General features: G+C 42.5%; 2 protein-coding genes across 3 annotated transcripts; one reads left to right on the forward strand and one right to left on the reverse strand.

The window, feature by feature from the left end:
* The first annotated feature begins 8,674 nt into the window (after positions 1-8,674).
* Positions 8,675-35,985, forward strand: TM4SF4 (transmembrane 4 L six family member 4). Its single transcript, XM_003416161.3, has 5 exons — positions 8,675-9,221; positions 10,037-10,126; positions 21,682-21,818; positions 31,965-32,154; positions 35,968-35,985. Exons 1-5 carry the CDS (start codon positions 9,048-9,050, stop codon positions 35,983-35,985), a joined length of 609 nt encoding a protein of 202 aa, XP_003416209.1. The 5' UTR covers positions 8,675-9,047.
* A 16,876-nt stretch (positions 35,986-52,861) lies between these two features.
* Positions 52,862-203,405, reverse strand: WWTR1 (WW domain containing transcription regulator 1). 2 transcript variants are annotated; one of them, XM_064275583.1, is made up of 7 exons: positions 203,335-203,405; positions 202,305-202,738; positions 110,160-110,296; positions 76,221-76,423; positions 62,858-62,991; positions 61,269-61,381; positions 52,862-56,349 (listed from the first exon to the last, which is right to left on the reverse strand). In XM_064275583.1, the coding sequence occupies exons 2-7, from the start codon at positions 202,733-202,735 to the stop codon at positions 56,165-56,167; spliced, it is 1,203 nt and encodes a 400-aa protein (XP_064131653.1). In that variant the 5' UTR covers positions 202,736-202,738; positions 203,335-203,405; the 3' UTR covers positions 52,862-56,164. The 2 variants fall into 2 exon arrangements, with proteins under 2 accessions (XP_064131653.1, XP_003416208.1); XM_003416160.3 differs by having other exon boundaries at positions 203,163-203,404.
* Between the last annotated feature and the right edge of the window lie 70,001 nt (positions 203,406-273,406).

Here is a 273,406-nt window from a genome sequence, read left to right on the forward strand (position 1 = left end):
AGACCAGGGCGCCCACTAGCTGAATAAAGACAAATGATCTCACTTGATGCCACAGGGGGCAGTAGGAATCACCTAGTTGGACCCAACGCAAATTCCTGATCCACAAAATCGTCAGGTATAATAAAATGGTTGTCGTTTCCAATTCTGTTTTGAGGTAGTTTGTGATGCATCAGTGGGTGACCAGAAAAACCACTCACTAGTTGTTTTGGTTTCTTCCTCTCTAAAATAGAGGCAACAGTAACTCCTTGCCCTCAAGTTGACTCCCACTCATAGTGACATTATAGAACAGAGTAGCACTACCCCATATGGTTTCCAAGGAGCGGTTGGTAAATTCAAACTGCTGACCTTTTGGTAAGCAGCCGAGCTCTTAACCAGTATGCCACTGTACCTGCCTTATAGGATAACTCTGAGGATTAAGTGAGTTGATAACATAAAGCTCTTGGACCAGTGCCTGGCATCTAGTAAATTTTATATAAATGTTGGTTCTTACTATCCTGGGATGACGACTCTGGTTAGATGAAGAGATAGAAACATTGGGAGTGGGATCTGTGTTCTCTTATTCTGCAGGTCATTTGGTCCTTTTGTAATCTAGTATCTCCCAGGATATTTTCCCTCCTGGAATGCTCATCCAGGCATGGAGGAGCCAGGCTTGGAGCATCAGAGATAATTGTTCCACTTCAGTAATAGCTACTGCCTGCACTCAAGCCAGATACTTCCCATTCTTCGGGTCAATGGAAGCCATACTGGCTTCCAGCACTGCTCCCAGCCCACCCCTGGGTGCATCCAGCTCCTTACATCTCCCCAAGACACGCCTCATCCCATCTTCAACCTTTCCTCTTGTTAACTTCCCCCGTCCGAAATAGCTACTGACCTTCTCCCCACCAACACAGATTCCATCACCAGCTCTTGAGAAATGAGCTAGCTCCACATTTCCTAAAGGGTGAGCTGCAGAATCCTAGTCCTTCGAGATGCAGAAAACAGACGTGTCCTGTGGACACTGAAATTTGGGAAACACTAGACATTATATTCCCCAACCCTCCTTAAATAATTACAAGCAAATGCCAAGTTAAAAGCTCTAAAAAGTTATGCCATTCAGAAGTCTATTTAACTTTGTTTTATCCAGATTTTTCCAAACATATTTTGGCCATGAAACACTTTTTTACTTTTTGGAAAATAGGGCTTCAGGAAGGAAGCAACCACTGAACTGAGTCCTGGAGGAGTGTAAGAGCAAAGCAAATTGAGGGGGCAGAGGAGAAAGCAGGAAGATGGGAGGCTTGGACTGGTGAACAGGCAAATCAAAAAGGGCTGAGTTTAAGATCTGAGGGAAAGGGAAGGCCCCAAGCACTTTAAACAGGATCAAGCAAGATTGGCTTTGCATTTGATGAAGATTGCCAACCCTCATCGACTCAAGGGCACTGGGTTGGGTACTGGCCAACCCTCTGAGTAGTGTTATGCTTTAGACATTTATTTTTTGGTTAGGGACGCATAGTAAGCAAAACAGGTTACACTATTACTCAAAGTCTGTATACACAAAAGTTTCTTAAAATAGTTCTTATACTTTTTGCATGCGATGCCCACTGATATTTGCTTTTATTTTTTTTCTTTCATCCTCTTGGGAATCGCTTTTAAGAAATTGTTTCCAATAATTAGGCAAGCAAAGATGGGAACCTGAACTTCATAACATCCACGTATGAACGGGCGGAGGTCCCCATCTCCTTCCTGATGAACTAGATGCATAAAAAATAATAATAATAATTCACTGTAAGTCTAGCGGAAGAACCTAATCGTACGTCCGCCACCAAGTAGCAGTTAACTCATCTAACCCCTGTGCATGAGTCTCTTTGTCTCTTATTTCAAGTAAGAGGTTCTAATCCCCTTGAGGGCAGAAAGCGAGTCTTAGATGGATTTTGTTGACCAGGACGGTACGTGGCACGGTGTTCGACATATGGTGAGTGCTTCAACCACGCTTACTGATTGCATGGCACTGCACTGGTGACTCGGTGATTCTTCACCCGCTGCAAGGTTTCTAAGCTGGCTGAGAAGCAGTAATAAGCTTTGCGTAAGTAGTCTGTGTGCCCCCAGTTCCACGGAAAACAGTCTCATGAATCAGGTACCTGCATCTCTGGGAGGACCCTCTGAACCTCCTGCTGCTTGATCCCTTGCGGTCAGTGTTTGCATTCTTTTCCCTTTCTTTCCCCAGGGATCCCTCTTGTCTTTCTTGTCCCTTTCAAAGCTGCCATCTGCCCTTGCTTCTGAGGTCTTCTTCCAACAAGGCTGGCTGTAAAGCGTGGCTCAGTCTCCTTAGCCACCTCCTCCATGCAGACTCCGGAAATGAAGGCTTCCGCCATTTTGGTTTAAGGGCTTCACTGCCTAACGCTCACAGGAGCTGAGAGCAGGAAACAGACCATCAAGTCTGGGGTGTCACAATTCTGTCTAGTGCCTAGGGCAGTCTGTTGGTGACCATCCTTCTGAGAGTGAATTCTATCTAGCCTGGGGTGGCACAAAGATGATTCCCAGAATCTCACCAAATTCTCGCCAGTGCCTGGGGCAGTCTGTTGGTGAGGAGCCTCCCAGGGTGAATTTCACCAAACCTCCCTTACCCCCAGCATGGCCCTTCTCCAGAATAGGTGCTTCACTTCCTGCTTGAAGATCTGATCAAACAATTAATAAATGAGTTAGTCACCACGCAAGGGTTTGATATCTCAGCTGGTCAGGGCATTCCAGAAGGGTGACTATTTTACAGTGTTTCCCCTTCTCCACACAGGAAATAAATTACCTCAGGCCTCCCCCTTCCAGTACTCAGTAAATGCTTTGAAGAAAAACATAGTACGACCTGCAATATCCTTTACTTCAATCTATTTGCTCACACAGGATAGCTAGGCAGCTTCAGTTGCTAGCCCAAAACTCTAGGACATCAGATCTGTGTTGACTAGTGTGGATCAAAGGGCCATGACACTAACTTTTACAGACAAAAGGCACAGTCCATGGAGAAAGAAAAAAAACACCCAGGCCCCAAAGGGCAGAAAAGGCTGCCTAGCTCGAAGGTGGCATCCATGTTTGATTAAGCCATCCTTTACATTCCCAGAACCCTTGTCTTCCTTGGTGGTATTATTCCTAAGACTCCCTGTTGAAAGCAGGTAGGAGGCAATCAACAAATACATGAAAAGATGCTTGCAATCAGTAGTCATTAGAGGAATACAAATCAAAACCACCATGAGATACCATCACCCCCACAAGAATGGCATTAATCAAAAATTCAGAAAACAATAAATGCTGCCGAGGTTGTGGGGAGATTGGAACTCTCATATGCTATTGGTGGGAATGTAAGATGGTATAAGCACTATGGAAATGATATGGAACTTCCTTAAAATATCATACAATTCAACAATCCTACTCCTAGGAACATATCCTAGAAAAATAAGAGCTGTCACATGAATGGACTTATGCACACCCACGTTCATTGCAGCGTTATTCACTGTAGCAAAAAGATAGAAACAACCTAAGTGTCCATCAACAGATGAATGGATAAACAAATTATGGTACTTACACACAAAGGAACACTACACAATGGTAAAGAACACTGACGAACCTGCGAAACATCTCACAACATGGATGAACCTGGAGGGCACTATGCTGAGTGAAATAAGTCCGTCACAAAAAGACAAATATTATATGAGACCACTATTCAAAAAACTCAAGAAAAGGTTTACACACAGAAAGAAATAATCTTTGATGGTTACAAAAGGGGGAGAGGTGGGTAGGGGAAATCACTAACTAGATAGCAGACAAATGTTAACTGTGTTGAAGGGAAAGGCAATACACAATATACAGAAAGCCAGCACCACCTGATCAACGCAAAGGAAGACACTGAGAGGAACACCAGAAAAAAAAAAAAGGCAACCACAGTAAATAATAAAGCATATACAACCTTACAACAACAGTAAAAACAAACAATAATTTACAAGCAGATCCAAGGTAGATATGTATACTGAGTAGGGAAAGAAGGGTGTATAGGAATATACCCACATACACCACATGTTCGTATGTGCAGCATGTCCTACAAAGCGGACACAGTCATAGAAGCTTCCTAGACACAACCAAACACCTAGAGGGACCGAGTTACTGGGACTGAGGGCTGGGGACTATGGTCGCAGGGGACATCTAGGCCAATCGGCATACCATAGTTCATTAAAAAAAAAAGTGTTCCATCCCACTCCTAGGAATATACCCTAGAGATACAAGAGCCTTCATACAAACAGATATATGCACACCCATGTTTATTGCAGCTCTGTTTACAATAGCAAAAAGTTGGAAGCAACCAAGGTGTCCATCAACGGATGAATGGGTAAATAAATTGTGGTATATTCACACAATGGAATACTACGCATCGATAAAGAACAGTGACGAATCTCTGAAACATTTCATAACATGGAGGAACCTGGAAGGCATTATGCTGAGCGAAATTAGTCAGAGGCAAAAGGACAAATATTGTATAAGACCACTATTATAAGATCTTGAGAAATAGTAAACCTGAGAAGAACACATACTTTTGTGGTTACGAGGGGGGGAGGGAGGGAGGGTGGGAGAGGGTTTTTTATTGATTAATCAGTAGATAAGAACTGCTTTAGGTGAAGGGAAAGACAACACTCAATACATGGAAGGTCAGCTCAACTGGACTGGACCAAAAGCAAAGAAGTTTCCGGGATAAAATGAATGCTTCAAAGGTCAGCGGAGCAAGCGCGGGGGTCTGGGGAACATGGTTTGCGGGGACTTCTAAGTCAATTGGCAAAATAATTCTATTATGAAATCATTCTGCATCCCACTTTGAAATGTGGCGTCTGGGGTCTTAAATGCTAACAAGCAGCCATCTAAGATGCAGCAATTGGTCTCAACCCACCTGGAGCAAAGGAAAATGAAGAACACCAAGCCCACATGACAACTAAGAGCCCAAGAGACAGAAAGGGCCACAGGAACCAGAGACCTACATCATCCTGAGACCAGAAGAACTAGTTGGTGCCCGGCCACAATCGATGTCTGCCCTGACAGGGAGCTCAGCAGAGGACCCCTGAGGGAGCAGGAGATCAGTGGGATGCAGACCCCAAATTCTCATAAGAAGACCAAACTTAATGGTCTGACTGAGACTGGAGGAATCCCGGCGGCCATGCTCCCCAGACCTTCTGTTGACACAGGACAGGAACCATCCCCGAAGACAACTCATCAGAAATGAAAGGGACTGGTCAGCGGGTGGGAGAGAGATGCTGATGAAGAGTGAGCTAATTTTATCAGGTGGACACTTGAGATTGTGTTGGCAACTCTTGCCTGGAGGGGGGATGGGAGGATAGAGAGAGAGGGAAGCCGGCGGAATTGTCAAGAAAGGAGAGACTGAAAGGGCTGACTCAAGACGGGGAGAGTAAGTGGGAGTAGGGAGTGAGATGTATGTAAACTTATATGTGACAGACTGATTGGATTTGTAAACGTTCACTTGAAGCTTAATAAAAGTTATTATAAAAAAAAAAAAAAAAGTGTTCCACATCCTACTTTGGTGAGTAGCATCTGGGGTCTTAAAAGCTTGTGAGTAGCCATCTAAGATATATCTATTAGTCTCATCCTGTCTGGAGCAAAGGAGAATGAAGAAAACCAAAGACTCAAGGAAGCAATTAGTCCAAAGGACTGATGGACCACATGGATCATGGCCTCCACCAGCCAGATCCCAGAACTAGATGGTGCCTGGCTACCACCACTAACCTCTCTGACAGTAAACACAATAGAGGGTCCCAGACAGAGCAGCAGAAAAGTGTAGAACAAAATTCAAATTCACAAAAATGACCAGGTTTACTGCTCTGGCAGAGACTGGAGGAATCCCCGAGACTACGGCTCCCAGGCCCCCTTCTAACTCAGAACCGAAACCACTGCCTAAGTTCACATTTCAGCCAAATATTAGGCAGGCCTATTAAACAAATGGAAACCCTGGTGGTATAGTGGTTAAGAGCTACATCTGCTAACCAAAAGTTGGCAGTTCAAATCCACCAGGTGCCCCTTAGAAACCCCATGGGGCAGTTCTACTCTGCTCTATAGGGTCGCTATGAGTCGGAATCGACTTGACAGCAACGGGTTTGAGTTTTATTTTGTTTTGTTTTATAAAACAGACAGTACCCACGAGGAATGTGCTCTTTAGATAATCAAGTATGCAAGACCAAATAGGCAACACCTGCACCAAAGCAAAGACGAAAGGTAGGCAGGGGCAGAAAAACCAGAGGAATGGAAACGGGGAGCCCAGGGCGGAAAGGGAAAGGAGGAGAATGCTGACGTATTGTGGGGATTGCAACCAATGTCACAAAACAATTTGTGTATAAATTTTTGAACAAGAAACTAATTTGCTCTGTAAATTTTCACCTAAAGCACAAAAAAAAAGTTAAAAAAAAAAAAGGCCAGTGGATTATAAAGTGCATTTGCATCTGCTAGGGTGTTGGAAAACAACTGCCAGCAAAATGAGAACGGTCCTTATCTGCTGGTGGTGGGAATACCATTGGTTTTCTCTTCTTCCATCTGCTTGTCTGTGTATCCGATTTTTCTACCAGAGAAAAAACAAAGAGAGCAATTATACTATCTTGTAATAAGAAAACAAATCATATTTTTTTGTTATTCAGAAGGATTTTCTACTTCACACATAGACTTTTCCTTTCTAAAAGGAAAGAAATCTATTAAGGAGACCATAACCAAAACCAAAGCTTTGAGCCGATTCCAACTCATAGTGACCCTATAGGACAGGGTAGAGCTGCCCCATAGGGTTTCTAAGAAGTGTCTGGTGGATCCCAACTACCAACCTTTGGGTTAGCAGCCAGTCTTAACCATTACACCACCAAGGTTTCTTAAGGAGGCCATAGGGTGGATAGTTAAGAACACAGGTTACATTGACGCAGAGTCTTGATATAAACATCTTACCTCTTTCCCTAATTCTGCTGGAATGCCCTTCCAGAATGTTCTTAACCCTCTGAGCTGGAGAGTTTTCTCTTCCTTACGGAGGGGCGAGGAGCATTTAAAGTGCTTATTTGTTCCGGCATATTTTTTTTATGTATGTGCTCAATAAAACATCAATGTTTTTCTTCTCACTGCAACCCTGAGATGTCTGAAATTATCTTTAGAAATGCATCCAAGACACGTTTCCTAGAATCTTTAGAAGGAACCTCAGAGTCCATCCAATCTGACTTCTCTGAAATCCTTTCCCCAGCTTCCCTGGCCAAGGATCCCTGAGCCGTGGCAGAATCCAGCCTCCTGGTCCCCTGGGAGCAGGTGCGAGTCCATAACAGGGCAAGTCTCACCATGATAATGGAGCTACTTGCTTTTGACTCAACTAAAATTGGAGTCCCTATAAAATTCTGCCTATTGGTCTAGATTCTAACCTCTAGAATTAAAATGAACTAGCAGGCTTCCTGTTCCACAGAGTCCTCCAGCTATCATGTAACACCAGCTCCAAGGAGGGCCATTGCCTGACTTAGGCCTGTAGGCATGACAGTGACACTCAAAGCAAACAGTAACTGAATCACGCTCCCTAGCAGTTGGCAAAATGTCCAGTAGAGGTCTGATTTAATGCCTCCCTTGATCTCCAGCTGTTCTTCCAACTTTGTCCTCTCTGCCTCCTGTCTACCCATCAGTACATTTCCTCTCCTTCCTGTCTACCCAGTGCCAGTCTTTCTTTGTCGTTACCCTTTGTGAAGGTAGAGCTTTTACTCCTATATGGATGTCATAGCTGAACCAGTAGATTGGGAAAACTGTGCTAATTCCACCACGTCGTGTAGGAAAGCAGGTGATTAACTTAAAGAACTTGTATTAACGTTGTTGCTGCTAGTTGCTGTAGCGTCGGTCCTGACTTACAGAGACCCCACACACAACAGAAGGAAATGCTGCCTGGTCCTGTGCCAGCCCCATGATTGGTTGTGGATCAGCCTGTTGTAAATCCATAGGGTTTTCCCTGATTTTTTGGAAGTAGATTGCCAGGCCTTTCTTCCTAGTTAATCTTAGTCTGGAAGCCCTGCTGAAAACTGCTGAGCATGACAACAGCACACAAACCTCCACTGGAAAATGGTTGGTGACCGTGCCTGAGTTGCATTAGTTGGAATTGAACCTGGGTCTCCAGCATAAAAGGTGAGAATCCTACTACTGAGCTACCACTGCCCCCATGAAAATAATACAAGGGGGGAAACATAATAATCAGGCAAAAAATTAACAGTTATTCTGATTTTATCCTTAAAAGAATCCCTATAAGCCTGAGCATAGGTCCCTGGGCAGCACACATGGTTTGTGCTAGACCACTAGCGTAAAGGTCAGCAGTTTGAACCCACACAGCAGCACCCCAGAAGAAAGACTGGCAACCCATTTAATCGACTCCATGGCAATGTTTTGTTGTTGTTGTTGTCTTTAGGCCTGAGCATGGCGATACCCAAACAGACCACCAAACTGTTATTTTCATGTTGAGAAAAATAGAAGCTCTTTCAGATGACCTTTGCATGCCAGGCTTCAGTGGGAAAGACAAAGACACACACGAAGATCATTAGGTACTTGGAAGGCATGGTTTCAGCCAGGATGTAACTCAATTACCCGAGTGTTTAATAAAGAGCTTGGGGGAGATATTTCTTCATTTGGGAGGCAGCACTGTCAGAGGAAGAGGGGAGAGGTTCTGAAAGCTGCGTGTTCCAGGCCCGTCTTGATTGCAACAACGTGAGTGTCTTGTCTGTAGCTGGTGGATTATTAACTGAGGTTATTGGTCTCCATGGCAAAACGATTACGTACTCGGAACATAACCTCATTTATGGGGGTGCAAAAAAATAGGACGCCAGGGCAAGGAGAATGTATAAATAAATGCCCAGTGAGGGCCTGAGAGGAGAAGCCACAGCAGCCCCGAGGATACAGCCATAGGCTGAGTTGGTTCTCAGCCTCCGAATAGGAGTTTGCATTGGAGACAATTACCAGGACTCTGAAGGAAAGCTGTGAAGGTTCCGTGAAGGAGGCAGTGAGGGGTCTTTTCCCTGGATTTATATTGTTTGGCCAGCATGTGTACTGGGAGTTGTGCCAAGTGCCTGGGGGGCTCCCTCATTCCCCTGGTCCTGTTTGGCTTCCTGGCGAACATTCTGCTGTTTTTCCCTGGAGGGAAAGTGATAGACAACACCGAAAACCTTTCCCAGGAGGTCTGGTATTTTGGAGGAATACTGGGTAGCGGGGTCTTGGTGAGTAAACCAAAAAAAAAAAAAAACTTTACACTGTCCAGTTGATTCTGTCCCATAGTGACCCCATGTAAGGGAGCCTTAAAATCTCTGATGGAGAATATTCCTCCTCCCCTTTAGAATCAGGTACTTGTGGAAGAACAGGAGGGTGCGTACTTGCTAATCAAAGCCCTAGAGATGCATGATGACAAGTCAATGCCTCAACTTTTACCCCTCTCTGTTCGGGTCTGAGCAGGACTCATCGACCAAACTGACTTAAGAAGGAATCGCCATTCTTGGGCTGTCATTTCTCATGAGTCAGTTACGTCCCATCAACCAAAATGAAGGCCATGTAACGTCTTTATTCTAAAAAGGTAGTGTCAAGAAAAACAAAAAACCCCAAACTACTCTTTCTAGCAAATTGACTGACTTAAAACCCCAAAGAGAAGCAGGTGCCAGTGGAGTTCTCTTCTATTTGTGCGTTAATAATAATGCCTTTACCCCTTGCTTCCAGTAAAGGCTGGGAATGTCCAGTTGAGAGAGAAAGAAAGGCTCATTCTTCAGGACAACTGGGCAATTAAAAACAAATTTCTTATCCTTTCCTAATTCACCATCTAAATGGAAACTCACAGTGTTAGATCCTGAAATTCTGCCTTGTGGAAGCTGGAGTTACTCAGGCCAAATGGAACCTAAGTACTCAATAACACTCTACCCCACCAGCCATTTTCTGTGAGGTCTTGCCCCAAGCCCCCCATCATGGACGTGGCTCCTCACACAGCCAGGCAGGCACAGTGCCCTTCATATCCCAAACCCATTCTGAGATGTTTTCTTGCTGGCAGATGATCTTCCCTGCACTGGTGTTCTTGGGCCTGAAGAACAACGACTGCTGTGGGTGCTGTGGCAATGAGAGCTGCGGGAAACGATTTGCTGTGAGTTACTCTGGGGGACAGCCACCAGAATGATGCTGGGGTGTGCTGTCTCCTTGTGCTTGGCAGCATGGGGCTGGGGATGAGTTGCTAGCTTTAGGCAAGTTGCTAGCTCTAGGAGCAAGTGGTACAGGGATAAAGATGGAATTCATCCTGCTGGGGCAAAGTAACAGTAATAATTTCAAATACCATAGCCCTCATACTTTAGGGTACGGGTACTGTTCCAAGTTCTACAATAACAGGCAGGGGTGCTACAGCTGGACAACAGGAGTGGTGCCATATAAAGAATGCAGGTTTGGAGGGGAAAAGAAGGGGGATGTAGCTCTCCTTTTGCCACTCAGAGACCGTGAGATCTTGGGCAAGTCATTTGCCTTCTCTGGCCTTGTGTTGCCTCATCTGTAAAGTGAGGGGTTGGGAGAGGATGAAAGAGGGTAACCTCCTGTCTTAGTCATCTAGTATTGCCATAATGGAAACACAAGTGGTGAGTTTAATAGGGAGAAATTTATTTTCTCACAGTCTAGTAAGTTGCAAGTCCAAATTCAGGGCATCTGCTCCAGGGAAAGGCTCGCTGTCTCTGTCAGTTCTGGAGGAAAGTCCTTGTCCTCAATCTTCCCCTGGTCGAGGAGCTTCTCAGGCACAGGGACCCTGTGTCCAGAGGATGCGCTCTGCTCCTGGTGCTGCTTTCTTGGTGGTATGAGATCCCCAACTCTCTGTTTGTTTCTCTTTCCTTTTATCTCTTAAGAGATAAAAGGTGGTGCAGAGCACACCCCAGGGGAGGTGACCTGAGTAATGGTGGTGTTACAATCCCACCCTAATCCTTTTAACATAAAATTACAGTCACAAAATGGATGACAACCACACAATACTGGGAATCGTGGCCTAACCAAGTTGATATACACATTTTGCAAAGGAGACATAATTCAGCCCAGGACACCGCCCTTCCCCTAAACTCCTTATCCGTGCCACAGCCAGCTTCATCGTCTGTGAGGCCCACCCCCCAACTTTTATCCAAATTCTGCCTCAAGACTTCTTTTTTTTTTTTTAATTAATATTTTATTGTATTTTTGGCGAAGTTTAGGTTCCCATTCAACAATTTCTGCACAAGTTGTTCAATGATATGGGTGACATTCTTCACAATGTGAACATTCTCAGTATTTCCATTCTGGTTATTCCTTTTTTGCTGCAAGACTTCTGATTCTTCCTTGTTTCATGCGGCCATCCATCTTTTAGCAGCTGAGCTAGAGAAACGAGGTATCAACAATCCAGGGTTGTAGTGGACAGAGTGCTGGATTTGAACACAGGAGATGTGAGGTTGGGTCATGTTTCTGCAACTGGGCAAGTTCCTGAACTGCTCTCTGCCCTCCTTTGCATATCTGTAAAATAAGGAAGGTGGACTAGACCGGAATTCTCCAAGTATGAGACAAACTCTGGTAGTACATAGCAGGCAATATCTTTGGTTTATCTTTCAACAGCATAGGAAGTGATTACCTTTTCAAGTCTTCAGTCCTTTTCTATGAAGAAATAAACTTATTTTGCTAAAACAAATTTTATTTTATTAAAGGAAGACTTATTTTAATAATTCTAACCCTTCGTAATCTCCCTTTTTAACAAAAGAACAAGTCTCAGGCTCCAGGAACGCAACCAATGTTATTTAACTAAAATTCAATAACATTGTTTGTGTTGGCCAGTGATTCTAGTTTGTCATTCATAGTAGCAATGTAAACGTATTTTAATAAAATAGAGTTGATTTAAAGAAAAATATTAAGCAACAGCTCAGGTACATTGATGTGGCAAAAACGAAGAAGGCAGAACTGGAATTTCTAAGCTGGCTGATGGGCGAAATGGTGCTTGCTTCAATCTCCTGGGGCTCAGTTGTCCATCTAAGGGACTCATGACCCCCCAGTAATCACCTGCGCCTGCTCACCCTAACTTCCTAAAGGGGAAGGTGTCGCTATCCCTTCAAGTCAGAACCATTTCTAGCATTTCTTTTCAATCATTATTTCTCATTCATTCAATCAAAAAAATACTCCCTGAGCACCTATGAAGGAAGGGCCAAGGCTGGTGCACTGTGCATATAATGTCAGTTTTCTATGAAATCTTCTTAACCCCCTCGTGGGTCCCAAATAAGCATTGATCATTGTTATGATAACATTTAAAATCATCATTTACTAAGAGATGTAAAAATTCAACCATGATATAATTATATATTATACATAATACTCAATATTTTTATATAATCAATTATAAAGGAAAGGATGAAATACATAACTCGTTTTCCTAGAACTCTAATTCCGTTATTCCTTGCAAACTTTAGGGGGATAAGTTGGAGATGAGAGTTTTTAAAAATCAGCAATTAAGAAAACTGAATGAAAAGAAGGAAGAGTCATAGCTTAGAAATCTAATGTTTCATTCCCTGGTTCTGAATAGAAGGCAGAAGGCTGGCCAGTATAAAACAAGGAGTCTGTTTGTTATTCTTAGGTTGCTAGATAACCACAGTGAAAAGTGAAGTAACATTCAAAGTACTACAAAAGCTTGTCTTTTTTTTTCTTTTAATTAGATCAAAGTGAAACCCAAGAAACCAAACCAAACCCGTTGCCATCGGGTCGATTCCAACTCATAGTGACTCTATAGGACTGAGCAGAGCTGTCCCATAAGATTTCCAAGGAGCAGCTAGCTGAACTTTTGGTTAGCAGACATAGCTCTTAGCCACTGCACCATGTTTTTACAAGCACACTTGAGTCGTTAGACTCTGAAGTATTTGATCTGTCCAATTGACTTACCTACCTGGGTTTTCTCAATCTCTCCCACCCCATGCCCCTACCCCCGTGAGATCTGCCAGTGGCTGACTGTCCAGAAGGGCATCTCCATCAAAGGACCAGCTGGGCAAGACTGTAAACCAAGGCACCCCTGGACCAGGGGCCGTACACTGGATGGGCGGCACAAGGATTTTATTTTTTTTAAGTCAGCTGTCGAGTTGTAAAAATTGGGAGATTTCACAAAAAGCATCTAGATATCTTCTTGTTTAAAAAAAATTAAACTGGCACCCCTGGGCCTGCATGTTGGCAACAACGCCTGCCCAGGGCATGGCGGAGGGCCTGGAGCTGCTGCCCCTCTTTATTTAGGACCATGCTTCCTTAATGTCCTAAGGCCGTGGATCACCAAACATTGTTTAAGTAGGGTATTTACAAACATTTTATCAGACAAAAAGATAAAAGCTGTAACCTAATTTGATTGGAACGGAACTGTAATGCCGAACATTTCAATTATTTTTCCAAATCCTCACAGCCTTCCTATGAGGTGTTTAAGAACATTTGGCTTTCTGTGGAGTGTTGTTGAAAAAACTATGTTTGGTAGGAAGGCCTGTGAGGCAGGATTCCATACTTTAACTTCTTCCTTTAAAATAATCTGTTCTTTCTGGTTTAGCACTTGGCAGCTAACTCAAAGGTTGGAGGTGGGAACCCACCAGTCACCCATCAGGAGAAAGATGCGGCACTCTGCTTCCGTAAAAATTACAGCCTTGGAAACCCTATGGGGCAGTTCTACTCTGTCTGTTAGGTTTGTTATAAGTCAGAATTGACTCAACGGCAAAGGGTTTGGTTTGGGTTTATTCTTTCAAAAGAAATAACTTTCTTAAATCCCCCTCAAACTGGCGGTCATTCAAGGAATGCAGAAGTAGCTGGCCAGGAAGTCAGTGCTTTTAGCCTCGGGGGATTTGTGAGACTGAGTAGCTAGGAATGCTCCCCCAGGAGGCTGCTGAACTAAATCTTGCTGCCATCTGCACAGCCTTGTTCTCTATCGTTTGTGTCCTGACCCCTCTCTCTCCTTTCTCCTTTGCTATGTCATTCTGGAATATTCTCCAGAAACCAACTTTACCATTCTCTTCCCTTTCTTTGGGTAGTAAAATCAGGACATTTTCCTGATAGTATACTTAATAGGGAAACCTGGTGGCTCAGTGGTTAAGAGCTACAGCTGCTAACCAAAAAGTTAGTAATTGGAATCCACCAGCCATTCCTTGGAAACTCTATGGGGCAGTTCTACTCTGTCCTATAGGGTCATTATGAGTCGGAAATGACTCAGTGGCAATGGGTTTGCTTTCTGTACTTGAAAAGATACATTATATTAGAATAATCGATACTCGAAGCAGGACGTGGGGGCTGTGGAGATAAAACAAGACAAAGAGCTGGAAAAAACCTTGAGCTCACCTAACCCACAGTTGTACGGTGACACTGAGGAAATGGAAACAGGCTCTCTTCTGAGATAGAGCAAGACCTGAAGCCCGGCCTCAGGGGTCCACGCTCTTTGAAATAAATCGTGCTGACTGAGGGCCCGGAGGAGTGAGCCCATGGGCAAGAGCTATGAGAAAAGCGTGACTTTCAAGGTGGGCTTCAAAAACCATGACCCAGGTTACTCTGTCTTCCTCCTATACTGGAAATTCTTGGTGGCCCAACGGGACAACTAATTAATTTTATCAACTCATTCATGCCAAATATGTACTTTAATAAGAGCCTTTGACCTTAACACCGAGGAGTGCCTTTAATAATGGGACTGAAGGTAGGCTGATACAGTAGATATTTGGGTGCAGTCAGGCATTTCAGCATCCTTAAAGCATAGCAGGTAGATAGAGGCCCACCCCACCCAAAGGCAGGCCCAGATGGCTGACAGGCCAGTTTTGAAGGAAGGTCACAGAGTGGTCCGCACTTCTTCTTGTGCCTGGATCACCAGCGCCCCCTAGGGACACCTCCTGGTGAGCACTTCTGGGTACAGGCTCTCACAGAGGCTCTAAAGGCTAAAAGCACTGACCTTCTGGCCAGCTACCTCAGCATTCCTTTAATGACAGCCAGTTGGAGGGGAATTTAAAAAAAGGTGTTTCTTTGGAAAGAATAGCTTGTCTTAAAGGAGGAAATTAATGGAACCCTATTTTTTCACTAAACCTTTTCTGTGCCTCAAAACCCTCTGCTGTAAATAGGTCATGGTAGTTGCTATCTTTCATAAGGACGTTGAAAGGATGAGGGAAGATGCTGCAAGGATTAGCATGCAGGGTAGGAGGGAAAACTGCCAGCAAAGCGCCTGGAGTATTGAGGTGCATAGGTCCTCAATAAGTGCTTATTGGATGAATGAAGTAAATGAACACACAGGAGGGATTTCAGGGGATTTCCATACTTTATCTCAATCTCATAATTACCCTCTGGGTTAGGCCTCAAGACCCTCATTTTATAAATGTGGAAATTAAGGCCCATGCCTGCCATGACCCCCACATCCAAGGCAGAAAATACAGGATTAATGTTTTAAGGGAAAAAGGCTTCAGGAAATCTCCATAAACACTACAAAGGAGGAACTTTTCTGCCCACCAGACCTGTTTCCCCAGTACATTATAGCTGCCCAAGTCCCTAAGTACCACGTCCCCAAACCACCCACTTCTCCTTCCTTCCCAACCCCTAGCGCCTCCTTCATCTGGTTGGACCAACATAAATATATACTGACCAAGGACACACCAGGGCAAGATGGCAGAGCTGGGATCCGATCACACGGTGTCTGATTCCAGAGCCAATGGAGAAAACTAAAACCAAACCAAACCCGCAGGAGTTCCAATCAATTCCGACTCATAGTGACCCTGCAGGACAGAGTAGAACTGCCCCATAGGTTTTCCAAGGAGTGTCTGGTGGATTGGAACTGCTGACCTTTTGGTTAGCAGCCAAGCTCTTAACCACTGCACCACCAGGGTTCCAGAGGTCAAAGCTGATAAATGGTGAATTAGAGAGTTCTGACTGTAGGGCATTTTTATCTTCCATATATGTAAGCATATATTTCTTAGAAATGTGAATGGAAGTGGTGTGCTAAGCAAGCAGAGAGTTACTTGTTTACTTTTATTTTTCTCCCCAGAATAATGCTCTCTGTATTTGTGGAAAATAAGAGTATATGATGAAATGATACTAAAAATAATAAAATGTAATAGAATATAATTATAACATTCATCAAGTGCTTGTTATATCGTGAGAAATTATCCAAAACGTGGAAACAGGCCAAAGAGATTACTGGGTTTCCTATCAGTGAAGTACTGGGCATTATCTAGCTGACCACCCACCTGGAGATTATCTGATTTTCTAGAGTGGGTACCTTTATTTACTACTTACTTTATTAACTAGGTTAGGAAACCCTGGTGGCGCTGTTGTTAAGGGCTACGGGCTGCTAACCACAATGTCAGCTGTTAGAATCCACCAGGCACTTCTTGGAAACCCTGTGGGGCAGTTCTACTCTGTCCTTTAGGGTTGCTATGAGTCAGAATCAACTTAACTGCAATGGGTTTTTGACTAGGTTTTCTTGCATATTTTGATCTCTGTGAGACAGGTACTTTATTATGGAATCTTATTTTACAAAGGAAACCCTGGTGGCGTAGTGGTTAACAGCTCTCTGCTAGCCAAAAGGTTGGCAGTTCAAATCCAGCAGGCACTCCTTGGAAATTCTGTGGGGCTGTTCTACTCTGTCCTATAGGGTTGCAGTGAGTCGGAATAGACTCTACGGCAGTGGGTTTGGTTTGGGGTTTTGGTATTTGACAAAAGAAGAAGTGGAGACTTAGAAAGATTAACCTCTCAAAGTCATAAGGGAGGAGCCAGGACTCAGACCTAGATCTGTCTACCTGTAACTCCTGCCCTTGACTACACAGTGGTGGCCCTTTTACTGTTTATTCAATCAGAGCAGGTAAATCACACGCACTGTACAAAAAGTAAGAAAGGAAGCCTCCCATTCCTGACACGCCCCCTTCCCAGAGCACCCTAACCAAAGGAAACCCACTGCCACTAAGTAGGTTCCGACTCATAGTGACCCTATAGGACAGAGTAGAACTTCCCCATAGGGTTTCCAAGGCTGTAACCTTTGAGGAAGCAGACTGCCACGTATTTCTCAGGTGGAGTGGCTGGTGGGTTTGAACCACCGATCTTCCAGTTAGCATCTGAGCGCTTAACTGTCACGCCACCAGGGCTCCTCCCAGTGCACCACTGTTACCAATTTTTATGTCTCCTTCCAGAGATATTCTAGGCCTTTTGCCTGTTTATATAGCATCAATTTCCCGGTGTCTACTCTATACTGTGGCTCCAGGAATTGATGGAGTATCAAAAGGATGCAGCGCTGGAGGTGCTCACTCGTCTGTGCCAAGAAATATGGAAGACAGCTTCCTGGCCAACTCACTGGAAGAAATACATATTTATGCCTATTCCCAAGAAAGGTGATCCAACCGAATGTGGAAATTATGGAACAATATCATTGATATCACACACAAGCAAAATTTTCCTGAAGATCATTCAAAAATGGCTGCAGCAGCATGTCAACAGGGAACTGCCAGAAATTCAGGCCGGTTTCAGAAGAGGACGTGGAACCAGGGATATCATTGCTGATGTCAGATGGATCCTGGCTGAAAGCAGAGAATACCAGAAGGATGTTTACCTGTGTTTTATTGACTATGCAAAGGCATTTGACTGTGTGGATCATAACAAATTATGGTAACATTGCAAAGAATGGGAATTCCAGAACACTTAATTGTGCTCATGAGGAACCTTTACATAGATCAAGGGGCGGTTGTTCGGACAGAACAAGGGGATACTGATTGGTTTAAAGTCAAGAAAGGTGTGTGTCAAGGTTGTATCCTTTTACCATACCTATTCAATCTGTATGCGGAGCAAATAATCCGAGAAGCTGGACTATATGAAGAAAAATGGGGCATCAGGATTGGAGGAAGACTCATTCACAACCTGTGTTATGCAAATGACACAACCTTGCTTGCTCCAAGTGAAAAGGACTTGAGGCACTTACTAATGAAGATCAAAGACCACAGCCTTCAGTATGGATTGCACCTTAACATAAAGAAAACAAAAATCATCACAACGGGACCTATGAGCAACATCAAGATAAACGGAGAAAAGATTGAAGTTGTCAAGGATTTCATTTTACTTGGATTCACAATCAGCAGCCATGGAAGCGGCAATCAAGAAATCAAAAGATGCATTGCATTGGGCAAATCTGCTGCAAAGGGCTTGTTTAAATTGTTGAAAAGCAAAGATGTCATCTTGAAGACTAAAGTGTGCCTGACCGAAGCCATGGTATTTTCAACCGCATCATATGCATGTGAAAGCTGGACAACGAATAAGGAAGACTGAAGAAGTATTGACGCCTTTGAATTGTGGTGTTGGTGAAGAATATCGGATATACCGTGGACTGCCAAAAGAACGAACAAATCTGTCTTGGAAGAAGTACAACCAGAATGCTCCTTAAAAGCAAGGATGGTAAAACTGTGTCTTACATACTTTGGACATGTTGTCAGGAGGGATCAGTCCCTGGAGAAGGACATAATGCTTGGCAAAGCAGATGGTCAGTGGAAAAAGGAAGACCCTCAACAAGGTGGATTGACACAGTGGCTGCAACAATGGGCTCACACATAGGAATGATTGTGAGGATGGTGCGGGACCAGGCAGTGTTTCGTTCTGTTGTGCATAGGGTTGCTATGAGGGCCTAGGCTTTCTATATGTCAGAGGGGGTTCGCCTGGGAGGGCTGTAGGATCCAGTGCAGTGAATTACTTAATATGGCCCTTCTAGCCATAGTCTTTGTAACTCCCACCTAATAAGTGTGTGGGACTATGCAAATGAGGGGCTTGTGGCTCCCTGAGGAGATCGGATAGCATGCTAATAATGCAATTAAGGTGCGCAGCACTCTTGTATGGGTGGGACCATGCAAATAAGGTGCATCAAATCCTATCAAGGGGAATAGTCAGTTTTGCCATCCTGCTAGGCTTAAAAGGAGCCATCACGAGTCGGGAAGAGAGGATCCCACCGCCACCAAGAAAGAAGAGCCAGGAGCGGAGAGCATCTTTTGGACTCAGGATCCCTGTGCTAAGAACTTCCTAGGTCCAGGAGACAGAGGAAGAACTGTAACACCAGAGATGTTGAGAGACAACGAGAATCAGCATCAGAGAAATGGTGGCAGCAGAGGTAGAAGAACCAGGAGAACAGCAGAAGACAGTGTAGTGCGCTTCCCGGTCCATGATGCCAGAAAACTGAGTGCCTTCAGGCAGGATGCTTGTTGGTGGAGTGGAGTGCCTCCGAACACTTGTTGGAGCTAGGCTTGCTGACCCATGGACAGAAAGAGCTGAGTGCCTTCAGGCCAGGGCTTACTGGTGGAGTGGGGTGCCTCCAGGCATTTGCCGGTAGAGCTAAAAGAGCTGGGTAACACTTGCCTGAGCAGGGCAGAGGCCAGGCCAAGGGGCCAAGAGGCTGAGGGGCCGGGGAGAGGTGTACCTGCAGGCATGGCTGAGAAAAGTCTGTCCAGATCAAAAAACTGTATCCTGGCTGTTCCTGAACCTGAATTGTAACCTGTTACTTCCCTAACAAACCCTATAATTGTGCATATTGTCTATGAGTTCTGTGTGGCCATTGCAATCAGTTATTAAACCCAGCAGAGAAGTGGAGAGTGCCATGGGAGGGATAGTTGGTGTCAGAGCTGGTAAAAAGGTTGGAGGAAGGAGGCATGCCTGAACTCTGCCTTACAGGAATCAGCCTTGAGCTGTTGATCTTGATTTTCCTGCCCCCTTATGAAGGTAGAAGAGGTCAGATGCCCTCGCCATAACCTTTTTACAGCTGGTGTCAGAAGCAGGATTTGTTGCGATGGCTGCAGAGTCATGGAAGCATGGGACTTTGTAAGAGAAGAATGAAAGGGCATGGGAAGTGAAACTTTTGATTCTTAGATGGTTACTTTGGTTGTTGTTACCTGTAATGGCTGAAAGGCAAGTAAGAGATGTTCTCCTGCAGCTGAGGGGAGAAAAGCCACATCTGGAGTGGCCTGGGGCAACAGCTAGGTCGATTAAACAAGATGATTGAGAAGGGCCCAGGGTTTATTGGTTCCACCCAGCCAAACGCCCAATGCCATATGCACTTGAATGGGAAGATAGTCAAGGGGTGGAGAAGATAAGATGAAATTGGAATGTTTTAAAAAGGGTTATGTGTTTATTTGAATGTACGCTGGATATTGAATGTTTCTCCTACCTAGTGTGGTAAAACAGACCTGAATGTATGATGGAAATGAATACTGGGCATCATAGATTACAGAGAGTGGGTAACTTCACCTTCATCCAATACTTGATTGGATATGCTAAAAGGGGAACTAGGATATGCCTGAAGAAACACTGACTTTTTGTTTCAAGCTAGTAGCTCTGTGTATAGAGTATTGGGAACTTAGATGGAAAACCCGAACCCCACCCAGGAAATATGCATTTGGAAAGACGTGCAAACCTTCCCAGAACTGATGGGAGATGAGGAAATTTGCATTTGAGGAAAGCACCTGCAGGAAAAAAAAAAAATGACTGTTTTGCTTTTTGAATTTTGAGCAAGTGGTTTGCCCTTGGGTGCATCGAAGCAGGAAAAGTCAGTGCCCATCAGAAGAACCCCCTTCCAAGGGCTGGGAGTTAAAAGGAGCCAGCAGGTAGACAGCCTAGTATGCTTGCTTGAGGTAATTACCTGGGGCCACAAGATGAACGGAAGTGAAAGAAGTGCAGAAAAGAAGAGGTGGGCTGAGTTTGGACATGTTCCATTGGCACCCATTGACCTAGCCCATGGGGTCTAGGGATGAGACAGAGAGAGAGAGAGAAGGGGCTGGCTAGTTTGAAGTGCCTCCTTGGAAACTCTGTGGAGCAGTTCTACTCTGTCCTGTTGGGTCACTATGAGTCAGAATTGACTCAACAGCAGTGGGTTTGGCTTTTTTTTTTTCCTTCTGTCTTTCATATTCTATAATCCTATTTTATTTTATAATAAAAATAAAAAAAGAAAGATGTTAGTCCAATCTATTGTTCATTGATTAATCTCTGTTATTAAAAAAAAAAAAATTAGGAGAACTGAGATTCTGGGGATTGCCTAACCTGAAGAATAGAAAATTTCCAGAATGTAGAAGGGGTTAGAGACATGTTATGGCCCTCTTCAGATATTTTAAAGACTGCTGCCACATGAAAGTTGTTAGGTTCCATCGAGTCGGTTCCGATTCATAGTGACTCTATGTACATGTGGAAGAGAGGTGGACTTAGTCTTTGTGGCTTCAAGGAATGTACTAGGGCCAATGAGGAGAAGTGCTAGTCTTCTACTCTTTCTCGTTAGTATGCTCTACCCACCACATAAGGCCCCTCAATGAGTTAGCCCTCAGTGGGATGATAGGACCGGGAAACTCTAAGATAATTGCCAGTTCTAAGATTCTTTGTTCTATAATGGGTTGACCTTACATATTATCCCTGTGAAGGAGATTTTATCCTTCACAAGGTCAAAAAACATGGCTCAGATATCAAACCACAGCCACAGAACTTCAGTCACCAATGAGTAGGTGAAAAAGATACAGGGATGGAAGTGAAGAGAGGGGCGTGAGACACGAAAATTCATTCTAGGAGACCCCATAGGCCCTGTCTGCTCTGAAGACTGGTTCTATTTCATAGCTTCCCAGTAATCACCATGTTCACTAACAGGGTTGTTAGGTTTGCTAAACATGAGCTCTGAACCATCTTAAGAACCTGGCCCTCTCTCTTGTTCTCTTTCAGATGTTCACCTCCACAATATTTGCTGCAATTGGAGTCTTGGGTGCAGGATACTCATTTGTCATCTCAGCCGTGTCGATTACTAAGGGTCCTAAATGTTTCATGGACAATGGTACCTGGGGCTACCCTTTCCACAACGGGTAAGACTACACTCTACAATGCCCATGTATCACCACAAGGGGGCGCAGGCAGGCAAAAGGCCCTAGAAAACACGTAGTGCACAATGTCATGTCATCTCCATTGTACAAGTCTCAAGCATATTGCTTCTTTGAGGCAGAGCTGGAGTTGGTGTGGAGTGGAGTTTCACAAGATCTCACTTCTAATTGCTCTTTTGGCAGATGTCACCACTCACATCCCCAGACATTAATTAGTAGCAACACGACCCACTGCAGTTGAGTTGATTCCGGCTCATAGGGATCCTATAGGACAGAGTAGAACTGTCCCATAAGGCTTCCAAGGTGTGGCTGGTGGACTCAAACTGCTGACCTTTTGGTTAGCAGCCAAGCTCTTAACCACTACGCCACCAGGTCTCCAGTAGCAACACAAGGCAACTAACAACATTAGCAAACAGTGGCAACTTCTGTTACAAATCTTGTAATAGAAAACGAGAACAGTTACTCATTAACTGGGCTCCAAGGCTTTCACTAACGCCTCGGACTGCCGATAATTAAACGATCTTTTAAGGTGCAAATTTACAGAAAATGACATTGAGAGAATTGTGGTTCTTCACGAGAGTTACTGCTAGTAGGACTCATTATAATAGCACTTAATATTTTTATGGTACTTTGTAGTTTATGGAGCCCTGGTGGTGTAGTGGTTAAGAGCTCGGCTGCTAACCAAAATGTCAGCAGTTCGAATCCACCAGCTGCTGCTTGGAAACCCTATGGGGAAGTTCTGCTCTTTCCTATACGGTCGCTGTGAGTCGGAATCGACTTGGTGGCAGCAGATTTGGTTTGGTTTTGTAGTTTATAAAAAACTTCTTTTCCTAACAAATTTACAGTTTCATCTCCACAGCAACACCAAGAGGTAGTTACTCTCTGCCAAACCAAAAAACCCAACCTGTCACGCAGCTGGTTGGGGGCAGCGGCAGGCTTCAAACTCATGTCTTCTGACTTTGAGTCTTAGGCCTTTCGCGTTATACATTTTTCTGTCCACTAGTCCTGTGATGTCCAATACAGTAGCCAGTAGCTATGTGTAGCTATTTGAACTTAATTAAAATGAAATAAAACTAAAAATTCAGTTCCTCCACTGCACTGGCCACATTTTGAGTACTCAAACGTCACATGTGAATAGTAGTTACTGTATTGACTAGCACAGATAGAGAACGTTTCCATCGTTGCTATTGTGGGAGTCAGCTCTGACTCATGGTGAGCCCGTGTGTGCAGAGTAGAACTGCTTCATAGGGTTTTCAAGGCCGTGACCTTTCAGAAGCAGATCGCCAGGCCTGTCTTCTGAGGCACCTCTGGGTGTGTTCAAACCACCAACCTTTTGGCTAGTAGTCGAGTGCTTAACTGTTTGCAGCATCCAGGTACTCCTCTGTCATTGCAGACATTTCTCTTGGACAATGCCACACTAGACTCTAACCTCCAGGAGGGCTCAGATCCTTACTTTCTGGTTCTGTGTTGCAGCCCCTCTGCCTAGCATGGTGATTGACACATCCTAGGGAGTCAGGAAACCCTGGTGGTGTAGTGGTTAAGAGTTCAGCTGCTAACCAAAAGGTCGGCAGTTTGAATCCACCAAGCTGCACATTGGAAATCCTATGGGGCAGTTCTACTCTGTCCTATAGGGTCACTATGAGTTGGAACTGACTCGACTGCAGTGGGTTTGGGTTTTTTGCTTGTTTAGGGAGTCCTGAAATATGGTTATTGGTTCCTCCAGGGCATGGAGAGTAGATCCATACCTAAAAAATCTATGGAACACCAATTTATTAACTTTAACCCTGTTTATTAGTTTACAGTGAGAGTCTAAAGAACTTAAGGGCAGACTCAGGCTGAGGAGGCGGAGAGCACCAGTTCTGTTTGTACACAAAGTCTTGGTGTGTTCACAGATATTCAACATAAAAAATCATGCCTACCTATTCCCGTAGTTAAATAGGAGCACACACACACAAAAAAGAAAGAAAACAACCAAACCCGTTCCTGCTGAGTCAACAAAGTGACCCTCTAAGACAGACTAGAACTGCCCCATAGGGTTTCCAAAGAGCGGCTGGTGAATTCAAACAGCCGACCTTTTGGTTAGCAGCCGAGCTCTTAACCACTGCACCACCAGGTCTCCTCAGGGTCTCTAGTATCCTTATAATAAATGCAGGGATCTCCAAATGTGCTTATTTAACTGTGGAAAGCCCCCTTATCTTGCAGAGGACCACTGGGGCTACACTGACCCAGGCGTGGCTTGCTTCAGCATAGGGTTCAGATCACAGAAGGCTGAGCTGTCTCTTGAGGTTCTTCCCCTGCTAGCTCACTCTATTCCACCTTGAGACGTGTCTATAGAGCTACAGTTTATATCTTCTTTCAAGAACATTTTCCCTGTTGTTTCCAACAACAGCATCAAAGCAGCATTAAACATTTTTTTCTACTTATTCTTCTTTGTGAGTGATATCACCCTTGAAAAATTTACAATCAATTAGAATAAATCTATGTCCAAAACAAGAGAGGGAAAAAGGAAACACAAGGAACACCAAGTAACACACTCCAAAGCAGTCCTATGGTCTCATGTATTCTGACATTAGAGCCTAACATCCTCCCCTTATACGCTCGCACCCTGCTTGGGATGCACTGGGACAATGCCCAAGGTCGGGAGAGTCCCAGTTGGCCTGTGGGCCATGACAGGAAGTGCCAAACTTGCGAGAAATATAGGAAACCGGTGTTCCAAGAACTCTGTGCTTGTTATTCTGGCAGAGAAAGTTTCCTTTCACATCACAGCCATTTATTGAGCATCGCTCTGGGCTTGATGCACTCACATGTGTTATTTTATTTAATCTTCACAACTAACCCATCTGTCTAGTTATATAGTGCTGCTATAATAGAACTACCACAAGTGAATGGCTTTAACAAACACAAATTTATTCTGTCATGGTCTAGGAGGCTAGAAGTCTGAATTAAGGACACCAGCTCCAGGGGAAGGCTTTCTCTCTGTTGGCTGTGGAGGAAGGTCTTTTTCATCAATCTTCCCCTGGTCTAGGAGCTTCTCGGCATAGGGACCACAGGCCAAAGGACACGCTCCGCACCTGACTCTTCTTGGTGGTATGAGGTCCTCATCTCTCTGTTGGTTTCTGTCTCCTTTTATCTCTTGTGAGATAAAAGATGATGTGGGCCACACCCCAGGGAAACTCCCCTTACATCCGATCAGGGCTGTGACCTTAGCAAGGGTGCTGCATCCCACCCTAATCCTCTTTAACATAACCTAATCTTGCCCCATTAACCGTGGGCAGAGATTAGGATTTAGAACATGTAGGAAAATTACATCAAATCATAAATGGAGGACAGTCACGCAATACTGGGACTCATGGCCTTGGCAAAGATGACATGTACTTTTGGGGGACACAATTCAGTCTATGACACCATCCATTAACATGGACCAGGTTATGGAGGTTTAATATAAAAACAGAATAGAGTAAACCCTGAAGGCAAGCAGGACCAGTTCAGAATTCTCCTTCCACCCTCCATTCTCTGTAGAGCTTTGATCATTACGTAAAAGGAGGATGGCTGGAATACCTAGACATCTGCACTGTAGCTTCAAACTATAATGGGCTCAGAAACTACTGTGCAGGGCTGTATAAACAAAGCCACATATATGACACTTGCCAGGTTATTTGTAGGATATTCAAGAGTGATTTTGACTATTTACATTGCATTTTCCTCATGTCCTGACTTTAGAAGGGAATCTCACCTAAGATACAAGCCTGCTCTTTGCACAGTGGGAAGCATATCATGGTTGCTGCAGGAAGGGCAATCGGGTGGGTGAATTTGGGTGAGGTATGCCTCCCTGCGTCCTCTGAGCCACCTGGCATACTTTCATCACATTCCATTGTTTCCCAGCATCCTGTTTCCTATCTTCTGAGACAAGAATCCACATTCCATCTTGATCTTATCCCCCACTGCCAGCTCCCACCCTTCCCTCTGACTGCAGAAGCTCATCTTGTGTTTCTTGTAAAAATCATTGAACTTCCTGCTAGTGTGGCTGTTTTCAGTTGACAAGGTGTTTTCATTCACCCACAGTGTTTCATTTTATCTGCGCAAAAAGGTAAGATAGCTGACAGCCAGAAGGGCAAGGGATTTCCACAAAGGATTACAGTTTCTTAATGACTGAGGCACAAATCCAAGTTTTCTGACCCAAATCACAGTGCTTTTTCTAGAAAACGATATATATTTATTTCATCCTATCCCCCTTTTGCCTAGATTCCCATCTAGCCAAGTTTGTGGGCCTCTGTGGGCCTGTGTCCCCTCCTCTTTTTTCTATAATGTGGACTTTTCTTATCCATCAGACCCCAGAATGTGAGCCTTGCAGCCATTGTTATAGCTGCAAGCCTAGCACACATACATGGTTGCTTAGTGAAGAGAGCTAGCCACTTGTATAAGCCCAAACAAGAGGATTCAAGACATCTGTCACACTTCCCTCATCACCTAACGGTGGTGACGGCAGCAGCTGCTGCTGCTTCTTTTCCTCTTCCTCCTCATCTTGCTTTTATACCTTCTCCTTCTCTTCCTCTTTCTTCTTTTTAATGATTAAGTGCTAGGTGCTTTTATACATATTTCCACTTAATCTTCCCAACAAGTCTGAGAAGAATTCTTATCCCTAGAGGAGAAAAATGAAGTTCAAAAGATTAACTTGCACAGGGTCCCACAGTTAGTAATTAGTAACAGAATTTAGAACAAATACTCTCGCTGGACCCTCCTTTGTGCTAGGGCCTGGGCCAGATATGGAGACAAAGAACAGACACGGTTCCCATTGAATGAGTGCATGGTTCAGGTGACAACGTGGAACAGCTTTTTCAATGCAGAAAGTGATGAAATAGAGAAAGAGGGCAAGGGGGACTTCCCCAAGAAGGTGAGATGGGCTGACTTAGAAGGGTGGACCGAGCTTGCCTTCCGGGGAGGGAGGGGAAGCAATATCAGACAGAGTATATAGAAGGTCCTGATGGAGCCTCAAAAAGGCCCACCATGCCCAGAGAATGTCAGAAGGCTAACACTGTGTGACCTGTGAGGGGGAAGGGAGCAGAAGGGGACACCACACAATGGGGTGAGGCTGAGAGGCAGGCCAGACTATGGGACACGAGGGACAGCAAGGACTTCACTTAGCAGGACATGACATGACATCTGTAGGATGATTATGATGGCAGCAATGTGGAGGGTGGACAGAAGGGCTCAGACACTGAAGAGAGAGAAAAGCTAGGAGGTTGAAGTAATAATTCATATGAGACAATGAGCAGATTCAAGGCAGTGGAATTGGGGCCAGAAAGGAGACAAATTCAGTGACTGTCTGAGATGGACTCATCAGGATCAGGTGTGAGGACAAATGGAGGAGGTCATCAAAGTGGACTCTGAGATTTCCAGCTTGGGGCAGCAAGCCATAGAACTTAGCTCTGTTTTCCTCAGAAATGTTTGTGGGTGATAATGTTGAAAGAGCAATGACAGTTAATTTTTTTTTTTTTTTTAAATGACAAGAGCCATGCTAAAGTAGTATCCTTGTAGGAAAAAGTAACCCGTGACATCTCGAGATATGCCCTCCTGGTTTCCTTTGAAGTAGATAGAGGCTCCTTCCCCTTCTAAAGTCTTCCTTTCTGAGACAATCAGCCAGTTCTCTCTTTTGACTTCTACCTTGACCCTGAGCTACTGAGAGGGAAGCAGCTTGCTCAGGCTGTCAGGACAGCTGTAGAGCGGAAAGCTAGAGGACGAGTCAGGGATAAATTCAGCAGGGTGGGAGTGACAGCCAAGCACCACAGGTCAGGCTGCAGCCTTCTCTGTTCCGGGGGCAAGAGTTCAGTGTTGAGAAGAACGTTCTCAGGTCAGTGGTTTGGACATCAAGACACAGAACTGAACGCAAAATGTTCCTCCCAAATTTTCAGTTGAGGAAACCTGCATTTGCATTTCCGAAATGACTTAGAGGCAAATGAGCCCCATGAGCTGCGCTGAACATATTCCCCAGAGCTGGAAGCCGTACTGATAGGGTGAGATTGGATTACGCGGGTGCTCCCAGCTTTCTCAAAGCAGGAAACACCACAAATGTGGGGACCCAGCTTTGTGCTTGGGCCGATATACGGAGGTGTGATATTGGACGATGCATTCCTCCCTCAGGCTCTTCATCTGTGAAATGGAGGTAACAGCACCAAGTACCTCATAAACGCAGGCAAGAGCTAAATAACATGGTATATGTAAAGCACTTAGTGCCATTCCCATCACATACTACTTAAGAAACATTAGCCTTATTAGTCTTTATTATGAATAGAATTCATTACTATGAATGAGAACTTTCTAGAATGTTGTTTTTTGTAATGATTTTGTGCTTTAATTTCAGTCTTTCAACCAGTCACAAGAAAGTTCAAAGAGAATAATGTCTTTATCGTGGTATAGGTATAAAATGATCAACGTACTATTTTACATGTATTGCCAAAATAAAATTTCAGAAACAAATCGTATGTCAAAAATACTAAGAGAATATAACTATTCAAATAGAGGCCGTTTGTGTAAAGGTTAAGAGCAATGACTTTGGAGTCAGACAGACCTGAGATCGAATCCAGGCTCTGCCATTTATTAGCCTCTCCCTCTTAATCTGGGGCTCTGGTGGTGCAGCGGTTAAGTGCTTGGCTGCTAACCAAAATGTCAGCAGTTCGAATCCACCAGCCACTCCTTGGAAACCCTAGGGAGCAGCTCTACTCTGTCCTAAAGGGTCACTATGGGTAGGAATCGACTCAACGGCAATGGGTTTGGTTTTTAATTTGACTTCTTAATCTGTAAATGTGTTGTTCCATGAGTATTTACTGAAGGCTGTCCTACACCAGGCATTGTTCAAGTAAAGTAGCACCTCCTTATAGGATTAGGAAAGATGGTTCTTGTAAAGCACCTAGCCCAGTGCCCAGCACATTCCAGGACCCAGTAAATGATGCTGTTGTTGGTTGGTTGCTGTTACATCAACTCCAACTCATCGCGACCCCACGTGGCATAGTAGAACTGCCCCATAGGGCTTCTTAGGCTGTAATTTCTATGGAAGCAGATAACTGGGGCTTTCTTCCACAGAGTTGCTGGTGGGTTTGAACTGCTGACCTTTCAGTTAGCAGCTGAACACTTACCCATTGTGCCACCAGGCCTCCTCAGCTGCTGCTATTTGTTGAACACCCCCACGCTGGCACTGAGGCAACAATGGATGGGACATGGTCTCTGCCCTTGTGAGTTCACAGTTCTGAAGACAGTCAGGTGGACAGACGATGACAGCACAGGGTCGTAAGTGCTCTTCACGAGAGGCAAACACATGATGCTGAAGTGGGCAAATCCAGCCTGAGGACAGGAGGAGCATCCAGGAGGTCTTCCCAGAGGAGGCAGCGCCTGAATTACCCAGGCAAAGTGGGTCAGGCAAAGCACTTGGGCTTCCCTTGTGCCTCTCTTCAGCTACCTCTGTGGCTGGTGAGAAGTCGGTCTTGTGAAATCTATGGTTTTCTGTTCCAGTGTTGATGTGACAGGGTTGCCGTGAGTCATAACTAACTCTACAGCAACGGTTTTTGTTTTTAGGGTTTTTTTTGGTTGATCTCATTACTGCAGCTCAGGCAGAAATGCCTTTTGCAGTAATTGGAGGCTTTCAAAAGCCAGTTAAATGGGTTTAAACGGCCACAGCTCTCCTTGCCTCAGAAAACGTGGTAATACGATTAGCTAGCAGGTCCGTGAAAACTCAGGGCTCCCTCTCCCCTCAGGACTGGCATGTCCCACACAGCAATTAACTGCATGTACAAGGCAGCCCTCCTCTGCCGGGATCTCTGAGACACTTAGGATTGATGCCTTCCCCTGGGAGTTTCGGGGGAGAGAAGAAGGGCCTGGCAATGGCTCTCTGTGGTGCTTTGCGAGGGTGGGGCAGGAACAGGAGTGACCCTGAGAGGCACCTGCGCTCAAGCCTTGCTGAGTTCCCTGTGAGCGTTTCCTCACTCTCACCACCAGGTGGTGGTGTTGTCCACCACTAGGCAAATTCTCCAGACGAGGGAAGGAACTCAGACAATTACTTCGTCTGAAGACCCTTTCTTTATAAAGTGTGCCTAGAAAATACTGTATCTTTGTAGCCTCTTATAATCACCAAATTTATACATTGTAAAGATCGAAAGGACTCCGTGGAAAAATGCAGAATAGAAAGATGGGGTGCTTAATGTTAAAAAAAAAAAAAAGCATTGAATAGTTTTATGCAATAATGGAGTCTAGGTGATGCAACAGTTCACATGCTCGACTGTTAACCGAAAAGTTGGAGGTTTCAGGTGCACCCAGAGGCACCTCGGAAGAAAGACCTGGCTACTTGCTCCTGAAAAATTAGTCCTGGAAAACCCTATGGAACATAGTTCTCTGACGTGCGTGGGGGTCACTAGGCGTCGTGGTCGATTTGGCAGCAACAGGTTTTGTGAAATAAACGTAAGGTGTGTTATCTCGGTGAATTCTTACAACGTTAGTGAGGTGGTGCTCACTTAGTCCATTTTATAGATGAGGACACTTATATTAAGAAAAGTTCAGTAGTCTGTGCAAAGAACCCACAGCTGGTGAGAGGAGCGCTTGGATTCACCTGAATTTAAAAAAAAACAGGCTCTTTCCATTAGATCAGGAATGCCGGTGGTGTAATGGTTAAGTGCTACCGCCGCTAACCAAAAGCTCAACAGTTCTCAAAATTCTATGGGGCAGTTCTACCCTGTCCTATAGAGTCACTGTGAGTCGGAATCGACTCGATGGCAACGGGTTTGTTTTGTTCCATAAGATCACACGGTTCAGGTTAAGTAAAATATAGTCGCCCTCTGTATTTGCCAGTTCTGCAAAACCAAACCCGTTGCCACAGAGTTGATTCCGACTCATAGCGACCCTATAGGACAGAAGAGAACTGCCCCATAGGGTTTCCAAGGAACGACTGGTGGATTTGAACTGCCGACCTTTTGGTTAGCAGATATAGCTCTTAACCACTATGCCACCAGGGTTTCTGAGAATGATAAGGCGAGTGCTAATTCAGTAGCCAGGTGAGTGTTTCCCATTGAGGCCCTGAAAGGGTGGAAGTGTAATGGAAGAGAGAGAGACGAATTTGTAGGCCTAAGAATGTGAGAAGGAATTTTGTTAATCCACAGGATTTCACCCACTTGGCTCTCGTTTTTGTCTCAAAGACAACATAACTCACATTTCTCCTCCAAGGCACAATGCCCTTTATATCACAGTAGACAGATGGTTTGCTTAATACAAAGTTGGTGTAAAATAGGTATGAAGGCAGCAGATATCTTCCTTTTAAAGAGAATTAATAAAATATGTTTGCAGGTGGAATCCCTACATGTGAACAAAAGTACAGTTGAGTCAAATTCACTCTTTGGCTAAAATGAAGTCTTAACTACATGACATGATTGTACTTGACAGACTTCAGGTGGCTGCTAGGCTTGACAAGTAATCTGTCTAGAGTTGAAACGGCCCTTCGTGACAACAGCTAGGATACAGGCAGCGAACATTTGTGGGATTCTGATGCTGGCCACACCATAGGTTGTAAACCTACCCAGCTCTCATTCTGCTCACTAAAATTGTTCCGCCACTTACCAACTGTGTGTCCTGGGGCAAGTCACTTAACCTCTCTGTGCCTCAATTTCCTTCTTTGTGAAATGTAAGAAAAGAGCCATGAGGTTTCCATGAGGAATAAACGAGCTACTGCGTGTCAAGTGTTTAAAACAGGGTCGGACACGTAGAATGTACTAATAAACATGCTAGGTCTTACTTTTTTTTTTTTTTGTCTCACGGGGAGTCCCTGGGTGGCACAAATGGTTAACATGCTCAGCTCCTAACCAAAAGGTTGGAGGTTCGAGTCTACCCAGAGGCCTCAAGAAGAAAGGTCTGGTGATCTATTTCTGAAAAATCACCCATTGAAAAAAGAACCTATGGGGGAGCACGGTTCTGCTCTGATACACACGGCACCTCCAGGAGTCAGGACTGACTCAAGGGCAACTGGTTACTGGTTATTTTCTCATGGACCTTATGTTTTGGATGGAAAGTATTGCACAAGAAAAATTGTCATGGTGACTCTTTAGAATATTGCTTATTTTTGACAAATGTCCCCTTTTGCCCCCGTGTCACCGGCAGAGATTACCTCAGTGACGTGTCTTTATGGAGCAAGTGCCTAGAGCCTGTCAACGTGGTTGCCTGGAATCTGACCCTCTTCTGCATCCTGCTGGTCGTGGGGGGAATCCAGGTGATCCTCTGTGCCATCCAGGTGGTCAACGGCCTCCTGGGGACGCTCTGTGGAGACTGCCAGTGTTGCGGCTGCTGTGGGGTAAGTTGAGATCCTCGTTGTTCCTTCTCGGTATGTAGGTGGCCAGGTCAGGCCGTCAGCACCGAGGGACCTGAGAGTGTGGCTACCTGTAGCCACCAGACACGGGCTGGAAATCCAAACCAGCCCACTCCATCAACACGGAAACAGCAATATTACGTTGCTGAAACCTGCAAATTCTGTTCTTTGTGCCATGTTATCACACCCATGCTGAAGTTGACCAAAATTATCAGCCTCACACCCAGGTGGCTATGGTCCTGGAAAACAAAGGACTCCACAGACGTACATACAGAAGTTTACAATGATGCTTGTGTGAAGGACCGCAGAGGGTGATCACTTGCCATGTGGGCATATTGTTAGCAATAAAACAGCAAGGTCTGGCCTGAAAGATTCCTAAATCGGTCTAGACAGTGGGTTAAAGTTACCAAGTAACATAAGGAACATACTTGAGGATATTTCCTTTTCCCTGGAGAATTTCCTGAAGTGAACAGAACATATCAAGGCAAAACCAACATTTTGATGAAATTTCTGAGATGTAGAAGCGAGAATTGGTTCTCCTGTGAGAAAAAAATAAAAAAGAATCACTCAGGATGTACTTTCCAAATAAGACTGTAAAATATCAACAACAATATTTAAAAAAATTAAAATAAACCCGTGGGCAATAAGACAGTCTGATTATTTCCACTAATGACCAAATCAGGTCAGGCAATGATTCACGCACACACACCAAGTTCTTAAAACGCGCAGATTGATGTATTTAAAAAAACCAAACTTGAGAGCACCCTAACTGAGAAGTTGTGTAAATAGATGTAAATGAAGGTCTACCCACTTAATACATTGTGCCAAAATTTTAAATGATGCAAACCATTTTATTGAAATTTCTAAAAAGCCTTGTGTTTGTATAGTTCAAAGATTAAATGTGTGTATGTGTATAAAAAGAGTTTCTTATTTTTACTTCCTCCACCTTAAAGGGATTTTTTTTTTTTTAAGCCTGTAATAGTATTGAGAAGGCTTATGAGATAGTATTATTTGAAAAGAGTGGGATAAAAAATTGTATACGTGGTATGTTGTGGTGGTGGTTAGTTGCTGTTTAGTCGTTTACAATTACATGAATAAGAAAAAAAAACACACAATAGGAAAAAAAAGATCTAAAGGAAATCAACCCAAAATGTTGAATGGTAGTTATTTCTGGATAAAAAAGGACTTTTATATTTTTTCTTTCTTCTAACCTACATTATTTAAAAATTAATAATCATATATTACTATTAAAATATAAAACATATCAATAAAAAGCCCCAAAAGGATCAACTGTAAAATGCATTTCTCACAAATAAATTTCACTGACTATCGAGTTTTCATTCTATAAGTTTTCAATTTTATATTGCATTGTATTCTTTTTTTTTTTTTTAGTATGTAAACACAATTGGGGGAAAGAAAGCTCATCTACCAAAATTATTTTTACAGTAAACCAAAAACCAAACCCACTGCTGTCGAGTCAATTCCGACTCATAGCAACCCTACAGGACAGAGGAGAACTGCCCCATAGAGTTTCCAAGGAGCCGCTGATAGATTCCAACTGCTGACCTTTCGGTTAGCCGCCGAGCTGTTAACCGTTGTACTACCAGGGCCCCTGTTTTTATACCAGCAGTTATGAATATTGAGCATTTAAATCTTGTCATTCACTCAAAATGAATTCGTGTTTGCAAAATAAGCTACGTTCTTTCAAACGCTGATATTTCCTTTTTTTGTTTCATAGGAGGGAGAGTTATACCTTTTAGCTAGGTGGTGAGTTATGTTGGCAGGGTTGATTGAAAACGTGACTGCTCTTTGAATAGACGACAGTAGTTTCCTGGATCTGAGGATTATCTGTCCAGTTAAAAACATACCTGTGGGGGACAGGACTTTGACTCTTTTCAAAGACTTTCATTTATTTCAACACCACGTTTTCGGGATCTTAGCTACTGAATCACTTGATAGTCAAAAGACAGGAGATGAATTCCGTTGTTGTCAGCGAGGGGCCCTGGAGAATCCCAGAGGGTAAACATATACCTGCAGAATTTTCCTTCCTTCCTTCCTTCCTTCCTTCCTTCCTTCCTTCCTTCCTCCCTCCCTCCCTCCCTCCCTCCCTCCCTCCCTCCCTTCCTGCCTACCTTCCTGCCTTCCTTCTTTTCTCTCTCTCCTCCTCTCTCCCTCCTGCCACTCTTTTCTTCTTTCCTGGTTTTCTTCCCCAACTTTTTACTTTTTGGAATAACAGTACAATGAACACCTGTAAATTGTAACCTAAATCCACATAATGTTAATATTTTGCTCACCACCCCTCTCTCTGAGCTACTAGAAGGTAGTTTCCAGGCATCGTGAAACTTTACTCCTAACTACTTCGGTGCGTGTGGGAGCTGCATTTTAAAAAATCGGTCTGCTGAGGGTTCCTTTCTTGCCTCTCATACAGCTGGCAGGATTCCTTCCCTGGTAGGACGCTGTGGAAAGACTCAGGCTCTCAGCCTAGTTCCACGACGATGTAACCAGCTGAATGACCTGAGCAAGCTGCCTATCTTCTCAGAGTCTCAGTTACCCCAGCTGCCTCTTGCCTCACTCCCGGAGAGTGTGCGAATTGGCATCCATTCATTCAGGAACCAAGCATTTATTGAGTGCTTTCTTGACCCTGGCATAGTCTTTAAAGGGGGTAATAGATGGGAGCGTGCTTTAAAATTCAAGCTATGAGACTCGGTTTGAATGCCAGCTATGCGGTCTTGGGCAAGTCAGTTGCCCTCAGCTATTTCCTTGTCTGTAAAATGGGGTTATGAATATCTGGCTCCTGAAGTTGCTGACTGAGTGCTTAAGACAAAGGGATAAATATGCCTCCGTCTCAACAATCAGAAGGCTCAGTAAATGGTAGTGTGTATTATGTACTGAGAGCACACAGGTCAGCAAGGCGGCAGAGCTTTGAGGAAAGGAGCTCAATCTCTGAGATCAACCTTCCTGAGTTCAAACCTTGGCCCCTCTACGTGCTCGTTATAATTGTAGATGCATCACTTAATATCTTCATGCTTCTTATCAAAATTATTTTTACTAATAAAGAAAATAAAATGAAGTTTCAGCTCCTGTCTTGGTTATCTAATGCCGCTATAACAGAAATATCACAAGTGGATGGCTTTGACAAAGAGAAATGTGTTCTCTCATAGTCTGTGAGGCTAGAAGTCCATATTCAGGGTGCTAGCTCCAGGGGAAGGCTCTCTCGCTCTCCCTGTTGGCTCTGGAGGAAGGTCCTTGTCATCAATCTTCCCCTCGTCTAGGAGATTCTCTGTGCAGGAACCCTGGGTCCAAAGGACACGCTACTCTTCTGGCTCTTGTTTCTTGATGGTATGAGGTCCCCATGTCTCTCTGCTTGCTTCTCTTTTATATCTCAAAAGAGATTGACTTACATTACAACCTAATCTTGTAGACTGAGTCCTGCCTCATTAACATAACTGCCTCTAATCCCACTTCATTAACATCATAGAGATAGGATTTACAACACATGGGAGAATCACATCAGATAACAAAATGGTAGACTATCACACATACTAGGAACCGTGGCCTAGCCAATTTAAAACACATTTTGGGGAGACCCAATTCAATCCGTAACAACTCCTTTAATATAAACACAGGGAAGTGACAGATGATTAAACCTCTGAAAAATAAAGTCAGAAGAGCAGAGAAAACATTCAATAAGGGGCAGGGGGAATGAGGAGGAAAACTCGATGACGGGGAGGGGACGAAAGAGGGAAGAAAAAAAAAAAAGGAAGGACATGATAACTAATTTTTTTCTTCACCTTCTAGGGAGATGGACCAGTCTAAACCTCTGATGAGCGGCTTTAACTGAACGACACGTGGGAAAACAGTGTTCGTAATCTTCTCTTCTGGGGCTACCTTCTTCCCAAAGGACAAAGCTGAGGGAGGGCAGGGTTATTCCTTGTCCTTCTCAACTGGCTTTGCTCACGTTGGAATTTTATATTATTTTCGAATAAAAGATAGCTTGACCGCTTAGATTTATACATCTTTCAAATCAGCTTCTCCTCAGGGCTTAAGAGCAGGTTCAAGTACATTCTTCATAATCTCTCTTTAAAATCGTGAAATGTATAAAGTCACACATATGGCAGTGCTGCTTCTTTGTACATAGAGATGTTTATATCCTTTGGAAGTTTCCCATAATTCAAAGGGGAAAGCACATGAGAAGTGGGAACCTAAGACTGATTTTTCCTTTCAAGATTTTTGGGGAAGAAAGAATTATTTATGTATCATAATTAATTTTTTATTTCATGCCTTCATTGCTAGTTTGTTTGAGTTACTTGCAGCTAGTCTTTTGAGCCTGCCTTCCTCTGCCAGGGTTTCTTTCTTCCTGTATGTTAAATTAAAATCAGAATTCCAAGATCATGTAATAAAGATTGTGTGTGTTCTGTGAGGGAGGGGCAAAATGATGAAATGAATAACACCTTCTTTCCATTTTGTCTACAAATGCTCCCTTTGCTCGAATGAAAAAAAAGAAGGATTTTAAAAAGGTTGATTTGGGCAGTAATTTTGTCACCCTGTCTATTGCCTGGTATTACAATAATACCCAAAAAAACCTCAAAAAAACAAAACCCATTGCCATTGAGTCAATTCCAACTCATAGCTGACCGTATAGGACAGCGTAGAACTGCCCCATAGGGTTTCCAAGGAGCGGTTCGTGGATTCCAACTGCTGACCTTTTAGTTAGCCACCGTAGCTCTTAGCCACTTGCCATCAGGACTCCATTATTAATTCTATGTATTATATTAAACATTAACTTTGATTTTATGAGTCACACTAGTGTGGAGTCAAATCCATCTTATGGATTTGGGATCAAATCCCAGCTCTACCACTAAACCAAAGAACAAAAACCCATTGCCATGGGGTCGATTCCTGCTCACAGTGACTCTAGGGCTACAGCTTGGTAATCCTGGAGAAGTTACATTCTAAGTCTGTTTCCTCATCCATAAAAGGACTGTTGAAAGACAATCAATCATCCAAGAAACACTGAAGTCAGTCAAGGTGGAACAAGCAGGCCTGTGGGATTGGCAACATGATGTAGGCGTAAAAAAGAGGATCACAGTACTACAAGTCAGAGTCTCACTTCTCTATCAGTCAGGCTGATAGGTTGCACTTTTAGGCACATTGAAAGCTTGGTTTCTCAGTCATCATTAATAAAGCAATCCCCAAGCACCTAGTGTGTACTGGCTACAGGGAGGAGGGTACAGTGGGAGCAGGAAGGGGAGGGGCTAGGTTTTGAAGAGGCAAAGAGTTATACGCTATGATTTTGCCCTCACGGCATTATGAACTGTATGAGATCAGAGGTCTCATCTGGCACCTGGAACTTCACAGGCAAAATGGGAAAAGGCAGGCAGATAGGCACTTGCAATCTAGGTGACCAAAAAAACCCCAAACCCATAGCCATCGATTCCATTGTGACCCATAGCAACCGTATAGGACAGAGGAGACCTGCCCCATGGGGTTTCCAAGGATTGGCTGGTGGATGTAAACTGCCAGCCTTTTGGTGAGCAGCCATAGCTCGCTGTAGCTCTTAACCACTGCATCACCAGGGCTCCACAATCTAGGTGTGAGGTGAGGGAGACTATAACTAAACACACACGCACATGCACACACACACACAGAGTTTCAATTTAGTTGAGACCAGTAGTTCCCAAACTTGGCTGATCATCAGAATCACCCAAGAAAACTTTTTGAAGTTTCAAATCCCTGAGTTGCAGCCTGTTGTTAGTCGATGTTGAGCCAATGCCGGCTCACGGCGGCTCCATGCGCGTGCAGAGCAGAACTGCTCCACAGGGTGTTCTAGGCTGTGACCTTTCCGAAGAAGATTGCCAGGTCTGTCTTTGGCGATACCTCTTGGTGAGTTCAAACTGTCAACATTTTGGTTAGTAGTTGAGCGCTTAAGCACTTGTGCCACCCAGGGACTCCGAGCCCCAGTTCAGACCTACTGAATCTGAAAATCTGGGCACAGGTCTTGAAGTCTGTTTTTTTTGTCTGTGACTTTAGTTTTTAAGGCTCAACGGGTAATGCTGAAAGCCAGCTACTTTGAGCTCCATTGACTTAGACCATGGACTGGCAGGCACCAAGAAAGAAGATGAATCAGGTCCCATTGTAGCCTGGAATATTAATATTAATACAAGGTAGTTGTCTTAGTCATCTAGTGCTGCTATAACAGAAATACAAAAGTGGATGGCTTTAACAAAGAGAAGTTCATTCCCTCACAGTCTAGTAGGCTATAAGCCTGAACTCAGAGTGCCAGCTCCAGGCGAAGGCTTTCTCTCTCTGTTGGCTCTGGAGAAAGGTCCTTGTCATCAATCTTCCCCTGGTCTAGGAGCTTCTCAGTGCAGGGACCCAGGTCCAAAAGACGTGCTCTGCTACTGGCACCACTTTCTTGGTGGCACTACTTTCTTGGTGGTACGAGTTCCTTCCATCTCTCTGCTCACTTCTCTGTTTTATATCTCAAAAGAGAATGACTCAAGATAAAAACCAACCCTCTAGATTGAGTCCTGCTTCATTAAGATAATGTCCTCTGACCCTGCCTCTTTAATATCATAGAGGTAGGATTTACAACACATTGGAAAATCACATCAGAGGACAAAATGGTGGACAGCCCCACAATACTGGGAATCATGGCTTAATCAAGTTAAAACACATTTTGGGGGACACAATTTAATCCATAACAGTAGTCAATGCTGAGTGCTGATGGGTGACACAGGAGTTCAGAGAGGTCAGGCCTGTTCACCTACTTGAGTTCTTTGATGAGGAAATATAAATATAGGTAAGAAGCCTCAAGTGCTTATTTAGGGGTTTATTTCCATTCAAAATTTTAAAAACTGAAGAAATTGTACTCTATCAATATGGTCTTATAATTTTACAAATGAAGAACTGAAACAAGTCTTCGACAACTTTTCACACACAAAGGGTCGTTTCTCAAATCCAGCGACCATAAAATTAGTGGAAACAGATTACCATGGGTAAGAGTAAAGGTGAATGAGCCCGTCTTTGGGGATATTCTTCCCCCTCCCCAATAAGGTTGGTCTTAACACCATCCAGAAACTTCTCCTAAGGTTGTTGCTAATTTTGTATTGCTTATTGGGTGGCATATTTCCCTACACTGTTGGACTACAACTTCTTTGAAGCAAGGAGAGTGTCTGATCAAGTCTATACCACCAAGGCCTAACATGGGACCTAGCACACAGTAGGCAATTAATAAATGTGTTGTGTGAATGGAGATGCCCAGGGCACCTGCTTTTCTTTGTCCTGTGCTGTCTGACTGAGTGAGGTAGTGTCGCTGGCCCAGAAATAAGCTGTAGGAAGGCTTCGAAAATGAGTAGCCAATAAAGGAAGGAGGTGAGCGTCTGTGTTACCGCGTGGACATGGGGCTGGGGTAGTGTCAGTACACAGCTCTTTGAGTACTGAACTGTGTTTTCTGTAACTGCATTTGGTTTCTGAGTCTGAGTACCACCGCGCCAGGCTTTAACTTGGGGCATTGTTGGGATTTTCCATCCTGCCACAGCATTCCACTGGGACCATGAGAAAGGACAAAAGGGCTGCTTGAATGGTGGAAGGGAAAAGGGGAAATACTAGGAAGAAAAAATAAAAGCTAAATTATTATCTCAAAATGTTATCTAGCTATATACACATAGTACACTAATGGACCCGAGCTATTAATGACTAAGGAAAAGATCTAGAATGTGTGGGTTTTACCCAAACACGCCATTGCCGTTGAGTGGATTCCGACCCATAGCGACCCTATTGGAGAGTAGAACTGTTCCACTGGGTTTCCGAGGATTGGCTGGTGGATTTGAACTGTCAGCCATTCGGTTAGCAGCCATAGCTCTTAACCACTATGCCGCCAATGCTAATAATGCCTTAAATGCACGAGAAAGCTGGGCAATAAATAAGGAAGACGGAAATAGAATTGATGCCTTTGAATTACGGTGGTGTCAAAGAATACTGAATACACCATGGACTGCCAAAAGAAGGACCAAATCTGTCTTAGAAGAAGTACACCCAGAATGCTCCTGAGAAGCAAGGATGGCATGACTTTGTCTCACATACTTTGGACATGTTATCAGGAAGGACCAGTCCCTGGAGAATGATATCATGCTTGGTAAAGTAGAGGGTCATTGAGAAAGAGGAAGACCCTCAACAAGATGGGTTGACACAGTGGCTGAAACAATGGGCTCAAGCATAACAACAATCACGAGGATGGCGTGGGACCAGGCAGTGTTTTGTTCTGTTGTGCAGAGGGTCACTATGAGTCAGAACCTACTCCACGGCAACACCACTAACCCAAACATACCAGCCAGATGTACTGCAGGCACAGAGACTAACAAGGTGCTGAACAATGTCAAAAGTAAGATATAAATGACACCCAGCTTCTCCTCCCGCAGCCACACCTTGGTGGATGACTCCCCCAGGGCCTGAGGATAGATCTAATAGTTTAAGGAGGAAATCTCCACATGGGGGCGACAAAGCAGAGGGTCAGACAGAATGTCCTAAAACAGACATCACAATCCTTCAGTCTAGAAAGACCCAGGTGGCAGCAGGATATGACCTGCTTGCATTGGCCTCATGAGGAGAACACACGGAGTGCACCTAAAATTAGTCGACAAACCATGGATCAACTGTCTTGGCACACAACCCTTGAAAGCAGGTGAGAAAATTCTAGGATAGACCTTAATCTATGGGTGCTAATCCTTGGAGTACATTCATCCAAAAGATGAAATAGAATAAAAACAAAATAAGAAAGAACGAGAGAGAGAGAGAGAGAAAAGAATATGTCTGGAGTTTAGAACAATTCATGGGAGAGACTGTTTAGATTGTTCCCAAAAACCGTTATCATCGAGTCGATTCTGATTCATAGAGAACCTGTAGGACAGAGTAGAACTGCCGCATAGGGTTTCCAAGGAGTGGCTGGTGGATTTGAACATTCGACCTTTTGGTTAGCAGTCTGAGTCCTTAATCACTGTGCCACCAGGGTCCCAAGATTGGCCCCAGGAAGGAAAAAAAACAAAAAAACCTTATCTTTCTACAAAGCTATTTTGTCCTGTGTTAGAAACACTACTAAACTAACCTTGATTTTAACCTAACTTATCAATCAGTGTTCAGAGATTGATCATATGTGTGTGTGTGTGTGTGTGTGTGTGTGTGTGTGTGTGTGTGTGTATTCGCTACAGGGATTGGATCCCAAGCAATTGTGGGAACTAGTTAAGCACTTTCTGTTAAGACTGTTGTCTTCTGTCTGCTGCTGAAGCCTGACTTCCATAGGTAGACAGTCTGGAAGGGAAGAGGGATGTAAAAGTCTGGGAGAGCAAGAAGGAGCTGTAATCCACGCACAGGACCTGGAGCCTGTGAGTACAGACCGAAACCCATGTCGGTTCTTGTTGCCTCTGACTTTGATGGTACAGAGTCCTGACGAGGTCTTCTGTCATGGAGCTAAACATATGTTACCTGGCTCAGGAGTCATAGAAGGTGAAGGAGAATCTAGGCAAATAAGCAGTTACAGACCCAGCTGCTGTGTTACATCAGTGAGGTGTGTCAGCAGATCAGCAACAACACGGTTGAGCTACAAAATGGCTGCTGCTTTCCTACCATTGCAATCGAGTCAATTCTGACTCTTAGCGACCCTAAAGGAGAGTGGAACTGTCCCATAGGGTTTCCAAGGAGCAGCTGGTGGATTCCAATTGCCAACATTTTGGTTAGCAGCCGAGCTCTTAACCACTGCACCACAGGGCTTGACTGCTTTCCTACCACCTTCCAAATCTCTCAATAATCTGTTTTGCGATGCACTCTCACAGGAAACATATAGGGATGGGAATTCTGGGAAACGTAGTTGGCCTAACCAAATTGACCATACAAAGCCACCACACCCGATTTGGAGGATGGAATGTTGTGTGTGTGTGCCGTTTTTTAGTCTAGATCAAGGATTCTCACCCTTAGCACTATAGGTATTTTGGGCCTGATAATTCTTTGTTGTGGGGTGGCGGGGGGCCCTGTCCTGTTCATGGTAGGATGTTTAGCAGCATCTTTGGCTTCTACCCACTAGATGCTGGTAGTAGCCCCTTCTCCCCAATTGTGACAACCAAGTGTCTTCAGACACTGACAAATGTCCCCCGGGGGGCAACTCACCATGGTTGAGAACCACTGACCTGGATCTGGTCTAGATCTTGAGGTAGGAATCACGAGTTTCCCATCCTGAAAACCAACACAGTGTTTTGTACATAGAACCCAAAAACAAAAAATCAAACCCGTTGTCATCGAGTCAATTCTGACTCATAGTGACCCTATAGGACAGAGTAGAACTGCCCTAAGGGTTTCCAAGGAGCAGATGGTGGATTTGAACTCCCAACCTTTTGGTTAGCAGCCAGCCACTACGCCACCAGAGCTCCTGTACATAAAAAGTGCTCAGTACTTATTGGTTAATTGCACACATATGTGCATAAATATTCATTTACCATCAAAATGACATGCATACATTTAAAAGAAAGTAAATGTGGTGTACCCAACATTGTCGTGCCCTCAGAGCACTGCTTTTCTTGGTCTAAATGCTGTCTTGGATCATCTTGACTCAGGTGGTTTTAATGAATATGCTCATGACTCCTATATCTTTACCTCCTTCCCAGAACTCTAGAGGGCTTGCTGGAACACAGATTGACAGTTCCTACCTCAAAGTTTCTGATTCAGTAGGTTTGGAAGTGGAGAAGTCCCAGTAAGTTCTCAGAGGATCCTGGTGCCGCTGATGCAGAGAACTTCACAAGTTTTCACACCCTCTGAGATGGCCTCTATTGTCAGATAAGTACGACAGCACACGCATTTTTAATTTTTAACCTGGGTAGGGAGTTCATAGATTTCAGTAGCTTCTCCAAAGAATTCATGACACCAGAATGGTTAAAAGCCAGACTAAAGTCTAATTATGCATTTAAAGCTTTTTATAGGCAGGAATTTATGGTAGATGATTTTATAACTGGGTCAGTCTTGGAGTATACCCAGGGCTGTCTGCGTATTCTTATTCACACACCTGGTCTTTGCAGGTCCCTGAAGTCAACATACTTGCCGGTCCACACTATGAGATTTCCTATCCAGAAGTTGTACCCAAGGCATCAGGTTGAGAGATGACCTGTCCCAGCACCAAATGTGAACTTTGTGGGAAGGTAGAGAAAGAGAGGGGGAGAGAAGTAGAAAGAATGGAAGAGAGAGAGAGAATGAGAATGTAGCTAATGAAAGAGAAATAAAACCTCCGCAGATAATCATGCTGCCTCTTAATGCCCACTGACGTTGGGCCATAAACTTGGGAAAAGGAGTGTTGTGCCATCACAGTCACCCTCAGGGTCAGTTAAGTAACTTTAATAGGGCACCAATTATCCTCGTTCCCTCGTCCAAGATGTGGCGTGGGAAGTTCATATATAAACTCTTGTTAGCTGCTGCCGAGTTGGCCCTGACTCATAGCAACCCGGCGTACACCGGAACAAAACAATGCCCAGGCTCATACCATCTCCATGACTGGTTGTGGATGGTACAGTGTTCCATTATGATCCACAGGGTTTTCATGGGCCGATTTTCAAAAGCAGATCACCAGGCCTTTCTTCCTAGTCTGTCTTAGTCTGGAAGCCCCACTGAAACCCGTTCAGCAACATTGCCACAAGTAAGCCTCTATTGACAGAAAGGTGATTGGCTGCGCATGAGACACATTGGCTCAGAACTCTAATTCGTATGTTTTTTTTCTAATCTTTTTTAAAATACCTATTTTTTGTGAATGTTTTATAATGTATGTAATATATTACCCATTGCTGTCAAGTCAATTATGACCCAAGGCGACCCTATAGAACAGAGTACAACCGCCCCATAGGGTTTCCAAGGCTGTGATCTTTACGGAAGCAGACTGCCACGTCTTTCTCCCACAGAGTGGCTGGTGGGTTCAAACCACCAGCCTTTTGGTTAGCAGCTGAGTGCTTAACCACTGCACCATCAAGGCTCCTTTTCATAATACAATAAAACAGTCATGTATGTACATAATTGATAAAATAAAAAAAAAAAATAAGCAAACGTACACTGGGGCTCCATGAACAAAACTTTTGGAAACTACTCATCAGGTGTGGTCCTCAGACATGAGAGTGGGCCTGAAGTTCCTGGAAGCTTGTTAGAGAATTGCAGATTCCTATCCACAGCCCCGTTCCAATTCAGGAAGTCTGAAAAATTCACATTTTAAACTAACATCCTAGGATATTCTGAGGCATTACATAACATTACTATGAACTCTGCTCTGAGAATATTTTCCTTTTTCAAAACAATCTTCAGTTAAAAATAATTTTATTCATCCTCACTCACAAGACATAGATTTCTCCACTGAGGATACATGTTGTTGCAGTTTTTAGGTGCCGTAGAGTTGTTTCCAACTCATAGCAACCCTATGTACAACAGAACAAAACACTGCCTGGTCTTGTGCCATCCTCACAATCGTTGCTATGTTTGAGGCCATTGTTGCAGCCACTGTGTCAATCTATCTCATTAAGGGTCTTCCTCTTTTTCGCTGACCCTCTACTTTACCAAGCATGATGTCCTTCTCTAGGGACTGATCCTTCCCAATAACATGTCCAAAGTAAGTGAGACGAAGTATCGCCATTCTTATTTCTAAGGAACATTCCAGCTGTACTTCTTCCAAGATAGATTTGTTCATTCTTCTAGCAGTCCATGGCATATTCACTATCCTTTGCCAACACCATGATTCAAATGTGTCCTGAGGATATATAGACAAACGCAAAGAAAGAAACAAAAAGATCAGTATTCTACAATGGTTCTGTTTCCCCCTTCCGTGAAGTCCGACACTCCTCCCATCTCAACCTGTAGCTCCCCATAGGGGGGGCCTGGGGACAGGGCTGGTTACAACAAAGCCATCTGCTGCCCTCTAATGGCGACTGGCCTCAGCAGGTCACTCAGTGGCTATTTCTTAGGTGGAAAGCATGGCCATCTTTCTAAAGAATCCAATTTTTCTCTGACATCTTCCCAACAAGGAACATTTTCTAAAAGCCTCATTAATGCAAGACACAAAAGTGTGAGCTAACAAGTCAAACAAAGATGGCGCCGTCCAAAGGAAGGGCTTCAGTGTGGAAGACCATATTCTCACAGATTTGCTCATTCATTTCCCAAAACTTTTAAAAAAAATATCTTTGAACAGTGTACTAGGTGTTGTTCAAGGTTCTGGGTACAGAACAAACAAAAAGCCCTGCTCTCAAGGAGCTGATAGGCTAATGAGGATGACCATGGAGAGGTAAATTGCCTCTTGTTGTCAGAGGTTAGTAAGTGCTGGGGAGAAATACGTGACTTGGGAGGAAGAAAGAAATGCTCACAAAAAAGAAGGGAATGAGTATTTATTGACCAGATACTGGATATTTTACCTTAAGTTGCTTCTCTTAATCCATCACCACCGTCTCATTGTATTTGCCCCTCTCGATTTTATTATGCCAGTTTTACATGTTAAAAAACTGAAATTCCAAGACTTTAAGAAACTTGGCCAAGGTTACAGTGTTAATTAATAGCTACATGGCAGTGAACTTCATAACTGGTGGTGGGAGCAAAGCTCAGGGCAACTGTGTAGAGGAGACTGCCCACACTTGCCCTTCCTTACTGCTTACACCCCCACCTTCTACAGGACTCCAAGGGTGCATGGACTGTGCCAGGCCTCCCTTTCTCCATTAATGTTTCATTGTCGTTCTCATTCCCTGAAAACTTTTTTTACCCTATCCAAATCCCATAAATGGATTCTCTCTCTAGGGTGTAAGTTGTTAAAACCCAAACCAACCCGTCATCTAGTCGATTCCAACTCATAGTGACCCAATAGGACAGAAATGAACTGCCCCATAGGGTTTGCAAGGTGTTAGTGACTGTTAATCTCTGCTAATCTTATACATTAATTCCTCCATTTGTAACCCAGTTACGTTTGTGATCAGCTGCTAAGGTAAAGGTTAGCGGTTCGAACCCATCCAACAGCACCACAGAAAAAAAGCCCTGGTGATCTGCTTCCCTAAAGATAGCCAAGAAAACCCCATGGAGCAGTTCTCTTTTATAACACCTGGGGTCACCATAAGTCAGAATCAACTTGATGGCAGTGGGTTTGTTTTGTTGTTTTGTTTCTTGTAGCTGAATTAATCAGGTCATTTTTACCTAGGTAAGGTATTTGAATGGGATTTTTCTGCAAACAGTTCCCTAATGTTAATGGTGTAGAGCTAGGTAGCCTGCTTGGGTATGATGGACATACCTTGTAATTTGGCTTGCTGAAATCATGTCATTTACAGGGGTTAGAGGTGCTGTTAAAATATCGGCTTGTTATCCTCTAATCTGTTATAGCTATCAGGCTCTCAAAGTCCTGTAAGAAAAAAAAGTATGTACTCTTTGCTGGTTGATTGATATTGTTGACCATGAGGATATCGGGGAATGTCAAAGAAGATCCTAAGGGTTCTTTATTCTTTGCAGGGGGCAGGGGGATAACATGGCAGTAATTCTGAGGCATCCCCAGGAGAAAACAAAGCTGGTTTAGGACTGGGTTCCTCATATCCACCTAACTCTCTCCAACTACGGGAAACATAGAAGTAGAATCTGCCCCCCAGCTCTCCCTCGGCGCTCAGCCGGCTGCCTGGAAGTTTTGGTGAGAAGCTGTTTGAGGAGAAAAGGTTAATTTCTAGGATTAAATATTATAACTAATCCTTTTTTATGAAGCCCTTTTATGTCATGTTGTTGTTGTTAGGTGCCATCGAGTCAGTTCTGACTCACAGCGACCGTATGTACAACAGAACAAAACACTGTCCGGTCCTGCGCCATCCTCACAATCCTTACTATGTTTGAGTACATTGTTGCAGGCGCTGTGTGAATCCATCTTGTTGGTGGCCCTTCCTTTTTTTTGCTGACTCTCTACCTTACAAGCATAATGTCCTTCTCCAGGGACTGGTCCCTTCTGAAAACATGTCCAAAGTAAGTGAGATGAAGTCTCTCCATCCTCGCTTCCAAGGAGCACTCTGGCTGTACTTCTTCCAAGACAGACTTGTTCGTTCTTCTGGCAGCCCATTGTATATTCAGTATTCTTCACCAACACCATACATTGTATAAACACCATTAATGGAAACCAATGAGCAGGGCTGGCTTCATGGTCATGTGTCCCACACAGTTGCTCAGGGCCCCACTTACAGGGACCCCACACTTGGTTTAATGCTCTACAGCTACCATCTTGAAATCCTTAATCAATTTTGAGTGAGTGGCCCCACATCCTCATTTTATACTGAGTCCTGCAAATTATGTAGCTGGTCCTGCCAATGAGTATATGATACATGCTTCCCAATTGTCCTCTGTTTGCTGGGACTTTTTTCTCAGTCTCAACACTGAAAGTCTCATGTCTCAGGAAACTCCTCAGTCCCAGGCAAATTGGGACAGTTGGCCACCCTACTTCTGGTCCTCTAACTGCAAACATACGAAGCATGTGTCACTTTGTTCAATGGGATATATGGCCTAATGACTTATAAGCAGAAAAACCCATTTAGAGCATAAAAATGCTATCTGTGACTCCTACACTGTAATAAATTAAATACAACTTACACATATTTTCTAGCTACAGTTCAAGTCTTTTATCAACTCACACTTTTAAGATACCAGGACCTATTTCAAAGGACAATCTGCAGGAAAGGTTTGCAGAGTCTAAGGTCAACGTAAGGTCAATGTAAGGTCTTCAGTGAGGCTATGAAAAACCCAATTCCGACTCACAGCGACCCTATAGGACAAAGTAGAACTGCCCCACAGGGTTTCCAAGGCTGTAATCTTTATGGAAGTAGGTGGTTGCATCTTTCTCCCATGGAGTGGCTAGTGAGTTCGAACTGCCGACTTTTTGGTTAGCAGCTAAGCGCTTTAACCACTGCACTGCCAGGGCTCCTTGTAAGGCTATGAGTCAATTGGAATTCAATGTAAAATGTCATTAAGTGTGAGCGTCTCACTACAAACAGCATCTAAAGCTTTTATCAGCTTCCCAAAGCCTTCAGAGGCCCTGAGAAAGTGAAATGTGTTGGTTAATTGATTTGGCAAATCTTGAAATTTGGGAACAGTCCCGAGAAAGTTCTAGGTGTCCTACATTATGGAGTTCAGCCTTGAGGATCTGAATTAGAAGACTTTCTGGGGGCATTCCTAGAATAAACTTGTTCTCTTTTAGAACCAGAATGCATGCACGGATCTCACTCCAGTGACCAGAAACTCAGCCAAAAAACCTTCCAAATATAACAGAAGGTGCCCGATGCTGATTCTGCATTCATTTTAGTATGTTATATATATTTACCCATTCTGGGTAGCAAGGCAGATGTCATAGCATCTCCACGTTTGAACCTAACACCTACAATACTTTCTCTTCCAATAAAAATCAAGTATATTTCCAAGAGCTTCAATGTTCATACAATATAAAATCATAATTTTGAGAAATAATCACCCTAAGGAAAGGCCTAAAAAATAGTGGTTATGATTTTTTAATTAGAAATGTCAATAAATGAATTTTCAATAGATTATCCTTTTTTTTTTTTTAAGTAACCCAGGTATCCCATAAATGTACACATCTTAGCTCTGGACTGGTTTGGCTACAATATTACTCACCCCATTGATGGCTGATGAATTGGCTTCATCAACTAACTTGGCTAGGAAGTTCCTTCTCCCCTATTTTGAAGCCCCAGTGTTTTGTGTGTCCCTTCTGAAATTACTTGCTTCCTTTTTTTTTGGAGAATACAGTACACACACACAAAAAAAACTAGTCCTTCAACCAATATTTCCTGGGCATTGCCCCGTAGTTTGAAGACACAGTGGTCAAAAAAACAGGCGAAGTGGCTGGTCTCATGGAGATTACAAAATGGCTGTAGCTGTATCAGTTTACGCTGCCACCAGCAAGGCCTAAGTATCCCAGTTTTCCCACATCGTGGCCGACACTTGGTGTTATCAGTCTTTTGAATTTTGCCAGTTTGATAGAAATGAAATGGTATATCATTATTACCTAAATTCCCATTTTCCTGATTAGTAATGAGGTTGACGAATTTATTTACCACATTTTTAATTTATTTATCACCCTTTCCATGAATTTTCTATTTGTAAAAAAAAAAAAAAAAATTTTTTTTTTTTTTATCCTTGGCCCACATTTCTATTTTTGTTTGTTTGTTTTATTACTGGTTTGTAGTTTACTGTTTATTTTGTATACTAGCTTAGGTCTGGTTCCCAGAAGCAGCCCCTGTGACAAGGACTCCTGTACAAATAGTATATTAAAGGAGGATTATTTATTTAAGAAAAGCTTTATTAAGGAAGGGGATATTTACAAGGGAGGCTGGTAAGAGTGAGAGACGCAGGGGAGTGAAAAAGCAAGGGTGTGCTCTCAGGGAAAATCTCACAGAAGGGGGTCTCTGTCTGAGCCCTCAGGGGCCCTGGAGTGTGAATTACACAGCCACTGGTCACTGGTTAAAGGGCAAGTGGGGAGAATGTAGAGCCCTAAGCATTTCTGGCTCTGTGTGTATTGGCAAAGTGACTCTAGTAGCCTTTTCAAGGAGAGCCACAGTATTAGCTGTTGGAAGCACAAAAATAGTAAAAAGCAACCTAAGGTAAAAAGGAAATTTAAGGAATCGAAGAAAACAGACATTATTCATTATGAAAAGATAATTCAATTTCACTATTAATTCCAGAAATTCAAACCACAACAGTAAGCTTGTCTTCACCTATCATATTTGCAAAGGCTTAAGATTTAGGTAATGCCCAGCTCTTGAGTCCCTAGGTGCTACTAACAGTTCTCACGCTTGCCAGGAAATGAAAGGTCCATCCAGGGACACCTTGGAAGGAAGGTCTGGTGATCTGTTTCTGAACCCTCGGCCACTAAAGATCCTTTGGAATACAGTTCTACTCTGGCACATGTGGGGTTGCCGTAAGTCGGAATCAACTCAATGGCAACTAGTTTTGGGTTTTTTTAATACCCAGCTCAAGGTTGGCAGTGGTGAAATGGGCCTTCGCATACATTGTTGCTGGAAGTATAAATTAGCACGATCCTTTCTGGGAAGAATATTCAGCAGATCTACCAAAATTGAAAGTCACATGCCCTTTTGATACAGTGTTTTCTTTCTTAGGAATTTTCCTGTAACCAGACTCACACAAGTACAGGTTGTTTGTCGCAGCATTAAGGGCAAAAACTGAAAACAACCAAATGGCTACCAACAAAGGACATCCATATAGAAGAATACTATTCACTGCTACAAATAATGATATATCAACTATAGGGACCGACACAGAGAGACATCCATGAACCCACTGCCGTCGAGTCCATTCCGACTCATAGCCACCCTATAGGACAGAGTAGAACTGCCCCATAGAGTTTCCAAGGAGCACCTGGTGGATTACAATGGATGTATTTGTTGTTTACTGGGTAACCTCATGCAGGTTACTTAACCTTTCTTCATCCATAAAGTGAGGATAATATTACTGAAATAATAGGGCCCCTGTACATATTAAATTAGGTACCTATCAAGTTTAGTATGGTGTCTGCCATACAGCAAATGCTCAATTACTAACAGTAATATAATTGTGATTGCTAAAAAAAAAAAAAAAGATGAAAGGTCCAAACCACGTATAATTTTTTGTTGTTGTTGTTTAAAAAACAAATATCCAACTTATACTATAAAGAAAATAATCTAACTTATATGTATTTCTTAAAAAGTCTGAGATATGGGGGATGGAGAGCTCTCACTTTTTACTTTATGCATATCTGTTGGTATTTTTTTTTAACACTGAGCACATATTGCCTTAAAAAGTGATTTAAAAAAGTGTTATAGGTTTAGTTGTGTCCCCTCAAAATGTGTGTCAACTTGCCTAGGCTGTGATTCCCAGTATTGTGTGGTTGTCCACCATTTTGTCATCTGATATGATTTTCCTATGTGTTATAAATTCTACTTCTATGATGTTAATGAGGCAGGCTTAGTGGCAGTTATGTTAATGAGACAGGACTCAATCTAGAAGTTTAGGTTGAATTTTGAGTCAATCTCTTTTGAGATATAAAAGAGAGAAGTGAGTACAGAGGAGAGGCACCTCATACCCCCAAGCAAGAAGAGCCAAGAGCAGAGCACGTCCTTTGGACCTGGGGTCCCTGCACTGAGAAGCTCTTAGACCAGAGGAAGATTGATGACAAGGGCCTTCCCCCAGAGCCAACAGAGAGAGAAAGACTTTCCCTGGAGCTGGCATCCTGGATTCGGACTTCTAGTCTCTTTGTTAAAGCCATCCACTTGTGGTATTTTTGCTGTAGTAGCTCTAGATAACGAAGGCAGGAAGTACATTTTCTAAATAGATAAATGAAAATTAGACTTTGAAATGTCAGTAAGTTACTTCTACCAGCACTTCTTTCTGTCGCTTATCTGAATGCTTCTGCTAAGAGTGCTCTCATCGAATGTTTTTGTCGAGTGCACAAAGACATCATGACAGTGAGAGCCAAGGAGCTCCACGGGCGAGAAAACATACCCTCACGATACCAGAACGAACGGCTAGCTGCTGTTTTGGTTTCCGTTTTGACAACAAAAAAGGCCACACCCTATTGTTAATAACAAAACAGACTGAGAAACCTATAGTTCTGATGTCGCAGTCAATATGAAGGATTTGCTTTAACACAGAGGTGCTCTACAAGGGTGTTAGGACAGCATAATATTTGAAAAATATGTTGTTGTTACATACCATTGAGTTGGCTCCACCTCATAGTGAGCCTGTGTACAGCAGAACAAAACGCCACACGGTCCCTCACAATCGTGGCCATGTTTGAGCCCATTGTTGCAGCCACTGTGTCCATCCATCTCATTGAGGGTCTTCCTCTTTTTCGCTGACCCTCTACTTTACCAAGCATGATGCCCTTCTCCAGGGACTGGTCCCTCCTGATAACATGTCCAAAGTATGTGAGACAAAGTCTCATCACCCTCGCTTCTGCGGTGCATTCTGGCTGTACTTCTTCCAAGACAGGCTTGTTCGTTCTTCTGTCATTCCATGGCATGTTCAACATTCTTCATCAACACTGTAAGTCAAAGGCATCGATTCTTCTTTGGTCTTCTTTATTCATTGTTCAACTTTTGCATTCATAAGAGGCAACTGAGAATACCATGGCTTGGTTCAGATATACCTCAGTCCTCAAGGTGACATCTTTGCTTGTTAACACTTGAAAGAGGTCTTTTGCAGCAGACCTGACCAATGCAAATGGGGTATTTGTTGACTGCTGCTTCCATGGGTATTGATTGTGTATCCAGGTAAAATGAAATCCTTAACACTTTCAATATTGTCTCCATTTATCATGATGTTACTTATTTGCCCAGTTGTGATAATTTTTGTTTTCTTTGTGTTAAAGTGTGATCCATACTGATGGCTACAGTCTTTGATCTTCATCAGTAAGTGCTTCAAGTCCTCTTCACTTTTAAAATACATGTATCTCTAAAAATCTCTCTGGGCTACTTCGAATAAACAAGAAACCAGAATTCTGTGGCTATTTACAATGCTGAAGACTAGGCATTTGAGCCAAAAAAATGTTTGCCTACAGAATTTTATTTCCTTCATTGTCTGCCAGGAAGGTTACATAAGCTTCTCTTTAGTGCCACCCAAAACTCTCAACAAAAGGAACACACACAAATAATGGAAAGACAAAGACTCCAAGTGGAAATTCAATTGCATTTATTTTTCTTATACAGAATCAGAAGTAAAAACCAGTACCAAACTCCAGGTGAAATAGTTTGATCTGATTGATTTAGCGGCATACTTTCTGTATGCATAGCATTCTAAATTAAAAATAAACACACATATGTCATATTACAAAATGTAAATTTTTAAAAAAAAGTTAAAGTACTAGCACATAAATGATGTAGTGTATTAGGGAAAAGGTCTCTGTCAATCACCCATTTTCCCAATTAAATTAATCTATGGTTTCCTTTTTTTTTTTTTCATAAAAGTTGCACTTTCAGGAGTTACTTTCTAATTACATCATGAACACAAGTTGTAATTAGCAATACTCTTCTCATTCCAGATCACTTTCTTCCACTGAGAACTCTTCCACCAAGATGTGGTCAACAGCACCCCCAGCACACTAAATTTTTTACTGTTTTACATGCTTCCTCTATATGGTATAATCAGTGAAAGAAATGGTATTCTCATCCTAAATACTATAGTGAAACACTGTCTAACAACTCTTTAGATTTAGTAGAGTTACAAATGGGTTTTGACAATGTATTTACTTCAAGACACTATATTTTGTATGGGGGAAAAGAAACCTTCAAAGAAAGGTCTCTGAAATTATTTTTCAACTTCACTTTCTAATACACCTTTTCCATGGCAAAATTATTGGGTGAAGTGGTGAAGTTTGTTGATTCATTTAGGATTAAAAAGACTAGATATCTTGGCAGTTGTTTTATAATAAGAAATGTAGTATAAATAGCACCTTATCATGAATTCCTCAGGGAATTTTACATTTACGTCAATGAAAAATGGCCATTAAAAAGTTGTCCTTGCTTTAGGGTTTCTAGCTTTAGTGTTCTTCTATAACGGCCATATCTTATGGTCTCAAAATGCAAACAAAAAATTACATCTGGCTTTATCTATTAGTAAACATATAGTCAGATTCTATGTTGTTTTTTTTGGAAAAATATTTATGATGTTCATTAATAAATGTTCCAACTAATTTCACTAAAAAAAAAAAAAAAAACAACTAGTATCTTCTAATGCCACAAGCCTCTTAGAGAATGACTTCTAAAAATCGGTAATGCAAAAACTATCACTGTTTTAATTATTAAAAAAAAAAAGAGGGGTATGTGTTTCTTATATTTAATAACCTGAAAATGAGTCTATAAAAATATTTTTTAAAAAATACAGTAACACTGCTCAGTTTTGTTAGGTCCCTTGTTTTTTTTTTTTTGCTTAGAAAGAATGTACAATTCTCTTTGCAATTATAGCTAACAAACAAGAAAAAGAAATAGCTCTCCCTTCAATTTAGTAGCAACAGAGACATCTGCCCTGTGTCTTAGAGTGCTTAGAGAGAGGGAAAGGAATTAGGGGAACAGAAACCATGGCTCCTTTAGGAAAAAGAAATCACCGGATTGAGCTGGAAGCCACAGCAGGTTTGTGCTCCACCTGCTACATGGTCAGCAATAACGTGGGCAGGGCAACGCCTGCCCGGCCTTCCTGCTCCCCATAAAGTGCACCAAAGCCGCCTTTTCTGCTACAACAGTCTTTGGGTATAAAGGTTGTAGCAGGAAATCGTTGCTTTGTTCTTTTTGGGCACCTCTCACCCCTCCTGCTTGTCTTGCATTTGGGGAACTATTACTTATCTAATTCCATTTCACAACTAGCATCCTTTCTACTCTAGTCCTTAACTTCCCTACTTCGTCTCCAACCTTTTCACTTGCCTTCTTCCCAACAAGGTACAATGTATTCTGCATGTCTATATTCTGGCAGAGCCAAAAGGATCCGATTTAAGATCCTCCACAAATAAGCCCCATTGGGAACTGAAAGGTTCCTCCCAGAGACCTGAATTATGAATGTCTTCCCAAAAAACAATGCATTTTTTAAAGAGATTAAATTCATAGATTATAAATAGTGTCAGCTGGAGATATTGAGCAGTTGAGGACTTCATGGCATGGCAGGCAGACTGCAGGCCGGGTGAGCCTGATGCTGTCTCTCAGTCCTTAAAAGCTAATAAAATAATGTTCCTGGTTACATAAGAGGTATTGAGTACATATTGCAGGCCTTCTTATACCAACTGTAGCAAACAAGGTAAGATAATATACTAAGGGTTCCATTAGTGCTGAATTCAGAAACACAGGTCTCCAGCTCACACCCTCAGAGAGCGTTTCTTACACGCCGGTCAGGGATCCGCTTCGTCTTCTAAACAGTTTCAGAGATAAGATCATTTCAAACACCTGAAATCTCAAAAAGCAAAACTGACAAGGCCTCAGAATTTAAGAAGCAACGGCTTATTGTGTGTCCCATCAGGCCCAAAGCTCTGTGGTCCTGATGGTGTCAGGAGAGTTTCAAAAGGCAAAACACAGAGCTGCCCCTGATTTATCTGAAACACTGGGCTGCCTTTTGTCTTCGACTACAAAATTCTAGTGCTTTATAATCTCCACATCCAATTCTAAATTGCAATTTTAAAGAAAAAAAAAAAATCGAACTTGCAATTTTAAAAAGTTTTGCTCATTAAATGCTTCAGATTAGTACCAAACCGGTGTCTTTTTTACAAGCTTTGCAGTGTGAGAACTGTGACTAACAATGCTGCTATGCCCCCACTGGAAGGACTAGCTGTCTAGATGCTACACAGGACAGACTGCGACAGGGCCGTGTGTGCCTTTGTAGATACAGAGTAATTAAGAGCCATCAGGGGCAGCCTGGGTTCAAAACTACACTGTATTTCCTACAGCAGAATTGTACTATCCATACAATAATTTTTAAAGCTCAAGTTAAGTATTTTTTAAAGCATTTGATACTACTGCCATCTACACAGTTTCTGAAACTGCAAATCGGGTCTAATTTTGTGCACATTTCCTGGACCAAGCCGCCTGTCAGAAGATACTGCCTGTAGTCAGCATTTTATGGTTTCTAATCAATCGATCTATCAATTTCAACTACCACTCATACAGCTTAGTCATGGGGCAGCAGAAAGACAGAGAGAGAAAAAGAGAGAGAGAAAAAAGAGGAGATTCAACTCTGCAGAAATAGTTCTGCATAATCCATCCCAGGAATGCAGGCTTGCAGAAAATGAAAACAGAATATTTATTTATGAGTTTAACTTAAGTTACTGTCAATCAAATCCAGGCAATGATTAAACTGGCCGCATGGAAAGGGGAGAGCAAGGGTCATGGAGGCAGAAAGTGCTGCACCTGTAGGTTTGCTCTGACCCATCCCTTTTCCCAAGAGGCCCAAGAAATGTCAGGTCACGGCCGCATCCAAGTTACAATGGAACCGATTACAGCCAGGTTAGAAAGGGCTCGCTTTTGTTCAGAGCAGATTCTACATCATTGAAGAGGGGGATCAGATCTTCAGATTCCAAAGTTCCTAGGTCAACGTTTGTTCCCGGAAGACAGTCAAGAAAATCAGGGAAGCGGGTCGGCTGGGTATTGATATTCATGGGTGTCTGTCCCGCATTTTCTCCTATAAGAGAAGGAAAGGAAGGAATTTTAATTTTTTAGCTCTCGAAAAAGAGTTAAAATGTTAATCTCACTCATTTTTATTTCCACTGTGCCTACATTTAAATAGAAGATTACATTTGCCACAGGTCTAAAAAAAAAATTCCCTGGTGGCGTAGTGGTTAAGAGCTTCCCTGATAAACAAAAGGTCAGCAGTTCGAATCCACCAGCCGCTCTGTGGAAACCCTGTGGGGCGGTTCTACTCTGTCCTATAGGGTCGCTATGAGTTGGAATCAACTCGACAGCAATGGGTTTGGTTTGGTTTGGTTTGGTTTGGTTTGGTGGTGGATTTCAGCTACCACATCACTGAAGCTGAGTTGGTGGCCCACACTCTTAAGTGATACAGGGATGGCGGGTGAACCTTTCATAAGTGCTTCTCTGTAGACATGGCCCAGAATAGAACTCCAGAGAGATAAGAAAGGAGCATGCCGAAGGCCTGTGGATCTGACCTGGGATTGGAACCTTCCACTGACAGAGGCATGAAGAGCTGTTTCGTGAAAGGAGTAGAGAGGCCTTACCTGTAATAAAGACCTCATTACAGAGTTATACTCTAAAGATTTGACTATAAGCTTATATTCACCCATGTCATCCTTCTTTATGTTCAATGATAATAGCTCAGGAGTTTCTTTTAAGCATGTTATTAAAAACTGTCTTCATTGATGGCTGTAGGCATCATTTTCAAAGTATTTTATAAAGCAGGTTCTGCAGATCTTCCCTGTCCCCTCTGCACACAGCCACACCCAACAACTACCCTTCTCAGAGGGTCGCAAGGCACATGAGCACACTAAGGTTCTAAGATGTCTTGCAGTAAAGAAATCTGTTTTGTTTTATTTAAGCCCACATTTGCTAAATCACTATTTAATCACTCAATTCTATTTTGAATACATTTACCAAGATCCTAATGAGGTAGAGTTTTGCAGAACATACTTTAGAAAACGCTGCACTAGAGGAAGGTTTTTTTTTTTTTTTAGAGGAAGGTTAAGTGTATGGGACAGACATGAAACATACATGTTCTTTATATGTAGTAGTGTAGGAGAAAATAAACTAACTTTGGTGCCAGTAGACTGAGCTTTTTATCTGTGTGACCTTAGACACACTTGTCTGACCCTCAGCTTCCTCATCTGTAAAATAGGATATTGGTGTTTCTTCACGAGTTTGAGGAGAGTGCCATATAGTGTCTGACACACACTCACCGCTCTAGGCATCATTCATGCATACAAACATATACATTAAAAATGCAATCAGTGTGTTGATTGAATGTTCTGAGGGAAAAACAAAGCCCAGGAGCTCAATCATTGTTAACTACACAATATAGGAACAATAGGTTAATTCAAACAGCCACAAACAATCTTTCCAGAGGGAGAAAATCTATCTCAAAGATTGAGGAGCATTGATAATGAAGGCCAACGTCCACCATACCATCATTTTAACAAAACTTGTTAAATTGGCTTTTGCATTTTATAAGCATGGTAGACTTCCTGAAAAGGGTGCACAGAAATTTCAATATTCTGAGAAAAACTCCAAGGAGAAAAAATGTATCTTTCCAAGTGATGAGGGAAGCAATCAAACGTGCCTTTTGGTGATAGCAAAGCTTAATGGCTTTTCTATAAGTCAAATTATTAATGACTCTTGGATAATACATTAAAGGGTTTGCACTGCAAAAGGCAATGCTAAACAGTAATTTGAAAAAATAAGCCAAGTTCAACAATATAACATCAATTTAGTGCTACCAACCTGACCTAAATATAGTGCTACAGATATTGACAAATAATATCAAAATAGAAAAGAAAGGCCAAAATGATTTTTTTCTACTCACTAGAGTATACCAGCTGGACATGAAGCTTTAAAAAATCATCTGTCCTAAAAGATTACCTGATCTAAATGTGCCAAATGTCTTTTTTTCTTCATCTCCACCTCTATTGATTCTCCATTTTAATTTTCCAGTAACTCAATAGTACATCTGTTATCCAAACAACATCTCTTGTTTTAAAGAATTCCTCTTAACCTTTCTCCTCAGACATTGAAAGCATGAAGAGACTGCTTCTTCATTAAGGTTAACAATCTCAATATCTCTCCTCTCTCAACGTCTCTCTTGGGAGCAATTTAGCAATCTCAGTAATCTTTTTGGTCTTTGAAGTTTTATCCACATTCCTTAAAGAGCAGAAGAGACCAAAACCAGGCAACTCTGAAAAGGGTGTGATTGGTGTAGAATATTCCAGAAGAACGGATGGCTTCTCAGCCTTTAGTCATGGTATTCCTTTACTCTCTCCTTGCACCAAGTCCAGCTGTTGTTTCCAGGCGTGCTTTGCAAAAGGAGTGCTTGGCTAGCTGTTTCGCATTCCGCATGTGTTCAGTGTGTGGTCAGCAGGTCTAATAGTTCTTTTCTAGCCACATGTGTCCTGCCCATCCCCCAGCTTTTCCTCATCTTGTTACTATACAATTATATTCTACCCTTTGAGGGGGTTTATGCCCATTTCCTATAGGGACTTTACAAAGGTGACCCTAAACTCAATGAGCTGACACTCACCCAACCAGGTTAACTTGGAGCCTTCGCATTTATCCGGATTATTCTGTATATTACTTCAGTCTTCTTAGAAGGGGGGGAAGAGAACTCTGTGTAGAACTCTGTGATCTCAAGCTTCCTCACGACTCTATGAAGCAGCATAATACTCCCACTTTACAGGTGAGAAATCCAAGGCTAGGGAGGTTATGTACCCGAAGTCACTGCCAACAAGCGGAGGAGCAAGGCTGCAAGCTCGAGGCTGTCTGCAAATACCATGTTCTTTTCAGAACACCACTTAATTTCACATTATGACTTCAAAACACTTCCTATGTACCCGACTGAGATCATTTGAAAAAGAAGTAGAATAGAACCCATCTTTTTTTTCGCCCCGCATAGTGTTTCCATCTCCTGAGCTTTTTCTTTCTTTTCTTTTCCTTCTTACTAGCTTCCCAGTGTTTAAAGGATGAAAGGAAATAAGTGTCAATCATAGGAAGGAGCCACTTTATGATGTTGCTCCCAAAAGGCCAAAATAAATCTCCAAAAAAATTCAGAGAGGGAAGAAGAAAAAGGGAAGAAGGCAGGGAGAAAACCAAAGTAATAAACTGAAGAATAGCAAAACAAACATTTCAGCATTCCTGCGTGACCCACTGAAGGGCAGGCTGTGCAATACTCTAAACGCATGGATGACCACCTACAATAAGACCTTGGAGCAGCTGCTCCCCACGTCACCATGCTTACGTGACACCTGGCTCGCCATTTGACTTTCGGTCTCACCAACAATACGGATTCAGAGCAAGAAGAGGAGTCACTCAGGAGCAGAGGGTCACAAAAACACAGGTGGTGTAGACAAGGGCAGCTGTTTATTTCAGTCACAGAAGACGACGGTGGAGGAGAAACTTGCACAAGTAAATCCAAATAATGGATACCTCCAAAAAACCAAACCCGTTGAAGTTGAGTCGATTCCAACTCATAGTGACCCTAAAGGACAGAGCAGAACTGCCCCAGAGGGTTTCCAAGGAGCGGCTGGTAGATCCAAACTGCTGACCTTTTGGTTAGCAGCCATAGCTCTAAACCACTGCGCCACCAGAGCTCCCATGGATACCTTAGCTGCCATTTCTTTTTGACTTTAGAATATCTTCTGGGAGTTTATGACTTACATAATGAAGGCCGTTGTTTTTGTTGTTAGCTGCCATCAAGTTGGCTGCCGATTCATGATGACTCCATGCACAACAGAGCAAAACACTCCCGGTCCTGTGACATCTCCATAATTAGTTGTAGATCAGACTGTTGTGATCCATAGGGTTTTCACTGGCTGATTTTCAGAAGTAAATCATCAGCTCTTTTTTCCTAATCTGTGTTAGTCTGGAAGTTCTGCCGAAACCTGTTCAGCATCATACCAACATGCAAGCCTCCACTGACAGAAGGGTGGTGACCGTTCATGAGGTGAACTGGCCAGGAATTAGACCCAGGTCTCCCACCTGGAAGGTGAGAATTCTATCACTGAACCACCACGGCCCCATTAAGTCGAGATCAGGCTAATAATACTAATTCAGTTTTTTCAGTTGGAGGTCTCGCTCCTTGAAAAGTGGGGGACAAGGACAGGTAACCCAAAGAACCTGCTGGGGGCTAGCTTGAAGGATGTACAGTTTGTGGACTAGGTAAAAGTCACCCTGAATCCCTTCTTTCTGATTGCTGAGAGAGGACATTGTGGCCGTGTTGAACTTGGAGATTCCAATTTAGAAACTTCCAAGTTGCCTAAGTTCCCAAGTGTCCACTGTCGATTTCTTCCTAATTTGCAGTGAATGAAATGGGAAAATTGTATGCTAACAGAACTATAAACCATTAGAGTTCCTCAAGAGACAAAGTGGCCTATACATTACAACTAAAAACCGGAAGAGCACAAATAGCCCACAGTGGAAGGAGGGTGATGCAGACAGTGGTATCTTAATGCAATCGTAACGAGGGGGCTGTAGGAAATAGAAAAAAAAAAAAATAAACCTGTTGCCGTCGAGTCGATTCTGACTCATGACAACCCTATACGACAGAGTAGAACTGCACCATAGAGTTTCCAAGGAGCACTTCGTGGGTTTGAACTGCTGACCTTTTGGTTAGCAGATGTAGCTCTTAACCATTGTGCCACCAGGGTTTCCATAGGAAGTAAGGAGGAGCAAAAAAAAAGAAAGAAATTTCAAATCCTGTGTCTATATTTGAAATTGTATTTGTATAGACTATGGGGAAGTGGCTAGAGTTTATTAACAGTGCCTGGGGGGTCAGGTGGCTTTTTCGTTGACATTTAGCGGCTGGATCTTAGAATTGAGATGACTGGAGAGATGACTTAACATCACACCCATGCCACAAGCACTTACAGCCTCTGCTCCTACCTGTGTCCATCTCGTCTACGTTGCTGAGGAAGTCTTCCGGAGTTGTGGGGACACTGTAGCACCCCAGCCCCAGGCCACTGTCGGTGCTCTGCTCCCTCGAATGATACGGTCCTCTGAAGAGCAAGAGATGGAGCGACTTCATTGTGAGCCCACCAAATGAATTCCAAAATTAAAATACAGTCCAGAAAACCCCAAACTAGTGGGGTCCTTTCTGCCCAACCTTCCAGGTAACGAAGGGAAAGCAGACTCTGTATCTCCTTTCCACTTGGAAACACAGATACCAATGTCAGTAAAAACTGTAGGTTATAAGCAAATAAAACTAGTCACTCACAGTCAACTGATGTTGATTTCCTTTTCATCTTAAAATAGCAATTTGAATGCTGTTCTATACACAGAGTATGATGCCATGTATATAAATTTTTTTTAAATTAGAAAGCTGTATTGAATATTGCTTATGGATACACACACAAGCAGGCTGTAAAAGTATGAAATATGTGTGATGAACACATGGATTTCAGGGTGGTGGCCACCACTGAGGAAGGAAGAAGGGAAAGAAATGGGAACTCAGGGGTGGTAGGGATGGGGTTAAAACACTATTTGTAACACTGTATTGACCTTTTTTAAAAACATTAGATGGAAATAAAACAAATCTGGGTGATGGGTACATGGGTAACTCTTACACTATTCTTTATAATTTTTCATACATTTGAAATACTTTAAAAATCCGTAATTTTAAGAGTCTGCTCTTTTTTTTTTGGTTACCGTTTGATTTCACCTCTCTGTTTTACTCATTTCTCTCTATTTTTTTCTGTAATAGATCACATAATTGTATTTGTTTGCTTGCCAGAAGCTTCCACAGGAGTAGAAAAGACATAGGAAATAGGGTTTAAAAAGCTACAATTAAGGTTGACTACTCCTACTGATGAATATATTTCTGGCTAACTTTCTTCTTCCTTCTCTGTTCATACGTTTTCATTTTTAAAAAAATCATCTCTTTTTTAAATTAAATTTTTTATTTTGAAATAATTTGAGACTCACACTGAAGTTGCAAAAAGAGTATAGAGTTCCTGGGTAGTCTTCACCCAGCCTCCCCCGATGACAACATCTTACATAAACAGAGTACTATTAGCAAAACCAGGAAATCGACACTGTATAATACTATTAGCTAAATTACAGGCCTTATTCGGATTTTACCCTAAACATTATCTTTTAAAAGTTTTGTTCTGTACTTGCCGTATGACATGCTCCCCGCCCCCCGCTAGCTACAAAAAACCACAAGATTCTTTCAAATAATCACTACACAACACCATCCTGTTTGAATTATAAGTTCATCTCATCCCCCTATACAAAGTCCCGACTAGATGTTTACTCCCTGTCATATCACCAGGTTTTGAAGTGAGGATTTTAAGAAATGTAGTTGACTTCCTCTACTTTTCTATTTTTTTCTGCCACGTCCCCTCACTTCCTCCCTCTACCCTCATCCCACTCCCCAAGCTCCCCACATTTTCCCAACATACACGAAGACCCATGACACTCCAGACCACATAAAAAAGAAAGCAAAAATAAATGGCCCCCAAAAGTTAACTTACCCATTGAGAAAAGGATCTGAGCTGTTATTAGTGATAGATCTCATGTCTGGGGTCATGGCAGGTGGGTTGACAGCAGCCTGAACCGTGGCCAGAGTCTCGGCTTCCATGGGGAGCTGTCTACAGAGGGCAGCTTCCTAGAGAAATATGAGAGTCACAGGCAGAGGGAAGAGTTACTCACCCATTGTCACAGGGATTAGAGCAAAGTATACGTCACAGGGCAACTTTCCACCACACCAATACAAAGCACTTTGTATTTATCCCCAGTAAGTCAAGACCATCAGGAAACACTAGTCCCTTTCTCCTAGGAAAGTCTTACAGATGAAAGTCACTTTCTTGCTTTCACAGAGTTAATGAGAAAAAAAGCTCAGCTAATATTTGACTTCAGGGCACTCATGGACCAATCGTCCACCCCTCAGTTGTTTGAACATCCAATCACACAAAGGCCTCTCAAGACACTTTCTCAGAGACCAGACTCTTTTGACCCCAGGTTCTCAAGCTGAATCTAAATCAATTATGCAATTAGTCAGGTCAGCACAATTGTGGGATGACAGAATTCAGGCTCTACATATTAAATCACATCTGGCAGTTTTACGTCAATAGCCAGGGGAACAAAACAACCAGTTAAAACAGTTGTAGTCAATCAGTTTTTCTATTTGGCTGTTTTTGTTCACGTGACTAAAATGACTGAAGGTTGGAGCACCATGCAGCTACCGTCCAAACACCACAGACGACTACCTGTTTGATAGCACATGGAGTTCATTAGCAAAAAATATAACACTAGCATTACTATTTTTTTTTAAGCTAGCATTACTTTGCTTAGGAGAGTCAATCTGAAAAGTTGCAAATTTATGGACCACAACTACTTTCTCTAGGTATCCAAAAAACCCGCTGCCGTTGAGCCAATTCTGACTCATAGTGACCCTATAGGACAGAGTAGAGCTGCCCTACAGGGTTTCCAAGAGGTGAATGGAGGACTTGAACTGCCGACTTTTTGGTTAGCAGCTGAGCTCTGAACCACTGTGCCACCAGGGCTCCTCTAGGTACAGCCTCTCCCATTTTGGCAAACATGATCAAACACCAAATTCCTTTGAAATTTGCTGCTTCTCCAAAGAAGAATACTTTATATGTTTATACTTGCCTCCAAAACCAAGGTTAGGCCCTTCCTCGTATTTATGCCTATCAGTTTTCCACTTTCCATGCTGAAGTCATTGGTCTCACCATCCCTCAAACCCCAAAACCATGGATACAATGGCAAACAGAACATTTAGGCCATCTAAGTAACAGTATCTTTGTGAAATCTCTTCCAGCCCTAACACGCTATGATTTTAGAGAGTAGCTGCTGTCTAGACAAGTCCTAGTGAAGTCATCGGCTATAAAAACTTTCGGTTACGGGAGTTCATTGCAGCATTACTAGGAGTTACAGCAGAACGAGTCTTAGAGCTGGGAGGCCCGACTGATAAGAAACTTACTCAGAAATAAACACCCTGACTAGAAAGGGCTTCTGGTTCACTTTTGTTCATTCATATGGCAAATAATCAGAATACTTGGCTAATGTAAATTTTATTCATTAATCCATTAAAAACAACAAACGGAAAAAACAAATAACGGAGATTTTAGTCCATAATCCAAATCTAGGAAGTACCTTCTAAATAAATCTAGAAAATCTAAGTATTTCCTAATAATTTTTTAAATAGTCCTTATTTTATTTTGATTGTGCTTTAAGTGAAAGCTCAAGTTAGTTTCTCAGACAAAAATTTATACACACATTGTTATGTGGCCACAGTTGGTATCCCTGTAATATGTCAGCACACTCTTCCTTTCCACTCCGGATTTCCTGTGTCCATTCAACCAGCTCCTGTCCCTTTCTGCCTCCTCGTCCTGCCTTCGGACAGGAGCTGCCCATTTAGTCTCATGTATCTACTTGAACTAAGAAGCACACTCTTCACAAATATCATTTTATGTCTCTAATAATTGTTTTTACATGATGGGAGAAACCTTATTTTCAAAGGAAAGCTTTCTTGGAAGCTTTATATGGAAATACAATGGAAAGTGTCTGGTTGAAGCTGGCGTGAGGTGATTGGAGCCCACCAGCGCCAATCCCTTGAGCACACTCAGATACCCCAAACCACACAACTTGAAAACATTGCATCTATTATATAATTTCCAGTTCTTTGTAAACTGTAAACTCAAGGAGTATGTGGGTGCGAAAAAGAAGAAGATCCCCAACAAGATGGATTCACACAGCGCCTGCAACAATGTGCTCAAACATGGTAAGGATTGTGAGGATGGCGCAGGACCGGGCAGTGTTTCGTTCTGTTGTACGTAGGGTCGCTATGAGTCAGAACTGACTCAACGGCACCTAACAACTTTCATTATTTAAAAAAAAACCACTCTAACGACTTGAAATAAAGGTGGGGATTTTAAACAAACACACTGATGAAATGGCTTTATACCTGATAAAATTTTACAGCCGTATGTCTTAGGAATGAATACTGGATGAATTTACAATTTCCAAGCAATCAGAGTTTAAATATAATAAGAATCATTTCTATAACTTTGTGGGATTAAAAAACATATATGAATAACGTAAATGAATTACAATGAATTCTAAATGAATTATCATCTATAATGATACATAATATGAAAATAAAAATTCTAATTGTAAGAGCGAATACAGAAACTAGATATGAGATATGGAGTTCTAAACGTTCTGTTTCATTTAACTTATTCCTAGCATATTTCAAATAGATATAATATACCAAAAACCAAACCCAGTGCCGTTGATTCCTACTCATAGCGACCCCATAGGACAGAGTAGAACTGCCCCATAGAGTTTCCAAGGAGCGCCTGGAGGATTTGAACTGCCGGCCCTTTGGTTAGCAGCCATAGCACTTAACCACTATGCCACCAGGGCTTCCAGATATAATATAGATTTTTAAAATAATGCTTGTGGATGGCTAAAAATATAAATAAAATTCAAAAGGACTATTTATAATAGCCAAAGCTGAAAGAACTTATATTACATTGGAGAAAATTTTTCTCTGTGTCCCTTCATATTGGTTCCCTCTATTTTAAATTAAAGATAAGCTGAGATGCCGTTCTTCAGCATCAGTGCTGTTTCCCTAACTACTCTGAAGACTTGGCCACCATGTCATCATGACAAGACAATGACAGGAAATGCTACTTTCTGTCTGTAGGGGGCTCACAGTATCACTTTCCACCTTCAAATGCCTAAAGAATAAGAGAGAATATAGAAATGGTGTTGAATGTACCCGAATAACAATCTTGAAATATAAACTAGGCTAGTCTGAGTTAAGAAGCCCTGGTAGCACAACAGTTAAGTAAGGTAATACTTACAAGGTGCTTAGAACTCTGCCTGGCCCAAGACATCATTTAATAAATCTTAGCTAATTTGTTACCATCTCAAGTTCTGTGCTACATTCTCGAAAAACAAAAATAACCAATTTTAAAAACCACACTATGGTGTGGAACTGACCCATGTTAAGTGGCAAGACACTTCCTCCCGGTAAACTGTCACCCTGAAAGAATTAAACCAAGGTGTAAAATTTATCACAGTGCAGTGGAAAGCTAAGAAAATGTTGCTTTCGTTTTTTTTAAAAAAACAAGAAGAGGTTTGTAAGCCACTTTGTAGAACATAAAATTAGTTTTCAATATACATGGAGAAGGGTGAGAAGTTTCATTCCACTTAATTATACCACTTTGAAAATTCTAACCTTTCATCGAATGAAAATATTTTTCTGTTCCTGTTCATGAATTAAGGAGAAAACAAGCAGCACAGAACCCAGGGTTTTAACATAAAGGACAAGCCTCACTCACATGTCTCCATCCAAGGAAGAGAGGGTTTTGTTCCATGCTTTTCTCTTTTTTTTTTTTAAACCAGATTTCAGGATAATATTAAACTTCAGACCTAGTGTGATTTCAACTGCCACAAGATATCTGCTGCCCCTGCACAGGCGGAAATGACAGGCAAACACACCTGACGTTAGTGTGACCTGAAGCAGCAGACAAGACAAATGTAGCTGGAACAGCTGAGGCCAAGACAGAAGATGCACCTGGACCAAGCAAACTTATGTGAAAACACACGGGTTGACAGTTGGCTGAGGTAGAGGGTCAGGCCCCCTGACTCTGAGTTGGCAGCTTGGCAGCCGTTAACCCCAGGCTTGGTCCTCGGCTCTCTCACGTCTCGGCAGGATAACAAATGGTAAACTGAAAGGAACATCCAAATCCCTCGGTTTGTCTCTCATCTCCCAGCTCTGCTCCAGTTAAAGAGGTCTATTCACAGCTGCATTCCCAGGGCCCCCTTCGCCTCCACACACCCCATTCTCCCAAGCAAGTCTTAATTCCCTAGACAACTCAGGACTTTGGGTCCCTATTCATCTCACCATATGTTACCCATCCTTAGGAATTCTGTTAAACCACCTCTTCTAGGGTGCCTTCCCTGGCTACCACTGCCATAGTGTGTCACATACCCTCTCCCTCTCCCAGCCCTGAATGCCTAAAAAAATTTGTCCTGCTGGTTTCTGAAACCCAACATGTCTCACACTGCACTCCCCATCTGTCTCCAAAACAGCTCTTCTTCCTAACTTCAAGCTTTCTTTATTGCTACTACCACTTATCCAAGCTCAAGGTCAACCATGTCTCCATCGGCTCCCACAACAATCTCATTCATTCAAACCTTGTATTGGTTTTAAAAAATACTATTGAGCACTGCCAGGTGCCAAGTACTGTTCTAGAAAGGGAGGCAGACTGTAACAGACAACTGCATCAGGGCCAAGTCTTGTGGTTTCCAACTCCTCAATATCTCTCATGCTCCAAACCTCTTTTCCATCTCAAGTAGCAGGTCATTGCTTCTCTAGACATTCCAAGTGACTTCCTCACCTTCAGTCAACCTTCACATGCAAGGCTGCATCCAGGTCTTTGTTCAACACTTTATTGCAGTCTTTGCAGGGAGACTCCCCAGGAGGAAAATCAAGTTGGAGAAGGGTCAGGGTGCGGTGCCCTCTGAGGAAGCCAGGGACTGTTTACCCAGAAGGGGAGACTTGAGGGGCACACCATGGCTCTCAAACTATTAATGGACTATCACATGGAAGAAGAAAGATCTCTTTTGTCCCAGATATGAGGCAGATAAGATGGAGGACTTTCTAATTAGGAGTCTGTTCAATAATGGAACGGGCTGCTTCTCAATTCTCTGGTCTTTTGGCCACTGGAATTCTCATGTAGTAGCTGAGGATTAAATGACACTAGGCATGTCCATGGCTTAGCACAGAAAAGGAAGCATCGCACAGGGCAAAGGCTGTCTTTGGAATCAGAAAGGTTGGGGTTCAAACTCCAGCTCAGCTACTCCTGAGCTGTGACATCTTGGACTGAATTCTCAACTTTCTTGGTAATATTTTCATCCGAAAAAAAGATGGCTTATAAATATCTTGCAGAGCTGTTATAAAGGTTAGCAGGGATATAAAGAATCTGGCCCATTGAGGCAGCCAATCAAATGAGCTACAGATAGTATTAAATGTTTTGAGAAGCAAAGATAACAGCTAATACTTGCCTATTGCTTACTATGTGTTAAGCATTGTTCTAAGTACCTCATGCATACCATCTCATTTAATCTATCTCCATTTTGTCGTTGTTCTTGGGCGCCGTCGAGTTGATTTTTGACTCATAGCGACCCCACGTGACAGAGTAGAACTGTCCCATAGGATTTTCTAGGCTGCTTTATAGAAGCAGATCACCAGGAGCAGCTGGGTGGGTTTGAACTACCAACTTCGGTTAGCAGCGAAGTGTTTAATTGTTGTGCCACCAGGGCTCCTTATCCCCATTTTAGAGATGCAGAAACTGAGGTATAGAGAGGTGAAGCCGCTTGCCCAGGATCCCATGGTTAATAGGTGGTGGAGCCAGAAAGTAAACCCAGAGTCTGTTACCGGAGCCACCACAGAGTGCGGCAGAGAGAGGGAAGCTGAGCTTTGAGGTTGGCAGACATCACGTTTTCAGCCCTTTCACCTACTTGCTGTGGACTTTGGCAAGTTACTTCATTTCTCCAAGTCTATTTTCCCAGCTATGAAATGGGAATACCAACACCTTTACCTCAGACCACTGGGTTTCTGGGTTTACCTCAGACAGTTTAGAGGAGGTACTAATGAAATGGTCTCTTTAACTGTCTGAGACACAGTTTTCCTTCCTGTATTAGGAAAGATATTGAACTAGACACATTCTAGTCTCCTTTTCAACATATACGGGTGGAGTTAGTGTCCTGGGAATCCTCAACACATCAAGCAAAGCTGTAAGTTTATATTTTAAAGGCCAGTTTCAGAAAGATCTGGGACGCTGCTCCTCGTACCCCTGCCCTTACACTCCCCCACCACAACTTTATATTTTTTCTCTACATCCGAGTGGGGGGTGGTGGAGAGACCGTTGTAAAACAAAGGCTTGAAAATTTCTTTGGGAGTTTGTGGTCCATCCCTTTAGGTCTCTGGAAAGGATAATTATTTGTGGGTTCAAAAATACCCCCTCCTAGCAGCTGGGAGAGGGGTGGGGTGTCAACTAGCTGGAGCAGTGAGGGATGTCAAAGACAAATGCTGATTTGTAGGCTGAAGGTGTCCCTGGATGCAAACCTCAAACCTCCTTTCCTTTTCACTCCCCGCTGGCCTGCAGCTTGCTGGTAGAGTGAATCAACAAAGGAGGTGCGAAAGTAAACAGCAGCTGAAAGCATCCTGCAGCCCTGCCTGTCCTTGGCCCAGCCACCACCTCCAGCCAGCCAGCTCCTGCCCTCCCGGGAAAGTACTTCAAAGGGAAGCGAAGGACAATAGCCTCTTCTGAGGGTGCTATGCTTGATTTAAGTGTGTGGTGAAGGAAAGGCTTCTACAAAAAAGGGAGACTGGATTGTTTTCATTATAAAGGGTGGGGTGAGTAGAAACAAATGGATAAAAGGGGGGGAGGGGAATATTTTGAAATCCTAGCATTAAAATAGTTACTCTGTTGCAGAAAAGGAGGCTTGGTGGTACAATGGTTAAGCACTCAGCCGCTAACCACAAAGTCAAGCCCACCAGCTGCTCCTTGGTAGAAAGATGCAAGCAGCTTGCTTCCATTAAGATTTAAAGCCTTGGAAACCCTTATAGTGCAGTTCTACTCCGTCCTTTAGGGTTGCTATGAGTTGGACTCAACTCCACAGCAATGGGTTTGGTTTTTTCTGATGCAGAGAAGTTGCTCTCACTGCCAAAACCCTGAGGGACTTCTGAAACAGGATGCTGGCTTATTTACCTTCTCCATAGGAAGAAAAAAAAAAAAAATCCTGATGTAAATCACTTTTTAACTCTGTGCCAAGGGATTCTAGAAATTAATAGTCGCATTTCCTGAAGACTCCCCGTCTGAAATACCTCATCACACATGCTCAGCTGCCAGGCTGTCACTATAAAAGAAGAGTTGAAACTTGGATGATCTGGGGAAGACATTTGTTGAGTCCGTAATTATGATCCATGGTCTGTTTGCTGCTCTTTTAATTCAGGATGTATATAGCAACCATGTGTATTTCCACAATCTGTTTCTGTCGTCCCTTTAGCTCACGTTAAAGAAAACATTATAATTTAGCTATCTTTTCCTTCCTTCTCTTAAAAAAATAAAAAGCTGAACGGATTTTGAAATGCAATATTTCTTCATACCTTGGTGACCTTATTAACAGAAATAAGAGGCTGCTTTCCTTTTGTGCAAACTTGGTAAGCCTCCATTTAAAAAAAAAAATTTCAACTTATAACATTTTTCAAAGAGGTTCTTTTTTTTAATTCTTATTGTGCTTTAAGTGAAAGATTACAAATCAAGTCAGTCTCTCATACAAAAATTTATATACACCTTGCTATATACTCCTAGGTGCTCTCCCCCTAATGAGACAGCACACTCCTTCTCTGTATCCTCTATTTGCATGTCCATTCAGCCAGCTTCTTTTCCCCTCTGCCTTCTCATCTCCCCTCCAGACAGGAGCTGCCCACATTGTCTCATGTGTCTACTTGATCCAAGAAGCTCACTCCTCACCACTATCATTTTCTGTCCTATAGTCCAGTCTAATCCCTGTCTGAAGAGTTGGCCTTGGCAATGGTTCCTATCTTGGGCTAACAGAAGGTCTGGGGGCCATGACCTCCAGGGTTCCTCCAGTCTCAGTCAGACCATTAAGTCTGGTCTTTTTATGAGAATTTGAGGTCTGCAGCCCACTGTTCTCCTGCTCCATCAGGGATTCTCCGTTGTGTTCCCTGTCAGGGCAATCAGAGGCTGTAGCTGGGCATCATCTAGTTCTTCTGGTCTCAGGCTGATGTGGTCTCTGGTTTATGTGGCCCTTTCTGTCTCTTGGGCTCATAATTACCTTGTGTCTTTGGTGTTCTTCATTCGCCTTTGCTCTAAGTGGGTTGAGACCAATTGATGGCTGCTTGCTAGCGTTTAAGACCCCAGACATCGCTCTCCAAAGTGGGATGCAGAAAGTTTTCTTAATAGATTTTATTATGCCAACTGACTTAGATGTTCCCTGAAACCATGGTCCCCAAATGCTCAAAGGGGTGCTTTTAATAGGACTTGAGTTGGTATTGTTCCTCAGCAAGAGAAGACCAGAACATTTTAGAAAACTGATTATTTTTAAGACTTGTAGGCAGATAAAACATGAAGAAAGCTGGAACGGAAGCTCTTCGATGGCAGGGACCAGGTCTGTCTGCTCACTGCTGTGTGTTTAGTGCCTTGGGAATTTGTTGAACAAATAAATAAATGGATGAACTTCAATAACCAAGCTACTGTGTTGTTCCTGTTGTTGCCAGCTGCCGTGGAGTCAGTCGACTCATTGTGACCCTGTGTTTTACAGACTAGAACTGCTCCATAGGATTTTCCTGGCTGTAATCTTGACGGAAGCATTATGCCATCCAGGGTCCTCCAAGTTCCTATAGAAAACCAAAGCAAACCAAACCCGTTGCCATCAAGTTGATTCCGACTCATAGCGACCCTACAGGACAGAGTAGAACTGCCCCATAGGGTTTCCAAGGAGCGGCTGCCGACCTCTTGGTTAGCAGCTGAGCTCTTACTCACTGTGCCAGCAGGGATCCCCAAGTTACTCTAGAAGGACCTATATATTGACTAAGTGTTGGAGGAAATGACTTTTGATGTCTCCATCAACTCTGAAACCTGCATAGGGTATTTTTTTCTAAAAGTGAAAATGCAGTGCCATGTTCTGAAAGACTAACTCTTTATAAAATAGCCACCGTTAGCGCTTCATGATCTGCTGTGATGTGACACTTTTTAACCTCTCCAAAGAGCTATTCTTCACATAACAAGAAACAGACCTCATAAGCTTCTCCAGGCCAGCTCTGCTCACAGCCGGGTGTGTCCCTCCATGGAGCCCTTGGTCAGGAATGGTTGTGAGAGGGGCCAGCTGGCCAGTCAGACTCGGCAGTGGCTGTCAAGCTGAACAGAAATCTGTGAGACCTGCCAAAAGAATTCTGCATTCTCCAGCCCAAACTCTCTTGCCTCGTCCCCGTTGCCCAGGCAACCAGAGGCCAGGCTTAGTCAGCATTTTTGTTTGACAAGCTGCATTCTCCAGTCTACCAACCCCCAATTAAGGAAAGGATGGAGGTAAAAACAGTGCTGAATTTGTTTGGGAATAATAACAGTTTCTCAACAATGCCGCCCCTGGAGAAGGAGCAAGGGGGAGCAAAGACTTCGCCACTTACAGTCTTCCAGGCTCTGGGAGCTGACAGGAAGGCCTTGGGTTAAAATGGAGGCAGAAGGCCCCACAGCTTTTTATTTAAATGACTATATGCATGGAAAGAAATACTTCCCTCAGATAAAGCTATGAGTCTGTTTTCCTGTCAAGGAATTGTTCTTTTACATGCGTAAACAGGGACTGAGAAGCCCGTTTCTCAATTCTTAACAGTTACTAAAATTTTCCACTTCATTTGGTAAAATTGCAGTCATGCCCTTTATGAGACTTGAGCAAATGCCGTGTTGAATCTTAAGCTAGAACAGCAAAATATTCTCTAGTCAATGTGGGTATGTGTGGCTCTTATTTTAAACTTTTTGTTCAGTCCTGATATATGGAAGGTTCCAGGCAGCCCCATAGCTTAAGATCTACCATCACGACCAGCTGTTGTTGAGTCAATTCCCACTGAAAGTCACAGTCCAATTTCCATTACTGGTACAGAATAAACAAATGACTTCCCAGTATATTAAGAAAGAAGAGGTTACAAAACAGTATCATAATATACTACCATTTCTGTTTTAAAAAACAAAGTACACATGAAGATAAAGACAAAAAGACTGGGAAAAAACCACCAACATCTTCATGGCAGCTCTAAGTAACAGAAAAAAGAAAGCCAAACCAAATCCCTTGCCTGATGGTACACTATTGAAAGTTAGAAGAGAGTACTAAAATGGTCACACTTATTTTTAATAACTTTCAAAACTTTTAACAGAGGTCCAAAGCTAGGTGAAGAGATTAAAACCAAACCAAACACATTGCCGTCGAGTTGATTCCGACTCAAAGCAACCCTATAGGACAGAGTAGAACCGTTTCAAAGGGTTTCCAAGGAGCGGCTGGTGGGTTTGAACTGCCAACTTTTTGGTTAGCAGCTGAGCTCTTAATCAGTGCGCCACTAGGGCTCCAAGTAAAAGTAGGGGTGATTATTATTTTCTTCTTTGTTTTTTGAGTATTTTACACATTTTCTACAATGAATGTATGTTTTGGGTTTTTGTGTGGTAGCTTTTATTTTATTTTCTATTTACAAACAGTAAAATTCACTGTTTGCAGTACAGCTCTGAGTTTTGACAAATGCAGCTAAACAGGTGGGCCAGACGTCACTTATACTTCCAGTCCACTTCCCTGCCCCTGAAGTGGCCTAGGTACAAACAGCGAGGCAAAAAATCACCAAGATGTTATACATAACACACAATCAGGGATGTTGGCAAACACCCAGAGAACTACCACAGGACACTTCCAACACCATTTATTGTGTGGGCTTAGATAGTATCTTTGACAACAAGGAGTAGGCTGATTCTGGATGGGTGAGAAAAACTTCCACAATTAAAGTGTATTTAGACCTTTTTTCCTGTACTCCGTAATAAAATGGAAGATATCAGAACCATCCATTCTGTCTCATCCCCTTAACCTCTCACTCTCTCTCAGAAATTTGGTGAGACTCTCTAGCAGAATCTGGACGCCATTTTCCTGTTGCAGTCCTATACGGTGGACTTGTGCACTGTCGTGCAGCAAAACGCTCTTGAGTTCCACAGTCCTTAGGGATCAGCATTTAAGGAACTTGGTTGGTATTTCTGTAATACGAACCATCAGTACTACGATCTGGTTCCAAGGCACCTACAGTCTGAATAAAGGAAATAATTTGGGGCACGTCTCCCCACCCCTTTCCAGAAATGCTTTTTCTGTGGGAAAGAAGGGGGTGGGACAAGAAAAACACAGAGAAAGGCTGAAGCCGAGAAACAAATCACTCTTTGCAGAACGGTCGCAGCTTTGTGTAAAAAAAAAAAAAAACTAAAAAAAATTAATTAAGGTTCATTGAAATATAAACTAGGAATTTATAAGTGGTACTGTAACACTGTGTAATTTACTCTACATTATAAAAATTATTCCAAATAGAATTATTATCCAAAGACAGAAAACAATAATATAATTATTTCCTGCCAAGAAACATGATACTGTATTTCTAAAAACGGTATAAAGAACTCTTATCCTGAAATAACCATGGAAGTTCAGACACAAATCCTCAGGATACAGTACAACTGTAGTTATACTGTAAACTTGTATCCCTCCAGTTTGGAGGAACATCCAGCCGGACAACAAGCCACAATTTATATTTATTTCCCTCATTTTCAAAGTCCACTTTTAAGAAATCATTTTCATTCATCATGTATTTTAAATAATAGACAGTACAGTATATATGCTCTAAAACTTATTTGATAAGAAAGATATTATTCGTTTATGGAAGTCAATGTGTATTTTTTAAAGCATCAGATGTAACTGAAGAAAAAAAAGTCATGTTTACCCTAACATCCCCTGCCCAGGAATAAAGGTTTCTGAAACAGTTCAAACAGCCTATTTCCTTAAACCACAGAAAGGAAGCTACCCACGTATCCCGCTCCAGATGAGTCATAAAGCAAAGTCTGAAGAATTAGAACAATAAACCGAAGGTTTCCTCCCCAAAATGTAGCCAGCAAAACTTATGAGACCTGCAAACATGAGTTACACTAGTTCTGCAACACAGAAGAAAGCACCACTCTCCCAGAGACTGAGCCACGGAAGTGGGGAGAAAACTGTGGCTTCCTTTAGGGTTCTCTTTCATTCGTTTTTGGACTTGTAGCACTGAGCCTGACCCACAGTAGACATAAGGCAACATTCTGTTGACGGATTAAACACACAAGTGAATGAGTGGAGAATGGGACAAAGACAGCTGATCCATGTCCAGGCAATTTTACAGAGCTCTTTATCAGAGTCCATGATGTAAGCCATTTTCTTCTCTCCTTCTCCCTTCAATTTTCCCAATTCTTTCTCATGTACTGCAGCGGATCAAAGATGGCTGCAGATTCTCTGTTCTTCCTTCCACGGAATCTCCCCTTCACTACCTGCCTTAATCTGGGTGGGCTCTGTGACTGCTTTGACCAAGAGGATATGGCGAAAGTGACTCTGTGATAGTTTCCAGAACCAGACCCTTGGAAATTGGCAGCTTCCAGTTCCTGTCTCTGGGAACACTGTCTCTGGGAGATGTGAACCGCCATGTAATAAATCCCACTACCCTGAGACTGCCATGCTGGAGATGTCACATGTAGATGGCTCCAGGCTAAGCCCATTCTTCCAGCTTTCCTCACCATGGTGCCACACACTTGACTGAAGCCATCTGGGACCCTCCGGACCAGCCCAACCACCACGCTGGCCTCAGTCAATATCACACAGAGCAGAAGAATAGTCCAGCTGAGCCCTGCCCTGATTCCTGACCCACATAATCATGTGACATAATAAAATGGCTATTGTTTTAAGCCACTAGGTTTTGGAAAATTTGTTATGCAGCAATAGATAATTGAAACATGCCCTTTTCTCTCCAGTTTCTCTTTTCTCTCTTTCCAAAGGCCAGCAGTGGAAGCCAAGGGCAGCCATACTAATATAACTAGACCTTGCACTCATAAATTTGGCTCTGAAGACAGTGCAGACAGAATGTTGGGAAGAGAAATTGGATTCTAGCCATGAGGTTAGGAGTAGAATTCCAGGCCCTCAGCACTTCCAGAGAAAGGTTTACCCTGATTGCAAACACACACCAGCAGCCTTGGCACCAACAAAGGCCACGGAGGCTCCACCTGGCACTTCAGAAGGCCATACCTGCCTCATGAGCTCCTCCTGGCGCATCCTAATCCTCTCTCTCTCCATCTGGATCCTCTGCAGTCGCAGTTTCTGCTGCTGCTGCTGCTGAGTGGTCAGCGCGTTGGGCATGCTCATGAGCCCTGCCGGTGGGTTCTGAGTAGGGTGATTCTGCTGGTTCAGGCTACTGGGTGCCATTTGCTGCTGGTGTTGGTGATTCATCACTACAGGAAGGAAAAACATACAGATTAATGACCAGACCTATAACACGTTATCAAAAAGAGACCATCTGAATGCTTTGTGCTCTAGAGTATAGATGCCTGAGATTCTTTCCAAAGTACTTTATTGTTAATCATTACTGTTTCAACAATTATTACCTTAATTCAATTCATGGAGGCTCAGATACTGGCCTCACTCCTGACTCACCTAGTCTCTGTTTTTTTGTTCCGTTTAAACTCTTACTTCACACCTTCCCTATGTCCAGAGCACATTGTAAACCTTACACAGAATCTAATGATCATGAGGAAATCCCACAGAGGCTACCACAACTTATCATTTCACCAGGACATCTGGGTGTGTGTGCACTTTCTGAGACAATCTGTATGTTTATGGCAGAGATAAGGAGGGTGTGCGTTCCTTGAGACATGGTCAGTACACAATAATATCTGGAATGGATGAATGAATTGATTGACATGTTAAACACAGCACCTAAATCAGAGACCTTCGAGTCTTGATGGAGCAGTAGTTAAGAGCTCGGCTGCTAACCAAAAGGCTGGCAGTTCGAAACCACCAGACACTCCTTGGAAACCCGGTGGGGTGGCTCTACTCTGTCCTATAGGATCATTATGAGTCAGAATTGACTCAATGGCAATGGGTTTGGTTTGGTTTGGTTTGGTAGATCAGAGACCTACACCCAACCGTCACCTTGTTAATGTTTTGTTTAAAAAATGATGCCCCAAAGAATCATGAACTAAGCTCAGGAACAAATGTTTCAATTTTTGCAAAAGTAAGAAATAAGGAGAAAGAAATCATACAAAAATGTTAACCACACTTGTGACTGGATAAAGGCACTGGAAGTTGTTGAAGCTTTTAAAAATTGTCTATCAGAATTTACCAACATTTTTAATATCAGCCTGGAGAACTTCAGTTTAGAAAAGAATTTTTAAATCCTTCACCAAATCATACCTTTGGCATCCCCACACAAAACGAATCTTTAAAAGTGCTAGTTTTTTTTTTTTTTCCAAAACAGTTTACCAGCCAAATTTGCTTAACATCCAAAATAACGGAAAACATGCTTTTCAGTCTATTTGCACATAGGTCAGGCCCCAAAACAATACAGTAAAATTTTACATGCTCACTTCATTTCTGAGAAAAGACCTCAATTTTTGCTATATTGGGTATCATACTTTTAGGTGATAAAATTATTGGCATATTTTACTGAAAATCCAAAAGTTAAATAACTTAGATCTTCGTTATGCTATAAAAAATTAAAACCCGTTGCCACTGAGTCGATTCTGACTCATAGTGACCCTACAGGAAAGAGGACAAATACTGCATAGGGTTTCCAAGGAGCAGCTGGTGGATTCGAACAGCCGAGCTCTTAACCACTACATCACCAGGGCTCCTTATTTTGCTATAGATATGTGAAAATATGTTTTATAACTAGCCCCAATCAACTATGTATATCTCACATTTCAAATGGCACTGAAGTTAGTGCTGTGCTAGCAACACAGACATATCTACCTATCATCACCTTGTGGCCAAGAACCAGGTATTGTGGCTAGGTCACAAAACGGGGCTGTATGAAAACAGAATCACATGGCTAGATTCTGGAATATGTACATATGTATGCATGAATGAACAAGGTATGTGGTCATATAGGTATATGCATATACACACATAAAAATGAATGTACATGTGTGCATACATTTATTCTAAAGACCATACCAACACTGAAGGTTTTCTGCCAAAGAATTGGTTTCCTTGAGGAAGAATTCCGAAGCAGGGACTTCCCCAAGATGGGGTTGGGAATGGGGTAAAAAATTCATTTCTTCATTCATACACTGACTCAAATTTTTATCGTATTCCCGTTTTTCGCCAGGCACTGGGTTTGAAGCTGGATGAACAACTTCTGCCCATAGAGAAACGAACAGGCTGGTGGTAGGGATGTGTGAAAGAATGAGATGGATTTTTTTGCTTGGTTTGTGGAAGGAGCCCTGGTGGTTAAGTGGTTAAGAGCTCAGCTGTTAAGAGCTCAGCTGTTAACCAAAAGGTCAGGAGTTCGAATCTACCAGCCGCTCCTTGGAAACCCTATGGGAAAGTGCTGCTCTGTCGTATAGGGTCACTATGAGTCAGAATTGACTTGACAGATTGTGTAAGGCTAGAACGGTAGGCAGTGTAAGGAACTTTAGAGATGATCTTGTCCGGTCCCTTTATTTTACAGAACTGTCACCCAGAGAGATAAAGAGACGTGCCTTGGATAGCATCAGGCAGAACCAGGACCAAAATTGAGGCCCCTGACACCTCATCCACTTGCTCTTTCAATTGACCTCTGCTGCTCTTCAGACTGAAACGCAGGAACAATTGCTGAAACCAAGAGCAACTCTCTAAATACATCCTGCCTTCAATAGCAAATAGGTAGCACCTGGGCCCAAAGGTTGTTCAGGTAACAAATAGGAAGGGGTCACAGAGGGTTTGGATAAATTGACAACCCTCTGCTCAATAACAAATACCAAGAGGGAAAGTAAGAATATTTAACATACACTGCCTAAACGTTTCAGGTTTTCTTTTCAGAATTAACCCCACTACAAAAGGACTCTCAGCTCCTGGTACCACCCCTCGCACACAGGGGGACCTCAGTAACTGATCTAATGAATGAATGAAACCAGTTGGGCACATCTTTTGCTCTTAGTTTAAAAACTGGAAGAAAAAAAAAGTACAGTCAAATTAATTCGATTGATACCAAATTACCTGAAATGAGTCTTTCATTTCCACAGCTGGTTAGAGCATAATTACCATCCCTATTCGAAGAACTGTGGAGGGCGGTCAGGGGTTACACATTCAAGTAAGATGAAATCCAGATATGCAAAGGGCTTAAATCATAAAACATTTCAGGTCAGAGGAGGGAGGCATAATGGGAATATGGTGAGTATTTCAGGGGATAGGCATTTCTGAATCTTCTGAAGAAATATGTGCCCACTTTCTTATATAATCTCCACAGACAAAAAAGATGCCCTGTTGAGCTGTAAGAAAAATGTGTAAACTGAATATTTCTAATATCGGAAATCCCCAGGTTAGAAAAAAATAGGCTTAGAATACACAAATTATTAACTCTATGCTAATTTGTATATTTGTAAAGTTTTGAAAAGCAAAGATGTCACCTTGAAAACTAAGGTGTGCCTGACCCCAAGCCATGGTGTTTTCAATCACATCATATGCATGCAAAAGCTGGTCCATGAATAAGGAAGATTCAAGAAGAATTGACACCTTTGAATTTTGGTGTTGGCAAAGAATACTAAACATACTATGGGCTGCCAAAAGAACAAACAAATCTGTATTGGAAGAAGTACAACGAAAAGGTTCCTTAGAAGGAAGGATGGCAAGACTGTTTTACATACTTTGGACACGTTATCAGGAGGGATCTGTCCCTGGAGAAGGACATCATGCTTGGTAGAGTACAGAGTCAGCAAAAAAGAGGAAGACCCTCAACGAGATGGACTGACACAGTGGCTGCAGCAATGGGCTTAAACATAACAATGATTGTGAGGATGGCGAAGGACTGGGGCAGTGTTTCATTCTGTAGTACCTGGGGTCGCTATGAGTCGGAACCGAGTCCACAGCACCTAACAACAATTTGTATAGATATGTTGAGAAAAAAAAAAAAAAAAAGCCAAGATTCAGGTCAGGTAACCTTACTGACGTGATAAATAGATTGGAGGAGGATCATGATCGTCGACGCAGGTAGGCTGCCCTTGTCAGTGTACAAAATGCCGCATTGGGTTTACTCACAATGTACTCTGCTATTCACCTCCACACACAACTGGATGTTGATTAGCAGATTTTATTAATGTCTGGACTCTTATCTGGGGGGCTTAAGACTTGGAGAAGAGCTCTCCCAAAACGATTTTCACTAGGCTTCAAAATACCAGCCTTTATAGAGATGTTCACAGGGAAGAATGGTGGAGTTGCTGTTTTTTGGGGTTTTTTTGCCCCCATGTAATTGAGATTTGATCATTCAGATGAAAGATCTCTGGTTATTAACTGTAGAGACTGGGAAAGAGTGGAATTCACACAGTGGCTTTGTTTTCAGCGTAAAGCACAAATCAACAGAGAAGTACGTAGGAGGATGTTCACTGCAGTATTCTTTATAACAGCAAAAGACTAGGAAGAATCTTAACGTCTATCTGTGGGTGACCATAGACCATCCATCCAGAGAATTGCTAGGTAGCAGCTACTTACATGGAACAATCTCTAAGAAACATTGTTCAGAGGGGAAAAAAACCCAAGGGCAGAACTGTGTGCATGGGTATGTTACTACCTGTGGTTATGTATGCGCACCAAATCCCTCTAGAAGGATACACAAGAAACTGGTAGCAATGGGTGCCTCTGGAGAGGAAATTGGGTGTCTGGGCTGGGAGATCTTCCTTTTCTTCTGCTGTACTGTTTGAATTTTTCCTAATTGCACTTATTGCTTATGTAAAACATAAATGAAAATATGAAGGTAAAAAACATAAAGCAATAACATGGCAATGTATGCATTAAACTCAACATTTTCTTGGTGGAGTAAAAGGCAGTAACCCCCAAATTATTTAAGAAACAACAAATAAGGCTTGGAGCCCTGGTGGTGCAATGGTTAAAAGCTCGGCTGCTAATCAAAAGGTCGGCAGTTTGAATTCACCAGATGCCCCTTGGAAACCCTATGGGGCAGTTCTACTGTGTCTTATAGGATCGCCATGAGTCAGAATAGACTCAGTGGCAATGGGTTTGGGTTTTTTGGAATAGGCTTAGATATAATCAAGACAGTCAAAGCTAAGAGCCGACCTGTGAAACCCCCTCATTCATTGTACGGATGAGGAAACCAACACCCAGAGAAAGAGTGAATTTAGTAAAGGTCATAAAACTGGTCAGCGGCCTAGAAACCAGACGTCCTAACTCAGTGCCCACAATTCAGCTTGTGGCTAAACCTCTGCTCCCGGCAGCTCTTTAGTTCAATCATCAGTCAGTTTGCTCTGCGACAGAAGCTCACGAACTTCATTGCTAGTTGCATTCTTCCCAGCTACCATTACCAAACATTTTGATCAAAGATTCCATAGAAGAATCCTGATCAAAAGGGGCAAATGTAGGACAGAATTTCAAATTCTCATGGCCTCAGACTTTCTGGGGCCATGGAGGCTGGATGAATCCCCAAAACTATTGCCCTAAGATAATCTTTAAATCTTAAACCAAAAATATTCCCTGAAGTCTTCTTAAAACCAAACAAGAGTTTAGCGTCACATTAAAGAATGTCTGCCTTGAGCATTATGATCTTTAAGATCTATCTATATGGAATCAAATTGACAACAGCAACTTGAAAGAGTAGACAGGAACCTTAGGGGACGGTAAGTTTATGTTAATAGGGGAGAAAAACTCAGAAAAGTAGGGTGATAATGGTTACAACAACCGAAGAGTGTATTCAACGTTACCAAATTGTACATGCAGAAACTTGAACTGCTGTATGATTTTGCTATTTATACTTCCAGCAACAACAAAAATAAAATAAATTATAAAAAACAAAACACTGCTTTGGCTAGCTATTCAAAGAGACATCGAGGAACCTGGGGGGCACAGGAGGGACTGAGGCTTAACAAGAGATAAACAGGAATGAATCCTCGGGAAAGCAGGGGAAGGCAACTAAATTTGCAATGAACAAAACACTCTTTGGGATAATATTCCAGCACATTTTAGGGAGAGAACAACAGTTCCGCTTAAGATGAAAAAAAAAAAAAAAAAGACGAGTATTCCAAACGCACTATTTGAAGCCAAACCGGATTAAGGGCAGACTGCCACAAACTGCCTTAAAAAGGCGAAAGACCTCGTCAGTTCTAGACCTTTGCCAGTCCCCACAAAAGGGAATAACCCAAACAGAAGATTTCTCCATCGAAACAGGAATGCATCAAAACTAAAACAGGAACATCTATTTTTCTTTCCTTCCAAGACAGTTCAGAATTTAAATCCCTATCATTTATCTTTTTCTTCTCTCTTTCTGTTTTTTTTTTTTGGTAATTGGCTTTGTCCTTTGTGTTTGGAAATAGACATATCATGCTCTGTGGATAAGTGACCAGAAACATTTCACTGTTGTTGTGTGCTGTCAAGCCGATTCCAACGAGAGTAAAACTGCCCCATAGAGTTTCCAAGGAGCCGCTGGTGGATTCGAACTGCCACCCATCTGTTTAGCAACTTGAGCTCTTAACCACTTCACCACCAAGACTCCACATTGCATTGGTGGTATTCGATATAAAATAATACACCAAGAAAAACAAACTCCACAACATCTGAGACGTGAACACCCTTTTAATTCAAGAGCTGCGTCCTTGGCGACTCCTTGGTGAAGCAATCAGCCAGCACGGGAATGGGGAGGGGTGAGGGTTATTCGTGTTGGACCTGACCCTCTCGTAAATGCTGCAGGAACAGTGTACACTGATGCACCTTCCAACCCATCCCAGCAAACGCAGTTGGTCCCTTTTTCTGCAAAGCCCCAGGAGTATGCACAAGGCCAGGGAGGGCCCCACTCAGTGCTTAGGCCTGCACGTCATTTGCTCTATAAGAAGCAAACATGGAAAAGGCAAAGCCTTTGCTCCTTAATTTTTGGCTTTTGCAGCACCAGGAACAGAGAGCAACAGCTCGTAGAGAGAGTGCTTTGGCAGCTTCCACCAGCCAGGAGCTGCAGACGAGGAGGGAGGCCAGTGAATCCGAGGCTGCCCAGCGCGCCTCCTGGAATGTTTGACAAATGTCTTTTTGGCTTTAGAGAGGTTCAGTGGCTTGCTTTTTCTGTGTCCTGGGCTTTCTTCCCTCATTTTAAAAATAGGCTTTGGTTAAACACACACATACAATACCAAGTGAAGAAAACAAAAGTGTAAGGTTAGGCTCAAATATAGAAACCATCACTGGTTGCAGGGGGCTGGCTCTGAGAAGATTATGGAAAAGGACAACCAGTGCTCCAATGGCTCGATGACCCTTAAGCCCTAGAAAGACAGGGAAATTACTTTACCCTCTGTAAATCCTTCTCCCCAGTCCACATGTGAGTCTGAGGAGGGTGAAGAGGAATAGCCGTAGTTGGTCATGCATTTCTCGCCCTGTTCTCAGGCTCCTCTCTCTTTCTGACAACAAACTTCTCAGCTGAGATGTCTCTATTCTGGGCACTCTGAGCTGAACATCTAACAATATGTGCCTTCGTCAAAATGTCAAAAGGCACAATTCCACTTAAGTTAATGAATAAGGCCTCCCCAAGTGCTCTAAGGCTTTTTCACGTCCAATCGCCTGTTCCCAAACCACACTTCTGCTCCACCAATAATGAAGATAGTTTCACATGGCGTCGACTAGAGTTCATTAGTTTAATAAAAATATAATATCCACGAGTCCATACTCAGGAAAATAAATTGCTGAATACATAAATAAACAAACAGAGAAAAGAGACAAATCTCCCATGGAGAAGAATTTCAACAATTTATGTAGATACACCATCCTTCTTGCATGTGGGCTGTACACGGTGACTTCCTTCCGAAGAGTGCATTATGGAAACCCAAAACCCACTGCCGCTGAGTCGATTTCGACTCATAGCAATCCTATAGGACAGAGTAGAACTGCCCCATAGGGTTTCCAAAGAGCAGCTGGTGGATTCAAACTGCTGACCTTTTGGCTTGCAGCTGAGCTCTTAACCATTGTGCTATCAGGGCTCCATATTATGGAAAGGGATAAATAAAAGTAACTCTACAGCGGAGACACCTGATAAGCACTACCTTAGCCAGGTGATCGAAGTCACTATCAACAGTGAAAAATCACGTTCACAGTATGTATCCTTGATATGATGAGATGAAAATGATACTTCATCTCTGCGGTCTTCCTCTGCAAAATCCATAACCTGTTTACTCATGAGAAAAAGTCAGACAAATTCCAACGGAGGAATGTCCTACAGAATGCCTGACCAGTACTTCTCAAAACTGTCATGATCATCAAAAACAAGGGAGGTCTGAGGAACTGTCACAGCCCAGAGGAGCCTAAGGGGACATGACCACTCAATGTAATGTGGTATCCTGGGTAGGATCCCAGAAGAGAAAAAGACATCAGGTAAAAACGAAGGAAATGTAAATAAAGCATGAATTTTAGTTAATAATAATATATCAATATTGGCTCATTAATCATAACAAATGTACCATACCCAATTAATATAAGATGTTAATAATAGGGGTAACTGGGTAGGGGGTATATGGAAACACGGGAAGTCTTTATTATCTTCTAAATTTTTCTAAAACTGCTCTAAAAATAAAACGTGTTTTTGTGGGTGTATTTACTGTGCACCCAATGTGCCTTTAATACTCACCATGAATTGGTTTATATAGGATAAAAGAAATGATAGAGCATTCAAAAGTAAGTACAGTCTGTAGTGTGTTCCATCGGAGTAAATAGGTGTTGAGCTAAAAAAAAAAAAACATTCCCAGAAGTATTCCCTGGGCAAGTAAGACCTGGAAATGTTGGGCCAAACAAAGTGATAAGCATTTATTTCACTGCAGTATATTTTTCAGAGCCTTGAATAAACTAATGGGCATTAAGATTTTCCAAGACAGAGATATAAAGGCAGCATTTCTTAAACTTGCAAGACCAGTGTTCTTCTGAGTAGGAATACTGGCAAATGCTGGTCCACTGCAACTGTGGATGGATACTGATTCAACAGAATTAGCCTTCACTAAGCTCCTATTGTGTGCTCAACTGTTGAAAGGGAAGTAAGCAGCTGCTCAGGACGCAGAGCCAGGAAGTGAAAATGGCACCTAGTGGATGTGGAACAAAGTGGTTTCATGTGCCTGGACTTACCTACTGCTGGTCAAGACACAAAATGACAAAGCACAGCAAAATCCAGGAAAAGCAAGGGTTATAAAAGACTGCCAGAATACCTGCAGAAGTTCTTCACAAGCAAGTTGACTCAATGAGATGGTTTAACTTATTTCAAAGATGGTTTAACTTGTATATCCATTTTCACAGGTGGTGAGCAAAATCTTGCTAAATTTAGTTCCGTACGTTCAAAATTCATAAGGTTTTCACTGGCTAATGCTTTTCAGAAGTAGACTGCCAGGTCCTTCTTCCTAGTCTCTCTTAGTCTGGAAGCTCAGCTGAAACCTGTCCTCCATGGGTGACGCTGCTGGTATCTGAATACCGGTGGCATAGCTTCCAGCATCACAGCAACACACAAGCCCCCACAGTACGACAAACTGACAGACACATGAAGACCAAAGACCACAGCCTTCAGTATGGATTACACCTCAACATAAACAAAACAAAAATCCTCACAACTGGACCAATGAGCAACATCATGATAAATGGAAAAAAGATTGAAGTTGTCAAGGATTTCATTTTACTTGGATCCACAGTCAACAGCCATGGAAGCAGCAGTCAAGAAATCAAAAGATGCATTGCATTGGGCAAATCTGCTGCAAAGGACTTCTTCGAAGTGTTGAAGAGCAAAGATGTCACGCTGAAGACTAAGGTGCGCCTGACCCAAGCCATGGTATTTTCAATCGCATCATATGCATGTGAAAGCTGGACAATGAATAAGGAAGACCGCAGAAGAGTTGACACCTTTGAATCATGGTGTTGGCGAAGAATACTGAATATACCATGGACTGCCAAAAGAATGAACAAATCTGTCTTAGAAGTACAACCAGCATGCTTCTTAGAAGCAAGGATGGCGAGATCGCGTCTTACATACGTTGGACATGTTGTCAGGAGGGATCAGTCCCTGGAGAAGGACATCATGCTTGGCAGAGTACAGGGTCAGCGGAAAAGAGGAAGACCCTCAATGAGGTGGATTGACACAGTGGCTGCAACAATGAGCTCAAGCATAACAACAATTGTAAGGATGGCACAGGACCGGGCAGTGTTTCGTTCTGTTGTGCACAGGGTCGTTTTGAGTTGGAACTGACTCGACAGCACCTAACAACAACATTCAAAATAATCCTTTAGGCTTTTTTTTTTTGCTTCTATGATAACATAACATTGTTGTTGTTCGGTAATGTCGATTCTGACTCACAGCAACCCCATGTGACAGAGCAGAACTGCCTCATAGGGTTTCCTAGGCTGTCATCTTTAACAGGAGCAAATGGCCAGGTCTTTTCTCCAGCAAAGCTGTTGGTGGGTTCGAACAGCTGACCTTGGGTTAGCAGTGGAGTGCTTTAAATTCTGTGCCACCAGAGGTCCTTATAGTAACATTAACTGCTCCAAATAACCCTTCCAACATCATCCTGTGGGACTGGGAAGAGGAAAAACTAACATTGTTCTGAAAACCTCAGTGCAATTTCCTTAAAATAGATGGCTGTGCAACATTCAGACACACACGCTGGGCGATACACACCTGATCTGGGACCTGGGAAACTTCCTCCTGGAACAGGTGTGCAATTCATTTTGATGTTTGGACTAATAAATTCATATGAATTGCATCAGAACCACCTTCCAGGAGCCTCAACATACTATGAGAGGAGAACACTGGCCACTGGGGCGAGCCTGTTAGGCCTGAAAGCTTTCCTACCACCTCATTCTCCGTACCCGCTCTACAAATGCTGAAACAGATGCCTGTCACAGAGAGTGACCAACCGTCCAGGTTTGCCTGGGAGAGAAGGGTTTCTCAGGATGCAAGATTTGCAGTGCTAACCAGCAAAGTCCTGAGCAAACAAGGTGGTTGGTCCCCCTTGGCCTGTGGCTGTGACTGCCCACGACCACAAAGCTAATTCATGGCAGTAGAACCCAAGCCTCCCATTTCCATCCTAATGTCTTCCCTTAGAAAGATAACCAGACGTCGACCAAGGTCAGGCTGCCCAGATTAGCTGCCAGTGGATCCTCCCTGGATTACAACCAGAGGGTTGTCCTCCTTTTGTTCCCAAGTTACTTGATAATCAGAGAGGGAATATTACATATCCTCTGACTCAGTAACTTTGTAAAGATATCGTGTACTACTTACGATACATGAAACTCAGGATACCTTTCCTTTGGGTTGAGCCAAACACAGTGAATGGAAGCTTGTACAAGAACTAACTCTCATCTTCCCCAGGGCTGGATTTGTACTCTTCGTAAACAAGTCCTGGGAAAGAGCCATGTCCTTCCTGCCCCTTAGAACCAATCACAGTACTATGGATCTTCCTTATAAAAACAGAACAAAAAATAATTTAAGCACACTTCAAATCTGACTGACTGATGCACGTAACTAGAATCCGCTGCAATCATGTCGACTGGGACTCATGGCAACCCACATGTGTCAGAGCAGAACTGCCCCGTAGGATTTCCGATGGCTGATTTGTCTGAAGTAGATTGCCAAGGCATCTCTGTGTGGATTCAAACCTCCAACTTTTTCAATTAGCAGTCAAGCACATTAACCGTTGGCACCACACAGGGACTCCAACTAATACACAATAAAAAAAAAAAAAAAAATCTGTTGCCTTCGAGTCGATTCCGACTTACAGCGACCCTATAGGACATCGTAGGGCTGCTCCCTGAACTAAACTTCAGGCATATGGGAGAGAAATTGACAATGAAATATTATCAGTTTCATTTCTAGTAAGATGATCACCATAGACTTTTTTAATTTAAAAAAAAAAACAAAAACCCATTGCCATCAAGTCAATTCCGACCCATAGCAACTCTATAGGGCAGAGTAGAACTGCCCCATAGGGTTTCCAAGGATCGGCTGGTAGATTCAAACTGCTGACCTTTTGGTGAGCACCTGAGCTCTTAACCACTGTTCCACCTGGGCTCTGTTTTATAATCAGCGGTTTAGAAATCCATCACTTTCCCCACTATACTCATTACAGGTGGGGGTCACATATTTACTGTACTTGGTACCATCACCAAAGGCCAGAAGGGGCCTTAGTCCATTTAAACCGCTGGTTTTCAAACTCCTCTTTTTTAAAAAACAAAAACCAAAACATTGTCATTGAGTCGATTTCAACTCACAGCAACCCTGTAGGATGGAATGGAACTGCCCCCACACGGTTTCCAAGGAGCACCTGGTGGATCTGAACTGCCAGACCTTTTGGTTAGCAGTCATAGCTCTTAACCATTACACCACTAGCATTTCCAAAACTTTGTTGTACATCTAAAGATGATCACAGCCACATCACTCCTAGTGGGACTCAAACTTCATTAGTAGGGTCTTTCTCCTGAGTCCAATACATGGCTTGAAGCATAGACAACCCTCACTTCAGGGGTTCGTTCAGTAGAAGGTCTGGGGCTTATAGGGGTGCTGGAGTAGGGGGAGTAAGCACTTCAATGGAACTCCCTTTTGCCATTTTTCTCTAAATTCTCTTGGTCTTGCTTTCGCCCTGGTTTTGTACTGGCATTTCTCAATTGTTGTGTCAAAATATTAAACACATTTTTAAAGTACGTTGACTAGCCATAGCTTTTGGAGACTGAGCACCAGGAGACCAATCTCCCAGCTTAGCTCTGTTCACATGCCTCCAAGATCCCGACATGGGACCTCGGGACACAATTTAAAACCAATGATTTACACTAATTCACACATTTTAGAGAGGAAGAAACCTGCAAGGTTAAGCTTCTTGGCACAGATCACACCCACAGACTGTGACAAGCCAAAGAAGCCCAGAGTCTGTGCCAGAATGCCGCGCCTGGCGTCCGCTGCACCCCTCACGGCTCTGTCTGGCCCACCCTCAGTAATCAAAAATTACTTCCAGAATTAAATTCGATTGTCTCATGAAAAAGTCAAATGCAGACTAATTTACTTAACTTATGCACCACTATAAAATGCTGACATCAATGTGAACCACCACGTGTTTGATGATACCCTAGTTGTGTGACATGGTTCTACAGAAAATGATACAGGGCTTTGTTCATTAGTCCTTTACACAAAAAAACAATGGATGACACCCAATGAATTTTGAAAAGCTACACTCCATGAAGCAGGAAGGTTGAAATGGGAAGAAGTGCTGCCCTTGGGCTGAACTAGACCTTCTGGCCACCGTGGATTTTGGGGAGTAATGATCAGCAACTGGAAGAAGCCAAAACATACAGGTGTAAATTGTTTCTGACATATATGCACACCCGGCTGCTCCAATCTTTAAAAAATATTTCAGCGTCAAGAACGTCTGAGCGCAGCTGCAGGTCTTTTCCTCCCAGTTGATGGGCCGTACATGGCGTAACTCATGTGAACTGGCCAACGTCAGGTGTCACGCAGCCCTGTCTGATAGGAAACACATGTCTGCAGAGGTAGAGAGAAAACCCAGCCACGGTCCAGCCCTGACTCAGTCACGATACAATGAAGGGAAAAAAAGGGCTGCAGACGTGTCTCTCGCCCTCCTTGTGTCTCTCTCAGCTTCTGCCAACAATGAGCCGCTTGTGTCTCTTATTTCCCAGAAACGGTATTAGCCGTCCAACAAGGTCAGCAAAAAAAAAAGCAGCTTTTCACTTCAGGGTGCATTTGGTTCCAAAAATCTGTAAAGTATTAAACCAAGAAGTTGCACTACCCCAATTTCACACTGAGCCCTTTATTCCAATTCTGAGTGAGAATAACCATAAGGAAATTTCTCAGCCGGCTCAGCTGATAAGGCACAGGGACCTGAGATGTACGCACATTCAGCCACACTCTCCTGCCTTCCCGTTTCAAGCCTTATAACTGCTTCCGGCTGCTCCAAATCTGACGGGTGGGCCTCAGGCTCTCTAGATTCCTCAAGATCTTCCAGTCTGAGACTTGTAACTCAAGCTGCAAGGATTCACAGGAAACCCTAAAGTTTTAACACCAGAAAATGATTTTCCTACCTAACTATCCTATCTGCTTGTCCAAACAGCAATCTAGTCGACAAACCAGTGTGCAATTATCTCAGCAATCCTTAGTTGCTGTTCTGGTTGTAAAGACTGAAATGCCTGTAACACTGATTTTTCTTTTCCTAGTAAATGCATTACCCAAAATGTGGATTTTATTAGCATTTAAAGGATTTAGACAACAGTTCTCATTACTCCTTGTCCAAGCCAAAACCTGCTGCCGTTGAGTCGATTCCCACTCACAATGACCCTATAGGATACAGTAGAACTGCCTACTTGTTTAGCAGTGGAGCTCTTAAAAAATGTGCCACCAGGGCCCCATTCCTTGTCTAGACCAAACCAAAACCAAACAATCACTGTAGGGTCGATTCCGGCTCATTGGGACCTCCATGTACGTCAGAGTAGAACTGGGTTTGTGATGTCTGTGAGCTTCCAGAGGAAACCCTGGTGGTGTAGTGGTTAAGAGTTTGGCTGCTAACCTAAAAGGCTGGCAGTTTGAATCCACCAGGAGCTCCTTGGAAACCCTACGGGGCAGTTCTACTCCGTCCTACAGGGTCGCTATGAGTCAGAATCGACTCGACAGCAGTGGGTCAGCTTTTGGACACAGGTCATCAGGCCTTTCTTCCAGGGCACCTCTGGGTAGATTCGAACCACGAACCTTTTAGTTAGTAGCCAAGTGCTTAGCCATTTGTGCCAGCTAGGGACACCTTCATTATGCAGAGCAGGTGTGCGCACACACACACACACGCCACACACAAATTAACCATTTTTGCTGTGTTGATTTCTTCTGGATCCTTCTGCTGTAAAAAAAAAAAAAAAAGAGTAAAACTGTTCCATAGGGTTTCCAAGGAGCAGCTGGTGGATTGGAACCGGCCAACCTTTTGGTTAACAGCCAAGCTTTTAACCACGGCGCCACCAGGGCTTCAATCTTCCTTACAGGCATAAAGACATCCTATTTCTTCCACCTAAAGCAGCACCAGAATGTGTCACTCTGATGCCATCTGACATCTGGGGTATCTCAGGATTTATCAAAAGTGGCCTGTAGCATGAATAGGGCTTCAAACCAGTTCATTCCAGTTTGAACCCTTGCTGAGAATTTGCTTTTCCACTCCCCAGATATACGAAATCAGAACCTACATTTTAACAGGGTCCCCAGGAATGCACCAGTTCAAAGCCCTGGGCAGGAAGCACATCTCTTTGCTTGGGGAGCAAACAATGACCTAACTTTGGGAAAAGTGGAAACTGATACTTGACACTACTGCTTCACAGAGTTATCTTTGTGACTGCATTTAATTGCAGGGCCTGGCAAGAGCGGCAGAACCAAACTGTTTTATTAACATCTTCAGACAATAGGTATACTTTTATCCCGGCAGGAAATGGAAACTCTGATTCATGCACTTATTTTCATCAGTCCAGGGAGAGTTTATTGAAGCTTTTTATTGGTGAGCTTTCCTTAAAGATTTTAAAACTACACCAGGTGCAAACTGCAGCAAATCAAGCTAAATAACAGAAAATGATTCTACAGCTGCGCTCCACAAGAAGTAGAGAAAAAGGCTGCCACTGTGAACTGCTAGCTTTTATAACACACTTTTTATAACATAACTGGGGAGGAGCCCTGGTGGTGCAGTGGTTAGGAGCTACAGCTGCTAACCAAAAGGTCGGCACTTTGAATCCACCATTCGCTCCTTGGAAACTCTATGGGGCAGTTCTACTCTGTCCTATAGAATTGCTATGACTTGGAATCCACTCTACGGCAAAGAGGTTTTTAGGGGCGGATCATCCAACAGGCCAGGTAAGCACGTGCTTACCTTGCTTACCAGGTCATCTGTGGTAAACAATTTCACATTTTTTCACACGTCAAAGATTCTGCTTCTAGGTATGGCTGGTATCTGTCTCTCTCTTAACCCCATAGCACCTTCCTACAGAATCAAAGCCTCTTTTCAAATTTATAACCCCTGACAGGGGCAGATGGCCCAGTAAGCAAGGTAAGCACCTGCTTACTTGTGCTTACTTACTAATCTGTAGTAAGCAATTTCACACCTTTGATGTGGTGAGACCCACGTGAAATTGTTCACTACAAATTGTTCATCAAGCACAGTGCTTACCTTGCCTATGGGATAATCTGCCCCTGAACGTGACATTTTAGTAAATATCTTTATTATATAAAGAGCTCATACAACAAAGACACTAAGTCTCCAAGAAATAAATAGTCAAAGGACTTGAATGATTTATGAAAGAGATCATGCAATGAGCAATCAAACATGGAAAAATTTTCAGCTTCACAAGAAGAAATCATAGAAATGCAAATGAAAGGAAGAGCCAGTTTTTAGCGATCAGATTAGCAAAAATAGTACTGTGACGCCGGTCTTCTGAATCAAGACAGGACCACTCAGGAAAAAAACAAACAAACAAGAAATCCGGTAAAATTATATGCCAAAATTTGGGAACTTGTGCATATTGAGGGCTGTGCATCGGCGTTTCATTGGTAGAATGCTAGCCTTCCATGCAGGCAACTTGACTTCCATCTCCGGCCAACGCACCTCACACAGGGCCGCCACCCATGTAAGCTTATGTGTTGCTATGATGCTGAACAGGTTTCAGTGGCACTTCAGGGCTAAGACAGACTAGGATGAAAGGCCTGGTGACCTACTTCCAAAAACCAGCCAACGAAAACCCTGTGGATCACAACGGTGTGATGTGCGATGATCACGGGGATGGTGCAGGAGCAGGCAAGTGGTTCATCCTGTTGTATGTAGGGTCACTCTGAGTCAGGGCCTGACTTCATTGTAGCTAATTACAATACCAAGCCAAAATCCATTGCTGTGGAGTTGATTCGGACTCACATCGACCCTACAGGACAGAGGAGAACTTCCCCGTAGGGTTTCCAAGGAGCACCAGGTAGATTCCAACCACCGACTTTTTGGTTAGCAGCTAAGCTCTTAACCACTGTGCCACCAGGGCTCCAGCTAACCACAGTGATGACCCCGAAAAGGTCACTTTGAAATGAAAAAGTATCAGAATATTGTGGCAGTGTTTGGCTGGCAGGACTAGCGACGATTTTTGTCTTTCCAGTGTCCTACGGTTCATTCACCGAGCATTTGCCGAGCACCAACCAGGTGCTGCCGATATAGTGAGAAACAAGAGAGCAAGGTCCCTCCTCAGGATATCATAGTCTCGTGGGGAGACAGACAACAGCAGTATATGCTATAATTTCAGCCATAAGGGCTTTCAACAAACAAATTTGGAGCTATTTTAGCCAGGGAGGTTAAGCAAGGCTTCTCTGAGGAAGTGCACAAATGAGAACGGGGGACATTCTAGGCTGAGGACAATAAGTGCAAAGGCCCCAGCATGTGAGCATACCTGCCTGTGAGCCTGGAGTACTCACACAAAAATATGGAGGCCAGCGTGGCTGAGGACAACGGGCAGGAGCGTGGAGGAGAGGTGGGCAGGCCAGGCCACGTCGGGCCTGGTGGCTGTGCTGAGCACTGGGGCTGGACTGTGTTCAAGAGTGACAGGACTCTGCTTTCAGCTCACTGCTCGTACTACAAGGGACACTGCCAGATTACTTTATACCCTACAGTAAAATTGTAAAAATGCTGAGAATATCCAGGGATGGGAAAACTCTGAGGGTACCTGGTGAAGTTAGTTAAATAGAGTGAAGGAGAGAGCTGCACCTCTGAATCCGTGCCTCTCCATTAGTGTCTTTTGGCCCTGTGAGGTGGTTCAGGGGCATTGCTGGGAAGGGAGGAATAAGATTTGGGGACATGGGAGGGAAGACACCAGAGCAGCTCCACTTTTACACACTAACAAAAGGAGATTCTGGTCCAAAACAAAACAAAAACCTATAGCTCTAAATTTTATCTGGGAGTGTAGGCCAAAAGGGGGTTCTGTTCTTAAAAACAAAAAACTACTGCTATCGCATTTCAAAATTTTATCCTTGAATCCAACTGGGTATGTGCAATACAGTTGTTTTGGTCTTCCGCATTTACGGGCTGGTGCTCAGATCAGGCCATCACCCATTGTTTCGAGAGGTTATGGAAAACCTCCTTCTGAAACTCCTAGTGTTCACTGTTGGGATTGCAGAGTCTACACCATTTATGGGGAATCACAGCAGACTCCCTTCTCAGGTCTGTCTCTGAATCTGGAAAAACTATGTTTCTCCTCAACACCAGTAAGTCTTCACGAAAGCTCAGGCTTCTATCACTGAACATAGCACCTTCTTTGAGAGAGCCCCCAGGAATCTCAGAGCCAAATCTGCAGGCACTTCTTGCAACCACACCAGACCTCATGATAGGCATTTTTCTACCCAGCTTTATTTTCTCACACACAGTCTCCTTTTACCCCAAATTAACTATATTTTTCATTTTTATCTTTTTGAATTATGTGCTTTGTAAGAGGCAAAAGTAGGGAATAAACAGTGTTATCAGGAGGGATCAGTCCCTGGAGAGTGACATCATGCTTGGTAAAGTAGAGGGTCAGCAAAAAAAAGAAGACCCTAAACGAGATGGATTGACACGGTAGCTGCTGCAACAATGGGCCCAAGCATAACAATCATTGTGAGGATGGTGCAGGACTGGGCAGTGTTTCGTTTTGTTGTACACAGGGTGACTGTGAGTTGGAACTGACTTGACAGCACTTAACAACAAAGAGATGGAAGTACCACAGCTTTATTTTAAAATTATATATCCATGTATATAGTTACAGGAAACCCTGGTGGCGTAGTGGTTAAGAGCTACATCTGCTAACCAAAAGGTTGGCAGTTCAAATCCACCAGGCGCTCCTTGGAAACTCTATGGGGCAGTTCTACTCTGTCCTGTAGGGTCGCTATGAGTCAGAATCGACTTGACAGCAACAGGTTTGGTTTTGGTTTGGTATATAGTTAGACAGATACATTATTTGTCAAATAAATATGTTCTGTCAACTTTAACTGAACTGGTTGGAAATGGTCATTTGCTAGTCATCACAAGGGGTGGGGGTATACGACTTCAGGTCATGTCTTACAGAGACCTGGTGAGCCACAAAGCTTTTCCCAATATCCCATTGTCTTTACTGGACACACTCAGTAGGGCAGCCAGCAGACCCAAGCAAGTGCTGTCCCACTCTTACCCTCCATGGACACTACCTTAACCAAGTAATCGAAGCTAACATCACCAGGACTGGGACAAACTGCCGCCATGTATCTCTTGATACGATGCAAGGGGAAGAACACAACATCACTTCTGTGGCTCTCGCACCGTGAACATACAACATAAATCTAATCATGAGGAAACACCAGACAAATACAAATTTAAAAACAGCCTACAAAATAACTGGCTTGTACTCTTCAAAATCACCTCGATGGCAATGGGTTTTGACTCTTGAAAAACACCAAGGTCAACAAACACAAGGGCTGGGAAATCATTCTAGATTAAAAGAGATGGAGATATAATAACTAAATGCTATGCATGATCCTAGACTAGATTCTGACCCTGGAAACATAAACAGCCATAAAGGACATTGCTGAAACAACTGAATACATTTCAAATACAGACTGTGGATTCGATCATAGTATTGCGTCAATGTTAAATTGCCTGACTTTGATATCAGTACTGTGCTTATGTAAGACTGTCCTTTAAAAAAATACAGACTGAAATATTTACGGGCAAAGAGATACAATGTCTCCTATTCAGTCCCAAATGATTCAGAAAAAAAAAAAATTATACATACACTCACATTAAGAGAAACAGAGAAAGCAAACGGGGGCGAGTTATAAACAACTGGCCAAGGCAAATCTGGGCAGAGGGCAAATGGAAGTTCCATGTATTATGCTTGAAACTCTTCTGTAAGTTTGAGATTAATTCAAAATAAAAAGTTACATATTAAAAACAACAACAACAAAAACTTCCCTGCACACACCCCAAACTCCCTGGAGATTGAGAATTCTCAGTCTGGCAGGGTCCAGAGAAGTTGCATTGTATAAGGGCCATTGTTCAGCAGCGTTATTTATGTTGGCAGAAACCTTATTAAACAACGGCTTTGGTAAGTGACTAGCATTTGGAGGGGAGGGAACTCTAGCTGTGATACAGACTCCATGATTCTGATACGTCATACCCACTGTTCTTCCCAGCCTGCCCACCCCACCTCCACCTCCAACTGTTATTTAAAAGTTATTCTCATTTTCAAAAACTAGAGTCTAATAAGGCGGGACAGAGAGCTGCATTGAGGGACTAGATGGAAAGGTCTTTCAGAAGAAACAGCTCAGAACAGCTGGGCCTGAGGACAAGACACGCGGAATAAGGAATTACAGGTTTTCTTGGGAGGATCCTGGGGCACCAAAGGAGTTGGCAGTAAAGTTGGAGGCCCTTTCGCAAAAGGCCCTCACTTTCCAGGGTCAGAACTGAAGAAACTGCTCCACGTTTCCTTCTTGGTAGGAGGAGAGATGAATAAACTAAGATGAGCAGGATGACACTGATGAAGAAACCAGAAAACATCAACATATGGAAATGAGGAAGGTCTCAAGCCAAAGCCATCCTATTTTAATAAAATTTGGACCTTAAGATTCCCTTGAACTCTAGGGGAAAAAAAATGTACACTTAAAACTGCGTTAGACACAGCAGAGAAGAGCAAGCACAAATAAAGGAGCCATGTTGTGAATCTGAGACGTGAGGTCTCTGGAGGGGTACCCCTGGTTTGCAGGGTCCCAGGCAGTAGCAACTGAAAAACAACAAACTCTGAGGGGAAGGAGTCCGGAAACCTTCCAAATGCCCTGAGCATTCGTCTTGTTAGAATGGGGTGATCCAGTTCTATTTGGGGAGAAACGATAGTCCCATCCTAATGAAGTCGGGCATCACTGCAGTTGATAAGTGTGGAAATAGAAGAATTATTTTCTTGATATTTGAAGTGTGAGCTTCGAAGTAGCCTTATGATTTCTTGTGTGCCAGGACTAAAACGGCCACATTAAAAACTTTTTTTTTTTTTTCCAGCTCTGCAAATATTTAATTCTTGGCAAAATTCAGAACTCACAACTCACTCTTCACTGTGTCTGAGAAATATAATACTGGAAAGAAGGATAAAAATTATATGGAATCAAATGCATATAACACGTACTGGGAAACTAACTTCAGATGAGACTCCATTTATGGCTTAGTCAAAAACATATGGATATGCAAGAGCAAGTGGGAAAGCTAGGTGCCTGATTAAAAATAAATACTTTTTTTGTGGCAACCTTAAACCATTTTTTTTTTAAAGAGAAAGTAGCACCCCAAACACATTCCCCACACCCCGAACCAATACACACACAGTGAATCTTTAAACAATTACTTATTTTGTTTGATAAAAGCAAAATATATCAAAAGGATATTCTGCAAGAAATTTTTATACTTTACTCACAAATAAATGTTCCAAAGAAACTGGAAAAAATGAGAAAATTAAAGGTAGGCACAACAGGTATGTACTATAATATTTATTGCAGCATTATTGATAGCAATTAAAAAAGAGAGAGAATTAACTTATATGACTCTCAATAGAACTGGTTAAATAAATTATGGTAGAGCCATACAATGGAATGTTATGCAGCCATTAATATGCTGTAATGGTTTATAAGCACATGAAATATATCCAAGTCCACTCATCACTAAATAAATACAAATTTAAACAATGAGAATCTAAGTTCTATGTATCAGAACTGCACACTAAAAAGTTTGATAATAGACATTATTGACCAGGGTAGGGGGAAGGAAGCACTTTGATACACTGTTGGTAGGAGTGGAAATTGGAATAACCCTTTTGGAGGGAAATGGAACAATAATTATTATTGTTAAATGCACATTCTCTTTGACCCAGGAATTCTACCTCTGCAAAATTATCCTGTACATAAGTAACAAATGGCACAAGGATTTATAGACAAGGATACACACTGTGGCATTGTTTATAGTAGTAAACAATCAGAAAAGGATCTAAACATCCACTATAAAGAACTGGTTCAGTAAATTAGGGTACACCTGTACACAGTTGCTGTGAGTCGGAACTGACTCGATGGCAACGGGTTAGGTTTGTTTGTTTTACAGAGTGGAATATTATGCATTGCTGACAAAGAATGAGTTTTTTTTGCAAATAGCACGCATACATAAATAATGTGCCCACACATATAATGCACCTAGGGTGCTAAGAAAATAATGCACAAGGAAGTTGCGAGGTTGGCAAAAAAAAAAAAAATGTATAAAATACAGAAAGTACTAATTTAGAAACCTCTCTAAGGGAATGTTAAGTTTTAAAAAAACAAAGACATATAAGCTTGCACGGGTATTTACAGAATCTAGAGAAGAATACCCAGGAAGCTGAGAGTGGTTTCCTCCAGGGAGGATAGAAAGACGAAGTGTCCTGTTGTGAAGGAGACTTAACTTTTCACAAAAACCCTCTGGAACTGTGTGAGTTTTCTGCCATATGCCTGTATTTTAACAAAACATCTAGTTTTCCAGCAAAAACATCTAATCAAACAATATCACAGAAAAATATTTATTGATATGAAAAGATGCTCATGAGCTATTGATTAAGTAAAAAACACAGGCCACAAAGATGTAAAGGATTTCCCACTTTTTTTGTTTGTACTGAAAAATAAAAAAAAGACTAACAGATGAGAAAACGTTAGCGTGATTCTGAATAGTAAGACTCCAGTGTTGCTGCTGTTTTTTATTTTCTCATTTTTGCTGATCAGTATTTTCAACGATGACATATAATAATTATATAATATGGAAAAAATTAATATTCCAAAAATTGTCTCAAATAGGTTTAGGATCTTATTTTTTCCTGCCTTTTTTTTTTTTAAGTCAAGGAGAGGGGGGTGATTTTCTTCTTCTCAGCACTTATTAATAAAGACTACCAAGGCATTTGTTTTCCTGGCCTCCTTTATGTATTATTTTGCTGATTTCATCACTGAGAATTATTCAGAGTAGCACCATGGCAGAACAGCTGTCCCTGACCACCAGCAACTGCAAAACACCCAGAGAATAAATTTAGACTTCCATAAAGGAAGGAGGAATCAATCTTCCAGCTGATACCGGGGTGGGGAAGGTGATGATTGCAAGCAGGCGGGGGCAACACCATCAGGGGGCCCAAGAAGAGATCAAAGAGTCAGAACGTCACTCAGCACTTATCAGTCCGGATTAAGTGGCTGGATGACAAACATCCCAGAATCCCTTCACCTTTATAGGGCCTCAAACTGGACAAAATGCCCCCCCACAGCAAGGAAGTCCCTGAAGGCACACTATTGAAAGTTAGAAGAAAGGACTAAATTGGTTATAATTATTTTTAAAAGTTTCAACAGAAGTCCAAAGCTGGGTGAAAAGATTAAAACCAAACCAAACCCGTTGCCATTGAGTGGATTTCGGCTCAAAGCAATAGGACAGAGTAGAACTGCTTCATAGGGTTTCCAAGGAGCAGCTGGTGGATTTGAACTGATGACCTTTTGGTTAGCAATCTGAGCTCTTAACCACTGCACCACCAGGGTTTCAACCCTATATAAAGGGGCTAAAAAAAGTCTGACCTAGCCATTTTACCTGCCTTCCTAAAAGGTTTCACTCTTCTCCAGGGTGGGGACACTCCTCTGGAATTTGTTCAGGAGGTTAGACCTGCAACAGGGATGGAAGACCCAGTAAGCAAGGTAAGCACGGGCTTACTTGTGCTTACTTACTCACCTGCAGTGAACAGTTTCATGTTGTTTCATCATGTGAAACTGTTCACTACAGATGAGTAAGTAGGCACAAGTAAGCCTATGCTTGCCTTGCTTACTGGGTCATCCGTTCCTGTCAGGGACTATAAATTTGAAAAGAGGCTTTGATTCTGTAGGAAGCTGCTGTGGGATTAGGAGAGAGGCAGATGCCAGCCATACCTAGAGGCAGAATCTTTGATGCGTGAAAAAATGTGAAATCGTTCGCTACAGATTAATAAGTAAGCACAAGTAAGCCCATGCTTACCTTGCTTACTGGGTAATCTGCCCCTGGCCTGCAGGGTACTGACTCAGGCCCATTCTAAGCAAGCAACACCAAAAGCAGGCTAACGCATTTACCCAGGGAATTCAGACTATACAGTTCAATCATCGGGATCCCAAAATGGTGACTTTTTGCCTACTGTTTGAGGCTTACTTGGTATGTCTCAGGTCAGAACTCTCTGGGAAGTGGCTTTAACGACCAGTTACCCAGTGCTCACGTGTGCACTAACACCAAAAGTGCCAAAATGACAAATGCCAAAGCCACAATGTCTATTTCAGACAAAGAGCCCAGTCAAAAAGGTGGTGAGCCCACCTATCAAGTCAGTGGCTATTTGAATGGGTATTTGCCACTTTAATAACAGCATTCCCCAAACACTGTGCTAAAACACACAATTCTATGTGGTTCCCAAACTTACTGATGATCAAAGTCATCCAGGCACTTGAAAACAGCCCACATTTCCAGACCCCAGACTAGCCCTACTGAAACATAATTTCCAGAGGTGGGGCCTATGCAATGTATCTCCTGGCAATAGCTAGACCTCATGATTCTTCCTTTGGGAGCAATCAGACTACTGGATTCTGAAGATTTATGTTTAACAAATGCCTGGGGAGGTCCAGCTGGTGGTGGGCCTGGACCACACATGGAGAAATACTGATTTGAGTGACTGGTCAATAATTTGTTTGCCACAAGCAGCCACGGCCAACTGATTCTCCCTGTAGAAGCTGTAGAAGCTTGAGCATTTGTGGTTATGCCTATAATACTCATGGGGCCTGAAGCCTTCTTTCCAACACCCATCCTTCTCTCCCACCATAAAAAGCTCAAAGCACCAGGCTGTTCCTTTTGTTTTGTTTTTGTGTTTGCCACAATAAAAGTAATATAACGATATTATAGAAAAAAGGAGGAATCGCAAGGCAAAGGCCTTACTATAGTCACTATGAACACTTAAAAATATATAATTGACTTACTCAATAAATTTATTTTAAAAGTGATGTGCCCATATTGCTTAATGTGCTAGGGGCTCCAAACAAAAGCCAAACCCACTGCCGTCAAGTTGATTCTGACTCATAGCGACCCTATAGGACAGAGTCGACCTGACCCATAGAATTTCCAAGGAGCGCCTGGCGGATTCGAACTGCCGACCCTTTGGTTAGCAGCCGTAGCACTTAACCACTACGCCACCGGTGCAAGGGGCTAGAAATACACAGATAGGGAGCAAGGTCCCTATCCTTGAGAAACTTAGTCTTGTGGAAAAAGAGAATCTCAACGAAGTCTTTTTAGAAAAGCAATATTATCCCAGGGCATAAATGATTTTTCTGCTTTATAAAATTATAATGATATAATAGAAAGTTTTCCATAATTTTTACACAGTATTTATAGCTACTATTTTACTGGTTACAAATATGTAGCTATTTTCTATTGTGACATTAATTTAAACCAGTACTCATTTATTTATTCTGGCATTTCTTTTTTTTTTTTTTTTTTGCTATTATAATAACCCATCTTTGGGTACACAGCTTTTTCGAAGTGTTCATCTAGCATACTAATTATGAATTTTATCTTAGGGAATATTTTTCTTGAGAAAATTGGGGGGGTCAAACATTTTTCGTGGCTCTGGGTCCTTCTTAAGGAGATTTTATACCCACATCTCACATAAGAAAATCTACAAATCTTCATCACCAAATCTTAATATACCAAGATAAATAAATGCTGATTTAAGTCAAAAATTCATCTACATTAAGATAAATGGAATATAGCCATGAAAACAAGATTTCATTTTTTTTTTTATATACCATTATCTTCCGCTTTATCACACAAAAGGATTTGACTCAATGGATAAAATAGTATTTTTTTGACACCATTTCACATATTTTTTAAAAACATTAAAAGAGCTGTAATCGCTCTCATTTTGGAAACCCCAAAAAGAAGATTTTCAATAATGTTGATTAAATAGAGTGAATTTCAACAATAGGTGACTTCCTCCAATCTAAGGAGAAAACAATATTGATTTGCTACAGTGTTTAGAAAGCTCCTCCTTCCTTTTCTAATCAAGGGGGGGGAAATCTTTTTGAACCAGACCTTCCCCCTCTCTTTCTGGGTCCACCACTCTTCCTTTGCTTCCATAAACATACGCTTTCCACCACAGCAATCCTGCCACCGTCCCACCATCCTCCACCTTCCCCCATAAAGTGTGGAGTTTTTCAGCTTGTCTTTGGGCTTGTGTGTGTATGTGTTTGTGTATTTCAGGGTATATTTATGCTACGTAAACCACAACGTCCAAAAAGTAGCGAGAATATCAGAACTGGAAAAACGACAGTAGCCAGGTGTGTCTGCTCAGAACTCCCCATGTAAACTTCATTGGGGGGAGGGGGGGAAACACTGGAGAAAGAAAAAAGCAGATATGCTAAATATAAATCTGACTTTTGGTGAGCTTTCAGGGTACTTTTCTGCATGTCTGAAGCAACACTAGGCTGTGGTATCCCTTAGCTATTTTTTGTGCTTTTGATAAATTTTAGTTTTTAGGTGCTTTTGTACACTTCCCAGAGGAGACGATGAGCCAACGCAGCAAACTAAGCTCAGACGAGATTTTCCATCTTGAAAAACAAGCCCTGAAGAAAAAAAAAAAAAAAAAAAACCCCACACATGTGTTTATAATTTGAAGTTCAGATCAAGACACAGACCTGGAGGACTTAGGCTCTGGGCTGGTAAACGGCACATCTTCAAAGGGGCAAATGTATGTGTGTGTAATTAAAAAAAAAAAAAATTCCTGCAGCATTGAAAATACACTTTGGCTGCACTTTACCAAAAGCTTCTGAACCGACTAGGACGACAGTCTGGTGAAGTTGTCACACAGTCCATATTTTTCCTGTACTGTCTGGAGAGGATGCTGACACCCCAGGTTGGGGCCGCATTCCAACCAAGAGCTGCGTTAATATGTGACCATAGCCCAGCACGCCATGGTTTACAATGGCTAGGATTATCACCAAAAAGGCCAAATGACATGTCGCTTTCTCTTGGCAAAAACACTTTAAAATATGGGGATACTGTAAATGGTTGGTGACGTTAGGATTTGTGTGGTGAGGCGTGGGAAAACCCCGACACACTCACCACCTGTGCAAAAAAAACGTTTTTTGCGTGGAACGTGCACTTCACAAACTCCCCCTGCTGGTGATCTCAGGCTGAGGGGGCCGGGTAATGAGCAAGCACTACCTTGTCTTCTCTCAACAGCTGTCTCAGGTTAAAGTTTTTTTTTTTTTTTTTGTATGACACCAGTTAGCTGCACAATTTGTAAGCAAAAGTGCCCAAACGATAAAAGTTGCAGTAACCCTATGGTTGGGATTTCCTGAGGGAGGGGCAGGATGGCTTTCTAACACAGCACATTACAGGCACTTCCTCTGAGTACATGGGTGCCAGAAAAATGGGAAAAAGGAGGCCACCAGCTAATAATAACTGTTACAACAATACATTTCTTTGGCACCTTACCATATTATCAAGTATCAAGCCAGGGACACCTAAATACTCAAAACAACTTTAGGAGGTAGGTAGGTACTACCGTTATCGTTAGGTTCCTGGGTGGCCCAAATGGTTTGTACTCATCTACTAAGAAACCTAAAAAGGAGCTCTAGTGGTGCAGTGGTTAAGCCCTCAGCTGTTAACTGAAAGGCTGGTAGTTCAAACCCACCAGCAGCTACTTGGGAGAAAGATGTGGCAGTCTGCTTCTGTAAAGATGACAGCCTTGGAAACCCTCTGAGGCAGTTCTACTCTGTCCTGTAGGGTTGCTAGATGTCAGAATTGACTCCACGGCAATGAGTTTGGTTTTGGTTTACTAACCTAAAGAAAGGCCTGGAGATCTGCTTGCATAAAGATTACAGCCAAGAAAATCCCATGGAGCAGTTCTACTCTGTAACACATGGGGTCACTATGAGTCGAAACTGACTCAACAGCAACGGGTTTTTGGTTGTTTTTTTTTAACTATCATTATCACTATTTTACAGATAAGAAAAATGAGACTCAGGTTAAATAACTAACCCAGCTAGTAAATGTCTAACTAAGAGAAGCCCAGTTTCGACTCTAGGTTTTTTTTCCTACTAACCACTATACTAAACGGCTCCCTACCTCCACCCTACTCCCATGTCCACTTCACCACCACCCCCTAACAAATGGCCAATTTCCATTATCAGGCCCTATTTTCCTAAAGCCCACTCTACCACATAATAGGGCCTATGTAGACAGTCTCTCTCTCTCTCTCTCTTTTTTTCCTTCTGTTTGTTTCATTATTTCCTCTTTTTAAAAAATTTAGTGAATATTAATAACACCAACAACCTACTTACAAGATAATGAGATCCTATCTGGTTTGTGTTTTGAAAAAAAAATCAACTTTCACATGTATAGTAATTCTCTCCCTTCTCTGAGTTACTTCAGGATTCTAAACAAGTTGTCAGCCTCTAAGTTACAATAGTGATCCGGCTTCCACTAAGTGGTAATCCCTCTACTTTCCTATCTAAAGTCCTCCAAGGTCTCCCTTTCTTCTTCCAGTCACTGGATATCTCTGGGGACTCCGACTTAAAGGTCACCAGCCTGCTCAGGCAAAACGAAAGCAAGAAAACCTTACAGACAACCTGATTTTGCAAATATGAGAACTAAAAATTCAGTTAAAAACTAGACCAAGCTGGAAATGGTTATTTGAATTAAAATGCAATAAAAAAAATTTTTTTTTCCCCTTCCAAACCTATTTCATTTTACTCAGGCATTTGAAAATTCTGTGAGTGCAAATACACAGCAGATCTCCCTATCTTCAGAGAGAAGCCTTTTCCCTGGACTCTAAGGCAGCTGACAGGAGAACCCTCCATTTTACAAAGTCACTCCTTTCAGGATAAGAAGGTATTAGAATGAGAAAGGACTCCTTCCAAGATGTCTTTGAGTGATGGGTCTCTCCTGCAATTAAAATATGGTTTGATTTACAACCCACATTTCAGGAATATATTTATTGAAAAAATTAGATACCTACAGATAACAAGACGAGCCCTGGTGGCGCAACGGCTAAGCACCCAGGCGACAGCTCGAACCAACCCAGCTGCTCCGCTGGAGAGAGACCTGGTGATCTGCTTCCATAAAGATTACAGCCCAGACAACCCTGGGGGGCAGGTCTCCTCTGTCACACGGGGTCGCTAGGAGTCAGAACTGACTCCACAGCGCCCAACAACAACAACACTGATGACAAGGAAGGGGGGGCACTGAAATACTTCCAACAGAGGGCATTACCCTCACTGAAAGTCACTAATACAGCGTTCCTCCTTTAAAGCACTTTGCAATCTAACCAGCCCCCAGTTTTTTGGTTTTTTTTTTTTTCTTTTCTTGAAAGTCTCCACAATGAACAATGGAACTGGCTTAGGATCTCGCATTCTATAGTTAAATACATAAAATAAAACAAAACTTTTCTATCTACGCAGAAGCTAAAGTCAGTTGCGTCAAGTTGATTCTGACTTATGGTGACCCCACGTGTGTCAAGGTAAAGGTATGCTGCATAGGGGTGTTCAGTGGCTGGTTTTTAGAGGTTGTACCCCAAGCCTTTCTTCTGAGGCAACTCTGGGTAGACTCAAACCTCCAATCTTTGGGTTAGCAGCAGCGTATGTTATGTATTTGCACTATCCAGGGACTCCTCTAGCCACAGAGTGATGGTAATAATAAGAACAAACACAGTAAGATCCAACAAACACTCGTATAATTTACCCACACTATTAATAACCCCCATTTTACAAATGAGGAAACCGAGGTACAGAGAAGTTAGTAACTTGACAAGGTCACTGAATCAGGATTCAAACCTCAGCCGACTGGCTCCCAAGTCCATATACCTAACCTACACAAAAATATAGAACCCCAACAGAATGAGCTTTATTTCTGAAGGCATTCAGCTACGTCATTAACTATATCACACCTTTCGAAATACATAAAATGAGCTTATAAAAATTCTGTCATCCGACAGTACAGTCGTGTGTCACTTAACATCCACGGTACGTTCTGTGAAACAGGAGGTTATGTGATTTGGGTATTGTGGGAACACCATAGTAGATACTTGGCAAAGCTATAAGGGATACCTTTTGTTTGACTTCCAAATCAGCTCTTCTTGGTCTCTTCCTGCTGCTATCACTAGCACTAGTTTTGCTGTGTCTGGGATCCATGGTACATGTCACAGGAATAGTTTTGAAAGAAAATGAGAGAGAGATAATGCTACAACACTCAAGAGACAGGCAATACACCAGACTGGATGCTGCTACCTATGAGTCAAAGCACACACTGTTATACGGTAAGCTTTTTATTTGTAAGTAGGGAAAGTTCACATTAAAATAACGACAGAAAGTACAGTACCTATATAAGCCAGTAACAGGGGCATTCATTATGACTATCAAGACATTATGTGTTATATGTATACATGTACTGTACCATCACACGCCTGGCAGTGCACTTTGTAAACAGGAGACATGACATACACGGGTTACGTGAGGGAAGCTGCGGCATTTGCTATGTTTGCTATGTCCCATTCTTTTAGAGGGATTTCTGAACTCTATTATAACCTTAAGGGATCATGGGCATATATTTGGTCAGATGTTACCCAAATGGACGTTATGTGGCACATGACTGTAATGTTATTCACTATATTTTTACATAAACACCTCCCATTAAAGGGGACACATTACTTAAGTATCAGCTACATCCCACTGAAAAGCACCAAAATTCTAGATTAAAAAGAAGGATTTGCTCTTTTTAATTTTAAAGATTGATAATAAAGACTATGAACCACAGGCAGAGCTGTACCTTGAAATAAAATGTATTCTGAGCAAATCCTTTATTATTAGGCCCATAACGTGACTCTCTAAATAATTCCCCGTTCTTTGGAGCTTACTTGGCTGTCCCTGGAGCCCTGGTGGCACAGTCGTTAAGAGCTACAGCGTGCCACGGCTGCTAACCAAAAAAGGTCAGCAGTTCGAATCCAGCAGCTGCTCCTTGGAAACCCTATGAAGCAGTTCTACACTGTCCTATAGGGTCGCTGTGAGTCAGAATCAACTCGACGGCAACGGGTTTAGCCCTCCCCGGTATAGTATTATCCTTGGGACACACGTGCATTCCCTATAGGCTAGCAACACAGTTCATCACAGGCAAATACGCAAGTTTTGTCGGTGGGAAAAAAACACAGAAGATGTGTCTTGAGGAATTTATTGCCCTGATTTATTAGAAATCTGCTAAGTAAAGCATTTTATTTAGCCATAGTTAAGCTTGTTTTGGAACTTCAGTACTTAAAGCTTCTTTAGATGTACTTTACTAGCGCAATTGGGCTTTTAGTGTGTGTGTGTGTGTGTGTGTGTACATGTCTGTGTGCATGTGTGTGCCTGTGTACACGTGCATGCATGTGTGTGTCTGTGTGTGCACGAAGGTGGCTGCACAAGCAGACTCACATGTGCTTCAGTATCAAGTTTCAAGTATTCAAAGTCCTTTTAATTTAGTTAGCCCATTTCCTACATGTTGCATAACTTTAAAAAATTAAAGACAGTGAACAGAAGAGCATGAACGAGGATATTTACTCCAGTGTTACGTGTACTAGCAACTCATTGGTAACAACCGAAATATCCATCAGATAGGAGCTAGTTAAGTAAATTAGTCATAGGATATCAGTATGTTGGTCTACTGGGCAGTTTTTTTTTTTTTTATTTAATGAGGCAGTTGTAAATTTTTTTTTTTTTGTATATGTATATGTATGGATACAGAGGCGAAAAAAGCAAGGTGCAGAACAGTGGGTACAGTGTGCTAGCATTTGTGTGAAGAAACACACACACATACACGTGCACACACACACACACACACTCACATACATACACACACGAAGCTGGAAACACCAGTTGGCTCTGGAAAGCAAACTGGAGGACTAAGGAAATAGAGACAGGAGAAAGCCCTATTTTTTACACAACACTTTGAAACATCTGAATTTTTTTAAGCAGGCCCATGAAACGATCTTTTCCAATTGCAACTGATTTTAAAGTTAAACTTCATACGTTAATATTTTTACTGGATGTTAAATGGTTTAAAGAAACCTGCACGATAGTCTACCGCCATCTAACTCGGGGCTCCTTTATTTTACTCTGTGCCTTTTTTTTCTACATGAGATCTTTTACATTTGGGATAAAAGACTCAAGGGAAGCGTTGGTTTACCACTACTGGTAAAGGTATTGGTGCCATTTTCTTTGATCTGCCCTTTAGATAAGAAACACAAGAGAGGTTATTCCAAACTATTTGCTTTTTGGATATATTTTACATCTGCAAGCTTTAAAACATTAAGTCCAGACTTCCTGGAAGAACGGACAATCTATTCAGTTGAAGCTGACTTGGGTCTACTTAGTTCATATTCACTTTGGCTAAGCCAGTCTGAGAGAAGGGTGTCCAGAAATAACTCTTCATTTTTATCCTGTTCATTCCTGAAAATCCAACAGGAGATTCTTTTCACTCCCTAAAATTAACTGTTTCGTATATAAAGCAGGATCTCAGCATCTGATCTTAAGTGGAAATATTATCTGAAAACAGCACTCTTTAATAAAACTTTAATATTGGCCGCTTTCATTTTTAGGTCTTTTTTTTTAGATCTTAGAGGAGAAAAATAATAATTATATATATATATATATATTGAAGTAAAGGCAATCAGCAGAAAGTATTCTCTTCTGAAATTTAAAATCACATCTAAGAACAGTGGCATCATGAGGGCTGGCGTCACCCAGTGTGGTAATTTATGGTGTCACCCCCATGGACCTCCTCCTGTACCAGACCATACAAAATCCTTAGTAATGTTTCTCCGTATTCATGTTATAGATCATAATTCCAGTCTATCACTCCTCCTTTTCCTTTAATTACTACTTCATCCCAAAAAAGATACAGGTTCACAAATATTAATTACAATATTGTAGCTCAAACACCAGAAAATTTGACAAAATCAGTGTCTACAAAAACACTGGTGGCAACAAAGACGAGAGCGTATGCTTGTAGCGTGTGCAGATGAAACCACGTGATTTGAAGTGTCACTGTAATTGGGTAACAATGACAGCTCTGGCCAGAGCGCATTACAAGCTTCAAAAAAGAAATTCACATAGAGTTTTAGCCTTGTAGGTATACTGATACATGTCAGCTGGGCTTACGAAAAACTTTTCTGTTGTTATAACTAACTACAGGAGTGTTTTTATAGACAGTAATTTTGGTGTCGCCCCCTCTGACAGTGTCACCCGATGCGGTCTGCACCCCCCACGTGACACCACTGCCTAAGCATTCTAAACAAAGTGAAAAGTGAGTCATATTATCCTGGAACAGGCATGGGGAGGCCCCACCTGCAGCTGATACAATGGTTAAATGCATTCTAAAGGCAGACCAACCTCGGTTCAAACTCCGGCTCTGCTATACACAAGCTACAGGACTTTGGAAAAGTTTCCTCACCTATAAAATGGGAATTCTCTTACTTACTGTAGTGTCGTTGTGAGAACTTAATGAGATAAGGCACGAGAGCACCTAGCCTGTATCAGCCACATATTAATATTAGTTACCAAAAACAAAAACCAAACCCAGTGCCGTCAAGTTGATAATGTTAATAAATTACGGAAAGACAGGGATTTGAGGCCAGAGTCATACCCTTTGGAAGACTTCAGGAATCAAGGACAGAAAGGGGTCCACACTCTACTTACCTTAGTCTGAAACAGGAGACCTAAGCTATTTTTCACAGAACTTCAATAAAGGCAATTAGAGACGATGCCAGAAATGTACTGTAAACCCAGGTAGTGTATCATGAGCTTCTTGGCAACAGGGCCAAAAAAAGAAGGCAAAGGAGGCAGAAGGATAAGGTAGCCAAGAGGGAGGGAATGAATGCTCTCCAGCTCATGGAGAGGCACTGAGACAACCAGGGCTGCTCCCAGCTCAGGGCTCCTTGGTGGAACGCTTGTCCATACGTTTCCGGGCTTACCAAGATTTGGCTGGGACACGGCCATGGCCCTCTGAGGCACTGGTGTGGATGCGGCGGCAGGGTGGAGGTTCATATGATTCAGAGGCTGATTCATCGTCTTCCTAGGGTCTTGCCATGTGGTGATTTTTTCTATGTGACTAAAAGAAGGAAAACAATGATCTTTTTAATCGTCGGCATCATTATTGTTATCACCATCACCAATAACAGGACAACAGCTAAGTGACGCTGGACGCAGGCTCTTCCCTTAGGATCTGCTTACAAATGGCTGACCAATTGTGTTTGTTTTCATACAAGGACACGTTCGGCCATCTGTCCCTCCATCCAACTCGGGCACACTGGGGACTTGGAAGGGCACGCTCTGAACTCAAGCCCAGGGCTTAGTTCTCCAGGCTGCCTTTAAGAGTGGTAAGTGGGTTTTCTGCTGGAACTGGGAGAGGCCCCAGCTTATGTACAGCCCCTCAGCCCTTGAGCAGCCCACACCCCCCAGCCTCTCAGGTGCTTCAGAGCCGTCAATCAATACGATGCCGAGGTGAGAACACCTCTCCTGAAGAAGAACCTTTGCTCTCAGGCCCCGCCGGCCCTCCCACACACTCCTAGCTCGTGTAATTGACATAATGAGGATAACTCCACCGTCCTCAGCCAAGGAAGGGGCCCCTGAAGGCATCCTAGTAAACACTACATTACTGAGCTCTTACTAAGCATAAGGCACTGTGAGGTCCACAAGGATCATATATAAAACCCTCAAGAAGCTAGCTTCTACCAAGCAAGGTCACAAATATGTAGCTGGGGGATAAAGCGCACCTAGAAATATGCGTAGGAAGGTTGGCAAGTGTCAGATCACAGAGGAACTTAGATGTTGAGGCATGTGGTCAGACTTTTGATCGTATTCTATTTCCAATACTTGTTAGTATGCCTTAATCACAGAGAAACCAGAACAGAAGCTTCTGTCCAGACCTTCCAATATGGCCTCACAAAATTTGACTGGGCCTCCAGCTTTCCCTACCACTTCCCAAACCACATCACAAAAAAAGATAAAAAAGGAACTGGTAGGAAGAAAACTGGTAGGAATGCCTTGTACCTTGTAGACCCAATCTAACAACCTCTACTGTGATGACAGTTTACTGTATTTTTCTTTTAAAGATGAGCAGATTCACCTGGTACCATTACTTTTCTTAGGAACGACATCAGAGACCTTCTTATATCCATCAAAGACAACAAACTTAAGCCCCTGGGTGGCACAAATGGTTAAACACTCGACTACTACCCAAAAGGTTGGCTGTTCGAATCCACCCAGAGGCGCCTCTGAGCACAGGCCTATCGATCTGCTTCCAAAAAGTCACAACCTTGAAAACCCTATGGAGAGCCCCACATGGTGTCACCATGGGTCAGAATCAACTCAGTGGCAACTAACAACAATTTCATATCATAAAAGGACAACAAACTTGATAGCAGAAACTGAATGTTATCCCTTTGTTCTGGGCAACTAGGTTTGCCTCTTCCAAACCAAATGGCAATGTTAACCCCACACACTATTGACCCTTCTTTCTTTACACACAGGAAAAGAAGTATGGCTGTTATTTCTGTCAAACACATTTTAATTTCAAATGACAATGACCTCCGTTAATCTTTAATGTAGGAAATTACTCTTCCTATTATTAGATTTAATCCTAGAGGTAGAAACCCCCTCGCAATGGAGTTCTATTTGTCTTGTTTTCATTTGCTTCGGTTTCCCCACATTTCAATGCCACCACTGCTAAAATTCTCCTTCAGATTTCTTCATCCAACTCGTGAAGTTGCCTCACACTGTTGACCATGGGGAACACACCCATGGCCTTGAGTGAAAACTTGGATGTCTTCCCTAAGAAGGTCTACAGATGAGTGTGATGAAAAAGTTGGCCTTGGTAGCTATAAAGGAGGCAACTAAGTTTAATTCTTGCGTTTCAATACTATATGTGCCATCAGCAATCTTTCTGTCAATGAACAGGAAAAAAAAAAGGTCAAAAATGAACTGGAAGGAATAGAAAAGAAAGAACCAAGGCTATCTTGTTAAGAAGAAGTGAAAAATAGATGGGGACAGAACGAACTAAAGATATGAAAGTCATAACAGCATTAAAAAAAAAAGAAACAGTGGTCTTAGTTACACCTTCAGTTTAACAAATTGTAATTCTATGTAAAGCGGCCATAAAATCCTTTTGTCAACCTCTGGGCATGTGCAAACACACAGCCAGCCTCAGGGGATTTGTCACAGGCTTTCGAAGAGAGGAACCATTTGATGAGGTTGTCAGAGCTAAGTGCATAAGCTCCCTTTATCAAAATTGTTAGTGATAAGAAACCGTTTGACTATTCCTCCAGGACTGTACTATTAAAAAATGTTTTTGAAGGCAGGCATGTCCTACATAAATACTTCCCACTCTGCCGACATGAGGGAAAGAATCTGCCTCTTTCTTAAACCTTTCCTAGATGCTCTGACCCCACAGATTTTGTGCTGTGTGGGAGCCAACATCACTGGTGCCCCTAACTCACGGCAACCCCACGCACAACAGAAAGAAACGCTGCCCAGTCCTGCGCCATCCCCATGATAGGTTGTGGATCAGATCTTTGTGATCCAATGATTTTCACTCATTGATTTTCAGAAGTAGATTGCCAGGCCTTTCTTCCTAGGCAGTCATAGTCTAGAAGCTCCACTGAAATCAGTTCAGCATCATAGCAACACACAAACCTCCACTGACAGACAGGGGGTGGCTTCGCGTGAGGTGCACTGGCCAGGGACCAAACCCAGGTATCCCACATGGAAGGCAAGAATTCTACCACTGAACATCACTGAGATGTAAAGAACACTGCCGTAGTCAGAAACTCAGCTACCAGTGGTAGAAATAATACAGGAGCTGGCATGATGCATCCCCAGATCTGGTTTGCCCCTCTGCCCCAGGGTGGAGCTCACGACATCCCTCCCATCCTACCAAATGGGCTGTGACTTCGAATCTAGGTGAGGGCAGGAGCACTCAGCGCAGAAGGCCTGCGACTGAAGTGGGTGGATGAAGCTCTGTCTGCCTAAGGAGTGCCGCCGTTCTTGCTGGCTTCTGTTCCCTGAGACTCAGTGTGGGTTTTCTGGGTGGACGCTTCTGCCCTCCTCCTGGTAAGGCTGACCCTGAAGAAGCACAACTCACCACATGGCTTCACGTTCCAGAACTCCCACGGGGCCCTGGGAGACTCTCCAGCCCACTGTCCAAACTCAACAGCCGACACTTTTCAAGGAGCTTTGTTCCCAGTGGATTTATTAATTAAAAGTGTCAGTCAGCATATTCCCCCAAGACTCAAGTACAACAAGGAGGGAAGGGGGGCTTTCTTAAGTGAGCAGCTCTTGTTGTTCCAGAACAAATCTGAGAAGAAAGGCAGGCAAATTCCCAGCCTCTGCAGACCCCTCGACCTGAAATCAGCTTAGCCCTAAGACTCAGCTTCTAGGATGTCGAGGGTGGCTCCGTCTGAAGGCAAAACACAAGAAAGAGAGTATGGCTCACCAGAGGCACTCGATACATGGCTGGTGGTTTGATTTAAAAATGACTCCTTTTGTTCAAATCATTTAGTGCCTGGGGCTCCCCCCTCTCTCTCCCCCTATTCCCAAACCCAGGATGTGCAGCTCACTCTTTCACTCTGCTGTCTCATCGATGCTCCCTCTCTCAAAGTTCCTGAGTCATTTCCTTTCTCGGATTTCTCAGTGTAACCTTATTGTTTGCCAGGGCCCACAGTTCGGCTAGACTAATCCCCGCTTCCCTTCTACTCCCACCTCCTTCCTGGTTTCACTCCCTTGTAGAGGCTCCTGCCTGCAAGAGACAGTCTCTCTGCAGTTTTAAAAGTGTAATTTCCCTTGGAAAGTTTTATCTGAATGTATGCATACGACAGGAGCCCTGGTGGTGCAAACAGTTAAGCGCTTGGTTGCTAAACCAAAGGCTAGTGGTTCAAACCCGCCCAGTGCCTCTGCAGGAACAAGACCTGGTGATCTGCTTCTATAAAGATTACAGCCAAGACAACCCAACCCTATGGGGCAGCTCTACTGTGTCCTATAGGGTCTGCTCTGTGTCGGAATCGACTGGATGGCAACGGGTTTGGATTTTTTTCTTTCGGGGTTACCAAACTATTTACATCTGCAAGAATTGATTTATTTATTTTTTTCTTTCTTATCTAAACTCTTCTGCACTTTCCAGATTTTTAGCAGGGACTACGCATTGTTTTCCTAAGCAGTGAAAACAGAAATACTCAAGAAGGTACAAAAAGGAAAACTGATGCATGGATATGCAGTTATTAAAGATAAACCGCAGCCTTCTCTCTTATCTTTCTGTGCCCAAAGGAAAAAGGAAAATGGAATCAATTACTTGGACCTATGCTGTTTGTAAAGAAAAAGAATACCAGTTCCTCAAGGGAAGGAACCGAACCAAAAAACCAAACCCGCTGCTGAGTCAATTCTGACTCGTAGCGACCCTACAGGACAGAGTAGAACTGCCCCAAACGGTTTCCAAGGAGCGGCTGGTGGATTCAAACTGCCGACATTTTGATGAGCAGCTGTAGTTCGAGGTAGCTCTTAACCACTGCACCACCAGGCCTCCCAGGGAAAGGAAGGAAAAAATTTTTAAAACCCCCATGGCATTCCCTGTGTGTTTGTGGTGGACAAGGTGCCTGCAACAAATATATTGGGGGGGCCTCTTTGATCACGACTTCCCAGAGAGCCTCCTTCTTTCAGTCTCAACAAGACCAGGCAGACACCGGCCTCCAACCACATCTGAGTCCCTGCCTAGAGACAGAATTGTCACTAAGGTATGGCAGGTAGGGCTCATGCCCTGGAGACGTGCTAATACGCAGTTTCTATTTGCCATCACAGTTTCCATTGCCAGCTATGAGAGATCATTCAGCAAGCTAAAACTAATTGCCAACTCTGGTGGTGTAGTGGTTAAGTGCTACGGCTGTTAACCAAAGGGTTGGCAGTTCGAATCCGCCAGGTGCTCCTTGGAAACTCTATGGGGCAGTTCTACTCTGTCCCCTTGGGTTGCTATGAGTCTGAATTGACTCGAGGGCACTGGGTTTGGTTTTCGGTTTTTTGCCAAAGGCACTGTTTTCTGAAGATAGACCCCGGCTTAGAGGACCGGCCAGATCAGACAAGACCATCAACTCTGGTGCTCTAGAATTTGCCAAGGTGCAAGAAAGTTAAGCGCTTCTCTGAGTGGACATTTGGCTGGTAACGGCAGCTTACGGAAAACTGTGTGGTGTGAAAAATTTTTTCCCTCTTAGGTTGATATTTCCTTCAATAAAGTCACATTTACAAACTCATTTTATTGATTAGGAAAAACTGTGTTTGTGAGTTAAAACATCATTGAAATTAGCAGCACTATCTGGCCAATGGAGCCCTGGTGGCACAGTGGTTAAGTGTTCGGCTGCTAACCAGAAGGTTGGTAGTTTGAATTCACCAGCCGCGCCTTAGAATCCCTATGGGGCAGCTCTACGGTGTTCTGTAGGGTCGCTATGAGTCAGAATAGACTCGACAGCATGGGTTTTGGTTTTGGATCTGGCCAATGACTCATTACAATTGTCCTGTACTTTTTCTTCTGTTCCTTCATGTGGACAGTAGCAGAACCACCACCCTCCCAGCCACCTTCCCCACTCTGACTGCAACCCTCTCATTAGCCTCCTGGGGATAGTTAACTTTGCTCCTGTCTCCTCCTCTTTAGTTTCTGCTGTTGACACAAGAGTTGAGATCTTGGCTGCTAACCTCAAGATTGGTGGTTCAAAACCACCCAAGGGCTCTCAAGAGACAGGCCTGGTGATCTGCTTCCATAAAGATTACAGCCAAGAAAACGCTATGAGGCAGTTCTACTCTTAACACATGGGGCTGCTATGCGTTGGAATTGATTTGATGCCACCAAACAACACCACCTTCTTAGGAGTTCCCTGGTAGTACAGACCCAAAGGTTGGAGGTTCAAGCCCACCCAGAGGCTCCTGGAACGAAAAACCTAACAATCAACTTCTAAAAAATCAACCCCTGAAAGCCTTAAGCAGCACAGCTCTACTCTGACACACATGGAGTCACCTTGAGTCTGAGTTGACTCATAGGCAACTGTTGTTTTGTGTTTTTTTTTGGGGGGGGTTATTCCTTCTTGACCTTTCACCTTGATGAGTGCAATAGCCTCCAGGCTTCCCATCCTCCAGTCTTTCTTCTTTTTCTTCCTCTCTCCATCCCTTGGGAGCCTTGGTAGTGTAGTGCTTAAGAGTTTGGCTGCCAACCAAAAGGTCAGCAGTTCAAATACACCAGCTGCTCCTTGGAATCCCTATAGGGCAGTTCTACTCTGTCCTATACGGTCACTATAAATCAGAATCAACTCGATGGCAAAGGGTCTGGTTTGGTAGGTTCTCTACCCCTTCCACCATCCTCTCTATATCATAATCCATTCTATATCACATCTCCAGACTCATATCCCCAAAGACATCTGGGATGCGAGTCACCGCTGATCCTTGCTTGGTCCCTGTGCCCATGAAGTAAAAGTACTTCTCACATAGGCATCTCCCAGGCAGACCTGTCTCCTGTGAAACACCGTGGGTCCTAGGGAGACCACAGTCTTGAAACTACACAGACCTGGATTTTAATTTACGCTCTCCTTGTATGGTTTCATTGGACAAGCCATTTAACCCTTTTAAGTCCTAGTGCCTATATCCAGGAGACTGGGGTAAAAAAATGCTAATGAGTGCTCTGGTTCCTTGTTGTGAGGGTAAAACAGGTCTGTTCTGGGAATCTGGTTGTCACTGGGTACTGCCGAGTCAATTTTGACTCATAGTGACCCCATGTGACAGAGAACTGCCTCATAGGGTTTTCTTGGCTGTAACCTTTAGGGAAGCAGATCGATCATAAGGTCTTTTTCCTGCAGAGCTGCTGGGTGGGTTCGAACTGCCAACCTTTCGGTAATTAACCATCGTGCCACCAGAGCTCCTTCTGGGAATCTTAGGACTGCCAAAGTCACCTACAGATTTCAGACCAGTCCACTGAGCTCCTAAGCTCACGGACGCAGCTGTGAGTGTGTGGAAGGCTGGCAACATTTGGTTCAAGTTCATTCAACAAGCACGGACTGTACACCTACTATGCTCAAGGCTCTGGGTAGGTATAAAAATAAAAAAGCATTTTGCAAATATAAACCCCCCTGACTAGCAGCAGAACCATAAAGCCAAGGATTAAATCTTATCTGTAAAAACAGACTTCGTGGGCTTCTTACCGCCCAGGAAAAGGCCTGGAGTTTTTGGATGACTCTACCCTCCAGTCCATGACCTATTACATGAACTTCATGGAAGAAAGCCACACAGCAAAGACTTTCTGAAATAGAGAAGGTCTACGTAATACATTTTGTAATGCTGGAAGCATACAAAAAGATATAAAAATAGGAATGATTACAAAAGTGCTTCATTTTGAAAATGCTAGGTTTCTTAGCAGCATGCTGCTTATTTCTATGGGCAAAGATTTCCTCTTCAAATATAAAAGTTTCTACTTTTTGCTCCTCCTCCTCTTTTCGGCCCCGCGTCTTTAAATATATTAGAGTTTCATATTAACGTCAGACGTGACTCAGGGTTCCCTGCCATAAACAGAGGAACCCCTGGGTACTGCAAATGGTTAACGCTCAGCTGCTAACTGAGAGGTTGGAGGTTCAAGTCCACTGGAAGGCACCTCAGGAGAAAGGCCTGGCGATCTACTTCTAAAAAAGCAGCCACTGAAAACCCTGTGGAGCAGTTCTACTCTGACACACATGGGGGTTGCCATGAGTCGGATTCAACTCCACGGCAACTGGTTACAATCAACAAAGCTGTTAGACAGAATAGAGCTTAGCAGCAGCCTCCAACCTGTTGTCCTTACCCATAACCTAGATAGAGAGTTAAAGAGAACCACACCTCTAAGATGGAAGTTTAAAGGCAGCCTGGGATCATAAAACCAGGGGTGCCGTTTCCAAACCTCAGTTCACACTCAATGCTACATTTACTTCTTCACACCTCTGGTAACGATATTCCTTCTTCAACCTTTCTGGACTCCCTTTGATTTTTTTGTAGGCTCTTCTTTCTTTTCTTCTGGAAACCCTGGTGGCGTAGTGGTTAAGCGCTACAGCTGCTAACCAAAAGGTCAGCAGTTAGAATCTACCAGGCACTCCTTGGAAACTCTATGGGGCAGTTCTACTCTGTCCTCTAGGGTCGCTATGAATCGGAATTGCCTCGATGGCAATAGGTTTGATTTTTTGGGTTTAATTCTCTTCTAATGGGGTGTATGCTGTTCTGAAGGCAGAAAGGACCTGGTGGATATGACAAAGTGCTCTGCACAATAGTAGACATTTAAAAAAATAATAGTCTCACAACCCCATAATCTTTACATGCCCAATTTAAGGTATCAATAAATTGTCTTATTTTTAAAAATCAAACTTGAAATTAAAAAAAAAATTTATTTACTAAGCCAATTCACCACCTTATTAATGTTACAACAAACATGTGTACACCGAAGACAATTTGCTTGAAAATGGCTACATGAAATTGTTTTGCAACTTGCTTTTTGTGAATCTTTATACCAGTTCAGTGAGACCCACCAGTGTTAAAAAGAATATTTGGAACATATTTGGATGATGTTGATAAATTCCCAGATAGGGCTTGCCAAGGAAATTTGACCCGTTGGCAGTAGACAACAAATGCTATGCCCAATTTTTAATCTTGTACCAGATGGCAAGAAGGCCTGCCCAAGACTTAAAGTTTTTACAGTTCTCTTGTTAGAATGCAAACATGAACAGGCTGGATTACTTTTTTGTTGTATTTAAGGGATAAATGCTGCCTCATTTAAACTAAACATGCTAGCTATATAAACTTCAAGACCTAAGAAATGACACAGCCCTGGTGACAAAGTGGTTAAGAGCTTGGCTGCTAACCAAAAGGTCAGCAGTTCAAATCCACCAGGCACTTCTTGGAAGTAACCCTATGGGGCAGCTCTACTCTGTCCTATAGGGTTGCTATGAGTCAGAATCATCTTGATGGCAACGGGTGTTTTTTTTTTTTTTGATCTTGCTCATATGTTGTACTTCTTTAAGTGGTACGTACTTAGCTCTTGCAACTGACACCAGAGATGGGTCATAACCACAAAACAAGGACAGCTGGAAAACACACTTAGTAATTCTCCCAGGCCCACATGCATGCTCTTTTTCCAGGTACCGCCTCTTCTGTCCCCTAAAACCAGAAGAGAGTGGGGGCCCCATTGCTGTGGGGGCTGCCATCACCAGGGCTGCACAGCTCACGACCCACATCTAAACTCGTGACCCAGCCAGGTCCTTCTCATAATCTTAAGATGAGCAGTCAGCCTCTAAAATCTCCCCCTCTGCTTAAACCTATCAATCCAGCTGCATAATGGGGAGTCCGTTTTTGAACTTCAATACATTGATAACCAGAATTAAAATCCTGGCTCCTCATGAGGCTGAACAGATACATAGCTTATGTTTTATTTCTAAAGCAATCAACCTCCTTCCCAAGTTACCATTCTTCCTGCTGCTATCCCAATTGATGACTCTTTGTCCCAAAGCAGCAGTCATACACTATAATCAGTTACAGTTCTTCTCCCATAGTGCCCAAATCCTAAATAGCACCACCTCCTGCTAGTCTAATACATTGGAATAAAAGATACAAAGCGGTAAAGTCAGACTGCCAATGTACACGACTGACATATCCATCAGCAAAACATTCGTATCACTTATATCATTCAACCCCAAAGCAATAAAAACAGACTCCTGCGCCACACAAGGAAAGTGACTTCCCGTAACAGAAGTGCGTTGGATGAGAAAGCTTGCCCTTCTTTGAAACCACAAAAGAATTTATAGTTAAAAGTTCTGGTCAGGTTTCACTGAAGACAGCTAGCTCATCAAACATAGCTGCAGTCTATGACACCGGAATAATAACTCATATATAAATAGAGGATTTTTTAAGATCCCCTAATAAAAGATGATACAAGACCAGAAGCGTTATTTTGGTGCACGCTTCCGGTCTCTGCCATTCACTTGCCAATTCAAAAAATTTGAGAGTTCTCTGGAATTCGGAATGAATGGCAGGGATTATATCTTTAACTGTCAGGTTCTAATCCTCGACTTCCACCACTGCCTTGCCAAGGAGCCCTCCACTTGTTTAAATTAGCAGCAGCAGCAGCAGCGTGAAAGGTCCATTAGTACTTCCGGCACGGCCAGCTGTGGTGATACATCTACCTCGAGGCCTCTGCGCTGAGCACCACTGACATCTCTGCAGACTCACTCTGTCTAAACCTATCCAGTCAGGCGAGCTGTGGCTGAGATCAGCAGAGCGCCGTCAGCCCAAGGGAGCAGTGTGATCAGACTTAGGACTGTAACATCCGTAGTTCCTGCAGGGATTTATTTACCAGAGCTCTGACTCTGTCTCTAGGGTGGGAAAGAAGGGGGACCCTATGAACCTACCACTTCTCAGAGAAAACCACTTTGGGAAGCCAGTGACTCATCAACACAGTCCCACAGGGTGACTCATGGGCCTCACTTCAGAGGGTGAGGAGTCAGACATGGTGTTGTAGAGGCTCCGTCATCAGCTCCCAGCACCCCAACGTCACCCAACATTGGCAAACTTGACTTTGCAAACTGAGCCAAACTCTTGCTTAACCTCATTTTTCCTACTCCCAGAAAACGCAAGAAGAAAAAGAGGGGGGTTCTTATTTGTTTGCTTGCCCTAGGCCAAGAGCCATACTGAAGAACTCTGGCTGTGTAGCAAACGTTTTCATTATCCACACCTAGCATCTTTTCCCTTCTCTCACATCAGGATCAATAATGCTATTAAAAGATGGAGAAATCACCTTAAGTTTCTTGTGTTGAAAATGAACAAAATTATTAAGAGTTCTTTTCACTATGTGTTATTATTTCCACATATCAAGTACAAGATAAGCACTTGGTAGAGTTTTCATTTCACTTTTCCCCTTTCCCCACAAACAAAAACATGGGATGGGGATGATAAGTGGAGGAAAGATAGGGTCCTTATAAATGGTGAATTCTAGAATTATCCATAGGAAGCAGCATGCCTTCATCCATTTACTCATTCGACAAGCATTTATAGTGGGGCTGCATCTTCCACGGAGATCAGTTCCAAAGTCGGCTTTGGCAAGTGTGGAGTGTGGTGAACACTGCCACTGAAAATCCAAAAAAAAAAAAAAAAAAGAAAAAAAAAAATGTACAACATACTAGGTTCCACATATATGATTTTGTCTTTTACAAAGCCCAACAGGGCTAGTTCCTTCCAGGGCTACAGAATGGTGCTGTTTCTTTGGCGCATCTCCAGACGAAGCGATGTTGTATCCAAATACACACCTAGGGATTTGCTAGAAGTACAATGCTGAATATGGATTTGTGCTGAGTGCCTGCAGGGTCTTTTGGTCTGGGATGGCTGTAACAGAAGATGTCCTAACCACAGCCTTCAAAGAGGTGACAGTCAACTCTGTGGGGAGGCGATGGCAGTGAAGCAGTGATTGGTGTGGTGGTTAAGAGAACAGACCCTGTAGTTATGGTTATAAATGGTCCAGAGCCTAATAGTCTGTCTCAATAGCTACTTGTTAGATAAGCTCCCCACGTCAGCTTCACTTCACATCTGGGAAGTGGCTTTAATCTCAAAATTAATTTTTAAATGAAGTCAGTTTTGAAGCCACTGAGCTACTCTAAATGCTAAAATACTTTTGAAAGCTGTTTTTCCAGACACTCTGGACCCCGACACATGTTTTTAACATGTTTTTCCAGCTGTTCTTAAATGGGACATTACACACTGATGGCCTACTCCTAAGCCACTCCAAATATAAAATACCTCAAGGCTAAAACTTCTGCTACACGCCTTTCTCTGCTTTCTAATGGGGCCAAATGAATTAAATGTCACTCGCCAAAAAAAAAAAAAAAAAAAAAAGAGGGCAAGGCCTCATTAATACCAAGAATTCTTTTGGGTTGGCCTAGTGTTCATTGTCAAAAAGAACATATCAAGATCTATCCTAAAGTAAAACACTGTCAGTGATAGGATAATATCCATATGCCTACAAGGAAGACCAGTTAATACGACTATTATTCAAATTTATGCACCAACCACTAAGGCCAAAGATAAGGAAACTAAAGATTTTTACCGACTTCTGCAGTCTTACACTGATCAAACATGAAATCAAGATGCATTGATAATTACTGGTGATGGAATGCAAAAATTGAAAAAAAAAAAAAAAAAAGAAGGATCAGAAGTTGGAAAGTATGGCCTTGGTGACAGAAACAACACAGGATATCATATACATGACAGAATTTTGTAAGACCAACGACCTATTCATTGGAAACACCTTTCTTGAACAACATAAATGGTGACTATACACATGGACCTCGCCAGATGGAATACACAGGAATCAAATCAATTACATCTGTGGAAAGAGACGATGGAGGAGCTCAATGTCAACAATCAGAGTGAGGCCAGGGGACGACTGCAGAACAGACCATCAACTGCTCATATGCAAGTTCAAGTTGAAGTTGAAGAAAGTTAAAACAATTTCATGAGAGCCAAAGAACAACCTTGAGTATATCCCGCCTGAATTTAGAGTCTGTCTCAAGGATAGATTTGACCCATTGAACACTAATGACCGAAGACCAGACAAGTTGTGGGATGACATCAAGGACATCATACATGAAGAAAGCAAAAAAAGACAGTAAAGAAAGAAAATATTAAAATGGATATCAAAAGAGGCTCTGCAACTTGCTCTTGAACGTAGAGTAGCTAAAGAAAATGCAAGAAATGATGAAGTAAAAGAGCTGAACAGAAGATTTCAAAGGGCAGCTCGAGAAGATAAAGTATTATAATGAAATGCGCAAAGGCCTGGAGTTAGAAAACCAAAAGGGAAGAACATGCTTGGCATTTCTTAAGCTGAAAGAACAGGAGTAAAAATCCAAGCCTGGAGTTGCAATACTGAAGGATTCTATGGGCAAAATATTGAATGATGCAAGAAACATCAAAAGAAGATGGAAGGAATACACAGAGCCACTGGACCAAAAAGTATTGGTTGACGTGCAACCATTTCAGGAAGTACCACATGATCAAGAACTGATGGTACTGAAGGATGAAGTCCAAACTGCACTGAAGGCACTGAAGAAAAAAAGTTTCCAGGAACTGACAGAATACCAACTGAGGTGCTTCAACAAATGGATGCAATGCTGGGAGCACCCACTTATCTATGCCAAGAAATTTGGAAGACAGCTACCTGGCCAACCGACTGGAAGAGATCCATATTTGTGCCCATTCCAAAGAAAGGTGATCCAAAAGAATTCAAAAATTATCAGTCAAACAATATCATTAATATTACACGCAAGTAAAATTTTGCTGAAGATCATTCAAAAATGGTTGCAGGAGTACATCGAAAGGTAACTTCCAGAAATTCAAGCCAGATTCAGAGGAGGACATGGAACGAGGGATATCATCGCTGATGTCAGATGGATCCTGGCTGAAAGCAGAGAATACCAGAAGGATGCTCACCTGTGTTTTATTGACTATGCTAAGGCATTCGGCTGTGTGGCTCAGAGAAAATTATGGATAACATTGTGAAGAATGAGAATTCCAGAACACTTAATTGTGCTCATGCAGAACCTGCACATAGACCAAGAGGCAGTGGGTCAAACAGAACAAGGAGACACTGCATGGTTTAAAGTTGGGAAAGATGTGCACCAGGGTTGTATCCTTTCACCATGCTTATTCAATCTGTATGCTGAGCAAATAATCCAAGAAGCTGGACTGTATAAACAAGAACGTGGCATCAGGATTGGAGAAGACTCATTAACAACCTGCATTATGCGGATGACACAACCTTGCTTGCTGAAAGTGAAGAGGACTTGAAGCACTTACTGATGTAGATCAGAGACCACAGCCTTCAGTGTGGATTACACCTCAACATAAAGAAAATAAAAATCCTCACAACCGGACCGATAAGCAACATCATGATAAGCAGTGAAAATATTGAAGTCAAGAATTTCATTTTACTTGGATCCATAATCAATGCCCATGGAAGCTGCAATCAAGAAATGAAACAAGAAATCAGCACAAGCTTTCACCCTCACATTTAAAATAGAAAGGGGATTTTAGCTTTAAGTAAAAAGCGCAAGATAGAATGCTAGCAAGGAGAGTACCTAACGTGATGAAAAATTTGGTAACGTTTACAGGTGATGGTTGGGCAACACGATTAATGTAATTGATAGCACTAAATTGAACACTTGAAAGATGGTGAACTGGCAAATGAATTAGTCGATATATATATATATATATATATATATATATTTACAACAATAATAACCAAAAAAGAGAGTACCTGATGGCTTGTCATTTTTCCTAAGAGAAATGTTCAAGAAGTTTTAGGCTAATTTAATTTTTCGATCAGTTACAAGGAGGATGCAATATTTCCAAAATGTGGGGGTACAGATCAGGTACAGAAATTCAAGAAGCATCGGTGATTTTAACTAATGGAAAAACAAATTTAGCCTTCTGGGGGAAAAAGTACTGTAGTTCCTAGTTTCACACAAAGTAAGTTTATGTAAACTCCAAATAGATGAGATTTGTTCCCACAGATGGATATTAATTTTAAAAAAGGTACTACTGCTTCAAATTTGCTTTATTTAACAATGCACAAAAAAATCTGTTTTAATTATGACTATTTTCCCATCCACCCCCCACTCCTCACTACCCATTGCCGTTGAGTTGATTTCTATTCATAGCAACCCTGATAGAAATTCTTATATAAAATAAACACCTATTTGTGTGTATGTGTAAAATTTTATATTTTGATACGATTTTAAACTTCTCTAATGTTAGAGAGAACATCTCACATCCCCGTTAATCACAGTCAAACGTAACTCCCAACCAGTGCAACGAGTATGCAAAATGTATGCACAAGGATGTCCATTGCAGTTTAGCCTATATTTTAAATGTGTGATAATGATAGGATGATTAAATAAATGTTGGTACAGCCACACAATGAAACACCGAGAAGACATTACAATAGATATATATTTGTATTTGTTAAAATGGAAAGATGCCCACATATATTGCTGGTGTAGGGTTGGGGGATGAGGAGGAAGGAGAGAAGGAAAGAGATATGAGGGAGGACTGGGCTTGACTCATGTCTTGAGATTTTTGTGTACTTTTTCCATTTTGTACAGTAAGCATTATTTTTTCTAATCAGAAAAAAAGAGAATGAAAAAGCTATCCTCCCCCAAATGAATCCACTCCATGCTTAAAAAAACAATGCTGCATTCCACATTTGAACCCGTAACTGTTCGTTACAGTCTCTGAAAATAATTCCACAGCTAGGGTGTAGGGCTGAAATCTTGTCAGTCCCTTAACTGTGAGCTGGAAAAGGCGCCATGATAATACTCCCGTGATTGCTTAGCCTAAAGGTGCTCTGAGCCAGGAAGGGGCACAGCACGGGGGAGGGGGAGATGGTAGGAGGAAGGGATAAAGAGGATCAAGGGAAATTCTATAATTAAGCAATATTTTATAGAGGCTTCTGGCAGCTGTTTGAGCGAGTGGGAGAATCTAAAAGAGCTGTCAACAGACACCCAAGCAGCCTCGCCCGGGGCAGATCAAGCGGGGCCTGTCATTCTGTCCAACTGTCTACAGTTCACAGGACAATCTGGGCATCTTATATCCAGCACCTGTCAGCTTTGGAGACTCCCAGCTGCGGTACTGTTCCTGCTGTCATCGGCCTAATCCAGAAGGGAGAGGCATTTAGTGTATCTAGAAAGAAGGGCGAGGATGAAAATACCTTTGATTGTTCTTATGAAAGAGAATGCGTGCCTCGTGTAATTGTGTTTGTGTGCTTCCTGTCCACCCTGACGTTTTTCTTTTCTTTTTTTTTCTAATAAAAGGAAGTTTCATGCAGAAACCCACCCTTGCAACTGTATTTTTCATGTTTAACCCCAAGTTAATTATATATTCACGACAAATAATGGTTTAAATTTAGTCTGATGACCACCTGCAAGGCTCCTTTTCATCCCACTGCGAGGCACATCCTGCCTCAGGCCCTTTACGCAATTCCCATTGACTTGGCCAGGAACTCTACAAGGAATGAAACAGGATATAGACCATAATAATCGTCAGAGGAAATGATCTTTTCTTTACAGGATACATTTTAAATTTTTCCTTTCCATGAGACTTTTTTAAAATGGTGTTGAAAGTGAAGGAGACGTGAAATAAGATTTCGACTTCTTGGTAGTTCCAACTATAGACTGAGTGGAGGTGGCCTGGCAAGCAGCATACATTTGAAAACTACTCGTGGAATAAACAACTGAATAAAGGAACGAATGAATGAACATACTTAATGGGTTGCCTTCAGCAAATCATGTTGTTTTCAGTCTCTGTATCTCAAATCAATCTTAGTCACACCTTCTGAATCTTTATATATAAAGACTTATAAAGCTCGTCAAGGAACGTTAGTGCTCTACTTGCCCCAGGAAGGACACGAATGCTAGATAATACTATGACATTCTCTAAAGCAAATTCAAACATATCAGTTCATTCTTGTTCAGTTCAACAAACAGGGCAGTTGAGCCCCTACCAGGTGCCACACACCATGGGCCCTGAAGGTGTACCATGTTTGGCATGCAGTAGACACTCAATAAATAAACGCTTGCTGAATGAAGGAATGAACTGGTAATAATATTTGTAATAATGACAGTCACGATAATCATGCTTCATATTAGTCACGTCATAGTATTTGAAATAATAATTATATTATAATAATTATAATAATTGACACACTTATGTAGCACTTTCTTGCTTCAAACACTCTCTTAATTTGATCCTCACATAACAGGTTTATTAATCTTCATTTTTAAGATCCAGAAACCGAGTTGGGAGAAGTTCAGTGACTTGAACAAAGTCCTCAAGTTTCTAAGCGGCAGAGCAAAGAGTCAAATCTTGTTCTTAGGCAAGTCTGGGCTTTTTCCATGACATAATACTGATTGTGAACCGAAACAGACTGAAGGACATAATCTGGGCCACTGGGGAGGAAGGAAAAGTGGGTATGGACAGTCAGTGCTACTGATAACCTGACGTTTCCTAGAACAGTGTACCCTGCAGCTTGGGCCTTCAGAGAAAGGGCCCCACAAGATAGCTTCCTCCCCCTCCTGCTTCAATAACAAACCACCATCCCTCCTTGTCCCTTCTGAAGCCTGGGAGTCACACAGTGTGTGCGTTTGCCTGCAAAGCTGACCTTTTAACTGCCTGGTTTTAATCAGGCCTGTATTGTCAAGAAAAGAGACTCTCGTGACAGTAAAACAAATCAGCTCCATGTGATCCTGTGGCTGATGTCAGAGAGAAAGAAGAACATACAAATACTACCTTGAACACACAAAACAAATACCAAGCAGAACCCAAACACTCTACTATGATTTCAAAGGAAGAGGTAAAAGGACTCTGAAGATAGATTTGCTGGTGCAAAACCAGCAACCGAATACGCTGGGAGCGTTACCAGAACGATGAGCCAGTGCTGGGGGTGCGATTCATAAACGCCTTCTCTCTTGAAAGCCAAAGCCTGCTTCTTCAGAAACCAGTCTCAGACAGTAACAGCTTCAGCCTGACTTGCTTTTAGTTTTTATTAACATTAAATACTGGGAAAAATATTCAAATAAGGTTAGTGCTTTATAAAATAAATGTGTTTGTTCTACAATGTAGTAAAAAAAAAAAAACCAAAGCTGTTGCCATTGAGTAGGTTCCGACTCACAGCAACCCTATAGGATGGAGTAGAACGACCCATAGTGTTTCCAAGGAGTGGCTGGTGGATTCCAACTGCTGACCTTTTGGTTAGCAGCCAGGTTCTTAACCACTGTACCACCAGGGCTCCATATAATCCGTTATAACTATAATTATTTAACAGAAATATGACATACACATAATCCTTTCTACTGAATTTTTTGTTGAGATAAATTCCAATTTTCTTAAGTTACTACCTTTAGCTTTGCATAATATTTTACACCTTTAACATTTTATATGTTTAACATTCACACAAAGTACATTTTTATGCTGTGCTTTAAAAATAATTACACTAAAAAGACATTTCATTTGCGGTTAGGATTTGCAATCACTTTAAATAAGTTTTTGAGAAAGGTTCATGTGCACACACTTCCATTCATAATAAATATGATTAATACAAAAGTGTAGAAAATATACAAATATTAGCTATTGTATCATGTTTCCCAGTGTGGAAAAAAGTGTTATTGTTGTCAGGCACCATCAAGTCAATTTACACTCACAGCGACCCCATGTGGCAGAGTAACCTCTTATAACACTGTTCAAGAATGTAGCCAATGGCATTGCTCTGTACATGTAAAAATTGTTGAATGAATGTATGCTTTGTTGCGTGTATTTTCACCAAAAATAAAAAAAAAAAGAAGCCTGTTGTTTATTACATTGAGAAATGATCAAGGAGAAAATGACAAAGACTTGAGTTTATATGACTATCTAAATGAACTGTCTATAGTTTCTCCCCCCTTCTCTCCCAATGGCTGATTTTTTCGAAGTAGATAGCCAGGTCTTTCTTCCTAGGTGCCTCTAGGTGAGCTCAAGCCCTCAGCAGTTAGCTGCTGAGCGCATTCATTGCTTGCACCGCCGAGGAACTCCTATCTAGAGCTCCTTCAACATCACGTTTTTGTCAACATGATCCTACAAAGAAGGCTAAAATAAGCCAAGCAATCAAGCTTTAGTCTATAAAATTCTCATAATACTGACAATTATTTTGAGAAAAAGATGAAAATGAAAGTGTGTGTGAGGTGGGAGTGGTCAACACTAAGTCACCGTCAGGCAATCAGGCGGAAAGCCATTTCCAAGTCTGCCAAGGACATCACCGCGTGGATGGACCACAGCTGGCATTTCAATCTAAAATCTACTTCTCAGGTAGCAAAAGCTTTCAGGCTTACCCACACCGTCTGTGAGGTGATACAGCTATGGGGCAGGGTAAACTCAAGTGTGTTCTATAGGATATTAGCCCTAGAAGACATCACCCCAAAAAAGGTTCTGTTATCATAAGCTTGGGAAACACTGCATGTTACATTTCCTAAAATTTATATTGTATATAGACATATAAAAGGTTCCAGGTTTAAATGAGTTTAGCCTAGCATTTCTTTGATTTATTTTAGGTGTTATCTCCCCCCCACACCTTAATTATTAATACCCTGTAGTATACATTGTGAGAAATAAATTACAGAATACAGTCTGTATGGTTTTTATTCCAAGCATGGCTTCAAATTCAACTCAGCAGCATTGTCTGAACACTCAACTACACTTCAGACATTAAAGGAATATTTTCATACCCACAGACCAGAGGAAACTACAGGGAGTTCCTACTGAGTCATCGGGCAAACGTGAGTACGATGGTATGAGCAATGTTTCCAAAGCATCCCACAGTGACAAAGGTTACCCAAAGGAGAGCTAATACAGAGAGAGATAGATGATAGAGAGAGAGAGAGATAGGTTTAAAAAACAAACAAACAAACTGTTGCTGCTGAGTCAATTCCAACTCATGGCGACCCTACAGGACAGAGTAGAACTGCCCCATAGAGGTTCCAAGGAACAGCTGGTGGATTCAAACTGCCGACCTTTTGGTTAGCAGCCCTAGCTCTTAACCACTGGGCCACCAGGGCGTAAAATATGCACACACATTTCCATATACGAAAGCTTGAAATTAAACCTGAGAGTTTTTAAAAAGAGAACTGAGTTGTTTGCACCCAGAAGCTTTTAGCCCCCCGCCACACACACTTTTTAATTGCTTTAAAAAAGAAAAAAATTTTATTCTGGTAATATTCATGACAAAAAATTGCCATTTTAACCATTTTTAAGTGTACAATTCAGCGACATTAGTGACATTCACTGTGTTGTGCGACCACCACTGCTATCTATTTTCAAAACCCTTTCACCACCCCAAACACAAACTCAGTACCCAGTAAGCAATAACTCCCCACGCCCAACTCCCCCCAGCCTCTGGTAACCATTAATAAATTTTAGTCTCTGTGCATTTTGCCTATTCTAGATATTTCATATAAGTGAAGTCACAGAAAATTTGTCCTTTTGTGATTGACTTATTTCACTCATCATGTTTTTAAGGTTCAAACATAACGTAGGATGTAGCCCTGGTGGTACAGTAGTTAAGAGCTCAGCTACTAATCAAAAGGTTGGTGGTTCGAATCCACTAGCCGCTCCTTGGAAGCCCTACGGGGCAGTTCTACTCTGTCTTATTTGGTAGCAATGAGTCGGAATTGACTCCACAGCAACACATTTGGTTTGGTCTAGTTTATCAGAGCTGCACTTTTCTTTGTGACTGAGTAAAACTGTACGTATACGCCACATCGTACTTAGCCTTTCATCTGTCAATGGACACTTGGGTTGGGTCCACCTTTTGGCTATTGTGAATAGTGCTGCAGTGAAACCTTCCCTTTATTTGAAAACCAGGAGCCTGTACGTGCCTATTCTTAGGATGCTTTCGAAATCCAGCTTCCCTTGGTTCGTGGTCACAGCTGTGGCACAGCACACTGGGTGGCTCCTCTCCATTCCCTTGAAACAACTGGTGGGAACCCAGCACTAGGCTGTCAACCCAGCTGTTCAATCTTGCTTTCTAACTTTAGCAAGTCACTTAGCCACTAATGTCAGCAGGGCATGCCATGTTGAAAACCACACCAGTGGAGGTAGATTCCTATCCCCCTAAAAAACTCCAGGCGCAGAGTCAAGTCACACTCTTGGGCCTACCACAGTATCACCCAGACACAGAAAGCAGGACCTGTGTGACCTGACTTATGTGGGGACACTAGACACTACCAATGAGCAGGTCTCCATCTCTACCCAGTGATGGCAACGGTGGTTCAGTGGTATAACGTTCGCCTTCCAGGCGGAAGCACTGGGTTGATTCCCGGCCAATTCACCTCAAGCGTAGCCACCACCTGTCTATCAATGAAGGCTTGCCTGTGGCTATGACGCTGAACAGGTTTCAGTGGGACGTCCACACCAAGACTAGGAAGGTATGGCCATCTACTTCCAAAAATCAGCCAGTGAAAACCCTGTGGACCACAGTGGCCTGAGCAGAAACCCAGCACGGGGGTGACGCCGAGGCAGACAGCGTCTAGTTCCACGGCACATGGGGCTGCCAAGAGCCTGGGGCAGACTCAGTGACAGCTGACAACAACATCTTTTCCCAATTCAGTCCATTAGAAAATTTCCTATCAGCAAGGGCAGAGCCAAACAGTTTAAAGTCTAGAAGACCATGAAAACCAACCTTGGGTTCAAGAGACTCGCACAGACACTGAGCTGTCCCTAGGCTTTATTATCAAATATGCAGGATGCATGCTTTCCCACAGTGCTAATGCACCATACAATTTCCATAAAGCCCTCATAGTGTAATTTAAAAAAACCCATTGCAATGAAGTCAATTCCAACTCATAGTGATCTGACAGGACAGAGCAGAACTACCCCACGGTGTTTCCAAGGAGCAGGTGGTAGATTCGAACTGCCCACCTTTTGGTTAGCAGCCAAGCTCTTAACCACTGCGCCACCGGGGCTCCCATAAAGTAATTACTTCTATTTAATTGACTATACAAGCCCCGTCCTGGTTTTCTTTCATTCTTTTTGAACTACATGCTCATTGTAATTACTTGCCCAAAAGCCAGAAGATTCTAGAATTATCTGACTGTTTATTATCCTTTGAGAGTTACTAATTAAAATAATTTCTTTCAGTGAAAAGAGTTGCTCTTTTTTTTGTTGTTGTTCCTGAATTCGCTTCAACACTGCTCACCACCAAAGAGAACTCTGAGAATGCGGTGCTAAGCTCCCCTGTAATTCACTGCCTCCATTGTGAACACATGCGTGGCCTTAAAAAACATTAAACGACTTACACAAATGGAACAAAATGCCCTTTGAGTTCTATTGATAACTTAACCTTTAATGTTTTGGATGAAATCCCAAATCTCAGGAAGCAGGGGGAGCCGCTGCATGAAGCCATTATGTACAATATCGTTGTGGGAATAATTTTGTGCAGAAAATATACACCATGTGTCATTTAAATGTCTTTGATTGAAGGTGGGCTTTCATAATTTGTAATTAAAATATACACTACCTTTTATGGCTTCTCTACTTTGCCCTCCCTTTTTTGGGAAAAGGGGGATAATTTTCTGCAGGCAAATAAACCTGTGGCACTAGAGACCAGAAACAGGGTCACACTTGAGGGATAAAGGGGATTGGAAAGGGGCAGAAGGGACACTTCCTGGAGCTGGGAATGTCCTGAGTCTTGGTCTGAGAGCTGGTTACGTGGGTGTGTTCCACTTGGAAAATTCATCAAGCAAGTACACTTACGAATTGAACGCTTTTCTATGTGTACGTTACACTTCATTTACTAAAGTAATTTAAAAAATTAAAAGGAGCCATGATGGCACAATGATTAAGTCCTTGGCTGCTAACCAAAAGGTCGGTGGTTCGAACCCACCTAGCGGCTCTTCGGGAGAAAGACCTGGCGACTGCTTTCATAAAGATTACCCCACCCTACCCACCCCAAATCCCTATGAGGCAGTTCTACTGTGTCACATGGGGTCACTATGAGTCAAAATCAACTCGACGGCACCTACCAACAACAAATTACTCCAATTTTTAAAAGTAATTTCTATAAAAGAAAAAGACACGCAGTTTCTAACTAGCAGAAAACCAAAAAACCCAGTGCCGTCCAGTCGATTCTGACTCACAGCGACCCAAGAGGACAGAGTAGAACTGCCTCATAGAGCTTCCAAAGAGCGCCTGGCAGATTCAAACCGCTGACCCTTTGGTTAGCAGCCGTAGCACTTAACCACTACGCCACCAGGGTTTCCAACTAGCAGAAAATCTAAGAATTAACCTAAGGCATTTACAGGGGACAGAATTTAAACTGTAGTTTATTTTTCTACTTTGTTTTATTAAAAGTGGTACATAACATGTATGCCTGGTTTGAACAAACCAATGTTAAGAAAAACAAAAACACACATTTGGGACAATCGGGGAACTTTGTGTACGTACTGAATACTAGAGGATAATAAGAAATTATCATTCATATCCTGATGTGATGCAGTGAAAGTTCATAACATCACTTCTATAGCATTTCTGTCAAATAATTTTAGCCTAATCCAATCATAGGGGAAACCATGCAGGCCACTGGCCTGAAATCTTCAAAAAAAAATTTTTAAGTTAACGTGAAAAACAACCCCCCACCCCCACCCCCCAAAAAAGCAGGGGCACGGCTTTGAATAGAAGAGACTACAGAGACATAACCACTAAATGTAACATGTGGACCTTGATCGGATCCTGATCGGAAAAACACAGAGAGCTAAATGAGACGTTTTGGGAACCAAGAGAAAAATTTAAATACAGGCAGCGTATTAAGTTATATGAGAGTTCCTGAGTGGTGCAAACGGTTAACGTGCAGCTGCTAACTGAAAGACTGACGGTTCAAGTCCACCCAGGGGCACCTGGGAAGAGAGACCTGGTGACCTACTTCCAAAAACTCAGCCACTGACAACCCTACGGAGCACAGTTCTACTCTGACACACCGGGGTGGGGGGGTCACCATAAGTTGGAACTGACTCCACAGTAACCGGTTTTTTATTAGGTTTTAGTATTGACTAAAGGTTCATTTTCTTAGATGTGATCACACTTTTTGTTTTTGTATAGAACAATGTCATTATTCGTAGGAGATGAGTGCTGAAATATTTAGGGTGAAATGTCATAATTTGCCTGTCACTTACTTTCAAATGTTTCAGTTAAAAGAGAAAAGAATACACAGACAGGGAAACGTGGCAAAATGGTAACAATTGTGGATTTCCATGAGGAAAGACACACTGGTTTTCATCATTGTCCCAATTTGAAAATTTTCAAAATGAAAAAAAAAAAAAGTAAATCATTGTTAGTTTTGTTAGGTATGAAAATGATAATTTAGTTATGTAGGAAAAATGTCCTTATATTTTTAAAGATGCATACTTACGTATTTAGGGGTTAAAAAATATATTATCTATTATTTGCTTTCAAATACTTCCATTAAAAAATAGATGAAGCACACAACAGAGAATCCCTGATGGGGCAGGAGAAAGTGGGATGCAGAACTCAAATTCTAGTAAAAAGACCAGATTTAATCATCTGACTAAGACCAGAGGGACCCCACAGGACATGGCCTCCGGACTCTCTGTTAGCCCAAAACTAAAACCATTCCCGAGGCCAACTCTTCAGACAAAGGTTAGACTGGAGTGTAAGACATAAAATGATACTGGTGAGGGATGTGTTCTTGGCTTAAGTAGACACATGAGACTATGTGGGCAGCTCCTGTCTGGAGGCAAGATGAGAAGGCAGACGGGGACAGGAGCTGGTTGAATGGACATGGGAATACAGAGTGGAGAGGAGGAATGTGCTGTCTCATGAGGGGGAGAGCAACTGGGGACACGTAACAACGTGTGTATAAGTTTTTGTCTGAGAACTGACTTGAATTGTAAACTTTCACTTAAAGCACAATAAAAAAAAATAATTGAAGCAAATATGCAAATGTTAACAATCTTTAAACCCAAGTAAGGGGTATAATTTTATTTTAAGGGGTAAAAAAAAAAAAAAAATTTTTTTTTTTTTATGATAGTTACAGTCCCTCTACATGTACATTTGAAAATCTGCAAAATAAAACGTCAAACATAGCAAGTTATTGTGGTATTTCTTCTCTCTTTAACGATAAAATCCTTCCCAGGTCTTTCTGGTCTGAAGTTATTAAAATAAATTTCAATAGAATTCCTCCCAACAACCCCCAAATTGGGTTTCAAAGTTCTCCCTAAATGGGTAGAGCCTGGAGACATAGCATTAGCTCATTGGACTAGAGTTCAGATTCTTCACAAATAAAGTTAAATGGCACACAACCCTCTCTCCCCCCCAGTTATAATAATAATTAGGGAAAAGGATGGTGAATCTCCTTAAGAGAAATACTGAAGTCTGTCCTGGAACCTGAAAGCTGTTGGGAGGTTTTCTGGAGAAGCCATCCTATCCGCCCCTTCCTCCCCACCTTACTCAGACACCGCCATTGGTGACACAACAGCCTTCAGGAATTCATTCTTTTTCCTAATGGACCGTTCTCTACTGGGGAATTAGCTCTGGCACTAAGTTCTCAGGCCCTTTCTGGGGCCAAGCAAGCCTTGGCACCACAGCTCTTCCAGAGAAATCACTTGTAACCCTGCTGGCAGGTCAGTCTCTGATTAACTTAGAAAAGGGGAGCTCGCTTCTCCTCTGCAGAAACGGTGGGTGTTAGCGGGCCAGCAAAGGGGACCTGCCATTGATACATATTTTCTCTGTTGTTCTGTTATGATAACAGAGGTTCAAAAGCCCCCAGACCAGTAGCCTCAGACTTTGAGGCCATTTGGTCAGTGGAGTCAAAAAGAACCTGAATTAAATGACGACTCTGCCACATGCTGGCTGTGTGACCTTAGACAAGTTACTCAACCTCTCTCTAGGTCTCATTTTCTTTATCAGTACAATGGAGAAATGATACAGTCCTTAAGGAGACTGGAGTCAGACTGCCTGTGTTCCAATCCCAGCGCCTCCACTTACTAGTTGTGTAAACTTGGGTAAGATCCTTAACCTCTCTGTGCCTCAGTTTCCCATCCGCATCTAAGACATGCAAAGATCTTAAAATGAAGCCTGGCAGATAGAAAGTCGTCAATAAATGTTATCATTACCCATTGCCGCCGAGTTGATTCTGACCAAATTCTGGGGGAAATAAATGTTAGCTACCATTATTACCGTGTGTACCATTATTACCAGAATAAAAGTATCCATGCTGGGAGTCTTTGCATTTTTATATATAACTTTTGAGCTCTTGGAGGAAAAAAAAAAAACAAAAACATTTAAACAGATGTTTCCATAAGGACTAACAGTTTACTTCTAAGTGCAGACCACAGTATTTTCAACATATTCACAAGAGCCTTACAAAAATGTTCAAAATATAGATCAGCCTGCCCAATTGTCATCAAGGTTTGTGTAATGGGGCAAATATTCTGATAATTAAAATCTCAGGATTCTTTAATGTTCACCCAGAATTCATCCCAGCTATTTCTAGCAATGGTTTAGTCGTTGACCGTAACCCTGTAAATCCTACTGCGTCTACTACCATACATAGAAAACTCTTCTTCAGACACAGCACCTGTGTTTCTAGAGCTGCTTATGTTACTTGACGTCCCCTGGTAGCATACAGACTTACAAATAACTTCAGAGCTGGTTCACCCCACTAAATACCCATTGCTGTCTAGTCAATTTCAACTCCTAGCAACCCTATAGGACACAGTAGAACTGCCACCATAGAGTTGTCACATCTTACTCCCATACAATGGCTGGTGGGTTCAAACCACTGACCTTTTGGTTAGCAGCCGAGCACTGAACCACTGTGCCACCAGGGCTCACCCCCCTAAATAACGGTTTTATTAATTAGCATCCAGCAAGTTGTAAACATTCATCACTTATCAGAAGGACTGTGCTTCTGAAAAGCTGTGATCAAATACATCTTTTTTCTTTTATTTGGATTATGATCACAGAGCTTATTTCTAGGAGACAAAAATGTATACATCTTTCTTTGCACACTTAGAATGTTAAGAAATGGAAAACACCTTAAAGACTATCTAACTTCTGGGCTAGTTTGCCTTCTGCTTCACTGTCCCCCATTCCTAAATGGCAGCAAAAAGCACCGGAAACATACACATCTCATGGACCACCTCGACCCACCTGACAAAGGAAACGGAATATGACTTGGACATGAGCATTGCTTTTTCTGGGCACCAGTCTTCCATTATCAGAGGGCCTTGCTCCCCCTTTTGGGGACCGGCACTGTCAACATTTGACCAGAAGCATCAACCAGTTCACTAGCCAGGTTCTGTGCTCAGTGATGGCAGCTGATATTCTCAGGGGATGACTTGTGGCTGGAAGGCTGTCCTAGTCATCTAGTGCTGCTGTAACAGAAATGCCACAAGTGGATGGCTTTAATAAACAGAAATTTGTTCTCTCACAGTCTAGGAGGCTAGAAGTCCAAAGTCAGGGAGCCGGCTCCCAGGGAAGGCTTTCTTATCAATCCTTTCCTGGTCTAGGAGTTTCTCAGCACAGGGACCCTGGGTCCAAAGGATGCTCTCCCCTCCCAGCACTTCTTTCTTGGTGGTAGTAGGTCCCCCTGTCTCTGTTCCCTACTTTCTCCTTTTATCTCTTGTAAGATAAAAGGTGATGCAGGCTATATCACAGGGAAGCCCCCGTTACATTGGTTCGGGACTGTCACCCACATAAGGTGTCATATCTCACCCTAATCCTCTTTTACATAACCTAACCTTGCCTCATAGACCAAAGGCAGAGATTAGGATTTACAAAACATAGGAGAATTACATCAGATCACAAAATGGAGGGCAACCACACAATACTGGGAATCATGGCCTAGCCAAATTGAGACGTATTTTGGGAGGACACAATTCAAACTATGACAAAGGCCTTGCACTGAAGTCACATTCCCTCCCTCAGCCTTCTTTCATTAGTTCAAGTTCTTGATTCAGTAATTCACCTGCCTAAATAAAATCCCAGGCACCCTTTACCGGAGAAAAAGTAGGATCTTTGTACCAAATCAGTAAACCAGTAAAACTGCCGTCAAGTCAATTCCAACTCATGGTGACCCAGGTGTGTCAGAGTACAACTGTGCTCTATAGGGTTTTCAGTGGCTGATTTCTCAGAAGTAGATCACCAAGCCTTTCTTCCACAGTGCCTCTAGGTGGAATCGAACTGCCAACTTTCCAGTCAGCAGCCAAGAGAGTCAACCATTTGCACCCAGTGACTTCCTTTGGACCAAGGAGCTATGTACCGAGAGGCTTCCCTCTGGTGAGCAATGCCAAGGACCCTACAAGGGAGGGAAGAGACGCCTGTGTCACTCTCTGTGGGAGCGTGCAGATCCACCCCAGCCACGCGTGGAACTGGGGGATGAGGAGCCTACTGTCTCTGCTACCCAAGCAATGAAAGAGACAACTAATTTTTTGAGAAACCTATTTCCTTCCAATACTTTTATCATGTCTCTTGCAATGAAAGAGACAACTAATTTTTTGAGAAACCTATTTCCTTCCAATACTTTTATCATGTCTCTTTTCTAATGCATAGCTGTGATCAGATGGTGTAAAATGTTGTACTCGGCTTTTTTTTTTTTTTTCCCACTTAATGTCACAACAATATTCCCATGGTATTAAAAATTCTTCTTAAACATCGGAATTTAATTCACTAACTCCTGCTGTTGGACATTTACCAAAAAACCGTTGCCGTTGGGTCTGACTCATAGTGACCCTATAGGACAGAGTAGAACCACCCCATAGGGTTTCCAAGGAGCAGCTGGTGGATTCGAACTGTCAACCTTTTTGGGTGGCAGCTGTAGGTCTTAACCACTGCACCACCAGGGCTCCATTGGGCATTTAGACTTTTTTTTCTTTTTCTTTTTCATTACAAACAAGGCTTCAACAAGCATACTTGGGCGTAAGACTTTCTTGATGTTTTAGGTTATTTCTTTAGGCTAGAGTCCCGGAATTGGTACAGAATGGGTCAAAGAGCATGAATGTTTTATCTTCATAGGGTGGAAAATGATAGCCTTATTATTATTAATAATAGTCCATTATACAGAGGCTTTTAAAACTATTATTTATTCCTAAGAGCAATTTTAATAATATTTGTACTATAAAATGATCTTTAATCAACTAACCAGTTTTTAATCATACATTGGTGATGTCCTGTTCCTCACTTGTTTGGATTGTATCAGTCCTCAAGGTAAGGATTCCCAAACTGTAAAGACCATGGTCTAACATAGGAACTTTGCCCAGAAAATTAAGATCATTTTCCATAGCTCTGACTTCTAGATAACTGCTCCATATTGAAGGCAGTTTGATTCATCAAAGTTAATAGGCTGGAGAAACAATAGGTCTAATTGGCAAATGGATTATTTTTGGACCCTTCGCTCATCTCAAAAGGATAAGCTGATTGGTTCCCATGGCAAAAAACGCAGAACAAATAATCAGGTTAATCGCTCAAGTTCAGAAAATTGGCTGGTAACAGGGCTCTGGGGCCAGGAAATCCCGCCAGACAGGCACTGTTTGCAAATGGCTGGGAAATATGGTCCTTTGCCATCAAAAACAGATGAAAAGCAGGATTGGGTTAAAAGAGTGAGTCGTTGCCCAAGCAAAACCTTTCCAAAGTAAAGAAACAGTCCATGCTGGCTGCCAACTGACCTCGACAGAGAAAAGGGGACAGTCCCACACAGATGCTCATTACACCCGATTTCAGTACTCTGTAGACGGGGTTGAGCAGAAATTAGACTTCCTTCAGTGTCTTAGTTACCTAGTGCTGCTGAATCAGAAATGCAAGTGGGTGGCTTTATAGGGTAGAAATTTATTTTCTCACAGTTCAGGAGACCTAGAAGTCTGAATCCAGCGTGTGGCTCTAGGAGGAGGTCCTCTCTTTGTCTATTCTAACGTCTAGTAGCCCGCCATCCTTGAAGTTCCTGGGCTCGTAGATTCGTCTGCTTCCACTGTCATCAGGTAGTCTGTCTTCCACCATACGTGCCCACTCGTCTCTGGGTCTAAACTACTCTCTCTGTCACTCAGAATGACTAGGTTTAGGACACGTCCTGATATGGCCTCATGAACATACTAAAGACAAATCTATTTCCAAATAGGATTATACCCGTAGGTATCGGGTTTAGGATTCCAACACACATTTTGGGGGGACGCGATTCAAACCATAACATTAAGTGAAGACCCAAATACTCAGGTTCTTAGGAAATGAGATTTTTTTTTTTTAACTAGAAAGTAAAATACACCAAGACAATATCCATTTTAGTGTTAAAAACTACAATAATACAAGGAAGGATTCATTTAGGTGTATTTTCAAAAACATCAAAATCCAAGGGTTTCAGAATATCTTTAAATAGCAACAAGGTATATATTATACAGGGTAATAAAAAGGGATTATTAATACCATCTCTTCATTTCAAAAAGTAATATCATTGTGAAGAATCAATAGCAGTAGGTCTAATTAAGAGTCTACTTTAACTTAGTCTCCTATGGAATATGATTAAGTCAATTAACATATGTAAAGTGCCTGGTGTGCAGCAAGCACTGTGTAAGTATTAGTTATGCTAATAAAATCATAGTGCCAAAAGAGAAGCCTGCCAACTTCTTCACCCCAATCCGAACCCAAGTGTCTCTTCCCACTCCCTCCAAGAAGCTCCAACTATAATCTGGTCCTCTGTTCTCCATACTTTACTCACCTGAAACGGAAAGAGTAAAACAGATCTATAATAATTATTAACTGTACCTAATGGGCTTGACATTGGAGATTCAGTGGTAGAGTTCTCACCTTCCATGCAGGAGACCTGGGTTTGATTCCCACCCAAGCACCTCAAGGATAGATACCACCCATTTGTTAACAGAGGCTTTCGTGTTGCTATGATGTTGAACGTGTTGCTATGATGTTGAACAGGTTTCAACTGAGTTTCCAGACTAAGACAGACTTGGATGAAAGGCCTGGTGATCTACTTTGGAAAATCATCTAACGAAAACCCTATGGACCACAACAGTCCAATCTGCAACCAATCATGGGGATGGCGCAGGACTGGGCAGTGTTTCATCCCATTCTGCATGGAGTCACCTGAAACAGGCTGACATGACAGAAGCCAAAAACAACAATAGGTTTGGAACATTCCTTTACACAGTGGTGGGAGTGAGTCTATCTTCCTCAAGGTGGGAGCCATCCTGTGGTGCCTGTTTGATATATTAAATGAGATTCAAATAAAATATTACATAAGTCATGAAGTCGCCTATTTAAAATTCACTTTATCAACTCCCTGACCAATAAAAGAAAAAAAAAAGTTGTTTTTTTTTTAGCATATAGTTAAATATGATGTTGTTCCAACTTCTGAACTCAAGTCTTAAGAAATTCACAGCTTCCACTGTCTGTCTCTTAGAATGGTACTTTTAGAACCCAGCAACGACCACCACGTCATAAGGAAGTTCAAGCAGCCTGTGGAGAGGCCCACATGGAAAGAAACTGATGTACCCAGCTGACTGCCACCTTCAACTTGCTAGCCATGTGAGTGAGCCGCCTTGAAAATTAATCCTCCAGCCTCAAGTTAAGCTACCCCGAATGACGCCAAGAGAAGCAGAGGCAAGCTATCCTCACCAAGTTTGTCCACGCTGCAGAACAGTGGGCAAATTAAATGACTGCTGTTTTAAGCCCTCTCCCCACTCCAAAAAAAAAAAAAAAAAAAAACCCACATGAATATCTCAATAAAATACAGAGCTGTTCTCAAGTTCTAATTAGTCGACATTTCTGAACTAAAAAAAAATACAAATTTTAAGCCAAACAAACAAAAAACCCTTGCTGTCGAGTCAATTCCAACTCGTGGTGTCCCTATAGCACAGAGTAGAACTGCCCCACAGGGTCTCTGAGGAGCGGCTGGTAGATTCAAACTGCCAACCTTTTGGTTAGCTGCCGAGCTCTTAGCCACCACGCCAGCAGGGCTCCATAAATTTTAAGAGATGGGTGTATCAGAAGACGGGGCAGTTCTACCCTGTCCTATAGGGTCGCTGTGAATCGGAATCGACTCGACAGCAGTGGGTTGGGTATCAAAAGAAGCAACCAGAAAATGGCCAGACATGACCACTTCTCCTTTTCTTCAAACTGTGAGGCCCATCCTCTCTCATGGGAACTTTCACACAGTTAACACCGAATACTCGTCTAGTTAACAACCAGCCTGAATACCCACAAACCAACACAGCTCCTGATTCTCCATCCTATAATGTCTTTATATAAACAAAGCAACGCTGACCTAGGATATATCTCTCTCTATAGATAGAAGATAGATAAACATAGATAAAAATATCTCTCTATAGATAGATAAATATAGATAGCTATACATATATCTAGCTATATGCATAGATATATATTTAGATTTATTTTTGTTAAAGAATAAACTTTCCTATGTACCTTCTAAGGACCCCTAGCTACTTGAGAAATAAGACATGTATATTTACAACACCCAGCAAATGATCCCAAGGCAGGACAGCAAGTAAGCAGCCATGTACTTGTGTGGTGTGGGGTGGTGCCTCAGTACGGAAGGTGCGGTGACATGTACCCACAGAGACTGACACTCGCCGTTGTGCTAGGTCTTATTTCTATCAAATTTTAAACTTGTTTGGAGTCTAGACCACATGTAATCTTCACATTCACCACGAACAACCACCAACTGGGCCCCAGTAGGAAAACTACCAAAATACCTTTTATTGGCACTCAAATAGTGCTGAGAGGAAAATGCCAAGACCATGAAAAGGTTTTCCTGTAGGAGAAAAATATGTTAAGTACGGTTAAGAGGGAATTTTAGGAAAAGCAAGGGTAAAATTCAGTCAGACTTTTCATCCCCAGAGTCTCAGAGTAAAGAATATTTTTAAATCCTTTATATTCTGGAGTGAGCATTAGCATATATTTTTTGCTGAGAAGTATTTTAAAGGGAGCTGAGGATTTGGATTAAGGGATAAGCAAGGCTTTGTGAATAGAGACATCCCTGAGACTTGAGGGCATTTTTGGCTGCAATAAACCTCAGTGGCTCACTTCACTCTGTGCCTTCCTTGAACAACCCTGGAATCCCAGTAGTCACAAGGTCCTAAATGCTTGGGGATATCCCAAGTCAGTCCCAAGATCACAAAGCACGAAGTATAAAGCACGAGACCCCAATAAGAACTTAGACTCCAGTGGTTTACCATCACAACTTTTAAATGGTCATTAAGTGTCTTAAGGAGTCCCTGAGTGGTACAAACGGTTAACACATTTGGCTGCTAACTGAAAGGATGGTGGTTCAAGTCCATGCAGAGGCACTTAGGAAGAGAGTCCTAATGAACAACTTCTAAGAAAATCAGCCATTGAAAACCCTAGGGAGCACAGCTCTACTGTGCACACCTGAAGCTGCCATGAGTCAGATCTACTCGACAGCTTTTTACTGATGGCGCAGCGGCTAAGTGCTTGGCTGCTAACCTAAAGGTTGGCAGTTTGAACCCATCCACCGCTCAACGGCACGAAGATGTGGCAATCTGCTTCCATAAAGATTACAGCCTTAGAAGCTCTATAGGGCAGTTCTACTCTGTCCTACAGGTTGTTATGAGTCAGAATCAACTCAATGGCAATTGGTTTTTTGGTAAGTACCTTAAATAGCTTGTTTTCATCATTGTTTAAACCCACCATGCTGATGCTCAAATAAACAATTTATCAGAAAAGCCTAATTTTAAAGCAAAAGTACCCAAAAGGAAAGATGAGAAGGCAAGGAGGGAAAGGGAAGCTAGATCGATGGAAAAAGAACAAACAGAATGCTGACAAGTTGTAAAAACTTTAATTGACGGCATAGAATCATTTGTATAAAAATTGTTAAAGGGGAACCTTAATGTGCTGGGTAAACTTTCACCTAAAACACAATATTATTTTTTTTTTAAATGGGGGGGAGGTCCTAGCCTAGGCATTACTCTGATTTCCATCTTATGCTTAATAAAGGTGTTTTTCTTAGCAATAATAAGCCTTCCCATAGAAATCGAACACTGGAAAAAAAAAAAAAAAAAGGAGTAAATACCAGGCTTAAACTCTAGACTTCAACTTCAAAAAATACTAAGTTTGCGCAAGAATTTTTTAATGCTGACAAGAAGAGACGCTGAGGTAATATACAGGTCTCGCTCTGTGGAACCAATGTCACAGGTGCCCTTTGTCCCTGCCCGTCCGGGCCTCACAAACTATCCTTATCACTACCACCCTCTGGCTCCCCACCAAGTCCTCAAGAAATGATTTACTAAGTTCAGTCAAGTAACCAGATTCTATGAAATAATACAAGGAAAATGGAGTTCATGACTGAAATCAAGCTGGGCGGAGACATAAAGGGTCTTTTGTTAATAACTGTACAAGGGAATGCAAATGAAGACAGGCTTCACAAGGAATTCTGACATCTTAATGAAGATTTATGAAGGATTTTTGGCAAATTAACCTCAAAGATGAAGGGAAATGGTCACAAAAAAATACTGATTTATGATTTCTTCAGCTTCACAACAATTCAAAAGACTGTACTTGAATAATAATTCTAATAATGGAATTGTGAAGGGTTTTTTTTTTTTCCTGTACTCTACTCTAATTACACTCCCCTCCCTCCATTACACTCGTCTGCTGCTTCTTTCTTTGGTTAACGCTGAAGCGGGACCACTCATCGGCCTGCCCTAAAGCTGTGAACCATTCCACTGACGAAATCCTGAGGGTGATTAGATTTCTCTACTCCACACAGAAAGTTTTATGTTACACAGTTTTCTTTGTTCATGTCTTTAGTAATGCAGAAAATCAACTGACATTCTCTCCTAATAATGATTGGATTATGAGATAATGTCAATGAGAAAAAATGCTGTCACGGTGAAAGGCTTTACTGGTACTGCACAAATGTCATACCAAAAAACAAGCCTGTGAAGCAGCACAGACCTCAGTAAGGAACACATTGCCCACGTCTGAGGTCAGTGGTGGTATTTTGCCACAGCCATGGATTTGATGCGCATTTGCGATCCACCGGGTTAATGAGAAAGACTGTTAGTTCGTGAAACATATTCAGGAAGGGCAGGATTTTTTTTTTAATTCATATGCAATAAGATTACTAGTAGTAATAATACTATAAGCAACAAGGAATGTATGCAAAGCATTTTTGCTTTTGATCTTCCTAAGTTTATTCCACACTCTAACCCCGTGAGGTAAGTATTACTGGCCCTGTTTTATAGGGGCAGACACTGAAGGTTAAAAGTTAAATAATTTGCCCAGAATCATGTTGCTAAACAATGCCTGGGACCCAGTCCTGCAGGGGACCCCACTGGCACAGCTCACAGCGTGCAGGCTCCAGGGCATCCAGACAAGTGGGGTGCCAGAGGACTTTGGAAAGGCATCTGAGTTGGTTTCAATCTCTAGTCATCAACAGCCAGCGGAGCTTCTCGGCTAAAAGAGAAGCCAATCTCAGGCAACCAACGCAAGGAGGCCCTGGTCTACTCCCAGGGTTCTAAGCCTTCACCTTTATAGCTATAATTCAGAAAATGCAGGAAGTGAAGGAAGGAGGTGGAAGGAAGAGCGTCGGGACTTCCTGGAGGGCCAGGTGTTCCCTGTGGCACAGTTGCTGCTGCAAGGGCTGCCTTAATCCCTTGTCCCCTAGCCCAGCCCCATTTCTCCCAGCCTGCATGCTGACAGCTGCTCAGTGCTGCTGGGTAGGGGAGTGTGGGGGCAGACGCCAGGCAAGCCCAAGGCTCCTGGCTCTCCTTCCCGCTGAAGCGGTGCTGATGTACTTGCCTGACACATCCTCCCACCCCCGGCGGCTTCCTAGACGGTACACATTTGTGGGCAAGGCAGGTGCAAGGACAGGTGCCAGGAGAAACCAAGCACAGTGAAAGGCCGGGAGGGCAACCCAGGCCATAGGTTCTGCATTCTCTCTTACCCACTGAGCAAAGGAGGAAAAAAACGTCAACGCAAGGCTTGAGGAGCAGAGGTTTGCAGTCTTTCTGTTCCCTAGATTTTGATGTAGTGAGGTTCAGAGGATGGTTTTCAGGTCTGGGCACTGGAGAAGGGAAGGATCCCTACTTGAGGAAAAAAGAAATCCAGACAGGGGGAATGGTATGAGCAAGGACCCAGAGGCTGGAGAGGGTAGTGTTAAGTAGGAGGAATGGGAAGAAGTTCAATATGACTGGGGCATATGGTCCAGGTCACAAGGGCCTGGTAAGCTGAGCTAAGGCACATGAACTTTATCCTAAAGCCATATGAGGAGCCTGCAAAGCAGACAGCATAACATTAAGAGATCCGTCTCTGTAGACCCAGCATGGCGATGGATGGGAAAGTAAGACTGTCCTCAGGGAAGGAGACCAGTTAGGAAACCATTGCCAGAGCCTAAGAAGGGATGACGGTGACCCAGACAAGGGAATGTAGAGAAGGGAGCAGACTGTCAGGGGAATCCAAGAGATGGGGCCATGAGGGTTGGAAGGACTGAATACAGTGGGTGAAGAAGACGTGATAGTGAGCTTCCAGCACAGGAAACATTTACCGAGTGAGAGAATAACGCAGGAGAAGCAACTTTGGGCGTGAGATAATTCACTCAGACTATGCTGCCTTTGAGGTGCTTGCGGCACGCACAAATGGACATTCTAATGAGAAAATGGATAGAAGGCTCTGGAACTCAAAAGAGAGATTTGAGCTGGAGATTAACTGGAGACTTATATACTTAGTGTTGCTGAAGACTTTGCTCTAGTTACTGAAAGTGGCCAGGCCTTACAGACCCCCATGCTCCCAGCCACTCCATGAAGCTGCTTTCTTCCCATTAGTTAGGTTTTCCCACTCAAAACTCCTTGCCTGCGCCCTATACAATATCATTTAGACTTTGAGGGAAAAGGCCGGACAGATGCACAGAGAGACAGAACCTGGCATTGGCTGCATACTAATTATTTCATGCATATGTTTTGTCCTGTCCCACCCAACTTTAAGCTGTTTAAAAACAAAAAAGCATCTGGTATATGTCCTGGTGTCATGGATTCAATTGTGTCTCCCCAAAAATATGTATCAACTTGGTTAGGCCATGATTCCCAGTACTGTGTGGTTGTCCTCCATTTTGTGATTGTAGTTTTACGTTAAGATGATTAGGGTGGGATTGTAACACCACCCTTACTCAGGTCACCTCCCTGATCCCGTGCAAATGGAGTTTCCCTGGGGTGTGATAAAAGGAAAGGGAAGCAAGCAGAGAGTTGGGGACTTCATACCACCAAGAAAGCAGCACCAGGTGCAGAGCGTGTCCTTTGGACCCAGAGTCCCTGTGCCTGAGAAGCTCCTTGACCATGGGAAGATTGAGGACAAGGACCTTCTTCCAGAGCCGACAGAGGGAGAAAGACTTCCCTGGGAGCTGACACCTTGAATTTGGACTTTTAGCCTACTTTACTGTGAGGAAATAAATTTCTCTTTGTGAAGGCCATCCACTTGCGGTATTTCTATTATGGTAGCACCTGATGACTAAGACACCTGTTTTTTCCAAGGCAGTCTCTTGGTTCCAAATATTCTAGCCCTGTGCATTCTTATGCCAATGAAATGTCTAAGAAATTTCAAAATTTCCTCAAACAGTAATTGAATAAGTCTAGCCAGTGAAGATCATAATTAAATACATAGGTCGTGAAAGATGAAGGCCCCAAGGAGGACATACAGAATCACAAGATGAAGAAACATCACGATTTCTCACTAAGCCACGTGACTAGATGCTTATACTGATAATGCTCTAACTAAAGTGTCCAAGTGAGTGGCAGGGTCTGGGGTACACAACCTGAGTTGGAATCCTAGCTCCTCTACCTCTAGGGAGGTAACCTCGGGCAGGTAACGTAAATTCTCTGTGCCTCTGAAGCCTCCTTTGTGAGGGGAGGGTGGTAAGACATAGCTAATAGTTCATTCATACCAAGTGCTAAGTAAAGACTGACGCGCAACACAGACTCCACCTTCATCCAGTTGACTATGAGATAATGACATAAATACTGAATTATAGTTGCTACAACCAAAAAAAACCAAACCCACTGCCGTTGAGTCAATTACAACTCATAGTGACCCTACAGGACAGGGTAGAACTGCCCCATAGGGTTTCTAAGGAGCAGCTGGTAGGTTCCAGCTGCCAAGCTTTTGGTTGGCAGCCATAGCTCTTAACTACTGCGCCACCAGGGCTCCCAGGAGACTACAGAAGCATATATAAAGGAAACCTTCAGTGCCCTGGAAGGTCAGGGAAGGCTTCCGTCAAGAGGTGACCTTGTTGGGTGAGACTTCCCAGAAATTAACTGGATGGTGGGGTTAGATTGGGGGGATTTCCAAGGAGAGGCAAATGCATATGTGAAAGGTCTAAGGCCAGATTTAGCTTCATTTTATCATATTAGAAAAACTGAAAGAAGGCCATTGTGGCTAGAAGTAGTGCTGAGGGGGGAAAAGTCTGGCAGGGAGTGAAGGGACAGACAGCTTCTGCTGGGTTGGCATATTTATTATTACCATTGTGATAGTACTATTATTATAACAGTGTTGTTTTCTAGTTGTAAAGCCCAAGAACGCCACCCTCCTAAAAATATGGACAAAATTTATTACATTGAGGCATATCCATGAGGCACAGTTTTAACAGGTATTGTTTTTTCAGCTGCTTTTTAGTTATCCCACATTTTTTTAGTGTTCACTGAATAAACACCTGGGAAATCTTTTTACAAGTAGTATGTAACACAAATATAAACCCACTATTATTCCTTGGAGCCCTGGCAGCACAGTGGTTAACAGCTATGGCTGCTAACCAAAAGGCTGGCAGTTTGAATCCACCAGCCGCTCCTTGGAAACCCTATGGGGCAGTTCTACTCTGTTCTATAGGGTCGCTTTGAGCTGGGATGGACTCGATGGTAGTGGGTTTAGTATTGTTCCTCAGAAGGCTGAAAGTATAGGTTAACTTAAGCGTCGTTTGAGAACCTGGCATACTAATTTTATAACACCCATATTTGATTGAGTTTCTCTGAAGTTTTAAATTGATTGACATGCCTTCCGAATTAGCTAATACAACTAAAATGAATAAATTCCTTCTCTGATAGTGAGGAACAGTTTTCTTCAATGATTAACACCTTCTGGAGACGAGGAAGGTCAACAAAGATCCTTGTGACTGTAAAATTTCCTGATAATTAAAAAAAAAAAAAAAAAACCTTATTGAGAGATTTGCCCAGGGATAAATGAAACAAAAATATAAAAAATAAATACTGAGCAAGCAGACTTCTTCTGAGAAGTACAAATAAGATCACCCAACCGTCACCTTCAGTAGCAGATTCCCATTGGAATATAAGCTCCATGAGGACAAACAGTTTGGTCCTCAATGCTTACAACAGTGCCTGGCACACAGTTGGTGATCTGGCAATATTTGCTGCATGAATGACTAAATAAATGAATGAAGAACTAAAGTAATAATGTGACTATTACAAGCTGATATTTTTTGTTGAAATTTGAATTATTCACATTTTATTATTTTTAATAAATAAGTTTTAAGTGTATGTTATTGCTGTGTGACATCAACTCAATTCCAACTCACAGCAACCCTATATGACAGAGTAGCACTGTCCCAGAGGGTTTCCTAAATTGTAATCTTTATGGGAGCAGATTGCCAGGGTTTTTCTCCCACGGAACCACTGGTAGGTTCAAACCACCAAACCATTATTGTATTCTTTTCATAACTTTAAGAAAAAAAAGAAAGGCTACACAAAATAGAAAAAAAAATTGTTTTTCATTTGGAATACTGAAATATACATTTTTGTATTCTGACTATCCCATATTCTATTCCTTCCCCCAGACACGTATACAACCACCACCACCATCAAACCCCATACAGTTAGTACACGTTAAGTTCTCAACAAACATCTAAATAGTTTTTAGGAGGGTAAATTGCAAGAATTATCATTAGAAAAAGAGATGACGCACAAGTGATTAAGGGCCTAAAATGTTAAGATCTACATGAAGCCACAGGAATCATCAAGCCCGATCTCATCATATATTACAAAAAGCAACCAAGGTCCAAAGTGGCCATTCAACTTGGCATTAGTAGGGCAATGACAAGAAGACTAGAGGCAGTTGTCCAAATTCCACCAGGGATTTTCCTCACAAATCTGTGTTAGCTAATCCTAACCAGATTACCTACTAAAGGCACTGAACCTGCAGTGTGTTCACCCCCACACCCCTGCCCAGGAATTTACTGTGCTAATTCAGTAGGATGGGGGTCAGCAAACTATGGCCTCAGCCAAACCCTGCCCACCACCTGTTCTTGCACAACCAGCAAGCGAAGAATGGCTTTTACATTTTGAAACAGTCAGAAAGAATTAAAAGAAAAATCATATTTCACAACACGTGAAAATTCAAACTGCCATGTCCCTGAAGTTTTATTAGAACACAGCCACACTCACTTGTTTATGTCTTGTTTATGCTGGTTTCATGCTACGACAACAGAGTTGAATAGTTGCCAAAAGACTGCATGGCCTACAAAATCTAAAATATTTACTATCTGGCCCTTTACCGAAAAAGTTTGCCAATCCTTTCATCAGCAGATAGTTAATGAGACTGTGGCAAACTTCACCTTAAAAGAGCCAGCTCTGTCTCCGCTGACCAGCTGTATGTAGTCACTCACATGCTATTTCCTCTTCTTTGACTATTGAAACTCCACAGCAAACTATTGTTTTTACCAGTCACCCAGAAAACAAAGATAAAAGTTTCCACAGAGGAAATAATAGCCTTCCTTTTCCAAGGTCCTCATCTGCCTCACTTCCAGTGAAATTGAAAGGAACGCTTCACAAGGATTTGTCTGTATCATCTTCCCCAAATGAATTCTGAGCTCTCCAATAGTTCACTTTTACCATGAAGGGCTCAGGCAGAAAAAAAGGTAGGCCTCTTTGGGCTAGCAAAAATGAATTTACCCCCTCCTGCCCGCAAAAAAAGGCTATTCTTTCTCATATCAAAATGTCCAAGCAGCCCTTATATTCTATACATCTTCTAAAAATTGAAAATTAACTCTAATACCCACACTTAAATTTTTTAACTTGCTGGTTTTTACAGTAGAAAATGAAGTTTCAAATTCATACTTGCTCAATGTTGCAAAATGATTAAAGAAATCCAGTGAAATTGTTATTTATGCTGTTTATCCAGTGAAACGATGTTATTTCTTATTCATTTCCTCTACCAGGCTACACAGTACTGCCTTGTAAAGCATAAGCTAGGAAAATCCCATATCCCCCTGCCTTTGGAAATAGTTTTAAGGGCGTCAATGTTCACTTACATCATTAACCCAGATGTTATGCTCCTAAAGGTACAAATAGCCACTCTTCATTTAATAGCACATTTAAAGAAACCTAATGTTAGTTCAACATGGATAAACAGTCTCCGACACAGTATAAATAAAGGATTGTTTGAGCTGTAAATGAGGAGCCCTGGTGACGCAGTGGTTAAGCAATCGGCCTGCTAACTGAAAGGTCGGTAGTAGTTCGAATCCACCAGCCACTCCATGGGAGAAAGACGTGGCAGTCTGATTCCATAAAGAGAGCAGAACTAAATCCACTGCCATTGAGTCGATTCCGACTCACAGCGACCCTATAGGACAGAGTAGAACTGCCCCATAGAGTTTCCAAGGAGCGCCTGGTAGATTTGAACTGCTGAACCTTTGGTTAGCAGCCGTAGCACTTAACCATTACACCACCAGGGTCTCCGATTCCATAAGAATTACTGTAAAAACAAACCCGTTGCCACTGAGTCAATTCCAACTCACAGCAACCCCAGAAGGCAGAGTGGAACTGCCCCACAGGGTTTCCAAGGAGTGGCTGATGGATTCAAACTGCCGATCTTTTGGTTAGCAGCCAAGCTGTCAACCAGTGCGCCACCTGCATTCCTCTGTAGAGATTACAGCCTTGGAAACCCTAAGGGCAGTTCTACCCTGTCCAACAGGTCACTATGAGTCAGAATCAACTAGATGGGAATGGGTTTGGTGTTTTGGGGGTTCAGCTATAAATAGTAGTTGCTCAAAGTGGCCGAAGAGTACCTGAGGAAAACAGAGACTAGAGATATATGCAAAGCTTAGAGGTCTTCTCCTCACCCCTTTCTAGAAGAGCAGCGCAGGGATATGAGGCAGGACTCCAGAAGGCTAGAGTCCTCTCCCATGCAGAAGACACTAAGGTTGCCAACTCCTGAAATCAGCCCCCATTCACTCACTGTTCACTCATTTGCCAGACATCAACTGAACATTCTCCCATGTATACAACATCCAGAAGATTATAAAGAGGAAAAAGTCCTGGACTCTGTCGTTAGGAAGCTTAGAAACATGCAAGTAAGATAAAATGTGCACAGAGCCAAAAAAGATGAATAGTGGAGTGGACAATGGCATGTGCCAGAGGTCAGGTCAGCAAACTACAGCTGTGGACCAAGTCCAGCTAGCAACTGGTTTTTCAATAAAGTTTTATTGGAACACAGAACACCCATTCATTTATGTATTGCCTACGGATGCCTTCACGCTACAATGGCACAGTTGAGCAGATGGGACAAAGACCATGTGGCCTACAAAGCTGAAAATGTTTACTATCTGGCCGTTCTCAGAAAAAGTTTGCCAATCCCTGAGTATATCAGGGAGAGGACATCTGGCTGGGGTAATCAGAGAAGACCACATGAAAGGGCTGGTATTTGCTCTGGGCCTTGATGAAGAAGTAGTTTCCAAAGGCAGAAATAGAAAAATATTGTGAAGGGGCAGAACAGACAAGTCTGAGCAAAGAAAGGAACAAGTCTGAATGGGGCACAGGGGAGATATGGTAAGATGGGTTGATGGCATTCACCTAGACTACACGGCTTAGCAGTTAATAACACAGTTCCATAGGGTTTGCTGACTTATTGGCCATGTTGTTCCCCTTTCCTCTAGCTTCCGCAACTTTCATGGCAAACCCCACTCGGCCTTAACAACAACCCAGGTGCATTGTGAGTGCTCAAAAAATGTTTGTTCACTGATTAATTACTAGGATCAATCTTAAATTTGCATATCGCTTTAATTTCAAAAATACTTTTATTTACATTATTGCCTAAGCTTTCCTTCATTTGATCCTCCAACATGGCCAAACCCAAAAACCAACCCACTGCTGTCAAGTCGATTCCGACTCATAGCAACCCTATAAGACAGAGCAGAACTGCCCCGTAGAGTTTCCAAGGAGCTTCTGGCGGATTCGAACTGCCAACCTCTTGGTTAAGACGGTAGCACTTAACCAGTACGCCACCAGGGCAGACATTATTATTTCCATTTGGCAAATGAGGAAACTCAGAGACTTACCTCATGTCCTATGTGGAGTCGGAGACCAAGAGACCAGCCTGGAACCCTGGACTCTCCACTCGCTCCAATAACTTCCTTTAGAAAGACACTTATATTGGAGAGCTTCCCATATGAACTGCATTTAGACTAGAAATCCCCAGCTATCAAGCAACGTGATAATTAAACAGCAAATCATCAAACAGGGATGCTGTTTTGGACTCCTCCCTGACAAACCTAACCTGTGGTCTGATAGCTGCATTAGCTAAAGCCTGGTGCTTGCTACTCAAAATCCAGCTCAAAGACCAAGAACAGGAGGTAAATCATTCCGTGCTCCAACAAGTTCAGGCCAATACACACCATTTTGTTACAATGGGCACAAGGTATATATTCACACGGACTAACTCAAATACATTACAAAAGGGAAAAACAAACTCCACCTACAATACATACTTTAGTAAGTGGATCATCTTTATTTTGCACTGGCACATTTAAGATCCTTAAAAGAAATACAGTGTTGGTAATTAATTCTCCTGTCCCTCTGTTCTTGCTAAAAAAAAATAAATAGTACACAATAAACGGTGTTTGAATGAAACCCTTAGAAACCTCAGTTGCCTACCAATTGACTAATATCTTCTTTTCAGGGAAGCACCATAAAAGAGATTCTAATACCTTGGGTCGCTAAGTATTTCCAGTGCAAGAGGATATGAGGCTATGGCCCTGAATTTCTCCACCAGCAGGATATTCAGTGTGATGAGTAATTCAGAGTGGAAAACACAAGTTACTCCCACCATTTGTCATTCCAGTGGTCAGCGTGCTCACCCTCACGAAGTTTGTATGAACGGTTTCTCTAGCCATGGAAATTCTCTCTCAACTTTTTCCCATGTCTTTGCACTTGTACCCCAGCTTCACTGATGCTTCAACACCTTCCACTGCACACTTTTTAATGTCTTGTTCCTTTAACTGCTTGGCTTACCTAATCTTGTCTAGCGTCCTCTCTAACTAAATTATTTCCATCATAGTTAACTTCAGAACAGAAAATACTTCCAAAGAAGGTTTGAAAATCATTTTGAAACTCTTCTTCCAAAACAGAGGTAGACAGGCTGGCAGGGGAGCACAGAGGCGTTTTTTTTTTTTTTTGCTTTCAGGATCAGGGGAGGACAGCCTAGTTCTGCTCTCCAGGGTTCCCATCCCAGCCACTCTGCTAGCATCATGTCCCCCAGCTTCCACCATCTCCTAGTCTTTCCTGACACCCACCTCTGGAAGCCGGGCAACTTCAGAGGGCAAAACAGGAAATGGAAAGGCAGAGAACAGAACAGAATCATACATGGAAGCGGAACACAGCTTGGAAACTGTCCCCCCAGCTGGTCTAATGAGCTGCCGTGGAGGTAAGCATCACTCCCCATCACCAGTAATGAAAAAGCAGAGGCAAGAGCAGGGGACCAAGTACAGAGTTGAAGATAGACAACAAGACAAAGGATAAAAACTTGGCACTTCCCAAATGAGCCACAGCCTCTTTTAATCTGAGGTCAGAAGAACTAGATGGTACCTGGCTACCACTACCAATCGTTCTGACCAGGGATACAATAGAAGGTCCCAGGTAGGATGGGAGAAAAACACAGAACAAAATTCAAATTCCTCAAAAACACCCAATTTACTGGACCGATAGAGAATAGAAGAACCCTCAAGATTACTGCCCTAGGATAACCTTTGAACCTGGAACTGAAGCTATTTCTCAAGGTCACCTTTCAGCCAAATGATAGGTTGGCTTATAAAATAAGCAATATCACCTGTGAGTAATGTGCTCCCTTAAACAATATCAACTATACGAGACCAAACGGTCAACATTTACCCAAAAGCCAAGATGAGAAGGCAAGGACGGGAAGGGAAGCTACATCAATGGAAACAGAACAAACAGAATGGAAATAATGAGAATGCTGACACATTGTGAAAACTGTAAATAATGTCATGGAACAATTTGTATAAAAGTTATTAAATGGGAACTTAACTTGCTGTGTAAACTTTCACCTAAAACCCAATAAAATACTATTAAAAAAAACAAAACTTGGCACTTAAGAAAAAGTATCTGCCTTCCCTAACATAATTCACCTCAGTATAACCAATCTCTACCTCCTCCATGCCCTCTTTTATTTTGAGTAACCTACATCCTTTTATTGTTCTTTTTTTTTTTTAGCAGTCAAATAATCCAAGGTAATGGATTTACAAGACCTTGTAAATTTACAAACTACAGAGAAACGAAGTGAAACAGAAAGATATATAGATGGATGGAAACAAGAAAGAGAAGATCCATAATTCCCTGACCCAGAGAACCCATTGCTAACATTTCTGCGTATGTGTGTCACCTTCCAAACCTGGTCTTTCTTACTTATCATTTGATGGATCTTTAAACTGCTTTCAAACAATCAGTTTCACTTCTTTCCCCCATCTGAAAAAAATCAGTTCCCCTGAGAGCTATCACTGACATAATTCTCAAAGACAACAACACTGATGATTAAGGATTCCTTTCCATCTAGTATACGACAAATGTTTGATTCTATACCGTTTTGCCAAAATTAATAAGGCCATATTGATCTAGGAAGTACTTTACCAAAAAACAACCATGAACATCTTTCAAAAGAAGACATCAAAATGACAGCTTGGATGATGGGTACAAGGGGGTTCATTTATTATTCTTCATACTCCGTGGCTATGTTTGGAATCTTCCATTATAAAAACGCTTTGCATATGCACCTACATACTAATTTATGTGCAGACCAATATGTGAAGTACTCATTAAATAAACAATATTTTGTACTTTCAAATATTTGCAGACATTTTCTGATTTAACGCAAAAAGACCTAAAACCCACCGGTAAAAACTGAGTTCAAAATGTTGGTTTCTATCCTTTTTATAGGGTTTTCTTCTCGGAGCACTGATTTATCAGATGCTTCAAACCTCTATACACAAAACTGTATGCTGTCTGGAATTTGCTTTCAAATAACTTCGCTAGCAGTTAATCATTGCAAATTTTAAAATACTTTTAACAGAGGGAACAGATCAATGAAGAAGAATGGCAGGGTGTCAATAATTGTTGAAGTGGGGTGATGGTGGGTACATGGGATTTTTTAATATTTTTTGCTCTACTTTTATGTGTATTTGAGCCACAATAAAGTTTTTTTCAAAAATTCCTCTGAATATATTGCTCCTATCATATGGCTGCAACAATGGGCTCAAGCAATAACCATTGTGAAGGATGGTGCAGGACCGGGCAGTGTTTCGTTCTAGGGTCGCTATGAATCAGAACCGACTCTATGGTACCTAACGACAACAACATCACGTGAATAAATCTTTCATACCCATTGTAAAGATTATTAAGGAACCCTGGTGGTGCAGTGGTGAAAGTGCTTGACTGCTAAAACGTGAGTGGTTCGAACACACCAGTCGCTCATTAGAAGAAAAGTGTGGCAGTCTGCTTCCGTAAGGATTACAGCCTTGGAAACCCTATAGGGCAGTTCTACTCTGTCCTATGGGGTCACTATGAGTTGGAATAAACTGGACGGCAATGGGTTTGTAAAGATTATTAAGCTTCACTGCAGTGGCTACTATGTGGCCAGCACTTTAAACTCATTTATTTCATTAATTATTTCAGGCACTTTAAGCTCATCTATTCCTCACGACATGCCTACTCAGTAGGTGTAATGGGCCCCCACTGGATATCTGAGGAAACTGAGACCTGAAGAAATCAGCAACTTGGCCAAAGACTCCAGGGAAGTGAGATGGGGGAGGGCGAATGGCCACACCATGGAGGTGTCTGCTGCACATATTGTTTGGTCCCTTGGTAAATATTATTGTATGTGAGCATGTCTGTTTCATTGTCACTCGCAGTATTTTAGTGCATCCTGTTTTTCTAGAAAAATGAATCAGCCTCTCTCTGTTTATCCAAGATAACAAAACAAAACAAAAAAATAAGCCTGAGAACAATATTGGTCTGATAGAGGCCATCCTGACTGTAAAAGGAAACATTCCTGAGTCAATATCCTCAGTGAGAGACATCCCTTCAGTAAAACAAACCAGGAATATTCCAGAGGGGTTCAAGTAAGCACAAACATCCACACAGCTCAGTGGATGCTACTCTATACTCACCAACCATCGTTTATGCTGTCTGTGTAGGCTTTTCCTGTCTCATCTCCTCAGACTCATCTCCACGAGTTCTATTCCTTCAAACATCTCAGGCTTTAAAATTTCCACAAAGGCTTTTATTTCCTCCCTTAACTGAGAATTCCCTAACTCTATCCCTTTTTTCTGCCCATCAAAATTCTATCCCATCCTTAAAAGCCAGCTCAGGAAGCATCCTCCTCTGTGATCCTGTACAATCTCCTGGCCAGAACTAGGTGCTTCTTCTTCTCCGCTTTCCTAAGAAAATGCCTGTCCTTTCCTTTGATACATTTCCTTCATTCAGCCATGTGCTATGATAAACCGTTGTCTTAGTTCATCTAGTGCTGCTATAACAGAAATACCACAAGTGAATGGCTTTAACAAACAGAAACTTATTCTCTCACAGTCTAGGAGGCTAGAAGTCCAGATTCTGAGTGTTAGCTCCCAGGGAAGGCTTTCTCTCTCTGTTGGTTCTGGGGGAAGATCCTTGCCATCAACCTTCCCCTGGTCTAGAAGCTTCAGCACAGGGACCCCGGGTCCAAAGGATGTGCTCCGCTCCTGGCATTTCTTTCTTAGTGGTCCCCCACCTCTCTGCTTGCTTCTCTTTTATACCCCAAAAGAGATTGACTCAAAATACAATCTAATCCCGTAGATTGACTCCTGCCTCATTAACATAACTGCCTCCAATCTGCCTCATTAACATCATAGAGGTTAGGATTTACAACACATAGGATAAACACATCAGATCACAAAATGGAGGACAACCACAAAATACTGGGAATCATGGCCTAGCCAAGTTGACACACATTTTGGGGGGACACAATTCAATCCATAACAGCCATTTCCAGCTTTTTCCCTAAAACTGAACTAAATTATTTCAGACAAGGGGTCATGTATTCATTCATTATTACATCCTCACAGCCCCGACACACTGCAGAAGCTCAGTGTAGAAGGAAAACAAAGAGGGAGGGAGGGAGGGAAGAAACGCTGCTTTATATGCACAGGACAGACACAAATCTACTAAGAGAGTTACATTCTAAAGTCAGCACGTGAAGGCAAAACTGATGTAGGAAGATTGTCGTGAAAATTCCCTCATGCACATTAAGCTTGGTGTGCCATCTTCAGACATTCTATCTCTTAACAAAACCAACATGCCCAGTTCTCTATCCAGCTTTGGAGCAGAGAGCTGAGAAGACAGGCATTTAGGTGTCCCACAGCGCCATGATAAGGTAACTACACTGAATCTCCTGGGACCAAGATGAGCAGAAGGAAAAACAGACTCACATCCCATCTCACATTCAGTCCAGGGCATTCTCTCCTTAAGTGGGAATGGAGCACCCCACAATCTGTCTGCTCTTTCTCTCTGCCCCTTGCTCTCCCCAAGCTCACATAGTTGCATTTGGGCGGGCCCAGCGCACACATGGTGCAGCCTCGACATGCTTCTTCAAGTTCACAACTACCAGGGCCTTATAGCTTTCCACACGCAAGCCACTTTGCATTATTTCTAGCTGGCCTCTTGCTACCACAAAGGATTTAGAGCCCTTTAAAATTCCACAAAGTATACCAGTATTATTCATGAATTCTAAAATCCCCTCCCATGGATAAAAATGTAGAGTATTCTACCACTGGATAAAAGAAAATATTATACTCATAGAAAAATCTGGAAGGATATACACTACTCATAGAAAAATCTGGAAGGATATACACTAAGTGGAAAATGGATATTCAGGTGGTGGATTATGGGAGATTTTTCCCCCCTTATATAACAAAGAACTGGGGTTACTTTTCAGAGTCATTTTTACAAGGCTACTATCAAGTTTTTAGGGATGGACTGAAATAAAAGACTCCAAAGGCTAAACCTCTGCCCTCTGCAGGCATGTTCTCTTGAGCACTGAAGAACGGTATGAGGGGCTCTTTGAGCCAACAGACTGCCCCAGCTGGCCATAAGCCTGGGGCTCCAATGTCATGCAGCCCACAGATATGTCTGGCCGTGGTGGGGTTGGCAGACACAGAGGCGCTGGTACCAAGCTAGGGGCAGGTGGCCAATATCCCTGAGCATCCATCTATGCTGATCTCAGTGCCAAAGGCCCAACAGGTGTTTATCTGTAATCCTCATGACAACACTCAAGGCAGGCAAGAGACTAGAAAACTTACCCAAGGTCACACAGTCAGTAAAAGGAAGGCCCAGGGTTGGAAGTCAGATTAAGTCAGGCTCTAGAATGTGCTCTAAACCAATGCAATACTTATGAAAAAGATGTGGTCCCTGCACATTGGGGCATATAGGCCAAGGGAGAAGAAAGACAGGAATGTCAGGTGTGAGGAATGTCGGCAAAGGGTAAGTACAAGGGCTTTGGGAATGTATACCAGGGAAATTACCTAAAGGACAGAGCTGAGATTTGAGCCCAGTTCTGTCTGGTTCTGAAGTCTTTGTGCTTTGCACTCCATTAGGTGGCCTGTCCAAGCTACAGGTAGAGAAAGCTCCAACTGAGAGGACAGTGGCGTGACAAGTGCAAACCTGTCCCCTCTCCCTCCTTTCCAAGTACCATCTGGGCTCCCAAAAGAAGCAATGCAGCAGCCAACACCGACTCTATCCTCTTGACATCTGTGAGACATCCAGAGACATCCAGGCTGCTGTCCAAACAAGGAAGTCCAAGATAAACCTGCTATTCTGTCATGACCTCATCCTGCCGGGAGGCAGACAGAAACAATGGCAACGAGGAACAGTGTTTTCATGGCACCTTCCAGGAAGAGATGAAATTGGCCGTCAGTCACACCTCTCTAAGGGTATACCACATGGTCGCTGAGGCAGGGAGGAGGCGGTTAAGTAGGGATTCTCCTGAAGATAATCCTATGCCCCACCAAAGCTTCTCAGAAAATGAAAAATAACATTGCTCCTCCTCAAACTCTTCACACTAATTGACAGGAGTTCCTATGAAGCTGGATTTGTCAGCAGTATTATTAAAAAAATATTAGGTGCACAGCACTGGTGGATGAGTTCTTCAATTCTACACTCTCTTTATTGAAGAATGACGAATGTACTTTTGTGCAGGCCAATTATTTTAGGCTTGAACTGGCTGCTGAAAGGAGGCCCATAGGTTTACTTTTCCTGTAGGGAGATGTGATGGTGCCCAGCAGTATCATCTGCCCCAGTTGCTGGTTAATCCCCCTGCAGGCTGAACACCGGGATCATATTACACCTGTGGTCTGGTTCTCCCCGAATGTCAGGGAGTTGATTTCTAAATTTTGTTTTCCAAATTAGGGGTCCTTTGAAGTATCTAGAACTCCACCATCGCACACCTGAACCCTCAACAGGACTCTGGTTGGAAGCTTCCTTTAGGCACCTATCTTGGTGATCTAGTGATGCGATAACAGAAATACCACAAGTAGATGACTTCGACAAACAAGTTTATTCTCTCACAGTCTAGTAGAAGTCCAAATTCAGGGTGTCAGCTCCAGGGGAAGGCCATCTCTCTCTCTCTATATATATTAGCTCTGGAGGAAGGCCCTTGTCATCAATCTTCCCGTGGTCTAGGAGCTTCTCAGTGCAGGAACCCCAGGACCAAAGGACACGCTCTTCTCCTGGCACTACTTCCTTGATGGTATGAGGTCCCTATGTTTCTCTGCTCGTTCTTTCTTTTCTATCTCAAAAGAGATTGACTTAAGACACAACCTAGTTTTACAGATTGGGTCTTGCCTCATTAATATAAATGTCACCAATCCCACCTCATTAATATCATAGAGGTAGAATTTACAACACATAGGGAAATCACATCAGATGAAAAAATGGTGGACAATCACACAGTACTGGGAATCACGGACTAGCCAAGTTGACACACATTTTTTGGGGTGGACACAATTCAATCCATAACAGCACCCAGTTAGGGACTTGGTTCCATTTAACAGCTACAACTTTGATTTAATTAAGTAAGTAGTTATTTTGTCCTGGGCTCCATCATATGGCATGCTTGAACACTTACATAATATTTTACATAGTCTGGCTCTCTTAACTCTGGAAACAAGAAGATAGTGGATTTTGCATCATCTCTGTTTGTATCTGAGGAAAGGAAGACAGAGAGAAATTAAATAATGTGTCCAAGGTCACCCAGTTCCTGAGAGGCAGAGCTGAGAATGGAACCCAAGCAGTCTGACTCCAGAACCTGTTTTCTTAACCACTACACCAGACCATCTCCTCTAAAGAGGGTTTAGGGCAACTTGGTTTCTTCATGTTTTTAAAGAAGGTACCACAAATGGAACTGGGCTCATAGGGCATAGACACAGTCCCAAGGTCATGAGGGGGCATCCTAACCCTGAGGTTTAAGACCCGAGTATGAAACTGGATCCTCTTTGAACCTGTTTGGTTAGCCCTTAAATTGACAACAGAATTCACCTTCTTCACCTTCCAAGATGACAGTAAGATGACAGAGCTCGGCTGGTCTGACAAGACTGGATGCAGCAAAGCAATCTGCAGTCAGCTGCCTTCAGATTTAGTCCTGAGTGCCCTGGTGGCATAGTGGTTAAGTGCTACGGCTGCCAACCAAAGGGTTGGCAGTTTGAATCCGCCAGGGGCTCCTTGGCAACTCTATGGGACAGTTCTACTCTGTCCTATAGGGTCACTATGAGTCGGAATCGACTTGACGACACTGGGCTTGGTTTGGTTTTTTTGGCCTTGTGGAGGACCCCTTGGGGAATCGGATCTCGTGCAATCCTTTATCATGGTATCCTGCGCCCTCCACACACACGCACACACACCATACACACGCACACGTACACACCTCTACCTCTGTAAAAGACTTTTTTTAAACAACACAGAATATTCCATCTACTCAACATGACAGAGGACGTTGTGATAGGAGCTGGAGCAAATGTCTAGGTCATTTTATCTAGGTCCTATAAGGTCACTATGAGTCGGAATTGACTTGATGGCAATGGTTTTTCTTTTTTTTTTTTTAATCTATCTATACCTTCAAGTCCAGCTCAAATCCCTTCTGTCTTTCCAGTAACGGCATCTCCACCGCAAGAAGTTACAACCGTGTCTGTATCTCCAGGTTGCAGAGCTAGGAGACCACACACATATCATTCATTCCCAAAGAATCTCAAGCTTTCCGCCTGCAGTGCCTTACAGGACTCCATTTGCTCAGTGATACAAACGGAGAGAAGGCAAACAAACTGCCTAAACTCGGGAACATCATAAAAGAATCCGTGTCCTCCTCAGTAGGAACAATTCCGTACTGGGATGGATTTTGCTGAATGGACCACAGATCCCTGAAAATAAATTTGCTGCCATTCTTACTTTATGGTCCTGGAAATGTCACAGAATGACACGCTGTTCTACCTTGGCTTTCTCTTCCTTTGAACTGTTTTGAGGAGTGCTAAATATGGCAATTTAAAGGATAAAAAACACTAAATCAACAGCTTTTAGGCCTCTCTCATGAAGAAACAGTCCTTGTTTTTAAACTGGTCGAGCTTCTTAAATGTACTTCTTCACTGTCTACTTTTAAAGTTCCAGACAAATTCTAACCACAGAAGTCTTTGTAAAACTGTATTTCTGTGATTTTTTTTTTTTTTAACTCAAGTAATGTTATTGGAAGGAAGCAGAAAACCACAGTACCCAAACAGCAGTGACTAATGCTGGTAGCAAGTGCTATAATAAACAAGGCCCCACAGAGCAAGAGACCACTGCTCTATAGCGGCCTGTTGTATGTTACCATGGCCAGGACTATTTGAGGACCAGCACCCAAGATTTCCAGCTCCCTTGATGTGTTCTTCAAAGTGACCAGGTGCAACCCCTTTTACTGGCAATCTTTTGCAAAGATGAAAGAAAGAAAAAATATAGGAGGAAAATAAACTACGGAGGAAATCCAAATACAACATTCAATTCAGTAGAAAACAGGAGCCATACGACACTTTTCCTAATATAACAAAGAACTATGATTCTATGATTGCTTTTGGAATTATATGGAAGACTTTTTTAAATTGCGGTATGTATATATATAGAAAACCTGGTGGCATAGTGGTTAAGTGCTATGGCTGTTAACCAAAAACCTGGCAATTCGAATCCACCAGGCGCTCCCTGGAAACTCTATGGGGCAGTTCTACTCTGTCCTGTAGAGTAGCTATGATTCGGAATCAACTTGACGGCAACGGGTTTTTTGTGTTTTTTTTTAACATATATATAAAACCCACTGCCGTCGAGTCGATTCCGATAATGTATATATGTGTGTGTATATACGTGTGTATATACATGCGTGTATATGTATGTGTGTGTGTGTATATATACATGGGTGTGTATATATGTGTGTGTGTGTGTGTGTGTGTGTATATATACATATATGAAGCCCTGGTGACACCGTGGTTAAGAGCTCGTCTGCGAACCAAAAGGTCTGCAGTTCGAATCTACCAGCTGCTCCTTGGAAACTCTAAAGGGCAGTTCTATTCTGTATTACAGGGTCATCACGAGTCAGAATCAACCAGACGGCAACAGGTTTGGTTTATGTATACATAGTTGTTAGATGCCATCAAGTCAGCACCGACTCATAGCGACCTTATGTACAACAGAATGAAACACTGCCCAGTTCTGTGCCATCGTCACAATCTTTGCCACGTTTGAGCCCACTGTTGCAGCCACTATGTCCATCCATCTCACGGAGGGCCTTCCTCTTTTTCACTGACCCTCTACTTTACCAAGCACGATTTCCTTTTCCAGGGACTGGTCCCTCCTGATAACATGTCCGAAGTCCATGAGACAAAGTCTCACCATCCTTGCTTCTGAGGACCATTCTGGCTCTACTTCTTCCAAGACAGATTTGTTTGTTCTTCTGGGAGTTCATGGTATACTCAGTATTCTTCACCAATACCATGATTCTAAGGCTTCAATTCTTCCTTGGTTATATATATATATATATCAAAACACTTGTCATTCTAACATTTTTTATATGTATAACTCAGTGATATTAATTACCTTCACCGTGTCTACTATCAAGTTTTTATGGATGAATTGAACAAGAGATTCGTATGGCCTATGCCCAATTACATGTTACAGATCTATTTTTAAAGAATATGTTCTACTGTCTGATGCTAGGCATTGCAGATGTTCTCAAAAAGTCTTCCATGTAAGATAAACCAGGGAAATAACATTAAACTCTTCAAATTCCTCTACTACCATTTCAACATGTTGTTGGCACCATCCGAAAACTGGTACACGGTTTCTCTTTGGCACTATAAGGATGTTTGTTCTGGGTTCCACAGAATCATGTCTTCATCAATTATTCAACTTTCCTTATCTTTATTTTTTCACCTCTCACTTACTCACTGTTATCTTGAAAACATTTTGGTAGAAATTATGAATCCATATCCCACACTCCCCCTGCAAAAATAATAACCCTATTTTATACGGCTCACTGACACCTCCCTCCACCCTCAACTTAGGACATGATTGGTAATAACTATTTCTTCATGAATATAACGTCAATGGGCTTGTTTTAGCCCAGTCTTAGGAAATGCTTCCCTGACGACAATGCTTTAGTTACAGCGAGTTGATTAAAGCACATTTGAGGCGTGGTGGTGTTCTGTTGTTTTCCCAGGTGCTAGTATCTTTCCTGAAGCCCTGGTGGCGCAGTGGTGAAGAGCTCGGCTGCTAACCAAAAGATGGGCAGTTCGAATCCACCAGCTGCTCTTTGGAAACCCTGTGGGGGCAGTTCTACTCTGTCCTATAGGGTCACTATGAATCAGAACTGACTCAATTGCAATGAGTTAGTATCTTTTCCACCAAAATTATTATTTAAATAACTGGATTATTTTCCAAACACTCTGAAGACATAGATAATAGAGTTATTTAAGAGATGTATCAAGTAATGAATTTATACCTATAATGATAACCATCTTTTGGTACCTACCACCAAAAGATTTTCTATTTTTCTGCATGGAAAAATAAAAGAAGGGCCAAAGCAAAGGAAAATAAAGAATTAATGTACCAAATGAAGTGGTTATGGGCTGTTCATCATGCCTTCTCCATAAGTCTCCATTAAATGGTGAGGAGCCCTGGTGGCACAGCGGTTAAAGTGCTCGGCTGCTAACCGAAAGGTCAGCAGTTCGAACTCACCAGTTGCTCCAAGAGAGAAAGTTGTGACAGTCTGCTTGCATAAAGATAGGAAGAAGGACCCAGCAGTCTACTTCTGAAAAGCATTAGCCAGTAAAAACCTTATGAATAGAATAGGGTACAGCCACACAGTGGAACACTGAGCAGCCACTAACAGTCATGCTATAGTGCCGTTAGTGGGGACAAGCATCCCAAACCATTTGTAATTTTCTATGAAGTCTTTCTTTTTCCTGAATTAAAGCCTTTGTCCCTAGAATAACATCTCTGTCACAGACTTGCATTCTAACACGCTTACCTGAATAGGAGAGAAATAAACTCTGCACATAAACGTCGGTCCATGTAAGTGTAGAAATTTATAACTGCTTTCAGGACTAATTATCTACTACATGTATACAGAGAACAAGGAGCCCTGGTGGCGCAGTGGTTAAAACCATGGACTCCTAACAGAAAGGCAGGCGGTTCGAAACCACCAGTGGCTCCGAGGGAGAAAGATGTGGCAGTCTGCTTCCGTAGAGATTTACAGCCTTGGAAACCCTATGAGGTCACTATGGGTGGGAACGGACTCAGCAGCAGTGGGTTTGGTTTGGTCCATAGAGAAAAGAGGCATAATCCTGATGAGCAAACTGGAGGATCACTGCTGACGGCAGACCAGAAGTTGTATATAATGCGAACACCTCACCATCCTCTCTGAATGGCCACAAAGGGAATACCGCATCTCCCTATCACCTCTCAGCTGCGCACCCACCTTTATCTGTATGTGGTTCTGACAACGCCATAATGTCTCTCATGTATGCATGTTACCTCTCCAGGCATGATCACGCAGGGTTACGGTTAGGGTCCTCGTCTCCCACTCGGTTTGTATCACTGTCCATAGTGAAAGTATGTGTTGCCGTCTCTTCCCCTCATCTGGCTACAGAACCCCAACTCTTCCACCACCACCATCACCACAATTGCTCCCAGTTCTTTCTCCATTCCAACTATGGCATTCTTGTGTGGCGTCCCATCTAACAGCCTGCTCCGCTGGGCTCAGAGGAGGGTAAATGAGCAGAGATTGGCATACGCAGAAGCTGAGGGTTGAGAGAAGCCCTCTCATCCCTTTGAGGTTGCTCACCTGGGCTGTGGGAAGCCCAGGTCTGCCTGAGGCCATGCCCCTGCCAAGCAGAGAAGGAATAAAGCCAAGGGACAGAGAGATGCAAAAGAACAGATGGAATGTCCAAATGATACTGATGAGGTCCGTGGATCTGGGATGAGCCTTGGCCTCACCGGATGCTTGTGCCAGCTAATGAGAGCTGCGCATCCGTCACTTTCAGCTGGAACTCTCGCTCACACAAGAGAGAGACAAGACTCCACATTCTGTGTCGCTTTCATTGCCAAAAGGCTCAGTCTGCTCTCCAGGCCTCCAGGTAATCGGGTCATCACCTTGGAGGTGCGGCTCACAGTTGTGGGCGTATAAGATCCAGTTTGTAACATCCTTCTAAAATACCAGAGCTTGTGCTAAGGAGAAGGAACTAGGTTCATTTTGTTTCTTACTAAAATCAGAAAAACAAGTCGTAGTAACTCTGAATCTTCGTAACGTTCTCTGGAAAAGCTGATGGTTAGCGCCATAGTCCACTCTGATCTTCCATAACCCACCTTCTGGGACAGGATTATCATGACTCAGTTTTTTGTTTCTGCTTTGTTTTTGGTGTGTGTGTGGGTGGGAGTGCACTTGTTTTTGCTTTTTGTTTATTGTACTTTAGGTGAAAGTTTACAACTGAAGTTAATCTCTCATACAAAATTTTATACACATGTTGTCATTGGACACTAGTTGCAGTCCCAACAATGTGACAGCACATTCCCCTTTCCCACCCCGGGTTTCCCGTGTCCATCTACCAGCTCCTGTCCCTTCCCTGCCTTCTCATCTCGCCTCCGGACAGGAGCTGCCCATTTAATCTCGTGTATCTGCTTTGAACTAAGAAGCACACTCTTCACAAGTATTATTTTATGTTTTAGAGTCCAGTCTAATCTTTGTCTGAAGAGTGGTCTTCGGGAATGGTTTTAGTCCCGGGTTAACAAAGGGTCCACGGGCCATGGCTTCAGTGGTTCCTCCAGTCTCAGTTAGACCACTAAGTCTGGTCTTTTTATGTGAGTTTGAGTTGTGTGCACGTTTTAATGAAGCAGAAAATAGGATCATCTGCAAATGAGTGTTGTCTCATAAGGAAGACACAAGTTGTTCTAAGCACAGCACTAAAAAGCCCTGACTCAAACCAAATGCCACCTCCTTAATCACTAACAGCCTCCTTACAATTTCCCATTTAAGTACCTGCCATGTCCCTCCCTTCCTCGGTGTCTGACACCCAGCTGAGCTCAGGATCATGGTGACATACATAAACCATTACCAGCAATAAGTGTGCTGCAACCACATGGTAATGACCACAAAGTAAGTGTCACTCATGACACAGGAGTTTTCCTGCAGGGCCCAGGAAAGAGAAACATTACAGAATTGCCACAACGGTTTTCTGAATCAAACCAAGGTACAAGGGCTAGGTCTTAAACTGGGGAAATCGTGTGTGCAGATATTTCAGTAGGAAACAATAGTAAATAAATGTATGAATCCCATTTGTTAATCTTCTTCAGTCATTATTAAAAACAAAAACAACCAAACTCATTGCCATCCAGTTGATTCTGTCTCATAGCGACCCTACAGGACAGAGTAGAACTGCCCCACAGGGTTTCCAAGGAGCAACTGATGGATTCCAACTGCCAAACTACTGACCTTTTAGTTAGCAGCCAAATGCTTAACCACTGCGTCACCAGGGCTCCATCATTAAAAAAAAAAAAAAAAAAAACCATCATTAGAACCTACAAATTAATAACAGGGTCTCCAAAAACAGTGCTGAAAGAAACAGGAGGCACAGTCAGGATCTTTTAGGCCTCATGAACACATTTCTTAAGGTTTTTTTCCTTCCCTAAAATTCATCCAAGGAACCCTGGTGGTGCAGCAGTTAAAGTGCTCAGCTGCAAACCAAGAGTTCGAACCTACCAGCCGCTCCGAGAGAGAACGATGTGGCAGGTAGTCTGCTTCCATAAAGACTTACAGCCTCGGAAACCCAGTGGGGCACTTATACTCTGTCCTTTGGGGTCACTACAAGTTGGAATTGATTGACAGCAATGGGTTTGGTTTGGGGTGGAAAATCCATTCAGCTGGAATCCGTTATGATACAAAATGACTAAAGCAAATAAATTTTGTTTGAGTCAGAATTTAAAGAAGATGTTTGTATGCAATCATTCACATATTCCGTAGTGTATGAAAAACACTGACCAGAACCAATGTGACGGTCAACTTAAAAATAAAAATAATGTTTACTTTATTCAAATGAACATTAAAAACACAAGTACAGACTCATCATTATTGGCGAGAGGTGAAATTCTACTCCTCTTTTTCCAACTTCAAGGGCGAGGTCCTGGAGGTGTTTGCCCATAGGACTACAAAAGGGCATCAGTTGGAAAACCACCCATATTGAATGTGTGGGCAGACGGGGTGATGAAATACATAGAACACAGGAGTGCATCCAATAATAGTATCAAAAACAAGGTGTTGCCCAACCTTTGCATCTAATGAACAGGTAGCTGAACACCTACTCTGTACTGAGGTCACCAGGCAGCTGCTTGGCCAATACTTTATTTAAACCCTGCCCTTCCCTCTCTTAGTCTACAACATGTAATATCCTGCCACTATGCCACTCCCCGGCACCTCCTCCAAAGCCAGGAAATCTTACGCCGGGTATACTACAGACTAACAAAACAAAATGAAATATGGAAGTATCTTAGGGGCTTAGGGTTGACCAGATTTCCCAAATCCAAATGGAGGATAGGATGCCCCATTAAATGTGAATTTCAGATAAACAAGAAATCAGTGTTTTAGTATAAGTATGTCCCATGAGATATTTGGGACATGTTTACACTAAAACATTACTCCTTGTTTACCTAAAATTCAGATGTAACTGGACATGCTGTATTTTATCTGGCAGCCCCACACAGGGTAGGACATCTGTTGCTGACTACCCATATGGTCTAGCCCCCTCTTTCCTGACCACCACACCAAATTTCCTTTGGGAAATGCCTGCCCCTCCCCCCCCATTTTCAGCCATATGGGGTATCATCTGAGGTGGTCAACCCCAAATTTACGGTTGAGCAATGAAATGCAATGAGCAGGGGAGCACCAAATTTTGGTGGGAAGAAACCACTGTTTATTTTCCTAGGGTGAAGAAGCTTGTGAGAAAGAAAAGCACACCAGCTACTGTAAACTCAGCACTTTCCGGCATCCCCTTGAAATGCCATAGAACCCGGGGAGAAGGAATGGGTGGTGATAGCTGAAGAGACTGTGTTGTGCCAACAGCCAAAACCAAAAAAACCAAACCTATTGCCATGGAGTCGGTTCCAACTCATAGCGACCCTATAGGGCAGACTAGAACTGTCTCATATGGTTTCTAAGGAGTGGCTGGTGGATTCGAACAGCCGACCTTTTGATTAGCAGCTGAACTCTTAACCACTGTGCCACGAGGGCTCCTGTGTGCCAACAGTAAAAAAAAAAAAAAAAAAAAAAATTTTTTTTTTTTTTTTAAATCAAGATAGTCAAAACTTGTGCTAAACCAACCAAAGACACCCGTGCTGTATGGCCCATGAAACCACAGGGTTGTCACCCATTAATAAGATTTACAAAGCTCTCTAGGGTAGACCCCCTACCCCCTAAGATTTACAAAACCCTCCCCCTTTCTTCCTATGGTAGCCTGTGAAAGTCTTTTTTTTATTTTCTTCTTCTTTCTTTTTTTAAGAAAATAGTCTTTTAAAAAAAATTCTAAATGCATTAAAAAAAAACTCTCATTATTAAGCCAGTGTGAAGCAAGTCTGGACTCATGTTCTGCAACAGGAAAACCCAAAGAAACAAATACTATTCTAACAAAAACTTCCAGTGAAGTAAGAATTTGAAGCTTGATATTGTCCATTGCTTTGCATGACGGGCTACTTCTTCCCCTGGGACTACCTTTTTCCACACGATGGAGTACGCGTATCCCTGTCAACAGGAAATATAAGGTGGGCTTTTGGAGGTTTGGGAAAATGGTTATTTAGGTCAAATCTAACTATTCCAGACTATAGCACAAGGAAAAATTCTAAACCAATGATACAAGCCTTGCAGATCATTCTTCTACCAGTAATCTCTACTGAATGTTTTAAGGAAAAGGTTAAAAGAATAACATTTTTCCTTTATTGTTCCGCATAGGTTTAAAAGGAAAAAAGTATTCCCCAACTTCTACAGCACTTCCAAGTCTGAACACTGGAAAATCCTTAGGCTCCCTATTTAAATAAAAGCTCCTATTTATAAAAAAACAATTCCACTCCTTTCTCAATAAACTATTTGTCTTTGATCTTACAGCAGAGTCTTTCAGGCTTACAGAAATATCTATATTTGTACTTCCTGCCTATTTATTTAGGCTATGTATTCCCGTACAAAAGGAGCCCTGGTGGAGCAGTGGTTAAAGCACTCGGCTGCTAACCAAAAGGTCAGTGGTTTGAACCCACCAGCAACTCATCAGCAGAAAGATGTGGCAGTCTGCTTCCATAAAGATTACAGTCTTGGAAATCCTATAGGGCACTTCTACTCTGTCCTAAAGGATCACTATGAATCAGAATTGACTCAACGGCAGTGGGTTTGGTTGTTTGGTTTTATAACCTTACAAAGGAGTCCCTGGGTGGCACAAATGGCACGTCGGAAGACAGACCTAGTGATTGCTTCCGAAAGGTCACAGACATAAAAACCTATGGACGCAGTTCTACCCTGAAACACTTGGAGTTGCCATGAGTCAGGATAGAGTCCACGGCATCTGGTACTGGTATACCCTTACCAGGATCATCAAGGACTAGTTCCTTATTCCTAAGGTCGGGGAAGCCGCCACGTCAAGCTAACCCGAGCCAAGACTTGAGTGCGGTCACCAAAGGCTTCTTCCGCTGAACCCCATGGTTCTCTCAACACTACTCCTACACCGAGTCTTTTCAGAGCCTGAAGGGAATATTTATGTCTTCTGTTTTTCAAACAGCAGTAACTTGTTGTCCAGCATCTTGCTGAGGACTGAAACAAAGCCATGACCATCTCCTCCATCATCCTAATCTTTGATTAAATAGCTTTTGTATCAGACATGTTGTTGTGTGCTGTTGAGTTGATTTCCACACATAGCAACCCCATGTGACTGAGCAGAACTGCCCTATCACAGGGTTTTCATGATTGTAATATCTATGGGAGCAGGTCATCAGGTCTTTTTGCTGCAGAGCCACTGGGTAGGTTCAAGCCACCATTTTCAGTTAGCAGCCAAGTACTTAACTATTGGCCACCAGGGCTCCTTGACTGACACTAAAAAATACATTAAATGCACCTGTGAGTTTTTTTTTAATTGGGTGGCAGCACATATTAGAGAAATTTTTTTTTTTAATGCCTTTCAGAAGTAAGCCCAGCCATCCACTCTTTGGACTGTTTAATTATGAAAGTATACAAGCAGTACCGGGTTATGAACATCCATCTCACAGACAACTCGTACTTAAGAACAGACTGCCATAAAGCCTGTTTTATTAAAAATTTGAGTTAAATACCATAGATTATAGTAACAAACGCACGCACTCCTTTGTAACGCCCATGAAAACATTGCGCCATTTGGAGGAGTTTCTTAAGCATCTTATAAGCCTAGAAAGGTAAAATACCTACTATATACTAAGACAAATATTTGACTAACTGATGTTAAATAAGAACCTTATGTACCTGTTCTGACTTACCTACAAACTCAACTTAAAGACAGATTTAGGAATGGATCTCTTTGGTAACCCGGGGACTGCCTGGATAACAACATGAAAAGTATGTATATATAAACATATCAAAAAAAACTTAATGGATATTGAAGTGATGAGATTTTTAGTGGGTTTTTCTTTCCTTTCAAAAACGATTTTTTCAATTATCATTGTAAGTTAGAATAGAATAAATAATTTGCATATTTTAAGTGGACCAAAATCCTAAGATTGGTGCCCCAAAATTAAGTTGTATGAAATGAAAGTCTTTAATTTTTCTTTTGCCTCTGGCTTTAGCAATGAACAGACAGAGAGAGGGAAAAGGTTTTCTATACAGGACAAATGAAAATCAGTAACTTATCTCAGGCCAATAGCCAGAAACAAAAGATCTAAAATTTCCAGAGGTCAGTTACTGTCTCCACTCTCCCTTCTGGCCACCTCACAGACAAAACATGCCTCTACTCGGGGAGAGGTGATCAGAATTTCTTCTTGATCCTCCTCCAGGTCTGCTGGGCCTACCTCAGTTCACTATATTTTCTAAGCAGCCTCGAGCCAGAAATACAGGGCCGAGGCTTATCGCTTCACTCACGTTCCCAAGCCCATATGCCCTTGTAGGGCTGATAAACAGGACTTTGCATGTAAATCAGGACACCTCAGCCCCAGGACCAACAGGAAACAGAGTCATGATGCCTAAGGTAACGAAAATGGCTGAGAACTCAGATGATGATCAAACAAACCCTCCTTCTTCAAAGTCATGGTCTAGTCCATAGGGTTCTGAAGTTGCCCTATGAATGATGTCCATTCTCACCTCAGCCATTTGCTTTTGGATGCTGCAAACCAATTTCTTCCATTCATTTGTTCCTTGTTTCTGAGCTCTACTTAATTCTGAAAAGGGTCACAATGTAATGATGGAAAGGTCAGACTTAATTGAGAAAAAGGGGTGTCAGTCCCCCTAGAAACAAAAATCCTTTTGTGGAGATCTCCCACACAAAATCTGGTCATCACGTCAGCCTGAAAATGCTGACCTTTTCACAGTTGCTGTGCACAGTTCGGGCTAGTGGAAGGACGCCAGGCGAGACCAGTCCCCACTCACCTGGGGCCAGAGTAGAAGGGGGCGAGGGAAATTCAGAGATGCTCACAATGGATTTTCTCTAACTCCCACCAATATCATAGGGGAAAAGTCCAGTTTGGATGAGAAAAGTGACTTCTCTTCCATCTTCTCAAAAGACCTGCTGTTATAAATATAAGAGTTGTACGTTTCTAAAACCTGTTTCCAAACCAAACCCATTGCTGTCGAGTCAATTCTGACTCATGGCAACCCTACAGGACACAGAAAACTGCCTCATAGGGTTTCTAAGGAGGGGCTGGTAGATTCGAACTGCTGGCCTTTTGGTTAGCAGCCAAGCTCTTAACCACTGCACCACCAGGGCTCCAAAACGTGTTTGCTTTACACGATAAAAAAATATTTTTATTATCCTGGGTGTGGTGGCAAGCTTCACTTCAACTCTAAAATTGTAGGGTTCCTTGGTTCATTAAGAATGACACTAGCCAGATTAGTGACATCTTCACGACCATTACACATCTCCCATTCACCCACTCAGTAAAAAAGGCATTTTTAGTCGTCATGTACAAACCCCAAATATAAGAGCCAATAGGTATTTAGTAACCTTAAACAAGCTCAGGTGACCAGTTCCACCCTGAGACTACCTTCAGATAAAGCCTACAAAGGATGCTGTCTTGCCCATTTCCACAAAGAATGAGAATCACTCCCTTTGTATAATTTCAAAGAGGAACCTCTATGGTCCTTCTTCTCAAATGGCCCAATGGAGTAGTGACCTGAGTGCAAATCCAGATCTAAGAGCAAAAAGGTTATTTCTTACGCAGGTATGGGGAGACATTGGCTTGTCCCAACGAGACCACACAGGTCCTTACTGGGATCCACACCGGGTAGGGAGGGCCAGGGGGCACTGCATCTTACTAAAAGTGATGTCTTTAGGCACTCATTCTTTTTTATAACTTTTATTTTATTCTTTTAATAGCCATAATAGGATCTCCCTGCACTGGTTGAGTTGCCCCAGCCTCCACATCCTTTCTAGCACGGCCCTGACTCTCAGGAAACAGGCAAGGTAGTTTCCATTTTACAAACAAGGAAATGGGAGGCTGCTGAAGTTAAGGAAGCTCCTAAGTGGCAGAGCCGTGATTCAAACCACCACTGTCTGATTACAAAGCTCAAGAGTTCTCCTTGAGACCGCTCCCTGTGACCAACAACCCAGTATCCGAACTGTCCATCTGCACTGCGCAAACACGGCCATCAGGTCCAGCTTCTGACTTGTGAAACAGCAGAGGGACACCGTAGAAATCACTACAGGGAAGGCCATTTTTCCCCGCAAAAAGAAACAAAATTCCGTTAGCACATTAAAAGGGACCTTGGTTATTATCTCATTCAAGTTCCTCATCTAAGAATGAGGAAAGCTTGCAAGGAGCCCACTAATGCTGGTTCCTACTGAGTCAGTTCTGAGTTGTACTGTGCTCCATAAAGTTTTCAATAGCTGATTCCTCAGAAGTAGCCTGTGAGTGGATGCAAACTTCCAACCTTTTGGTTAGCAACTGAACGTGTTAACCCTTGCACCACCCAGGGACTCCAAGGAGCCCACTCTAAAACCCAAAAAACCCATTGCTGTTGAAAACCCTACAGGTTGGTAGATTCAAACTGGCAACCTTTTCGTTAGCAGCCTAGCTCTTAACCACTGAGCCACCAGGTCTCCACTATTAGGCTCTAAATCAGTGTCTTTGTGTACTCTGATTACTACTACTACTCAGTATCCCCTGGGTACTCAGCTCAGTGCCAGGCCAGGTATAATGGGAAACCCTCATCCCTACCCTAAAAGACCTTAAATCTAGCTGGTTTTTTTTGCAAGCCTGAAACAACAAAGTTGCATTCAACAGCCTGTGGCATTAAGTTCAGATGAGGTGAAGACCACAAGAGCCACTGAGTAATCAGGCAGGAGGTGAGGCCTGAGAAGGGCCCTCAGGGTGAAATGAACTGGGCACACTGGTAGAGAAGAGAGGTGTGGGAATGCCAGGGATGAGAGAAAAACGCTGTAATGGGGCCAGGACAGCATGTAGGTTATCAAGGACAAGGAAGGCAGGGATTAGCGAGGGTCTGGAACCAGGAGAGAACTCAGTCTGACAGGACAGGATGTCAGGGAGGGTTCTAAGCTTGATATGACAGAATGAGAGCTGTCTTTAAGGAAGATAGTTGGTTCAGGGGTGGAATTCTCACCTTCCATGCAGCAGATCCAGGTTTGATTCCTAGACAACGCACCCATATACAGTTAACATCTGTCTGTCACTGGAGGCTGCGTGTTGCCATGATGCCCTATGGATCCCAATGGTTCAATCCCCAACCAGTCATGAGGGTGGCGAAGGATGGGGCAGCGTTTCATTCTGTTGTCCACGTGGTCGCTGTGAGTCCGGGGCTAGCTCAACAACAACTAACAACAGTGTGCAAGGGACAGAGGTCGGAGGCCAGTGTGTCACAGTCTGTAAGTGAAGTGTCAAGACCCACATAGGAAAAGGAAGGAGAATGAAAGACCAGGTAGGGGGAGAGCCAAAAGAAACAACATGTCAAGATCTGGCATATAGGGAATGCCAGGGCACAGACTCTGGGCTCAGACTAAAAAAAAAAAAGACTGCCTGGGTTTAAATCCTACTAGCTTTGCAACTTTGGTCTCTGTGTCTCAGAATAAAACATGGTGTTTATGTCACACAGTCATTTGTAAATTAAATGTGAGCACTGCTTAGAACAGTGCCTGGCACAGAGTGAGTGCTCTGTATGTGTTTGTTAAATAAATACATCTAAATATATATTAAAATCCCTGTGACCTGGTTTCTAAAGACCACAGCAGCAGCAAGAAAAAGTCTCACTATCTCCCATTAAATTTCCTTTTTACTCATTTTTCCCCCATTTATTCATCCCATGGTTCTAGGACTCTAGGGAAAAATAAGATATGCTCCCTGCCCTCAAGGGTAAGCCTTCTCGGAGAAAGAGACCAGAAAACAGGATAACGACAATTATTTAATGCCTGAGACTTATGCACAAGCAATGCCTGAACAGCATGCTAAGTGAGGAGCCCAGAGAAATGAGTGACAGGCAACAAAGGACTTTATCAACAAAGTGAAGAGACAACCTACAGATGGGGAGAATATACTGGGAACCATATATCTGATAAGGGTTTAATATACAGAATGTATAAAGACCTTCTACAGCTCAACAGCAAATAGACAAACGACTCAGTCAAAAAGTGGGCAAAGGACATGAATAGATATTTCACTAAAGAAGACACACAAGGGGTCAATAAGCACAGGAAAGGATGCTCAACTTTCATCTTTGAATGAATGGCTTTGATTTGCCCTTAAGCAAAAAACAAAAAAAAAAACAACCCATTGCTGTCTAGTTGATTCCAGCTCATAGCAACCCAACAGGACAGAGTAGAACTGCCCCATAGGGTTTCCAAGGAGCAGCCAGTGGATTCGAACTGCCAACCTTTTGATTAACTGTTGTAGCTCTTAACTACTTCACCACCAGGGCTCCAATCTGTCCTTAGGGAAATGGAAATCAAAACCACAATGAGATACCACTTTGCCCCCACTAGGATGGCTATTATCACAAAAATGTAAAGTAAGTGTTGGTGAGGATATGGAAAAATTATAGCCCTCGTCCAGTGCTGATGGGAATGTAAAATGGTGCAGCCACTGTGGAAAACAGCTTGGCGGTCCCTCAAAATGTTAAACAGAATTACCTGATGACTCAGCAATTCTACTCCTAGACATACACCCCCAAAAAATTGAAAGCAGGGACTCAGATACTTGTACACCAATGTTCATTGCAGCATTACTCACAATAGCTGAAAGGTGGAAATAACCAAGCAAAATGTGGTAAATACCTACAATGGAGTATTACTCAGCCATAAAGGGAAACAAAGTCCTGATACATGCCACAGCATTATGCTGAGTGACAGGTCCAACACAAAAGGAAATACATTGTATCATCCCAGAGGGAAAGGCAAAGTTCTTGCTTAAAGGGTGCGGAGCTTCTGTTAAGGGTGATGGAAAAATCTGGAAACCGATAGTGGTGATGGTTATATAAGACAGTAAGCGTAATTAATGTCACTGAATTGTACATGGCAAAATGGTTGAAATGGGAAATGTTTTGTTATACACATTTTTACCACAATAATTTTTTTTTTTTTTTTAAATAAAAGCAAAAAAAAAAAAAAAAGAAGTGAGTGAAAGACCCTGGCCAGGGGCCCACGGTGAGGGGTGGAGGGGGGTCAGGCAGGCTGGTGTTCTGCAGGTAGCTCCTATTTTAATAGTGACCAGTGAGGAGCCTGAGTGTCACACGTGGTTTGCAACAGGCTGCTAATCCAAAAGTTAACAGTTAGAACCTACCCAGCAGCTCCACGAAGAAAGGCCTAGTAAACTGCTTCCATAAGGATTACAGCTCAGAAAACCCTACGGAGCAGTTCTACTCTGTAACACATGGGGGCGCCATGATCCGGGGCCAACTTGGTAGCAGCAAACCACAACAGAGACTCACAACAGTCAGACGACCAATTACAATGGCAGGATAATAAGCGGCCTGTGCCCTGAGGTAGCACCCGGCTGGCATTTACCCACCACTGTTCAGCCCTTCCTAGGAGCCTGCCAGGCCCTGCCCCAGGCCCAGGAACCTCCAACCTCTTCCCTACCCTTGCTTCCTGGTGACTCAGCCTGGGGACCTGGCTGCAGTATCTCCTCACCGCGCCTGGCCCCTCAGGACTTAAATCAAAGATGCTGAGGCCAAACCTCGAGTTGACAATGAGGTTGAAAGCTCTGAGCAGGGCTCTAAGACAAGAGAAGAGACAAGGGATCCTTGCCATACCTGCGTGGCAGGAAGCAAAACATTCTGTGATCTTGACCCAAGAGCCCTGCTGGACAGGAATGAGAAGAACTGGACTCTGCTCCACCCTCACTTCCATGTGGTTGTGAGAATGTCCCCCTGGCTAATTCACCAGAGTGCTGGAGATGTAGCCTGCTGTGTCCCCATATTTAAAAGAGGTTTAAAGGAGCCCTGGTGGTGCTAACCAAAAGGCTGGCAGTTTGAATCCACCAGCCACTCCTTGGAAACCCCATGGGGACTCTGTCCTATAGGGTCTCTATGGTTCAGAATTGACCCAACAGTAATGGGTTTGGTGGTGCACTCGGCTGCTCTGCAGGGGAAAGATGTGGCAGCCTGCTTCTCTAAAGATTACAGCCTTGGAAACCCTATGGGGCAGTTCTACTCTGTCCTATAGGGTAGCTATGAGTTGGAATCGATGAGTCAGAATCAACTTGACGGCAACAGGAAGCCATCACACAAAGGCGATGCATTTTCAGTATTTGGAATTGTTGAAATCTCATGTCTTTGGATAAAAGATAATTACTAAAAATCTCCCTTCGAAATGATGAAAAACTCAAATGATGCAAGAATTCAATTTATACCAGGTCTTTCAGACACGGTTTAAATAACACTGCTGTTGTTGTTAGCCGGGGTCGGCCTGACTCATGACAACCCCACACAGCAGAACAACCCTACCCGGCCCTGTGCAATCTCCATGATTGCTTGTGGATCTGACCACTGTGATCCACAGGCTTTTCGCTGGCTGATTTTTTTTAGTAGATCACCAGGTCTTCCTTGCTACTGCCACTTAGTCTGGAAGCTCCGCTGAAGCCTGTTCAGCATCATACCAACGCACAAGCCTCCACTGACAGACGGATGAACTGAGAAAGTGGCTCTTGAACCTCTGGAAGGTAAGCAGGGTTAGGGGAGAAAGTCAAGGGACTGTCGTTTTGTCTGAATTTCTCATAACAAGAATGTATTCACGAAGAATTTGGGTAATTTTTAAAAATTACTAAACAGATAATGTTGCATTTAAATGTGTGACCACCGGTGAGTAACCCTGATTTACAATTTCAAATGCTTCCTCCCTCTATTCTGTTCAGAAGATGCTCACTGTCCACCCTTCTGAGATCTGAAAAGATGATAAGCTTATTAAATCTTGTGTCTGTGTGACCTTAAGAGACGTGTAAAGGATAAAAAAGCCCAAGACAGATTTGAAAATGAAGATCTCAATAATGAGTATATGATTTAGACTGTGACATTTCCAGAAGAATCATTCCCCTGTCTAAATAAATCCGGCTAGATAAACCTGCTAAGCTTCCTTTCAAGTCCGTTTGTGGATGATGGCGACGTCCCTAAGAATGAACTTGGGCTGTGTTTAAATGCTTGCTACTAACTGGCTTCGCTGACATCTCCGCACTCACTATCGACACAGTTAATCTGCTTAATTACAGTTTGGTTGATATCTCAGATTCTGCTATTCATTTCAAATCCTGAACAGTCTTTGAAACCTGAACAGTCCTCTACCTCTCCAGCTCCGCTGGGAGAAGTTATGATCTTTGGCTCATCTGAAAGGCTGAAGGCAGGGGGCCGGCGTTCTGTATTTTCACCATGGAGTGGAATGTGGAAATAATCTGGGAAGAGATGTATACATGGGAACATTGCCAGCAATTTTTCCTCTTTTGGATCTTCACTAGTCTTCCTTGAGAAGTCACTCCCCAGAATTTATAACGAAATTAATAAATGCAAAGAATATATTCTAAAGTCAAACACGCTTTAATCTCAAAGTGTGCCCCCTATGCTAAGCCCAGTAGCAGTACCCGGCATAACGGTAAGTGCTCAATAAATATCTGTTGGTTTACTCCATAGGAATGAAGCACCAGGTGATCTAAACAAAGGAGAAACAAAAAATGATTTATATTTCTTTCAGCAAATATGAACATAATCCCTACTGTGCATGCCATGTATTGAGTCTGGCATCAGAGAAGTACAAGGAAAAGGTCTGGCTCTTGCCCTTAAGGAATGAAAATAAAGAATAAGCACTCTCCTTTAGGGCAAATAATCACGGTTTGGCTCTATTTCTAATCCTCAATTTCAAATCAAACTCATTCTACAATATTACATCTCATTTAAAAGCATTCGTTTCCACCTCTGACCTCCCAGGAGTATCTTGATTATTTCAAGAGCACGCTGGACGTCAGCAGTGATTTCAACAAATACTCCCTAGTAAGTGCGTGCAAGGCACCAAGGATAACATTCCTTATGCCATGTTCTAAGCATTGACAAACCAGTTGGGGAAATGAAATAAACCCAATCATTTAACAATACTGTATACAGCATACGAGTGAACGATGGAAAAGATAATTGCCAAACTACCCCTACAGATCATAATTACTAAGGAAATCTGGAATAGGAGAAGGTGGACAGTCCAATAAAGTGTTAGAGAGGAGACGGGTTGGCTGAGTCCTAACAGACCAAGAACAGAGATGGAGGTCATTCCAGGTGAGAGAAATGATATACTGCTCTTGATCAGAAGCCCAGAGAGGAGTCGCTGCATATGAAATATGCAAGGGTCAAAAGCATAAAATATTTAGGCTGGAGAGAGGAACGTCTTGATCATTTATGGAGCTTCCTTCAGGGCTGTTTATTAACATATTCCAAAAAAAAATCACTCCACTGTTATATACACATCTGCCTGGAAATGAAGGTGACCAAAAGCAAACGCAGACAAGCTCCAAAGTAGAGGATAACTCCCCGACGTCTGTATTATTAAAGAGTTCATAGAAAGGCCAGTGACTAGCATAATACTGGCCACAGACTTTGGATTTTTAATGAAATGTTAGAAATTACTCATTTTCTCCTTTTGTCTCTGTGTGCACGTCCCTCATTCTCTTGGCCTGGTTCTCTTGTTCTTCTATTTTGTTTTTTCTCTCCACCCTTCTCGGCATAAGTTTAAAAAAAAAAAAACCAATGCCACAAGTCTGTACGTTTAAATTCAGCCCACATGACATTTCCTTCTCGTTTAATTGCTTCCATACAATTTATATCCGCTAGTCACGCTAGACCCTGGAGGCCTAAACACGCTCTGTTACAAAGCAGCTCTTGTCCTATAATAACCCTCAGAATCAAAGCGCAGGCATTGTGGGTAAGGCCCAGCCGGCCGGCCTACAGGGCGAAACAAACAGGTTCTTAAATTCACCCAAAGCAGGCTTCGGGGAAGAAAGCAAATCAAAGCCGGCCACTCACTCTGCCATCAGGCTGGAGAGCAAAAACGCGGGGGCTCAAGCTAGAGGGGCAGCCCTGGGCTCTCTGCAGGCCCAGCGAGGCTGCAGTCGGCTGTGGTCGTCAGCCCCCATTGCCAGGCAGCAGCAAGCAGCCCTCAGCCAACGTTGCCTGGAGACACTTGCTTTCCTTCTCCCTGCTTCCAAGTCAGCCCATTCCGAAACTTTCTCATGGTGGTCTACAAGAGGCAATCTCTAAAATGTCTTCAAAATGAATGAATCGTTTTTCCTTGTTACTCTGAGTAGACTAAAGGGACTTCTATCTTTCTGTAAACAACTGGGGCAACACTTCTGGCTGCGTCCTATAGCAGCGGACATCTATGAACATCTCAAGGTTTTATAAACCTTTATCTTTCTGGACGCCTGTTCACCTTAAACCCATTATCTTCCCCCACTTCTCCCCAGTTCGCCTCCTCAAAGCCCACATTTGAAATTATAACCACGCGGGGGCACCGACATCTTCGATATCCCTTATCACAAGGTCACCGTGCACACAGACGATACCTACCTTTCTTACAAAATCCCTCTAAACACCTTTGGTGGTCCTCCCCACTGTATTCAGATAAACACCTCTCCACCAGGAATTTTTAACAACAATTTTTGATTAAAATTTTCAATAGATTACCCCTTTGTCTATTAATTTCATAAGCCAGTGACTTCTTCCCCCCACCCCCACCCCCATGAATAAAAGAACTAACAGTTTGGACAAGATAAGTTACTCTAGTCTTAAAAACAGATAAAAAAAACATTTTGCTTATAGCTGATCAGCTACTTTTGACCTATTATAATAAAGAACAATTCTATGCTATCCCTAAAACACACTGTCATTTGAGGTTTATTTATCTTTCACTTGTTATGCAGATCTATTATTTGTTGTAGTAACCTAGGTCTAGGAATACTCTGAACCACAATTATTTTATGTATCTAGCCTGCTGGACAAATGAAATAAAAATCATGCTTCTAAAACATTCATTTAGAAGTTCATATTTACACTCTGGAAAAAGAAACCTTATATTTTAATGGAATTAAAATATAATTTTATTTATTATGCAGCGTCCTTTTATCTTGTTCCACAATATAACTTTTTTTGTTTTACTCTTGGCAGGCTTGACTCTCTGTACAAAACGGACATTGTTTTAAAAACCCATTTGTAATAAGTGTCAGTAAATATGATCTTCCGCTTCAGCTGCAGTGACCCCACGGCATTAGTTAACACCTCCATGGTCTCTTGGAAAAGCTTATAATACAGTCTTTTTTCAGCAGCCTTCAAGCGCAGACTGCAAATAGATAACGTACCAGTCAAGAAGATGTTTACCAGGCCTCAGAAGGGCCTTCCAAAAACTCTTAAAACTTCACTTGTTACTGGCACTTTGCTTTAAGGTGAGTATGGGCAGTGCGCCTTAACAAAGCACACCGTGGGCCCTTTCATTCACACACCTGAGCTAACCTGAACATTCCAGCACATATGCAACTGGAAAACTAAGGCCTTAAATGGCTTTTAACCAATTAACCAGGGCTGGCCAATTATTAGGTTAAACACAAAGCACAGTGGCAAAACTTGACTCACTTCACTGTGGCTAATAATTACAAAAGGTTGTGCCAGTCCACCCTGCGCTCCACTCACCTGCCAAAGTTGAAGGCAAAAGCTTCAACAATTTGGGAGCTAAACTTTAAAATCGTGTCTTTTATGTTGACACTCCAAATTGTCTTTAAAGGCCCTACACCGTATTTATGCTCCTACTGTTAAGTACAAGTGTTAATAATCACCGACTACTCAATAGTTATTAAAATGTAAGCAACAGATACAAAGAACAACGGCTCCACTGTGTCCCTGTGGGTTACGGCCCTTGCACCTTCCCTGGAGAACTCAGCTTTCCCAAGCCCAAAGCACAGCCCTTGCCATCTTCATGCTCCAAGTGTAGAAATGCAAGATCAATAAACTGAAGGTTAACTTTTCTCAGATAACTCAACTTTTTTAAATGCCTACAAAAAAAAAAAAAAGATATTTTAATATACACTTGGTTGCAGCTTAACCTTTAAGTAGCAGATCCTTTCTTCATTCCTGTCTTTCCTTCAAGCTTTTCTACAACATAGATTTCTGGTTGGATTTTATGTTAAAATGCACAGATCGCCAAATGTAGATTGGGTGCTGTGGCTCATAATTATATAACACGAATCCAAATTCGCTGAAAGTTCTATATGCAAAGAGCTTGTATCTCAAACGGCATATAAACAGAGACTCGTAAAAGCAGGGACAACTGCACTTGAGAACATGTCTTCAGAAAACATAAGTAATTTTACAACTAGCACTGAAGTTTATTGCATCTTTTACGATTCTCAGCCCGTCTACTAAGTTGACAAATTCACACAAATCCCAAATCTGTAACAAGGCCACCAGATGCTCCCAAATTCGCAAAACGCAGCAGAATGGCCTTTTAACGGCAACACACCCTTTAACTACAAAACGTTTCCAAAACTCAAACCAGTTTGATATAAATCAAATATGTTTTATTTACCTTATACTGTGAAAGGCTAAGCTGGCCTGGGGCGTGGATTCCCCTTTTGCCAGGTATAAAAATCAGCTCAGGCAAAGACAGAAACAAAGATGGGAAAGATAAACGTTTATCTGAAACCACAGTTACACAATATTCTGAACCATATATTTTTAAGTGATACTCTCCGAACACAATCTGCTATTTTTATGGCTGTCATTTAGTGGGACGAATCCCAGCACTAACAGTCCTGTGCAGGACAAACCAAACTGTGACACCAGCCTTGCCATAGCTAGGACTGGGACCATAATTGTCCTCTCGGCGTTTGAGTATTCTATCAGAGTAGTATTTTACCCAAGTGGTATAACTTATCTCAATTAGTTATAAGACACTGATTTGAGATCTTGTTTTAATAGGGTGTTAAAATATGCAAGTGTGTAGTCCTTCTATACGGCACAGTGAATGAACGGGCTTCTGGGCAGAAGACCAGAGATTCTGTGCGAATTTGTGGAGTTGTGTTAAAAACCTAGACTGCCTGTCCTGACACATGCTATAAAACGGATGAACTTTGAAAACACATTCTGCCGAGTGAAATACGTCAATCACGAAAGGTCAGTTATTGCATGAGCTCACTTACATGAGATGACAAGATTAGCCAAACGTCTAGAGACCAAAATGTATTAGTGGTTGGGGGGGAGAGGAAAATGGGGAGTCATTGTTTAGGAAGCAGTGAGTTTTGGTTTATGGTAACGGGAAATCTGGCAACAATTACGGGTGTTTGTTGCACAACATGATTAATGGAATTCGTATCATCGAATTTTACACCTGAAAAATGTTAAATAAATAAAAACTAGCCTGTCTGGAGATAGCCATAAAACCCGTTGCTCTCAAGTCAATTCCGAATCATAGCAACCCTATAGGACAGAAAAATTGCCCCACAGAGTTTCCAAGGCTGAACCTTTACTGAACCAGACTACCACATCTTTCTCCCATGGAACGACTGGTGGGTTTGAACCACCGAATTATCCGTTTGCAGCTGAGTGCTTAACCACTGCGCCACCAGGGCTCCTTTGTCTGAAGATAGCATTACCATGTTTATTAGCACCCCAGGCCCCTGCTTTTGCCCTACCCTGATTAAGAAAGGTCCTTTTGTGGAAAAATTGTTCACAGGGCTTTTTTTGGTTCTCGTCTTCCTTGATCTCTTCCTGAGAAGCAAGCCAGAGTTCACCATTTCTCCTTGAAACACTTTCTTGCCTGGGCTTCCATATGCTACTTTCTGGTTTTCCTCCTACCTCCTGGCTGCTCCTTCTCCATCTCCTTCAGGATCTATCAAGACCTTTTCTGATCACTCTATCTATAACCTCCCTCTAAAAGATTTCATCCACACCCTGAATTTTAACATTCCCCTGTAAATACATATATGTATATATGGTGAAGTGGTTAAGTGCTACGGCTGCTAACCGAAAGGTCAGCAGTTTGAATCCATCAGCTCCTCCCTGGAAACTCAACGGGGCAGTTCTTCTCTGTCCTATAGAGTCACTATGAGTCGGAATCAACTCAAAGCCAACAGGTTTGGTTTTTTCCGATACGTATGATTTTACTCCTTCCTTTTTCCAGTACCACCAAAGCAGCCTTCCAGTGATCAAATCACTCCTGCGAGCACATTCACTCCAGAGTGGCAGCATATTCAAGTCACTGCTTGAGAATTCTGAAACTGCAATTAAAATTTCTAGCCTTATTTCTTTCCAGTAGGGCCACGTCATGTGTGATCCGTTTGGGAGCACCAAGGAGGTCAATTTCCTGAAGCCCATGGAATCACAGTCTCTGAACCATGGTTAGCCCAACAAGGCATTTCCCTCTAGACCTCCCCAACATACACAGCATCTAGCTTTTCATCATTTAATCCATAACTATACTCAGTCCTCAGGTTGTGTGAGGGTCAACCAGAAAGAGACCACCTAAACAAACCGTGGCTCCCACAACCCCAAAACAACCAGTTGATACAGTTTTTAAAAATCAATGCATGTCTATGCATAATAAATCTCTGGAAGGATACACAAGCAGTCGATAACAGTGGATACATCTGATAAATAAAACTAGTGGGTTGTGGGAGAGTACTTTTACTGTTCATTGTATACCCTTCAGTTCTGTTTTAATTTTTTATTATAAGATTAGGCATCACTTGTATAGTAAATCCATCTTTTTTTAATAGGCCAACAAATCAAATCAGGTCAATAAAAAGTTATGTCTGTTCATTTTAGTTATATGTATCATTTGCTCATGTTTTCTACTTTTTGATGTGTTATCACAGTTGCTGTTTCAATCATTGAAATGTGTTTCATGGACAAACTGGAAGAAAGACAAACATTCGTTATCTTAATATATTCAGAAAAGCTACCACAAAAGAATATATTTTTTTAAATAAATGCCCCAATATGTATATTTTTCTCCAGTGATCACATTTTGATTCCTGAGTCTGTAGCGGGCAGTGCTTAGAGGTAGATAAGTCACAAAAAAGACCAGAATTCGGTTTTATCTACAATGTTCAGAATCAAGGTGTTCCAAAGCATATTTTTTAAAATAATGAGGTAGTGAAGAGACCACAAAGACAAAGTATATTATGTACTTGAAAATTGATCATATATACCTTTGTGTTGTAGAATTTGTTTTCATATTGAGACTCATTATTCAACCTCTTGGATTGGTGATTCTTGCTAAGTTAATGAAAGTTATGATTAACTGATAGATTAGTTGGTTGATACATAAAAGAGTTATAAGGATAGGCAGATGGATGGAAAAATAAAATGGTAGGTAGGTAGGCAGATAGAAAGATAAGCAGACAGACTTCCGAGAGAGAGACACAGATAGATGAGCACATCTCAGACTATCCGTGGTGAAGGACCAGTGTTTATTTTCAATCTGTCAAGACCAGTGCACGATACTACTGTGGATGGCTTGCCACATGTGACTCACCGTACAAGTCTGACACACCCAACCTACCCTGTTCAATAAGACAATTCCACTGATCATGTGCTCGAGTGTCCCAGCAATGTTATTTTGCTATAAAAGTTTCTAACACTTATTCTCAACTTCTGGGCCAGTTCCATCTGCATGCTGGCATCAGTCCACGCATCACACTTTAAGTGGCACTGAGATAGATGATCAGCCATTTCACACTGGTATGCCATCTATTCCCATTGGTTAGGTGTCCATTCTACTGGTCAGTGCCTTTGAAAGACCATATATCACCTTTGTATAAGAGGGATAAAAAATAAAAAAGTTGCCATTGAGTCAACTCTGACTCATGGCCACCCCATGTGTGTCAGAGTAGAACTGAGCTCCACAGGGTTTTCAATGGCTGGTTTTTTGGAAATAGATCACCACACCTTTCTTCTTAGCACTTCTGGGTGGACTCAACCACCAACCTTTCAGTTATCTGAGTGTGTTAACCACTGGCACCACCCAGGAGCTCCATAAGAATGATATGTAGATTGATTGTAGGACAGTAGATGATAAATAAAGTTTGGTGACAGATAAGCTAGATAGGTAATGTCATGGATTGAACTGTGTCCCCCGAAAATATCTGTCAACTTAGCTGGGTCACGAGTCCCAGTACTGCATGATTGTCCACCATTTTATGTGATTTTCCCATATGCTGTAAATCCTATCACCATGATGCAATAAAATGGATTAGCGGCAATTATATTGATGAGATCTACAAGATTAGATAGTGTCTTAAACCAATCTCTTTTGAGATATAAAAGAGAGAAGCGAGCAGAGAAACATGGGAACCTCATACTACCAAGAAAGCAGCGTTGGGAGCAGAGCGCGTCATTTGGACCTGAGGTTCCTGTACTGAGATGCTCCCAAACCAAGGGAAGACTGATGACAAGGACCTTCCTTCAGAGCCAACAGAGAGAGAAAACATTACCCTGGAGCTGGCACCCTGAATTTGGACTTCCAGCCTACTGGACTGTGGGAGAATAAACTTCTCTTTGTTAAAGCCTTCCACTTGTGGTATTTCTGTTATAGCAGCACTAGATGACCAAGACACGTAATAAACTAGATAGGAGCCAGAGAGCTGCTCTTTGTGCACAGAATGTTTCTGGGTAAAGTGTTAACTGTCTTTCTCTCTAAATAGGGGACCCAGGGAGGATCAGAGGAATTTATTTTCCATTTTCCTTCTTCTGGTAATGTTTGAATATACATTGCTTTTAAAAAAGAAAAAGAGAAAATCAGAAACAATTTATATGCGCATCAATATGGGACCGGTTAAAAAATGTACAGTACAGCCACACAATGGAACACTATGTAGTCCTTAAAGAGATATAAGGCTGTTGTTTACGTACAACAGAGGAATGACAGTGAAGAAAACCAAAGACTCAAGGGAGCTATTAGTCCAAAGGACTAACAGATAACATGTGCTACAGCCTACACGACCCCGAGACCAGAAGAACTAAATGGTACCCAGCTACCACCACCAAATGCTCTGACCAGGATCACCATAGAGGGTCCCAGACAATGTGGGAGAAAAATGTAGAACAAAAAAATCAAAGTCATAAAAACAAAAACAGACTTAATGGTCGAACAGGGACTGGAGGAACCTCTGAGACTATGGTCTTAAGACACCCCACTGGCTTGGAACTGCAGCCGTTCCTGGAAACTACGTTCCCCCAAGCAATACCCGTTGCCATCAAGTCAATTCCAACTCAATAGCAACCCTGTAGAACAGTGCAGAGCTGCCCTATAGAGCTTCCAAGGAGCACCTGGTAGATTCAAACTGCCAACCTTTTGGTTAACAGCCTTAGCTCTTAACCACTATGACAACCAGCCTTATAAAATAAACAATAACACCCGAAAAGAACATGCTCCATAGAACAATTATAAGAAACCAAAAGAGCAACATTTGCCCAAAAGTAAAGATAAGAAGGCAGGAAGGAGTAGGAAAACCAGATAAAAAGAAACAGGGAACCTGGGGCAGAAATGGGGAGAGTGCTGACACAGGGTGGGGACTGCAATCAATGTCATGGAACACTGTGTACGATTTGTTGAATAGAAAATGAATTTGCTCTGTACACTTTCACCTAAAACATAGTAAAAATGTTATTTTAAAAAAAAAAGGAAGAATGAACTCCAAACACATTAAGTAAAAAGAAGGTGCAGAAAAGAGGTCTAGGTGGGTATACACACGTAAGTTATGTATATGTGTGCATGCTTGTGCTCACACAGAGTTTCTCTAGAAAGACAAAAGAAAATGTCAACAGTGATGCTCAGAGGAAGCAGACTGCGGGTCTGGAGGAAGGTGAAAGAGAGACTTCTCACAGTATGTGCTTTTGTACTATTTGAATTGTCTTGTCATTTACATGTATTTGTTACCTATCCAAAAACTTCTTTTTTTTTTTAATTAAAGGAAGTCATCTACAAACATTAACTTTTAATTCAGCATCAGAGCTTAGCTTGGAAAAGGGTCTCAGTAGACTTCACTAAGAGTTTTGAAGTATGCCCCTGAAAGGGAGGACACAGGCGTCCTCAGGGGACAGAGCTTAGGAGGGCTTGATGAGATGAGCATAATTCCAGAATCTCAATTTTGTCTATGTCCAGCTGATCAGCTTCGAGGAACTGAGATACCATTCATACCCACATGGGAGTATTCTGGGACCAACCAGAACTGCAAGCTGTTCATTTACAAGCAGAAATAGAAGATTCAGTGGGGGTGGGCGGGAGTCATGGGTAGCCTGGTGAACCACTAACTTGGAAAGCAAAGACCACCTTTCATTTTGGAACTGCACTTGCTAAATCGAATACATGAGGAATAGATGGACAAACGGGTAAGAGTTTTGAACAATTCTACCATTTCCAGACTCTTTCAAGTCAGTATAAAATGTCAGTTAGTTCCCAAAACAAACTAGGACGATCTCAACACAGGAGACATTTGTTTTTTTTGTGTGTTGTTGAGTCAGTTCCAACTCATAGCGACCCTAAGTATAACAGAATGAAACACTGCCCGGTCCTGCGTCATCCTCTAGGAGAAAATGGTGGGGTCTTATGCACATTCAGATAGAGCTAAGATCAGTGTATGTCAAAATTAAGGGGTGAAGAGGTTGACATTTACTAGTGAAGAGTCAGTGTATCATCCTAGCTGAGATTCCAAAGCCTCAACGCAAGACATAGTCATCTACCACTCAACACTTACTTTTTAACCCAAGTTAAGCCAGGATCCTTCTGGCCTCAAAAACATTTTCGTCTCTGTGCCTCTCTTCCTATCTCCTCTTTCCTGAAAGGCCTCTCTCCCCACCTACTCACATCCTTCCCATCCTTCAAGCTCCATTAATGTCCAACCACCTTCACAGAGACTTCTCCAAACACCCACTTTCATGCACCTTCCTCTCCAGAGCATTTAGCACCTGGAGCTACAATTCTAAACTGTCAGTGCAAGGGAGAACAAGGCATGATGGGATTACACTTCCAAGCATGGCAGACTCCTCTGAGGAATTCCAGTGTGATGTGCGAGCTGATGCTCCATCCCCGCTCCTCCTTCTCAAGGCAGCATAACAACAACAACAAAAAAAAAAACCAAACCCATTGCCTTCGAGTCAATTCCAACTCATAGTGACCCTATAGGACAGAGTAGGACTGCCCCACAGAGTTTCCAAGGGGCACCTGGCAGATTTGAGCTGCCGACCTTTAGGTTAGCAGCCATAGCACTTAACCACTATGTCCCCAGGGTTTCCCAAGGCAGCATAATGTAGTGCAAATGGTTAAAAGAAGATATTACAGGATCACTTCCGTCTTTTCTTCAAGAATTGTTTATCAAGTTATCTACTATGCGTCAGGTATGGTGCTCTGGTTATACAGTAACAAGCAAGGCAAACATCATTCTTGCCCTCATGGAGGTTTCGGTGTTGTGAGAAAGAGAAATAATTAAACGGAAATATGGGAGTAACACTAGAGCAATGGAGATACCGGAGCTATGGGCAAACGTCACGGGAGCTTCTAGCCTAGTGTCAGGGCTGCAGGTCAGGGAGATCTCCCCGCAGGAGGTGGCATCTAAGCCCATGCCTGAGGGTAGCGTAGAAGTTAACCAGGCAAACGCAGGGAAAGGATGTTCCAAGTACAGGTAACAGCACGAATGAAAGGGAGCACAGCCAACGGACCACACCAAAGGGCGTTCGGTGCAGCTGCAAGCTTCAGACCTGTGACCGTAACAGCAACGACTAACTGACGACACACCTCACAAGCACTCTCACGCACCATGCATGAGAGCAGCTGCTCCAGGTTCTGGCTTTACAGGTCAGAACGCAGCTGTTTGGTCTGGTTTTGTACCCGTTCCCCTTGCCTCCTCAGCTAGACTGTCAGCTGCTGAGGCTAGGAACCCTACCGCACACTTCCTCCCTCAGAGCACACGGCGTGGCCCAGCACACAGACAGGTACGATGAGTTTCAGTTACGAAGGCTGAAAAGGCTAAGGGTACTAGAGGTAGCATGGATGAAAGGCCCTGGAGATGGCTGCCCCCACCACATCTAAACCACAAATAATAACAGTAATTAATTTCCAGTGGTGCTTACTGCCCTGGACATGGTGCTAAGCAGTTTGTAATACACCCCTTATTTCACCGCATCCACTAACAGCACCGAAGGAGTCCATGTCGTGTGTCCTTTCGTATTTATCGTTTGTTATGCCTGGTTGTGATCACGATGATGCCGCCAGATCAGGCAACGTTTTGTTTGGCTATACATAAGCTAAGATCAGAGCCGACTCAACGGCAACCAAGAACAGCAGCCAATGCCTGGTTGTATACTGACTAGATGGGATGTTAAATAAAAGCCAGCAGCTCAGGAAAAAGAGGACACAAATGAAGAGTAAGTTGGAAGACATCCATATGACCTAAGATTTGCCACATGCCTACATTTTATTTTGAGGTGGTTTTTATGGAAAACACTTGATTAAGGTTTTAGCAATGACTGTGTCCAGATCATTTCTAAAGAAAATAACCCCAAGCAAGACAGACATAAGCAGCTCCCAAAGAGCATTTCATGAGTAACATAAGCTCCAGACTTCAGATACCAAAGGCTAAGAGACTTCCCCACATCCCACCCCACCTACCCAAATCTATCACACACAGACTTGAACTCACCTCTTGGCAACTTTTCTTCCTTTCTTCTTTTATCTCCTTCTCTTTTTCTTTTTTTCTTAATATTTAAATGTACAAAGAAGTATAAAGTATATAACAACAAACATCCACACACCTCCCATCAGCTTAAGAAATAAAACGTTACAATACAGTTGAAGACCCCATAGAGATCAGTCAAACCTGACTGTATCACTTCTCTTCCCACAGTTCAAGGATCAAGCTCCAAATCCCTAGCAAGGCTTCTATGATTCAATCTTGCCTACTCCTCCACTTCCTCTCCCCTACTTCCTGATGTCCACCCGGTACCATGGGAGCACTTGGTCTGCCCCTCAGACACCTGAAGGCCCCTCTATCTGGAAGGCCCTAGCTTCTCCCTCCCTGCCCCCACCAACCTCAGTTTGGCCTTGCCGCTGGTATCCCAGAGCCCTGTATACACTCTACCACAACTCCTGACTCCTGGGCTTTTTGTAACTTCATTTCCCCTGCTTTAAAAAGAAATGTATGTTTATTGTAGGACAGTTGGAACCTACAAAGGTAGAAAGTAGACAATAAAAACCATTCATAATCCCAGGGATGACCACTGTAAACATTTTGGCATGAATCCTTCTATCAGATATGCAAACACATACACACAATTTGTCTTAATAAAATCAGGATTATGATACTATCACACTGTACAGTAATTGTTGGTTTTCTTATCTATATCCCAGTCATCTGATGTTTAGGGCCATTTCTTTATCTCTACATTCTTAGTATTTCACACATGGTAAGCATCGGTAATTGACTGTTAAACGAATCAAGGGATATAAATGAACATGCAATGCATATGCACAAAGCACACCGAAAAGAAAAAACCATAACGTGCTTCAAACTTGCAACTGTCACAGTAAAGGTCACAAAAAGGTTTCCCAAAGTGTGATCTGTAGAACATTCTTGAGTGGATGCTGAAAGATGCTAGTTTTAATAATAAGGGACTTTGGAGTCTTTGATGTGTATTGTGACTCTCCAAGAGAAGGATAAAACGCACAACATATTCCAAACCTGTTGGTTCAGGAAGACTTAATTCACAAATCATCTGAATAGACTAGGGTTCCAGACAATACACTTTGGAAAACACTGCTCTACCAATATTTCAGTGCATTAAAATGTTCACATTGCCCCGCAGACCAGCAGAAAGGCCATCTCCTCAAAAATACATACTTCTACTGCAAGTCTTCCACACCACCCTTTAAAAAAAAATGTCACCTGGATTGACTGATTCCTTTACTTTCTGTCACCTCTCTTGTGGTTAGATATTTAACAGAGGGAAGAGAAGCAAGAGGAGCTGCTATACCAAACGAAAAAAAAAAAAAAAAAACCCAAGCCCACTGCCGTCAAGTTGATTCCAACTCATAGTTGTCCCTATGGGACAGAGTAGAACTGCCCCATAGGGTTTCCAAGGTGCAGCTGGTGGATTCAAACTGCCGACCTTTTGGTTAACAGCCATAGCTCTTACCCCCTGCACCACCAGGGCCCAATGGCTCTAAGTCCTACAAGTCTTTACTCAATTGGTCAACAAGCCAAGACTCACTGTTCCCTCAAACCTCCATTTCCACAATTTTTTTTTATCAATCTCCGCAATTATAAAGGCAAGGAGAAGAACCTAGCTCTTTTTCCTCTTGAAATACTTTACTACTGTTACTTAATTAACCCTCTCACAAGCCCTCAACAATATACCCAATCCTGACATTACTGGGTATGTTGGGAGATTCAGTCATCACCCTCCCTGTCCATCATAAAATGATCTGGATTTCTATTTATTAATGGTGGAAATCTTGACAAAAATAAAATACAAGTGGGCACTGTGGGCATACTATCCATTTCTGCTTGTTCTTTGTTTTGTTTTGTTTTTCATTATCTCCGTCTCTCCAGCAATGGGAGCTTCCAACTGGATCACCAAGACGGAGTTCAGAAGCAAACTCTAACGCTCCATCCATCACTCCCAAGTTATCTGGTCACCAAGGATACCTAATTATAGGGCCTAATTACAGGCACATAAATGGCATGAGGCATCATGGCATAAGGGTTTTGGAATCACACAATTCAAATCCCATCTCTGCCACTCACCTGTTATGTGACCCTGGGCCATTTACTTAACCTCACCGAGCCTGTTTCCTCAACAGTAAAATGGGATAATAATAGGTACCTGTTCATGGAGTCACTGTAAGGGTTAAAAGAATATATGTGAAAACACCTAGGGTTATGAAAAGTTTCCATACATGTGTTCAGAGAACACCCCACAGGTGGTTCTGGGGATGCCTCTCAGCAAACCTTGACCCCACTTTCTGAGTTGTCTGGCATAGTGCAGGCCACTAACAAATGTCCCTACCCATCTCTCTCCACATTCCATCACCCCCATCCCTGTAGCTACAGGCCAGGTCCTAAAAAATAAAAAGTAGGCCCTCCACAGAAGTGGTTAGGTATCCTCCACTCAAGCCTCTGAGGAGAAAGGGTACCCCATGGCAAGCATTCCTATATAGGTTTTCTTAAACAGAAAGATTGTCCCTAGGCCCCTATTTTAAATTTTTTAAACTGGCTTTCAATTCCAGATCCAAGTTGTTCTGCACCATGGTGTTGGAATCCCCTTACCCTACTGGCAAGGTTTCTGCATCTGACTTTGGCCAGGTAGACAGCACGTACCTTGGGAGAGAGGGAAGGGGAGGCAAAAACTAACTTGTACTGAAAGTCTACTATGTGCCAGGCATTTTACTTATGTTCTTGTTGTTAGCTGCCGTTGAGTTGGCCTCTGACTCATGGATACCCCAGGCATAATGGGATAAAACCATTTTGATCCACAGGGTTTTAATTGGCTGATTTTAAGAAAGCAAATTATCAGGTCTTTCTTCCTAGTCAGTCTTAGTCTGGAAGCTCAGCTGAAATTTGTTCAGCATCATAGCAATATGCGTGCCTCCACTGACAGATGGGTACTGGCTGCATTTGAGGTGCACTGGCCAGAAATCAAACCTGTATCTCCTGCTTGGAAAGTGAGAATTCTACCACTGAAGTGCCACTACCCCCTTACGTATGTATGTTATCTTGTCTAATCGCTCAACATACTGTAAGATAGGTATTACTATCCTCATTTTGAAGATAAGGAAGCTGAGGCAGCAGGTGGTATTTTGTGAATAACCAAAGACCCTTTATGAAAATAGCTACATTATGTTGGCATCGAAAGGTAAACAGAAAAGCAAGCCAGAGTTCAATTCTTTTTTGAGGATATAAATTTAGAACAACCTTTAAAATAAATATTTTTCAGATAGAAAAGGATTTGAAAATTTTATCTCCCACAAACCATTTCTTAAGAAGTTACTCAAGGATCCACTCCAGCAAAATGGAGGCATAAACCAAATAGAGGACAACAAGGGAAAAAGAAATAGTGCTTCGGGCCACAGACAGAAGTGAAGAGCAGTTTTAGGATGATACCCTTGTGTGGGCCTAGAGAGCAACCAATTCAAAATGGCACAGAAAGATGGAGAAATCTGAAAGTGAGGGCTTAGGAAAAGCAGGCTTGAAAGACTAGATGATATTAAAAGCCTGAAAATTTTTTAGGTCACAATAAAGGTAAGTAATGCATAGAGACATACTGACTAGAAATACCAATTAGAAAAAAATGTTTAAGAAAGCCATGGTCCAAATATAAAGAAATTAGATGATATGAATTTAATTTAAACAGCTGATGAAGAGTGAGATAAAAAGATTCCATATGACTGAGGGTGGTACTGAAGAGATCTTCCTTTGATTGGCTCAGGAGTCCTGACACTGGACCCACTGTACAAGCCTAAAATACAATCCTGGCACACAAGGCAAAGTATCATATATACTGTTAATAATAATATAAATACTGCCTACACATTTTCAGCTTTAAGAATCATTTATGAACAAAATGGTCTTTTGGGCCAAGCACAGATATAGGTTAAGAGTACAAGGCTTTGGCAATGTTAAGGGTGGCATTGACAAAAAATGAACTGTGGAAATTGTAGCAACCCATGCATCCTTGACTTACAAAATGGGGAATCAAGAAATACTGTCAGAAGTTGACAAAACAAGAAATAACAAAAGTGGTCCAATAAATAAACTAAAAATAATATGAATATCGAACTTGGAAGAGAAAGAAGAAAACTAGTTTAAGGAGCTAGATTCTCACTTCCATATCTGGAATTAAAAGCTGATAAATGAAAAAAAGAATGATTAAAAAAAAAATCTGAGACCCAAAGGTCAACAATTACTCTAAAGCAAAGCTGAGAAGATAAGGGGGCAGGGAAACTAGTACACTGGAAACAGAACAAACAGAACACAATTAAAGAGAATGCTGATACACTGTGAAAAATGTAATTAATGTCACTGAAAAATCTGTATCGAAATTGTCAAATGGGAACCTAATTTACTGCATAAATTTTCACCAAAAACACAGTAAAATATTATTTTTTTTTAAAAAGAGTGGCAAAATCATGTTACTTAAGGTGAAGGAGGTAACAATTTAAGAATTAAATATAGAAACAGTTAACAAATAAATTAAAAGATTCCTTCTGTGAGCCTTGAGGTGGTGAAGGAAACCACTGTTTTTCAGCAAAAGTCCTTCTGTACTATTTGACTTGTTACCACATGCACAGATCACTTTCGCAAAAATAATTCTGTACCACACATTTCAGAAAAGGCAAAACACTAAAAATCGGAAGTGACAGCCAAATGTTGTAGTTGGAATTGTAGTTAAGAGTGGAATAGTTTTTTGTTTTTTCTTTATAGAACTATTATTCAAATGAAAGTCTTCTACAGGAATGTTTGTACGTAAGAGTAAAAATGGAAAAGACCTTCTTTACAACTATATTGAAGCTAACTCATTTTCTTCTTTATAATTCTCTATTTTCCAGTTGATGTACAATCAATGTATATTCCATTTACAATAAGAAATTAAAAAAAAAATTCATGTGATCAATGTTTTAGTGTGTCATGTTGCTAAGCACCCGCCACCTCCGCACCCCAGCCTGATTCATGAGCTTTAGAGGACAGTGGGCATGATGCAGCAGTTTTCACAGGTCACATGTTTTAATGCTGGAACTGCTCTGTGGTTACCTGTTACCATAAAGGAATGCCTGAACAACAAAAAGGTACAAACGCTCAGGAAAAGTGCCCTTTAGGAGATAGAGAAAGTGATTACATCATATACCTAGGAACAATCTTACCTGGGAAAATGACAAAAAGCCTTTTAAAGCTTCTTAGATGTATGAGCTTTGATTCCCATAAAGCTCATTATTGTCTGAGGAGGTAATAAAGGAATGAAGGTGGGGGGTGGTGGAAAACTTCTATATAAGTAGGTAGCAGAAGATCAGAGGTCCAGTGCAGGGCTCACCATTAAATGACCACATGACTTCCCCAAAGTCACATCGTCACCCCTCCCTGGCCTTAGTTTTTTTGGGAAAAAAAAATTGACCTTTGTCAATTCTAAAATCCTTTGATTTCTGATTTTAAAAGCCCTCAACTCCCAACAGAGTCAAGAATAGGTTTCACTGCTAGCCCCATTTCACAGATGACGGAGCAAAGTAAGGGGTAGATTTCATGAAAACTCAGGGTCAGTTGCCATTACTTCCCAAGCTTCTACTTAATCCACCAAACTGCCCTGCCTTTTGAGGCTGTGTAACAAAGTGTGACACAAAACATTTACCTCATCCCAACTTTAAACAAGGCTCTAAAGGAAACTCGGAGAACTCTTGGCAGATTGTTCTTCCCGAAACACAATGGTCACAGTGACTTAATTTCTTAATTCTCTTAGCCACTTGGCCAAAAGTTCGAGGAATAACATCAGTGAGACCAGCCTATTACAGTGGTTTTCAGATGTCATCTTGATTGACTATCCAAACTGAAATGAAGGTACACTCTATTTTCAGCTAGGGGAATGGTTGTGGCTGGGGGATGGGTACAGATGGATTACACCAACTTTCTCTAAACCCAAAACTAACTTCCATCTTTGTCCCATTTTCACAAACATTGCTCTGAGCTACTCCAATCACTCAAAACGCGAGTATAAAAGGAATTTTTTTGTTTCTTTTGCTTTTGTTTGGGTTTTCTTTTTTCCTAGCTTCCTTCTGATACTCAGAAAGCCCAGTTCTTATTTCATATTTCATATATTTTAATAATCAGAGTAACCATGCTGATCATATACTGTGTGGGTGGGTATGTGTGTATTCATAAACAGTTTAAAAATCATTTGGGACCAAAAAAGTCCCCCCCAAATTATTGAAAATCATTGGGTTTTTTTTCCTTCTATTTGTATTGACGATCAAACTCATTTCTGTAAAAGTCACAATAAAATTATTCAAAACTCCATTTACCTAAGTAAACTTAAGACAGCGTGCTTGTTATTTTGGCACTTTATGTACCATAGCAACCAGCATCATGCTGTAGAGCAACAATGTCATCGCATTTAGAAATTTATCATGTTATTACGTCACATACTTGACTTCCGCCAGCCATTTAGAAGTCACACAGCGCACGTCCCAACTACTGCTCAATAACAAGCTCTAGAAGACCAGTTGGGGCATAAAATGACCATTAAGTCTGTTTCAGGATAAGTGATTCTCAGGATGGCACCAAACCCAGAAACAAAATAAAGAACTCCTCCTTGCACCAGATGTCAACAGCTTTGGGACAGGGAAGGAACAGGAACTGGTCACCAGTATGAGTCAAAGATTTGGCTATAATAAACCTCATCCTTCACAATGTTTCCCTTGTTAGGGCCATGTCATAGCAATTAAAGTATCAAATGTTAGTGTCAAGGAAAGGTTTGACTATATATTTTTCATAGCAAATAACTTTCGAATCAAGGCAACTCTGTTGAAGAAACATGGGCTTTCCAGGGAGCTCTAAGGCCCAAGTTCTTAGAAGAGAAGTGTCCCTTCTTGGCAGGTGACAGCAGTGTAGGCAATCCTGAACCAAGTGGTCCAGCTGGCACAACTTCCATCTAAGCCTTGGAAAGTCTGACCCCCCATGACCTTGCATTCCAAGTTCCAACTTGGTTTTTCCTCAGAAACGTAATCATCTTAAGGTTCCACACCTGAAATAATCTTCCCTAGTCTTTATGAATCTATTTCCTACACAGTTTAATTCATTACATCGAAAAACTATAGCAATGTGAAGGCAGAAGGGTGACAAAGCAGCCACCCTGAACTGATGGTATTTCAGGCTACCAAGTGCACCATATTAAAACTCCTGACCCAGTTTCCACACAGTTGACTCGTCCAGCCCACAACTACTTAACCTCCAAGTTGCTGATTACTTCACCATGAGTTGTGGTCATGACATCACCTGCTGAGAGCAGTAAGGCCTACAAGGAACTGTTCAATTTTCCAGCTTACTCTTCCCAAGAAACTAGAGACTGCAGGCCATCCACACTGACAAGAGTCTCTCTCCTCCCCAAGTCTCAGGACAATTGGCTCATAAATTTTGGTGCCACATCCTAATGGACCTGGCTCTGGGATATTTGATGTCAGCTAAGAGGGTTAAGGGCCTGTTATGGATTGAATTATGACCCCCAAAATACATGTGGTAAATCCAAGTCTCTATGCCTGTGGTTATAATCCTTTTTAGGAATGGGCTGTCTTTGTTATGTGAATGAGGCAGGATTAGTGTAGGGTGTATCCTGAGTCAATCTCTTTTGTGATATGAAAGAGATTAAACAAGTGAGCAGAGGAGAGATGGGAGAAGATAGATACCAAGACACACGGAGATCTCCAAGGAACCAGGAAGCAGAAGCTGAAGAGACAAGGACATTCCTCCAGAACCAACAGAGAGAGAAAGTCTTCCCCTAGAGCTGGTGCTCTGAATTCAGACTTTTAGCCTCCTAAACTGTGAGAAAATCTATTTCTGTTTGTTAGAACCATTTACTTGTGGTATTTCTGCTACGGCAGCACTAGATAATTAAGACAGAATTTAGTACCGGAAGAGTGGGGTGCTGCTCTAACAGATACCTAAAATGTGGAAGCAGTTTTCAAATTGGGTAATGGGTGGAGGCTGGAAGAGTTTTAAGGTTCCTAATAGCAAAAGCTTAGATGGTCTTGAAGAGACTATTGGTAGAATTACGGATGTCAAAGGCAATTCTGGTGAGGGCTCAGAAGGAAGTGAGGAGAGCTATAGGCAGAGTGTCTACCATCTTAGAGAATGTATGTGGATGTTAAACGTGCTTCTGATGAGGCTTTAAAAGAAAATGATGGACATGTGATCAGACAATGGAGGAATGGCAATGCTTTTTATGCAGTGGCAGAGAACATGTCTGAATTATGTTGAAATGTTTGGTGGAAAGCAGAACTTGTAAGTGATGAACTTGAAGATCTGGTTGAGGAGATTTCTAAGCAAGAGTTTATAGATGCCATGTGGCTTCTCCTTGCCACTTACAGTAAAATGTGAGAGGAAAGAGAGAGGAAAGAGATGGACTTAAAAATGAATTGTGCAAAATGAAAATAGAAGTTTAAGGTTTGGAAAATTCGGTTGTACAAACTAAGGACATATGGCCTAGAATGCTCACCAAGGACGTGGCTACACAATCTTTTTTTTTTAGAGATTTAGCCTGTGACTGATGTATCTAACCAAGTACTGAAGCAGAAGCTTCAACTGAAGGGACAGAAAAAGAACTAAAAGGAAAGAACACCGTCTGCCTCTTGGAATTCTGCAGGCAGGAAACAGTCCAAAGGAGCTACATCTGTTGTCCTCCAAGAAAATAAAAGGACCATCCCTGGAGCATCTTGGAGATTAGCAGAACTGTTGGAAGGAGCACAGGAAGCAGGGCCTTCACGGTTTAAAAGGGTGAGGCCACGGCCTCCTAGGTTTCAAACAGTAGGGTGTTCACCAACTTGGTTCCAAAGTGCCGGGTTGCCATTAAGGTGTGCCAGGGGGATGGGGCGACCCCCAAAACTGAGGGGGCCAGGCTGCCAAGCCCAAGGGACAGAAGAATAGGGCCTGCCAGGGCCAACGGGTTGGGGTCACCAGTCAGATGGACTAGGAGAATGGGGCTGCCTAAAGCCAAGAGAGCAGGGATGCCATCCCAAAGGGTCTGGAAGGTGGAGCTGAAGCCCCAAGCTAAGGTGCCTTCACCTGGAATCCAGATGGCATGGCCAGCACCCAGAGTCTGGAGGGCAGGGCCACTGCCCAGATGGTCTCAGAGAAGAAAGGATTATTTTCAAGCCTTGACAGCTAATGTGAATTGTTCTGCTGGGTTTTGGACTTGTTGGTGCCTGTTATCCCTTCTTTCCCTCCAATTTCTGCCATTTGTAATGGAAATGTCTACCTTGTACCTGTTCCACCATTGTGCTTTGGAAGTAGATAACTTGTAGTCTAGATTTCACAGGTTCACAGATGAAGAGGAATTTTGTGTGAGGATGGAACACACCTAAAGTCTCACCCATATTTGATTTAGATGATTCAGATGAGATTTCGGACTTGAAGTTGAATCAGGCTTTTGGGATGATGTGATGGGGTAAATGTATTTTGCATGTGGCAAGGACATGAATTTTTGGGGGGGGGGCAAAGGACAGAATGTAGGAATTGAATTATGTCCCCTCAAAAAGGTGTGGTAAATCCTATCCTCTGTGCCTATGGTTATAATCCCATTTGGGAATGGATTGTCTTTGTTATGTTAATGAGGCAGGATTAGTGTAGGGTGTATCTTGAGTCAATCTCTTTTGAGATATAAAAAGGTATTAAACACTTAAGCAGAGGAAAGATAGGGTAAGATAGATGCCAAGACACATGGAGATCTCCAAGGAACCAGGAAGCAAAAGCTGAAGAGACAAGGACCTTCCTCCAGAGCCAAGAAAGAAAGCCCTCCCCTAGAGCCAGCGCTCTGAAATTCAGACTTGTAGCCTCCTAAATTGTGAGAAGATAAATTTCTGTTTGTGAAAGCCATGCACTTGTAATATTTCTGTTGTAGCAGCACTAGATAACTACAACAGGGCCTCAGCCCAGGAGTCTGCTTCAGTCCTCCCAATGCAGGAACAGTCACCTGTGAGTATCATGGGAATCCCCCACTTTTCTCCTATCTCTAGGAGTTTCCAAGTCCTGAATCTCTTGAGACTTGCAGGACTCTGGATGAACCTCACAAGAGACTCCCCAGCTTCTGATCCCTTACAATTCCAATACCCAGCCGTTCACTCCTTGCCTCCAGCGTTCACCCAGATCTTTGGGAAAGAACCCTGGAAGGACGTGCACCTTCTCTCTCTCTCTCACACACACACACACACACACAAGCGCGGGCCCCGGGTCATCGTGCCTCTGCTTCCCCTGGCCAGGCTGACTTACTTGAGGAAGTACCTCTGGCCAGTGGCCGTGAAGGTCATCTCCCAGCCTGGGGGCAGCGGCAGCTCATCCGTCACGTCGTAGGACTGCTGGCGAAGGTGCGCGTGCTGCTGCGCGGGGCTGGCCGCCGCGCCCGCACCCGTGCCCAGCTGCAGGGACGCGGGCGACGAGTGTGAGCGGACGTGCTGGGCACCGCTGACCAGTCGGGGGCCGGGGTGGCCGCCCGACGAGTCGGTGCTCGACTGGCGCGAGTGTGAGCCCGAGTCAGGCTCCTTGAAGAACGACTCGGGCAGGATCTTCTTCCGCCACGAGCTGGGCTTGGGGTTCCGGACCGAGTTGAAGAGGGCTTCGAGGTCTGTGTCGAGGTCCTGCGTGACGTGGATCACTTGCTGCCCGGGCGGCGGGAGCGGAGGGGGTCCCGAGACCGGATTCATCTTCTGCAAGCAAGAAGGAAGGTCAGATAAGCCTTTTATTGAAAGCCGGGGAGGGGGAGAAGAATAGAAAAGAAAACGAGGAGACTGATAGATGCCCGCCTCGGGATCGCAGACACGCTGCAGCGAGACCAGGCGGATGGGGGAGGGGTCCCTCCTTGCCTGGAGAATTATGCAACTTTCTTGAAGCCAAGAAGTTCTCGGGAGGAGAAGGAGAAGGAAGGAGGGGGAGGGGAGTGGTGACTGCACGCAGGATGTTGCTGAACCTTCTAGTGGCAAAGGAGAGGTCGCAGCTTTCTAGGACAGACAGACCCCCCTCCCCAAAGAAGTCTAACCCAAGCCAACTCCACGACGTCTCGACTCCGGAAGCCCGAGGAGCCAGGCGCCCTGGAGTGGGGCCGGGCGAGCGGCGCGCTCCAGCCGGCACTACCTGGGCGCGCAGCGAAGCCAAGCCTGGGCGCGCGGCGGCCGCCGGCCAGCCTGAACCCGCCGTCGGGCTGGGTCGCTCGGGTGGGGACCGAGCTCGCGAAGCTGGAGCCGGGGTCCGGCTGGCAAATCCCGACCCACTCAGTGCCTGGGAGCCGAGGGGCTTGGGCTCTTACATCCCCCGAGCCGGCCTCAGGCGCTCGCACTCGGCGAGATGGGCGCAGACGAGAAGCAGACAGCGCGGCCGCCGCGGCTCCCGGACTGTCCCATAAACAAAGTTTGGAGCAAATTCCCACCCCCAGGAAAGAGGCGGGCCCGAAAGTTGAGCTGTTGAATTATGCATGACTCCGAATCCAAAGCGGGCCTGCCCCCGCTCGCCCCTCCCTTTCCTCCTCCTCCTTCTCCTACCCAGCTCCAGAAACCCTGGGCGTGATGGGTACTTTGCAGGGTAAGAGGAGACGGGTGCCCCCCACCCACTCCTCCCGCCGGGCGGACCGTTCCCGCGGAGCCCTGGATCTGCATTCCTTTGAGTTTACCAAGGACTTGGGGCGGGATCAAAGGGAAAGTGGCCCGAGCCTGTTTTATCAAGGGCTTGTGGACCGAAACCAAGGCTGGGGGCGGTGGAGGGCATGCGGGTGAGGGGCCCAGACCAGCGAAGGGCGGGTCCTCGGAGCCGCGCCCTCCCCTCGAGCTGGGTGCCGAGCCCCCGGCACCCCGAGCGCCGCTCGGACTCGCGGCTGTGTCCTAGGGCGAGCTCGGGAGCGCCCCTGCGCGGGGAGCCACCAAGGCTGGCCTTTCCACGGAGCCTGCTTTGCACTTGTGACCATATTTGGTGTGGCGAGGAGGCATCTCGTCGGCTTGGCTTTCAATTGTCTGCTTGAGCGCAGACGGTGCCCAGAAAGCGCCTCTGTCGCTGGAAATGCGGCTTTGCCAGCGGGTGGGCTGTAAACAAACGACCTTCGAACCATTCATCAACCCTTAGTTTCCTCTCCAGGGTGTCTCAGGTCACTAGGGATTGAGAAGAAACCGAGTCAAAGGGTGGGTGCGGAAAGGGGAGAGAGATCGCGCACCACCCCCCCCTTCCGCGCCCTCCGCGCGGGTGGTGGGAGGATTGGAATGTCCCTGACGCCCTCCGGAGAGCCTGGTGCCGGGATGGAACCGGAGCAGGTGGCTGGGAGGGAGAGGGTGCGCCAGTGACCCGGAAAAAGCCACCCACCCCCTACCGACTGGATTTGGCCGAGGGGTGGAGACCCTAAACTAGGGGGAGGAAGTTAAGCCTGGCTAGACAGCTGCGGAGAGTAGGAGGTGACCTTGTCCTCCAGAGCAGCTCACTTCTCTCTCCCTTGTCCCCTCTCCACTGGGGAGAATGGGAAAGTGGCATCGGAGGTGAACTGCGCTCCAGAATCCCTGTACCCCACCCCATTTCATTCAAATAGAACTTTTAAAAATAAATAAGGCAATATATGTAAAGCACTACAAACAACACTCGGCCAGGCTCCATAAGTGTTTGTTAAATAAAATAGAATTGTGCAGGTATTGTTCTTACACTGTATTGTAAGGGCAAAATGAAGTCAACATCTAGAGTTGCCCTGAAAAAGTTTAAGGGAAAGAGGAGGCCTCCTCATTGTTTTACCTTGGTGAGGGAGATGTTGCCTTCCAGTCCATTCCAACTCATAGGAACCCTATAGGACAGAGTGAGAACTGCCCCATAGGGTTTCCAAGGAACTGCTGGTGGATTCCAACTGCTGACCTTTTGGTTAGCACCTGAGCCCTTAACCACTGCACGAATTTGGGAGCCACTTGCTAAATGGTTACATCCCTATCACCGCCCAAAATAGAGCAGAGCCCACCAAAGGGAGCCCCCTCTCCCCTTGTCTGTACTAGAAGTGTTGATCTGATTGCAGACCCCTCACAGTTTGGGAAACACCAGGACTGCCTTAGAGAAAGACAGCCACATGGATCACTTTGAAAGGTAAGGAGGCCATGGCTTCTTTGAGGAACCTCCAGAACCCCATGTTTTCCGTACAGCAAGTCCTCTGCCCACAGGTGACTGAGGGAAGTGGGAGCTAGCACAGGTTATGCCATGAAGTAGCAGCTTTGCAAACTAGGGTCAGAATCCCCCATAGCTGCCACAGTGGGGAAATAGAGAAGGTGCTGGGATCAAATGGCTCTTGATTCAGAAGCAACACGGCTGACTTGATGATTCAAGGATGGAAACTGAGTCCCGCCTTGCTACAGAAAGGTCCTCACCCCTGAAGGAAGCTCCTGTTTTGCAAAGAAACCTGGCTGCCACAGAGAAGCATGTGCTGAGGAGCCACAAGGCTAATCAGCGGGTGACAGTTAGGGTGGGGATTGGATGGGCAAGGCTGCAGTCTTCATTCCTTGCCATGCTTCAAGAAATAGACAATGGGGGATGCAGTAGATACCAGAAATTAAAACTGTCCTGATTACAGGATAACTCAAAGGGAAAACTCCGAGTTCCCAAACAGCCTGGGATATGATAGTGGATGATTCGAAAGACCCGTTGTCATCCCAGCCCTTCCAACAACACCTTCAGATTGAGCTCTACAGTGCCTTGTATGTGTCAGGTACTGTGCATTAGAGGCAGCATGGTGTGGTGGGTAAGTGTAGACCTCTGCTGCAAAATACCTGGGTCACCTCACGCAACATACTCAAGCTCTGTTCCTGGGGTTTTTCTTCTCCTTCCTCTTCCTCCTCCTTTTTTTTTTGTAAATTAGAGACAATAGCAATGCCCACTTCATAGGATTCTAGGTTAAGACAATGTTGGCCCATGATTTAGAGCACGAGCTCCAAAGTACCTAGCTCTACCCTCTACCATGGGCAGGGAACTTAGCCTCCCAAAGTCACAGTTTCTTTATCTGCAAGTTGGAAATAATAATACTGTGTTAATGTGCAACATGGAGCCCTGATGGCACAGTGGTTAAAAGTTGTGGCTGCTAACCAGAACGTTGGCAGTTCAAATCCACCAGCTGCTCTTTGGAAACCCTATAGGGCAGTTCTATTCTGTCCTATAAGAGGTTGCTGTGAGCCGGAATCCACTCAACGGCAACAGGTTTGGTTTGGTTTTGGGTTTAATCCATTACATTTCTGGCCTTCAATGAACAACCCTCCTGGTATCCACACCCTTATGTAATCCCTTCCATTAAATCTGGACTAGACCTGTGACTTGCTTTAACCAAGAAAATGTGGCAGTGAAGCTGTACTAGTTCTGCCCATAAGCTCTAAGAAGGTGTGGAAGCTTCGTTTTTTTTGCACTTTTGAGAGAGCTGAGCCGCCTGGTAAGAAATCCAAGTGGGAAAAGCCCTGAGATACTCGGAAACTGGGAGAAACCCAGTTATTGCAGCATCTGAGCTGAACCCAGCCCCCAGCCAGCCCACTAGCTGATGGCAAACACATCAGTGACCACCAGGAAGACCAGCAGAAGAACCACAGAGCTGAGCCCAGTCCAGGCTGCAGAACTGTCAGCATATAAAATGGGTATTATTTTAAGCCACTAAGTTTTTGGACAGTTTGTTATGCAAATGTGCATCCTAAAAATTAAATAAGAAAATGTGAATAAAGTTTTTAGTAAAAACCCTATTATATACTAAAAACCAAAAAAAAAAAAAAAAAAGAATCCGTTGCCTTCAAGTAGGTTCTGACTCACGGCCACCCTATAGGACAGAGTAGAACTGCCACACAGGGTTTCAAAGGAGCAGCTGGCTGGTGGATTCGAACTGCTGACCTTTTGGTTAACAGCTGAGCTCTTAACCACGGAGCCACCAGGGCTCCATCATATGCTAAAGCACCCAACAAATAATGGCTGCTACTTAAGTCTCAAGAAGACTAGAAGAATAGATAATATACTATATATCTTTGTTTTACAGATAAGAAAACTGGCCCAATGAAATTAAAACTATCTCATCCAAATACATACAATTAATTTGCAGAAACAAACGAACAAAAAATCCGAGATTCATCCCAGGGTTTGTAACCCCAAAGCAGAGAGCTTTTTTCACTCTCCCATCCTGGGTGTTGACCTGTGTTTTATTGACTATACAAAGGCATTCGACTGTGTGGATCATCACAAATTATGGGTAACATTGCAAAGAATGGGGATTCCAGAACACTTTATTGTGCTCATGAGGAACTTGTACTTAGAGAGGCAGTCATTTGAACAGAACAAGGGGATACTGTGTGGTTTAAAGTCAAGAAAGGCTTGTGTCAGGGTTGTATCCTTTCACCACACCTATTCAATCTGTATGCTGAGCAAATAATCTGAGAAGGTGGGCCATAAGGAGAAGAACGTGGCATCAGGATTGGAGGAGGACTCATGAACAAACTGCATTACACAGATGACACAACCTTGGTTGCTCAAAGTGAAAAAGACTTGAAGCATTTACTGATGAAGATCAAAGACCAAAGCCTTCAGTATGGATTACGCCTCAACATAAAGAAAACAAAAATCCTTACAACTGGACCAATAAGCAACATCACAAACGGGGAAAAGATTGAAGTTGTCAAGAATTTTATTTTACTTGGGTCACAACCAACACCAACGGAAGCAGCAGTCAAGAAATTGAAAAATGAGTTGCATTAAGCAAATCTGCTGCAAAAAAAACCTGTTTAAAGTGTTAAAAAGCAAAGATGTCACTTTAAGGACTAAGGTGTCCCTAATCCAAGCCATGGTGTTTTAAATCACCTCAAAAACACATGTGAAAGCTGGACCATGAATAAGGAAGATCGAAGAAGAATTGATGCCTTTGAATTACAGTACTGGTGAAAAATATTGAATATACCATGGACTGTCAGAAGAACAAACAAATCTGTTTTGGAAGGAATACAGCCGGAATGCTCATTAGAAGCAAGGATAATGAGACTTCGTCTCACATACTCTGGACATGTTATCAGGAGGGACCAGTCGCTGGAGAAGGACATCATGCTTGGTAAAATAGAGGGTCAGTGAAAAAGAGGAAGCCCCTCGATGAGATGGATTGACACAGTGGCTTCAACAATGGGCTCAAGCATAACAATGATTGTGAGAATGGTGCAGGACTGGGCAGTGTTTCGTTCTGTTGTATGCAGGGTGGCTATGAGTCGAAACTGACTCGATGACACCTAATGACAACAAAAACATCCTGGATGAGCCAGGAGTTGCTCCCTGGTATTGCAATTTTAAACCATTGTTATATCTACTTCCTGCCTATCTCATAGAGAAATTCCACAGTTTTTATAAGATAATCAATTTTGAGTACACTCCTGCTAATACCTAACTCTTTCCCTCCACTTGTAAAGACTTTCCACCAAACCTTTATCACCTACTTCCCAAAACTCCCCTGTTCACCCTTCCTTACTGAAAGCATAATCCTTGAGTCATCCCTCGTTCCTCCCTCTCTCCACATCAAACCCGTGGCAAGTGCTGTTGATTCTTCTGTGTCCCTCAAACCCATTCTTCTTTAGCCCTCTCACAGCAGGACCTTATCTCAAGCCAAAATGCTTGGAATAGCCTCCTAACTGGTTCTTCTACCTCCAGTTCCTCATCTCTGGTCTCCTTTTGTCATGACGCCATTCCCTGGCTCAGAAGCTTTTAACAACTAACTGCACACAAGAATAAAGGTCAAAGCTGTCAACCTAACACCCAATGTCTCCCAACAAACTGCCATCTTTATAGCCTTCTGACTTCGAGTCTTACATTGCCCAAGAAAAATGTCTTTTTTATCCACTTCAGGTAGGCCGTATTCTAACCATGCTTGGCCCATTCCTTCACTACACCTTTCTCTTTGTTTGAATCCTGTTCAAAACTACCCTCCAAACTCCACTGTCAAGCCTTCATTAATATCTCCCTGTTTTCCTCTAAATTTAACTTTTTTAACTCCCTTGACATAATCATACAGAGCACTGCCTTATATTGTATTTTAACATTTACCTTACTATCTCTTGCCTCCACAACTGGATAGCAAATCACTGCAAAGCTAGAAGCATCTTACAGTTCTTTATGAAATCGCTCCTGTGAAGGCCATAATTGTTGAGGGCATAATGGCCCTTCCATAAGTTTTCCCATTCCTCTTTCAGCAATTGCTGGTATGCTCTTAACAACTTGTAAGGTGTTCTGCTACCATTCACAACACTCCTACGTATGAACTCAACTCCTTAACGGGATTACAAGCTCATGGAGAAGAGGCTTGAGAGGACTTCGTTTGCTTTTCGTTTTTTCCTGTGCCTAACAAAGTGTTGTCCACATGGGAGTGTTCAGCACTTGTCGTCATTAACCCAGTGGCAGTCGTCCCTGCTGTTTTTGCCTATAGAACTGCTCTTCCCAGCCCTCTCCCCTGGGCTCCTGACTTTGTCTGAGTGACTGAGTCCAGCTCAGGTGAATGGTTAGGAACTTGGCAACTGAGTTGTTAGAGCTACCTTGACCCAGAAGCCCTTGGGGCAGACCGTGCCTGGACTTGCTGAACCAGTATGGAGAAAATTCCCAGGTCACCATTAGCAACTGAAGAGAATAGAGACAAGGACCTTAAATAGATAAGGGTTTGAACAATGAGGAGCCCAGAAAACCATTAATAGGATTCATCTCTATTTAAACATGAGAATAAGACTGAGTAGTTTCCTTGGGTTCCTTGGCAAATCAAAGATGTCACTGCATATTCATAATTTACCATATCCCAAGCGAGTATACAAAACTTAAAACCAATTGGTGCTTCTGCCCATTTTTGCATTTATTCTCTCCAGGTACAGGGCTCATTGTCACACTTCACTTTGCTGTTCTTAATAAATGCATCACTGGCAATGATAATAAGGAGCCCGGGCGGCACAGTGGTCAAGTGCTCGGCCGCTAACCAGAAAGTCTTCAGTTCAAACCCACCAGCTGCTCTGCTGGAGAAAGGTGTGGCAGTCTGCTCCTGTAAAGATTTACAACCTTGGAAACCCTATGGGCAGGGGCTTACTACAGAAAATACTGCCTATGGCAATTAGTTTTAAATTGCTGAATAATCTCTCACAGCTGGCGACGTAAACTGCTTATTAGTGCCCCTCCTCAAGCGGCATCAGGGCAAGCGCCTACCTGCCATACCTATGCCTACAGGGCAGCTCTGCTCTGTCCTATAGAGTTGTATAAGTTGGATTCAACTGGATGGCAGTAGGTTTGGCTTGTTTTGGTTTGTTTTGGGCATGACAATGAGAATAATTTTGACGATGATGATGACGGTGATGATGATGATGATAATGATGGGACTGTCTTCCACCTAGGGTTACCTATTGCCTCAGCAATGGACTTGGGCCACAGGAAAAAGGACTTTCTGAGATTTATTCTTCACCTTACTTGGGTACCTTGTGCCAGTTGTTTGTCCTTTAGTATTTTTACTTTTCTTTTTGTTTGTTTTGACTGGGGAAAATATCTTTAAACGGGAAAAATAAATTAATAAATATTTCCCTAAAGAAAAACACGCTTCTGAAAATACTTAACAATATTAAGTATGATTCCAAAGTTAGCTATGAAGCTATACTGTAAAGTTGCCAATTACAGCATAATCTAATAGTGAGGGAAAATTAGGAATTTACCAAACGTCTACTAAGAGAAGGGTTAAGTATACTAAATGACGTAATACAGCCAATTAAGCTTTTGGTAGCTATCTGAAACAGTGTTAATGAAGACAATGTAACAACCTGAAAAAAAAGTTTTTAATATTTTTTTAATACAAAATCCAGAAATAAACATGCATGAGCACTATAATCAAATTACAACTTTGTCCAAAAGCATGAGGAAACGAATGAAAAGTAGGATGCTAAAATAATAACAAAAATAAAATACCTACATAAAAATAAATCTATGTCCTCAGATCTGTGTAAATATGTAATGTGATAGAAAACTGAATCATCACTCCCAAAGGCCTCAACTAACTTGGAATCATATTTTTAGAGTCATTTTGGATGTGATGAGAGCACTAATTAGCAGTGGTTTGGGGGAAATTACAAGGTGCTCGGTATATTATTCATTCATTCATTTGTTCAACAAATTTATTGAGTGCCCACTGTGTGCCAGAAGTGGCCTTTCACGCTGAGCTCGGAAGAGTTTGCCACCTAATGGGACATTCATTGGTTGACGATGTCATTCAACTCCTCCCTCTACTTAAATAGGTCCCAGATCTGGTTACACCAGCTGTTCAAGCCACTGCTCTTTCCCTGTCTTATTTGTCATGTTCACAGGGGCCATATACAAGCTCTACTATTATCACCTTGTCTCAGCATTGTCCAGACTCAAGTGGGGCCACTCTTCATGCCGGGTCAAGAAAGGTCTACTTGTGGTTTGGAACCACGGAGAAGAGAAGAGGACCTGCCAACCAGATGGGCTGAAGAGAGGGCCCAAAACTCAAATTCTGCTCCACAAGAGAGCTGACGAGTATGAGCATGAATTCAAACTCACACAATGCTTAAAATCAACAAAAGTTTCTCTCAAAAATACATATATCCTGAAGTTCTGATACATGCTAGAACATGGATGAACCTTGAAAAAACATTACGTTGAGTGCAATTAGTCACAAAAGGACAAACGTGGGGTTGTCATGCGTCAGAATCAGCTCCATGACAACTTTCAAAAAAGAAAGGTTATGATTCCACATGGAACCCAAGGAAATTCTCTCTCTCCTCTCACTCTCTCTTTCTCTGCATACTTCATTTTTTGTGGACAAACCAGCTTTTTCTGTTATTCAGTTCACATAGCGCGTGATCAGCCACACCTCCTACCTTCACATATTATATGTTGTTGTTGTTAGTAGCCATTGAGTTGATTCCGACTCATGGCCAACCCCATGTGTGTAGAGTAGAACTGTTCCATAGGATTTTCAAAACTGTGACCTTTTGGAAGAAGATAGCCAGGTCTGTTTTCCAATGCACCTCTGGGTGGGTTCATACTGCCAACCTTTAGGCTAGTATTCGAGCACTTAATGATTTGTGCCACCCACGGAGGCCTATATTATATGTAAAAAAAAAAAAAAAAAAAAAAATTTTTTTTTTTTTTTTTACACGTAAAAGAGAAACAGGCTCTTACCTTGGATCTAAGTTCCCTTGGATCTAAGTTCCCAGGGAAAAGTCTGCTCTGATTGGTTTAGCTTCAATCAATTGCTCATCTCTGGACCGGTCACCTTTGATAGTGGGGGCAAGAAGAACAAGATCAAGAATAAGTACAATGAACTTGACCCCAAAGGGTGGGCAGGAGATTCCTAGAAAAGAGAGCCCAGGTAGACAACCCCAGAATGAAATAGCTGCCTGTGTTCATATGCTTTATACTTCTTAGCATGAACACAAGTCTTTCAGCCATTTACCTTTTCGAAGCGAATCATCAACAAAAGATTTGGAGGTATCACTCGATGTTCTTGACAGCCAAACATTCATGAATACATGGACACTAACCTAGTGGCCACACGTTGTATTTCTACTGAATCATCTCCCATCCACCTCTTTTTTTTTTTTTTTTTGACAAATATGTTAGTCAAGAGATATTTTATAGTTCATTCTGCATATTTCTTCCCACCTATCCTCATTTTCTTTTTCACAGAAAGGAAAAAAAAAAAAAAAAAAGAGATTTGAAAAGAGAATTAAAACACTATTAATTTCCTAGAGCTGCCATAACAAAATATTAAAAACTGGGTAACTTTTAAGAAGAGAAATTTATTGTCTCATCGTTCTGGAGGGCAAGAGTCCAAATCAAAATGTACCCTGAGCCATGCCTCCTCCACAATCTCTAGGGGAAGATCCTTATCTCTCCCAGCATCTGGTAACTTCAGGCATTCCTTGGCTTGTAGATGCATCTACACGTGGCCATCCTTCCTGCGTCTGTCTCTCTGTATCTCTCCTCCTCTTTTAAGGACACTATTCAGACTGGATTAGGATCCACTCTACTCCAGTATGACCTCATGTTAACTGATAACATCTTTAAGGACCCTTTTCCCAAACAAGGTCACATTCACAGGTACCAGGCATTAGGACTTCAGTGTATCATTTGGGGGGATGTAACTTAGTCTATAACAAATACTTTGCTAAAATGTCAAAAAAAAAAAAACTGAAGAAGAAGCATCTTGGGATTTATTTACCACCTTACTGTGAAATTCTGTAACTACTGTCTATCAAAATGTCAGTCAAGGCTCTTCCCTGGTATAGATTGCACAACAAGGTGCTCAACTTCAGAGCTGGTAATAATTCAGTCTGGTTATTTGGCATTGAATCTATAAAAATAAGACAAATACCTTCTAAGGAAAAAAGTATTAGTTTGTTAGCTGTCCAGTTCCCTCATAGTTCTAAAAGACTTGCTTGTCCAATTAAATATGGTAACTTGTACCTTTCAACTAGAAAGGACAGAGTTCTCTGTCTAATGCTGATTCAAATACATTCTCTGGTACAAAATTTGTCTCTTCAGTGTGCCCTGGGGATAAGTAAAATTAGACCTCCAACAGCTGAAGGTTCATTGCTTCCAATCACAAGCCAAGGTCTTAAGTTAAAAGTGGTAGATCCCATTCCTAGAACAAAATACATAGTTCCCCAAAAGAGAAGGACACATGGATGAATTTTCTGATAACTGTGGGGCAACAGTTATATTGCTTTCTCCACATAAGCTTCCTTAGACACTGCACTCAACAAAATTTTTGTGTTAATATGGGTTCCAAAACTTTTTGTATTAATGTTTGGACTCCCCTCAAGGAGACTGCCAAGCACTCTCATTCTGTTTGGCTGGAAAGGCAAGCATAATCTGGTGATAAGCTTCATCCTCGTTAATGAATACTCCCTTTGAATTTCTAGGCAGCCTGGCCAAATGAGTAACCTTACACTCTCCAAAGCAAACTGCTAGCATAGGAAAGACCTAGCCCATTTTACCCAAAATCATTGAAGAAGGCCTTTGTGATGTGTCCAAGTTTTACCTTTAGTCAGTCTTTTCTATTTACCACTGCTGGGGGGTTTGTTTTTGTGAAACAGGCAATAAGAACCCCACATATAGGTGTTTTCCCACCCTGACTTACTTCCTTGCAACAGTGGCCACAAAATCCCCCAAAAAGAGACTGCAGCTCTGATACATCCAGCCAAGAAGTTCATGCCTGTACCAATCCCACTAACCCATAGCTTGGGGCAGCAGTGCATAGCTGCCCTGGGAACAAGAGCACCCTTTCTTTCTGCTATCACATACCCATCTGAACTTGAAAAAACCTCTCTTAAATCAGGACTTTCCATTCTTCTAGAAATGTCATTTCATCGAACTTCCATTTCTGTGACTGAAAGGAGATAAAAAGGGTCTCCACTACTAGAGTCCAGTGGGAAGGGAAAGAGAGGAACCAATAAAACAACCCATGGAAACTTTGAAGGTGAGCTTGCTCTTCTGAAAACACCTGAAGGTAGAACTTTGCTTCCTTGCTACAAGTTCTAGAAAGAGGTAAAACACCCTGTAACTCCTCTGAGAGTTCAATTACAATAGGTTGGCCAGCAGCAGAGATATTTGCATTTATAAGGTAGGTTCTGGTTAACCTTCAGTGTTCAAACTATCCATCAAGAAAAAAATGAATAGAAAAGTTGGAGGTGGGGCCAAGATGGTGGAGTATTCAGACGCTTCCAGTAGTCCCTCTTACAACAAAGATCTTAAAAAACAAGTGAATCAATTATATATATGACAAGTTAGGAACCCTGATCATTAAAGGTAAAGTTAAAAAATCAGACTGACTGACAGGGGAGGGAGAGATGGTACAGAAGCAGCAAGGAGTTGCCGAGTCCCCAGCAGCACCTCAGCCCCAATTCCTTGGCACGACTGCAGAGGGGCTGATGGTAGTTTTCAGAGATGTGGCTGCTTCAGCGAAAGAAGGCAAGGGAAGTGGTGCATCCCTGACCCTGTGGCATGTTTGCAGTGGGGTTGGCAGTGGAGTTTAGGACACAGCTCCTCCACCAAAAGAAGGCAAGAGCGGGGACACAGCCCTAACCCCCTGTGGTGATCACGGAAAGGACCCAGGCAGCACACACAATCCACACATGCCTCCGGAATCTGAGCACTCTCGGCACAAGATAAGTGATTTTGTCTAATTTACCAAGAGGATCTAATAGCTCCTTCCTTTAGAGAACTGTCTCCTATCTATCTGATCCCTCCTTCCTCTACCCCAGCCAGCTTCATTAACGGTTGATTTCCCTGGGCCTGAGATAGGTTCTGCTGCACTTCCTGAGCCATTCTCCTGGCCTGGGAGAAGGAACAAATTAACAAACAGGTGAAAATACTCTACCAACTCCCCTAATCTAGAAACTCAGAACAGAAGTGGCTCCAGTCCAGGCACAAGCGATCCACAGGCTTTGTCTTTCACCTCTGCATGGATCCAAATGGCTCCACTACACCAGAAGGGATCTGGCTGTTATATTGCAAGGGCAAATCTGTTTGAGGTCTGACTGTAACTGTTTCAGTTGTGTGGTGGAGAGGCAGATTTCCGACGTTTGATACCACTCTGCCTATTAAACAGAGCCCTCACCTACCCACAGCGGAAGCCTGAGGACTAGAGGCTACAACCATGCCACCTAGCCACCCATGACAGGGGTCCAAGGATAAGTGGTGCCTACCAGTCCTTACAGTTAAAAGCTTCAGGTACCTATTATATGGCTGCAGAGCCTACCCACCAGAGCGCTCTAGTGAACAGGGATGTGCCTTCTTCACAGACACTCAGGGGAAGGTTGTCAGCCTTCTGCCTTCCTCAGAGTGTGACCCCCTGCTGCTACCAGAAACCTATGCATACACCATCATCGCCACTCCTTTAAGATCATAGGTGAGAGCCTGCATCACACAGTAGGTGACCAACTATCTGGACACCTGAGCTGAATCTAAAAAAGAATAATGAATGGACTCCTAGGCTCACATACCTGGTGACAGCTCTAGCCATCCGGTAACAGGACATTATTAGTGCTTCAAAGGCTCCAGTAATCAAGTTAGCTTACTCTAGTAGCCTATTTGGGTATATCAAAACAAAACAAAGCAAGAAGCTAAGACACACTGAGCAAACATAAAATAAATTAATACAATAACTTATAGATGGCTTGGAGACTAAAATCAATATCAAGTCACATAAAGAAGCAGACCATGATCGCTTCAACAAACTACCAAAACAAAGAATCAAGGACTCTCCTGGATGAAGATATATTTCTGGAATTCCAGATGTAGAATACAAAAGATTAATACACAGAACTCTGCAAGACACCAGGAAGGAAAGGAAAAAGCAAAGGAGCACATAGATAATGCAGTCAAGGAAATTAAGATGATTTTTCTAGAACATAATGAAAAATTTAACAGGCTGCAAGAATCCATAAAGAGATAGCAATCAGAAATTCAGAAGATTAAAATGAAATTTCAGAATTAGACAACCCAGAAGAAAGTCAGCAGAGCAGAATCAAGGAAATGGAAGTCAGAATTAGTGAGATTAAAGATAAAACACTTGGCAACAATATATATGAAGAAAAATCAGATAAAAGAATTTTAAAAAATGAAGAAACCCTAAGAATCATGTGGGACTCTATCAAGAGAAATAATCTAAGAGTGATTGGAGTACCAGAACAGAGAGGGATAACACAAAATACAGAGAGTATCGTTGAAGATTTGTTGGCAGATAACTTCCCTGACATCGTGAAAGATGAAAGGATATCTGTCTAAGATGCTCACCATACACCATACAAGGTAGATCCTAAAAGAAAGTCACCAAGATATACTATAATCAAACTTGCCGAAACCAAAGATAAAGACAAAATTTTAGGAGTGGCCAGGGATAAGTGAAAAGTTACCTACAAAGGAGAATCAATAAGAATAAGTTCGGACCACTCGGCAGAAACTGTGCAGGCAAGAAGGCAATGGGATGACATATAAAAAACATTGAAGGAGAAAAATTGCCAGACAAGAATCATGTATCCAGCAACACTGTTTCTCAAAAATGAAAGCAAAATTAGGACATTACCAGATAAATAGAAGCTTAGGGAATTTGCAAAAACCAAACCAAAACTACAATATATACTAAAGGGAATTCTCTAGTTAGAAAATCAATAATATCAGAAATCATCCCAGCACTAGAACAGAGGACAGAGCAACCACATATCAACCCAGATAAGGAAATTGCAAAAATAAATCAAGATTAAAAAAACAATCAAAACAGGGAATCAGCGATGTCATTATATAAAAGATGACATTAAATCAATAAAAGGGACTAAATAAAGTAGTCAGATCTTCCATACGGAGAGGAAATCAAGGCGATATAGAGAGATACAAATTAGGTTTAAACTTAGAAAAATAGGAGTAAATGTTAAGGTAACCACAAAGAAGACTAACAATCCTACACATCAAGATAAGAAACAAGAAAAACATAAAGACTTAGCAAAAACTAAATCCACTACAATGAAAAAGAGGAACACACAATTTACAAAGAAAAACTACTCAGCACAAAAAAATGGAAAAATGAAATTGTCAACAACACACAAAAAAAGACATCAAAATGAAAGCACTAAACTCATGCCTATCTATAATCACGCTGAATGTAAATGGACTAAATGCACCAATAAAGAGACAGAGAGTTGCAGAATGGGTAAAAATCATGATCCACCTATATGTTGCCTACAAGAGACACACCTTAGACTTAAAGACACAAACAAACTAAATCTCAAAGGATGGAAAAAAATATATTAACCAAAATCAATCAAAAAAGAGCAGGAGTGGCTACACTAATTTCTGACAAAACAGACTTCGAACTTAAATCTACCAGAAAGGACACTATATAATGATTAAAGGGACAATATACCAGGAGGATATTACAATATTAAACATTTATGTGCCCAATGACAGGGCTTCAAGGTACATAAAACAAACTCTAGCAGCATTGAAAAGTGAGATATACAGCTCCACAATAACAGTAGGGGACTTCAACACACCACTTTCAGTGAAGGACAGAACATCCAGAAAGAAGCTCAATAAAGACACGGAAGAGTTAAATGCCACAATTAACCAACTTGACCTCATAGACATATACAGAACACTCCACCCACCAGCAGTCAAGTATACTTTCTTTTCCAACGCACATGGAACATTCTCTAGACTAGACCACACAATCGGCCATAAAGGAAGCCTTAACACAATCCAAAACATTGAAATATTACAAAGCATCTTCTCTGACCATAAAGCCATAAAACTAGAAGTCAATAACAGAAAAATCAGGGAAAAGAAATCAAACACATGGAAACTGAACAACACTTTGCTCAAAAAGATTGGATTATAGAAGAAATTAAGGACGGAATAAAGAGATTCACATAATTCGACAAGAATGAAAACACTTCCTATCAGAACTTTTGGGACACAGCAAAAGCAGTGCTCAGAGGTCAATTTATATCAATAAATGCACACATACAGAAAGAAGAAAGGGCCAAAATTAAAGAATTATCCCTACAACTGGAACAAATAGAAAGAGAGCAACAAAAGAAACTTTCAGGCACTAGAAGAAAGGAAATAATAAAAAATTAGAGCAGAACTAAATGAAATAGAAAACAGAAAAACAGTTGAAAGAGTTAACAAGACCAAAAGCTGCTTGTCTGAAAAAATTAACAAAATTGATAAACCATTGGCCAAACTGACAAAAGAAAAACAGGAGAGGAAGCAAATAACCCAAATAAGAAATGAGACGGGCGATATTACAAAAAAAAAAAAAAAATTTTTTTTTTAGACCCAACTGAAATTAAAAGAATCATATCAGATAACTCTGAAAAATTGTACTTTAACAAATTTGAAAACCTCGAAGAAATGGATGAATTCCTAGAAACACACTACCTACCTAAACTAACACAAACAGAGGTAGAACAACTAAATAGACCCATGACAAAAGAAGAGATTGAAAAGGTAATCAAAAAACTCCCAACAACAACAACAAAAAAGCCCTGGCCCGGATGGCTTCACTGCACAGCTCTACCAAACTTTCACAGAAGAGTTAACACCACTACTACTGAAGGTATTTCAGAGCATAGAAGGGGACAGAATACTCCCAAATTCATTCTATGAAGCCAGCATAACCCTGATACCAAAACCAGATAAAGACACTACAAGAAAATAAAATTACAGTCCTATGTTTCTCATGAACTTAGATGCAAAAATCCTCAGTAAAATTCTAGCCAATAGAATTCAACAACATTTCAAAAAAAATAATGCACCATGACTAAGTGGGATTCATACCAGATACGCAGGGATGGTTCAACATTAGAAAAACAATCAATGTAATCCATCACATAAATAAAACAAAAGACAAAAACCACGCGATCTTATCAATTGATGCAGAAAAAGGCATTTGACAAAGTCCAACGCCCATTCTGATAAAAACTCTCAGTAAAATAGGAATAGAAGGAAAAGTCCTGAACATAATAAAGAGCATTTATACAAAGCCAACAGCCAACATCATCCTAAACAGACAGAGACTGAAAACATTCCCCTTGAGATCGGGAACCAGACAAGGATGCCCTTATCACCACTTTTATTCAACATTGTGCTGGAGGTCCTAGCCAGAGCAATTAGGCTAGATAAAGAAATAAAGGGCATTGAAATTGGCAAAGAAGAAGTAAAAGTATCTCTGTTTGCAGATGACATGATCTTATACACAGAAAAACCTAAAGAATCCTTAAGAAAACTACTGAAACTAATAGAAGAGTTAAGCAGAGTATCAGGCTACAAGATAAACACACATAAATCAGTTGGATTACTCTACACCAACAAAGGGAATGTCAAAGAGGAAATCACCAAATCAATACCATTTATAATAGCCCCTAAGAAGATAAAATATTTTGGAATAAACCTACCCAGAGACTTAAAAGACCTATACAAAGAAAACTGTAAGACACTACTGCAAGAAACCAAAAGAGACCTACATAAGTGGAAAAACATACCTTGCTCGTGGATAGGAAGACTCAACATTGTAAAAATGTCTATTCTGCCCAAAGTGACCTATAGATACAATGCAATCCAGATCCAAATGCCAGTGACTTTTTTTAATGAGATGGAGAAACAAATCACCAACTTCATATGGAAGGGAAAGAGGCCTCAGATAAGTAAAGCATTACTGAAAAAAGAAGAACAAAGTGGGAGGCCTCGCACTACCTGATTTTAGAACCTATTATACCACCACAGTAGTCAAAACAACCTGGTACTGGTACAACAACAGATACATAGACCAATGAAAAAGAATTGAGAATCCAGACATAAATCCATCCACATATGAGCAGTTGGTATTTGACAAAGGCCCAAAGTCTGTTAGATGGGGAAAAGACAGTCTCTTTAACAAACGGTGCTGGCATAACTGGATATCCATCTGCAAAAAAATGAAACAAGACACATACCTCACACCATGCACAAAAAACAACTCAAAATGGATCAAAGACCTAAACATAAAATCTAAAACGATAAAGATCATGGAAGAAAAAATACGGACAACTCTAGGAGCCCTAATACATGGCATAAGGAGTATATAAAACATTACTAAAAATATACAAACACCAGAAGAGAAATTAGATAACTGGGAGCTCCTAAAAGTCGAACACTTAAGGCTCGTCCAAAGACTTCACCAAAAGAGTAAAAAGTTTACCTAAAGACCGTGAAAAAGCTTTTAGCTATGACATTTCTGATCAGGGTCTGATTTCTAAGATCTATATGATACTGCAAAAACTCAACAACAAAAAGACAAAGAACCCAATTAAAAGATGGGCAAAGGATATGAACTCGCACTTTACCAAAGAAGACATTCAGGCTGCTAGCAGATACATGAGAAAATGCTCACGATCATTAGCTATTAAAAAAATTAGAGAAATGCAAATCAAAACAATGAGATTCCATCTCACTTCAACAAGGCTGGCATTAATCTGAAAAACACAAAATAATAAATGTTGGAGAGGATGTGGAAAGACTGGAACACTTATACACTGCTGGTGGGAATGTGAAATGGTACAACCATTTTGGGAATCGATTTGGTGCTTCCTTAAAAAGCTAGAAATAGAACTGCCATATGATCCAGCAATTCTACTCCTTGAAATATACCCTAAAGAAATAAAAGCATTCACACGAACACATATATGCATACCCATGTTCACTGCAGCACTGTTTAAAATAGCAAAAAGGTGGAAGCAACTAAGGTGCCCATCAATGGATGAATGGATAAATAAATTATGGTACATTCACACAATGGAATACTGTGCAAAGATTAAGAACAATGATGAATCTTTGAAACATTTCATAACATGGAGGAATCTGGAAGGCATGCTGAGTGAAATTAGTCAGTTGCAAAAGGACAAATATATGAGACCACTATCATAAGAAATCTAGATAAAGTTTAAACACAGAAGAAAATATTTTTTGAATGTTATGAGGGTGGGGAGGGGGGAAGAGGGATATTCACTAACTAGATAAAAAAAATAGTAGACAAGAATTTTTTTTTTTTTTTTTAGGTGAAGAGCAACACCTAATACAGGGATAGTCAATACAATTGGACTAAACCAAAAGTAAAGAAGTTTCCTGAATACAACCAAAAATTTCGGAGGCCAGAGTAGCAAGGATAGGGGTCTGGGGACCATGGTTTCAGGGGACATCTAGGTCAACTGGCTAACAGAATGTAGTAAAAAAAAGTTCTGCTTTCCACTTTGGTGAGAGGCGTCTGAGGTCCTAAAAGCTAGCAAGCGGCCACCTAAGATGCATAACTAGGGCTCAACACATCTGGAGCAAAGGAGAAGGAAGAACACCAAAGACACAAGGAAAATATGAGCCCAAGAGACAGAATGGGCCACGTAAACCAGAAAATCCATCAGCCTGAGACCAGAAGAACTAGATAGTGCCCAGCTACCACTGATTACTTCCCTGACAGAGAACACAACATAGAATCCCTGATGGAGCAGGAAAACAGCGGGATGCAGATCTTAAATTCTCATAAAAAAGCCAGGCTTAATGGTCTGACTGAGACCAGAGGGACCTTGACCGTATTGGTCCCCAGACCCTTTGATGGCCCAAGATTGGAACCATTCCCAAAGCCAACTCTACAGACAGGGATTGGCCTGGACTATTTTATAAGATAGACAATGATGCTGGTCAGGAGTGAACTTCGTGGCTCAAGTAGACACATGAGACTATGTGGGCAACTCCTGTCTGGTGGTGAGATGAGAAGGAAGAGGGGGACAGGAACTGGTTGAATGGACACAGGGAACACAGGGTGGAGAGGAGGAATGTGCTGTCTCATTAATGGGAGAGCAGCTGGGAGCACATGGTAGGGTGTGTATGGCTTTTTGTATGACAGACTGACTTGATTTGTAAACTTTCACCTAAAGCACAATAAATAAATTTAAAAAAAAATAAAAATAAGGAAAATCAAATGATTACTTGGAAAACAACTAGCAAGCATGGTTTGTGTGTCAGTTCAGATCTACCAGGAAACAGATACCAAGGTGGAATTAGATGAGCAAGAGATTTGTTGGGAGGGTTGCCCATGAAGGGTAAAGGGTAGAAGAGAAGCAGACTAGGAGAGTCTTCAGGCTGCAGTGCAGGCTTGACACCTGTGAAAAGAGAGAGGGAAGGCAAGAGGATTGGGTAGGAACAGCCTCGGAGTGCAGTGTAGCTTTGAGGAAATTCCAGTTTTGGGGATCTCCAGATAAAAGACTGACCATGAGAGGTGTCCCACAATGAGCAAGAATTGTTTGGCTCTTGCACCCCACTGGGCTTGGTCATTGGTAGACTGAGGAGAACATGGCCTTCAGTGTGAAGACTGCAGTAAATCCTATAGGTGCAGTAGCTGGAGCTGCCAACTCATTGCACTCCTTGCCGCAAAGTGTCTACTGAAGGAGTCCCTAAGTAGTGTACCCACATGGCTACCACCAGCGTACACAGAGACTGCATCACACAGACTAACTTCGTCCATTTTGGTGGTGCAGTTCTTCCAAGATTCCTGTGGGTCTCTCTTTCTGAGGGAAAACTTGTAAGAGGGAGGTTAATGGGAAAAACCACAGCCCCTATTGCTGCATTTGGACTTGAGGCCACAACTGGTATTTATCCTCTCCCTCCACCACCACTACCCAGTCTAAATTCTTCACATCCTGTACTATTGCCACTGCAGGTCTTAGTGACTTATCTGGTGGTGCAACTCAAACCTTCATTCCTAAGGAATCCAAGCCCTTGGAATCATTGCCTTCTCAGAATGGAGTTGCTGCATATGTCCATCCGCAGTTACAATTGGGAAAGGCAGTCCCAGAGGCATCTAGGTAGGTCACCTTGTTCTACACATATTTCTCTCTGCCCCTATTCTGGTAATTGCAGCCTTAGCTCCTCCTCTTGATGAGGTTCATTTATCTCTGCCAAAATGATGACTCTTCTTCTCCAATTCTGTTCCCCGGACAAAAGAAATATTAACTGTCTCAGTGGTATTTGTAGATTGGAGTTCAATGATATCTTTGCTATGTTTCCTAGCAAGAATGCACTTAGTTTTGGGACCTAGATCTTTAACCCCACAGAGGCCATAGCTGCAGTGTTGCAAAGATGGAAAGCACGAAGCTCCCCAGGGGGTCATTAGAAGTGATGGTTAGTGGAGCCAGTCTTGCTTCCACCCCTTTGTTCTTGGATCCAAGCATTCCTCCTATTGATGGCACAGCATCGTATAAAGGTCTTTGATTTAGTGCATGTACTGCACCCTGAAGGACAGCACTTCATTCCTGTAGAATATTGCCCCTAAGATGGCACTTCAGCTGTGTCTTCTATAGGCCATTCCAGTACTCCATTGGTTTAGCTGAGTCTAGATTATGCTATATCTAATATAATCAGTGGATTCTGTAGCCTTGAGATCAGTCCTGCCCCTACTTTGTTACAAAGTTGCATCCCAGGTTGGATGCTATATTGTGTGGGACATCGTCTCTGTGGATTAGGCATTCTGTAAGCCCCCAGGTAGTGCTACTGACTGAGGCTCTATGAGCAAGAAAGGTAAACTTATACCTAGAACAGGTATCTATTCTGGTGCAGACAAACTGCTGGCCCTTCCTGGATGGACGCCGTCCACTGTAACCAACTTGCCAAGTGGCTAGTTGAACTCTTCAAGGAATAATGCCATATCAGAGACTCAGAATCTCTGTTGTTGGCACACTGGACATTCAGAGGGAGCAAGAACTAGATCTGCTTTGGGTAAGTGGGAGTCCATGCCAGTGGGTCCATGCATACCCTCTGTCTCTACCACCTTCCATTTGCTTATCCTGCCAGTTCTGGGGTGGTTGGTGGCAAGGCTGGCTAATATCAGCTAGCCAAGTCATTTTGTCCATTTAGTTGTTCAATGTCTCTTCAATGGTGAATACTTTTGGGTGGGCATTAACATGTAGTACAAAAATCTTCATGCTTCATACACATTCTCCCATATATCCATCCACATTCCTTTGCTCCTAAGCTTTTGTCTCTAACTTCTAGTTCTTTCTCTTCCAGGGTTACTGCACAGAAAAGTATATATATGCTCACAGCAGGCGGTCACTTCTCCTCCACACAAAGTGCACAACCAGTTGTAAAGCTTGCAGCTCTGCTCCCTGGGAAGTTTCTCTGGCTTTCTGAGCCACAACCCATTTTTGGCTTGCATACACATACTGAGCTACCTGATCCGTAAACCCAGCTTGGGTTTTTCCCTCCTCCTGTAGCTGGTTGGTGGAGCCCTGGTTATAGCTGGTTGGTGGAGCCCTGGTGGCATAGTGGTAAGAGTTTGGCTGTGAACCAAAAGGTTTGCCGTTCAAATTCACCAGCCCCTCCTTGGAAACCCTATAGGGCAGTTCTACTCTGTCCTATAGGCTCCCTATCAATTAGAATCGACTTAACAGCAATGCATTTGTTGTCACTGCTGTTGTTTTCTGCTGGTTGGAACTCCAAAGGGAGAGAAGGGAGTAGGGGCTACTGAGGTAGGCGACATGGGGGTCTGGGTACCTGCTCACGCACTTTACTCATGCCTTCTGGTCTTGCTCAGACTCAATCCTGCCTATACCACTTCCATCTTGTGAGACTGCTCTTGGGCTTGCCCAACTTTATGACTCGGTGGGTCCAATAGAACTTAGCTCATAACAGGTGATTCTAGGTGCATGTTCATTTAATTCCTCATGGCCAAGTACCCCATCTCTACCAGGTCCCAGTAACTTACCAGGAGCTGTTTCTCAAAAGGTGTATAACTCTCTGCTGCTAACAGCACGGCTTTGCTGTCTAACTCCTAGGGCCTGTGTTGTGATTCTCTACTCGGACTTACTATAAATTCCACGCTACATCTTTTCCCACCTCCAACAGATAATATGGCCAAATAATACGCCTGCTTACTCCCTAACCTGTACTTGCTGTAGAGCCCTTTCTTGCTCAGGGCCTCACTCAAAGCTAGCAGCCTTTCATGTCACCTGGTATTTGGGCTACAATAACATTCCTAGATATGGAATGTGTTGCCTCTAGAATTCAAAGAGGCCCACTAGGCATTGTGCTTCCTTCTTTGTAACAGAGAATACAAGATGCAGCACTTTATTTTTTGCTATGGAGAGGTTGTCCCAGCATAATCTTGACCACTGGAACCTTAAGAACTTTACTAAAGTGTCAGATCCTTGGATCTTCCTAGAGTTTATCTCCCACTGTCTGTCGTGTGTGTGTCCTGCTGAGGCTTCCGGCATGCTAACTATACTTTTGCCCATCTTGCCTGATCAGCACAATGTCACTGATTTATTGAATCAGCGTGATACTCTCTGGGATACCCAGATGGTTCAGATCTATATCTGAAGTATAAATAACAGAGGGTAGGAAAGTTAACATAGCCCTGGGTCAAAGCTATAAAGGAATATCGCCCGTTTCACATAAATGCCAACTGTTCCTGATCCTCTTTCCTAATTGAAATGGAAAGGAACTCATTTGCCAAATCAGCAACCTCACACCATGTACTGGTGGCCTTATTAACCTACTCTAGCAAGGATAACATGGTGGACATTGCAGCTGCAATCCTGGCTACTACTTGGTCAAGCTTGCAGTAATCTACAGTCATTTTCTGGGATCTAGAATGGTGATCACTGTGAGTCAGAACTGACGCGATGGCAGTGGGTACATATATGGTATAGGCTGGTGATTTAAATAGAGACATGATAGGACCACTCATTCCCTGCATTCTTTGGATCTTTAATGTTGGCACTAATCTCTACCATCACTTACATCCAGAAGGCAATATGGTTTTTGATTTACTACCTTGCTGTAGGGCAGGCAGTTTGGCACGTACCATTTCCGAGGCTTATACCTGGCCTTCCCCATTGTGATATCTCTTATCCCACAGGCCAAAGGTCAAATTTGGGAGTTACTCCAACTTCTAAGTGTGTCAATATCAATTATATACTCAGAAACTGGAGAAATGATTGCCAAGTTGTTCTACAGATGCAGTGGCCCTATTGTAAGACAGACTGCAGCCAAGACTCCATTTATTATCTGGCTCCCATTTGCTCCCACTCTAACATTGGGGCCATGATGATGCCTCAGGTCTCCGAATCAATGTCAACTTAGAACCTGTACCCAATAATCTTTAAAATGTCTGGGTCTTCTCCTTTCCCGAGTGTACAGTCACCCAAGTAAATAGTCATAGGTTCCTTTAGAAAATCTTTGGGGAATCTTTACAGCATTACTTGCTGTGGTATTACATGATCCCTACTCCTGAGGACATTTCTACCTCTTCAGTCAATGAGCTCCTGAACTGATCATTGGCTCAGGCCCAGGTACTGAGCAAGGGATTGTGACTTCTTATTAGGGCAATGTCACGGATTGATTTGTGTCCCCCAAAAATGTGTGCATCAATTGGGCTGGGCCATGATTCCCATATTGTGTGCTTTTCCTGTATGTTGTAAATCCTGCCTCTATGATGTTAATGAGGGAGGACTGGTGGCAGATGTGTTAGTGAGGCAGGACTCAATCTATAAGGTTGGATTGTGTCTTGAAGCAATCTCTTGAAATACAAAAAAGAGAAGCGCAGAGAGACGGGGGACCTTCCTGGTGGAGTGGGGTGCCTCCAGGCACTTATCGGCGTAGCTACAGAGCTTTGGAACATTTGCCCCAGCCGGGCAGATGCGGGCGTGAGGCCCCAGGAGCCAAGAGGCCAAGAGGCCAAGAAACCAGGAAGCAGAAGCTGAAGAGACAAGGAACACAAGAAGCCGAGATGTCTCAGTCTCAAAAGGTATGGCCAGGACCTCTGGGGTTTCAAAGGGTGGAGCCGTGGCCTCTGGTGTTTCTAAGGGTGGAGTCGCCACTCAGATGGACAAGGAGAATGGTACGCCTAAAGCAGAGGGAGCAGAGTTGCTGTCCCAGTGGGCCTCGAAGGTGGAGCTGAAGCCCAGGGCCGAGGGGCCTCCACTCAGAATCTGGAGAATGTGGCCAATACTTAGAGTCTGGAGGGCAGGGCCATTGTATAAACTGTCTCAGAGAACAGAGGAGTATTTACAAGCCTTGAGGGCTAATGTAATGTGTTCTGCTGACTTGCTTGGTGCCTGTTATCCTTTCTTTTCCTCCAGTGTCTCCCATTTGTAATGGAAATGTCTAGCCTGTGCCTGTTCTACCATTATACCTTTGGAAATAGATAACTTGTATTCTAGATTTCACAGATGAAGAGGAATTTTTGGATTTTGGATTTGGAGTTAAGACTTTTGCTATGATGTGATGTGGTGATTATGTTTCGCATGTTGCAAGGATGTGAGTTTCTGGGGGCCAAAGGGTGGAAAGTCATGGATTGAATTATGTCCCCCCAAAAACATGTGCATCAGTTTGACTGGGCAATGATTCCCAGTTTTGTGTGATTTTCCTATATGTTGTAAATCCTGCCTCTATGATGTTAATGAGGGGGGATGGGCGGCAGTTGTGTTAATGAGGCAGGACTCAATCTACAAGATTGGATTGTGTCTTGAGGCAATCTCTTGAGATATAAAAGAGAGAAGCACAGAGAGACAGGTGGACCGAGAGACAGGGGGACCTCATTCCACCAAGAAAGCAGTGCCAAGAGCAGAGAGCATCCTTCAGACCCAGGGTCCCTGCGTGGAGAAGCTCCTAGTCTGGGGGAAGATGGATGAGAAGGCCGACAGAGAAAGAAAGCCTTCCCCTGGAGCTGATGACCTGAATTTAGACTTTTAGCCTACTTTACTGTGAGGAAATGAACTTCTCTTTGTTAAAGCCATCCACCTGTTGTATTTCTGTTATAGCAGCACTAGATGACAAAGACAGGCAACCAATAAATTCTGACTGTAGATGTTATAGCGGTACCCTTCAGGTTACGGACAACATCTACAATGAGAAGAAGCCTGTGAGATATTTTAAATGTTAACATTAAATGTCAAGGATGGCTAATTTAGAAGGTATCTTACTTTTATTTAGAGCCATGAACTTTCAATTCTAGGTATAAAATTCAAAGAAATGTTTATGTATGTTCACCCAAAGACATGTACTAGAATGTTCATTAGTCATAGGGTAAAAGGTCCAAACTGGGAACATCCAAATACTCATCAAGAGTAGACAGAATACTTTTTAACAAACGGTGCTGGCATAACTGGATATCCATTTGCAAAAAAATGAAACAAGACCCATACCTCACAGCATGCACAAAAACCAACTGAAAATGAATCAAAGACCTAAATATAAAATCTAAAACAATAAAGATCATGGAAGAAAAAATGGGGACAATGTTAGGAGCCCTAATACATGGCATAAACAGCATACAAAACATTACTAACAATGCAGAAGAGAAACTAGATAACTGGGAGCTCCTAAAAATCAAACACCTATGCTCATTCAAAGACTTCACCAAAAGAGTAAAAAGATTACCTACAGTCTGGGAAAAAGATTTTAGCTATGACATTTCCGATCAGTGCCTGATTTCTAAAATCTACATGATACTGCAAAAATTCAACTACAAAAAGACAACCCAATTAAAAAATGGGCAAAAGCTATGAACAGGCACTTCAGTAAAGAAGACATTCAGGTAGCTAACAGATACATAAGGAAATGCTCATGATCATTAGCCATTAGAGAAATGCAAATCAAAACTACAATAAGATTCCACCTCACTCCAACAAGGCTGGCATTAATCCAAAAAATACAAAATAATCAATGTTGGAGAGGTTGTGGAGAGGCTGGAACACTTACACACTGCTGGTGGGAATGTAAAATGGTACAAGCACCTTGGAAATTTATTGGCGCTTCCTTAAATACCTAGAAATAGAGCTACCACATTATCCAGCAATCCCACTCCTTGGAATATATCTAGAGAAGTAAGAGCCTTTACAGGAACAGATATATGCACACCCATGTTCATTATAGCACTGTTTACAAATAGCAAAAAGATGGAAGCAACCAAGGTGCCCATCACTGGATGAATAGATAAATAAATTATGATATATTCACACAATGGAATACTATGCATTGATAAAGAATAGTGATGAATCTGTGAAACATTTCATAACATGCAGGAATCTAGAAGGCATTATGCTGAGTGAAATTAGTTGCAAAAGGCCAAATATTGTATAAGACCACTATTATAAGAACTCGAGAAATAGTTTAAACAGAGAAGAAAATATTCTTTGATGGTTACAAGAGGTGGGAGGGAGAAAGAGGGATATACACTAAGTAGATAGTAGATAAGAACTATTTTAGGTGAAGGCAAAGACAACACACAATACAGAAGAGGTCAGCACAACTGGACTAAAACAAAAGCAAAGCAGTTTCCTGAATAAACTGAATGCTTTGAAGGCCAGTGTAGCAGAGGTGGGGGTTTGGGGACCATGGTTTCAGGGGATATCTAAGTCAATTGGCATAATAAAATCTATTAAGAAAACACTCTGCACCCCACTTGGAAGAGTGGCGTCTGGGGTCTTAAACGCTAGCAAGCAGCCATCCAAGGTGCATCAATGGGTCTCAAACCACCTGGAGCAAAGGAGAACGAAGAACACCAAAGACACAAGGTAATCATGAGCCCAAGAGACAGAAAGGGCCACATAAGCCAGAGACTACATCAGCCTGAGACCAGAAGAACTAGATGGTGCCCAGCTACAACTGATGACTGCCCTGGCAGGGAACACAACAGAGAACCCCTGAGGGAGTAGGAGAGCAGTGGGATGCAAACCCCAAATTCTCGTAAAAAGACCAGACTTAATGGTCTGACTGAGACTAGAAGGACCCCGGTGGTCATGGTCCCCAGACCTTCTGTTAGCCCAAGACAGGAACCACTCCCAAAGCCAACTCTTCAGGCAGGGATTGGACTGGACAATGGGAAAGAAAATGATACTGGTGGAGAATGAGCTTCTTGGATCATGTAGACACATGAGACTATGTCGGCATGTCCTGTCTGGAGGGGAGATGAGAGGGCAGAGGGAGTCAGAAGCTGCCCAAATGGACACGAAAAGAGAGAGTGGAGGGAAGGAGTGTGCTGTCTCATTAGGGGGAGAGCAATTAGGAGTATATAGCAAGCTGTATGCAAGTTTTTGTGTGAGAGACTGACTTGATTTGTAAACTTTTACTTAAAGCACAATAAAAATTAAAAAAAAAGAGAAGACTGAATAAATGATGGAACACTATACAGCAATGAGAGTGAACAAACTACTGCTATAAGCAATAATACAGATAAATCTCTCATATATATTGAGCAAAAGAAGGCAAACACCAAAGAGAATATATAAATTACAAAAACAGGATGAACAGCTCTTGCTTTTTGAAGTCAAGACAGTAGTTAGCCTTGGAAGGAGTAGTGACTACAAGGAGGGATGAGAAGGGGTCAGTCAGCGTGCTGGATAGGTTTTGCTTCTTGATCTGGTTACTGGTTCTGTGGATGTTTATTCAGTCTGCGGAAATTCATAGTGATATAGGCTATGCTTCAAAAAAAAGTTCAAAACATATATATTTAAAGCCACTAAATATCAATGAGCCCTTTTGAATACAACATATTGGATTTCTTAATGCAAATCAGTAGTTCCCAAACTTTGAGAAATATCAGAGTCGCCCTTTTTCAAACTACAGAATCTCCTGATGTCAAGGAAGTAAAAAGTCAACCCAGATGATTGTGTGTTAGGGGAATCATTTCAAAGTGCAAAGAATAAGAAGGGCGTTAGGGAAAACAGTTGAAACCCTGGAGTATTTTTGTATGCTAAATGAAGGATGCTTTGTGTATTGTTGATTTATTATTTTTTTTAATTATCTGCCCTCCAAAACATAAAAGCAAATGATTGGCTCAGTCTTTGCACATCTCAGGGATTAGCCCGCAGTTTCTATGATAACCTAAACTTCATTAACCCAAAAAGAACCCCAGTGCCGTCACATATATGATAAAATTATCTTTTAGTTTCAGATACGGCCCCAATCAAATTTTTCTTATGGAAATTTGATCCCATTTTAAGTGGATTTACTTCAATAGCCTTTTTTCCCCCACTGCTTTTGATAGAAAGCCCATCTTACCAGCTTTCATCCTTCATTGGGGAGGTAAGTACAACATCAATTAAAACAGCTCCAATGATAGTATTTTCACAGCTTTCTTAGAAAACCTGCCGTTCAAGTGAAATTAAACCTGAGGTCTTTACAAACTATCACAAAGATGCATGCTGTAATTATCTGCCAGGTACTCATTCATCAAACGTTTATCAAGTACCTGCTTCTTTTAAGGCAATATGCTAAGCACTGTGGGAATCATAAAGACGAACAAACTCTGCGATGAAAATATGAATCTCTGTGTTTTCATTCCAGGTTACTGTGAAGAAGTTTCTGATGGCACAAACAGTTAAGCCCTCAACTACTAGCTGAATAGTTCGTGGTCCAGCCCCCCCACCTCCCACCCAGAGGTGCCTTGGGAGACAGGCCTGAAGATCTGCTTCTGAAAGGTTACCCTTGAAAACCCTATGGAGCTGTTCCACTCTACACACATGGGGTCACCATGAGTCAGAATCGACTTGACAGTAACTAACTACAACAAACCACTATCACCACCATCACCATCCCCATCACCATCATCATCACCAACACCACCTCCACCACCTTTACCACCATCACCACCATCATCGCTTTCACCACCATCTCCAAACACCTCCAATACCACCATCGCCACTTCCAGCACCATCACTATGTTCATCACCATCATCACCACCAACACTACCTTTACCACCATCATCACCATCACCACCTCCACCACCATCGTCACTACCACCGCCATCAACAGCTGCATAGACCTACCAGCATTAAAGCACATTTACTATGAAAAAAACTTGAGTTTAAATAAAGAATTTTACCCTAAATTTATTTCCAAAACAGTATCTCTCACAAATATAATTTCTTTGTATTTCTTTTCACATATGGAGCCCTGGGGGCACAGTGGTTAAGAGTTGGCTGCCAACCAAAAGGTTGGCAGTTCAAGTCCTCCAGCTGTTCCTTGGAAATCCTATGGGCAGTTCTGCTCTGTCCTATACAGTTTCAATGAGTTGGAATCAACTCAATGGCAGTGAGTTTGGTTTGATTATATTTTTTTCCCACATATTGCCAAGCCATATACACCAAGGTGCTGAAATTTTCAGAGCAGTTTTACAGCATTTTGACATGCTAAGAGAAACTTTTGTTTGAGGAATGATAGAAATAACTTCCTCCATCTCCCTCATGTTTTGGATGAGAATGAGGCTCACAGAGGTGAAATGGCTTGTCCAGAGTCCTAGGAGTAGGCAAGGGCAGATCAGAATTAGAACTCAGTTCTCCAGGTTCACTCGCTGCCCAGGGTCTTCTTCCCTCCAGCAGTAGGACGTCTGTTATAGGAGGACCAAGTACAAACTGGCAGTCCAGTCAGAGAAGGAAGTCACCACACCTTGCCAACAGCTACAAACTCTCTGAAGAAAAGGGGAAAGTGCAAATCCTCTCCCAGAAGTCCCTTTTTGGCTCAGTGTGTAGCTGGTTATGTAAATGAGGAGGCCAGGCAAGAGAAGGTCAAGCATTTCCTGGGGCTTAAGCATGATAATGCTACATGTTCTGGGAAGAAAGTGATACTTTGGACTTGTATAATACCTTTTATCCATCCAACAATAATAAATTACACTTTGTACTTTTGGCCAAATACTGCAAAGTACTTAACAAATGTTTAACTCATGAGTCCTCAGAATAACCAAGAAAGGAAACTTTCCAAAGGCAGAAAGAAGGCAGCCCTCATGCTCAGGATTTGATGGGGAATCTAGGGTCCTAAGGAATGGGTCTACACGTAAGTGAACATCACTGCTTGCAGGACTCCTGAAACACAAAGACATTCTTCTATCTGAACACTCTCTAAGGTGACCTGGACACAGGATTTCTGAATGGGCACAGGTAGACCAAAAAAGCCCCTATGCATTCTCCCAGCCCATTGAATCTATGAAGCTTTCAAGAGGTTTGGTTCTGAGTTTTTAAAGGCCCTCTGACGCGTCTTCAAAGATTTTTTGCCGGCGTATTCCCTAAAAGAATTTTTTAAAACCATGTATGCCTTCACAAAATTTTTAGTTTACATTTAAAATATTTCATCATATGTTTCAATAATGGCAAAGGTCGTAATTTCCTGCATTTAGCCTACGGTTATTTTAAAGGAAATAGGTGAATGCTCTCTTAAAAATATCTAATTGAATCTAAAACCCAAGCAATTTGTTGGCCACCATCACCAATTTGAGGAGCCCTGGTGGCACAGTGGTTAAGAGCTCGGCTGCAAACCAAAAGGTTGGCAGTTTTAATCCACCAGCTACTCCTTGGAAACCTTATGGGGCAGTTTTATTCTGTCCTATAGGGTTGCTATGAGTTGGAATCGACTCGATGGCAATGGGTTGTTTTTTGCCTTTTTTTTTTTTTTTGGTTATCATCCATTTAAAGACATATATAAACACCACATACAAAAACAAATTCAAAATGAATTAAGGACCCAAATGTGCAAACAAAACCCACAAAATTCCTGGAAGAACAAGCAGGAATAACCGTGTCAGGCCTAGCTTTCAACAATGGATTATCTGATATAATAACAAAAGTACAAAGAACAAAAGACAAAATAAACGGGACCTCATAAAAATTAAAAACTTCTGTTTATCAAAAAGACTTTACCAAAAAAGTGAAAAAGATAAGCTACCAACTGGGAGAATATCTTGAGAAACCATACATCCAACAAGAATTTAATAATCAAAATAGTTACAAAAGTTCAACAACTTAACAACAAAAAGATAAATAACCAATCATAAAATGGCCAAAGGACTTGAGTAGATACTTCACCAAAGAGGACATTCGAATGCCCTCCAAATACAGGAAACGCCGTGCATCACTAGCCATCAGAGAGATGCAAATCAAAACCACAATGAGATACCATTTCACTCCCACTAGGACAGCTAAGATAAAAAAAAAAGCAGTAACAGAAAATAACAAATGTTGAGGAGGATGTGGGGAAACTGGAGCCCTTATCCACTGCTGGTGGCAATGTAAGATGTACAGCTGTTGTGGAATACAGTGTGGTGCTTCCTCAAAAAACTAAAAAAAGAACTACCATATAACCCAGCAATCCCACTTCTAGGTACATGCCAAAAGACTTGAAAGCAGAGACTCAGTGGGCCTGTTTTGTTTTCAATTAGTTCATGTCTCCCAAGTTAGAACATCAATTTTATTCCTTCTTTTCATTTTTATAAATGTTATCATCAAAAAATATTCACATAAACAAGACGATGGGAACAGAAGCTTTTTAAAAAAGAAATCCTAACTGAATTACTTGAATGTGTGCATATTTTGATAACGACTATATAATTTCTCATCAAAAATTTGATTTAATAACCCCCATTAGCTAACAACATGAATAGGGACTCCTTCAATTTTATGGAAATGTGTTTATTAGAAACAACCTGGTTTGCAGAATGATTTAGTACCCAGTTAAAAAATGGCACGGTGGGGGTGTCTGACCTCCTGTAACTTCACAAGGGGGAAGGAGAATCAAGATCAACAGCCCAAGGCTGATCCCTATAAGGCAGAGGTCAGACATGCCTCCTCTCTCCAACCTTTTTACCAGTTCTGCTGGGTTTGACAATTTGTTGCAATGGCCGCATAGAACTCACAGACCATTCTCACAGTTTCGAGGGTTTATTAGGGAAGTAACACGTTACAGTTCAGGATACAGTTTTTTGATCAGGAGAGCCTCTTCTCAGCTGTGCCCATAGACAGGCCTCTCTCTGGCCCTTGGCCTCTCAGCCTGGCCTCTGCCCCGCTCGAGCAAGTGTTACAAAGCTCTTTTTGTTGTTGTTGTTAGGTGTCATCTAGTTAGTTCTGACTCATAGGAACCCTACGTACAGCAGAACAAAACACTACCTGGTCCTGCGCCATCCTCACAGTTATTGTTATGAGCCCATTGTTGCAGCTACTGTGTCACTCCACCTCCTTGAGGGTCTTCCTCTTTTTCACTCACCCTCTACTTTACCAAATATGATGTCCTTCTCCAGGGACTGGAGATGACATGTTCAAAGTATGTGAGCCAAAGTTTCGTCATTCTTGCTTCTCCTAAGGAGCATTCAGGCTGTACTTCTTCCAAGAAATATTTGTTTGGCCTTCTGGCAGGTCACAGTATATTCGGTATTCTTTGCCAACACCATAATTCAAAGGCATCAATTCTTCTTCAGTCTTCCTTATCCGTTGTCCAACTTTCACTTGCATATGAGGCAATGGAAAATACCATGGTTTGAGTTAGGTGCACCTTAGTCTTCAAGGTGAAATCTTTGCTTAAACACTTTAAAGTGGTCTTTTGCAGCAGATTTGCCCAGTGCAATACATTGTTTGATTTCTTGACTGCTGCTTCCATGGGTGTTGACTGTGGATACAAGAAAAATGAAATCCTTGATAACTTCAATATTTTCTCCATTTATTATGATGTTGCTTATCGGTCCAGTTGTGAGGATTTTTATTTTCTTTGTGTTGAGGTGTAATCCGTACTGAAGGCTGTGGTCTTTGATCTTCATCAGTAAGTGCTTCAAGTCCTCTTTACTTTCAGCAAGCAAGGTTGTGTCATCGCATATCCATATCACAGGTTGTTAACGAGTCTTCCTCCAATCCTGACGCCATGTTCTTCTTCATATAGTCCAGCTTCTCAGATGATTTTCTCAGAATACAGTAAGTTAAAATGCAATTTGAGGAGTAGTAGGAAACTACTGAGAAGTTATAGGACACATTTTGTAAAAGAGATTACTAAAAGCCATACATCGATATGTACAGCAGATATAATGGATCCATCTAAAAAATATATAAAAGTTTTAAAATGTTATTTCATTACTAAATTTGTAATAATACAATTAAATGTGACTGGAATTTTAAGCTACTTGCAAAGCAAGGGATGCTAGAAGTCCCGGTGGTTGTTAGTTGCCATTAAGTTGATTCCTTTGGAAATGTGCATGTGTATGGATTATGGATTCTGGTATTGAACTTTGGGGGAAAATTAAGGGAACATCACACATAGAAAAGCAGAAAATAATCAGTTACTGTTTTTTATAACTTATATTATTAACTTCTATCTATTTCATGAAAGAGAAAAAGCATGAATTGCTAAAACCTAATTAGTCTGGCAGCTGGCATACAATTTTACTTTGTGTTAGTTAATTGGAATGAAAAAATATCTTTTAAAAGCAAAAATAAGATGAGAATTGACTACTCCTGGAAAATCATTCCCGGACGTAATTTCATGAAAGTGGGCTTTAACTACTTCATTCAGTGATGCTCACATTATGTGGAGAATCCCATGAAATTTTTATCCACAAGTTTTTATTAGGGGTAATAGAGAATGCAGTAGTCCCCCAAAACATTGCAGTTAAATCTAAAGGACTTTGCCCATCAGCTCTAAGTGGCACACATTTCAGCGGTATTCACACTGCACTGTAGTAAAGGTGAACGACCCCCGGAAAGGTGCGTGAGAATCTGACATGTGCTTCACGTAGGTGCGCCACTCAGCCCTCAGTCGGTATCAGTAACCTACATGGCTTCCACCACTCAGAGGTGATTTTTCCCAGCTAATGATACCTCCTAGGGCTGAGTTTTGAGAATAACTGAAATCAAATGACAGACACCATTCTCAGCATTCTTTACTTTGCTGTCCTGAGTCTCTCCCTTAAGAATTATGCTTTCTGTGACAATAATTAGGGGATGTGAGATGCTGAATCACTCTACTTCTCTGTATTTCTGAATCCAGAGCCTCCCAACACAGGCCAAAACATCCCAGCTCTAAAGCCATACCTTAATGGAAAGACCTCGTGGTGTTTTTTTGTAGTTATTAAAGGAGACGTTTCCAAAATCAATACTTCATATCATCCTTTGGTTTGCAACACAGCCTCCTAGTCCCACCCAATCCCCTAGAGTTCTCCAAATCCTGGAGGTAATGTTCCAAGGTAAGATTCCAGATGGAGTTCAAGATGGATTTTTTGGGTGGTCCAACAGTTAATGCACTCAGCCTCTCATCAAAAGACTGGAGATCCCAGTACACCCAGAGAATCGTGGAGAAAAAGCCTGGCAATCTACTTCTGAAAAAAAAAACAATCATTGAAAACCCCATGGAGCGCAGCTACTCTGACACATAAGGCTCTCATGAGTGAGAGTCACCTCAATGGCAACTGTGGTGTTGAGGAGAAGGTAGGCTATTTTGAAACAGAAGATGAAATTACAGAATTTGTATTAAACTAAAGGCTAGTTTTCAGGGTGAGCAAGCTGATCATCTTGAAACTGATTTTCTTTAAAAAATCTTGCTCATATACCCCCTTGGAACATTGGTTAACTTAGTTTGGAGATTACGCTTTTAGGGAGATTTCTGAAGACTGTGCCTTTGGTTAGGCAAAATAAATATTTAAGATAGACCGCATAATGTATTTTCTAGTCCATCTTCAAGCCAATCTTCTTGGTGCCAGTTTTTGACATTCCAAGCTCCCTTGTCTTCCGACTCTATGGTTTGAAAATTTTATGGTACATTTGAATGTTTTTCTGATGGTCAGGGAGAACCAATTACATTTGTAAACCAAAGGGTTGCTTGGAAAAGCAGTGTTTCTGGAAGATGAATCTGGCAACGTTGTGTAAGGTGGGCCGTGACGGAAAGAATGTTGGGACACCAGTTAGGGAACTATTATATTTGTCCTGAAGGGACGTTACAAGGGCTTGGACTAAGGTGGTAGGAGGGAACCAGAATGACATACGTTCCTTCTTTTCACTTCCTTCTCATTATGGATTGAATTGTATCCCCAAAAATGTGTGTCAGCTTGGCTAGGCCATGATTCCCAGTATTGTGTGATTGTCCACTGTTTTGTGACCTGATGTGATTTTCCTATGAGTTGTAAATCCTACCTCTATGATGTTAATGAGGCAGATTCCCCAAACCCCATTGCCATCGAGTCGATTCTGACTCATAGCAACCCTATAGGACAGAGTAGAACTGTCCCATAGAGCTTCCAAGGAGCGCCTGGTGGGTTCGAACCTTTTGGCTAGCAGCTGTGGCACTTAACCAATACGCCACCAGGGTTTCCTGAGGCAAATTGGAGGCAGTTATTTTAATGAAGCAGGACTCAGTCTACAAGGTTGGGCTGTATCTTGAGTCAATTTCATTTGGGATATAATAGAAAGAAGTGAGCGGAGAGACGGGGGACGTCATTACCACCAAGCAAGAGGAGCCAGGAGTGCACACGTCCTTTGGGCCTGGGGTCCCTGTGCTGAGAATCTCCTAGATCAGGGGAAGATTGATGATGAGGACCTTCCCCCAGAGCTGACAGAGAGAGAAAGCCTTCCCCTGAAGCTGGCAAGCTGAATTCGGACTTCCAGTTTCCTAAACTGTGAAAAAAATAAACTTCTGTTTGTTAAAGCCATCCACTTGTGTATTTTTGTTATAGTAGCACTAGATAACTAAGGCAGTTCTTTCTCATTAGTAAGACACCTCAGGAAAAATGATTCTCTCTCTGGCTCAGGGGAAAACCCTGATTAGCCTAAGCCAGTCATAGTAATCATAGTCCCCTTGCCAGTGATTCATTTAAAAATGAGCATGTGACCCAATTTTGGTCAATGAGATGTGAAAAGTCTGCCAAGAGACTTCTGGCATAGATTTTTTTTATTCTTACTAGACATACATGAGGAGATGCCCTCTGCTTCGTCTCCATGTTGGGGTGTCTGGTTGTGATGCTTAGATCTCTGACAGCCATTTTGTAGCCAAGAGAGCAGTTGGCCTGAAGATGGGTAAACATAAAGACAAAAACAACTCCAGTCCTTGAGCCACCAACCTCTCAACTTTTGCGTTGGCATCACCAAAAGAATACAGGTTTCCCCCACTATCCAAAAGTAGACCATTTCTATGAAAGCTTTCAGTAAACCAAAATGGTATAAAGCAAAGAAGCAATTACTATTAACTTATATGGGAAAATTTTTTGAGCATTCCCAAACCCAAAATATAACCTACCAAATCATACCAAACAATACATAAAACCTAAAATGACACCAACATATAGTAAAAGCAGGAATGCCGAAAGTAGTTCCAGGAAGGTGCTTAACGACGCCATGTTTCGCTGCTGGAAGTGTGTGCTGCCTCTTTAAGGGCTCCGTGCAAAACAAACGCCGAGCGCCATTTCTGCTTCTTCATAAAGGTGAATCTGCAAAGGACAGGGGTGTCAAGCGAGCTTTGGCAAAGCAGGGCATACCTGTTATAGCATTGACAAGAGGAATGAGGAAGGCCAGCGCAGAGGACGGAGTTGTTGGAGGACGGTGAAATGCTTCACTCAGTGTGGTAAACATTGGATGTAAAGGCTGGTGGGGTTTCTAGGTGGAAATGTCCAGCACCTCTTTGGAAGCATGGAAATGGAGCTCAGGGGTGATATCAGGGCCCAGAGTGTCAACGTGGAAGTCATCTGCAGAAACCAGGGTCTGTAATGGGGGGGATTGTAGAGAAACATTGCTCCAGTCCTAATGCCCAAAGCCTAACTCCTCTGAAGGGAATTAACACCAGAGGGAAAAATAATAAATTACCATCTGCTTGAAGAAAAGGAGAGATCCCCTGCAGACTTATTCTTAAGATAAATATCTATTTATATTCCAGAACATGAATCCTGGTGCGCCAAAAAGGAGAAAAGAAAGAAACAAAAATGCTTTAGCAAAATTCCCTTCCTCCATCGGCAACATTTAATGTTTCCAATTTAAGGATTTTAGCACCTCTGTTTTCAAGGGGGAGCCCTGGTAGCACAGTGATTAAAAGCTTGGCTGCTAAGAAGAATGTTGGCAGTTCAAATCTACTAACTCTCCTTGGAAACCCTATGGGGCAGCTCTACTCTGTCCTGTAGTGTAGCTATGAGCTGAAATTGAGTTAATAGCAATGGGTTTGGTTTTGGGTTTTGGTTTTAAAGGGGAGTTCTAATTATCTCTTATCACCCCAGCAATACAAAGCCCAGTCTCATTCTTACTGAATCAGAGCATAAATTAAACTAACCAGATTCTTTGGAAGTGCTTTTCACGAAAAGAAGAAAGCAAGACACCCACCCACCCATGCACACACCACACACACACACACACGAAATCCATTTTGAGTAGATGTCCTGACTGATGATAATGACCATAGTTCTGGTATGTCAGCTTTGGTACAGGGTGTTTTCACATACTGTTTTCTAGTCCTCTTAGCAACGCTGCCAGGGAGGTATTGCGAGTCCAGATTTACAGAGGAGGAAAACACAGGATTAGACAAAGTAACTTGCCCCAGGCCACAGCTGGCTGCATTCTAAGGCAGGTGGGCCTGTCTCTGAAACACTTGCTTTTCTGCCACACACCACTGACTCTTTAAGGGCCAGAGAATAAAGCAGAGGAAGCAATGGGCTCGGAGTCTACACACTGTGCGATAGTGGAAGTCTGCCAAAGAGCCAGGGAAGCAGCAACCAGAGAGACGGCGTTAGGCCTGACTTTGTTATCTAGTGCTCTGAAAGCGCTCCACGGGAGAAAGGTGTGGTAGTCTGCTTCAGCAGAAATTTACAGTCTTGGAAACCCTACGGGGTTGCTATGAGTCAGAATCAACTTGCGAAAAAGGCAGTGGGTTTTTTTTCTTTTGTACAGTGGTACGGGAGCCCAGATGGTGCAGTAGTTAAGATCTCAAGCTGCTAACCAAAAGGTCATTAGTTCAAATCTACCAGCAGCTCCTTGGAAATCCTATGGGATAGTTCTGCTTTGTTCTATAGGATCTCTAAGAGTCGAAATCCACTAAACGGCAAAGGTTTTTTATTTTTTTTTTTACAGTGGTATGACCTTATAACAGAAGAAAAACACCTATTTCCAAACAAGGTCATATTTACAGGAGCAAAAAACAAAACAAAACAAAAAAAATCAAACCCATTGTCTTCAAGCCAGTTCTGACTCATAGTGATGAGAACTGTCCCATAGGGTTTCCAAGGAGTGACTGTTAGATTCAAACTGCCCACCTTTTGGTTAGCAGACGAGCTCTTAACCACTGGGCCACCAGGGCTCATTTACAGGAACAGGGGTTAGTATTTCAACATGTATTTTGGGGGCACACAGTTCATAACAGGCCCTGAAGTCTATCTGCCATCTAATTCTGGGTCATTTTGAGACCAGGCATTCACCTTCCATAATGCTATCTGTAATTACTGTAATCTGTCATATGCATTGTATAACATTGTCTAACTGCGGTATAATATATATATAACCCGACCCATGCTAATAAACATTTTGGTTGTCTTTAGTCTTTTTTAATACAAGCAATACTGCAAAGAACATCCTTGTACCTGCCTATGCCTTCAAAGTCAGAATTAAAATTTTAGGGTCAAAAGGGTATGTACATTTTAAATTTGGGTACATATGAACAAACTGCCCTCCAAAGAGAAGGAACATGTGGTGTATGGGGGACTGTTTCCCCACATTCTCTCCAACCTCCGGTTGTCAATCAAGATCAACTTCCTGATGACCTGCAGCAGGGTCGGGAGGCCAGGAAGCAAGGCTCGTAGATTGGGCCTACCATTTCCCATCCTAACACTTAAGACCCTCCAGGGAGTCAGGTCACTCAATGAGTAGTGGGCTAGCCGAGGCCATTACCAGTTCTCCAGACCCCAATCTGGGCTCCATAGCATTGGCTGCACCATGGGGATGCTAGTTAGTCTTGAGAACAACACCGTGGGGTAGTGAAACCTGCCATCCACAAGGTCAAAGGTATTTTTGGAGGCAGATAATAAAAGCGAGTGAATGTAATTAAATTGATAACAACAGCAAAAAGGGCAAAAAAATGTGTTGAGGCCTTTTGACTATAAGAATTGGCTTGGGACACCAATGACTACAACGGAATTAGATCCGTCCTGGTAAGATTATTTTCCACTGCAGTGAAGTTGGAGTTGGTGGCTTTGAAGGCACCAGACTAGGCTGCCTGTCTGGTCTGAGAAGCGTGCCCCTCTACAAAAAGGCCGGTTTGCCCCAACTTTAGCTGCATCATTCAACATGCATGTTGGTTTGTCAACAAGCCTAAATCTCCAAGGCTCCCGCCCTTAACCTCATCACTGTCTGCCTCTCCTCCCTTCGCTACCAAGGTTTCCATAGTGTAATCCACTTTTGTAGTATCGATGTCCTCACTTACCGTTTATTCCTCAACCTATTTTAATAAACCGTATGGGGACAGACCTCTCATCCTCACCCTAGGTGGAGAAAGGGTCATTTAGTATAAAGATGGATTGAAATAGAGGGGTTTATTTGCTTTGCAGATACTACTGGGAGGACTGTAAGAATCCAGCTCATCTCCCTAATTTGGCCTTGGCCTTGACACCCTATGGCTCTGGCAAAATGAAGCATGGACCCTGAGGAATAAACAAACACCAGAGCAACCCCAAACCAAACCTGTTGCCGTTGAATCAATTCCAACTCATAGCTACCCTACGGGACAGAGGAGAACTGCTCCATAGGGTTTCCAAGGAACAGCTGGTGGATTCGAACTGCCAACCTTTCTGGTTAGCAGCCAGACTGAGGGATGAGCAGTCAGGTTAAATAAAAAAAAGAAAGACACAAGGGAAAGAAGAAATTCCCATGTGCCCATCTGAGGTGTTCTCTATGGGTTGGAACACAAGGAGATATTGCTACAAGATGTTTTTCATCAACTTCTGTGCTCCCATGCTGTGATTGGCAAGTGTTATATCTGAGTGCATCCATACATCATCTCACTTCCTCCTCACAGCCACCCTAGCAGAGGGATGCTATTATTGTCCTGATTTTACAGGTGAGGAAACTAAGACTTAGGTTAACGAGTTTGTCTAACGTCACATGGCTAGTCGATGATTGAGGAGTGATACGAACTCACCCCATTGGTAAGATTGCTGGTTTCGTAATGGTCTGTACCATTGCCGTCGAGTCAATTCCAACTCATAGTGACCCTATATGAGCTATGAATGGTCTATACAGAGGAGTAACTATGGGATAACTTCCAAAGTTGTCCTGTCCTCCTTAGATGGGTAGACTTGGGCAGGAGGCATGGGTTTGGTGAAGAACAGAGGCAAGAAGAGAACGGGAAGGTGGTGTGATGGAAGCCGAGGGGGAGACTGACAGCCCCAGAGAGAAGTGGAGGTTAATGGTGTCTCCTGTCAGTATGGTTTGAGAGGTGCTGTGGGAGCAGGAGCCATTGATGACCTCCCCAAGCCCTTTTATTAGTCTCTCTTCCTCACACAGTCCTTAAAAAAAAGGTGTTCCAGTTACTCATTGTTGTTTTGTTCGTAATAGCAAAAGCTGGATGCACGCTAAATGTCTATCACGAGGCAGCTGTCTAAATAAGTAAATGGTATGTTACCCTTTGTGTTTTTTTTTTTTTAAGTGGGGGGAGAAATAATAAAGGTATTTATGAGTATATGGATAGATTATCTTTGGAAGGATATAAGAATGGTGACATTGATTGCCTTCAGGGAAGAGAACCAAGTGGCTGGAGGCAGGCATAGAGGAAAACTCTTCAATGAATACCCTTTCAAAACTCTAAAAATATTCAGCTATTTATTACTTATTTTTTTTAAAAAGATAATAAAAGAAAAATCAGTGTTTCTGGCAGTGCAGACCTTCTTCCTTATCTCTCAGTCTACCTGCTTGTCCTGAGAGGCCTATTTTGTCCGCTTCTATTGTTTCTATTCCCACTTGCCTTCTGATGGTGTCACATCTCCAACTCCAGATTAAAATTCTGCACCTCGAACTTAGTATGTTCAAATTTTAATTTATCGCTTGCTCTCATCCCATCTCTCACCCCCAAGCAGCTGCCCTTTTGTAGTCTCTCTCATACTTGAAATGGACTTGATTGTTAAGGTTGTATGTCATCTTGGCTGGACCATGATTCTCAGTGGCAGCTGTATGATGATGTGATCACTTCCATGCTGAGATTTGATATAATGTGATCACCTCCATGATGGGATCTGCTGTGAGTAGCCAGTCATTTGAAAGGGCGTTTCCTTGGGCATGGGGCCTTCATCCAATATACGTAGACTTTCTGGCAAGGCGCTGGGGCTTTTGCTTGCTCTGGATCCTGAAACTGTCTCCTGTTCACCTGACCTTATGCTCTTGGGACTTGAGCTAACAGCTTACCTGATGATCTTGGGATGTGTCAGTCTTCACAGCCTATGAGCCAGAGGCCTGCTGTCTGACCTGCTGATCTTGGGTTCGCCAGCCCCTGCAGCTGTGTGAGCCAGAAGAAGCCTCAAGCCTGACCCATGGACTTGAGACTGGCCAGCCTCTACAACCGTATGAGCCATAGACGCTTCACTGGTTTTGCTTCTGTAGAGAACCCAGCCTAAGACAGCACTCATTTCCTCCCTGTCCCCACAGTCTTGGAGGGCATTGCCATATGTACTACTGATTCAATTGCTCATCCATAGCAGCTGACCTAAGATGGACTAATTAAAGCCTCTCTTCTGAGAATTTGGAACTGGAACATAGAGGACCTGGGCTAGTTTTTGCTGGGCCCTTAAAACAAGAGGTCCATGAAAGCTATGGCTGGGCTAACCATGAGACTGCCACACCCAGCAGGGTCAACCTACCTACCTGGTCAAAGAGAAGAATGAGGCTGATGTACAGAAAGAAGCAGAGATGAGAGGACATGTAGCACCCCCCAGAACATGCAAAGCCCAGTTCTCCAGGGGCTGGATCTGTCCTAGCTGAGGCCCAACTGGGCTTCTTGCTCTTGGGTTCTGAGACATGTCCCTGTAAACTTCCTTAGCTACCTTGCTTGAGTTTCTGGTCATTGTAACCAAAAATTCCTTAGACTCTTCTGGTAAACAGAGCACACGGATATTCAAGCCCAACACCTTGGAATCATTTTCAGCCCCTCGCCTCTACCCACCAACATCACCTACTCCAGATGATGTGGTTTCTTGACTCACCACTTCCTCCCCTTGAGAGTCCAGTGCCACTGCCTTACTTAAGTCCTCGTCACCTCTCACTTGGACCCAGCTGACCACTTCCCTTAACACTTCTTCAAGTACGTTCCCCACATCATTAGCAGAGTAGGCTTTCTTCGTTATTTTAAATTCTGGTTTTCAAATTTATCTCAAACTCAGTGGCAAGTGTAATATAATACACAGCATTTTAGGGACAGTAAAGTGGTGCACACTGAAGTACAAAAATCATAGTAAATTGATCTGGCAGAATGCATACTCCAAAATGTAAAAGGTGTTGATGTCACTTTCCTGCTTAGAGATCTTTTCTGTTACCACATTGCTTACAGGATAAAAGCTAAGCTTCTTGGCATGTTTCCTTAATTCCTGTGCTTTCGGCTACACAATTAACCGAAAACCCTGGCTCAAACTGGCTTAAACAATAAGGAACATTTATTATCTCAAGTAGCAAGAAGGCGCCAAGTAGGTATCTCCATGTTTGGTTAATTCAGTGCCCCAACAATGACCTAAACGACCCCAGTTTTTTCTGTCTCTGCTCTACCATCCTCAGAGTATCAGCTTGGTCTTCAGGCTAAATCCATTCATGGTCACAAAACAGTGGTCCCACTTCCAGGCTTCACAGCCCAGACACAGCCATATCTATGGAAGAAAAAAAAAAAAAGCCCACTGCCATCAAGTCGATTCCGACTCCTAGTGACCCTATAGGACAGAGAACTGCCCCACAGAGTTTCCAAGGAGTGCCTGTAGATTTGAACTGCCAAACTTTTGGTTAGCAGCCGTAGCCCTTAACTACTACACCACCAAATGGACTGTCTATTCCTTAGGTCTCTTTTTAAGAGTAAAGGAATCTTTCCCAAAGACCTCCTTTGTGACGTCTAGGTCTCATTTGCCAGAACAGAGTTATTTAACTTCACCTAAACCAGTACTGGCAAAGGACATGGATTATTATGATTGATTTTTATTATTCAGGATTTACTCCTGGGCTAGAAATAGGGTCACATTCCCTAGGGCGGGTGGATGCTTGAATGTAGCAATAGATAGTCTGCCATGCACAGCATAGAAAACAGCACACTCTGGGCGCTTCTCCTTTTGCCTCTTCTCTCTCTGCTCCTCCTTGCTGAACTGTTGGATGTTCTCAGAACCTCTGTTTCACATCTCTATGCCTTGGCAAATGTTGCCTATAGCTCTAAAATGCCCTTTTCTGCCTTATCAACACAGTCCATTGCCTAGCTACCTTGCCCTAAGAGCAGTTACTGTTAGCCCTCAGGGATGTGCAGCAAAGGGTGCAGGGCTGGAGGAACCCAATAAAAGCATTCCTTGCCACTCTAGGCTCCTGGTTTCCTCCTGGCAGCTTCCCTCTCTGTGAGCTCAACTGGCAGTAACCATCTCATCCTTTTTACCTTTTATCCATTTAGACTCCATTATAGGTAATCTGGAGCCCGGTGGCACAGTGGTTAAGAGCTTGGCTGCTAACCAAAAGGCTGGCAGTTTGAATCTACCAGCTGCTTCTTGGAAACCCTATGTGTCAGTTCTACTCTGTCTTGTAGGGTCACTATAAGTTGGAATTGACTTGATGGCAATGGGTTTGTTTTTGTTTTTGTTTTTGTGAGTAATCTAGAGCCCCAGTGGTGCAGTGGTTAAGAGCTCAGTTGCTAATCAAAAGGTCAGCAGTTCAAACCCACCAACTACTCCTTAGAAACCCTACAGGGCAGCTCTACTTTGCTACTTTGTCCTGTAGGGTTGCTATAGGGTCACTATGCATCAGAATCGACTCGACAGCAATAGGTTTTTTTTTTTTTTTTTGTAGATAATTTTATTGCTTCCTCAGCAACTTGCCCTGGGGTGGCTGCATCATTTCCTTTTAGAACTGACCAGAGATTCCACTTTTCTGAGAAGCCGTCTCAGACTAATCCTCCCCAACTCTGATCACTCCCACACCTTGTAGTCAGAGAAATCCTTTTTCTTAAAAAAATTCTAGTTTCTAATCTGTTTGAAAAGAAATGTCATACTCTTGCCCAACATGTGATATTAAAAAAAAAAAAGGTGAGAGAGAAAAAAAATTCTCCCGTTAGGTAATTATCAGGAGGGACATCATGCTTGGTAAGGTGGAGAGCCAGCAAAAACGAGGAAGACCCTCAATGAGATCGACTGACACAGTGGCTGCAACAATGGGCTCAAGCATGATAACGATTGTGAGGATGGCACAGGCCAGGCAGTGTTTCGTTCTGTTGTATGTACAATTGCTATGAGTCAGAACCAACACGCCAGCACCTAACAACAACAAAAACAACACTTACTTCCCTGCCTTTGACCATGGCTCAGTCCGCCATCACCTCTCCCCCTGTGACAGTTTCTTGACCCACGTGGCCCTCTCTAATCCATTCTCCATTCCAAGGCCAGAATGACTGTTCTAATTTGCCTACCTGATCACATCACTGCCCTGCTAAGTCTTAGGGTTTACAATGTCTGGTCTACTCAGGCCTCAATTTACCCCCCCAGATCACAGGTGGAGTAGTGGTTAAGAGCTAAGGCTGCTAACCAAAAAGGTCGGCAGTTCAAATCCACCAGGTACTCCTTGGAAACTCTATGGGGCAGTTCTACTCTGTCCTATAGGGTCGCTATGAGCCGGAATCGACTCGATGGCAACAGATTTTTTGGTTTTAGATGACAAATCTGTCTTGGAAGAAGTACAGCCAGAATGCTTCTTAGAAGCAAGGATGGTCTCACATGCTTTGGACATGTTATCAGAGGGACTAGTCCCTGGAGAAGGACATCATGCTTGGCAAAGTAGAGGGTCAGTGAAAAAGATCCTCAACGAGATGGATTGACACAGTGGCTTCAACGATGGGCTCAAGCATAACAACGATTGTGAGGATGGCACAGGACCCGGTGGTATTTCATTCTATTGTACATTGCCTTGCTATGAGGTGGCACCTAACAACAACAACAGGTTACCTTTAGGCACACCCTCACTGCAGTTTTAGTTGTCCTGAAAGTATCAATTGGAGTGGAATTTAAAGCATCTCATTTCCTCAGACTCCAGGCTTTGACCCATGTATTTCCCTCTGCCTGGATTATTCCTCTTTTCTAACCTCCCATGTCTTAGCCCCTTCACCTGGCTAACTCAACTCATTCCTGACATCTCAGCTTGGGGGTCATTTTTTCTAGCAGCCTTCCTCAGCCCTCTAAATTGGGTTAATGATATTCCCATAAGCAACCACAGCACAGGGTACCTCCCCTGGTTACTTTTTTAAACTGCTCTATCAGGCTGAGGGGTAAGGACCCATGTGGCTCACCTTTGCATCCTCCAAACCTAGCATAGTTCCTGGCCCATTATAGCTGCTCTATAAATATTAGGTGAACGAGTGAATCTTGGTTCTATCAGCCTCAATTTGGGAATCTGTAAAATAAGGATAAAAACAGGATCATAAATGCAGTATTCCCTCTCCAGCCCCAAATCCTTATAAAAGATGAAAAAAAGAAGGGAAAAAAAAAAATTACATTGAAGTAATGGCCAAGAGACTTAAATGACCTAATATATTTAAAGTTCTCGGCGCCTCTTGAAGTATTACACAAAACTGGTTAACATTGCATTGGCGTCACTGAGGGGGTGGAGAGGGTGCGGACCGCACGCCCTGACACTGTCACAGCGGGTGACATCAAAATGACCCCAGGGGCCACCAAGGCAGTGGCGTCACTAGGGTTGGTGTCACCTGTCACCCAGTGCAGTAACTTGTTACCCCTCCCCCATACCCGCCAGTCAGGGTGCGCTTAGCAGGGCCGCAGCAACCGAGAGGAGGGTCCCTGCCTTGGCCAGTGGGAGCCGCAGAAGGCGGGGCTGTGAGGGGTGGGGCCACGCAGCACGCGCTCAGACCTGCAGGGGACAGGGACAGGGTCAGGCCTCTGGGGGTGGGGGGGAGCGTCCCCGGCTGCCCCACCCACGGGGGGAGGGTGACACCACGAGTTACCCCCCTGGGTGACACCAACCCTAGTGACGCCACTTTAACAGCGGATAGCTCTTGGAAGAAGAACTGTGAAACTGGGGACCAGGGATAGAGGGAGACTTCAGAACCCTTCAGAACACATGCCAAAAGAACAAGTAAATTACAAAAGGAAAATGTGGCCTGGCACGTATCAGGCGTTCAGCAAATCTCCCTTCATAGGAGACAAGTCCAAGGTCATACAGCTGGTTAACATCAGTGCCAGAACCAGCAAGGCCTGCAAGTCTTTGCTGTTTCTCTACTGGGCAGGCATAGTTTTAGACCAAATGGCAGTCCCCTTCTGGCTGCCCCCTTCTGTCACCTGTGTTTTGTCACCTGCGTACCTGCGATGGAAGGTGATTTTCTGGGCTGATGAGCTTGGTCACATGATTCTATATAATTGTATTACAGAATGGATGAGTTTGTCTTTGATCTTGTTATATATCAGTGAGAATAAACACTTTTTTTTCTCGGCATATCTTAAATGTGCTGTACATTTAAAAAATGAATACCGTGCGCACAACACACAAGTGTTGGAGACATTTCCTGTCTTGGCATGGCAGGCGTGCTTGGTGCAAAGACCCTGGGTTTTGGAGAAAAAGTTCTGAGAATCTTGCTTTTAAATTCCACTTCAATTTTTACTAGCTGCGTGGCCTTAGGGAAGTTACGCAACCTCTCTGAGCCTCAGCTCTTTTCATGTGCAAAAAGGATATAATAATACACTGCAGAATTGTTTGGGAAGATTAAATGAGACCATGTTTGTAAAGCATCTGACAAAGAGTAGGCACTCAGTAATAATTACCGTGATTCTTTGATTCAAAAGCAGCTTTTCTAATCAGACACATTCTGGTTGGCTAAATTCACAGATGGGTTTTGCCATCAATGAAATTACAAGCTGGGTTCTTGGATGACCATGGCATTTCTGAGACTGCAAAGGCTGTCAATGCTGTTTTGCTGGGAGACCAGCCACATGCTCGCACATCCAGGCCTATCTCAGTTACCTAGTGCTGCTATCACAGAAATACCACCAGTGAATGGCTTTAGCACACAGAAGTTCACTCTCTCACAGCCTAGGAGGCTAGAAGTCTGAATTCAGGATGTCACCTGCAGTGGAAGTCTTTCTTTCTCTGTTGCTTCTGGGGGAAGATCCTTGTCATCAATCTTCCCCTGCTCTAGGAGCGTCTCAGCACAGGGACCCTGGGTCCAAAGGACCGGCTTCCTTCCTTGTTCTTCATTCTTGGTGGTAGGAGGTCCCTGTCTCGATGCTTGCTTCTCTCTTTTATTTCTCAAAAGAGATTGACTCAAGATACAACCTAATCTTGTAGATTGAGTCCTGCCTCATTAACATAACTGCTTCTAATCCTGCCTCATTAACATCATAGAGGTTAGGATTTCCAACAAAAAGAAAAATCACATCAGATGACAAAATGGTGGACAATCACACAATACTGGGAATCATGGCCTAGCAAGCTTGACACACAATTTGGGGGATACAACTCAATCCATAAGAAGGCCCATTCAAGTTACTGTCTGGGTTGCCCACACTGAAATCATCTCTGCTAGGAAAAGGTCACTTATAGGACCCTGTCTTGGGCACATCGGTCATTTTTAAATTAGGGGTAAAAATGTGAAGGTGTTACCATTTACTATGGACCTAAATCCCTGCTCATCTTGTCACTCCACAGCAAGAAGGTAGACCATAATGTCTCCTAGTTTAACATCTCCTGCCAAAATTGATATTGGATGTAAATGTGCTCTCATTATAGGAAGTTTAGTCACTCGGAGAGTTCTGTCTTGAGAGTTGCCAGGACGGGAGCTGAAGTAACTACACTTAGGGACTTTATTTGGAAGCCTCGGGTGCTGTGAGGAGGGTCACAAAGTGGCAGCCTGAATTTCAGAGCCCACCTGGGGCACACATGTTGTTTATACCTGTAACCACTGTCTTAGTTATCTAGTGCTGCTGTAAAGGAAAGACCACAAGTGGAAGGTTCTAACAAACGAAAATTTATTCTCTCACAGTCTAGAAGTCCGAATTCAGAGCACTGGCTTTAGGGGAAGGCTTTCTCTGGAGGAAGGTCCTTGTCTCTTCAGCTTCTACTTCCTGGCTCCTTGGATATCTCCATGCATCTTGGCATCTATCTTACCCCATCCCTCTCCCTGCTGGTTTGTTTAATCTCTTTTTGTATCTCGAAAGAGATTGACTCAACATATGCCCTACACTAATATTGCCTCATTAACATAACAAAGACAGCCCATTCCCAAATGGGATTATAACCACAGGCATAGAGGTTAGGATTTACCACACATATTTTGGGGGGACATAATTCAATCCATAACAACCACATAAAAGGTGATGAACAACCCGAGTCTTTTGCCAACAAATACAAGCATTTACCACACAGCAGTTATAATAGCCAAAATATTAAAAGCCAGTGAGAACTTAATGAATGCATTTACAAAATCATTTCAAAACAGATGAGTTGATCTCATCAGAGTTCTTTAATTTGGGGTTCTGGCACAGAAAATCTAATTTTTCATACTAAATTATTATATGAGGAAATTAAAAAAAAAAAAAAAAGCTCTTTAAAGATGGTGGATTGAGAAATGCATTTACCACCCAAGTTTTACTGAAACAAAAGTAAACGGTTTAAAAAAAGTCTTAAAGGTATAAACATACAAGGACAAAGAGAGTGTAGGAGAAAATAATGACAGCAGCACAATTTTAGAAGCTGAATAACAGGACAAGTGACACCAGATTTAACAAAGCTGAGAAGGCTAAATCCTAAACCAGCTGAGGGGAAAACAAAGAAGCAACCCAATTTCCAGGGCAGAACACCCTAAAAGTCTCCTCCCCTATTCAGTGCTGTTGTTGGACAGTCACTCCCCAATCCCAGCAGAAAACTTAGAGGTTTTCCTCTTAAGAGGGTATAACAAAGGGTCTCTGAAACAGAACTAGGGGTACTAAGCATAATCAAGGTTGGGAATACTATACTGAAAGCAGAGACTTTTTTTTTTTAAGTTTATATAATGAAGTGTCGTGATCCCCAGTCCACTTCCCCTACTCAGCTTCCAGAAAGCTGGCAGCCAGAAACAACCAACCTCTATGGACAGGAGAGTGAGTGGAAGGGTCCTCTCTGGAAAGCTTCACGAGGCCAAGAGAGAAGATCCAAAGACAATGACATTTTCCTCCAAGTAAATGGCCCAGTCAGATCACCCTAAGGTTTAGAGTCAATAAGCTCTATCTGTGGCACAGAGCTTCCCATCAGCTCTAACATAAGATTGAAGGGCAAAGATCATTAGAAACATGAAGAAAGGCCCTACCTGGGAAGACAGAGTGAAAACACAGAAAGAGAGAGAGGCTAGGAGGGGAAGGAGATGATTAGAGAGATAAAAGCTTCAAAAAAAAAAAAAAACCTCCAACTAACATTAATATCGTCTAAGAAGTAAAAAAGATATAATAAAAATCAGTTGCTGTAAAAAAAATCATCGGAGGACAAAACGAAGCTCTTGAGAATTTAAAATATGTTAGCAGAATTAAAAAACTTACCAGAAGGTTTAGATAATCAAGTTGAAAAAGTCTCCCAGTAAATAAAGCCAAAAATACAAAGAAAAGAAAAATAGAAAAGATAAGATAATCAGAGGATCAGACTGAAAGATTCAGTATTCTAATGACAGGTGCCCCAGAAAGAGAGTACAGAAATAACTTTCGGGAGGAATTTATAACAAATAAGTAATCCAAGAAGATTTCCAAGAATCGAAGGAAATGGGCTACCAAAGATCGATAGGGCCCAACAAATACCTAGTACAAGGGAGGAAAACAGACACATACCAAACACATCATTGTGAAATCTCAGAATCCTAGCGATAATAGAAAATCCAACAAATTTTCAGAGGCAAAACGCAGGTGTCATACAAAGGATCAGGAATGAGGATGTTATCTCTCAGTAGGAAATTTCTAAGCTAGAAAAAGATGGAACACATCTTTAAAATACTGAGAGAAAAGAATTTCTAACCCAGAGTTCTATACGCAGTTTATGTATCAAGTATAAGCGTGAACTAAAGGTATTTTCAGACACACAGTGTCTCAAAAATATGCTTCCTTCCACCTTTTTTTCAGGAAGCTACTGGAGTATGTGCACCACCAAAATGAAAGAGTAAACCGAGACAGAGAAAGACCTGAGAGCCAAGATACAGGGCCTCAACTTAAGAGAAGTGAAGGGAATTCTTAGGATAGTGGGGAAGAGAGATCCAAGGATGACGTTGTTCACCAGATACAGAGAGCAAATAGTCTAGATTGGAGCAGGTCAGAAGGGTTCAGCAAAATAAAATTGACAAAACATCTTATATGTTTCAATATACTTAGAAGACATTTAGGCAATTGGCAGAAAGGTTGGAAATGCATTAGAGAAAGGTGTATGAAAAACAAACAAACAGAAAAATAAAATACTTCAGAGAAAACAAAAAGTCATACAAGAAAGGAAAAGTAATCATACATGGCTCAGCCGGGAATAACGACTACATCATGTAAACACTGCATGTGAGAGGAACGGAATGAAGGAGTGTTTAACTCTGTCCTAGCAGAAAACAGATGGTACTCTCAAATCAGGAAATTTTGAGGACAGTTTTACAAAGGTACTGTTTACAAAGGTTTGCAGGGAAACCACAAGCAATAGTATCTCAGGACTTAATCATAATATGGTTCTGTTATGTAACCCAAAACCAAACCTATTGCCATCGAGTCATTTCCAACTTATAGGCGGCCTACAGGACAGAGTAGAACTGCCCCGTAGGGTTTCCAAGGCTGTAACCTTTACGGAAGCATCTTTCTCCTGAGGAGCAGCTGGAGGGTTTGAACCGCTAACCTTTTGGTTAGCAGCCAAGGGCTTAACCACAGCACCACCAGGGCTTCTCTCTGTAGTGTAAGGGAGGTAAATTTTATCAGAAGCCCCAGACAGAAAAGGCTATGCACAGAGGGCCTTCTGACCATCTGACAGGAGCTGAAATTTGTAGTGGAGGGAAGGACACCAAAGGGAATAAAGGAGGCTGTGTGGATAAATGTCCAGCTTCATTGACCTCACTCACCTACCTCCCTCCCTTTGAATTTCTGTCACTGCTTCCCATTGGTCAAACCCAACTGGAAGCCAGAGAGCAATCCATCAAATTAGCTCCAGGAAACAGCACAGAGTGGAGAAGGATAGAGAGCACATCAGAAGTGGCAAAGGAAAGATAACCAGCTCAGCAGGTTGGGGTGCAGGTGGTACACGGGATGATGAAAGTAAGCTAAAATCTCATCTTCCATTATAGGAAATTATATACAATGCCTAACCACTCTCCCTCCAAGTTCCCCTATCCTCTTTACCCTGTTCTACGTTTTCTTTATTTTCCAGAGTGTTTAATACTTTCTAACACACTAAATAATTTACTTTTTAAATTATGTTTATATTTTTGTATATCTTCCCTTTGTGGAATATAAGCTGCATGAGGGCAAAGGTCTTAGTGAGATTTTTTTTACAGCCGTTGCTGTTGAGTCAATTCTGACTCCTAGCTACCCTGTAGGACACAGTAGAACTGCCCCATAAGGTTTACAAGGAGCTGCTGCTAGATGGCGCTGTGCTTAAGCGCTCGGCTGCTAACGGAAAGGTCGAGCAGTTCGAATCCACCAGCCACTCTGTGGAAGAAAGATGGGACAGTCTGCCCCTATAAAGATTTACAGCCTTGAAAACCCTATGGGGCAGCTCTACCCTGTCCTATGGGTTTGCTAGAAGTCGGAATGGACTCATACACACACACACACACAAATACATAATCAAACACTTCTACTGCGCTCAACAAATACCTGTTCAAATGATTGAAAAATCAAGAGGTACCATTAGAATACATTACTTAGAGATGTGAAGGTAAATTCCAAAGACGCAGTTAAGAGAGTTGCTTCCGGTGAAGGGTTGGACCTTCCTACTTGGAGAGAATATTCAGATCCTTCCAGAAAAATGGGTACAATTTAGCATCAAGATGTGTTTTGCTAAAAATGTTTTGTTGTTATTAGCTGCCCTCAAGTTGACCCCCGACTCATGGCAAACCCATTGGCTGATTTCTCAAAATAAGTCACCAGGCCTTCTTCCTAGTCTGTCTTAGCCTGGAAGCTCTGCTGAAGCCTGTTAGCATCACAGCAACATGTAAGCTTCCACTGACAGATGAGTGGTGGCCACACTTGAGGTGCATGGGCCGGGAATCAAACCTGGGTCTCCTGCATGCAAGGTCAGAATTCTACTTCTGAACCACCACTGCTCTCTTGCCCATAATAGGATCTGAAAATGCTCAGAGACAATTCATTCAACAGACATTTGCAGAGCACCCCTGGTGGTCAGACACTGTGCCAGGAAGTTGGGTTCCTGGGGGTACCAGAAAGAACGTCTTTCAACGTAGTAGTGATTGATCCCTCATGGTCTCATTACAGTGGGAGGGCGCCCCGGGGATAGTCCTCACGTCCGCCATTGCTCGTAGTCTGGGTCTTCAGAGCCTTCCTACACCACTGGCCTTTTGTACTAAGTGTTGTTGCATGTTTCCCTGGTCCCAGATGGTAAGTGTGCCGGGGAATGTGGGAAGACAGTATGGTTTCCACAAATCCATATGAAAAATAGAACGCCACTTTCAGTTTCTATGAAATAAAGTAAAACAGTTGGTAGAACTCTAGGGGAAAACACGAGGGGAAACTCTGATTCCAAAACACATTATCTGTAGACAGAAGACCGCAGGCAAATATTCAGTGTTTTGGAGTTGGATTGAGAAATAGATTATAGCAGGGATTTCTTCTTAATCTTCGGATATCAACAAATGCAATAACAATAATAGCTAAACTGGGTCAGGCCTCTCACTGAGTACTTAGAACACACGTTAGCTCAGTTACTCAGGGGGAAACTGAGGCTCAGTTACTCCTCCTGACAATCTAGATAAGCAGAAATAATTATCACAGTTTTACAGATAACGACACTGGGGTTAGGTTATCCTTGCTGAGTCCTTTACTCGAGGTCCCACATAGGTGGTTAAGAGGAGGAACTAGAATCCAAACCCTAAAACCTGTTCTTTTAACCCTTTTGCCCGGAGTCTGGGAAAATAATGTTTGTATTTAAATACGTCAGTCACAATTTTTGTAAAGCCCAACATTTCTGCCAGTGCTGACTTCTTAGAGATAGCAGAATTAAGTGTCCCAGAACTCTGTTTGACATCTTTATATTTCAAAAGAGAGATAGGAAGGAGGAAAGAAGGAGGTCAGCCTAATATTATTGTAAAATAAAATATTAGGTCATGATTTGGGAGGAAAGTGTGTCTTGGTTACCTGCTGGGGATTCTAGGGAAACTTTTTAGAAAAAGAGAGCTCCAATGATAAAGGCCCCAAGAAAGAGTTGCAATATTTCCATTTTAGAGGTTCACTATGAGTCAGAATCGACTCGACAGCACCGGGTTTTTTTTACCGCTCAATCGCTCATAGGTATTTATGATTTATGCCCAAACTACACTAAGGTTTTGCCTAAGGCTTTTTTTTTTTTTAATAATTTTTATTGTGCTTTAAGTGAAAGTTTACAAATCAAGTCAGCCCCTCACACAAAAACCCATATACACCTTGCTAAAACACACTCCCAATTCAGCCCGCTCTCTCCCTCCACTCTCTCTTTTCGTGTCCATTTTTGCCTAAGGCTTTTATAAGTTGGCCTGGCAGCCATTTTTATTTACACAAGCCCCTCTGTACTGAGTTTTCCATACAACGGGCGTCTATTGTTCTCGGTTGGGCCTGCTGATGTTTTAATCCTCTCCCAGATGTTTCCCAGCATCAGCATCCAAGACTTGCTGGCCAGCTGTCTGTAAAATCGCAGGAGCTCTGTGTTGTGCACATTAGTTATGCAAATAGAAAGTTAGGACTAGAAGGCACTGGAGAGGATTGGACCAGGGCTTTGCTGGCTCATATAGTGTAGGTGGAAAGCCAAGACAGCAAGCTGCCTTTGATCGAAACCGCCAGCAGCCTTCACAGCCACTGTCCAAGCAAGAGGGTCAGTATCTTCGGTTCCCAGGCCAGGTCTGGGCTTCTGGACTCTTCCTCACCCTATTTTAGTGACTTTAATAGAGACAAACTGAGCACCTACACGTCAACTCCCTAACCAATTTCTCCTTTACCTGCATAGAGCGAAGAATGATCCCCATTTAACAAAGGAGGAAACTGAGGCACAGAGAAGTCTAGTAACTTGCCCAAGTTTATATACCTGATAAAGAGCAGAGGTAGGATATAAACCCAGGTTCACCGCTGAAGACTGTTCTCTTAACCACTGCGCCAAAGTGCTCTCGCCCCTCGATTCTAGGAAGCTTTCACTGATATATTGATTCAGTTATGGGCAGAGTTTGGGAAGAAGACTGGGGGAGGAGGGAGAGGCACGGAGCCTTACACATATTAAAAAAAAAAAAAAATGACATTCAGCATCTTGATATAACTGAGAAGTATATGACATCAGTAGTAAAATCCTAACAATTCTGCTATTATTGCTAGCATGATTTGTTGGGAATGATATAAACAAGGAGGTTCACCTGTTTGGTTTCGGAGTTGCCAGAGGTCGGCAGCATCTTCTAGAGCATGTGTACATGAGGACAAGTGAAGGCATGAAGGTATATGTGTGTGTGTGCTGCGAAGTGGGGTTGGGAAGTTACTGTGTCCTGACTCCACTTGCCTTATCAGCCATCAAGCCATAACTTCACTATTAAGTTATTTCTCTCTCCCTTCTCTTTTAGGGAGCCCTTGTGGTGCAGTGGTTAAGAGCTTGGCTAGTAACCAAAAGGTGGGCAGTTCAAATCCACCAGCTGCTCTTTGGAAACTCTATGGGGCAGTTCTCCTCTGTCCTATGGTATCACTATGAGTCGGAATCAACTCGATGGCAACAGGTTTGGTGTTTTGGTTTTCTCTTTTCGGGGTTTATCTGAAAAATATTTTTATAAGAAATCAAAGCATAAAATGAAGGGAGATGGATGTGTAATGAGAATCAATAATATTTTACTTCTAAATCACAGCTTTAAATCTAGTACTTAACGTCTCTTTATGGCAGTACTTCCAAAAGCCATAGAAATAGCTAGCAAGCTTTCCTACAACTCTGCTTATCACATGGAGAAATTACACAAAAAGATTAAGTAAGTGACTTGTCCAGAGAGATTTACTAATACACTCTAGGCTTTCATGAAGATGAGCTCATGGATAAATTTGGTGATGAGGTCATTCAGAATGAAAGTGGTGAGGCTCAGACAGATGTTTTTGAGTGCTCTAGAAGGCTGTGTAGTTACACCCAAGAGAGCTATAAGATGCAGTTGTTTTGTGAAATGGGGGCACTGGAACTTATTTTATTTTATAGAGAAAAATCTACCTCAGCTCCTGGGAATACGCAACCTTACCACTAGTTTTAGTACTTTGCAGACTTCTCTCAACCCTCACCAGCTGGGCTTTCATCCAAATCAACTCACTGCTTCCACCCAGGTCAACAAGGTCAAATCACTTCTGGTTTTCATCACATGGCCCAGTCTCTCTTTCTTAAAAAATTTTCTTCTCTGGGCTTCTGTGGCACCACATTTTCCTGGATTTCTACCTACCACTCACTCTGGCTGCTGTTTCTCAGTCTTCGTAGATGACTTCCTTTCCACCCATCAGACCTCTTAAAGATGGAAGGCCCATGGGGATTCCATCCAGTACTGGCTCACCACTCTCCAGGCACACTTGGCCTTTCACTGTTCACATGCCAACCATGCTCTTGCCTTAGAGAGTTTGCAGTGGCTCGCCTGAAACTCTCTTCTCCCAGGTATCTACAATGCTAACTTCCTCATCTCTTGGAAATCTTTGCTTAGAGTTCATCTTCTCAGTGAGGCCTCCCTGACCTTCCTATTTTAAATCACAATCCAGCCCCACCCCTCACAATTCTAATCTTCCTTTTCCTTCTTTTTTTTTCTTCAATATAACAATTGTCACCTTCTAAGATACTATACACAATTGACTACTCTACTTCCAATACCTAATACAGTGAAACCCATGAGATCTGGACCTTGATGGGACTGCCTTGTTTTTCCGGGTCTCAAAAGTTTTCTGCTTTTGACAGGATACAGTCTTACCACTTTTCTATTGCTCCCTATTAGTGGAAAATATTTGTGTTTTCCTTCTCTGACAGGTTTCTGCCTTACACAGGTTCTGGCTGTCACATCATGCCAACAACAGTTACATTTCCAACTCCAGTTCTGCTCTCTCTTCTGAGCTTCACATTCATATCCTTAACTGCCTATTTGACTTCTGCATTTGGATGTTTAAAAGAAATCTAAAAGTTAACATGGCCAAGATTGAGTTCTTGGTGGACATCCTCAACCCAAGCCCAGTCTTTATCATCTCAGTAATGGCACCACCTGAGCTCCAATGAGCTCAGGCCAAACCATGGGAGTCATGGTTAATTTCTCCCTTTTCCTCATGTTCTTTATCACATCTATCAGCAAGTCATGCAAATTCTTCTTCTACGATGTATTCCCAGACCATCTACTTCTCTCCATCTCCACCACGACCACTGTGCTCCAACCACTATCCTCTCTTGCCTGGAGTACTGCAATGACCCCTAACTAGTCTCCATGCTTCTAATCGTTATGACCAGCAGTCAGTTCTCCACAGGCCGCCAGAGCGATCCCTTGAAACCTAACCCAGCTCATTCTACTCCCATGCTTAAAATGCACCAATATAAAAGTCAAAACCAAATTAGGGTCTTTCATGAAATGGCCCCTGGCCTGTCACTCTGGCCTTATCTACCATTCTGCCCCTCGCCCCACCCCAATTCTATTCCTTTCAACAGACCAAGTTCATTCCCAAAGCCTGGACATTTACAATCACCAGTGCCTGGGAAACTCTTCTCTCAGATCTTCAAATGGCTCCAACCTCATCAGTTAGGTCACGCTCCAGAGAGAGCTTCTCTGCCCACCCCATCTAAAGAGGCAACCCAATTACTCTCTGTTGTATCAATGTGCTTTATTTTCTTCCTAACATTTAGTACTCTCTGAAATCACCTTACTCATGGATTGTTGGCTGCTTATTTATTAAATGTCTCTCTTCCTAACCAATGTAAGCTTCGTGAGATCAAAGACTTCATTTTGTTCATCATTTTATTCTCAGTACCTAGTACAGTGTCTGATACACACCAGGTGTTGTTTATACTTCTTGATCCAATAAATGCTGGATGATGTTGAAGTAATGGAAATAAAAAAAGGAAGGGGACAGAAGGAAAGAAAAGGGAAGGCGAGACAATGGGAGGGAGGGAAGGCAGAATTTTATTTCACAGCGCGAGATTTAAAATAACTGGGACATTGGATAGGGAAGAGAAAAGGAAGAGAGGGATGAGACAAAACAGAGAAAATAACCATTTTCCTAAATCCAATTTTCTCTGTAGCTGTGACTCTCCTTACATTCAGTTCTTGATTTGCCATTTTTTTCAGCATTCTCTTATTCCTGGATTCTCCTTGGTCAATTTCTGTGTTGGGATATGATCTAATTCTGCTTCTTGATTATCCAGGGTGTTTTTAATTGCTGATAAAATCTTGTATTTTGTAATACAAAAGCAAGTGTGGCCTACACGATTAGGATTGTGTACCTCACCTTCCATATTCCTGAATGAAATTTTTAAAAAACTAGAAAATAATTAGCCCAAGGCCAAAAACAAAAGCTAATTTTTACAGTGTAGCAATCGTCCCAGGTTTCCTGACTATACTCACTACCGTAAACTACAATGAAAATGGCAAAATAATTTACTGATAGATATTACTCAGTTTACTACTAAAAATGGTGAAAAGTATTTTGAGAACCAATTAAGCTCCGGGACAAGATAAATGATATCTCATTTAACCCTCAAAATAACCCCAAGAGGTAGGTATTATTATTACAGCATGTGCAGAGGTGGAAGCTGAAGCTTGGTCGAGTTACAACATTTGCTCAAGGCTGGGCTGTAAATAAGCAGTGGAAGATGTCTGGTGCCCAAGGCTACATTTTTCCCTCACCCACACTTCTTCCCAAATAAACACTTAGATTTCACATATTCTGTATATGAGAGAAGGTGCCCTGGTGGTGCAGTGTTTAAGCCCTTGGCTGCTAACCAAAATGCGGTGGTTCGAACCCACCAGGAACTCCATCGGAGAAAGATGTGGCAGTCTACTTTCGTAAAAATTTATAGCCTTGGAATTTGAATTTTGAACCAAGAAGAGTTTAATAGTTATAATCTTCTGACACTGTCATACATATACGTTGGTGTGATTGTAAATTTATTCTTTAGTGATATATTAAGGATTTTACAATTTTATTTTTCTTAGAATGTCTTGGGGACTTTTTTTTTTTTTTTTATTTCCAGTCCTCTCCCACATCCCTCCTCCCCAAACGCAGAGTTTTTTGGACAGGCTGTAAGGGTTAGAGAGTTGAAAGAAAGATGGCGGGAGATGGGGAAAAGTTATGGGATAGATCAGAGTTAAGAGTTGAACATGCCTTTCTCTGGGGTAAAAGGACCTCCAGGGCTTCTTTCAGTCAAAACGAAATAAGACCCAGGGGAGCAAAATTTGATGTTTACTATCATGATTGGAGCCCTTATGGTGCAGTGGTTAAGAGCTGGGCTGCTAACCCAAAGGTCTGCAGTTGAAGTCCACCAGTGGCTCCTTGGAAATCCCATGGGGCAGTTCTACTCTGTCCTTACAGGGTCTTTATGTGTCCAAACTGACTCAATGGTACCTAACTATAACAACAACATCATGGCTGGATTTTAGAAATGGCAAATTTGGTTCCATTTAAATTCTTTGCTGTTGTTGTGCAGTCTGTAAAGCAGATGTGTCTTTTTCATGTAAAGGTCTTTTAAAAGTAAATAAAGGAAACACACACACACAAAAGATTTACAGCCTTGGAAACCCTATGGAGCAGTTCTGCTCTGTCTTAAAGGGTTGCTACAAGTTGGAATCAGGTCGATGGCAACAGATTTGGTGGGGCGAGAGAAGATGTATGAGAGTGACTGCCTTGCACAACGTGAAAGGGCTACATGGGCGGAGAAGAAATGACAAGGGGTCTGACGCTTAAGACTTGAAGACAGAGGTGGAGTGGGAAAGCTGAAATTCAGAATACATTTTCCCATGTACAGACTATTAATATACCCTACCCTTTGCTTTTTTTTTACCCTTTGCCACTGAGTTGATGCCGACTCATAGCGACCCTAAAGAACAGAGTAGAACTGCCCCATAGGGTTTCCAAGGAATGTCTGGTGAATTCGAACTGCCGACCTTTTGGTTAACAGCCTTAGCTCTTAACCACTAGGACCCCAGGGTTTCCTGCATTAATATATTTGACTTAAAAAGAAAACATCACTCAGAAACTATTAGAAAAAAAATTTAGGATTGTCTTGTCAATTCTAAAAAAAAAAAAAGCGAATTCTCTCCTGTGATGACATAGAACTTGAATTTTAAAATCTATCAATTTATTCAACTTTTCTGAGGCAGTTTCCCCTCTCCTAAAATTGAGATGATGGCACCTAACAGGTGTATCCCACAGAGCAGGGGTGTCTCACAGCAGGTAGGAGATAAGTTCACCTTTATAGGTGCACATAAAGCGCTCTACAAATGTTCATTTCTCTTCCTATTGATGATACCGGTCATAAAAACAGCAAAAACAACAACGACAAAGAGTGGCGGGAATCCCAGACAGGACGACAGTACATTGACCTGGATAAGATGCTTCATTTTGTTTTGTTTTGGGGAGGAGTACAGCTGGGGATCATTGCCAACATTTATAATCTTGCCTTCTTGGGAAAATTGACCTCAAAGTTTGTTTACAAAGAAAACGTTGACAGGACCTTGAGCATAAAATTTCTTCATCCATTGAGGACTATTTGTTGAATTCAAAAACGGTTGGTCTGATGTTCTGAGGTCTACCTGACCCCTCCATCTAAATCCAATTGTAGTTGTCAAAGGAACAAAGAGACGGATTAAAAAAAAAAGATTCCAAGAAATTTAAAAACTACTCTAAATATATTGTGATTGAGGGATCGCCAAAAGAAAATAAAAATATTTGGATTTCGTATTAGGAAAAAAGATATTTGTACTTTTACATCCCTTCTTGACTCATTTATTCATTGAATGTTGAGACTTGGTTTCTCATAGTAAACAAACAAAAAAAAATCATTTTATTTCTTAAAATTCAACTTCTAGACTTGTTATTGCCTACAGTACTTTATAAGTGGATGGATGGCTACCTGAATGGCTCTCAACGTGTTGTTTAAGATGAGTCCACAAGGGTTAATCCAGAAAAAAAAACCAGTGCTGTCGAGTCTATTCTGACTCATAGCGACCCTATAGGGCAGAGCAGAACTGCCCATAGAGTTTCCAAGGAGCGCCTGGTGGATTTGACCTGCTTTAGAAAATGACTATTTCCCATAAAAGAACCTCAACAGAGAAACCATAAGGAAAAGTAGAAGTATGAGAACTACATTCACAAGGTAAATTGTTGTAGATGTAGTAAAGTGGAGGGTCAGCAAGAGTGGAGGGAAACCCTCCAAGAGATAGATTGACACAGTGGCTGCAACCACGGGCTCAAACACATGAACCATTGTAAGGATGGCGCCGGTCCCAGCAAAGTTTCGTTCTGTTGTACATAAGGTCGCCATGAGTCAGAACCCGCTAACAACAATGTTCACAAGGATCAAAAATTAACCTCCCTCTTTTTTAAAAAATGTGTCCCTAGCAATCCCTGTTGACCCTTTATTGATTACTTATTAGGTAAATGGCCTTGTCTTGTTAACATTTCTCCTAGAGGAACTTTGTGATAACGGGACGCTTCCTTCTCCTTTTAAAGCAGTTTCGTTTCTATTATCTCACTTCATAAGCTTTGAAAGCTAAAGCAATGAATAGAATTTTGGACTGGATTTAGCCCCTAAACAATCAAAAGCTAGTAAGAACAACAACAACAAAAAAGGTTACGAACTAGTTGTTTACCAGGACAGCTCTTTGATTGTACAAATTGATAAAGGCTGCCAGTCTCCTGAGTTATCATTACTTCTGCCTCTGGTAGGTGTGTTGAACTGATGTAGCTCTCAGGAAAGCCGTTAGTTATCAGGAAGACCAGAGCTGAATTGTTTCTCTAAGCTTCTTCAAAGCGCTTGATCAAATCCAGAGGAGGAGAGGACCCTGCAGTGGAGGAAAAAAGGATTTGTGTCCAATAAAGCAAGACATCTTAAGTTGTCTGCCCTCTGGCGTCCAAGAGGTGAAGGACACGGTGATAATTCCAACATAACCGGTGAAGGGCAACGGGTTGAAAGACTTTAAATTCCCTGATTGGGTGTAGGGAATGGGTGGTGAAGAATATTCTTATTTTGAAGTATAGACATAAAACTTCAAGGATTTGGAAGGTCTTGCTTAAGTGAAGGTTTAGAAACAAGAATGTAGTAAGTATTTAGACATTTTTCCTAAGCATTTATGTTTCTAAGAATTCATATCCTTGTTAGTAAAACATACAGCAGTATTATCCTCATTTTGGAAAGAGTAGAAATTGTCCTATCATCAGGGCTATATTTATACTGAAACGTAAGTGAACAATAGGGGAAGTCATACAAAATCCTAACTCCAAAATGCCTGCTCAGGAAAAAGGGAATTAACAACTGGACCATCGACCCTAATGTATTATAAAATTGCTTACTCTTTTACTTTGATGCACCTCTACTGATACAAGTTACCAGACCCCAAAGATTTGAAAATAAAATTTATGGCTAAAAAATTAAAGGGACTTGCATAGTGACCCATCTTCTCACATCAACCTCACATATCAAGCTTGGAATTATAGGATACAAAGTAGTGGGATTGCTTTCTCAGGGAAGCAGGTCAGAAAAGGGAAGGCGAGGGAAGAACAGGAAGCAGATGGTGGGAAGGGGGAGATCATTACTAAGTCCTCACCCAGCCACATGGGGCCATGGGCACTCACGGCTCTCACCTCAGTGGCTCTCGGGGTGTTTCTCTCAGGGTCTTCTGTATGTATCATGTGGCTGGGGGGGGGGCTTTATTTCTAAGAACCATTGTATTGTGGAAAATTCAAACCTACGCAAAAGTAAAGAGAATGATGTAACCAATCCCCACACACCCATCGCCCAGCTCCCACAGTTACCAACTACCTACCGTCTCTCACACCTTGAATTCCAGCCTGTGGTTTCTTACCCAATTGTTCCTCGGCTTTCCCTCAGGCTCAGCTTCGAGCAATGCGATTTCCTGCCTTCAGCTTTGGCTCCAAGGTCTGATCGGATCCTGCCAGATATCCCACTAAATCAACAGGCCCTCTCTATCATCTCTCTGACTTGAACAATTTTTATACCTCCACCCTTACCCCCGGGACTCCTTAAAAAAAGGAAAGAAAAAGTATATAGTGGTGTTTGCACGACACGATTGATGTAATCGGTGTCACGGAACTGCATGCATGAAAAACGCTGAACTGGCAAATGCTGTATCTATTTTTTACAACAATAAAAAAAGAAAAAGAAGGGAAATAAGCAACACTAAATCCTTTCCCAGTGGTTTGAGAATCTGAAGAAAGCCACAAACCATAACCCTAGCAGAAAGGTATACACACAATTTTGCGTGCAGTCTCAGGAGATTCATGGATACCTTGAAGCCCCCCAAAGACCCCAGGTTACGAACCCTAGTTTTAGTCGACTCTACAAGGTAGATGCTGTTCCTAGCCCCTTCCTGGCCCTTGTAGCTGTTGTTCCATTTCACAGACAGACTTGTAAGGCTAGCACAGCATCCAGTTTACCCCTTGGTTTTACCGTTGAGGAAGCCAGGCGTGAAGAGCGAACGTGCCTGCCCAGAACCCCGGAGCGTGACCTACAGCCCTCACCAACACTTTCCACGCTAACCTCATGCCGCCTCGGCTTGAATATTTCATCGCGCGGTGGTTAAGAGCTACGACTGCTAACCAAAAGGTCAGAATTGACTCAACGGCAACGAGTTTTGAAGTGAATTAAAGCCTACTCCAAAATAGCCCCAATACCCACTCTGAAAATACCTGCTCCGGCACACTCCCTTCTCTCTCCATCCCAGCACTGGGTCTTCATGAAACGCAAGGAGGAAAAACACTAACAGACTCCTAAGCCAGAACTGGAAAGTTAATTGAAAACAACCTTTTAAACAAGTATGTTTTAAACTACAAAGGCATTCGTGGTTCTTTGGCAGGGTTCGGTTTATGTTCAGCTCTGCCGTTTGCTCATTCCTGGGGGATCTTTGAGATGAAGGAGTCGTTAATGCCTACTCACCCTGTAGAAGGTTGAGTTGGGTCCTCAGGGGGAGTTCCCTGTGATGGTCTCCCTAGTTCTTCAGCTAATGCCGGCTCCAGGCGTACATCAGACTCTCCTGTGGTGGCTTAAGAATTAAGAAAAGAGGTGGGGTCAGATCAGCCACTCTAGGTTTCCAGACCCAGCATCTGGGTGTGGAGCCGGTGACGAGAAGCCCACTCTAAGGCTGTGTGCACGGAATTACCATCATTACTAATGCTGTAAGCCGGGAGGATACTACAGTTGCTTCACAGCTCGTACCTCGATGATAGAGATATAGTCTTTTATAATAAAAAAAAAGGCAGGGAATTTTCAGAAGGAAAATTTAGAAGAAACTTGGCAAATATAAGCCTCCCTGGGGTAATATTAAAATACACTTTTTTTCTCCACTAATTCCTATTGTTTCATAAACTTCTTGGCTGAAATACATACACACACATACACATGTGTATACACACGTATCTGTATGTGTCTGTGTGCACGCAATCATACAGGGAGTATGTGTATGTATATATATATATGTAATCATTTCATGGAAACCCCGGTGGCATAGTGGTTAAGTGCTACGGCTGCTAACCAAAGGGTCCGCAGTTTGAATCTGCCAGGAGCTCCTTGGAAACTCTTATGGGGCAGTTCTACTCTGTCCTATAGGGTTGCTATGAGTCGGAGTCGACTCGACGGCACTAGGTAATCATTTCATAGAAATAAAATCATATAGGGAGTCCCTGGATGGCATAAACCATTAAGCGCCCGACTACTAACTGAAAGGTTCGTGGTTTAAACCCACTCAAAGTCACCTTGGAAGAAAGGCCTGGCAATCTACTTCCAAAAGATCACAGCCTTGAGAACCCTACGGAGCACAGATATACTCTATGACACATACGGTTGCCGTGAGTCAGAATCAACTCGATGGCAACTATTTTTTTGTTGTTATAATCACGTACTTGTATCTTAATTTATATTATAAACTCATGGTGACCTTACATATAACAGAATGAGACGTGCCTTGTCCTATGCCATTAATGTATATAAAAAAGAGTATAAAGTAAAGGGTAAAAACCCCAGCCACCTTCCCTACAACTCCCCAGGGGAAGTGCTGTTCACAGTTTCTTCTGTATCCTTGTTGTTGTTGTCGTTGTTAGGTGCTGTCGAGTCGGCGCCGACTCATAGCGACCCTATGCACAACAGAACAAAACACTGCCCGGTCCTGCGCCGTCCTTACAATCATTTCTGTGCTTGAGCCCATTGTTGCAGCCACTGTGTCAATTCACCTTATTGAGGGTCTTCCTCTTTTCCGCTGACCCTGTACTCTGCCAAGCATGGTTCCCTTTTCCAAAGACTGATCCCTCCTGACCACATGTCCAAAGTATGTAAGAAGCAGTCTAGCCATCCTTGCTTCTAAGGAGCATTCTGGTTGTACTTCTTCCAAGACAGATTTGTTCGTTCTTTTGGCAGCCCATGGTATATTCATTATTCTTCGCCAACGCCACAATTCAACGGCGTCAACTCTTCTTCGGTCTTCCTTATTCATTGTCCAGCTTTCACTTGCATATGATGTGATTGAAAATACCATGGCTTGGGTCAGGGGCACCTTAGTCTTCAAGGTGACATCTTTGCTCCTCAACAGATGCAATCTCCTTTGCAGCAGATTTACCCAATGCAATGCATTTTTTGATTTCTTGGCTGCTGTTTCCATGGCCGTTGATTGTGGATCCAAGTAAAATGAAATCCTTGACAACTTCAATCTTTTCTCCGTTTATCATGATGTTGCTCATTGGTCCAGTTGTGACAATTTTTTGTTTTCTTTATGTTGAGGTGCAATGCATACTGAAGGCTGTGGTCTTTGATCTTCATCAGTAAGTGCTTCAAGTCCTCTTCACTTTCAGCAAGCAAGGTTGTGTCATCTGCATAACGCAGGTTGTTAATGAGTCTTCCTCCAATCCTGATGCCCCGTTCTTCTTCATATAGTCCAGGTTCTTGGATTATTTGTTCAGCATACAGATTGAATAGGTATGGTGAAAGAATACAACCTTGACACACACCTTTCCTGACTTTAAACCAATCAGTATCCCCTTGTTCTATCTGAACAACTGCCTCTTGATCTATGTAAAGGTTCCTCATGAGCACAATTAAGTGTTCTGGAATTCCCATTCTTCGCAGTGTTATCCATAATTTGTTATGATCCACACAGTTGAATGCCTTTGCATAACCAATAAAACACAGGTAAGCATCCTTCTGGTATTCTCTGCTTTCAGCCAGGATCCATCTGACATCGGCAATGATATCCCTGGTTCCATGTCCTATTCTGAAACCAGCCTGAATTTCTGGCAGTTCCCTGTCGATACACTGCTGCAGCTGTTTTTGATCTTCAGCAGAATTTTGCTTGCATTTGATATTAACGATATTGTTCTATAACTTCCACATTCGGTTGGATCACCTTTCTCGGGAATAGGCCTAAATATGGATCTCTTCCCGTCAGTTGGCCAGGAAGCTGTCTTCCAGATTTCTTGGCATAGACGAGATTGATCTGTATCCTTAATGTGCCCAAATTAAGTACCTACAGTGTACGATGTACCTGAATATTTGTTTCTCTCTGGTAGGCTCAGGAACCACAGGTCTTGGAGATACAGCATGAAGGCATGTTTCTTCTACTTCCATCCTACCTAAGTGACAGCAGGAAGTCCATTCTTTTCCCAGGCTTTCCTTCCAAATAACCCTGAGAACGCCTGGTGACAGTCTCCTGTCCCACAAGACCATCATGGTCATTGCACTGGCTCCAGGGGGTGAACCTCTGATTTCTTTCGGGTGTGTACTCAACTTCTTAATTCCACACCATGGTTGGTGAAGCCAGACTGCAACTTTTAAGGTGATTTTGTTTGACGGTTCAGAGACAACAGAAGGAAAATACAACACCGAAGACTTATAATTCTTACTAGATGTGTTGTTAGGTGCCATGGAGTTGATTCTGACTCATAGTGACCTCATGTGACAGAGTAGAACTTCCCCATAGGGTTTTCTTGGCTATAATCTTTATAGATGGAGACTGTTAGGTCTTTTCCCCCGTGGACCAGTTGGTTGGATTCGAACTGCCAACCTTTCAGTTAGCAGCCGAACGCTTTACCGTTGCGCCTCCAAAACCCTCAGTCCCAGATCCTGGACCCTCTCTGCCTAACTGGCAGCTAGCCATGATAGGGCAGGGGCCAGTTCTTCTCCCTCTTACAGGGAGCCCTTGACCCTGTTCTCCTAACCAGAATTCAGTCTCCCAAACTCCCTCCAGCCATGAGAGAAAGGAACATGTTTTATCTTCAATGGAAGCCCACTGTGGCTGTTCACCTCCAAATGGTGGGTGTGTCCACTCCCTTCAGGGGATGCCTTTACATTTTCACCCAGGTAAGTGTGGTCTTGACCCAAAGATAGCCAGGAGTCAAGGCATTTTTCACAGTCTGGGTTCTTCAGTCTCAGAATAAAACTACATGTGGCAGTAAGGGTCACCCATGGCCCAGTCTGGGTTACTCCTAGCAAATCTAGGCCAGTTCCCTAAGGCTTAAGGTGAGGACCTGACTTGTACCCCTTGCCTGGGGTCCTCAGACTCTCTGCTTCTGAGTTCCTGTGAGCAATCCCTTAAATAACAGCACACCTAACACTCTCCCCAGAAGAGGCAAAGGTTTACTGGGATAATGCAACCTACGTAATTCCATACTTAGCAAAGGCACCATTTTCATATTACCAGTCAGAATAGGTTCATTCTTCAAGTTACAAATCTTCATCTCAGAAATGATATCTGATACTTGGCTCAAAATTATATGGCAATGGGAGTGGGGGCATCGGAGCCCTGGTGGCCCACTGGTTAAGAGCTCAGGCTGCTAACTAAAAGGTTGGCAGTTCAAATCCACCACCCGCTTCTTGGAAACCCTACAGGGCGGTTCTACTCTGTCCTATACGGTCACCATCAGTCAGAATCAACTCAACAGCAACAGGTTTGGTCTTTTGGGGGTACAAGAGTACGGGCAGAGGAAAATGGGAGCGGGTTTTGAAGCAAAACTGGCTACTGTTATTGAAGTGATGGGTCTATAAGGGTGAGTTATACTATTTTGTCTACTTTTGTAGGTTGGAAATCTTCTGTAGTTCAAACAAAACCAAACAACTCCATCCCTGCAGAAGCTTTGCCCGTTTGCATCTCTAGAAGATCCCTCTTGGTCATTTTCCCAGAATAATGGGACGTGCAGCCAGGCAGATGAATTTGGTCTCCACTTCTTTTTTTTTTTTTTCTTACAAATGAGTTTCTTTCCTCTCCGCACAAGATGATTCCAGAGATTTGAGGGCCAGACTTTGGTCAAAGCTCATGCTGTAGGTACCGAATTCTCCCTCATCCCAAGCACTCTCTCCAGGGAACTTCTCTTCATTGGACCCTGAATGATGACACCTGGTCCCGTTCTCCTTTCTAGGGATGCGCACCATCTAGCTAGGCATACTCACAGAGGATTCAGGGACAGTGTTTATAAATGGTGAAAGAAATTCTACCTGTGCTATTTCACACTTTTTAGGATTGCGCTGGTATGATTTGAATGGAGAGAAGCCTGGTGAGGGTTGCCTGAAGAATGACTGGCTGGCCACCAGGATGGATAGGAGCTCTGGTCTGGTTGCCTTGTTCTGAAATGTGGTCTTCAGCTTTGTAAACTCAGAAACTCAAACGTGAGCACATGTAGACGCAATGGGGGTTCCAGAAGGCTGATAAATGCCAATCAATGAACTTTCAACGGGAAACATAACTACAAGAAGACCCCAAATCCATGCTTGCTGGTTGGCACACTTTCTGTCTGTGGGAAACTTTTTATGCAAAGCCAAATTATAATCAGATTGGCATTTGGGAAGTTTTAGGGGAATTTTTGTGTGTGTGTGTGGTTTTTTGTTTTTTTATCATATGTAATTAGAAAAGGCATACTCAATATGCCAATTCAACAATATATTTTTTGGCAAAATTTAAACTCTAATGGTTTCATAATAAAACTTATGAAAAAGAAAAGCTCAGCAAAACCTTCTTGGCTGCTGACATTCAGCTGGGAGGGTGGGAATCCACGAGTCAGACTCCCTGGAGGGTCTGAGATGTTTTGTTTTTCAAAATGTGGCAAGAAAACTTTGTTCACTGAGGCACTATGTAAAAGTTACACATGAGGCAACCTGCATGTGCAGGGGCCAAATCAAATGATCTGTCCCCAAGCTCTTTCACACAAAACAATTTCGAGATGAACATAAATATATTTAGTTTATTAGTTACCAACTGTGGGAATTGGTATGGAAATTTATGTTACTATAAACTACTATGCATAAAAACCAAAACCAAACCAACTGCCCTCAAGGCAATTCCAACTCACAGCAACCCTGCAGAACAGAGTAGAACTGCCCCATAGGGTTTCCAAGGAGTGGCTGGTGGATTTGAACTGCCAGCGTTTTGGTTAGCAGCCAAGCTCTTAACAGTATGGTATATATATTTATAGTATTGTACATAAACTACTATGTATAGTACATATATATATATAGTATAGAAACTACTATATATCATATACATGTTTATAGTATAAAACCAAAACCAAGCCCATTGCCATCGAGTCAATTCTAACTCATAGTGACGTTATAGGGCTGAGTAGACCTGCCCCATAGGGTTTCTAAGGAGCAGCTGGTGAATTCTAACTGCCAATCTTTTGGTTAGCAGCTGCGCTCTTAACCACTGTGCCACCAGGGTTCCATTTATAGCATAGTGCATAGTATAATACTATAAGTACTACTATAGTTTGTGACCAAGTTCTGACAGCTAGCTAGTCCAAACTATTCCGTGAATATAGCAGACATTTGATGGTATCAGCATTGATTTTTCTCCCTTCTTCCTTTCCAAAAGACTCCATTTTGATTTGTGGATTGCTGTGGTTCCTGAGAAGACGACTCCACTCCCCTTCTAGCACATTCTAACGCCCTCGAACACACTGGTTCATAACCTGAACCAATCCTATCAGAGTGCATTTGAGCGCTTTTTTCTAACATTGAGACAAAGATGGGCTCACTTGCCTGATACATGTGGATGAGAAAGGCACGTAGCTTGAGGTCCCTCTAGCAGTCAACTTTGGCCACAAGGAGGGTTGAAATTAGGAGGAAGCCAACAGCAAGAAAGACGGGGAAGAGAACAGAAATATACAGGGTCACTGGTGCCATACTGGGCTGCTGAATAAGCTTGCCCAAAGCCAACACTACCTCTGGACTTGACAAGTTATTTGTACTTTATACTGTTTTAGCCCTTTGTCGTTATAGTCAAAAGCACAAGTGGGTGGATCAAGGCACTGCTGACTCTCGATTCCTTGTTTTTTTTTGTGCTCCACTAGGCTCAAATATCAGTCACAAGAGAAGAGGAAGCAAGCCACAAAAGATGAGACAGTGGTAACTATCACATTCCTAACTTCTGCTGCACATGAGAACCAAGTGAGAGCTTTTACACACTCGAGGCCAATTAATCCAGAATCTAAAGGTGGGTCTCGGGAGTCAGAGTTCTTTCAAACTCCCCAGGTGATTCCAAT

This window comes from Loxodonta africana, chromosome 23 (genome assembly GCF_030014295.1).
Source record: "Loxodonta africana isolate mLoxAfr1 chromosome 23, mLoxAfr1.hap2, whole genome shotgun sequence".
NCBI classification, from domain to species: Eukaryota; Metazoa; Chordata; class Mammalia; order Proboscidea; family Elephantidae; genus Loxodonta; species Loxodonta africana.

What these genes read in the sequence shown, in the direction of transcription:
- TM4SF4 (XM_003416161.3), top strand. Translation starts at nt 9,048, where the DNA reads ATGTGTACTGGGAGTTGTGCCAAGTGCCTGGGGGGCTCCCTCATTCCC. An exon ending in TACTGGGTAGCGGGGTCTTG is followed by an intron (nt 9,222 to 10,036) that starts GTGAGTAAACCA and finishes TCTTGCTGGCAG; the next exon opens with ATGATCTTCCCTGCACTGGT. An exon ending in GCTGCGGGAAACGATTTGCT is followed by an intron (nt 10,127 to 21,681) that starts GTGAGTTACTCT and finishes GTTCTCTTTCAG; the next exon opens with ATGTTCACCTCCACAATATT.
- WWTR1 (XM_064275583.1), bottom strand. Translation starts at nt 202,735, where the DNA reads ATGAATCCGGTCTCGGGACCCCCTCCGCTCCCGCCGCCCGGGCAGCAA. An exon ending in GGCCAGAGGTACTTCCTCAA is followed by an intron (nt 110,297 to 202,304) that starts GTAAGTCAGCCT and finishes TCCTTCTTTTAG; the next exon opens with TCACATAGAAAAAATCACCA. An exon ending in CGTAGACGAGATGGACACAG is followed by an intron (nt 56,350 to 61,268) that starts GTAGGAGCAGAG and finishes CTTCTCTTATAG; the next exon opens with GAGAAAATGCGGGACAGACA.